The sequence below is a fragment of the Ursus arctos genome, chromosome X (assembly GCF_023065955.2).
Source record: "Ursus arctos isolate Adak ecotype North America chromosome X, UrsArc2.0, whole genome shotgun sequence".
Lineage (NCBI taxonomy): Eukaryota > Metazoa > Chordata > Mammalia > Carnivora > Ursidae > Ursus > Ursus arctos.
Window position 1 is genome coordinate 118,417,802 of NC_079873.1, and position 288,358 is coordinate 118,706,159.

The 288,358-nt window shown below is 43.3% G+C and overlaps 3 protein-coding genes and 4 pseudogenes across 14 annotated transcripts; 5 read left to right on the top strand and 2 right to left on the bottom strand.

The window, feature by feature from the left end:
- Positions 1-38,642: 38,642 nt before the first annotated feature.
- MOSPD1 (motile sperm domain containing 1) lies at positions 38,643-62,082 on the top strand. Of its 7 annotated transcripts, XM_048213689.2 has the most exons (8): positions 38,644-38,765; positions 44,374-44,639; positions 45,342-45,551; positions 50,362-50,619; positions 50,730-50,805; positions 52,583-52,800; positions 57,596-57,754; positions 59,782-62,082. In XM_048213689.2, the coding sequence occupies exons 4-8, from the start codon at positions 50,466-50,468 to the stop codon at positions 59,811-59,813; spliced, it is 639 nt and encodes a 212-aa protein (XP_048069646.1). In that variant the 5' UTR covers positions 38,644-38,765; positions 44,374-44,639; positions 45,342-45,551; positions 50,362-50,465; the 3' UTR covers positions 59,814-62,082. The 7 variants fall into 7 exon arrangements, with proteins under 7 accessions (XP_026376421.2, XP_048069646.1, XP_048069647.1 ...); XM_048213690.2 differs by having other exon boundaries at positions 44,374-45,551; XM_048213691.2 differs by lacking the exon at positions 45,342-45,551 and having other exon boundaries at positions 44,374-44,765.
- Positions 62,083-87,651: 25,569 nt separating this feature from the next.
- On the top strand, positions 87,652-88,108 carry LOC113271011 (ubiquitin-60S ribosomal protein L40-like; annotated as a pseudogene).
- A 1,721-nt stretch (positions 88,109-89,829) lies between these two features.
- On the bottom strand, positions 89,830-137,852 carry LOC113271010 (P2R1A-PPP2R2A-interacting phosphatase regulator 1). The gene is made up of 12 exons (XM_026520672.4): positions 137,784-137,852; positions 137,290-137,476; positions 132,096-132,174; positions 129,409-129,495; positions 118,165-118,227; positions 107,393-107,436; positions 107,235-107,289; positions 105,704-105,793; positions 105,221-105,309; positions 104,553-104,614; positions 99,964-100,052; positions 89,830-91,770 (listed from the first exon to the last, which is right to left on the bottom strand). The coding sequence occupies exons 2-12, from the start codon at positions 137,394-137,396 to the stop codon at positions 91,693-91,695; spliced, it is 843 nt and encodes a 280-aa protein (XP_026376457.3). The 5' UTR covers positions 137,397-137,476; positions 137,784-137,852; the 3' UTR covers positions 89,830-91,692.
- LOC113270903 (annexin A2-like) lies at positions 121,987-123,608 on the top strand (annotated as a pseudogene).
- A 4,240-nt stretch (positions 137,853-142,092) lies between the features above and the next one.
- On the top strand, positions 142,093-164,921 carry PABIR2 (PABIR family member 2). 6 transcript variants are annotated; one of them, XM_026520633.4, is made up of 11 exons: positions 142,093-142,196; positions 142,985-143,228; positions 145,371-145,449; positions 150,385-150,441; positions 150,740-150,783; positions 150,868-150,922; positions 151,191-151,292; positions 151,650-151,735; positions 152,492-152,556; positions 154,917-155,013; positions 163,117-164,921. In XM_026520633.4, the coding sequence occupies exons 2-11, from the start codon at positions 143,131-143,133 to the stop codon at positions 163,184-163,186; spliced, it is 753 nt and encodes a 250-aa protein (XP_026376418.1). In that variant the 5' UTR covers positions 142,093-142,196; positions 142,985-143,130; the 3' UTR covers positions 163,187-164,921. The 6 variants fall into 6 exon arrangements, with proteins under 6 accessions (XP_026376418.1, XP_048069666.1, XP_026376416.1 ...); XM_048213709.2 differs by having other exon boundaries at positions 142,100-142,196; positions 152,495-152,556; XM_026520631.4 differs by lacking the exon at positions 163,117-164,921 and adding an exon at positions 162,141-162,829 and having other exon boundaries at positions 142,113-142,196.
- A 55,835-nt stretch (positions 164,922-220,756) lies between these two features.
- Positions 220,757-221,010, top strand: LOC113271030 (40S ribosomal protein S27-like; annotated as a pseudogene).
- Positions 221,011-234,668: 13,658 nt separating this feature from the next.
- Positions 234,669-239,429, bottom strand: LOC113271009 (60S ribosomal protein L32-like; annotated as a pseudogene).
- Positions 239,430-288,358: the final 48,929 nt, after the last annotated feature.

Consider the following 288,358-nt stretch of genomic DNA (forward strand, 5'->3'; position numbering starts at 1 on the left):
CCCAGCTGACCTCTCTCCTTATCTGCTGAGTGTAATAGGGGATGGATAGCGCTGGGTCTGGGTCTGGGTCATGGCCCTGGGCCTGCCCCTACCTTAGGGTTGTTAGGTTTGCCCAGGGGGAGCAGTGTAAGGGTGGGAAGGAGTGAACTCACTGGCCCAGGAGTACTCTCCCATGGTTCAAGTTTAATGTCCTGGCAATGAACAGGGCAGTGGGGAGGACAAACAATGGCTGTAATCGATGAAGCGGACATGGCCAAACAGATTAGATACTGGGGAAGGAGTCAGAAAGTTCGAGGTGTCAGGGGTATGGCAATATTATAATGAAATTACAATGTGACCCCAGATAATCTGCCACCTGGCTAGGTTCCCGGTGAAGGCCCAGAAGACAGTCCTTCACAAGAATGCCCTGGTAAAGCAGGGGCACCTGTTTTGCTGAGAAGGTCAGTGATGGTTGTCTTCTGTAGACCAGGATTGACAATAGGAGATGCTGTGGTAGTACTGGGCCCCCTTGTATCAATGAAGATTCTGGAATAGCAGAAGCCAATGATGGTATTTAACTGACCTACACAAGATGGAAATAATTTTCGTAACAGGCCTTGTCATGGGCTGAACTGTGTCCTTCCCAATCCCTAGTACCTCAAATGACTGTGTGTGGACATAGCATTTTTGGAAAGATAGTGAAGGTAAAACGAGGTCACAGAGGCCCTAATCCAATATGACTGGTGTGCTTGTAAGAAGAGAAGATTAGGACACAGACACACACAAAGGGAAAACTATGTGAAGACACAGGGAGAAGGCCACCATCTATAAGCCAAGGAGAGAGGCCTCAGATGAAACCAGCCCTGCTGACGCCTTGATCTCAGGCTTCGAGCCTCCAGAACTGTGAGGAAATACGTTTGTGTTGTTCAGTCACCCAGTCTGTGGTACTTTGAAATGGCACCTTGAGTAGACTAACCTGGGCCACAAGGCTGAAGTCCCAACCAGAATGCCCTGACCCCCAGAAATCTGTTGTGACATTACTAGACATGGTATTCTTACGGACAAGAGACAGCATAGCCAACTTGGGTGATAGATGACTTGTAAACCCCCGAGAAATTTAAATGTGGGGAGCAAAAAGCTGATGTCAGCCACTGCGACAGAAAGTCATGTTCATTCCTCCGGTTTCCAGATCTAAGTCAGTTCACAGACCCAGAGGCCAGCAATTGAAGGGAAGGGTGTGGACCTTTGGGGAAGCACTCACAGTGCTGCCGGAAGTATGTATAATAAATATACCCCCAATGCTCCCCCAAAGGTACCTGTGTCCCTTTACATTCACTTACACCCAGAAGGAGGTTGAAGTCAGCGGCTCATTCGCCAAGGCCAGCGTTCATCCGCGGTGGAGAACAAAGAAGCCACAGATGGAGACAGGACAGTGGGATGTTGCTTGGGACTGAATAATTGTGTCCTCCCCAAATTCACATGTTGAAGCCCTCACTGTCCACGTGATGGTATTTGAAGCTGGGACTTTTGGGAGGTAATTGGGGCCAGATGAGGTCATGCGCGTGGAGCCCCCATGATGGGATTCGTGCCCTTATAAAAAGAGGAAAAGATAGGAGATCTTCCTCTCTGTCTCTCTGCCCTTTGTCTGTGTGCATGGACCAAGGACAGGCTATGTGAGGACATGACCAGGAAGAGAGCCCTCACCAACGGTCTGGGCATGCTGGCTCCCTGATCTGGGACTTCCAGCCTCCAGAATCATGAGAAAGAAATGTTTGGTGTTTAAGTCCCCAGCCTGTGGTATCTGTGACCGCAGACCGACCTAAGATTTGATGTCAAAGTCAGAGAAGTCATCAGTGGTAAATATCCAGAAGCCAGACACCAAGGTGAAGCCGTGTGTCGAAGCCAGTTAACACCCAGGAGAGTAGAAGCAGACATCATTCTGGTCAGTTTTGTTACCCCATTGTTTAAGCTCGACGTGTGATAACTTTAAAAAATATCAGTATGAATGCGTGGGGGCTAGGTAGAGTACGACAGGAGCCTAAGCTGCGAGAGGACAGCCCTAGCTTTTGACGCCTAATTCCAAAGGAGGACACGTCCTTTTCTATCCTTGGTCTCCTGGTTCCCGGCAATAGCAGAGTCCTGGCCTGGACAACCTTGCATGCTGACCTCATTTGCATTCCGTTTTTACATTTTGGGGGATGATGCCCTATTCTACGGTGACTCAACTACCTAGAAAGTACCATCATTCAATAAAAGCATCTTGCTAATTTGAAATGCTGGAAAAGGGGTGCCTGGGTGGCTCAGTGGGTTAAGCGGCTACCTTCGGCTCAGGTTATGATCTCAGGGTCCTGGGATCGAGCCCCTGGTCGTTCTCCCTCTCCCTCTGCCCTCCCCCTGCTCCTGCTCTCTGTCTCTCTCTCAAATAAATAAGTAAATAAAATCTTCAAAAAAAAATGCTGGAGAAAACAGACCTATAGCATGAAGAGGATTTGGGTTGGCCAATATTTTCATCAAAGAAAACAAGATTATGAAGAGCGGCTGTACCATGTTTGCCCACTCACATCAACTTCACAACGTTTTTGTTGCATTTCCTGGCGCCCGCCTTTTAACACAGAACGTCCTCAGGCCGAGTGAGTCCTGACCAGAGATCTTAGCAAGACTGGGTCAGCGTAAAGGAGTTGAAAATCTTCATAAATGCATGCTGAGTGTTTGTTGCTATTCATTACGTGAATGCTCTTAAGAAAGGAATTTTAATGTTGACATTAATGGAATTCCTGTAAGTACTTCAGTAAGTCCTAAGCCATGCAGCAGGTACTTAGCAAGGAGGTGAGAGGTGGAGTTTGTTTGTTTTTTTCTTCTAGGTCTACAGTAACCATCCTTTTTTTTTTTTTAAAGATTTTATTTTATTTTTAAAGATTTTACTTATTTATTTGACAGAGACAGCCAGCGAGAGAGGGAACACAAGCAGGGGGAGTGGGAGAGGAAGAAGCAGGCTCCCAGTGGAGGAGCCCGATGTGGGGCTCGATCCCATAACGCCGGGATCACACCCTGAGCCGAAGGCAGACGCTTAACGGCTGAGCCATCCAGGTGCTCCAAGATTTTATTTTTAAGTAATCTCTGCACCCATTGTGGGGCTTGAACTCACAGCCTCGAGATCCAGAGTCACACACTGTGCCGACTGAGCCAGCCGGGCGCTCCTATAGTGACCATCTTTTTACGATTATTGTTTTCTCTCATGGAAGAGAGTTCTGGTCTGTACATAAACTGAATAGTGCACATTGTTATTATTTTTTTAACCTATCAACTCACACTGTTACGCCTTCATGCGGAAGGGAAGCATTTACGTCGGATCTGAGAACAAGGCCCGGTATACTGCTGCGGGACCACACTGTCTGAGGATCTGAGAAGTGGAACTGGAGCCTTCCCACGAGGAGTGGGGACAGGCCCGAGGTGGGGAGGGGGCAGGGAGGATACCGCTGTGGTGTCCCAAGCAAGGAGGCGGCCTTAGGTTTGGGTGCGTGGTCAGAGTGAGTGGAGGGGTCCCAACTTGAAGTGATAAGAAGTCTGTCGACAGAATTTTCGAGCAGGGAATGAACCAGACCCTCCGCAGATTTATTCTGAAGCGCCAGGCCCCTGGTAGCTAAAGGGGAAGGAAGGTCACCAAGTGGGGAGGCTACAGAGACCTAACGCTAATACTGGACACCTTTGAGTCTCCCCTGGGATCTCACTGCTGATCCACGGTGTCTTCTCTGCCCCACGTCCCTGACACACACACAGAAGGAAGCCGACGTAGTGGAAGGAACAGAGGTTTCAGAGATGAGCAGACGGGGCTTCGAGTCATGGTTCGGGCATGTATTTACCTGCTAAGTGACCTCGGACGCACAACGTGCCCTCTCTGTTCCTTCATTCCCTCCTCAATAATACAGGAATGACAAGAGGACCGACCTTATAAGGTGTTTCTAGGGTTAATGGAGGCGTTGAAAGTGTCACAGGTTTATTAAGGTATCTCAACTCACTGGAGATATATGCATAAATGGTCTCATTTTGTTTATTTCCTATTTCCCCGTAAATATCCCTCCACAGCTCTCCTTCCACACTTCCCCCGATGGAAGTATAATACCACATTCCGCTGAGCTGTGAAACTCGTCGCCCTCATACTGTGGTGCTTTGGGGCCATACCGTGGGCCCCAGTCTGATCTGTGCTTTGGGACGATTCCTGGGCTTGCAGACATAAGCCACATATATATCTTTTTTAAAAAATTTATTTGACAGACAGAGAGAGTACAAGCAGGGGGAGCAGGAAAAGCAGGCTCCCTGCTCAGCAAGGAGCCCAATGTGGGGCTTGATCCCAGGACCCAGGGATCATGACCTGAGCTGAAGGCAGACACTTCACCGACTGAGCCGCCCAGGCGCCCAAGCCACACATATGTTACCTACTCCTCAAGAATCAGGTCATCGAGGGGCCTCTCCTTGGCCTCCACTCCAACGGCCAATCCCCCAGGCCTCTACCGTTCCTGAAGCCCCTTCCTCCCTGCCCCGGCAGCTTCGAGGACAGTGCCAGTGCTTCACTTCCCAGGTTTCAGAGAAACCCCATCTTAGGAAGATGCTGGGTTGCCTCCAAGCCTTATTTTGTGGGTGGTTCTCTTAGAGTGTCTCCCTTCTCTGCTTGAGGGAGGAAAACACTGTGGAGTCCCAAACTAGCCCTCTTCTATCTACTGGGCAGCGGGACAGAAAGCTGGTTTTTCCCCAGTAAGATCTGTGGGCTGGCGGCTGGCCCTAATAGTTGCTGGTCCTCTGAACTCAGAGTTTGGGGTAATGAATGTCTTTTGCTCTAAGTTTTGGACCCTGAGCTGTGGTCCCTAAAGTATAGGAACAGGAATCAGACAAGTGGTCACAAGGAGCTCTGGGTGAGTTTAGGGGACTGACCGTGAAGGGGTATGTGGAAACTTTCGGAGGTGACGGAACATTCCACATCTTATTCTGGTGGTGACTCTATGATAAAATTCATGGGACTGTGCACCTAAAATGGGTGAATCTCACTGAATCTAAATTATACCCTAACCACGGGCACCTGGGTGGCTCAGTCGGTGAAGCGTCTGCCTTCGGCTCAGGTCATGATCCTTTTTTTTTTTTTTTTTCTTTTAAGCATGTATTTTATTGGGCTAATTTATGTTACTCAATAATGAATTATTCTTTTTTTTTTTTTTTAATTAATAATGATTTTTTATTATATTATGTTAGTCACCATACAGTACATCCCCGGTTTTCGATGTAAGGCTCGATGATTCATTAGTTGTGTATAACACCCAGTGCACCATGCAATATGTGCCCTCCTTACTACCCATCACCGGTCTATCCCATTCCCCCACCCCCCTCCCCTCAGGTCATGATCCTGGAGTCCTGAGACCGAGCCCCGCATCAGGCTCCCTACTCAGTGGGGAGTCTGCTTCTCCCTCTGCCCCTCACCCCGCTCATGCTCTCTCTCTTTCTCAAATAAAATTTTAGAATGTTTAAATTATACCCTAATCAAAGGAAAAAAATCGCCAGGGGCCAAGGAAAACAATCTGTCTGGGTACCTAACAGTATCCTATCATAAGAGAAGGTGCCAGGGCCTGGAACATAACATTCACCAGCTGGTAGCTGCCGTTCCCGGTGTGGGCCAGCTTGGCTGGAGCCGTACCAGTGCTGTGTACTCACAAAACCACTTACCTCGTCACCCCATGGCTACCTCTCCCATGCTGTCCTGTTACCTGTGACCGCTGGAGTGGCACCTCCCAGGACAATGGCCAGCCTGGTACTCTGGGCTCCACTGTCCGCATTGCCTTTGCTGACATCCCTGCGGAGAAGCCCGCCCTCACCCACTTATGGAGAATGCCTCCGTGTTTTCATCAGAAACTTTAAAATATTCCATTTCAGTATTGCAAGCTCTTGAGGCTTGACACTTTGGAAAAGGAGGTCTTGCCCAAGGCTTTCGAATAGCAGTTCTAGAGGAAATGAGGGACTGTCTGGGGCGGGCAAAGGGTCTGTAAAAGTCAGATGTCAACTGGGATCACCCTGTCACTTGCGATTCCCATATAAGTGGCTTAAACCCCTGTCCCACATCCATACGAGCCCCAGCATGGGTCTGGGCATTCTGAGGAGAACCCGCTTTTCTCCTGACTATATGCTTCTGGCTCTGAGTTCTTGCTTGGGCTGAGTTAGCTCAGGAAACAGATGTCCTCACATCTCACCCGCACCGCCGCTTCCCCACCCTGGAGACTGGGGAGTGTAGAAATGAAGATCTCTGCCCGCACATTTGCGTCACCTGACAAGCTTTTACAACTCCCCACGCCAAAGCTGTAACCCAGGCCGCTTCCCTCAGAATCTCTGGCAGTGGAACCCAGGCATCAGGATTTTGCAAAGCTCCCCACGTGCCTGTGTTGGGCAACCAGAGCTGAGAAAGAGTGTTTTTGAAGTTGAGATAGATCTGGGTTCATTTCTTTTTTTCTTTTTAAGATTTATTTATTTGAGAGAGAGAGAGAGAGAGAGGGCATGAGCAGGAGGGGCAGAGAAAGAGGGAGAGAGAATCTCAAGCAGACTCTGTGCTGAGTGTGGAGCCCGATACGGGGCTCGATGTCATGACCCTGAGATCGTGACGGGAGCCAAAATCAAGAGATGGAAGCCTAACCGACTGAGCCACCCAGGCGCCCCCTGGGTTCATTTCTTTTTATTTTTTTTCTTAAACTAGGCTCTGTGCCCAGTGTGGGACTTGAACTCACGACCCTGAGATCAGGAGCCGCACTCTCTATCGACTGAGCCTGCCAGGTGCACAGACCTAGGTTCATTTCTTCAACTGCGTATGAATCTACAATTGAGTCAAAGTGAAAGTTTTTCTATAAAGCACACTTCACAAAAAATTAAGTGTAATATGAGTCACTTTGTATTTGTGACTTCAAAAGAATATATACATATATATGTGCTGCTCTATGCATAAAAAGTTTCTGGAAGGTCGCACAAGGTACAGTTAGAAGTAGTTTCGTAGGCCTGTGGTAAGAAGGAGAGCTGTTTTACTGAATATCCTTTCATACTCTCAATTATTTTAACAATATGCATATTTTCTTTTTAATTTAATTTAATTTTTTAAAGTTTATTTATTTTTTGAAGTAATCTCAACATATACCCAATGTAGGGCTCGAACTCATGACCCTGAGATCGAGGGTCTCACGCTCCTGACTGAACCAGCCAGGCGCCCCTCCTTTTTAATTAAATTTAATTTAAAAAATTTTAAATTTAACTAATTAATTAATGAATTTATTTGAGACAGAGAGAGAGAGAGAGAGCGTGCACAGGGGAGGGGCACAGGGAGAGGAAGAAGCAGACTCCCCACTGAGCAAGGAGCCCAATGCAGGACTTGATCCCAAGACCCTAAGATTACGAACTGAGCCGAAGGCAGACACTTAACTGACTGAGCCACCCAGGTTTCCCAAAACATATATATTTATATTTTTTAAGATTTTATTTATTTACTTGAGAGAGAGATAGATAACAAGCAGGTGGAGGGGGAGAGGGAGAAGGAGAAGCAGACTCACTGCTGCAGGAAGCCCTATGCGGGGCTCGATCCCAGAACCCTGGGATCTGAGCCGAAGGCAGATACTTAACTGACTGAGCCACCCAGGTGCCCCTCAAAAATATATATATTTTTAAAAGATTTTATTTATTTATTTGACAGAGATAGAGACAGCCAGCGAGAGAGGGAACACAAGCAGGGGGAGTGGGAGAGGAAGAAGCAGGCTCATAGCGGAGGAGCCTGATGTGGGGCTCAATCCCACAACGCCAGGATCACGCCCTGAGCCGAAGGCAGACGCCTAACCGCTACGCCACCCAGGCGCCCCCAAAAATATATTTTTAATTGAAGAAAAAAGAAAGTTACAGAACAACGTTATGTTTAAAAACATCTGCATATGTGCATGAATTTTGAGGACTGCCCACGAGTGAGTGCTTGTATATACATAATGTGTTTCTGGAAAAAACTGTGATCCGTGGCCACCATTAAGGAATAGTGTGGTAGGCAAAATAACGTCCCCTCAAAGATGTCCATGCCCTAATCTCCAGAACCTGTGACTATGCTTTGGTACATGGCAAGGGGGAATGAAGGTTCTAGATGGAATTAAAGTTGCTAATCACCTGACCGGGAGATGGAGAGATTATCCTGGACTATTCGTGGATGCCCAGTGTAATCACAGGAGTCCTTATGAGTAAAAGAGGGAGGCAGGAGAAGAGGGATCAGAGTGAGGGAGAGGTTTGAAGACACTATATTGATAGCTTTGAAGACGAAGGAGGAGGCCATGAACCAATGAATGCAAATGGCCTCCAAAAGCCGGAAAGGCAGGTGAGCAGATTCTCCCTAGAGCCTGCAGAAGGAATCCAGTCCTGCTGACACCTTGATCATAACCCAGTGAGAGCCGTTTTGGACTTCCAACCTACAAAACTGTCCGATAATAATCGTTGTTTGAAGCCACCAGGTTTGTGGTCATTTGTGACAGCAACAATAGGAAACTAATATAAATGGATATTGAGGCAAGAGGACACCCCGGGATATTTTTACCTTTCAATTCATGCCCTTCTTTAAGAGCAAAAGAAACAAATTCATCAAGTTTAAGCGCTAAGGGGTGACCTTAGACAAATGGTTTTCATCCAAGCTCGGGAGCCTCGCAGGAGAGAAGGCTCTGGGTGGATGGGGCTCTAGAGCCTGCTGGAGCCGAAGCATTTTCACTATTATCTGTTATTTATATCGGGCTTTGGTGGCTGTATGAGTCCAGGTTCTCTAGGGAGAGAGAGAGAGAATTGGAAAAACCTAGTGTTCTTCTGTGTCTTTCCTTTACTATCATACAGAACACTCACCGCCATTTCTGACACCACATATGGTGGAGGGTTCCGCTACCGACCAACTCTCTGTGACACCAGCTGGGTGTCCTACAATGTAATTCAATTCTGACACCATCTGCCCAGAGACGGCGTTTTACCTTGCAGGTTAAGGGCTTTTTCCTATAGGACTGCTCCGATCCCATGTCAGATACTGATAGCAAGTCTCACAAGTCACCTGTACCTCTGACCAATGGCTTAGAAATTGGGGATTCCAAAGACCCCCCACCCCTTGAGTTTGATTAATGTGCCTGAATTGCTCGTAGAGCATAGGGCCAGGTTTGGGAGAGTCCTGAGCACGGGGGCTTCTGTCCCCGTGGAGTTGGGGTGGGTCACCCTCCCGATATGTGGATATGTTCACCAACTTGGAAGCCCCCCAAAGCCCCTACTATTGGGATTTTATGGAGGCCTCCTCATGTAGCAGGATCAATAATTGACTCCATTTCCAGCCCCTTTCTCCTCTGTGGAGGATGTGGGGGCGGGTGGGACTAAAAATTCCAAGCTTCTAATCCTGGCTTGGTCTTTCTGGTGACCAGCCCCCATCCAGGAGCCCAACCAGAGTCACCCCATTAGAACAAAAGATACCACCAGTGTTCAGGAGTTTCAGGAGTCCTGTGTCAGGGATGGGGGACAAAGACCAAATACATATATCTCATTATAAATCATGATGTCAGAGAAAGAGAGAGAGAGAGATCTGTCATAAAAAATTGGCTCACATGATTATGGAGGCTTGTAAGTCCCAAGATCTGTGAGTTGGCAAGGTGGAGACCCAGAAGAGCTAGGTTTAGTTCTAGGGCGTGTACAAAGGCCTGAGAAGCAGGAGAGCCAACAATAGAGTTCCCAGTTCAAAGGCCAGCAGGCTGGAGGCACAGGAAGAGCAGCTCTTTCAATTAGAGTCTGATGGCAGGAAAAAAGCCAATGTCCCAGTTCAAAAACCATGAGGTAGGAAGAATTCTCTCTTACCTGGAAAGGGCCGGCCTTTGTGTTGTATTCGGACCATCAACTGATTGGGCGAGGCCCACCCACCCTAGAGAGGACAATTTGGTTTACTCAGTCTACCAGTTTAATATATGTGCTGCTGAAGCAAGCACTCAGTTTATCAATTTAAATGTTAGTCTCATCCATAAACATCCTCATAGCCAGCATTACCTTGATCCCCAAACCAGACAAAGACCCCACCAAAAAGGAGAATTACAGACCAATATCCCTGATGAACATGGATGCAGAAATGCTCACCAAGATACCAGCCAATAAGATCCAACAGTACATTAAAAGGATTATTCAGGGGCACCTTGACTTGGTTAAGCAACTGCCTTCGGCTCAGGTCATGATCCTGGAATCCCAGGATCAAGTCCCCCATCAGGCTCCCAGCTCAGTGGGGAGTCTGCTTCTCCCTTTGACCCTCTCCCCTCTCGTGCTCTCTCTCTCTCTCTCTCAAATAAATAAATAAATAAAAATCTTTAAAAAATAAAAAGATCATTCACCACGACCAAGTGGGATTTATTCCTGGGCTGCAAGGGTGGTTCAACATCCACAAATCAATCAACGTGATAGAGCACATTAACAAAAGAAAGGACAAGAACCATATGATCCTCTCAGTAGATGCAGAGAAAGCATTTGACAAAATACAGCATCCTTTCTTGATTAAAACTCTTCAAGGGGCGCCTGGGTGGCACAGCGGTTAAGCGTCTGCCTTCGGCTCAGGGTGTGATCCTGGCGTTATGGGATCGAGCCCCACGTCAGGCTCCTCCGCTATGAGCCTGCTTCTCCCTCTCCCACTCCCCCTGCTTGTGTTCCCTCTCTCGCTGGCTGTCTTTATCTCTGTCAAATAAATAAATAAAATCTTAAAAAAAAAAAAAACTCTTCAAAACAGGGGCGCCTGGCTGGCTCAGTCGTTAAGCGTCTGCCTTCAGCTCAGGTGATGATCCCAGTGTTCTGGGATCGAGCCCCGCATCGGGCTCCCTGCTCAGCGGGAAGCCTGCTTCTCCCTCTCCCACTCCCCCTGCTTGTGCTCCCTCTCTCGCTGCCTCCGCTGCCTCTCTCTCTGTCAAATAAATAAATAAAATCTTAAAAAAAAACCTCTTCAAAACATAGGGATAGAGGGAACATACTTCAATATCATAAAAGCCGTATACAAAAAGCCCACAATGAATATCATTCTCAATGGGGAAAACACTGAGAGATTTCCCCCTAAAGTCAGGAACATGGCAGGGATGCCCACTCTCACCACTGTTGTTCAGCATAGTATTAGAAGTCTTAGCCTCTGCAATCAGACAACAAAAAGAAATAAAAGGCATTCTTTTTTTATAATAATTTTTTATTATGGTATGTTAGTCACCATACAATACATCCCTAGTTTTTGATGTAATGTTCCATGATTCATTACTTGCATATAACACCCAGTGCTCCATGCAATACGTGCCCTCCTTAATACCCATCACCGGCCTATCCCAATCCCCCACCCCCTCCCCTCTGAAGCCCTCAGTTTGTTTCCCAGAGTCCGTAGTCTCTCATGGTTCATTCCCCCTTCTGTTTACCCCTCCTTCATTCTTCTCTTCCTTCTCCTACCGATCTCCCTGCTATTTCTTATGTTCCATAAATGAGTGAAACCATATGATAATTGTCTTTCTCTGCTTGACTTATTTCACTTAGCATAATCTCCTCCAGTCCCATCCATGTTGCTGCAAATGTTGTGAAATCATTCAAAAAGAAATAAAAGGCATTCTAATTGGCAGAGAAGAAGTCAAACTCTCACTCTTTGCAGACGACATGATACTTTATGTGGAAAATCCGAAAGAGTCCACCCCAAAATTGCTAGAACTCATACAGGAATTCAGCAACATGGCAGGATATAAAATCACCGCACAGAAATCAGTTGTATTTCTATACACTAACAATGAGACAGAAGAAAGGGAAATTAAGGAGTCGATCCCATTTACAATTGCACCAAAACCCATAAGATACCTAGGAATAAACCTAACCAAAGAGGTAATGGCTCTGTACTCTAAAAACTACAGAACACTTATGAAAGAAATAGAGGAAGACACAAAGAAATGGAAAAACATTCCATGCTTATGGGCTGGAAAAATAAATATTGGTAAAATGTCTATACTACCCAGAGCAATCTACACATTCAATGCAATCCCTATCAAAATACCATCAACATTGTTCACAGAGCTGGAACAAATAATTGGAAAACTTGTATGGAAGCCAGAGGAATGTTGAAAAAGAAAACCAAAGCTGGGGGCATCACAATTCCGGACTTCAAGCTGTACTACAAAGCTGTAGTCATCAAGACAGTATGGTACTGGCACAAAAACAGACACATAGATCAATTGAACCAAATAGAGACCCCAGAAATGGACCCTCAACTCTATGGTCAACTAATCTTCGACAGAGCAGGAAAGAATATCCCATGGAGGAAGGACACTCTCTTCAAGAAATGGTGCTGGGAAAATTGGACAGCACATGTAGAAGAATGAAACCAGACCATTTCCTTACACCACACTCAACAATAGACTCAAAATGGATGAAAGACCTAAATGTGAGACAGAAATCCATCCAAATCCTTCAGGAGAACACAGGCAGCAAACTCTTTGACCTCAGCCACAGCAACTTCTTGCTAGACACGTCTCCAAAGGCAAGGGAAACAAAGGCAAAAATGAACTATTGGGACTTCGTCAAGATAAAAAGCTTTTGCACAGCAAAGCAAGCAGCGGACAAAACCAAAAGACAATAGACAGAATGGGAGAAGATATTTGCAAATGTCTTATCTGATAAAGGGCTAGTATTCAAGATCTATAAAGAACTTATCAAACTCAACACCCAAAAAACAAATAATCCAGTCAAGAAAAGGACAGAAGACATGAACAGACATTTCTCCAAAGAAGACATCAAAATGGCCAAAGACACATGAAAAAATGCTCCACATCACTCGGCATCGGGGAAATTCAAATCAAAACCACAGTGAGATACCACCTTACACCAGTTAGAATGGCAAAAATTGACAAAGCAAGAAACAACAAATGTTGGAGAGGATGCGGAGAAAGGGGATCCCTCTTACACTGTTGGTGGGAATGCAAACTGGTACAGCCACTCTGGAGAAAAGTATGGAGATTCCTTGAGAAGTTAAACGTAGAGCTACCTTATTCCCAGCAATTGCACTACTAGGTATTTACTCCCAAAATACAAATGTAGTGATCCGAAGGGGCACTTGCACCCCAATGGTCATAGCAGCAATGTCCACAATAGCTAAATCGTGGAAGGAGCCAAGATGTCCATCAGCAGATGAATGGATAAAGAAGATGTGGTCCATATGTACAATGGACTATTACTCAGCCAGAAAGGATGAAATCTTACCATTTACATCTACGTGGATGGAACTGGAGGGGGTTATGATGAGCAAAATAAGTCAATCAGAGAAAGACAATTATCATATGGTTTTACTCACATGTGGAATATAAGAAACAGTGCAGAGGATCATAGGGGAAGGGAGGGAAAACTGAATGGGAAGGCATCAGAGAGAGAGAGTGAGACAAATCATGAGAGACTCTTAACTCTAGGAAACAAACCGAGGGTTGCTGGGGGGGGCGGGGATGGGGTAACTGGGTGACGGGCATTAAGGGGGGCACGAGATGGGATGAGCACTGGGTGTTCTAGGCAACTGACCAATCATTGAACTCTACGTCTGAAATAAACCATCCTCACGGCAACGCCCAGAATAATGTTTGACTAAATATCTGGGCACCCTGGGGCCCAGTCAAGTTGACACATAAAATTAACCATCACAGTGACTAAAAAAAGCTTTGAACCTCATTGGCCTACTAAACATCCTCCATTTGACTGATGAGAAATTTGAAGTCAGAGATGGGAAGGCCCTTGCTCTTCTGATCTTCCTTACTGGGTTTACCTTTGCTGATTCAAGTTAGGTGGGGGGGCTTCATTCCCTTGCGAAGGTTCCAGGGTGGAATCTGCTTTCTCGCTTTTTCCAGCTTCTAGGGCCCACCACATTCCTTAGCTTGTGACCCTCTTCCTCTATCTTCAAAGGTAGCAAGATGGGTTGAGTTTTTCTCACATCAAATCACCCCAACACGGACTCTCCTGACTCCATCTTTCACTTACAAGGACTCTTAGATAATCCAGGATAATCTCCCCATCTCAAAGTCAGCTAATTAGCAACCTTAATTCTGTCTACAATCTTAATTCCTCCTTGCCAAGTACCATAACATAGGCACAGAGGCTGGGGATTAGGAAATGGACATCTTTGGGGGGACATTATTCTACCTACCACAATTCGACTGCCCGAGGTCTCTGAAACAGCTTGTCTCTTCACACTGCTGACCTCTGTCCAGGGGGACACCGGCTCTGTGGATCAAGGAAGAACCCTCCCAGCTCTCTGGCATCCAGGTCCCTACTTAGCCAGCGTTATTGTCTCAGAATTTCTTCCTTTAGTGATTGCCTGCCTGGAAAGTGGTTGTTTCTTTTGGGGCCAAGCGTATAGAACTCAAACGAACCAACCAACCTAAGGTCAGCTTCTCGTTTTTAAATGGCACATCTAGGGGCGCCTGGGTGGCTCAGTCAGTTAAGTGTTGGACTCTTGGTTTCGGCTCAAGTCATGACCTCAGGGCCATGAGATCAAGCCCTGCAGTGGGCTCTGTGTTGGGCATGGAGCCTGCTTAAGATTCTCTCTCTCTCTCTCTCTCTCCCTCTGCCCCTCTCCCCACTTGCTCTCTCTCCCTCTCTCTCTAAAAAAAATAAAATAAATGGCACATCTAATCAAAACCTTGGCACTGAAGCTCTCCATAATTTGGTCCCTGTCCACTTGTCATTTGATCATGAAATAAGCAGTTCATGAGCACCTCTTCAATGCCAGATGCCATTCTAGATTCCTCAGGCACAAAAGTCAATGTGACAGAAAGCTCATATGACTAGCTCATAGGTCTTGTAATTGACAGGTCCCGGAAACTGAGTGGGTTGAGGGATGGAAGTGGGAGTGGAACAGCTGGGACAGAAGGTGTAGGAAACAGCATTTGTAACCAGCGACCACCCCAGTGACTGCTTTCTTAACAATGCGGAAAATCTACCTGTGGGGGGGGGGGCAGGAATGAGTGCTGGGACAAGGGAGGGAGGCAGAACAGAGCCCAGGGGTCAGTTCTGACCTCCACAGCAGCCCCAGAACTAGAGAAGGGGAGAAAACCATGCCCAGGGATAAAATGCACTAAGAATAAAGTTCACCGTGCATCAGCAATGGGGGTGTTGAATGAGCTGAGCTGACTTCTCTGCCCGTTACCCAAAGGGAAGCCTGCTTACTGGGGAACCCGTCTACTGATCCAGAGGCTGCAGTCAGGTGGTCCTTTCAAGGAAGATGATCTTGGGGTAAATAGTTCTCTTCAAAGGCAAAGCTGTATCTCCTATTCATCGAAGTCCTCCTGTTATAAATATAAACGGCCAACTGAGGAACACCAAGTATTTGAAAGAAACAGCAACATAGAGAAGTCCAACATGAACAAAGAAATATCCTGAAGGAAGCAGATCAAAGGCTCCAAAGGGTCAAAAATGATCTTTAAAAAAGATCCTTTATTTAGTACCCCAGAAAGATTAGGAAATATATCACATACATAAAAGCAAAAAGAGCAGTCAGGAAATGAGAAAGGTCTTAGAAAGTGGGGGATGGGGTGGCACCTGGGTGGCTCAGTCGGTGAAGTGTCTGCCTTCAGCTCAGGTCACGATCCCAGGGTCCTGGGATCAAGCCCCGAGTTGGGCTCCCTGCTCAGAGGGGAGTCTGCTTCTCTCTCTACCCCTCCCCCTGCTCAAGATCTCTCCCTTTCTCTCTCTCTCTCTCTCTCAAATAAATACATAAAAATCTTTTAAAAAAAGAAAAATAAATAGATAAATAAATAAAGATATGATTAGATAAATAAAGATATGATTAGAAAGTACAACAAATAACAGGGCACCTGGGTGGCTCATTAGGTTAGGGTCCAACTCTTGATTTTGGCTCAGATCGTGATTTCAGGGCCAGCAGTCGAGCCCTGCGTAGGGCTCTGTGCTTAGCAGGGAGTCTGCTCGAGATTCTCTCTCTCCCTCTCTCACTGCTCCTTTCACACCACCCTTGCACTCACGCTCTCTCTCTCAAAAAAACAAACAAACAAACAAACAAACAAACCCAACAAAACGAATATGAAGGAAATAGCACAAGAGCTAGATTATATTCTCAGGAAGACATAGAAAGTATGAGACAGATTTTACCTGTAATATCAAGCCCATAAAAAGGGAAAATATTTTCCAAGCCGTTGCCATGATTGTTCAGAAAATCCCTGCTTCTGCACTCAGTGCTGATGGACTCTAGCAGTTCGGTGTTAAGCCTACAACTTGTTTCCACATCTGGCAGCACAAGCACATTGGCGCGAAAACCAGCATCCCTTAAATCTGGAAGGTCTTTTTTTTTAAGATTTTATTTATTTATTTGAGAGACAGTGGGCACAAGCGGGGTGGGGGGAAGGACAGAGGGAGAGGGAGAAGCAGACTCCCCGCCGAGCAGAGAACCTGACATGGGGCTCGATCCCAGGACCCCGAGATCGTGACTTGAGCCGAAGGCAGACACTTCACCGACTGAGCCACCCAGGTGCCCCTAAATCTGCAAGGTCTTTTTGAAAGTTTTGCTCTTCATATCGTAGACAATATTTATCTTTTTTTTTCCATAGGCAATATTTAAAATTAGTAACTAACAAAATAAAAATTAGCCCTTTCTAAGGAGTAGAATTATCCATATATTTAAGAGAATCCAGGAGTATTTCAATTTATACCATTAGAGCTGGACAGAATCTTATCTCAATGTTAGGAAAAGAAAGCTGAGGACCACAGAGAGTAGGTGGGCTGTTTGAGGTCACCCACAGTCTTAGTGCTGAGACTGGCCTTTTAATTTCTAGCCCACTGTGGACTGGAAATCAGTTTAAGGTCAGCTTAAAACTCTTCTCAGAGTTTCTAAAGTTACATGCTTTTCGAAACTTCGTGCATTGCTTCAGTTGAACAGAATTTTAGTGATAGAAAAACAATAACTATCTTACAAAATAACTTTTATTTTTTATTTCTTAAAATATTTTACTTATTTATTTGACAGAGAGAGAGAGAGCACAAGCAGGGGGACTGGGCAGGCAGAGGGAGAAGGAGGAGCAGACTCCCCACCAAGCAGGGAGCCCGATATGGGGCTGGATCCCAGGCCCCCCGGGATCATGACCTGAGCTGAGGGCAGACACTTAACCCATTGAGCCACCCAGGCACCCCACAAAATAACTTTTAAAAAGGACCCATACAAATAGTTTTAGAGAAACACAAACAATTCAGGTCGACTGCTGTCAGGGTGACAGAGAGGCAGCAGTCTCGACCAGGATTTAAATGTGCCCATGGCAAGTGACATTCTAGGGCTTTTAGACACAACTTCCTTTTTTTTTTTAAGTAATAATATTTTTTATTATATTATGTTAGTCACCATACAGTACATCCCTAGTTTTTGATGTAAAGTTCGATGATTCGTTACTTGCGTATAACACCCAGTGTACCATGCAATACGTGCCCTCCTTACTACCCATCACCAGCCCATCCCATTCCCCCACCCCCCTCCCCTCTGAAGCCCTCAGTTTGTTTCCCAGAGTCCATAGTCTCTCATGGTTCATTCCCTTCTGTTTACCCCCCCTTTCTTCTTCCCTTTCTTTTCCTACTGATCTTCCTACTTCTTACGTTCCATAGATGAGTGAAACCATATGATAATTGTCTTTCTCTGCTTGACTTATTTCGCTTAGCATTATCTCCTCCAGGCCCATCCATGTTGCAGCAAATGTTGAGAATAGACACAACTTCCTATGCAGATATGATGGCCTATAAGAAATCCCTTGTCAGGGACGCCTGGGTGGTTCAGTCCGTGAAGCATCTGCCTTTGGCTCAGGTCATAGGGTCCTGGGATCAAGTCCCACACGGGGCTCCCTGCTCAGCGGGGGAGTCTGCTTCTCCCTCTGCCCCTCCCCCTGCTTGTGCTGTCTCTCTTTCTCTCAATAAATAAATAAAATCTTTAAAAAAAAAGACTTTGGACAAGTGACCTCTCTGAGGTCTTAGACAGTCACGACATCGTTATATTATTATGATTATTATTACAGATTCCCACTTGAATATCAGAGTTCCAGATGTGAGTGTGCTACTTACGGGCCCTTCTGTCTGTCACTGTGTTCACAGGTGAAGTGACAGCCCATGCTGTCTGCTTTCCAAGGTTGTGGAAAAGACCCTCCAAGACAGTAACCATCACAGTAAAGAGACCAGTAATAGCTAACATGTAGCGAAAGTGAAGTTATCTCATTTAATTCTGACAATGTTCTTGATTTAGTTATTGTTTTTTTAAAAGTAAGCTCTATGCCCAACGTGGGCTTTGAACTCATGACCCAGAGATCAAGAGTTGCATGCTCTCCCGACTGAACCAGCCAGTGCCCTGAATTCTTACAATACTTTTGAATATGGTAGTGCCTATAATTATCTCCAATTCACACCCAAAGAGCCTGGGACACCAGAGGGCGTGTCCCAGCACTTTGAAAACTTGACAGTGTTCTGGAAGTGTGGGGGATGATGACTGGGATGGACATGCTCAGGGACGGAAATACAAATGGGACCTTGGGCAAGTCTTATCCCCAAACTGGGCCTAGTTTTCTTATCGGTAGAATAGGAGGGTTGAACCCTTTCAAGGTCCATTGAAAACTTCAAGGGCCTAAATACAAAAGCTCGGAGTAAGGCCTATTGCCTATACACCATAAAGTAAATTATTTCAAGTCCAGATTGTAATAAAGTCACTGGTCCCTGTCTCTACAGCAGGTCTATTCAGTTCCCATGTTGAGGCATGAATGCCATTTCACCCATTGCCAAAGAGCCCCTTTCTTTTATGTTTAATTGACAAGCATGAATGCTTCGAAATGTTCTGCATATTTTCTCCTTCGAGCATAATGAAAGGACCAAGGAACATTCCCAGTAAAGCCTGCTTAGTGCCGGATTATACTTTAATTATATATCCTTGGCTCCTTTGGCATGCTTTCCTGAAATATTTATTGTGCATTTTTCCATAAGACCAACAGGATGCATTTATTTTCCCACGTTTTAATTACAAATGTAATATTAAAATTTTTCAGAGAGAGAGAGACAGAAGGGAAGGAAGGAAGGGAAGAAGGAAGGGGGGAAGAGTGAGAGAGAGAGAAGAGGGAGAGAGACAGAGACCCTATGCTGTAACACATTTCCAATATTTTTTCATTCCCAGATGCCTCCTTTCAGTCCTTGTTCAGCTGCTTCCAGATTTTTCCACAGTTCATTCAGTCATTCCACAGGTATTTATGAGGCCGTATCATGTACCAGGCACTCACTGCTCTAGGAACCAACTATGCAGCAGTGAGTATGACAAAGTCCCGGTCCCGTCCCAGCCCGGCTGCAAGCCCCGTGTCCATGTGCCTTTGCTCCCCCCCCTTTCCTGGGGTGTGGGGGGGCTTCACATTATATCTTAAGCATTTTTTCCATGTCTGTCTTCCAGTTCTTCTCTCAGGAGCTTTGGTTTGGTTCCATTTCTCTGTTTCTGAGGAGGGTAGGGAGTGGAAAATCCCTTTGCGTCATCTTTTGCTCAATTCCATAACTTCTTCCAGGTGTGGAAGGTGATAGCAGTAGACAGAGGCAATCACATGCAGGGTAGAAGTGAAAGAAAATAGCAACCCTTCCTTTTTCTCTTTGCATCATTTTGCTTGGGAGAAACAACGGAGAAAATAGTACAAAACGCGAATTGCTAAGATAGGGTAACTCGACTCGGTAGTCAAGGAATGCCCGAGACCCACAGCTGCACTGTTCGTGCGTAAATACCAGCGGTTGAAGAGAGACCAGGTCACCTTGAACCTGGGAGATATCTCCGAGGTAATAACAGCAACAAAAACAAAATTCCAATCACAGGAATCCCTGGCCAGCCGTGCAGCTCTTCTGGGCCTTCAACACCCGGACGGCACTTTCTCAAATACAAACAATGTGTGGGTGCTTCCTATGGGGAAAAAAATGCTTTTATTATAATATTACTTAAACATATGCTAACATAAAATGAGACATCCTCCTTATGCTTTTAATAGTTAAACAACTATAAAACCAGAATGGGGGGCGCCTGGGTGGCACAGCGGTTAGGCGTCTGCCTTCGGCTCAGGGCGTGATCCCGGCGTTATGGGATCGAGCCCCGCATCAGGCTCCTCTGTTGGAAGCCTGCTTCTTCTTCTCCCACTCCCCCTGCTTGTGTTCCCTCTCTCGCTGGCTGTCTCTCTCTCTGTTAAATAAATAAATAAAATCTAAAAAATAAAATAAAATAAATAAAACCAGAATGGTTTTGCATGTTAAAGGCAAACAAAACCACAAAATCAATAAAATTCAAAATCACTCACATTCACTTGATGGGTGATGTTGTTTTGCTGAAACTAAGTCACCTTCCCCAAGTGAACGTTGGTACGCACGTTATTAAAACAATGCCTCTGGTTTGGAGCAAATACACCGCTTATGCATTAGATCCCTGTTCTTTTGATCCAAGAGGACCCAAAGCAATGAAAACAGTACTCTTTGCTTTCTTTGTGTGTGTGTTTTTTAAAGATTTTATTTATTTATTTGAGAGAGCAGGCGAGCGAGAGCAACAGTGGGCGGGAGGGGGTGAGGAGCAGAGGGAGAGGAAGAAGCAGACTCCCCGCTGAGCAGGGAGCCCCACTCAGGGCTCGATTCCAGGACCCTGGGATCATGACCCGAGCCAAAGGAAGACGCTTAACCAACTGAGACATCCAGGTGCCCCAAAACTGTACTCTTTGCATTACTATGATTGTAAATAGAAACGCAAAGTCGGAGGCTGAAATTGCATGACAGTATGGTTGACCCTTGAACAACACAGGGGTTTGGGACACCAATTCCTTGCATGGTTGAAAATCCACATATAACTTTTGACGGCCCCAAATTTAATTATTAAGAGCCTACTGTTGATGGGAAGCCTTGCCGATAACAGGAGCAGTCCATTAACACATAGTTTGTATGCTCTATGTGTTATATAGTGTATTCTTACCATAAAGTAAGCTAGAGAAAAGAAAATGTTATTAAGAAAGTCCTAAGAAAGAGAAAATACATTTCCAGCACCACACACAGTATTTATCGGGGAAAAAAATCTACATATGAGTGGACCGGTGTTGTTCAAGCCCGTGGTGGGGAAGGGTCACCTGTACTTGGTTATAAGGTGACCACCCACTTAATACAATTCTGGCAGACGATCTGAGGACCGCAGGTCTGGAAACACTAGCGATTAAGAGCGTGAGATCACCAGCTCTGAGTGTGTATCCCGGCTCTGGCTTTGGCGCTTTCCAGTTGCTGCTTTCCACTCAGGCGAGTTATTTAACCTCTCTGTTCCTCAGGGCTCCTCCGCTATAAAATGCAGATGATAATAATAGTTCTTTAATTTCGCCAGCGGAGACGGACGCCATGACCCACTTTCTAGGCATGATGTGGAAGCCTGGACCTGGAGAGAAGCTTCGGAGAGCAGCTCGAACTTATTTCAGAACTGCTCTGTAACCTGAGAAAGGCACGGAGTTGGGCAAGTTGAAAAAAAAAACATGTTTCTCTGGCCTCCCCCCCTACCCTCCCGATAACTGCATTTACTGTCCCAGGTTCCCGCTTACAGAGGGAGTGGAAAGTATGATTGGGCCTAAAAAGGGAAACAGTGGCAATGCCAGTAAACAGGCGATTGAGAATCGGTTGAAGCCAGGCCACAAGACAGCTGTTTTTATCTGAAGCCCACCCCGATAAGGGCTTGCTTCTTGGCTTCCTGGCCTGGCACGAATCTCCTGATTCCTGAGGCCCCCAAGGTTGAAAATAGCCTAGCCACCTGCCAATGGTCGGTATATTTTTAGGACCAGCAGGGTTGGAAACAGGGCTGGAACCTGAGCCAGGCGGCTGGGTGGGTCCCTCACCTCCAGTGGGTTGCTAGGTCCCGAGCGGCTGGATCGAATCCAGCGGCCCCACACTGAAGAGAAGAGGGAGCTCCGAGAGGAGCAGAGTGGAGGAGGGAAAGGAGGTGAGGTTTGTTCATTTTAGGGGGGAGAATACAGGGAGAAGAGGGTGAGTGGGAGCCCTCAGCTGGAGGGTATTTGGATAAAGGATGTAGGAAGGTTGTGTAAAGGGTAGGACCGCGTAACAAGCAAAATTCACAGCACTAAACACTTTTTTTTTTAAAGGATAGTTAAAATTGATCTTATTGTCTTTTACCAATCTCTCAAACAAAAAGCCCAATACATTTGAATTTATCCAAATACTGTGTATTTGTCAAATTATAACAGATCCAAAGATCTTGTTCTCTGCTTCCTCTTATCTCCATCTCACTCAAGAGAAAAATGAATTCGGGGTGCCTGGGGGGCTCAGTCGGTGAAGCATCTGCCTTCGGCTCAGGTCATGATCTTGGGGTCCTGGGATGGAGCCCCACGTCGGGCTCCCTGCTCAGCGGGGAGCCTGCTTCTCCCTCTCCTTCTGCCACTCCCCCTGCTTGTGCTCTCTCTCTCTCTCTGTGTCAAATAAATAAATAAAATCTTTAAAAAAGAGAGAGAGAGAAAAATTAATTCTTCTTGTCTCACTGTGGGTCTCACTCTCTCCCTCCTGAGTGATTTATCAAAGTCATTCTTCCAAACCAACATATTCCTCCCAAGCAAACACACATTTACAAAAAGAGAAGAGATCACTAAACGAGAGAGCAGAACAGGAGAACCTCACTTAATCTGGGAGACCAAAAACATTTCCAAGAAAGTAATACGATTAAAGCTAACTGCACACACGTTCATCGCAGCTTTATTTGTAATAGCTGCAAAGTGTAAACAGGAGAAATGTCCATCGACAGGTGCAGGGGTAAACAAGCTGTGGTGTGTACGTACAATGACACAGTACTCAGTAATAAAAGGGAACGAACTACTGATACACACGACACAGATGAGTCTCCAAATAATTACGCGGTCGAAGAAGCCAGACCAAAATAAAAACAGTGTACTCTATGATCCAGTCTATGTAAAACTCTAAAAAAAGCAAACTATAGGGGCACCTGGGTGGCTCAGTGGGTGAAGGGTCTGCCTTCCACTCAGGTCATGATCCCGGAGTCCCAGGATCAAGTCCCGCATCGGGCTCCCTGCTCGGCAGGGAATCTGCTTCTCTCTCTCTGCTCTTCACCCCGCCGTGCTTGCTCTCTCTCTGTCTCAAAGAAATAAAACCTTTTTAAAAAAGCAAGCTATATATATTAAATATGTACAGTATTTTGTATGTCAATTATACCTCAATAAAGTCTTTTAAAAAAATTTTAATTCCAGCATCATTAACATACGGTGTTATATTAGTTTCAGACGCACAAGAGCAATAAAGTCCTTTCTCTAAAAGGCGAACTTATCTGTAGTGACAAGAGGCAGATCAGTGGTTGACTGGAGAGCGGGGTTGGGGGGAGGCAGTGACTAAACAGGGTCGCGAGGAAATCTGGGGGGTGATACATATGTTCACTATTTTGATTGTGGTGATGGTTTCATGAGTCAAAACTTACCAAACTGTACACTTTAAGTCCAGTTTGTTGCATATTCATACACTTCAATTAAACTATTTGAAGAATTTTTTAAAAGATGGTATTTATTTATTTGAGAGAGAGAGAGAGCAGGAGTGGGGGTGGACAGAAGGGGGGGAGGGAGAAACAGACTCCCTGCTGAGCGTGAAGCCCACCGTGGGGTTCGACAGGGGGCTCGACGAGGGACTCGATCCCGGGACCCTGAGATCATGACCTGACCCAAAGTCAGCCGCTTCAGTGACTGAGCCACCCAGTAGCCCTGAAGAATATTTTGTTAAGTCAAATTTGATACTCAAAGGATGAATAATGTGGAATCACAGTGCTGATGTGGGGCAAGGGGGTGGCAAGGGGGAGAGAGATGCGAAGTTTCTGAGTGAGGGAAAGGGTGTGACACGTTCGAGGAGTTCAGAAAAGTCCTATTTGGGGGCGCCTGGGTGGCTCAGTCGGTGAAGTGTCTGCCTTCGGCTCAGGTCATGATCCCAGGGTCCTGGGATCGAGCCCCACATCGGGCTCCTTGCTCAGCAGGGAGTCTGCTTCTGCCTCTGCCTGCTGCTCCCCCTGTTTGTGTGGTCTCTTTTTCTCTCTCTGTGTCAAATAAATAAATAAAATCTTAAAAAAAAAAAAAAGAAAAGCCCTATTTGGAAGGAGCTGAGAGATTGAGGAGAAAGTGGCGGGAAATGAGGTCAGAGCGAGCAGTGGAGATCAGATCACGTAAGGCCCCACGCTCACCCATTCTCTGAGCAAATATTTGCTGAGCGCTTTCTATGGGCCAGGTGCTCTTCTGTTAGGGATTATTTTAGTTTGCTAGGGCTGCCATAGCCAAGTACCCCAGGCTGGGGGGCTTAAACTACAGAAATGTAATTTCTCAGATTTTTGGAGGCTCCAAGGTGGAAGCAGGCTTGGTTCCTCCTGAGGCCTCGCTCCTTGGCTCGTAGACAGCTGTCTTCTCCCTGTGGCCTCACATGATCTTCCTCTGCATGTGTCTGGGTCTCAGTTTCCTCTTCTTGTAAGGGTACGAGTCATACTGGATTAGGGCCCACACACGTGACCTCCTTTTGCTGTAATTGCCCTGTCTCCCATACGGTCATATTCTCGGGTACTGGGGGGTTAGGATTTCAGCTTACGAATTTTAGGCAGGGCACACTTCAGACCATAACAGGGATATAGCTGTGTACAAAACTAAGACGCATGGTCTCGGGGAGGGGGTCTCATTCGAGAGGCGGGAGACAGAGAATAAACAATAGTCATAATAAAGTATACAGACTGTTGGAAAGTGGTAAGTACTATGGGGAAAAAAAGTAGGGCATGATGAGAGTTTGGGAATAGGAGCCAAGTGACAGAAGGTGGAGGGGGGGATGGAAGTAAAGAAGGAGAATGACACGTTTTGTTTTTCATCCTGGAGGAAAGCTATCGGAGGGTTTTAAACAGCGGTGTGATGTGATATTTGTTCTTGAAAAAGATCACTGTGCTTATGGGAAATAGAATAAAGAGAGGGCAGGCAGGGAGGAGGACATGGCAATGGTTTGGGGTCATACCCCCCTGAACTAAGGCAGTAGTAGGGATGGGATGAAGTGAATCGATTTAAGATACGTTAAGAAACAAATAAGACAGGGGCGCCTGGGTGGCACAGCGGTTAAGCATCTGCCTTCGGCTCAGGGCGTGATCCCGGCGTTATGGGATCGAGCCCCACATCAGGCTCCTCCACTAGGAGCCTGCTTCTTCCTCTCCCACTCCCCCTGCTTGTGTTCCCTCTCTCGCTGGCTGTCTCTATCTCTGTCGGATAAATAAATAAAATCTTTAAAAAAAAAAAAAAGAAACAAATAAGACAGATGAGAGTTTTGGGGGGAATGGGATAGGCTGGTGATGGGTATTAAGGAGGGCACGTATTGCATGGAGCACTGGGTGTTATACGCAAACAATGAATCATGGAACACTACATCAAACACTAAGGATGTACTGTATGGTGACTAACGTAACATAATAAAAAATTAAAATAAAAAAGAAAATAAATGTACCAGATAAAACACACACACATACACACACAAGTTTCGTTAAGAAAATACAATCAAGGGGCGCCTGGGTGGCACAGCAGTTAAGCGTCTGCCTTCGGCTCAGGGCGTGATCCCAGTATTATGGGATCGAGCCCCACATCAGGCTCCTCTGCTATGAGCCTGCTTCTTCCTCTCCCACTCCCCCTGCTTGTGTTCCCTCTCTCGCTGGCTGTCTCTATATCTGTCGAATAATTAAATAAAATCTTAAAAAAAAAAAGAAAATACAATCAATAGGATTTGATGACTGATTGAATGGGGAGGGTGAGGACAACGGAAAGAACAAGGATGATTTCTAGGATTGTGTCTCATGTAGCAAGCTGACTGATGGTGTCACTCCCTGGGATCAGGGACACTAACAGAGGACCTGGTTTGGGAGAGAGGAATCGTGAGTTTGCTTTTGCACGTGCTGAGTGAAACGCCTGTATGATCCCCAAGTGGAGATAACCACTGGTCGGTGAGGTAGGTGGGCCTGGAGCTCAGAAGGCACGCGTGGGCTGGAGGCTCAGGTCTGGGAACCAGCAACATAGAAGTGGCAAAGGCCATGGGAGTGGACGAGATCAAGCATGCCTGGTAAGCCGACTTCGTTTCTCTGTTCCGTTTGTTCTCCCACTCTTTGCAATGACAACTTCACTTTCTCCACCTTCTTCAAGACTTCTAGTACCCCTGCTCGACCAACACACAAACACACCACCTCTATCACCAGCTGAGTCCCAGATAACAACCTCTTCTCCTGAATCTTGCCCACGTCTGGATTTTCTCTGTCCCATCGTCGTTGATACACACTCACTCTTTCCACATGTTAATTTTTTAAAAGATTTTATTTATTAATTTGAGACAGAGAGAGGGAGAAAGCAAGCATGAGCAGGGGGAGGGACAGTGGGAGAAGACGGCTCCTGGCTGAGCAGGGAGCCCGATGGTGGGCCCAATCCCAGGACCCTGGGATCATGACCTGAGCCAAAGGCAGATGCCTTTTTCACATGTTTAGAACAATTTTCCTGGACCCTACTTCCCCCTCCAGCTATTATTCTACATTTTCCCCTTCATTGGTTCAACTTCTCCCAAGAGGGGTCTATTCTCAAGGCCTCCTTTTTCTTTGCCACTCACTTCTCAACCTCCCTTTTTTCTTTTTTAAGATTTATTTATTTGACAGAGAGACAGCCAGCGAGAGAGGGAACACAAGCAGGGGGAGTGGGAGAGGAAGAAGCAGGCTCCCAGCGGAGGAGCCTGACGCGGGCCTCGATCCCAGAGTGCTGGGATCACGCCCTGAGCCAAAGGCAGATGCTTAAGGACTGCGCCACCCAGGCGCCCCTCAACCTCCCTTAACCTGTATTCACCCCCCTCCCCATCCAATTACATTTTTCAAGAAGGTTGGCAGGACCTCCGTGTTCATAAAACTAATGGGCATCTTTTCATTCTGCTCTTCCTTGCTATCTCAGGAGGATTTGTAACAGTTGATAGCAGTTGAGAACAAAGGTTTGTTCTCTTCAAGCTCCAGGCTCACACCAGTCATTTATGAAAAAAGCATCTGATAAATACTCAAGTCTAAATGACCGTAGTTTGTCTCTTGTTCTTTCAGGTGAAAGTGGAGTTCCATGAGAAAAGCAACTAGTTCTGTGAGTAACTCCACTGAGCAAATTATTATTTTTTTGAGACTACCATCATACTTTATTTTTAAGAGATTTTATTTTTTATTTTTTTTAAAAGATTTTATTTATTTATTTGAGAGAGATAGACAGCCAGCGAGAGAGGGAACACAAGCAGGGGGAGTGGGAGAGGAAAAAGCAGGCTCATAGCGGAGAAGCCTGATGTGGGGCTTGATCCCGGAACGCCGGGATCACGCCCTGAGCCGAAGGCAGACGCTTAATGACTGCACCACCTAGGCGCCCCAAGAGATTTTATGTTATTTATTTATTTATTTTTTTAAAGATTTTATTTATTTATGTGACAGAGAGACAGCCAGCGAGAGAGGGAACAGAGCAGGCGAGTGAGAGAGGAAGAAGCAGGCTCCCAGCAGAGGAGCCCGATGTGGGGCTCGATCCCAGAACGCCGGGATCACGCCCTGAGCCGAAGGCAGACGCTTAATGACTGCACCACCTAGGCGCCCCAAGAGATTTTATTTTTAAGTCATCTCTGCACCCCATTCGGGGCCCAAACCGATAACCCTGAGATCCAGAGTCGCACACTTCACGGAGCCAGCAAGGTGCCTCTGACGTAGGAAACTGGTTAGGGTCGGAGCCGATGGCCAAGAAAGAATTCTTGAGATGTCTTTGGTGCAAAAAGGTGGCTTTATTAAAGCCAGGGGGACAGGACCCGTGGGCAGATGGAGCTGCACTGGAGTCGGGAGGAGTGGCCCATTATATTCTTTGAAGTGGGGAGGGGGTGAGGGACAGCACAAGCTTCCGAGGCATTTTGGAAACAAGGTTTCCAGGACCTTGAGGGGGGTCAGCTGTTGTTAGGAAAAGGTCGTTTATTACTGTTTAGTAAAAACTAAGTCATCTCAGCCAAGAGACCCTGTAGATGTATTTCGTTGGGTCATAGGCTTGGGGGATGATTGCCAACATGTATCTCGCGGGGTGCGGGTAGAGATAAAGGAAGTTTCCAAAGGAATTTCGATATGTTTAAAGTATATTCACAGGATCCTGGGGGGTCGAGCTAAGATGGCCTTTTGCCCTCAGCAAAGTGTCAACAGCGAGGCAGCTGAGCTCCTAGAGGAAGGTCAATCTGCCTGTTTCAAGGACTTTCAATGGGCTATAAGTAGTAAGGAAATTCAATTTTTTCTTTCTTTTTTTTTTTTAAGGTTTTATTTATTTGACAGAGAGAGAGAGAGAGAGAGCCAGAGAGCACAAGTTGGGGGAACGGCAGAGGGAGAGGGAGAAGCAGGCTCTCCACTGAGTAGGGAGACCCACGCAGGGCTGGATCCCAGGACCCCGGGATGGTGACCTGAGCTGAAGACAGATGCTTAACCGACTGAGCCACCCAGGTGCCCCTAATTTTTTCTTTTGCCTTGGTTTCCCACATCACCTCTGCCATCATACTGAAGCAGAAAAGCGAGGCTCTCATCTCACAGAGTCAAAAACGAATCTCGCGGACAATGGAGAGTGAGCAAAACAATAGAATTTTATTAAGCAAAGATACGGAAAAAGCTCTCACGAGTGAGAAGGGTTCCGACCGAGCTGCCGACGTGGACCTCCGCTGACAGTCTTTTATTTAAAACTGGCCAGGGAGCCTGTGGCCTTGACGCTCTCGTGATGTCTTTATTTGAGTAGACTGGTGATAACATCTTTCATGGCTTACTTCTTTGGGGTCTGGTCATTCCTTGTGGTCACAGTGTGACAGCCACAAAAAGACCCCACCTCTGATGCCCAGGGCAGGGTGGTCTGGTTTGTTCCCTTATCTCTGGTTTCCTTACACCTCAGCGTTTGTGGGATTTTTGGTGAGCCGAGTCATGTAGTCCCCTACCTCTCCCTCCCTCCCTAGCCCCGCCTGCCCCTTACTCAATACTTTTTCACACAGAAGTGCTCTATGCATACTTCCTGTTTAGTTGCACAGAATATTAAGAAGACCTGTACCCAAGGGTTGAGATTTAATAAGATCAATAGTTCTCGTTTTTTTTTTAAGATTTTTAAATTTTTTTAAAAAAGTAATCTCTATACCCAACATGGGGCTCAAACTTACAACCCCAAGATCAAGAGTCACATGCTCCACTGACTGGGCCAGCCAGGGGCCCTGTCTCACTGCTTCTTCAGGTAAAAGTGAATTTGTCTTTTTTCTTCAAGTGTGTGGTGACAAAAAGTACAATGACTATTAGTACAGCCTAATGCCGCTGCCTTGATTCATGTCAGGGCACCAGCGGGTTCACCCACCATTGCTTTTACACCATCAGTGAAAATGTCCACACAGGAACCAAAAAAAAAGGGGGGGCTATTATTATGCAAATAGTTTTGACCTTGGGGGGCCTTGGAAAGGAAGGGGGGAGGGGATGACAATTTGAAAATCGCCCTTTTAGATTCATCAAGATTTACCCCTAGCCTGATGAATCACATTCCCTGAGAGGTGGATAGTGGAAAAAAGTGGGGTTCTGTTAACATGGAAGAAGAACAGGATCACGCTGACAATGTAAAAGAACAAAAATTCAACCGAGTAAATTCAAAGATGTAATTGGATTTCTTCAGCGATTCATGAATCAGCCAGCAGGCCTTCTAGCGAAGAGAAGCATGGTGAGTAGTTATACAAAAATGGAAGGCTTTTAGAGGCAGGAATGGGGTGGGACAAGGAAGTTACTAGCAAAAGAAAAAGGAAAGAATTATTTGCAGGCAAGCTCACCCTCCCCTAAAGGGAAGGGCAGGGGGTCTAATTGTGCCGATTACCTCACTAGTGCTGATCAGGAAATTCCAGATCGATTGGTTTTAAAGTCCACCCCTGGGAGAGGCTGAAACTGCAATTAGGAGTTAAGTCTTGGTGGGGCTTAACATTAAGTGACTCCATTTTGGGCCTTGGGGCTTTTGTTTCTATTTAACAATAGCCAGTCAAATGTCTCTTCATTCACAAAACAAAACAGGTTTAGTGGGATAATTAAGGGGGGAATGGCATGATGAAAGTTTGAATTAAGATAAATTTTTAATGATTACAACGGTTATCTAGGGTATAACTGTTGGAGTGGGTGGCTGAGCGGAGGAGAGGGTCTTTCGAAACAAGGAGATCAAGGATAATGGGTGGGTTGACTTAAAGTTGGGAAAACACCTCTGAAAATAAGCCTGTAAACTACCCTAGATTTAGCCCTGACAGCCTCTGGGAAGACCCAATGATAAAAATTAATAAAGGGAAACCTCACTAAAATGGAGCCTGGAGGTTGGACAGGGGAAGCTCTCACACCCTACCATTCCTCTCAATTGTAAACCCAACAGAAAGCGAGGGACCTGGCACACAGATAGCATTTTGCCATCGCAGCAGGAGGAAGAAAGGCTTTCCTCTTCCCCCTGGCAACAGCCCAGCCAATCAGAGACAGCCACAGCTCAGCTAATGAGAAGCCACTATACTTAGAACTCCCAGTTTCCTCCAATGGACTTCTTGTTTACAACTGCCCCCCTCTCTATAAAAGAGCCTTCCTGTCCTTTGAACTCTGGACTTGGCTATGATTTTGCTGTGCTTTGCTTGCTCCAGGTTGCAATTCTCTGCTATTGCCAAATAAACACACTTTTTGCTGATAAAGTAACTGGCAGTTTATTTTTATTTTTTTAAAAAGATTTTTGTTTGATAGAGTGAGAGAGAGAGAGCAGGAGCAGAGGGGAGAGGAAGAAGCAGGCTCCCTGCTTCAGAGGGAAACTGACGTGGGGCCGGATACCAGGACCCTGGGATCATGACCTGAGCCAAAGGCAGACGCTTGATGGACTGAGCCACCCAGGAGCCCTGGCAGTTTATTTTTTAAGGTATACAAGACAGACCTCCAGAATTCAGGCTAGATTTGGGGAAAAAAGGCCATGAGGTTATCAAGTCTTGAGGATACTGGGGCAGGATGGGGTGGGGTGGATGGGAACTGACCTGACCAGCTTGTATTTTGTTAGACTAAAGGACACTTCATTTGATTTTTTATTTGTTCGTTTGTTTGGTGTTTTTTTGTTTTTTTTCAGAACAAAGGTGTATCTGCCTGGAAGTATGCAAATCCATACCTCTAAAGAGATGGAAATGATTCCACCTTTGAAATGAACTCCAGTTTCTAACAATCTCGTTAAAGTTATTTAAAATTGTAGGGGCGTCCACCAGAGCACCTCTTCATTTACAACAAATTGCCATTAAGTGCTATAAATAATTCCCATAGCGCGGTTTTCTTGCCTGTTTTCCGAGCCTCGTTAGTGTGGCCGCAGATGAGTAGCACGGGACCCAAAACTCCTTGGTCCTTTGAGATCACATAGGGACGGGCAATCATGGGCTCTCCTTCACTGCCAAGAACATACAGTTACGCAAGCTTACGCAAGCTCAAATATCACGGGCCAATCAGAGTGTCCTTTGATGACAGAATCATTTGTAATTTAGTTTTTATGGGTTCAATACGGTTTTATTTGGAGGTTTTGCTTCAAAGACGAGGAGCTCCTTTGGGTGTGTGTAACCAGATTAAACCAGAACTGGCTTCTTCGACATGGAGTTGAGGTGTTTTAAATGTCGGAGTTCATTTATTTAGTAAAGTTACTCAATATATGTCTAACTTCTGATTTTACTCCAAATGCCAACATTAAAAATGACCTTTGTAGCATTATATGAAGAACCTCAACATTTATAGAATTGCTCCCGTTTTACAGATAGGCAAACTGAGGCTACAAGAGCAAACTTGCCCAAGGTCCCATACAGCCAGTAGGTGCCAAAGATCAGGTTTTAGCCCAGATCTGAATGCTTCTCGTCCATGCTCTTAACCCCTGCACTGCAGTGGAGTGTACCTCCCTTCTGCAGTGGACCTTTGGAAAAGAACTCAGAACTGGATTATAGGGCTGTCACTTTTGAAGTATGAAATCACATGGGCTGAAGTGAAGTCTAATTATATACAAGCTACATCTTAAGTAGCTGTTATTGCAAGATCTCCCTGCCGTGGTTTTACTCATCCCAGTCATTAAAATCATCGGTGCCTCTGTGATGAAATGTTCCCAGAAGGGCCATGGCGTGCATGCTTACCTTAAAAATATTGTTTTCAGGTATATCACGTTCGGTCTGCCTTCTGCGTTTGCCCATGTAGTGAGTAGGTAAGTAGGTGAGTGTGACGAGTTATACACCCTGGATGCTTAGTGAAATTTTAGTGCTGCCCTTTGGCATGTTCCTTCGACAGGGTGTCCCCCAAGTCTAACTTAAATAGAAGTAGTTTTTAAAAATATTTCTTAAATTTTAATATTTAAGTTAAACAAAATAGAAATATATTTTATGGGGCACCTACCAGATTCCTAGATAGAAAATCCCAGATTGGTGTGCCATTTATGAGAGAAGCCAAGGAGTTAAAGCACAAAGGGTTGGGTCACGGGGAGTGCAGGTGTTGGAAAGGAACACAGCAAAAGGGTGAAGACAGCAGGATAGCAGGAAGCTACTTAGGGTATGATGTGGGATCTTCCTGACAACCCTTAAAATTTCCAGGAAAGTTACCAAATTTAGAAAATGCTGAGCGTGTTAGGATTTGTTTTGGGAACTAGTGAGACTCATCTGGGTTTGACGCAGGACAGAACCAAAATGGCACTCACAAATGTTAGAGAGCGTAGAGACGCTGACGTATGAGGACGTAAAAGCATGAAAATCCCCTGGAGAACGCTGACATATAAGCTGGGATTGGGAGTGACCCAAGCCAGTGTCAGGGCTACACCACCATTAAATACTATGGACTGCCCTTGAGTTTTTGTGATCGGGTTGACCAGTCTCAATGGCCCATGGTCTTTCTTCCTTTCTTCATCAGCTCTCAAATTCTTCATAATAATAATTGTTATGTCCCGAGTGCCTTCGATGTAGTCCTCTTTACAAGCATGGCATTATTTCCTCTCTTCAGGCCATCATCTGAAGGAAGGTTTTACAAATGAAGGCTCTGAGCCCAGGGAAGTGAGGCAACTTACCCCAGTTTCCACAGCCTATGACTCCATGCTTCTTGCCGTAAACCACACTGCCTCACACACCCCGTTCCACAGTCACCTTCTACGGTCAAAAGGAGTTCCTGACCTTCGCTTCTTTCCCCCGAACACTATGCCTAAGACCATCTCCCTGTCTTGGTCAATGTTCTCTAGCGTGGTGACTAGAGAGCCTTGTCTAACAGTGTTGTAACCTCACAGGTGCAAAGAGTACAGGTGTCCTGGCTGCCACAACCATCCTGAGCTCTGCCCACAGGCTCACAAAGTCACAGGCACCTCTTGGTGTCACTGAGGCCACCTCAGCCTCCTGGAGCATGAAAAATGCTCCCACCATTTAAAGAATAGAACAAAAGCATCATACATAGTGTTGACATTGAGCAGGCAATTCAGCCAATGTTCTTGACTAATTGGTCATTTCGTAATTTTTATTTTTCTTATATGGATCACTGGGTGACGGGGATGAGAACTACGGAACCATGTTTCTGGGGTTGATTCTGTAAGTTTGGGTGAGGAATCAGGGCAGGAGAACGTCTGTTTCCAGGACTTTGAACAGATATCTCTGGCCAGGCCTGCCACAGACTCATCATAGTCCAGCAACCTCATTGTACAGATGGGTGAATTTTGAGGCCTGGGATGAAGAAAGGATTTGCCCAAGGTCATATAGCTAATTGGTGGGACAATGGAAATCAGTTCCTTCTTTCGCAAAAAGTACGCTAAGCAATTCAAACTGTCTCTCTTCTCTGCCACCAAATGCCTGCTAGTATGATTCCTATTACTTTTTTTTTTTTTCCCCAAAATGAGCTATGGCAAGAATGAACAGGAAAGGAGCTCTGGGCAAAGGATTCCAAAAGGAATAGCAATGCAATATGTCTGAACAGTCTAGAACTAAAGGCATGGCCTTGATGCCTTTGTCGGCCTGGATTTGCCATGTGTCTGGATTGCCAGCCGAGGAGAATGCGGTTGAAGCCGTGTTGATGTCCCCCCTGTTTTAGCTACATCTTCCAGTCCCCGCCCAAGGTAGTGGGAGAGCTAAGCAATATCCCCCACTCCTTTCAGAAGGCCCTTCTCAAACTGACTTGGTATCAAAAGTTGCTCACCTTTACAAAGGCTATGAGCAATCCATGCTCCCTGAGTCCTAATCCCAAGACTGTCCGAGCTGACGCCTAGCAGACGGCCTCTCTCCTGAAGCAGCTAACATGGGCTCTGCCAAAAAGGGAGATCATTCGCTCTTCAATAAACAGCTGCTGACCCATGCCTCTGCACGGCGTGAGGTGAGGACTTGAGGATACAGATTGGACCGGGGCCTGCCCTCAGGGAGCTCCCAGCCAAGTAGGTGAGGCACATAGTCAACGATTTCGTAGATCAGCCCACCATCGGCACTTAACCTATAACCCATCAGGCACAATGCTACATCCCGGGGGTGCAAGGATGGATAAGACCCAGTCCAGCCCTCATCACCTCAGAGACAGACAGAACAGTGGCAATAACAGTGTTTAACTGCCTGGAAAGTGTGTAACTGCTTTGGAGTGGGGGAAACTCTGAAGAGAGGGATCCAAAGGGAGTGTTGGTCCCAAAACCATTTCGCCACAGAGAAATTCCTGGGAAACCACCTGTTGGATTGAGGCAGCAAAGGCCTCAAAGTGAAAGGATTAACACTCGGTCTTTGGCTGGTAAATCAGATCCCCTGCGAGCTAAATAGCCTCCAGCCAGTTTCTTAGAGCTTGGGGCCAGGACAAGGACCTTCAAGGGGAAGGTTTTGCCTGAAGGTGTTGCTGACGCAATTGTGACGCAGACTGAGATTCGGCCTTCGGGAACCTCCGAAGTTCTGCTCCCGTGGTGATCTCTATCTGGGAAGGCCTTTCCCAGAAAGGATCCTGAACTGTTTCATTCCCATAGGTGGATACCTGGTCGTGGCAGTGTCTCCCAGACTTGCCTGAAGAGAAGAATCCCTGGTGTCATTCCTAGTTGTACTGATGACCTTGTTTTCCTCCCGGTGTGATATTGTGAGTTAGAATAAGAAATACATATTTGGGGGGCGCCTGGGTGGCTCAGTCGTTAAGCGTCTGCCTTCGGCTCGGGGCGTGATCCTGGGGTCCTGGGATCGAGCCCCACATCAGGCTCCTCCGCTGGGAGCCTGCTTCTTCCTCTCCCACTCCCCGTGCCTGTGTTCCCTCTCTCGCTGGTTGTCTCTCTGTCAGATAAAAATCTTTAAAAAAAAAAAAAAGAAATACATATTTGGTCTTCCTCCCCAATTCTGGCACAGAGCTCCCTTGGAATTTCCTAAGTGAGGAGAGTGCTAAAGGCGTCTTGATACTTATAACAAACCCCCTTCGATCACACATGAGCTTATGTTAATGATATAATTTTTGGAAAGCAGGAGGATGGGGACCAGATGCCAGGGGAACCAACCCTATGATTAGAAGGTTGAACATTTCAGTCCCACCCTGCTGACCTCTCAGGATGGGACGGGGGCTGGAGGTTGAAGCAAGCACCAATGGCCAGTGATTTCATCAGCTATGCCTATGTAAGGAAGCCTCCAGAAAAATCCAAAAGGAGAGGGTTCGGGGAGTTTCCAGGTTGGTGAACCAGAGCACTTCCACATGTCACCGTGCTGGGCCCCCAACTCCACAGGGACAGAAGCTCCTTTGTTCGGGACCTCTCCTTATGTGTCCTTTCACATCCTTTGTAAGAAACTGGCAATTGAGTGAGTCAACTGGTTTCCTGAGTCCTGTGAGCTGCTCCAGCAAATTAACTGAACCCAAGGAGGGGGGCGTAGGCACCTTTGATTTATAGCCAGTTAATAAGAAGTATAGGTAACAACCTGTACTGGCGATTGGTATCTGAAACAGAGGGCAGTCTTGTAGGACAGAGCCCTTACCCCGGGGGATTCGATGCTATCTCCAGGTAGATAGTGTTACCCTTAAAAAAATAAAACTACCCATTATTTTTACCAGCAAAAAGGGGGCTTATTCAAGAATAGCAGAGAACTGCAACCTGGGACAAGGAAGCTATGGCAAAACCATAGGCAAGGCTAGAGGTGGAAGGACTGGAAGGTTCTTTTATCGAGGCAAGGGGGCAGTTGGGAGGGCTCTTGTAAACAAGAAATGCATTTGGAATAAACTGGGAGGTGCAAGTATTGTGGCTTCTCATTGGCTGGGCTGTTGCTGGGGGAGGAGGAAGCCTTCCTTCTTCCTCCTGGGCTAGTAAAGCAGTATCCACCTGCAAGGTCCTTCTCTTCCTGTTGGTTCAGTAATGGATCACGAGGGTAGGGTGTGAGAGCCGCCCCTGCCAAATGCTCTGACTCTATTTTAGTGAGGTTTCCCTGTATTAATTTTCACAACAGTGTCAGAATTGAGATGAATTGCAGGACAGTGTCAGAGAATTGTTCCGGTGGTATAGAAAAAAAACCTACACTTTAGAACTGTTGGAGCAGAATCTTACCTGGAAATTTTTATTCAGTAGGTCTGGGGAGGTTCTGAGAATGTTCTAACAAGGGCTCCAGGTGATTCTTCCCGTCAGGCCAATTTGGGAATCCATGAGGTAAACATTACCCCCAGGAATTTGCAATGAAGGCTTTGCTTCCTAATGTGGAATCTCAAACACACATACCTAAGTAGTAGAGTGTAAAGGCTTTTAATAATAAAACAGACCTTACGTTTGAAGAGCATCCTATAGTTACATTATCACATACACTATAAATATCACCACATTAGAACCTCCTAAAAGCCTAGTAAACTGGATAGGCCAAGGATTCTTGTCCCCATTTTAGGGATGAGGAAACCTGCCAGAGTGTAGCTTGTCATATAATTGGAGAAAAAACAAATACACATTAAATGATGCAAGAACAACACAAAGCAAGATGCCTACTTTTGCAAAAGAATACTTCATAACAGGACACACAGGCTGAAGGGCTATGGAGCCCAAGGGTAGCCTGAGGCAAAGAGGAGTCCAAAGCCTCCCAAAGGAGGACACATTTCTGCCTTCAGAGACTCGGTTATTTTCTGGGTCACCATGAAATTTGTCTACACTGGATTCTTATGTGAACTGTACCAGTTACATTTTCCACAACCACATATTATAACACAAACCAGTCTGACCTGCAAGGGAAGTACACGGTTTGGGCCTTTTGCAATTGCAACGCTCTGCTGTCTAACCAGTTTGTTTGCAAAATGACATGTGGCTGGGCCAAGATGAAGATGTCCTAGTAAAGCCTGGCTTGGGCTCCTTTCTGGGCCTGCTTAGGGCTTCCCATACAGTGGAGTCGAAGGATTTCATTTCATCCAATTATACTGATGCCTTTTCTGGATTAGGCATTGTGCTGGCAGCCGTGGGTCACTTTGAGGAATTCCTAGTCTAGGTAGGAGAGAAAGGAAGACCTAATGCACAGCTAGTGATTACCTAAGTCAGGAAGAATTGCAGAGCAGAATAAGGAACGCTCTATGGTGACGGAGCTGGAGTTAATAGTTCTCATGGAAGATCCTGAAAGGTTTGTTGGAGGAAGTAGCATTTCCACTGGACCTCGAAAGACAGGTAGGTATTCCAAAGACAGAGAAGGGAATCGATGAACAAAGGCATCAGAAGCCCGAGCCCAAGGGAGATCTGGCTGCCCATTGCTCGTATGGGGCAGTCGAGGAGAATTCTCTGGGCCTTCTACTCGTAGGGAGGGAAGCTGTGGCAGCCGCACCTTACTCTGCCTTTCTGAACAGCGTTGACATTTAATTCTGAGTATTCCATCTTTAATGCTATTTCAAGGGCCCTATGAACATTACCGACAGTGCCGCTTCCTTTCGAGGGGGAGTATTTGGGGCAGGCAGTGTGGTCCGGGGGCCCCCCTGTCCTCCAGGGAGGCCTAGTTTATTGCGTTAGAGTATTGGGTGCATCAGAAAAGGTTTACAGAGGACCGTCTATACCATGCTGAGGGACTGCAGGCACTTCTGAGACACTGAAAGGTTTTAAGCAGCAAAGTAAGAGGTCACCTGTACATCTTACAGACATCCCTCCAGTTGCCGGTTGCCGTCTGGGAGATGGTGTGCGCAAAGGCAAGAGTGGAAGCAGAGAGCCCAACCAGGAGGCTACTGCGGAGCTCCAAGCAAAAAGTCACGGGGCCTACACAGTGCCCGTAGCACAGCGGAGGGAGTGGAGAAAGGGGGTTAAGAAGATGTGTCTCGGTGGTAGAATTAACTAGCTTTGGGTACTCACTGTATGTATGTGTGTGCGTGTGTGTGCGCGCGCCTAGGGAAAGAAGGAGGGGGAGGGAATCGAGGGTGACTGCCCGACAAATGCAAAGAGAGATGACCCTCCGTAAGGGTCTCCGGTCTCCTCCAAGGGCGGCAGGAGGGGAGGGGAGAGGAGAGAGGAGGGACAGGTCCTGGACGGCAGGAAGAAGTTCGGAGCTCGGAGAAGCAAGAAACCCGAGAGGCCAGGTGGCAGGAAGGAGGCCCCGCCCCCGGCCCCGCCCCCGGCTCCACCTCTTCTCCCTCTTCCCACCCACCGCCAACCGCAGCTCATCCTCGAGGGCGGAGAGAGGTGGCATTTGAGTCCTCCCGTATCCCAGCAGGCAGTGCAGCCTAGAGACGCTGACAAAGGACCGGAGGAGCAGTCGCAGCTGCTTTCCGAGGAGCCGGTGTTGCCGAGGTGAGAGTCCCCCCACCGTCCCGTCACCCACTTCCTCCGACTTCGGGAAGACGTGGAAGTTACGTTGCCGAGAGACCCCGCGCAGGGACTGAGCTGTACCCAGCCCCCGCGCTTGGCTCTGTGACTGACGGCGGGGCTCGGCGGCGCCGGGCTGCGGGTGGGAGGTGGGGAGCGGGCAGATGGAGCGCTTTCTGCCCCATCTGTGACTGTCAGCTGCCCCGTCGCCCGCGGAGCCCGGCCGGAGGGTCCGGCCGGCCCGTGCGTGCCTTTCCGGTGCCCGGGCGGAGGCAGCAGGTTCGGGATCGTCCCGGTGCCCGCCCGGCAGAGTTCGGTTGCCCCGGGGATGAGACTCCAGGGACAACTCTTTGGCGGATGTGGCGAGGAGGGCTATAGGGGAGGGAGGCTGACTCTCCATTCGGGGTGACACCGTCCTCGCCCTCACTCCTTCCCCCAGCCCAGCCGTTCCCCCTCGGCGAGCAACTGGAAGGAAATCGGCGGGGATGGAGCGAGGCGTCCCGGGATGGCTGGAGGGTGGTGAAAGTGGGGTGGCGAGGCAGACAGGGAGAGCGAACGCCTTCGTGGAATAGTGGCCGGGGGTGGAGGGGGTACGTGGCCTGCATCCGTCCCCCTTCCTGGACCTCTGCACGGATCCTGATGGTTGCACCAGCTGCTCGGCTGTAAACAGGCTCACATGACCGGTTTCACATGGAGCCGGCCGGTGTGGGGACGAAGGCTGGGAAGGCTGGGCCCCAGTCAGGTGGAGCTCCAGTCCTAGGACGGACCGTTTCACACTCCCTCTCCTGCCCTCCAGCCCTTATTCCTTGTTCCGCGGTTTCCCCTCTGGGTAAAGTTAAGTGACATCTGCCCTCTCGGGATTGAAGTTGCTTTTCTGCCCCAGTAGAATCCAAGAGACCTCACCTCGGGGAGCGAGAGGGCAACATATTAAATGAAAGCGGTCCCGGATTTTTGACCTTTGAGGGAGATAAAGAGATGAACGCAGACATGGAAAATGGGATGCTTTGGATCGTGCCTAAAAAGCAGTCCTGTTCTATCGGAATGCACTGCGTTCTTAATGTGAATTCCAGAGAGAAGGGGGAAAGTCTACTGTTTCAGCCAGGGCACACCTGGAATTTAATATATTCTTGCTGATGGAAATCTTGTCCATGTTTCCTTCAAGTGCTTGGAAATCTGCCTATAAAATGCTGTATACAGGATATTAACCAGGGAGTGGACACCCAACTTCTAGATTACATGTATATGTGGTAGAAAGCAGTGGGAAGTTTGGAAAACAGGAAATGGGGCCAAATGTGCCTTTCAAGTTGTTCACGTCTACATATTCAAACAGGATACAAGATTAAAATAGTTTTTGAAGCATTTCTAGAACTTTCAAAATACAAGGTTTACTCAAATACCAGGATAGTTGAAAATTTGGAGTTTCTCAAGTCTGTAAGGGATGGTGGTGACAGATTCCCTTTACATGTAATATATAATTAGATGTAATGGACAATACTCAGTATAGTTACCCCTTTGTAGGTGAGGACCAAAAACAGAACAAATAGCTTATAAAATAATGCATGTTTCTCCCCCTAAATTGTTCCGTGCACATTTTCTTCCCCAATTTTTTATTTTTAATTGTTTTCTCCTGAAGCTTTGACATTTAATTCTAATTTCTTTTTTTTTTTTTTGAGAGGGTGTGGGGAGAGGGAGAGGAAGAGAGAATCTTAAGCAGGCTCCACACCCAGCATGGAGCCCAAGGTGGGGCTCGATCTCATGACCCTGAGATCATGACCTGAGCCAAAATCAAAAGCCAAATGCTTAGAGGACTGAGGCACCCAGGTGCCCCTTACTCTAATTCCTGAAAAACAATTAAGAAACTACAAGAAAAGCTTCCCCATCCTCCAGTAGCCCAATAAAGTGAGTAATTTGCTACTCTTTTTCTGTTTTTAGTATGTTTAAGGTGGAAGATAGAGGAATTTAAAATATTGTCTAAAATTTAAATGGGCAGATGATCTGTGTTGCTCTGAATCTTGTTTTGCCACCTTGGAATATTCTAGAGAATCTTGCCCTACAATAAATAGATGAAGTGATTTACTGTTTGAGGCCTTCTGTTTCCTCATCTATAATATAAAAGTTTTGTTTTAATCTCCACGGTCCCTTATAGCTCTCCAATTCCGTAAAATAGTGCAGTTTTTGATTGGGAACTACTCTTGGACAAAATGAGGTGGTTAAATAAGTCCAGTTGTTGGTGTCAGCCGGGAGAACATGCAGTCCATAACAGGCAAGCCAGAATCCAAAGAGGAATAGGGATTGTGCTCTGCAGAATTCTCATTAGGTAAATTAGCCATATGGGTTGACCTGGGCCCCTCTGTCCTCTTGATCAGGAAATTGAAGATTGCCTCAGCTAAATCCTGCCTCCAAAATTAGAACAGTTACACCTGACTTTCTTAACCTTCAGGGCATGGTACAAAGTGATTCTTTTTTTGTTGTTTTTAAGATTTTATTTATTTATTTGACAGAGACAGAGAGAGAGGGAACACAAGCAAGGGGAGTGTGAGAGGGAGAAGCAGGCTTCCCGCTGAACAGGGAGCCCGATGCGGGGCTCGATCCCAGGACCCCTGGGATCATCACCTGAGCCGAAGGCAGATGCTTCACGGCTGAGCCACCCAGGCGCCCCTGGGGTGATTCTTTCATTCATCCCAGCTTCTTCCTGAATAAAGTGGGCTATGTGACCAGTGATGAGTTAGGATGAGAAGAAGGCTCTAGCAGGGTCTCGCCTTGGCAGTGCGCTGGTTAGATCCCCAGGACCAGTGCCCTTTTTCCGCTCTGCAGCGTTTGAGCTTTCATTTTGCCAGCACACCCCGAAATTGTCAGTCTCAAGGACTGATTCACACTAACCAAACTCACAAAAGATTTTTATGTTAATATGAGCGCCAGTTGACTAACTTCCGTGAGAAGTTGAACTGCCAAGCTGACCAGAAGATTCGTGGATGAGCCCGGGGTTCCCTTTGCTTCTGACACTATGGAAACACAGACGTTGTGCTCCATCTCCCCCCTCTTTCTAGGGACCGTGTGGAACACTCCTTTCTTAAAACACCTAGTGGTTGTTACCTTCGACAAGGTTACAGCTTTTATGTGAAAACCCTTGCAGTCACACCTCTGTATGGATAGATCCTGTCACCTGATTGAATCTGGGCCACCTGTAAAACAGCTCTAAAATTGGTTTCCTCTCCCTTCCTGCTGCCTTCATCTAGGCCCTCACTTCATGCCACGTTGATTTGAAGGTGACTTGGTTGTTCCCTGTCACTCCTCTGGAGTCAGGTGTTGCACTTACTGGTCAGCAGCAATGAGATTCCTACTTCCAGTCCCTTCTCCGCTTAAGACCCTTCAGAGGTTCCCCATCGCAGTGGTTCTCAAAGTGCAGTATGCCTTAGAATCATCTGGAGGGTTTGTGAAAACACAGATGACTGGGCCCCAACCCCAGGATTTCTGGGGCAGCAGGTCTAGCCTGGGACCCAAGAATTGGCTTTTCTAGCAAGTTCCCAGGTGAAGCTGCTGCTGCTGGTCTGGTACCACATTCTGAGAATCACTGGCACCCAGAAGCAAATCTCCACCCCCGAACTTGGCTTCCAGGGTTTTTCACCATCTCTCGCCACTCCTCCATACAGCCTATTTTTTAACCATGTGCAGTGCCAGAGCTCATCTTAAGAGTCCCTTTCATGCTTCTACACATCTTCTTCCTGGAATTCACCCCCCTCTCCACTCCTACTGCAAACTCCTATTTAAGGCAGCCTGGCACTTTCTTTATGCTCCTAGAGCTTTTTTATCTGCCAGCATTTTAACACTTGTCACATCATATCCTAATTACCATGTATATCTGTTTTTCCTGCTAGACTGTTTTTCAAGGGCTGAGACAATGTTTTCATCTTTTCTCCATATTCCTCAGCACAGGGCCTAGCACATAATAAGTGCCCAGTTGATGTTCCGTGAATGAATTTGTGATTCTGAAACTCTGGAGAGGGCCATAGGTAGCGACATACGTATTCATTTTTTATTTTATTTTATTTAAGATTTTATTCATTTGTGAGAGAGCACAAGAAGGGTTAGCGGCAGGCAGAGGGGGAAGCAGGCTCCCCGCTGAGCACGGAGCCCGAAGTGGGGCTTGAGCGCAGGCCCCTGGGATCATGACCTGAGCGGAAGGCAGATGCTTCACCGACTGAGCCACCCAGGCGTCCACAACATGTATTTCATGTAATGAGTTCATACGGGTTTTGCTTTGAGAATCGCACATTCATCTTGAAATACCTGAAGACATTGAGATATTATGAAACAAAGATGGGAAATAACTAGTTTTAAGAAAAATGCTTTTAAAACTGATGCTGCTGGAGGGCATCCTTATTTTTGTTAAATCTTAAAATGTACACTACTCAACTTTTCCTTCTTGAATAGATAATAGCCTGTCATCACTTTATTTATAGCAGGTCAGTCCCATTGGTAAGACATCAATTTACATGAAAAACCTAGGAAGCGTGTAGAAACCAAAAGGCCTAATACTGCACAACGAATGATTGAACCTATAAAGTGGACATTAGAACTTTGCTTGCAAAAGACTTGACTTTTTAAAAGATTTTATTTATTTATTTGACAGAGAACAAGCAGGGGGAGCAGAAGAGGGAGAAGCAGGCTCCCCGCTGAGCAGGGAGCCCGATGCGGGACTCAGTCCCAGGGCCCTGGGATCATGACCTGAGCCGAAGGCAGACGCTCTACCGACTGAGCCACCCAGGCGGCCCCTGAAAGACTTGACTTTAGGACTATACCAGCCATTAAAAAATCCTAATAGACCATACTGGCGATTTAAAGAGGAAGAGAGCAGAGCCGATGAAATGGGAAGGTTGAATAATAGACTAAAGCAGAAGAACTTATTGCTCTTAACTGTTCAGTATTTCACTGGCCATTGGCAGACCACACCGAGTATGGAGGAAGGAGATAGTCCTTGTGCCCAGATAAAAGGGAGCTGGCCCGGAGGTGGAGCTGGGAACTCTAATCAGAGTAAACACAAGAGGTAGGGAGAGGCAGTAAGGAGCTGGTGCACTGTGACCTAGCAGATGGGTCACCCGTTTCCGGGGAATCTGGACTTCAGATGTCCTTAGCTGTTTCAGGCTTGAAACTCCTTCAGCACCAGAATCCCCAAGGACCACTTATCTCATTTGAGTTTCTTGCAGCCTCTTTCCAAAAAAAAAAAAAAAAAAAAGGCAGGAGGGAGGGCAAATGACAATATGCTTTCAAAGTGCTTTGTTTCTGTTTTAAATCTCCATTTTGAATCTGTGGTGAGCAAAGGTATTGAAACTCCCATTTATCTCGGAGTCTGATCTCTTCCTTCTTATGGTCAATCTAAAGTGAGGGAAACAAAATGATCACATTTTGGGGTCCTGGTCTCCCTGGACTGATGGTGGAAAGTGTGAGGACTTCATGTGTGTAGGTGCGCGTGTGTGCGTGTGAGAGAGAGAGAGTAGTTTGCAAACTGGTCACAAGGTGGTGCACACACATAAGATTTTCTTTGAAATTTCTTTTCTTTTCTTTTTTTAAAAGATTTTATTTATTTATTTGACAGAGACAGAGACAGCCAGCGAGAGAGGGAACACAAGAAGGGGGAGCGGGAGAGGAAGAAGCAGGCTCCCAGCGGAGGAGCCTGATGCGGGGCTCGATCCCAGGACCCCAGGATCATGCCCTGAGCCGAAGGCAGATGCTTAATGACTGAGCCACCCAGGCGCCCCCTGAAATTTCATTCACGATTGCATTTCTGTGCCTTTGGTCCAGAGGGAAAGGACAAGGCGGCTCCCGCATCACCAGCTCCCAGCGGCACTGTGTCCCTGTGAGGTGGGGCTACGTTGGAGCCCAGCTGGGCACTGAGGAGCCAGGGCTAATGATGAGGGGGAAACGGGAGGGGTGGGGAGCGGCAGCTGGGAGTGCGGCTTCTCTGTTCTCCACTTACTCCGACCCACGGTAAGCAGCTCCCATAGATTGACTGTCCCTTTAATTGGGCCCCCTTACCTGTCTTCCATGGACAACGTGTGTTCAGCCGTGAGGAAGGGGCACGCTCCTTGATGGAGGGAACCGTTACTTGTCAACACCTGTAGGCAAGCCGATAAGCTCAGTATGTGCTAAGTGCCTAACACCGAGCTTGGGTCTGCGCAGGATGAGAAAAAACCAAAAACCCCACAGAAAAACAATATGGCATGATGCTTGAAGTCTGGGGAGTCCAAATGAATCCACACAGAACAAATGCCAGAATATTCAGTCACTACAGTAAGTACGTTAAAAGATAATGTAATAAAAGTAGCAAGATCGTGTAGATGAGAGAAGTAGAGGAGGACGGCGAAGGGGAGATCTGAAGGAGGCGCTGAAGGAAGGGACGTTTTGGTGTCCGGAGAGGTAGAATAGGAGATAAACCTTGGTTACTAGTGCTGTCACGGGTGGTTCCTGACAGCCGTAGGTCTTTCATAATCAGGAACAGAAAGCACGCCCGTCTTAGTAAGTGAAACTGTCTCTCCATTGTTTTTCTTTATAAAAACGGAAAAGGAAGCACATGTATCAAGACTTGAATTTTGGATCATCCTTTGAGAACTCTCCTGGAAAAGCAGGGACCTTTCTAGAGACGAGGGCATGTGTGACAGTGTGACAGCATCACAGGCAGGACTTTTGAAATGAGACACGGAGGAAATGGTACCGTATAGGGAAGTGTGAGTCTGGAGACCAGAGATCTGCCACCGGCACCTTGTATGACCTTGGGTAAGTCCTTTAACTATCCTGGGCCTGCTTTCCTCAGAAGTAAAATGAGAAGGGCTGGGAGCTCACATTCTTCGACTTGGTGTGTGTTTGACTTTTGGAAAGCAACCTCATAAACCGATTTGGAGTAAGGTTTTACTGGCTTAGTATATAATCTCTCCCCAGAATGTTTGCACTTTTGTCATTTTGCAGTACGGACAGGAGCAAAGAGAAAGTGTTGGTCTCCGGAAAACCATCCATTAGAGGCAGGTGTCCCGGTTCATTATGTTTGCGGGCAGAATCTCTAATATTGCTCCCGTGACCTGGTGCTAATTCGGAGTTCAGGAGGCGATTGATATCTTAGCCAAGATAAGTGAGACATGGGAACAGGGATACAAAAAGAAAGAATAAATTGCACAAAATGGATGAAACCCGTCGTTAACGGTGACCGGGGGATAGACAGTCTATTTATTCACAATTCCTGGGGAAATGTGTATGTATTCAACTCGTAAAGAGAAAGCTTCAAAATGAAAAGAATACGAATTCTCTACGAAACCATTATGGAAAGCTAGCGAAATTTCTACTCTGACTTGTGCCAACGACCTTCCCCCTTAAGGCTGGAAGCGAGTTCAGTGCTTGTTCTGTGTGGTTAATTTTGACTTCCCAGTCAGCTGTGTAAACCGTGTCATGCTCCTTGGTAACAAAAAGATGCACCTTTCCCTCAGTTTGCAAGTCCTCTTAAACCTTTGTTTTTCTCACTGTAATGAGTTTCTGTTGCATCTAAAATGATTTTAAAGAATTGAAATCATGGCATTTAACACATCGTTTTAGGCTTTCCATGTTATTAACAGATCATGAATTGGAAAATGCAATTAACAGAGATTTTTCACACATTGTTTCTAAATTCCTTCTTGAGTTTCCAGACTGGCACCTTTTCCAAATTAGGCCCTGGAGGAGTTGTTGTTTAATTCGACTTAAACACACACACACACACACACACACACACACACCCAAAACTCTTGAATAGGTGTTCATAAGGTTCTGAATTCAAAAGATACAAAAAGGTATCCAGAGGAAACTGCCCTTCCACCCTTGTCCCTAGCCGCTGAGTTAGTTTCTCCAGGGGCAGCCCTGGCCATCCTTCCGGAGGTTACCCGGGGCCGGCAACCCTCTCTCTCCCACGCAGGTGGTGGCGTGCTCGACTCCGCGATGTACCTTGCCTTTCTCGCGTAGCCCTGCACCTGCCCGTCCGTCCATACCTACATGACACAGAGCTTCCTCTTTCTTCTTGACGGCTTCCCAGCGAATGGCTCTGGCCTCCTTTATCTCATGACCCCCTCTATGAAGGGACAGTTTGGGCTGTTTCCACTCTTTGTTGACAACAACAGCTAACCCTTGTCGCGTGCCAAGCTTTGTTCTGTGTGCCTCCCATAAATCATTGTATTTACTCCTCGGGACTGAGGATTAAAACACTTCCACATACGGGATTTCACACAAGAGGGATATTTATGCCGGCTGAATTCCTAGAGGTGGAATCTCTAGATCCGAGGACGTGTGTGTTTACTTGTGGCAGGTGGAGCCAGCGCGCCAATTTATAGCCCTGTCGGCCACGGTAGGAACGTGCCTGGTGCCTCCCACCACGTGCTCTCAGACTTGTTGACTCTCGCCAATCTGGCGAGTAATAACACGTATTTCAGTGCAGCTTTCGTTTGTGTTTCTCTTGCGAGTGCAGTTCTCCGTCCTCTGGGAAGTTTAAAAACAGTTTGTCCTTTTCTAGAAAATATTGTAGCATTTGCTCGTTTTTACGATGAGTGCTTTTTCATATTATTTGTATTTCCTCGACATCTAGTAGGGAAAGTAGACCTGGCCTGTGACTGAAAAAGTTCTTTGGCTTTGCCTAGATGGTTTTCTTTTTTGGGGGCCATGCAGTGTTTTAAGAGTTTTTAGATAGTCAAATTTATGAAAATTTTTTGGTTTCTGATGGTTAGAAAGCCTCAGATAGAAAAGAAAAAGATTTCCCATGGTTTCTTAGTGTTTTACAGTTTTCTTTTTCTACATTTAAAACTTTGATCCATTTGGAATTTACCCTAATAAAGTTTTGGACTTTTGTAAGGAATAGGGGATAAATTTAGTTTTTTTTTTTTTTCCCTAGGTGGATGCCCGGTTTTACCATTTATTGACTAAATTGTTTTCCAGAAATCAGAGATGCCATGCCACCTTTTATCCTAAGCTAAATTCTCATCCTTTTTTTCTTTTTTAAAGCGTTTATTTATTTATCTGAGACAGAGAGAGCACAAACAGGAAGGAGGATTAGAGGGAGAGGGAGAAGCTGAGCAGGGAGCCCCATGCGGGCCTCGATCCCAGGACCCCAAGATCATCACCTGAGCCAAAGGCAGACGCTTCCCTGACTGAGCCACCCAGGCGCCCCTAAATTCCCATCCTAACAATGTTTTAGAATGAGATGTTGAATACTATTTAGTGATGGCAAACTCGGATGTTGTGTTTCTGATAGCCAAGCTTACTAAGAAAGTAATAGAGCTAATTACTTTCTGTTGAGAAAAATATACCAGACTTCTGAGAGCACATTATCCAGATAGAAATGTGTATGGCCCTTAGCGAAAGAAAGAAATATGTGGCAAATAAAAACTCAAAATTAGAATGATTCCATCAGATGCTCTTCAGAATAATCTTAGTCTTATTGTATTACAGTGGAGAGTTCGTTAGCTAGAGTGGAAATGCTGGACTGCAGGCGGGAGGCCTGCTGACTTTATTTGTCTCTGTCTCTTCCTAATTTAATAACAACAGCAAACACTTAGAACATTGCCTGGCCTACAGTAAGTGCTAAAAGCATTGCATGTCTTAATTAATTCAGTATATGTAATTAATAAAAAGTTTGCAATCTGTTATGAACAATACACATATTACATGTTATTACTAATAAAAATGTCAGTAGGCCCTTTTTAGCTCAGTCAAAAAAACCCAAACCCCAGCCCAACACTGTCATGAGCTGCATGCACGGGTCCTGTAAAATACATGGATAGGAAGTAACGTGATGATCTGGGACAGCTCGTGGGTGATAATCTTGCCAGCGTTGTGCCTCACCTTCACATCTGTGTGCCTTGGCATATGCTGTTCCCTCGGTCAGAAGGCCCTTCCTACCTGTGCCCCTCCCCCAGAAGTATATGCCTTTTTTTTTTCTTTTTTCTTTTTAAGATTTTAATTATTTGAGGGGCGCCTGGGTGGCTCAGTCGTTAAGCGTCCGCCTTCGGCTCGGATCGTGATCCCAGGGTCCTGGGATCGAGCCCCACATCGGCCTCCCTGCTCAGTGGGAAGCCTGCTTCTCCCTCTCCCACTCCCCCTGCTCGTGTTCCCTCTCTCACTGTCTCTCTCTCTCTGTCAAATAAATAAATAAAATCTTAGGAAAAAAAGATTTTAATTATTTGAGAGAAAGCATGTGAGTGAGCATGAGCAGGGCTGGGGAGGGAGAAGCAGGCTCCCCGCTGAGCAGGGAGCCCGATGCGGGGCTCGATCTTACGACCCTGAGATCGTGACCTGAGCCGAAACCAAGAGTCGGTCCCTCAACCGACTGTGCCCCCCAGGCGCCCCTCAGTTTGAGTCTTTTGAGGGCAGGACCTGTGGATTATTCGTGTTTGTATCTCCGCACAGCTCTTGACATAGTTCCTGGCTTATAACAGGTGTTCAGCTGAAAGAAAATAAAAATTTGCATATGTGATTATACGGTATCTTACTTGATAAAAGCTGGGAGGGCCTCAAGCAGAGTCGCACAGCAGCCCCCGATAGCTGGTAAAAGCAAACAGCTCAATCTTGTGTTATGTTGCTCTTTGAAGGTGTGGGAGCTTGAACACAAAGTAGAAAATGGTGCATGGCCTATTTTAAAGGTGTCATCTACAAAGTGGAAATCAGACATTTTCTCGGATCGTGTTGTTTTAGCTTTGCATTTTCAGAAGCCACATTCGTAGGATGCTCGCTAAATAAGAATGTTGTTGATTAAAATTAGATTAGGAAATAAACACAGCAACATCACACCTGTCAGACTTCTGCTAGCTCCAGCTATTCACAACATAGTCAAGAACTCCACAAGGAATCCAAAAGGTCTCTAAGCTGGAAGAAAATAGTTCTCCTGGAGCCTGTGTGCTCGATGTAGGAGGGGCAGGCACAGAGCCACTTGCCTACGGACTGACTTGGAATTTTCATCGAAAACTCCCAAGGACTCCTTAACAAGTTTAGATATTCGGCTTCCTTTCAAGACATTTTTGCTTGTCTTGGGTTTTTGGTAGAAAAAAGGACAAAACTCTCCCACCCGTGCTCCCAGAAGGCAGTAACTAAGGCATTGTGGAAATGAGTGTAAAAGTAAGTCTCATGTTTTTCTCCCGTAACTCATGGAAACTTACTTTGTTTTTTTTATTTTTTTTATTTTTTAGCCTTTGAGAATTCTGAGTAGCTCACATAAGATCAAATGTGACAATACTTAATTTATTCTACTTTTTAAGAAATCCGAGGTTTTAAAAAGAGTGATGGCCCTTTGATCTCACCTCTTTGAAACAGGGTGATTAATCCGAGGTAGAAAGACTTCTTTATTCTAGTATTTATGTAATTTATCATAGGTTGAAATCTTGAGTGTGAAAGGAGCATGTGTAAATTTCTTGGCATAGTTTGGAACAAGCTGTATAAGTAAGCCACGAGGAAAAGTCCAGAGGCCTCTTTAAATGGTTTGGGGAGCTATTTTAATGCAAGCTGAACATGCTTTTTGTTGGAGGGACAGCAAATGAAAACAGGTGTCATTCGATTTCCTTCTCTCTTCTTCTCTTTCTAGATTGCCAAAATGCTTTGGAGTTTTTAACTAACTGACTTAAGAAAAGTCCAAAATAGATTTGAGACTGTAAAAACAGAAGCTGCAGCAAGGGGGATTCAGTGCCAATGCATCAACAAAAAAGACAGCCAGAGTTAGTGGAAGGAAATCTTCCTGTTTTTGTGTTTCCCACGGAGCTAATATTTTATGCAGATGACCAGTCAACACATAAGCAAGTGTTGACTCTGTATAACCCCTATGAGTTTGCCTTAAAGTTCAAAGGTGAGTCTCCCAGGTCTCTTTTATGGATTGTAACTAGTCCCTACTAATTGTTTACGTGTAGAAACTAATTTTTAAAAAACACTAATGGCCATTGTGACTTTTTCTTTCAGTTTTGTGTACTACTCCGAATAAGTATGTTGTCGCTGATGCTGCAGGTGCAGTAAAGCCTCAGTGTTGTGTGGACATGTAAGTCAAAATCCCTTCCTGGTAACATGTTTTAAGTGTGTCAATATTTATGTGTTTAACTTGAAAAGGATCTCGTCTTGAAGCCGTTCCCACTTTCGGCATTTATTACATCTTGAATTTTTGTTGGAAGTTTTAGTCTCTCACAATTCTTCTTAAAATTTCATTTATTGTGTTTTAAAGGTTATTTGTTGATTTGAGAGAGAGACTGCTCATGAGCCGGGGGCGGGGGGAGGGAGAAGCTGACCCGGAGAGAGATCCTGACCTGAGCAGAAGGCAGACGCTTAACCGACTGAGCCACCCAGGCGCCCCAGTCCCTTACAATTTTTTTTAAAGATTTTATTTATGTATTTGTCAGAGCACAAGCAGGGGGAGCGGTGGGCAGAGCAGGCGGAGGGAGAAGCAGACTCCCCGCTGAGCAAGGAGCCCGACTGGGGACTCGATCCCAGGACGATGGGATCAGGACCGGAGCTGAAGGCAAACACTTAACCGACAGAGCCACCCAGGCGCCCCAGTCTGTCACAATTTTTAAGAAGCCCCTAAGATTCTCAACAGGTTGACCAAATCCTTAGTAATATTTCACGATGCTGGAGCTGACTTGTGTGTTAATTTTCCGTGAACATCTCCTCAATTGCCGTGTTCGTAGTTATAGTGGGATCGCTTATGAAGGTCAAGTTCTAACTCATTCCTTTAAATTTCTCTAGCTATAACAGAATTTAGCTTTCTTTGGAACATCCTAGTATAGTGATATTTGGGAAACTAATAATACTACATTCACAGAACAGTGGTAATGTAAGTTCATCTGAAATGATTCGGCTAATAAGCCTGGAAGCTAATCTCTACAAACAGGAAGCAAGTGTGTTATCTGAGCTCTTCCAGATAATTTCGTCAGAAATTAAGTGTCAGATAAACGATTGTTTGTTCAAGCTGTTCATATTTAATTTTCACTTTAGAGCTAGTGGTGACCAGATGGATTCATTGACCAGCTCTTAATTTAAGCTACCAAGTAAACTGTAATTGTTTAAACCTATGACAATGAGACACAGAAGTGTTTTCTCCTGAATACATTTTCATCCTCCCGTAGCCATAAAATGATGCATCTTTGGAGGACGTGTTTTCACAGGTTTCGTTTGATTTTCATTCAATACGTAATAAGCAAGGACGATTCCAAAGAAATGCAGTCTCTTGCCAAATAAATGTGTTATCTTTGACCTAATTGGTTTGTGTTCTCTATTAAGAACGAAGTAAGATAAATGGAATTGTAGATCGCTCTCGTAAAATTGCGAGTTCTTTATATTCTTTTCAGAGGAAGACAGAAGTATATTGTTAGCCTTCTGTTGCATTGGTCATACTGGTTACTTACTTACTCAGTTGCTTGTTTTTACCTGCGAGCACGGACTTTCAGTTTTGAGGCTAGGTGAGGTTTCTTACTCGCACAACAATAAGCGGCAGTAGAAATCCACGAGACTTTGGTAACTGTTGCTGCCCGCAGATCTCAAGGGGGGAAAAAAAGTCCTGCTCAAAGGAATTTTTTTTACCTATAATTCTTTTACTTTAGATTTTTATTCTATTTGTAGAGTATGTGTTTTCATCAAATATTTTAGAATCACCCATTTCCTTCTGGGTTATGCTGTGACTTTTTTTTTAAGCATCATTAGTAACTTTATATTTGAGCATTTGGTTACAGTTAGTTAATACTCTCCTGTATGAAATCTCAGGCTGAATTCTGTTTGACGGGCCCCCAGAAACCTAAACGGCATTTATTTTTTAATGTTTTCAGTGTGATCCGTCATAGAGATGTTCAATCCTGTCACTATGGCGTAAAAGACAAGTTCCGCCTCCAAGTTTCCGAGCAAAGCCAGAGGAAGGCTTTAGGAAGGAAAGAGGTTGTGGCTATTCTTCTCCCATCTGCAAAAGAACAACAGAAGGAAGAAGAGGAAAAAAGGATAAAGGAACATTTAACCGAAAGTTTATTTTTTGAGCAGTCCTTTCAACCAGGTAGTTTTGGGGTTGCTTTTAAAGCCCGTTGGCGCTCTTAACGCATTTCTAACTGGAAAATCATCAGGGAGCTAAGAATCATTACTAGAAAAATGATCTGCCACTTTCCACCTAATTAACTACTTCAAAACGGAACCGAACTAGAGATCAGGTACCTAAAATCGAGCAAGAGGCCTAGAGTTGGACTTGAAATGGGCAGAGAAGCTCTCGGCCGCCGAGGCTGTAAGGAGAGGGCGAGTGTTGCTCTTGCCTGTGAAGTGTGTCGACCCGAGAATGCAGCCCCCTGTACTTTTGAAGGCTAGCACAATTTGGCAATTATATACTTTTGTTTCTGTGACTTTCCCGTATCCTTTCTCATTTAATTAGTTCGAAGAAGGAGAGAGATTGTGTTTGGCAATAGGCCAAGCTTGGTGCACTGTTCATATTATTTTGAAAAAAAAAATCTCATTAAAGTTGAAGTTAATTAAACTAAGTAGATTATAATATCCCCTGTGGGCTATTAATTGAATCCCTCTCCATTCCTCATTTCCTTCCAGCTTAGATACTCAGAAGTGTTATGATATATTCTTTCAACATTGACACTATCCTCGTGTTCAACTCTTTGGACGTCATTCCTCCTCCCTCTTAACGTCTCATTATCTCCTTCCAACCCCATTATAAGAGGAGGAAGATAAAATTTTCCATAGAAAAACATGGAAACTTTTTGATAGTGATATATGAATGTGATAGCAGCTGTCCTTGAAATTGCAACACTATGAGGAATTAAAAACAAATCTACTTGTCATTACAGTAATTCACAGATCCCTATCAGTTTGTTCATCTTACAGTGTTTATTTGGGTAACACAGGGAGTCATGCCTCTTTGATTTACTGTGGGCAAGAGTCTTCTCCGTCCATGTATGGAGTGCCCAGATTTTCTGGTGATACCAAGACTAGGGACTAGCTAGTAGCCAGTAGATTGCTTCTTCTCAGCAACTGTTATTGACCAGTAGGACCAGATTTACATCTTTTGAAGCTGAAAGAGAGTCTCTGGTAAATGTCACTTTGATCTCCAGTCAGTATTGTGAAGTTGGCTTCTACGTGTTTATGGAAATGCAAGATTCCCCCTTTAAGATGCCTCCTCTAGAATAAGAAAAGTCATGTAATGAGTATTTGGTTTTTGATGTTAAATTCGTAATTTAAAGGAAAATGGCCATCGGCTCATTTCTGTATGTAAGAGACCAGTGTAATAGCCCCCCCCCCCAATAATAAGGATTGAAAGTTTAGTTTTATATATTTTTTCCCTTTATTTTAAAACTTACTAGAATTCAGGTGAAAATCATCCTAAAAGGCTAAATAATTACAGTGTATATTAATTGAGCATTGTATTCTTACTTTCCTTGGACAGTGAACCTTTGGCATCTGAAGTCTATTAGAGAATTCTTCTAACTGTAAAGTCGAAGTAGGTAAATGAATGAGGTGATTTCTGTTTTGGGGAGAAACCCTCTCTAAGCCATCCCTGTCAGGAAGCCCAATGAAGGCAGGCACCTTACTTGTCTCCTTAAGTCTCACATCCTCGGCCATAGGCGGCGTGCCCAGCGCGGACTAGTGTGTGCGTGGGTTTCACCAGGAGGGCTGGACTTCTCGTCCAGTAGGGTCCGTTGGATTGCTTTGCTTTGTCTTACAAGGTTTCCATGGCTCTGGCCACTCCTCAGAGCAGGAGCAATACCGCAGTAGAGCCCCATATGAAGTCCTGGCCCACATGTCCAGTGTGCCGGGAGTTACCCCCATGTTTCTTTTTTTTTTTTTTTTTTTTTTTTTAAGATTTTATTTATTTATGTGACAGAGAGACAGCCAGCGAGAGAGGGAACACAGCAGGGGGAGTGGGAGAGGAAGAAGCAGGCTCCCAGCGGAGGAGCCTGATGTGGGACTCGATCCCGGATCGCCAGGATCACGCCCTGAGCCGAAGGCAGACGCTTTAACGACTGCGCTACCCAGGCGCCCCATACCCCCATGTTTCTAATCACGTGGCGGGAAACTGAGGAAAGTTGTCTTCTTTAATAGAGTACTAACGGTGCCTGATTTAGTCTATGCGGACAAAGTGGTATTTGTCGCTTCTGTTTGTTAAATGAATAGTAAATTATGTGTGGTTTCCAGTATGTAAAATTCTGTGGTTTTTCATTAAGCGTCTCTGAACTAAAATGTTGAAACGAATCGAGATTGTTTGGGGGGATGTTTGAAATGTCATTATTTTTGCACCCCTTTAGAGAAGTGATTATTAGATAGTGTTGTGAGGTTCTGTGAACTTGGCAGAAAACGGTCAGAGGCTAGATCGTGAAAGATTCAGATTTTATAAATGTATTTTTATAAATGTATCTAAAGGCAGGAAAATGAGAAATTTCTGCTCGAGTTGATTGTACTATAAAAGCCATAGCAGTAACATTCAAAAAGGAAAACAGCACCTACAATCCCACACACTTAACAGATCTGCTTATATAAGTGTTCCGTGTTATTTTCCAGACCTTGTCTATGTGTCTAAGTACATTTATATATATATATATATATATATTTTAATTTAACAGAAATTTAAGAGAAACCCACAGAGCATACTTTAACAAAATACCAAAGCCCAGGTTATTAAAAAGTTGTTTTGAAAAGATGCAGCTGAATCTTACTGGGTTTGTCTTAATTACATTACTAATGAACTGCTATGTCTAGGCAATGTTTTGAGTCCGTGCCCTCTGGCTTAAGAAAATTACACTCTATTATTGTTTATAATAATAAAAGATTGAAAATGACCTAAAAGCCCATCAGTTGGGGATTGGATTAAATTATGAATAATCATAAGGTGCGATGCCAGGCAGGCATTTTTTTTTTACGAGGATCTGATAGAATGATAGATGATTATACATTGACACGGAAAGAGGCTCATATATATTTCTGAGAGGAAAAAACAGTTATGGAACAGTATGCATATTATGGTCTCATTTATGTTAAAAAAAATTTTTTTACATGTTTATGTGACTGTTTGTAAAATCTGAAAGGTTCTGTACCAAGCTGTTTAACAGGGTTCTCTCTAGGACAGTGAGACCGATAAGGAACCTTTGTTTCTATAGCTGTATAAAATTTTTACAACAGTCTTGGAGTATCAGAAGAAAAGCCATTTCCTCCTTGAAAAATTTCAAGCATCGATGCAAATGTCTTTGGAATTTCTCTAAATACTGAAAATTCCTTGAAATTCTCTTTATTGTCACAAGTAAATGTTTGCCTTAACGCTTACGTCTGCAGCAAATGTAAATGCAAAGATACTTCATTTACTCACCAAAATAAGACTTGTTTTTAGGTGTTTATGCTGTTGTTTTGTCTCAAGCAATAATCACTATAAAATTTGAATTTGTTTTCACCTCTCTGGCTTTGGCAAGGCTCAATTAAACTTCGCACAACAGCTAAGGTATTAATAATTTAGAAAAGCTGCATTTAATAATAAAATGAACAGTGTTATTTCATTAATAAAACACAAGATTGTGTTGCTGTTGGCTATTCCTTTTAATGAAAGAAGGGTAGTGGGAAAAGCTGTCTGACAGAATATGCTGTTACCGGGTTTCTTAAAAACTCGGGTATGAATATGGCACACATACAGCGAGCGCTGTGGGATAGCAGGCTTGATAATGTTTTTAAAATTTTCTTTTATTGTAGTAAGAACGCTTAACACAGGATCTACCCCACTCACAAATGTTCACGTGTACAATACAGTATTGTTAACTGTAGGCACGGCGTTGTACAGCAGGGCTCTAGAACATACTGGCCTTGCTTAATTGAGACTTTATGCCCGTGATTAGTAACTCCCAATTTCAGCATACCCCCCGGTCTCTGGTAATCACTGTTCTTCTCTCTGGTTCTGAGTTTGACTGTTTTTTAGATACCTCATGTTAAGTGCAATCATGCAGTCTTTGGCCTGCTGTGACTGGTTTATTTCATTTAGCATAGTACTTGCCAGATATTGTTTCTGCTTCCTTCTTTGCTGTAAGTGGAAGAGAGCAGGGGACAAGAGTTTTCACAGGTAGCTTTTTTTTTTTTTTTTAAGATTTTATGTGTTTTGAGAGAGCGAGAGAGAAAGAGCACGAGCAGGAGGGAGAGGGAAAAACAGGCTCCCTGCTGAGCAGGGAGCCTGTCACCGGCTCGAACCTAGGACCCTGGGATCATGACCTGAGCTGAAGGCAGACACTTAATGACTGAGCTGAGCCACCCTGGTGCCCCGAAAGGTAGCTTTAAAACCCTCAAGTAGTGCTTTTCTGCTGCTTTTAACTATTTTCAAAAATAGTAGCAGGATGCTACGGTTATTAGGACCAAACCTGTCTGCCTCAGATGCTCTCAGAAGGCAGCAGGCTCCAAAATGGCGGAAGACAGAAGCCACCCATTGGGGTCCAGGAAGAAACTATCAGAACTTCAATTTCTATTTCTAGCCCGTTCTTTACAAATTCTGCTTGTATATTTTATAAACATATACACATGCTGCTTGCTTGAATTCTTCCTACTCATTGGGGTGAGGTGGGGGGAGGGGAGGGGTGGTGACCTCTCGGTAGGAACTTGCTACCTCACAATGCCGTTTCAACATTCCATTCTGTAATGACTCAGAGAAGTTATGGGCTTCCAGATAAGTCCAGCAGATACGTCCCTATGGCATGGAAATGATGGGCAAAGAGTCAGAGGAGTAAGACAAAACCCGCATCCTGGTGAGTGGTAGACAGTACATGCGAATGAACTTTGGTCTTGGGGCATTTGTAGAAGCAGGCTCAGGAGTTTTTGTCTTCTTACAGAGAACAGAGCTGTCTCAGGACCTAGCTTACTAGTCGTCCTCCTGGGAGTGGTGTGCGTTGCAGCTCTGATGCTTCCTACGCTGGGGGATGTGGAATCGCTCGTGCCTCTCTACCTCCACTTAAGTGTGAATCAGAAATTAGTGGCTGCTTATATCTTAGGTAAGTGTGCCGAAGCTGCGTGCGGGACATGTGTGGGCCGCGTGTAGGCCTGGAGGTGGTCGTGGTGCTATCACGTGGGTACGGGTAATGGCGGTACTGGGGCTGGTTTAGGGGTTTTTGTGTTTTTGTTTTTTGTTGTTTGCTTGTTATGTTTGTTTGTTTAGAGAAACAGGTAAGATTGCTTCAAAAGCACGTGTTGAGGTAAAGTGCATTTTAAGATTTGATTTTTGCCTTACGTTTCGTTCTCTCTTTTTTTTTCTTTTTAAATGTATTTATTTAAGTCCTGTCTACACCCGTGGGGCTCGAACTCACGACCCCAAGATCAAAAGTCACATGCTCTACTGACTAAGCCAGCCAGGCGCCCCTACGATGAGTTCTTTGTGGCTTATGGATCTAGCACCTAATACCGTAGCCAGTTGTTTTCATTTTGCTGAATTGCGATGGTATAAAGCGTGTATAAAATGCGTGTATTGCACGATCCAGCATTTTCTGCTTCTAGGAATTGATCCTGGGGAAACACCGAGACAAAGTGCATACAGTGATAAAGGTGGACAGTGCAGCCTTGTTTAACACTGTGAACCTTTCTCTTTAAACCAGTCCCCAGATTTTCTTTCAGTTATCCTCGCTTGAAATCTTGTAATTAGTTAAAGTGAACAAACAGTGACTCAGTCCCTGCCATGTGTCAGGGATTAGGGTTCCAGTCATGACTGACTGTCTTTGTAGTCTCCTGTCACCTCTTCTGAGAGGCCAACTCTTTTCAGTATTCTCTCAGTACTCCTTGGTATGCTCTCTTTTTAAATTTTTACTATTTTTAAAGATTTTACTTATTTATTGGATGGAGAGAACGTGCACGAGCAGGGGGGAGAGGCAGAGGGAGAGGGAGAAGCAGACTCCCCACCGAGCAGGGAGCCCCACGGGGCTTAGTCCAGGCCCCTGGGATCATGACCTGAGCCAAAGGCAGACGCTTAAACCACTGAGCCACCCAGGCGCCCCTATGCTCCCCTTAAATTTCAAAATTGTCTTCTCAGTTTGACTTGCTACCTTCCATCTGTGCCCCTTCTCTTCCTATTCCCACCCCCCCAATCCGTTATTTTAACCCCCCCCCGCCAAATGCTCCATTGCATTGCTGGCAGATGAATTTCCATTCTGGTTTGGTTTCTCCCCTGCCACCCCCTTCTCGGGAGCCGTCAGGGATGCCCCGTAGGCCCGAAGGAAGTATGACTCCGTAGTTGGGCATCTGAGGCTCTCCACCCCGAGACCTCTTTGAGCCGATCTCATCTCGCCGATTCCCTCTGTAAATCCTTGATCACAGCCTGGGAGGTTCGTTAGGGACCCCAAAAAGCTCATGGGGAGTCCGGTCAAGCTCCTTGTCTCGCTTTGCCGTCCCTGCGCCTGAAATGCCTGCTGATCTCGTTCTTCATCATTCCTGTCCGTCGTTTAGGCTTATTTCAGCTTTACCTTTTGGGGCAGCTTTTCTGACTGCCCTGGTCTTACGTGATTGTTCTCCTCAGTACTTTATCACTCACTTTTTTTTTTTTTTACCACTTATTTAGGACTGAGCATATTCTTACATGATTAAATTTTTACAGTTTTATGTATGGAGTCTCTTCGAAAGAGACAAGCCCAGAAGGAATCCTGTGTCTCTTTGTGGTCCTAGAGCCCTGGGATACAAATAGGTTCGACATGTTTTTCTTGATGAAGTTGGCTGGCTTTACTGACACTTTAAAATGTCGCGTCTTATAGCTGATGTGACCGGATCAAGCGGGAGGTATATTTGATGGTTAAAAAATTAGCTACGGCCAGACATTAGTGATTTAATTAAATCTATCCCGTGACTGCCCATTGCTGTAAATTGGATTTCTTCTGTATAATATCAACTAAATTCAAACTGACTTTGAATTCTTGCTAGAGTGCCTGTCTGTGTGCTGTATTTTATTTGTCCATCGAGATCTAAACAATTGCTTATTGAACGGAAGATTTTGTAAAGTGCGTGGCTTTAACTGTTCTGCAATTTTTTTTTCTTTCAGGTCTTATCACAATGGCTATACTTAGAACATGAGCAAGGAATTCAGTTGACTTCTGAAGTAAATTTATCTTGCAAATATGAATGTGGACTGCCTTTTCTCTCTCTTTCACTCCATTAACATGCTACAAACTATTGAGTGATTTACCATAATTGCAAAAGTATAATATATATTTTAAATTACTCTGTAATTTTATTGGAAGGACTCCAGCACACTCTGTTACAGACAGCAAGGATGCTTCTGAGTGACACCTAGGAAATTATTTGAAGAAATTCTTTTTATACCTAAAGCTATTGCACAAGAGACTTTAATTAAAACATCTGCTATTTTCTCATCTTTTTTTCTAATTCACTTTGATTCTTAAGGTCATATGTTCTTCCAAGTGAAACGCCTGAAAGAGCAAACTGACCAGCCAGAACATAAAAAGACATTTATTTCCTAACTACAAACATCAATGTTACTATGTAAATTATACCTTGTCCTCTTGTCATTATAAACACTTGCCATGGTGTTTCTCAAGTAAGTTTTGCCGTTAATGTGTGGAGGGTGAGAAAAAAAGAACGAAAAAAGTGTAAAGTGTGGAGGATCATGCTAGGATCTCCCGGAGGACCAGACATATTTGATGCCTCTGGTGAACTACAGAGTAGGTTGTGGTCCAGACGCCAAGCGTCTGGGGTTTTCTTTAACCCTCACAGAAGCAGCACGACTCCTCTGTTTGGTCTAAGACTTTGAAAGGAAGGGAGGCGTTTGTTCAGTGATTTGGTTCACCCTGGCTTTACCTCAGGATCATGCTTTATGTTAATAGGAGGAGAAAAATCACTTTATCATTTCTTCCTAACCCTTTGCCTGACTGTCAGCAACTAGCCCAGACTGGGATTACCAGAGGCCGGGTATTGTATGTGGAGATGTTTTTCACCTTTCAACTCTAAGCCAAGTATAGAAAATCCTTGATATGTGTCTATTTTATATCAGTCACTGAGACATTTTGTAAGTTTCTATTTATTAAAACAACTTTACCAAAAAAAGCCCCCAAAGCACAACTATTTACATTTCTTTATAGCCTCTTCTGATCTTTAATATATATATGCAGTTTCAGCTGTTAATTGTCATAATAACTGATCTTTTGACTTAGGATTTTTATCTGACAGCACAATGCATTGAGTCTCTTGAAAATCGTCTTCCAGATCTTTCTATAGAACGAACTTATGCACTGCTACTGTAGTCTTCTCAAGGAGTATACATAAACACAACATGTATGCCTGAGGTTGGATTTTGCAGGAAATCGTACTTTGCTTCTAAAGCGAAAGCGTTTACGTATCCTCTTTCATAGAAAATCCTCATTGTTTAACAATTTGGGGAAGATAAATCATTAAATGGATCATGTCTGTACATTGTGTAATGACTGAACAGCACAGAAATGTAATCTATTTTAAACTTTGTAAAAAAAAATTATGTTCGGCAGCGATCCCTGTTTCTCTGTCCGTTTCAGGTCCGCTGTGTGTGCACGCAAGTGTGTGCGTGCGTGCGTATGCGTGAGTGCACGTGCGTGCGAGTGTGTGTGGGTGTGGGTGTGTCAGATAACACATTGTAGAGGACAGAAATTACTTTTAAAAAATAAATGAAAATGGAGGCCTCAGTTTCACACTGACGTACACATTTTATTCTGGTTACCTCTGAGGAACTCCGTTTTAGTCTCCTGTGTCCTAGAGGTGTCTCCTAGTCCTGTGAGCTCAACAGGAAAAATAAGAAGGGAAATATATGAGCTAAAATGTCTTAGGTTTCCTTATGTACCAGGGGAATTCATTTGTTTAAATTTCTGAATAGGTAATAGTCACGTGCTTCAAAGATCAACTATAAAAAGCTATTCAGGGGCGCCCGGCTGGCTCAGTCGGTGGAAGGTGCGACTCTTGATCTCTGGGTTGTGAGTTTGAGCCCCACATTGGGGGTAGAGATGACTTTTTTAAAAAAAGAAAAAGGTATACAGTAAAAAAAAAAAAAAACAATTACTGCTTGCCTTCCCCGTCTACTCAGGCCCTTTCCAGTGACCACCGTTGTTGGTTTAAATATGCTTCCATTGTTTCTTTATGTAATTACGTATTTTTGGGACGCCTGGGTGGCTCAGTCAGTGAAGCGTCTGTCTTCGGTGCAGGTCATGATCTCCAGGTCCTGAGATCGAGCCCCGCATCAGGCTCCCCGCTGGGGGTTGGGGGAAAGTCTGCTTCTCCCTCTCCCTCTGTCTGCCACTCCCCCTGCTTGTGCTCTCTCTCTCTGTCAAATAAATAAATAAATCTTTAAAGAAATAAATGTGTATTTTCATTTTTATGGTTTTATATATGAATGGTAGCTTGTTCTATGTACTATGCTGTACCTAGCTTTTTAAAAAATTAACATATAATGTATTATTGGTTTCAGAGGTACAGGCCTGTGATTCATCAGTCAACACCAGTGCTCATGACATCACTGCCCTCCTGAAAGTCCAGCACCCAGTTACCCCGTCCCATCACCCCCCTCCACTCCAGCAACCCTCAGTTTGTGTCCTGTGATGAGTAAGGGTCTCTTATGGTTGGTCTCCCTCTCTGGTTTCATCTCGTTTTATTTTTTCCTCTCTTCCCCTATGCTGCTGTTTTGTTTCTTCAGTTCCTCGTATCAGTGAGATCATATGATAACTTGTCTTTCTCTGATTGACTTATTTCACTTAGCATAATCCCCTCTGGTTCCATCGACGTCATTGCGAACGCCTAGCTCTTTTTCACTTAACACTATATCCAGGAGAATTTTCCAGATAGTGAAGAGGATCCTCATTCTTTTTCTTAACAGCTGCCGAGTGTTTTCTTGTGTGCCGTGTCGTATCATTCACTTAGCCAGTTCCCTCCTGACCGGTTTTACCAGCACTGCCCGAGCGTGTCTGTCCTTCCGCCGTCCCAGCGGCCACGTAGCAGCCGTGTGTTCTGCCAATCTGATGGATGAGAAGCGGCTTCTCCACGTACTTTCTTTATTAACTCCACAGTGAGGTTGACCACGTTTTCATAGAGCTATTTATTCATATCCTCTGTTCCCCCACCCCCTGCTCTCTGGCGGGTAGGGGCATTTTGTGATCATGAGTTGCAAAGATTTCCTTCTAGTTGCTCATTTTTCTCTTGACTTTGCTTATGGTATGTTTTCCATGTAAAACTTATTCTGGGGTAGTTGAATTTATGAATCTTTGATGACTTCTGGGTTTTGAATCTCAGAAAACCGCAGACCGTTCCAAGGTTACAAATCCTATTTACGCATATACACACAAACACCAGTTTGAAGATTGAATGAAGAGAAGAATCCATTTGTGGTAGCAAAAAAATTAAAATTCAAAAACCCCAGGTTTAAATTTAAAGTTCAAAATCTTTTATGAGGGAAACTATAAGGCACTCCTGGTAAACAGGAAGCTAGACTTGAGCAAATGGAAAGACATCTTACTGTTCTTGGACATACAGTCTTGACATCATTAAAAAATTCCCTTGTTTCTTTTTTAATCGTCTTTTTTTTTTGTTTAAGGTAGGCTCCACGCCCAGTGTGGAACCCAACATGGGGCTTGAACTCATGACCCGGAGATCAAGACCTGAGTTGAGGGACGCCTGGGTGGCTCAGTTAGTTAAGTGTCTGCTCTCGGCTCAGGTCATGATCCTGGGGTCCTGGGATCGAGCCCCGCATCGGGCTCCCTGCTGAGTGGGGAGTCCCCTTCTCCCTCCGCCTTCTCTGCCTGCTGCTCCCCCTGCTTGTGTTCTCTCTCTCTGACAAATAAATAAGACCTGAGCTGAGATCGAGTCAGACACTCAACTGACTGACCCCCTAGGTGCCCCTCCATTTTTTCCTAAGTTATATAAATTTAATATGGTTCCAGTAAGAATACCAAGAGGTTTTGGTGTCTCTTTTTAACCTAGACAAGTTGATTCTAGATTCATATGGAGACATAGGCACAGCTAGGAAAACTCTTCAAAAGATTGTTAATGGGAGAAATTCTTCCAGAAATTAAAACATTTGTATAATCCCAATCATTCTAACTGTGGCATTAGTCCATGAATAGACCAATGGAAAAGAATTGGAAGTATAGAAATAGACCCAAAAGCATCTGGGAATTTAGTATATGCTAGGGGTGTCCTCTCAAAACAGAAAAACAATGTACTGGTCAGTACATGGCACAAAAACAACTGAATAGCCATCTAGAACAAATTGAAGTTGGACTGAGATATGCTACCAGGATAAACGCAAAATGGATCAACAATTTAAATGTAAAAAAAAAATGAAACCATAAAGGTGCTAGATAACAGTACGGGAGAATTTATTCCTTTATAATCTTGGAGGGGGTTTATTCTCAATGACTCAGCAGCAGTATTTCATTATCAGACGAAATTCGTAACCAGTGTCTCTCCTAGGCAGCTCCCCTCCTCTCTGAAGTGTGTCATTTCCCCCATTTTGTAAAAGGCCCCCCCTCCCAAATGAGTTTCTAAAGTAGATTTCCAGAATCATCAAGCAGTTGGATCTTCCCTATCAGAGATTACTTAATTCAACTCCCTTAAGTCCTTCCCTTTAATTGGAAACCTGTCACATGTGGACAGGCGGTCATCCTCAAGAACTGGGTGACTGGCAAGTGATCCGAGGTCCACTGTGTGTCTGTGCTGCTCGGAATGATGGGCCACGGTGTCCGGCCGAGCGTGGGGGCACGGGGGAGGGGCAGAGCAAGTGCCCCGCAGACGGACAGCCTTGGCCTCGGTTCCCCAGCGGAAGCGTGTGGCCCGCTCCACACCTGCTGCCCCCAGTGGGAGGGGCCTGAGCCGGCTCTTCGGGGGTGGGCTGGCGTCCTGCCCGGAGCAGGGCTGGGCTCACAAGCAAAGGCAAGGGTGAGTGTGCCGTGAGGCGAGGCAAGTGGCTTCGAAGCAATTTCCGGGGACACAGTGGAGACCCCGAGGGACGTGCCAGTATGTCCCGTCGGCCGTGAGGACAGCACGTTCCCTGCCGCGATTACAGGGGCTGAATGTGGGCGGCTGAGGGGAGACCCAGACTTCCCAAAGGGCCACAGGTATGACTAAGTTTAATCAGGAACAGGGTAATGAAATAGCTGTCACCGTGCAAACAAATATGATTCATCCCCCGAGCAGCCGGCAAACAGGAAATGCACGGCAAGAGGCACAGGGCGAGGGCTGTAATTATCTGTCTCTGCAGGTGTTCCGGTCACCTCGAAATCGGTAGGCCCGCAGAGTTCCGCCACCCAAGTTAACTACAAAAGGAGCGGTGCAAAGGCAGCCTGTAAAGTTTCGGGGTTCCAGGAGGGCTTGTGGAGACGAGTGTCTCTCCTGGATGTGTTTGTTCATTCCGGGAACACTGGAGTGGAGAGAGGACAGGGCAGCTGCCCAGGAGACAGGTACGGGTTTCAACACACACACGGAAAGAGAACACTGACATTTCAAAACTTTGTTATTATGAAAAAGATTGAAGATTGCCAGTAGCACCTAAAGCCCTGACATTTCGAGAGAACACAAAGGGAACAATTTAAAATGGACCCAAAGGACATTGGAGAGCGTTGGGGGTGGGACTGGAACCACGCAGTTCCATTAGAAGGTTCGGATGGAGAGCCCCGCAGAGCCTGGTTGTGTTCTGCCAGCAGGAGAATGCCAAGTTAGTGATTATTTCATTAGGAAAATATTTGCTACACCTATAATCTGGAAGTGATAAACAACATACCAGCGCAGAACATTACTCTCCAGGATTAAATACCAAACAGAGTAACAGTTATACAGCTATACAGGCCGCTGGGATGAAACCTCGTCCAGTTACCACATCAAAGACCCTTTCAGTAAGCCATAGGCAGAAAAGAGAGGAATCAATTAGGACCCTGGTTTAGAGAGGCTTTCTATAACCAAGAGAAAAGAGGATTGCAAATAGACGAAGCTTGAGGTTTGTTCATTTTCTTTCTTTCTGATTTGCCACTCGCCCCCCCCGGCCCTTGGTTAATCAAAAGATGTCCAAAGATTTCATGACACCTATGCTGAGCTCTGTCAGCTCAGTCCCTAATAAAAACTGGGCCCAGTTCAAGGTAGATGATGATGGGGAATGCATTTTCCAATTAGCTTGGCCGTTGCTTTGTGAATCACTGGCGTAATGACCACACAAGCTGGGCAGTTCAGGACTGAGCCAGGTAGGTGGAGGGAAGCCTTGATTCGACGCAGTGCAAAGAAGAACTGATTTTATGAGGACGTGGATGGGTTTTAGTCCACCACGGCAGAGAGAAACAATGCACAAAGAGCTGTGATGAAATGAAGTGTGAACTGTGCTAATGGTATGGAAAAAAATGTGCTAAGTCCTGGGGTGGATGGGTCAATTACTTTTATGTAATCATAGGTCACAGAAGGCAAGGTTGGGAATGGATTTATTTGCAGAACCGAAATGAGAGCTTTCTCTCGTCTAATGAACATGTTTTTGGAGGTAATCACTGTACTAGGTAACCTGGATCTCCCGCTGTTCTCAGGCTGTTAGGAAACAGGTGTTTTTTGTTTGTTTGTGTGGTTTTTCTTAATAGGCTTTATTGTTTAGAACCGTTCTGGGTGCACGGCAAACTTGAACGGAAGGTACCGAGAGTTCCCACACTCCCCCTGCCCCCCCCCATGCCTAGCGTCTCTACCATCCACGTCCCCCACTGTGCACTTGTTATAATGGATGAACCTATACTGACGGGTCATTATCATCCAAAGCCCACTGTTTATGTTAGGGTTCACTCTTGCTGTATTTTCTGTGGCCTCGGACAGACGGGTGGTGATGCGATCTACCACTACGGTATCATACAGAACAGTGTTCCTGCCCTAAAAAATCTTCTGTTGGAGTTTTCTTTTTTAATTTAAAAATGTATTTTAGAAAATGTTAGGGGCGCCTGGGTGGCTCAGTCGTTAAGCGTCTACCTTCGGCCCAGGGCGTGATCCCAGAGTCCTGGGATCGAGCCCCACATCAGGCTTCTGTGCTGGGAGCCTGCTTCTTCCTCTCCCGCTCCCCCTGCTTGTGTTCCCTCTCTCGCTGGCTGTCCCTCTGTCAAATAAATAAATAAAATCTGAAAAAAAAAGAAAATGTTAAACATGTACAAAGGAAGAGAGGAGTATAATGAACCCCTCCCATGTACCCACTGCCTGCCTCCAGAAATTACCGGCCATGGCCAATCTCAAAAGAGCCATTTTGCAAACGGCTCTGGGAACATAGCTCCAGGCAGACCGGTATCACGTTTGAGGAAAAAGGAATTTTAAAAAATTTTACTTATTTATTTGAGAGAGCGCGCACGGGGGAGGGGCAGACGAAGAGGGGAAAGCAGACTCCCTGCGGAGCTCGATCCCAGGACGCCGGGATCGTGACCTGAGCCGAAGGCAGGCACTTCACCGACTGAGCCACCCAGGCGCCCCAGGAAAAAGAAAATTTTGAGGAAATTTCTTCTCAGTCATTTTTAAGTGAGTTGGTCCAATTATTTTGGGGCGATCGTGTATTAAGCACTAACTGTGCGAGGCGCTTTGCAAATGACATTCTGGCTACTCCAAGTCTGGTCCGGGGACCAGCAGCTCGGGCTTCCTCTGGGAGCTTATTGGCAGGGAAGGACCTCCCGGCCCACCCCTGACCCACTGAGTCAGAGTCAGCCGTTGAACGAGATCCCTGCGTGATCTGTGCACTAGAAGTTAGGAAATACTGACTGCCTGACCCAAGGTAGACACTTAAAATAGCCTCCTGGCCATCCTGCAACAACACTTTGAGGCAGATATTATCTTGCCCAATTTACGGATGAGATAACTGAGGCTCAGATATATTACTTGGCCTCCCCAAGATCTCGCAGCAAATACATTTCAATCTGTCTGGCTTTACAGTTGATGATTTTACCACTTATATCATGCAGCCTCCCCACTAGGGAGTTGGCTTTTGGGGCAACTCAGTAAAAAAAAAAAAAAAAAAAAAAAGGAGAGAGTATGTGTTTACACAACACAAACCAACCAGCCATCCTGGCAACCACAACAGCAACAGACAACCACACCGTCCGCTGTCATGCAAGTGATTGCTTCCGCCACTGAAAGACCTTTCCACTTTTCGGTCCATTATTATGGCATCATGTAGACAGCTCAATGTTTCAGGGAAAAAAACTGGAGCAATTATCAAAGTTCCTCCCTCTTGACAGTGACCTTTGACCCAAATACGAACCAAACAGCAACCACAAGCTCTCCCAGAATGAAGGGAAGATAGGTTACAGACCCGAACAGCTGGGCAACGCAGGGTAAAAAAATCAGCCAGACGGGTTTGACATCGCTCAGCCCGGAAGGGTAGGTGGTTGACTGACTGCGATTGTGCTCTGCCACCAGCTGGGTCGTCTGAGCCTTGAGCTCTGGGCAAGAGCGTGGCTTACACGGAGGGGGACCTCTCCGTGGCTGAGCACTGCTGGCCACGGCCACCGGCCCTTCTGTTCGCTGACTAGCTTTTCCGAAGCATTATTACAGGAAAAGGGAGAAAAAGCATCATTCCTGGATCATAGCCCCAGGTTCGCAGGGACTCATCAGATCTCAGGAGCTTCTCCCCTGTAATCCTGGGAGGAGATCAGGCCATTTCCTCCTCTTTCGGCTGTCCTAATGACTCTGGGGACCTGCATTAATGGATCAGCATGGCCACTTGGTTTTGCAACGAGTTGATTCGATGATTAATTAGCAGGTAGCAGGAACCTGATGAAGTTCTCAGCTCAAAGCCCCAGGGATCCAGTTCAGGGCAATCTGCCCTCACAGAAAACACGCCAGGTGAAGAGGCACGCACGTTGGCCCTGCTCATAGACGTCACAGGGGCGACTCTGATTGACTTTGCACTTTACAGCCCAATGACCTGGGTTGTGCAACAGTAAATCCTACTGAAAAGTGGTAAACCTACCGGCTTCACACAGCGAACTGTCTTTATGCATGAGATCAAATTCCCAGTATTGGGATCACTTTATCCTACGCTCTTTTTTTTAACCCCGCATAAATAACGATTTCGTAATATTTTATGGCCAACCTCACCTTCATGCTAAAAAATACAATGAATAGTAAGAACTGAGTCCAAATAGGCCAAAAAACCAGGCCTGAGGTAAAATAGATAACACTAAGAGTTATTTTAAGAATGTTTTTCTTTTTTTCTTTTCTTTAAAAGAGTTTATTTATTTATTTGTCAGAGAGAGAGAGAGTGCAAGCAGGGGGAGCAGCAGGCAGAGGGAGAAGCAGGCTCCCTGCTGAGCAAGGAGCCTGATGCGGGGCTAATCCTAGGACTCTCAGATCATGACCTGAGCCAAAGGCAGACGCTTCACCGACCGAGCCACCCAGGCGCCCATTAAGTTATTAATTTAAAAAATCAATACTTTTTATTTTTTAATGTTTTTTAAAGATTTTATTTATTTGTTTGACAGAGAGAGAGCACGCGCACGCACAAGCAGGAGGAGTGGGAGAGGGAGAAGCAGGCTCCCCGCTGAGCAAGGAGCCCAATGTGGGACTTGATTCCAGGACCCTGGGATCATGACCTGAGCCGAAGGCAGACCCTTAACCGACTGAGCCACCCAGGCGCTCCTTAAGAATGTTTTTCTATTTCAAGATTGCTTTGGCTGTTCGGGGTCTCTTGTGGTTTCACACAATATTTAGGATTCTTTGTTCTAGCTCCGTGAAAAATGCTGTTGGCATTTTGATAGGGATTGCATTCAATCTGTAGGTTGCTTTGGGTGGTAGAGACATTTTAACAATATTTGTTCTTCCAGTCCATGAGCATGGAATGTCTTTCCATTTCTTTGTGTCCTCTTCAATTTCTTTTCATCAGTGTTTTATAGTTTTCAGAGCATAGGTCTTTCACCTCTTCAGTTAAGTTTATTCCTGGGTATTTTATTATTTTTGGTGCAATTGTAAATGGGATTGTTTTCTTAATTTCTCTTTCTGCTGCCTCATTATTAGTATATAGAAATGCAACAGATTTCTGTACATTGGTTTTGTATCCCGTAACATTACTGAACTCATTTATCAGTTCTAGTATTTGTTTGGTGAAGTCTTTGGGTTTTCTATACAGAGTATCATGTCATCTTCAAATAGGGAGAGTTTTGCTTCTTCCTTACCAATTTGGATGCCTTTTATTTCTTTTTGTTGTTTGCTTGCTGTGTCTAGGACTTCCAGTACTATGTTGAATAAAAGTGGTAAGAGTGGACATCCTTGTCTTGTTCCTGACCTTAGGGGAAAACCTCCCACAGAAGACCCCAAATAGCCAAAGCAAGCTTGGAAAAGAAAAAACTGGAGGCATCACAATTCAAGACTTCAGGTTATGTTACAAAGCTGTAGTCATCAAAACAGCATGGTACTGACACAAAAACAGACACATAGATCAATGGAATAGAATAGAGAACCGAGAAATAAGCCCATAATTATATGGTCAATTAATCTTCAAGAAAGGAGGAGAGAATATGCAATGAGGAAAAGACAGTCTCTTCAACAGATGGTGTTGGGAAAATTGCACAGCTACATGCAGAAGAGTGAAACTGGACCTCTTTCTTCCACTATACACAAAAATAAACTCAAACTTGATTAAGGACCTAAATGTGAGACACGAAATCATAAAAATCCTAGAAGAGAGCATGAGCAGTAATTTCTCTGGCATTGATTGTAGCAACGTCCTTCTAGATATGTGTCCTGAGGCAAGGGAAACAAAAACAAAAATAAAGTATTGGGACTACATCAAAATAAAAAGCTTCTGCTCAGCAAAGGAAACAATCCACAAAACTAAAAGACAACCTACTGAATGGGAGAAAATATTTACAAACGGTATATATATAACTTGTACAACTTAACACTCCAAGAAACAAATAATCCAATTAAAAATGGGCAGAAGACACGAACAGATATTTCTCCAAAGAAGACGCCCAGATGGCCAACAGACACATGAAAAGAGGCTCACCATCACTCAGCATCAGGGAAACGCAAATCGTAACTACGTGAGATACCACCTCACCCAGGTCAGAGTGGCTAAAATAAAAAATACAAGAAGCAACAGGTGTTGGCGAGGATGTGGAGAAAAAGGAAGCTTTGTGCACTGTGGGTGGGAATGCAAACTGGTGCAGCCACTCTGGACAACAGTAAGGAGCTTCCTCCAAAAATTAAAAATAGAACTACCCTGTAATACAGTAGCTATACTCCTGGGTATGTCCCCCCAAAATACAAATACACTCATTCAAAGGGATCCGTGCTCCCGTATGTTTATGGCAGAATTATTTACAATAGCCAAACTATGGAAGCAGCCCAAGCGTCCATCGATAGACGAATGGATAAAGAAGAGGTGGCATATATACACAATGGAATATTACTCAGCCGTAGAAACAATGAAATCTTGCCACTTGTAACAGCATGGATGGAGCGAGAGAGAATTACGCTGAGTGAAACAAGTCCGAGAAAGACAAATACCATGGGATTTCACTCGTATGTGGAATGTAAGAAACAAATGAGCAAAGGAGAAAACGAGGGAGAGAGACAAAGCAAGAAGCAGACTCTTACCTGAGGAGAACAAACTGATGGTTACCAGCGGAGAGGTGGGTGGGGGCTGGGTGGACTAGTGACGGGGACTAAAGAGGACACTTAGGATGAGCTCTGAGTCAGGTACAGATTTGTTGAATCGCTATGCTGTACACCTGAAACTCCTGTAACACTGTAGGTTAACTATATTGGAATTAAAATTAAAAAAAAGTAGTAAAAAATGAATAGAAGTAACCATCTGAATTACAAAAAGAGAACGTTTTTCTAAACATTGAAGAACATTTTAAAACAATACATTTTTTAAAAGGTTTTATTTATTTATTTGACAGACAGCGAGAGAGCACAAGCAGGGGGAGCGGCAGAGGGAGAAGGAGAAGCAGGCTCCCCGCGGAGCAGGGAGCCCGACGTGGGGCTCGATCCCAGGAACCCCCGATCATGACCTGAACGAGGGCAGATGCTTCACTGAGCCGCCCAGGCGCCCCTAAAACAATATTTTTAACGCTGCATTTGAATGTGTGGGTCACTCCATTTTCCCTCTGAAACTTGCACAAAGATGCTGCTAGTGGGTTTATCTAAATGACCTCCTTTGTCAGGTTAGGAGGGCAATCGTTATCTATCCCTCTTTCGCAGATGAGGAAACTGAGGCCAGGAGGGTGGAAGTGACTTGCCTCCCAGCAGGAGGCCGCCCAGGGAGCAAGGCGCAGAGCCCTAGCAGCCTGACCGTGACCTAGCCCGGTGGGCTAGCCGGCTCCCGCAGGTTGAAGATATAGCCCAAGAGGAGCCACAGAAATTACCCCCTAAAAAACCAAAGCAGCTAAGCAAATGCCAGGATTATTAAAGCAGTTGGAGATATGTTTTCACTTTGGAAATTACAAATTACACACGCAGGTTATTTGGCAAAGGGGAAAACACTGAGCCGCGAGTAGCTGCGTTCACCGTGCAGGCTGCCGGCCGCCAGCCTTCGGGAGGAAAAGAGCAATGGCATTGGGGCTGCGACACACAGCTAGCTGTAGTCTCTCCTCCCCCCCCCTTGCTGCTCATACTCTCCTCACCTAAGGGGAAGTGCGGAATGTTCTGGAAGGCAGGAGCCCTCACTCAGAAGGTGGGGAGCTATGGTACTTTCAAGAAGGAGGAGGGTTTTCCTTAGCTTGCAGTGTCTCCCGGCCCCCAAATCAGGTGCCCTCCCCACCTCTGTCCTTTGAAGTCATCTCTTCTAAAGGGCACATCTTAATGGGTCTGAGTCTGGACTTGTGTTTGTGCTGCTCTCTGGGGGAGGAGAACAAGGTGCCCTTTGTGAAGAGCAAGTTCAGTTTGTGCAAAGTGGAAAGATTTTAAAACAGTCCAGGGGAGAGGAGGTGGGGGAGCCAAATTAATCCTAGCCATTTCTGATGTGCGGCGAAGCTCTCTGAGGCACTTCGAGTGAGTCCCGGGGAGCTGGGCTCCAGTTCGGATCATCTCCCCCCAGGATGACTTGTAGATAGATCATGGAGATAACACAGTTACAATCAGATGGGAAATTAATTCCACACATGCGCCACTTACATTTAAAAGGCCCCAACTGCTGGAGGCCAGACAATTGAACCTATCAGTAAGGAAGGGATTTCTGGAATTTTCTGTGAGGCTTCCCGCCTCTCATCCCTCTCAGTAGGTATAAGAATGGAAAAAAGAGATGCTTGTTTGGGATAGAACAGCTTGTGATGGGAAAATCAGCACATGGGCGAGCCTTTTGTAATAATTAATCTAAGGGTAAGAGTTTTGATAATTACAAGTTTGTAGGAGGAAACGATGTCCTTGCTCCAAATATTTATATCACATACCTCAGGATCCTGGAGAAGGTTCTGGTTTGCACGCTGTGCTGGCTGGGTGGACACTTGGGAGAACTGTGAAAGCTGGAGGGGCCAATTCATTTTGATAACGGAACTGTAGTTTTTAAAGTACAAGATTATAGAGATGGGAGAAGAAATTAATGGTTCTCAGAGGTTAGGGATGGCGGTGGGGGTGGGGGCAGGGCAGGTGTGACTACAGAGGGATACACCGGGGAGATCTTTGTCGTGACGGAATAGTTTTTTTTTTTACCTTGATTGTGGTGGTCGTCACACAAATCTATACATGTAACAAAAAGTACGACTATACACACACACTGTGCCTATGTCAATTTTCTGGGCTTTATATGGTACTACAATTATGTGTGATGTAATCAGTGCAGGCGATTGGGTGAAGGGCAACTTCCTGTGAATCTATCCTTATTTCAAAATAAAAAGTCTAAAAAAATCCGAGCACAATTCTGCATTTCTTTTATTTTTTTTATCCTTTTTATTTTTTTAAAACATATTTTTTAAATTTTTTTGTCAGAGAGAGAGAACAAATAGGGAGAGAGGCAGGCAGAGGGAGAAGCAGACTCCCCGCCGAGCAGGGAGCCCGATGTGGGACTCGATCCCAGGACCCTGAGATCATGGCCTGAGCGGAAGGCAGACACTTCACCTACTGAGCCACCCAGGCGTCCCTCTGCATTTCTTTTAAGTGGCCTATGAAACCTTTCATTTAGCTCATTTTTCTTTTGAGAGAACCCTACCCCACCTCCCCACCCCCAAACACCATAACTGTTGAGAATTAGAACTACAGACTTAAGAAGAAACTTTTCCTTTTCTTCACGGGGGCGGGGGGGGGGGGACGGGGGAAGTCCAAGATGGAACATACCCTTCTTTTATTTTACTCTACAGATCTGATGTGTCAGACCCAGGCTATTTCGCAATGCTTTGAGCAGACCGGGAAGATTCTCTCTTTGACTAGGCCAGCTCTTCTCCCTGCCATGGTAAAAAAAAGCAGAACCACGTTAAATTCCTTTCGTGCCTTCGATGTGAACAGAAGCGTAAGGGTAGGAAAGGAGGGAGAGGGCAGGCCAGGGGGGTGTGGGGGTCTCACGGCTCTCGAATGAGAAGCTCCTCTCGGCTCAAAGGGAGCTGTGCTTCCGGGTTGAGAAAGGGCCCCAGGAGGTCAGGCACTTGGAAGAGAAACAGTTCAGCTAGCCTCAGGGAGGGCCCAGTTTGAGTTGAAGGGAGAAATGGCACCCAGCTTCTCCTCCCCACCTTCCCAAATACACCAGAGGAAGAGATGGGCCGTGCCTGGGCCCTTCAGTGGGAAGAGGTGGCTGTAATGGCAGGTTCTACGGGCGTTTGGCGTGGGAGCACCTGCTGCTGGCTGTCAGTTTCCTGACACCCCCTATCTCCCAGAGGCCCCCACTCGGCCTTCTTAGATTCCACACGTCTCACTGAAACTTCTTGAGTGCATCTCATCCGGCCCAGGCAACCCAATGCTTGACTTGAAGCCATCTCATCTTATTCTCTTAGGGTTCAAATCCTAGTTCTACCACTTACTGGCCATGTGATCTTGGGCAAGTTGTCTTAACCTCTCTGTTCCTCAGGCTGTTCATTTGTTAAATAGGGGTAATACCTGCCTTACAGGGTTTGTCCAGTGGCACCTAAAAAGTGCTTTAGCAAGTGTCACCTTCTCTTTGTTCACGGTTTCCCATGGGGATGCCACGTGGTTCACTAGACCGGAAGCTCCTTGAAAAAGCTGCCTTCTCTTCCCCCCACCCTACCCCAGACCGAGCATATGGGTCTAGCACCGTGTTAACGAGTCCTTGTTGGCTAGGCTGAAGGACCTTTCCTGGCTACCTCAGTGATGCTGACGGAGACTCAGAAATGGGTGTAAGGGAATATCGATATTCTGTTTCAAAGATATGAGGGTAACATGCTGAATTCTTTACTTCCTTGGTACATTGTTTCAGTAAAAACTGTCTATGTGCTAAGGCCTGCCTTTAGTGCAAATATAATTTTATAATTTATATTTTAAAACACAAAAAAATTTATAATTTTTATTCTTATTTATTTATTTAAAACTCTGACTTTCTCTTACCTATTTTTTAAAATTAATTAATTTATTTATTTGACAGAGAGAGAGGCAGCGAGAGAGGGAACACAAGTAGGGGGAGCGGGAGAGGGAGAAGGAGGCTTCCCACTGAGCAGGGAGCCCGATGCGGGGCTCCATCCCAGAACATGGGGATCATGACCTGAGCCGAAGGCAGACGCTTAACGACTGAGCCACCCAGGTGCCCCCAAAATTTTATAATTTTTAGACAACTATGTAGCTCAAGCAAAATTAAAGCCAGTGCCTAAGTATCTTGACAAAATGGCGTCTTGATCAGTTTATCAGAAGTGGAGTGGGAAAAGAACATTAGACTGACATGCTCTTTACCACAGAATTCAGAAGGTTATTAAATATAGCAAAAGAATCTGAAATCGACCCAATCACTTCTATACTCCATTGTCTTGGGACCACACCTCAGTCTGCAGCCATTTGTGAGGGACGGTGGAAAGACGAATGGACCAGAAAATGAAGATCAGAGATACTGCCTCAGATTTAGTCATTCATTCACTCATTCAGGCAACAAATCTTTACTGAGTGCCTGCCATGGGGCTAGGCTTTATGCTTCATAGACATGATCCTGCCCTGTGTGAAATTTCCTATCAGTCACTTCATCTCTCTGGGTCTCACGCTCCCCATCTGTCAAAAGGTAACAAATCTATTTCTATCATAATTATGAGAATTCTAGGAAGGAGTGCAGGGGCCAGAGCCTTGCACACTGTTATCGTTCTCTACTGTTGTCCTCTATGTAATGGCCACGTGACGAGCTCGCGATCACTTGAAAATTATGTCCAAACTCTAGTTCAAGGGGGCTGAGGATGTTCTGCCTATCTCACTCTCCTTGCTTACATATTGGCAAGCCAACCTAGACCGAAGTGAGCAGGACGGACGGAGAGCTCTACGGTACCGGGTGAAGCATCACAGTGAACAGCACTCCACTTCCTGTTCTCAAATGGGTTGGATTTCACATGTGGTTCTTGTGACGGGTTGAATCAGGTCCCCCAAAAAGATATGTTGAAGCCCTAACCCTGGGTACCTGTGAATGTGACCTTATGGAAATAGGGTCTTTGCAGATGTAATCAAGTTAAGATGACGTCATTAGGGTGGGCCCTAATCCAATATGACTGATGTCCTTATAAGAAGAGGGAAATGGGAAGCAGACACAGACACCAAGAGAATGTCACGTGAAGACACACACAGACACAGAGGGAAGACAGCTAGAGGAGGATGGAGGCAGAGACGGAAGCCATGTAGCCACAAGCCAGGAAACACCCAGGGCTCCCAGAAGCTGGGACAGGCCAGGAAGGATCCTACCCTAGAGGCTTCGGAGGGAGCATGCCCCTGCCACACCTTGATTTCAAACTCTAGCTTCTGGAACTGTGAGAGAATGAATTTCTAGTGTGTGATGCCACCCCGTTTGTGGTAATTGGTTATGGAATCCCCAGGAAACAAATACAGTCCCCAAACAAAAATAGCTCTACCGTGTACTTCCCTCTGCCTTCCATGTAGACATGGCAACTTTCCTTTTCTGTACAGGAATTCACGTGAAAATGATGCCTTGATCCCAGTGCCTAAAAATGTGGGTCTCCAGAATGGCGGAAGAGGTTGGGTGGAATCCTGAGTTCTGTTTTATGTTTTTCAAATAAGTCAAAACGGAAAGCAAGAATGCCCCCCACTGTTACCTTCCATGCTCCCAAGTTTGATGGAAAATAATAAGAGGAGGCAGGCATGGGGCCGACTAGCAAGCCACTGCTGTGGGCCCTCAGGATGGAGACCATCCTGGGAAGTCCATGGAGTCCATTTGGGGTCCCGATAAAGGCCAGCGGGGCTTAGAGGAGAACTGACCTCGGTTAAGGTTTCCAAGCACTGCCGGCTTGTCTCCACCTAGACTTCACTCTTGCAGCCAACCAGAGGCTGCTGTCCTAGCAAAGGAGACATCCCTTCTGTGGGACAAATGAGCCACCACCATAGTAAAAACTGATTCAGGCAAGAGTCGTCAATGATCCTAACACTAGAAAGTTTTATGAGAAACATGTTATTTATGTAGTCTCAAAGTATCTCCTCATACATTAGTTATTAAGTATGGAAAAAAAGTTGTATCTTTTTTCTTTTTAGACAGGGAGGGGGGTAGAGGAGCAGAGGGAGAGGGAGAGAGAGAATCAAGCAGATTCCATGCCCAGCACAGAGCCCGATGCGGGGCTTGATTTCAAGACCCTGAGATCATGACCTGAGCCAAAAATCAAGAGCTGGACTCTTAACCAACTGAGCCACCGAGGCGCCCCGTGAAAAATCATATCTTTATGGTGGAAAAACATGGAGGCATTTAACCAATTAATTAAAGTTAACATCACCAACAATCATCAGATGGCCTTTTATGTTTTACTCATGCCAGAAATGTATAACCTCTCATCATGAGGACACATCAGGCAAATCCCAACTAGGGAACATTCTACAAAATAACTGGCCCATACTCTTCTAAAAGGTTGATGTCACGAAAGACAAAGAAAGGCTGGGGGCTGTTCCAGATTGAAGGACACTTGAGAGAGTCAAGAGACACAACAACCAAATACATTGGACCAGAAGAAAAATAGCTATGAAGGACATTCTTGGGACAATGAGCACAATTGGAATATGACCTGTAGATGATATAATAGGATGGTGTGTCAGTGTTATATTTCCTGAATTTGCCAACTTTACTGTGTTTATCTAATAGAATGTCCTTGTTCTTAGGAAATACATATTGAAGTATAGGGGGCAAAGGAATATGATGTCTGCAATTCACTCTCGAGTGCTTCACACGCAAAAATGTGTGTGTGTGTGTGTGTGTGTGTGTGTGTGTGTGTGTATAGGGAGAATGGTCAATATAACAAGATGCCAACAACAGATGAATCTTGATAAAGGGCATGCAAAAGTTCTTTTTACCATTTTTGCATACAATTTCCTGTACATTGAAAGTATTTCACATTAAAATTGTAAAAAAGGATTATTTTGAGCATTTAACCATGTGCCCGATGCTGTGCTCCGTGTGAGCTATTCAAGGGAGTGTAAGACATGGTCTTGATCCTTAACCCAGGAGCTCATAGTCTGACGGACGGGACAAAAAAAGAGGCCAGCACATTTCAGTGTGATAAAGGAAGCTGCGAGAGCACAGGGAAGGTATGCTAAACCCAGACTGCCTGGGCAAGGGGGCCAGATGAGGCTGTCTCCTGAGGAGGTAAAGGGGAGGCTTCAAGTTGGGGGAACTGGTGGGCTGGGGTGCTGGTGGGCTGTGAAAGCAGGGCTGATGGACAGACTGTGGGACATAGGGAAGATGCCCAGGCCTGCAGGCAGCAAGGGGAAGCCACCTGCCCCCTGAGGACAGACGACAAGGCACGGATTAGCAGGTGTTGGGGGCCAGGCCAAAGTCACCATAGCTTCCGAGGTAACAGAAGAAGCACAGACATAAGCAAAACAACTTAAGGCTGCAAGGTTGAACACAAGTGTGCTTACTGATGGCATAGGATGAACTTGGCGGGGCTGTATACTGAATGTCCTGGAGACATCAGCCCCCAGATTGATAACTATACGTAACTTGGGTAAGGGCATGGCCCCAGATGAGTTGGGTTGGCTAATAATAGACTGCAAGGCAGGAAGAGAACGTCAAGTGATCATAAGACACTAAAGAAGTGATTTTTTGAGAACACGATGAGCTTTACCAGCAGTAAGGATAAGGTGGTACCCAATTAACACACATCAGGGTAGGGAGAGGTTGTTGTTAACAGGAAAAATCCTGAGAATAGTACCAGGTCCTGGAATAAAGGGAATCAGGGAGGCAGTACTGCTGTTTCAGAAAGCGATGGGGGAATGGGAATTTCCACTCAATTACAAGATACAAGAGCCGGGAAGAGAAAGAACATGAATATTCCCAGCAAGAGCCTGGTGGGAGCTCATCTGTTTTCCTTTCTTTGAAAACTTTTATATTATGGAAAATTTACAAAAATAATGAGAACACCATTAGCTTAAACTGCATGAAATGGCTGCGACGTGAGCATTTTTGCCCTACTAAAGTGGCAATTTCATGTTGCAGATGAAAATGGACCGCCAGCTACCCGTCACCCAGGCTCAGCAATTATTTTGACACACGGTCAATTTCATCGCGGCCAAATTCCCACCCATTACCCTGGCAAACTGACTGGCCTGAAGCAAACTCTCCAGTGGGAGTTTTTGTTGTGCTTTTATTTGAATGATTTAATATCTAGAAGAGAGCTCCAAATTATACATAGATAGATATATGCTTATGTATAATTTTTTAGTTAGTTACTTTAGTCCCTCAGTAAGTAATACATTCACATGGCTCAAAATTCAAAAGGCACATCACATTGTATACCTTGAATATATACAAATTAGTTGTTGATTACACGTCCATAAAGCGAAAGCAAAAAAAAAAAAAAAAAGAAAGAAAGAAAAGAAAAAAGAAAGAAAAAGCTACAACACAAAAGGACAAGTGAAAAGTTGCTTTCTAAATAAATCCTGTCACCCAGCCAACAGCTCTCCCTCCTCAGAGGCGACCTGTTTGAACAATTTTCTATGTGTCCTTCAAGGGGGTGTTTTACGCACGCGTGAGCAAATAGACTGAACTATTCCCACTGATCTCTACCTCGCTCCTTCCACTTAATAAGAGAAACGTCCTCCTTTTTTCGGCTACCTAGCATTCCATTTTATGAACCACAATGCGTTGAGCTAAGGCACTACGGCTGAACCTTTGGGCTGCTTCCAACCCGTGGCCGTCCCACTCCTTGCTGCAATGACTCACTTGACACGTTCATCTCGCACAAAAGCAAGTAAGTATATCTGGATGAGAAGCTCCTCCAAGCGGAACTGCTGGCTGAGAGGGAACGTGCCTTTGGAATTTTGGTGGATACTGCCAAACTGTCGTCCATCAGCTACGTGCTATTTTAATGCCCTCTTCACCCTTCTATCCGCACGCTTTCCCGCTGCCCTTCCCGCTTCCTCCCAGGCCTCCGTAAGAGAGGCCTCAGCATCTCAGACTCAGGAACACCCCCCTGACCCCCGCTTCCTACTGGTCTCCCTTGGCACTCTCGGGGCCCCCGCGGCCACCAGCCTGTCCTTCCTCCCTTCTGCTTTCCCAGAGGCCATCAGTAGCCTGATGGCACCCTTTCCTCCTTCCGAGTCGGGCCCCTGACCAGCTGTTTAGCCACGCCAGCTACCACCGACCCCTGGACTCACCCTCCCAGTGACCTTGGGCAGCACCTGCTCGGCCAATCCCCAGCCCGACGGAAGCCCCACCGTCCATTCTCTCCACCCCGCACTCCCGGCTGCTGGCTATCGCAGGAGAAGGTCACGCAGTTGGCTCCGCGACAAGGCCAGGCCAGCCAGCCTCAGCGGGGCCCCACGGGCTGCGAGGCAGTCCTTTTATATATCTGTATCACATTTCTCTCAGCGATTGTTCCAAATCCTCTCCCTCTCCTCAGATCCCCTACCCAGCCGCCTCCACCTGACCACCCTCAGTAGGGGGCCAGCTTTGGATTTCAGCCATAGGACACAGGTCATTGGGCAGGAAGGCTCTTGCGTCTCCCTCTTTGCCTCACCCTCTCCCGGTTCTCTGCCTTTCCCCCACCCCTCAGCCTCATGGGGACAGGGACCTCCTCCTCAAGGTCGCCACTTGGTCCCAGGAGCCACCCTCTTTCCCTTTGGGCAAGCGCTCCCTCCCCACTGGTGTTTCTCCTCTCAGTCTAGAAACACTTCCCATAAATAAATCTGTGTCACTGTTCCGCACTACCGCCAAACTTTTTAAACGCAGTCATCTTTAAAATGACCCCAGTAATTCATGCCTCCTGGTGGCACTTCCTCCCTCCGAGTCAGCCCCCAAATGTAACAGAACGATCAGAAAATTACAAGCAAAAAGAAGAGAGAAACCGCCCACAGTCGCATCAGCCTACTGTTAATATTTTGATATATTTCTTTCCAAGCTTTTTATATGCACATCTATACATTTATATATCTATATGCATTTTTTAAAAGATTTTATTTATTTGTCAGAAAGAGAGAGAGAGAGAGCACGAGCAGGGGGAGTGACAGGCAGAGGGAGAAGCAGGCTCCCCAGAGAGCAGGGGGAGCCCGATGCAGGACTCGATCCCAGGATCCCCGGGATCCTCACCTGAGCCGAAGGCAGACGCTTCACCGAGTGAGCCACCCAGGTGCCCCTATATGTATTTTTTCTTACAAAAGTGGGTCATAGTGTACATATTGTTTTGTCATAAAATATTTCCGACATCTCAGCTTTGCTACTTAGTACTTGCCTGACCCTGGATTAGTAAATTCACTTCCCTGAATCCATTTCCTCCTCTGTAAAATGAGGACTATTATAGTAACTACCTCACAGGGCTGTTCTGAGGATTAAATGAGATAAAAATATGTAAAAGCACTTATCGCAGTGCCTGAATTAATGCCAGCCATTATGATTTTCCCATGTCAATAAATATAGCTCCACATAATAATTTAATGAGTTCTGTCACTGCTGTGTCTAATAGGAGTGACGAAAGCACCGCAGTGGGTCACCAACACACATCCATTTGGTATATGAGCAAGTGTATCTGTGGGGTAAACTCCGAAAAGCAGAACTGCTCATTCGAAGGCTAGGCGCATTTGTAATTTTGATAGATGGCGCCAAACTGTCCTCCATCAAGTGGGAGTTACTGTGATTTCTCGAACTTAACTCTGATGGATGGGTATTGAGTCTGTTTCAAATTTTTCACTGATACAAACTCAGACTGTGATGAACATTTTTTTTTAAGATTTTATTTATTTATTTGACAGAGAGAGAGCCAGCCAGCGAGAGAGGGAACACAAGCAGGGGGAGTGGGAGAGGAAGAAGCAGGCTCATAGCAGAGAAGCCTGATGTGGGGCTCGATCCCACAACGCCAGGATCACGCCCTGAGCCGAAGGCAGACGCTTAACGACTGCGCCGCCCAGGCGCCCCGAGTGATGAACATTTTTATAACAAATCTTTGCGTAGATCTGTGATTATTTACTCAGGGCAGAGGAAAGAGTTTAAGTAAATGCACAGAGATGGGGGAGCAAAGGGTGTGCACAGGACTCCGCCGGCCTCAGCGACACACAGAGAGGAGAATGACGAGAGATAAGGCTGGAAAATAGAGCAGGACCAGATTATAAAGGATGGCCGATGCCACGGTCATTCATTCGGTCAGTCATCACGTATGTAGTGACCATCTCCAATAGGCCATGCGCTGTTTTAGGCACTGTGTTCACTTAACGAACAAAACCAGAACAAGATTCCTGCCCTGGAAGACCTTATGTTCCAGCAAAGAGAGACAAACAATAAAGATAGTAAGTCAACTACAGAAAGTGTTAGAAGGTGATAAGTCCTAGAGTGCCTGAGTGGGTTAAGAGTCTGCCTTCGGCTCAGGTCATGATCCCAGGGTCCTGGGATCGAGTCCCACGTGTTGGGCTCCCTGCTCAGTGGGGAATCTGCTTCTCCTTCTCCCTCTGCTGCTCCCCTTGTTTGTACTCTCTCTTTCTCAAATAAATAAATCTTTAAAAAATATGAAGGGGGCACCTGGATGGCTCAGTTGGTTAAGCATCTGCCTTCAGCTCCTGGGATGGAGCCCTGTATCCAGCTCCCTGCTCAGCGGGGAGCCTGCTTCTCCCTCTCTGCTGCTCCCCCTGCTTGTGCTCTCTCTCTCTCTGTCTCTCAAATAGATAAATAAAATCTTTAAAAAGAAAAAAAAGAAGGTGGTAAGTGCTACAGGAAAAAGAAAAAGTAGAGCAGGCTGGAGGGGATCAGGAGTGCTGGGAGTAGGGGGGATAGTAATATTCATCATTAATATTAATATTTCACAGTACGGTATTAGAGTGGCTGCTCCACGACAGAGTGACCTTACTCGTCACCATCACTGCCATATCCACATACCACCCGATACCTAATGATTCTGCTTGAATTAACTTACTTCTTCCCACTTAAAGTTATTTTAAAGGAAGCTTTGTAACACCGGTGTAAGTGGAGGCGCAGTATGGCATGCCATCAATGCCTGGAAAGGGAGACAGGAAGGTACCTAGGATTGGCCTCTTCCTTTCCTTTCCGACACCAGCTGGTAAACAAGAACAAACACAACAAGCACTTTGTAAAATTGTGTGCTTCGCATGTGCGGGGAAGCCGAGCGTATTATATGCAGCAGATCCTTTTGCTAAAGGTGCCTCTGTTGTCCCCAGGATGAAACTTGGGCACCGCATAACCCTCCTAAGTCTCAGCTTGCTCCCAAACACATGGGAACAATAATGGGGACAGAGGAGAGAAGGCCCATGGTTCCGCCCACTCTTCGTTGTGCTGGGGGGAGCACTGGAAAGAGGGCAGGAAAGGGACAGAAGCTCCCAGCTACATCATCCCCTGACCACTGCCCCCCCCAAAATGTCAATGGCTGAGGTTAGAACTGAATTACTGCTTTAAAATACAAACAACCCTCCCTGGGGTTAAATTCATCGGTGCCCTTAAATTTGCCGTGAAGAACTTAAATCAGAATGCCCACGTTGATTTCAGACTTGCTAGGATGGGGTTTTCTTTTTCACTCCAGCGTGGTTCACGTACCGTGCTGTATTAGTTTCAGGTGCACAACAGAGAGAGCCAACGCTTGCACACATCACCCGGGGCTCGGCCCCGCTCGTGCACTCCTCAGTCCCCATCCCCCCACCCACCTCCCCTCTGGTAACTAGCAGTGTGTTCTCTAGAGTTAAGAGTCTTTGGGTTTGTCTCTTGTTTTCTTTGTTTGCTTATTCTGCTTCTTAAATTCCGCATCTGAGTGCAATCCTGTGGTATCTGTCTTTCTCTGACTGACTTATGTCACTTAGCATTATACCCTCTAGCTCCATCCATGTCATTGCAAATGGCAAGATTTCATTCTTTTTGATGACTGAGTAATATCCCATTGTGTGTATATGTGTGTGCAAATATACATGTATACATTCACACCACATCTTTATCCATTCATCTCTCGATGGACGCTTGGGCTGTTCTCATATCTTGGCTATTGTAAATAAAGCTTCTAAAAACACAGGGGAGCATGTATCCCTTCAGATTAGTGTTTTTGTGTCTTCAGGTAAATACATAGTAGTGGAAGTACTGGGTCATAGGGTAGTTCTATTTTTTTAAAAGATTATTTATTGATTGATTTGACAGAGAGAGAGAGAGAGAGAAAGAGAGAGCATGAGCCAGGGGAGGGGCAGAGAAGCAGACTCCCCGCTGAGCAGGGAGCCCGAGGCGGGACTTGATCCCAGGATTCTGGGATCATGACCTGAGCCAAAGGCAGATGCTTAACCCACTGAGCCACTCATACGCCCGGGTAGTTCCATTTTTAATTTTTTGAGGAACCGCCATACTGTTTTCCACACTGAATGCCTGAGTTTGCATTCCCACCAATAGTGTAGGAGGGTTCCTTTTTCTTCGCATGGGATGGGAGTTTTGGTGCGAAGAGCGAAGAAGATGAGCCTCTGGCGCGACGGCCCTGGCCCCTTTTGGCCGAGGGCAAACCTGGGCAGATACCAGCGGAGGAGGGGAGGCTGGCACCGGGGCAGCTGGGGGGAAACAGGCAGCAGAAAGCAAGGTGGGAAGAAATGAAGACAAACTGTGTCAACTTTCATTTCCTCCAGTTCACATCCTTCGGGGAAAGCAGCAGAATATAAATACGATAACTAACACAGCAGCAGAGACACAGTGCCTAGGTTCTGTAACCCGCTTTGTCTCTCAGAGCGTACTCCTGCTATTCAACTTCCTGACGAGTGCGCTTCGTTTCTAAAAAAAGCCATTTCGTTCATAGGAAACACTATGGGACTCTGAAGCACTCAATCGAAGAATTTGAACCGGAGATATGTCTTTCCCTGGTTTCAGTTACCACTGACTAATAATTCCACAAAGTCACACAGATGACTCCAGGTTCCGTGAAAGGCTTATAACCAGGGAAAGGTCAATATAATGTAGTAACCCTGGGATGTGCGCGTTGGTGCGGTCCTTCAATATTTGATTTATAAAGGAAAGATGAACTCTTGTGAAGAGTAAATAATATCTTCAAATGGCTCAGAGAAAATTGAAGATGAAAGAAAAGGTTCTCATGGAAACAAAACAGGGAGCAGCAGAGGGGTCAGTTCTCTGGTGCATGGCGGGCATTGCCGAATGACCCCAAATAGCCCACAAATGTGATGTGTTAATGGGGGTCCTAGATCACAGAGGAAAGCGGTACTAAATCTGTTTTGTGCAGACCATCTGTGATCAGATAGAAATCCCTAGAGGCGAGCACACTACTCCCAATTTCACAATGTAGAAAAGGAGAGATCAAAATCCTTTAGTCGACGGTCTGGTGAATGAGGCACCACGTTTTCTAGTACACGAATGGCTTCCTTCTCTTGCCCAGCATTTGAGGAGTCCCAGGCAAGACTCAAACAACCCCGGCACTTACACTGGCATTCCTATTCACTCAAGTGAGATTAGCAAAGCCTGTTGCTTGGTAACATGTGCTCCATAAACCCTTGGCTCTTGGATAAGGTGAAATAGACCAAGTACATCTAGTGTTTTGTTTCATTTTTTTAAAAAAATTCCTTTCTTGTCATCAAGAGCCAAAGGCCGATACCACGCTTCATAGCTTTCCAGATACCCACTAACTCTAAAGTCAGACCCTTCTCTTGCCAGTAAGTGAGGGAGGTTGGGAGGCCATATACGCATTTACTATGTCACTGGGAGCGCAGCAGGTCATAGCTTTTCTTTGAGTATGATTTATCTATGAATTTATCTTGACATTAATTAAAAGAGATGGGAAGTCATATGAAGCTATCCTAAGAATTTTAGAAGACTCTGGAGAAGTCAGGTCAGTTTATTCTCTAAATCAACTGGGATTATCTTTTTTTATTATTATTATTAAAGATTTTATTTATTTATGTGACAGAGAGACAGCCAGCGAGAGAGGGAACACAGCAGGGGAGAGGGAGAGGAAGAAGCAGGCTCCTAGATCCCGGAACGCTGGGATCACGCCCTGAGCGGAAGGCAAACGCTTAACTGACTGCGCTACCCAGGCGCCCCTGGGATTATCTTTTGAAGGAAGTATGCCGGGGCGCCTGGGTGGCTCAGTCGGTTAAGTGTCTGCCTTCGGCTCAGGTTATGATCCCAGGATCCTGGGATTGAGCCCCACATCGGGCTCCCCGCTCAGCGGAAAGCCTGTTTCTCCCTCTCCCTCTGCCTGCCACTCCCCCTGCTGTGCTCTCTTTCAAATAAATAAAATCTTTTTAAAAAAATGAAGGAAGTATGCCCTTTAGCTGATCATTTTAAACAGTAATGAATAATTGCATTTGGCCAAATAACAAAACCCATGACCTACAAGGTAAATTCTTTGAAAACAAATATAATCTGATGAACATTTTTTAAATAAAATAAACATATTTAAACACATTTCCTTACTTTCACTGACGGCTCTCCTATCCTAAGCAACATTTAACACAACAAATCCTTTAGAACAGCAGGATCTCAAAATGAAAACGCTGTTTAAATGAACCACACACATGAACTACTTAAATGAGCACGCATTGCTAGTGGGAATATAAAATGGTGAAATCACTTTGGAAAACAGGCTGGCGATTTCTTAATAAAGGTAAACATGCACTCACCATTATAATATAGCAATGCTACTAGGTATTTATGCAAGAGAAATTAAAATATACATCCATACAAAAGTTAAAACACACCTATTCATAGCAGCTTTATTCATAATGGCCCCCAATTGGAAACAACCCAAATGTGCATTGAAAGGTGAACGGACAAGCCAGTTGTGCCTTATTCCTCCAATGAGATACGACTCGGCAATAAAAAGCAATGAGCTACTGATATGGGAAGCAGCATGGATGGTCTAAGGACATTCTAAGAAAACCAGCCGGGCACAAAAGAGTACCTACTATAGGATTACATACGTATATGAAATTTTATGAAAGAGAATCTAATCTATAGTGAGAAAGAAAAGGAGATCAGGCATGACCTGAAGCCAGCAGTGGGGGCGGGCAGTAACTACAAAGGACCATTTTCCGTGTCAATGGAAGTGGTCTACACCTCGATTGCAAGCTTAAGATGGGAGCAATCTGTGATAAGTATGTAAATTAGATCTCAGTAAAGTTGATTTTAAGAATCAGTGTAAATGGAAAACTCTTAAAAAGTTGAAGACTTTAAAAATATTTTTATGATTTTTAATTTATTTTTCATGCTTTTTTAATGTAATCTCTATGCCCAATGTGGGGCTCAAACTCACAACACCCAGATCAAGGGTCATACCTCTACCGAACTGAGCCAGCCACGTGCCCCCAAAAGTTGAAGATTTAAAGTTACTTCCGCCTAGCAAGTATGCGTATTAAACAGCCTGTGTAAACTATGCCCCGAGATGCAGTTCCTACGATGGCGAAACTAAAAAACAAAGCACATAGAACGAGGTGGCCGAGTGGGGTGGCGGCGGCAGCCTTGTGGACGCAGAGATGCAGATCCGCGAAGACTCTGATGGGCAGGACGATCGCCCTAGAGTTCGAGCACAGGGACATCACGAAGAATGTCAAAGCCAAAATCCAAGACAAGGAGGGCACCCCGCCGGACCAGCAGCATCTGATTTTTGCAGGCAAAGAGCTGGAGGATGGCCGCACTCTCTTGGGCTATAATATCCAGAGACAGTCCACCCTGCACTTGGCGCTTCACTGGGGGGTGGCCTCATGGGGCCTTCCCTCCACCGGCTGGCAGAAATACAACTGTGACAGGGCGATCTGCCGTGAGTGTTATTCTCATCTGCACCCCAGAGCCGTCAACTGCCGCCAAGAAAAAGCGAGGCCACGCCCACAACCTGGGCCGCGTGAAGGTCAAATAAGCCCCCTCCACTGCCTTACTTTGCCTGCGGGGCAGCCTCCTGCCCAAGCCTCCAGGCCCTGGGGCCTCAATAAAGCTTGCCTTCCACTGACTGGAGCAGTGAAAACAACAACAACAACAACAACAACAACAACAACAACAACAACAACCACCACCACCACCAAACGAAACGAGTGGGCACACAGGCACCGATGCGCGGTGGAAGGCATTGGGCTAATGTTCTTTGGAGCTGGTACATACAGTTTACTAGGATCTTTTAAATAGTGCCTGCCATGTGGGATAAAAGGGATAAAATGCAAAGGATTGATTAGGCTGGAAAGAAGACCAATGTATAAAGTAGGTTGGTCAGGGGAACTGCGATCAGATCAAAGACAAGAAATGATATTCACCATGAACCCCGGCTTGTCACTGTCATCTTGTTAGGTGCCTGTCAAGAGAGAGGCCAATAACTCCGGACGCAGCTTCACCTTGTCCAAAAACTGGAACCGATGATTGGGAAAAAGAGTAGCAAATGGTATAGGACAAGAGGTTCTTGACTGCGGGGACTCTCTTGCCCTCCCCAGTAGTATGAAAGCTCTTCTCATGCTCCTTTCGGTGCTTGATAAAAAGTTCTACTAAGGTTTTAATAAATGCAGAAGACTGGATAAGGAACTGATCTGGAATATTTTATTCGTCTATATAACTTAGAAATTAAAAGATGGGAAAATAGCTAATTGAGTATCTCATATATAATCTTCTGATAGGATTTCAAGTACAGTCACACTGAACTGGGAAGTATTCTGAAATTACTTTTTTAATTAGAGAAATCGAATATCACAGTTTTTAAGGAACTGATAATGAGATGTGAAAAGAAACGTGTGGAGTGTTGTGGTCATTTTTGGGTACCACACTTGAAGGATATTGACAAACTGTAAAATGTTCAGAGGCCAATGGCTAGGATGGTAACAAGATCTAGAAACCATCTCATAAAGACTAGAATGCAAACCTAGAGGAGAAAGATGGTCGCTCCTGCCAAATATCTGGTGATGGACACTTGGGTTGTTGCCACCTTTTGGCTATTGTGAATAATGCTGCAAGGAACAGCATACAAGTGTCTGAGTCCTGGTTTCCAAGGAGTGGAATTCTTGGATCATATAATAATTCTATGTTTAATATTTTGAGGAATTGCCAAAATGTTCTCCATAGTCACTGCATTATTTTACATTCTAACCAGCAATGTACAAGGGTCCTATTTCTCCATATCCTCACCAATACTTGTTACTAGGAGCTGGATTTTGTTTATTTTGTGGCATTCCCTATGACAAATTAGGACCAAATGATGGAAGGTAGATTGCAGTTCATATCAGGAAGCATTTTTGAATGAATAGAACTTTCTTTCTTTCTTTCTTTTTTTAAAAGATTTTATTTATTTATTTGACAGAGAGAGAGCAGGAGAGCACAAGCAGGGGGAGCGGCAGAGGGAGAAGGAGAAGCAGGTTGCCCGCAGAGCAGGGAGCCCAATACAAGGCTTGATCCCAAGACCCTGGGATCATGACCTGAGCCGAAGGCAGTTGCTTAACCAACTGAGCCACCCAGGCGCCCCATGAGTAGATCTTTCTAATAGTTGAAAGGCCCTTTGACTCTCCTTCAGTGAAAGTTAATAGAAGTAAGTGAAGAGTCCAACAAGCGGTAAGGGAGTCCTGAGCCCCTCATCCCCTCCCTTGTATAATTAATAACTGCAGATAGGTTTCTAAAATATATTTATTTTAACCTCTATTATTTTTTGATTATATAAGTAACCAATATTCCACGTGGAAAAATATGAAAATACAGACAAGCAAAGAGAAAAACAAATGAAAACAAAATCATCCATCTTCCCACCACCCAGAGACTTAAGCATTTTGGCATACAGCCTTACAAACTTTTTTCTGTTATATATCCATATAAAATATATACATATACTTTTTTAAAACAAAAATGAAATCCCATTAATCACACTGCTTTTTTACTTTACAATAAAGTATAAACATCCTTCCATGTCAAGTGATATATGACCATGTCATCATTCTTAATGGGTGCACAGATTTCCATGGAATGAGTGTACTGTAATTTGTTTAACCCAATGTTTTCCAAAGGGTCTACATAACATAAATCTCATAAGATGACCCTCAAAACCAAGAACTTAAGTTAAACAGTTTAAAAATGCTTTATACCACATCTCTTTTGTTGGGCTTTCACAATGTTAAAGAAATGATTTTAACTGATTTTCCTAAACTTACTTGACCATAGACTCCCCATGGCCTTCCACTTCTTTCATTCTTCGGGACACTTACTTATTCACATTTTATAAAACACCCTGAGAAATGAGGGCTTAACTGATCCGTTAGTGTTAAATACTAGGTTTTTTGTTTTTTACGTAGAACATGCTATTTTAACCACTTTTAAGTATGCGATTCTGTGGCACTGATTACATTAACAACGTGCAGCCATTCCCACTATCTAGTTCCAAAACTTCTTCATCATCCCAAGCAGAAACTTTATACACATTAAGAATAACTCTCCATTCCCCCTCCCACCAGCCCCTGGTAACCTCTAATCTACTTTCTATCTCTATGAATTTGTCTATTTTTAAATATCTCATGTAAGGGGAGTCATGCAATATATCTGTCCCTTTGTGTCTGGCTTATTTCGCTTAGCACAATGTTTTCAAGTTTCATCCATGTGGTAGTATGTACCAGAACGTCATTCCTTTTTATAGCTGAACAATATCCCATTGTATGTATAGAACACATTTTCATCCATTCATCTGGTGACGGACAGTTGGGTTGTTGCCACCTTTTGGCTATTGTGAACAATGCCACAAGGAACACTAGCATACAAGTATTTATTTGAGTCCTGGTTTTCAAGGAGTGAAATTGCTGGATCTTATGATGACTCTATGTTATCATAGAGTTTAATATTTTGTGGATGTTTAATATGTTTTATATGTTTAATGCTTAGTATTTTGAGGAACTGCCAAAATGCTTTCCACAGTCACTGCACTATTTTACATTCCAAACAGCAGTGTACAAGGGTCCTCTACTTCTCCACATCTTCACCCACACTTGTTACTATCTATTTGATTCTAGCCAACCTAGTGGGTATGAAGTGATCTCTCTCTGTGGTTTTATTTTGCATTTCCCTAATGACTAAAGATGTGGAACATCTTTTCATGTGCTTATTGGCCATATGTATATCTTCTTTGGAGACATGTCTAATCATAAAGTAGTTTGCCCATATTTTAGTTGGGTTGTTTGTCTTTTTATGGCTGAGTTATAAGACTTCTTTACATAGTCTAGATTAAACTCATCAGATATGATTTACAAATATTTTTTGTTGCTCTATAGGTTATCTTTTTCACTGTCTTGTTAATGTCCTTTCATGCACAAATGTTCTTAATTTTGATAAAGTTCCACTTATCTATTTTCTTCTTTTGTTGCTCATGTTTTTGGTGATATATCTAAGAATCCATTGCCAAATCCAAGGTCATAAAGATTTACCCCTGTTTTTTCCCTAAGAATTTAATGGTTTTAGCTCTTAATATTTAGGTCATTGATCTATTTTGAATTAATTTTTGTGTACGGTGTGAGGTAGGAGTCCAACTTCATTATCTGGCATGTGGATATTCAGTTGCTCCAGCACCATCTGTTGAAAACATTACATTTTTCATGACTACAAATAACATTACGGTAAACATCCTTTTCAACCTATCCCATATTTTTCCCTAAGAAAAATTTCAAGAATTGCTATATCGAAAGATGTGCATATTTTGAAGGCTTGTGATACATACTACCAAACTTCGTCCAGAAAGGACATTAAGAACCCACCACAGGGGATTTCAACACCAGTTTCACCAAACTCTCAACAGCCATGTATACTACAAACAAATTTTAAATCTCTGCTAATCAATGTGGCATGGGAATGTATTCCAATTAAAGTTTAAGAGTCTTAGCTGAACTTGCCTTGATAGCCCCAACATGTTAGCCTCAGAACCTTCCTTTCCAAAGGCTTCACACTTACGAAAAGGTTATCTAAGAATAGGACTCGATGTAAACCACTGCAGACTTTAATATAAGTCTAGTTAAGCAAGCAAACTAACCCCCCCCTCACATAAGAGTGGGGCTAGAAACGGAAAGTATAATTAGGTTCCTCCATGGGATAATGTAATTTCAAAATATTTCCTTCCTCAGCACAAAGTCACAAACCAGCTGTTTGCGACTCTCAAGTGTGTCCTTTTTTGTTTGTGTTCAGTGGAGAGTTACCAAGCATAAGAGCCAGGCCATGAAATCAACTGAACTGAAGTTAGAGGTTTTTCTTAGAGCCATATAATGATTATCAAGGAAAAAGAAGAACTATTTTGCTGGTAGTCTGTGTTCTAGTACTAGTTAAGCACTTCTGAATGTCAATTGTGCCCAAGATTTTATAGATTTTTTTGCCCTGTCTCTTTTGCTTCTCTGAAACAAACATACCAAGTGTATCTTTATTTTGTTTTGTCTCACGCTGTAGTTACTAGAAAGAAAATTTTATGGTGAGTGCTTTGTCAGTGGGAACTTGTTATTAATATGGAAATCCTGAGAGGATCATTTATCCACACAAAACAAGAAACCAGGGGGAAATTAGCTTTCCACATTTCATCATAAAGCATGCATAATTCATAGAAGAGAGGAAACTATTGATGAGGCTGAACAAAATGAGTTTCTTGTTGCCAGAAAGAATAAAAATATTAGGCATAAGGCTCTCTAATTTCCTAAATATTTTCTTAAAGCCTTCTGAAGCTTAATGCCATCGTGACTTTCACTGTGACAGTGGCAAAGACGAAGGCAGATGCTTTCACAGAATCAATAAAATTTTAAGAGGCAGAAAGGATCTTGTAAATACCTAGTTCAACTCTATTTTACAGATTGGAAATCTGAAGCCCAGATCGGTGAAGTGACCTGTTGAAAGTCATACAGAGTGAGTGACAGACCTGGAGCCACAAGTCGGGTCTCCTGACTCCTGCACTCATACTGTAGTCTGGGCATTCCCGTTACCAGTTTACTTTGCTGTCAGTGATGCCACTGAGATCTCTAATCATATATATATATATATATATACAATTGATCAATTATATATATAAATATATATTATTATATAAATATATAAATATTATTATATAAATATAATATATAAATATCATATAATATATAATAATATAAATATAAATATATTATATAAATATATATTATATAATATTATACATTATATAAATATATAATAATATATAAATATATATTATTTATCCTATATATCCTATATCCTATATATATAATTATATATACATATATATAATATATATAATTATATATACATATATAATAATATATAATATATAAAAATATATAATATATAAATATATATAATATATAAAAATATATATATTATTGATCAATTTACAGGATTCAATTAATAACTGCATTAATTTAATGTATTTCTTTTGAGAGGCCATGGTCATTAAGTCTCCTACTATTAAGAAAGTTGAACAAGTTTCCAAGATTCCAGTATGACAGATGACTCTCTCCACCCATACGTTATACACATTTATAAAAAGCAATCTCATTTACTCTTGGGTTAAGAACCACATCGGAAGAAATCTGTGAGATATCATGAAACTTAAGGGAAACAAAGCTACCTTTTTGCCAGAGTACTTATTGTTCTTTGGCCTTTTCTAAATGCATAGTTTCAACTATCTGACAGTGAAGTCTACCTATATGATAGATTTTTCAAGCTCAACTTTTAAGATCTAAAATATTTAAAAACACTTGAGGCAAATTGTAATTAGTTTTCTCCATAGATATCCAAAGTACCATACATGCATTTTCATCATGGATATTTATATATAGTTGCTTCTAGGTGAATTTTAAAAATTCATTTAGGAGATGAGATTAAATATATCCTGTAGTGGGAGTAGTAATAATTCAAGGAGCAGGGACAAAGATTAATGCAGAATTAGAATCTTAACTCATCTGCTTTTAATAGCTCATTTGATTTGCCTCCGTTCTAAAGAGCCAATGAAACAGGCCACCTAGATACAAATTCTCACCCCAGCCCCCCTTCTAACGTAAGAGCTTTCTGATAGTGAGAGCTGTCCAACAGCAGAATGAACTGTTGTGTGAGAAAAGTCGGTTCATTACTGTAAGGTTTCAAACTAAGGCTAAAAGATAATTTGTCTGGAATTCTTAAAAGGATTTCTGCATTGAGAGGTAAACTAAAGGGCTTCTAAAATCCTATCATTCCAATATTGTTTTTCTCTCCTACTTTCATAGTTCAGAGGTCCTTTCATATGTGTATCTGTGGTCATCTTATCTTAGACTGCTGGTATCAGTATTATTTTTGTACTTATTCTGCTTGAAGAGAGGGATGGTATTTTACTCATCTTCCTACATCCTACAATTTTAAGTATAGTTTCCTGGACACGGAAAGTATTCATTAGATACTAAATTGAATATGCTTGAAATTACAAGCTTGATTGGTTGATTTAGTCATTATAAATCTTCAGAACCATATTTTTTCCCCCTGACCTGAGAACCTTACTTATTACTGCAGTGAGTCTTCATGTTAGGATGAATCTGGAGTGCTTTTTTTTTTTTTTTAAAGATTTTACTTATTTGTCAGAGAGAGACAGTGAGAGAGCGAGAGAGAGAAAGAGAGCACAAGCAGGGGGAGCGGCAGCCAGAGGGAGAAGCAGGCTCCCCGCTGAGCAGGAAGCCTGATGGCGGCATTCGATCCCAGCACCCTGGGATCATAACCTGAGCCGAAGGCAGATGCTTAACGGCTGAGCCACGCAGGCGTGCTGTGGAGTGCTGCTCTTTTATAACATTATAAGTAAAATAGGAATATTTGATTGAACCTGAATACATACATATTAAGGCTTAAAAATGATGCTCTGAAAATATTTTACAAACATACTCCCACTTTCATTTACTCTTTTATTGACAATGTGAAAACTAGTATATCTGTATATAAACATACATATATATTTATAAATAAGCAAATATTTATAATATATAAGAAGACATACCAGTGCTATGTTCAATACAGTCACCTCTTATTCTCATAGTTTTTAAAATGGGTTATAAGATAGATGATTTAAAAAACTAACAAGAAAAATGAAACAAGCAAAAATAAAAACTCCAAAAGTATTCTACTATGGGTTAAATTATATACCCCGAAAGATGATGTTGAAGTCCTAACCCCTGGTATCTGCACATGTGACCTTAGATGGAAATGGGGTCTTTGCAGATGTAATCAAGCTAAGATGAAGTCATACTGGATTATCTTGGGCCCTAAATCCAGTGACTGGTGTCTTTATAACAACCGCATGAAAACACGGGAACACAGGGAGAAGCCCATATGATGACAGAGACAGAGACTGGAGTGATATGTCTGCAAGGCAAGGCGTTCTGGCACCTACCATAAACTAGGAGAGAGACATTAACAAACTCTCCCCCAGAGCCTCCAGAAGGAGCTACCTCTGAGGACAACTTGATCTTGGACTTTCAGCCTCCAGAACTGTGAGCCAATCTGTTTTGTTTAGGCCAGCCAGTGTGTCGTACTTTATTACGGCAGCCCTAGCAGACGAGTACATGTCTTTTACTATGAAAACTGACATGATGATTCCTTGGCATGTTTAGGATAACAAAATATAGTCTTACCATAACTAAAAATAATCGACCACTCTGATAGGTGTGAGATGATACCTCATTGTACTTTTGATTTGTATTTCCCTGCCCAGCAATTGCACTACTAGGTATTTACCCAGAGGATACAAAACTACTGATTTGGAGGGACACATGCACCCTGATGTTTATAGCAGCATTATCAACAGTAGCCAAACTATAGGAAGAGCCAAAACGTCCATCAACTGATGAATGGATAAAGAAGATGTGGTATATAATGGACTATTACTCGGCCATTGGCAATGCCATGGATGGAGCTAGAGTATATTATGCTAAGTGAAATAAGTTAATCAGAGAAAGGCAAATACCATATGATGCCACTCATATGTAGAATTTAAGAAACAAAACAGATGAACATTAAGGGAAAAAGAGAGAGAGAGAGAAACCATGAAACAGACTCTTAACTATAGAGAACAAACTGACGGTTGATGGAGGGGAGGTGGTCAGGGGATGGGCTAAGTGGATGATGGGCATTAAGGAGGGCACATGTTGTGATAGCGCTGGGTGTTATATATAAGTGATGAATGACTAAATTCTACTCCTGAAACCAATATTACACGCTATGTTAACTAGAATTTAAATAAACACTTGAAACAACAATAACAAAAAAAAAAGAAAAAATCAACCACAAAAAATATCATGTAAAATTTAGAACTACTTTGGTCTGAAAACCACTTAAGAAATGAAAAATCATTTAAGAAACAGATCCTCCCAGGGCACCTGGGTGGCTCAGTCGGTTAAGTGTCTGCCTTCGGCTCAGGTCATGATCCCAGGGTCCTGGGATCGAGTCCCGCATTGGGCTCCCTGCTCAGCGGGGAGTCTGCTTCTCCCTCTCCCGTTCCCCCTTGCTCGTGATCACTCTCACTCTCTCTCTCAAATAAATAAAATCTTAAAAGAAAAAAGAAACAGAGCCTCCCAATACAAAAGCTCAAAAGGCAACAGACTGGAAAACCAACTACAAAGTCCTTGAATCTGAGCATATTATAGTAAGTTGTGGCATCCTGGAGTACAGCTAAAACAATAAAAACTAATTGAATAGAGTGAAAGGAATTGTCTGAGTTGAAAAGACATGCATTCAGATTGTCAAGATTACCAAGATTTATTGATTAAAAGCTCTTTATGAGACGCCTGGGTGGCTCAGTCGGTTAAGCGTCTGCCTTAGGCTCAGGGCACGATCCCAGGGTCCTGGGGCTGAGTCTCGCATAGGTCTCCCTACTCAGTGGGGAGCCTGCTTCTCCCTCTGCCTGCTGCTCCCCCAGTTGTGTGCCCACTCTCTCTCTCTGACAAATAAATACATAAAATCTTTAAAAAATAAATTAAAATAAAAGCTCTTGAAACAACTGAGTAGCAGTCCCACTCCCATTGTTCACTACCTCCATCCTTGGTCTTTGTACCTGAATATTTTGCAAACCTTTTTTTTTCTTTCGCTCAAGTGTCAATAATACATGAGGACACTGTCTGTCCATGATCTACACTTTCAGCAAGGAACATCACTGCCGTCACACCTCAGCTCAGGAGGGCCCCCATGTATGTTCACAATTGGTCCACTAAGGGTCTGGCAAGTATAGAAGCTGAATTACAAAGGCAATATTGATAGTTCCCTTGTTCTTGGCCGATTTGTAGAATCCTGTCCCAGTTTCCAGAGACTATCAGGATCCCAGTCATCTCATAAATATTCATTTATTCATAGGTGAACAAAATCTTCCCCTACATATCTAGCCATGCTAATCAATTCCATTGGGGCCACTGTCAAACAATTCTCTTTTTAAAAAGATTTTATTTATTTATTTGAGCGGGGGGGGGGGGGTGTGAGTGAGCGAGAGAGAGAGAAAGAGAGAGCACACGAGCAATAGCGGGGGGAGAGGCAGAGGGAGAGGCAGAGAGAGAGGGAGAAGCAGGCTCCCTGCTTCAGCAGGAGCAGGGAGCCCCAACGTGGGGCTTGATCCCAGGACCCTGGGATCATGACCTGAGCCGAAGACGCTTAACCCACTGAGCCACCCAGGTGCCCCTGTCAAACAATTCTTGATGTAATAGTCTTTTTCCCATGTGGGACATACCTACATCCCATTTTTGTCATTCTGATCATTTCTAATGACAAGGAAAAACTTTTTATAAATATTTTAGATAACCATTCCTATTTCATTAGCTGAGGAAATTTAAACTAATTCTGAACTTCATGAGGATACATTTCTATTTTTCAAAATGCTAATGCTATCCTCAATTACTTAAAGTACTCACTTTAGATTTTAAATTTTTAACACATAATTTTTCTTATTCAGAAAATCCTTAAGACTTTTGAATAGAAAATTGGGGTTTAAACAAACATTTGTAGTCCTTAGGGAACAACTGAAAGTATATGATTCTTGCAGAAAAACTCTAACATATTAAGCCTTATTTAATCAAATCAGTAGTTATGATGATGAATAAAAAGTAATTCATGGAAATGTAAAAGACCACAATTTATCAACATTGTCTTTTTTCCACACTTAATTAGAATACAAAATTGATCAGGGATAATCAGGTTAAGTACAAATTGAGTGAAGCCCAATTACATATTATTTTCTTGCTATTCAATCACCTTTTTACATCTTGTTTCCCCTACCTATTCCTTCCCAACAAATTAAACATCCAAGGATTCATGTGCAAAATAGGCAATCCTTGTATCAGCAAAGTATAACTAGCTTAGTTTTAAAAACTGCTCTAAGATAGGTGATTTTTCCTTACCAAGAGGAAACTAGCAATTATTGAAAATATCATTAGGAACTAGCATGGGCATTCAGCACATAACCTAAAAAATTATTTTACTTGTTGATTAATGGAACAATTATATTTCATCAGGACTTATAATTTTATCTACTCACTCATATAAATAAATAGTTTTCACTTATGTTTTAAAAAAATCAAGGTGCAGCATGTTTCTACACATTAGCAGCTTGAAGACATGATTGTATCTTCAATATAGTTCTTATTTGGAAAACATCTTTGAAGGTATCACTACATTGGTTTTAAGGGCATACACAGCAATTAGATATGCAAATTCTGTAGATAAATAGTATTTTAGGAAACTAAGAAAATAAGGTAATAAGAAATAGTTGCTCTAACTTGTGTGAGAGAGGGCGGGGGGAGGGGGGAAGAGAGAAGCAAACGTGTTTCTCCGCTGGTGAGAAGGTCTTGGGATGGGTGAATCACTTAGTTGAAAGTTCATCTACTACAATAAATGGAGAATGAGAATCAGAAGATCATATGGGAGATTGTGACAGTGCTGATTCTAACTGGTGAATTACAAGAAGATCCCATACCACTATTGTTTCCATCAAGAATATCTAAAGATAGACTAGGAGAAGAAAATGCCATTCGTCAATAACAGAATGCAAAAGATCTCTGTGCCCTCGGCTTTGTCTACAAATGAACACAAAATATGTGAAGCAAAGAACTGGCACTAGTTACAAGAGCAATTTCACAAGAGCAGTAAAACAAAGCCAACAGTAACATTAAATAAAAACCTATTCACAACATTTCCCATCTTGATTATTAAAACATGCTTTCTTGGCATGCTTTTCAATAATACGCTCAGCCTAACAAAGCACAGAAAAATCCAAGGAAGAAAAGATGGGCAGAAGATGACTTTTTCCTAAGCTTGCATTTTTATATTTTCTCTAATACCCCCCCTTTTTTTTTTAAAAGATTCTATGTATTTGAGAGAGAGAGGAGCAGAAGAGGAGGGAGAGGGAGTGGGAATCTCAAGCAGACTCTGTGCTGAGCTCAAAGCAACCCCCGCCCCCGACGCTGCAACAAGGGGCTCGATCTCACGACCCTGAGATCACGCCCTGAGCTGAAGCCAAGAGTTGGACACTTGACTGACTGAGCTGTCCAGGCACCCCTTCTCTAATACCTCTTAATCAAATGCCAAGACCCCACTTCTAAAAATGTATCCAGCATATATTAACATCACACATAAATGTTAGGGAGAAGAACTAAAGTTAATAGCATTCATTTGGGATATTAGTTTTATAACTTCTAAAATATTTAATAATACTTCTGAATTTATACAACAGTAAGAATAGATTTAAAAAGCAAGTGAAAAATGGCCAATGAATGTTTAAAACCTCATGTTAATACTCACCGTATCAGACTGTTGAGTAGTATCAGAAGAAAGCTTGCTGGTTGTGCCTTGGAAAATTTTCTTTGGCTGATCTTCAAATGTCATTTCACCTATGACAAAAAAGCAGATCAAAGTAGATATGTGTTATCTAACATGCTTTTGCTTTTAATTGTAAAAGTAAAACTTTTTCATTGCAAATACTTTAAGATACATAAAAACAAAGGAAAAAGTGTTATATCCCCATTACCCAGAGATAACCACTTTACAGTAAGTCCTAAATATGTGTGTGTACACATGATTGTTTTAAAACAAAATTTGATTTGTATCATATATAATACCAATATGTAACCTTTTTGTTTTTAATGATTATAATTTTCTCATATTAGTAGCTAAATTCTACAACGTGATTTTATAGGGTTATGTAGTATGGCCATACCATAATTTAATCTCATTCCTTATTTTAAATGTTTAGGTTGTTGCTATCTTTATTTTGCCAAACATATACAATAAATAGACCAATTCTTTTATAGCAGACAATGAACAAAATAAATGCTTTTAAAGATTAAGGAGACAAATCTAATCTCAAAAAACTGCACTGCTGTAATCTTTACATCAAAGTAAATGCTAAAATCTGCACATTATTACACCATCATGTGATAACAGTGTCTGAATGAGAGAAAACTGATGTTCAAGCCCATAACTCATAGGGTGGAATTTGAATGATAAAACACAAAGGCCATCTACTCATTAAAAAATATCCCTAGGAGTAGGGACACCTGGCTGGCTCAGTCGGTACAGCATGTGACTCTTGGTCGTGAGTTTAAGCCCAATGTTGGGTATAGAGTTTACTTCAAAATAAAATATAGGGGGCGCCTGGGCGGCTCAGTCGGTTAAGTGTCTGCCTTCAGCTCAGGTCATGATCCCGGAGTGTGCTGGTGACTGTCTCCCTCTCCCTCTGCTCCTCCCCTGCTCACACACTCTCTCTCTCTCAAATAAATAAAATCTTTATATATATATATATATATATATATATATATATATATATATATATATGGCGCAATATATACCTCGCTAGAAATAGAGATTCCACAGACCTTCCTTAGGAGTATAATCATGGCTCGTAAAGCTCAAAAGAGGTCTGGGTATCCTGTCCCACGCCAGATTACAATTACACCATTATGGAAAAACTACTCATCTTTCCTTTTGGGTTTAAATTAAAAGCTAGACATATCAAGACAAATTCATCATATAAAAAAATTGAAATTTTCTTTGCCGAAACCATTATTGTAAAATAATCTTTATAGCTGTCTGATTTCTGCAGATTTCTCAGAATTCCCACTTGAAGCCTTATTTGCTCTTACTTCTAGTGGAAGTAGGTATAGCTTATCACCATACAGCACATCTTCATGTGCTTGGAGATCCTAACTGCTATCTCATACTCTCTCCCATTTTATATCGTCCTCGTTCTTTTTTCTCCCCCACCCAAGACCTCTTTGGATTTTTTATACCTTCTTTCCCCACATTTCATTTGTATTAATAGGCTCCAAATAAGACACCATTTGTTGTTTCCCAAATGGATATTCATATTCCCAAACAGATAAATAAAATTAAATTTCTGTTTAATCTGTTACTGTATCTAAAATTCCACATGAATTTTGACCAAACTTGTACAGGCTGTGTTTGGAAGGGTCTGACTTAAAATACAGACTATGTAATACATATAGAATTAGTTTTGGAGTTCTTAGGGGATACCTCAAAGAAAGGAGGCAGTCGTCCTCCAGAGTAACTGAAAACCAGGTATGAGACGCTTGTGTGAGACATGCCACATCCACCAAGATACTGGGCAGAAACCAAGTGTATTGTGTGAAAATTATAATACAAAAAATTTTTTAAATCATAAATTCTAAGAAAATTCCAGGAATTTTCAATGTCATAAAACGTTTTATGTGTAAATGTCTTAAAAGGAGAATTGTTTTTATTTTTTAAAATATTTATTTATTTATTTATAAAGATTTTAGTTATTCATTTGAGAGAGAGACAGCCAGCGAGAGAGGGAACACAGGCAGGGGGAGTGGGAGAGGAAGAAGAGGAAGAAGCAGGCTCCCAGTGGAGGAGCCTGATGTGGGGCTTGATCCCAGAGCGCTGGGATCATGCCCTGAGCCGAAGGCAGATGCTTAATGGCTGAGCCACCCAGGCGCCCCTATTTATTTTATTATTTTAAAAAAGATTTTATCTATCTATTTGTCAGAGACAGCACAAGCAGAGGGAGTGGTAGGCAAAGGGAAAGGGAGAAACAGGCTCCCCGCCAAGTGAGGAGCTAGATGTGGGACTTGATCCCAGGACCCTGGGATCACAACTCGAGCTGAAGGCAGACGCCTAACCAACTGAGCCACCCAGGTGTCCCAAGATTTATTTATTTTAGAGAGAGAAAGCGTGCAAAAGGGGAGAGGGGCAGAGGGAGAGGGAAAGAGAGAGAGAGAAGCAGACTGCTGAGCGTGGAGCCCGACGAGGCATTTGATCTCACGACCCTGAGATCATGACCTGAGTCAAAATCCAGAGTTGGGACGCTCAACTGACTGAGCCACCCAGGCTCCCCAAAAGGAGAATTATTTTAATTTAGTATAACACTGTCTTCAATTCAAGCATATTTTATTTTACAGATTTATTTTTTTTAAGATTCTATTTTTAAGTAATCTCTACACCCAACATAGGGCTTGAACTCACAACCCCGAGATCAATAGTCACACACTCCACCAACTGAGCCAGCCAGGTGCCCCTAAGCATGTTTTATTTTAAATACTAAAATGACTCCAACTTTCTAACAGCTCTTAAACTTAATATATTTAAATTTAATTTAACACTAGCCGCTAACTTCACAGCACATGCAAAAGACCCCTGAGCTAGGACATTGATCCATCATCACAAAACAAAGTGCTTAGTTTGAAAGAGTGTTTTCCGGAATTGATCCAGTCTTAGTCTTAGAATATAATAAGTACATGCTGAGTTAGATGTGTTGTTTGGGTAGCTCAATTTTTATGATCCAGAAATTGCACTACTGGGTATTTACCCCAAAGATATAGACGTAGTGAAGAGAAGGGCCATATGCACCCCAATGTTCATAGCAGCATTGTCCACAATAGCTAAATTGTGGAAGGAGCACCATATGCATATGCACCCCAATGTTCATAGCAGCATTGTCCACAATAGCTAAATTGTGGAAGGAGCCGAGATGCTCTTCAACAGATGACTGGATTAAGAAGATGTGGTCCATATATGCAATGGAATATTACTCAGCCATCAAAAAGAACGATTTGCTACAACATGGACAGGACTGGAGGAGATAATGCTAAGTGAAATAAGTCAAGCAGAGAAAGACAATTATCATATGGTTTCACTCATTTATGGAACATAAGAAGTAGTAAGATCGGTAGGAGAAGAAAGGAAAGAAGAAAGGGGGGGGTAAATAGAAGGGGGAATGAACCATGAGAGACTATGGACTCTGGGAAACAAACTGAGGGCTTCAGAGGGGAGGGGGGTGGGGGAATGGGATGGGCTGGTGATGGGTAGTAAGGAGGGCACGTATTGCATGGTGCACTGGGTGTTATACGCAAGTAATGAATCATGGAACTTTACATCAAAAACTAGGGATGTACTGTATGGTGACTAACATAATAAAAAAATTATTAAAAAAAAAGATGTGTTGTTAGGGCAACTGCCATTAATTAATCCAAAATACATGCAAGATTGAAGTACATTTCAATTTCTTTCCCTATAGTCTTGCTCTCCTCCTTCCTCTTCTCCTCTTTTTGTTCCCCCTTTTCCTCTTTTTTCCTTCTCCTTCTTCTTTCCTGTCTTAATGAATTTTTCATAAATACACATTTTAAAAGTTTAACCTCCTTTCCTATTTATCAATTTTCCCTCCCTGTTATAGTTAAACTCAGTAGTGGTATTAACAAAAAAGGAAGAACAACCTAGCTTAGTGAGGCAGGGTTGAGAAATAGGTTCCAGGGCTGTGGGAGTTAAAACACAAAACAAAACAAAACAAAACAAAACAAACCCCTTCTGTTTTTCCCACTACTCTTTTATTACTGGGTAGGTGGGTCATTTTCCATATATTTAACCAAAATTAACCCCCATAAAGAAGTGAAACATCAGAGAACACATACCTTAGCATATATTTTTAGTGTAGTAAGTGGATCTGATTTGTGTCAACTTATTCATATGATGTCAACAAGTAGGTGTGGCGGCAGCCAGGGCAGGGGTTGAGATTCAGTGGAGTATTAGGACTGATTCATTCTCTTTGTTCATTCATTCATTCCCCACCTTGTTTCAGGAAGTATTTAAGGCAGCTAGCTTGGTGAATTACATAATGAAAATCATAATAGTTGACTAAACTGGAATTAAATTCCTCAATTCACACTTATATGGCACTTTATAGCTTTTAAAATTGTCTCTACACAGTTTTGAGTAAAGCGAAAGGCCTCTAATAACTTATTAAATATATTTTAAATAAATCCTTTAAAATAAATTTCTTATAACACTTGATTTTGTATGATATTTTATAAAAATAATTTGAAGTTATATTTATTTTTGCTGGTAGATAAAAGTACCTTTTCTTTTTAATGGTCCACAGATACTTGGTCTAATAATGTTGGTGGGGTTTTGACTTCTTCTAAAATAAAATTATGACAATCATTACAAGAAAAAATTTGAACAAAATCAGCTATGACTATTTCATTATAATAGATCTAAGGACAAACACTAAAAAAGGACTGTGTAGTATCACATCGTTTCATTGCTTTTCTCTAAATCTGGGTTAAAAACAGGAATGCCTCAGGACAGCAAACTGTCTTGTAATTTACAAGGATTCAGATTCTCTGAAATTGCGGGGGGGGGGGGGGGAAGCTAGAAAGACCTACAGTTCTGGCTGTGACTCGCCTCGAATCAAGGTGAAGATCTTGGGTAAATGAGCAGGTACAGTTGTTTACAGTTTAAGAATTAGCTCTGATCCTTATCATCAAACTTGGGGAGGAAGACTATGTTCAAACGGGGCTAATGAATTACTGATTCTTCTTGTGTTCGCATGTTCTCACATGTTCTTAATCACTTGATTCGTTTCAAAATACAAAATAATAAATCAAAACAATGGCATTGTAATTTAGCTAAAAACACACGACTTCTTTGGTTGTCATAGAACCTGGAGCTGTCATTTCTTAAAAGTTTCTAAAATTCTTATTTAATAAGCAACTTGGTATATTTTCATACAACATAAACTTACATTGTAAATTGTCGCGTAGGACTGGGAATAGGACTTGGAGGCAAAGTGGTGCAACTCACACAAGTTTGTAACGATGGAGGAAAACATTGCTAAAACCAAATTAGAACAGAGGTTTTAAAACCACCACTCTTCTCAGAAAGCAGATCAGTGGTTTCCTAGGGTGGGCAGGGGGTGGAGGGAGAGGATATTAAGTGCAAAAGATCACGAGAACATTGTTTAGAGTGTGGGAACTGTTCTATATCTTGATTATGGTTACAGGATTGCACACAATTATGAAAATTGATCAAATCATATACTTAAAAGTTGGTGACTTTTGTTATATGTTAATAATAGTTCAAGAGATGAAAAGGAAGGGAAGAATGTCATTTAGAATCAGAAGTCCTATGGCAAAATATGTCCCTCCAAAATGGGGGGTGGGTGGTGAAACACTAATATTTTATCAAAATTTCAAGGGACACAGATTCTTAGGCTCTCCTTTCTTACCTTCCCAATCCCCCTGGTGGGAGGAGCTGCTGGGGATACTGGATTTAAATTGATGCGCTTTGAAGATGGTTTCTCTAAATCATTGTCACTCTGTGAAAGCAGAAAGCAGTGTACCATTGTATCACCAATTGCTTACCTATCACATACTTAGGGAGATAGCTGCTGCACGGGGAAGGGAATCCCTAGTGAGTCAGTGGTTGTACCATCATGAGGAACTCCTATCATTCTAAAGCAAGCAGGGAACCCAAGATTCACTTCACTTTCTCCTTTTGGGAAAGAGAGCTCATGGCAAGTTGAGAGGCTTCCCTAGTGTCCCCAAAAGGCTAGAATGTGAGTATTTGATATCGAGCAATACTTACTAGTATATACACAAATCCTAAATTAAAATTTTTCTCTTGGCATCTGACCTGTGCTTTGTTGTTGAAAACTACAACACTATGTCCAGGAAACAATCAAAAAGGATTTGGTTAGCACTAAGATACAAATGCGACAGCAAAAATAACTACAGCTATAAAAAATGTTCATAGATTTTATGTGGACAAAATCAGTACAGCATAATTCGGACTTTAAAATGTGCTCTTTTCTAAGACACGGTACAGTTATGTTACATGTTCCCTTCCTCTCCCTAACACATCCACAGATTCACTCACTTGTGCCAACACCTAAAGTAATTAGAATTGGGTCGGTTAAGGGAATCCAACAGCATCTATAAATTGTGTTAACACCAAACATGAAAAGGGGCAGGCTTCAGAGGTTATCTAGTCAATTTTCAGGACCTACTCCTAAATCAGGGATAGATGTCCATCTAAGGCACTCAGGGCTCAAAGGAAAATAAGATGTCACTGTTTCTGTTGATGACCCATTTCCTAATCTAGTAACTCCCCAATCTGGACACTGACATCTAGCGAGAATCTCTTCTACCCAAATATCAGCTCAATTCCCAATCATTATCTGAGATGTCCATGGAAAAGAACCCTAAACATCGCTCAACTTCCACAACGAAGTAATCATAATGTGTACAGAGACATTAAAAAATGTTAGCAGGGGATGTAACTAAATTCCAAATATGTTCAAATTAAAGGTCACATGTTAAAATGTTAGTGGGAGTATATGTGTTACAGGCATAGAAATGTAGTATTTATCCAGGGAACCCATTGTCTGTGGTTTGAAACTCTAATACCTAGTTAATAAATTATGTAGAAAGGAATGAAATCATTTACTGTTTTGTCATTAAAGCAATTTGAGCAGCAGAACTGAACTTTTCTTAGACTGACTAGGACAGAGAGGAAGCTGGTCCGCAACAACAATGGTTTTGTATCAGACAACTCTTTACTTTCAAATGATGTCAGTTATTTTTATGAGTAAGTCATCAACTGTTTCTTAGGAGCAATCAAGAATTATGCAGTGTATAAATTTTAGTTTCAAATGAGAGTTTAGATTTCTAGAAATTGCAGCAAAACTAGGTAGTGTCAATACTGAAAATCAGTAAAAATTTCAAATTTTCTATAAAATTGAAGTGTTAATACCATACCAGGTTCAAACTTTCTTCCCAAGACCGACTTATCCGTATTGCAGTTTGTACTTCCCTGCAAAAGAAGAGATATCAGTCCTGGAGTTTGCCTAACTAAAAGAAAAGATGTAGCTGAATATAGAGATGATCAGAATAGTAATTCAAAGTACACTACTTACCATTCATGCATTGCTTCTCTAGTTACTAAATTCATGCCTTCTTCCTGAAAGGCAGAACGTGAGAATAAATGAATACTAGATCTTATGGTTTTACAGAATTATTTCCTTTGGTTGTACCTTTATTATTATTCACAGGGCTATAGAAAAGCTACAGTATAAACAAATCTCTAAACAAGTGTCTAGTTCTCTACTACTCATTGCTGCACCTACTACACCAAAGATCTATTACTAATGCGTTACAGCACATCAAATATGCAGGAACTTTTTGGATGAAAAACTTTGTAGCTTTCTTCATTCAAAAGAGCAAACATCAAACATTCATTATTATACTGTTTTTCGTACCATTAATACTACGGTATTAATAAATATTATTCACAGTCCAAAGCAAACTAAATGTCTATCAGTATCGGTTTGTTCAACTAAAGGATGGTGCAAACATGATTTATTTTTATTTTTATTTTTTTAAATATTTTATTTATTTATTAGACAGAGATAGAGACAGCCAGCAAGAGAGGGAACACAAGCAGGGGGAGTGGGAGAGGAAGAAGCAGGCCCATAGCGGAGGAGCCCGACGCGGGGCTCGATCCCACAACGCCGGGATCACGCCCTGAGCCGAAGGCAGACGCCCAACCGCTGTGCCACCCAGGCGCCCCTGATTTATTTTTTTAAAAAAAGATTTTATTTATTTATTTGAGAGAGAGACAGCACGCATGAGAAGGGGGTAGGGGCAGAGGAAGAGGGACAAGTAGACTCCCCACTGAGTAGGGAGCCCGACGCAGGGCTCAATCCCAGGAGCTGGGGATCATGACCCAAGCCAAACGCAGACGCTTAATGGACTCAGCCACCCAGGCACCCCTATGTGCAAACATGATTTAAATCTAGTAATTGACATTGAAAAACATGTATTATATATTAAGTAGAAAAAAACTCAGATGCTATTTATGTCGAATTATAAACAAGAGATGTTCAGAAGGATGTTCACCAAAAAGTTCATAGTACTTAGTGAACTTAGTGAGTAGGGGGATTTAGGGTAATTTGTTCTTTCTTTCTTTGTATTTTACCATATTGTGCTCGCTTTGGCAGCACATATACTAAAATTGTATTTTACCATATTGTTTGACCTTTTTTTTTTATAAACGCAAGTATCATTTCTCATGTAAACAGTTATTTAAAAAATAACCCACATGTGGAAAGATATCCTGTGTTCATGGATCAGAAAACGTAATATTTTTAGGATGGCAACACTACCCAACATGATCTACAGATACAATGCAATGCTTATCAAAATCCCAGCGGCATTTTTTGCAGAAATAGAAAAACCCATCCTAAAATTCACATGGAAGAAAAAATAAAATTCACATGGAATCTCAAGGAGCCCTGAATAATCAAAACAATCTTGAAAAAGAAGCTTAAGTTTGGAGGACTCACACTTCCTGATTTCAAAACTTACTATAAAGCTACAGTATTCAAAATAGTGTGGTACTGGCATAAGGACAGACATATAGATCAATGGAATAGAATAGAGAGCCCAGAAATGAACATCCATGCATACAGTCAAATGATTTTCCATAAGGGTACCTACCAAACCATTCAACGGGGAAAGGATGGTCTTTTCAACAAATGGTGCTGGGAAAACTGAATATCTACATGCAAAAGAATGAAGTTGAATCCTTTCCTTACACCATGTATAAAAATTAACTTGAAATGGAGAAAAGACCTAAACATAAGACCTAAAACTATAAGGCTCTTATAAGAAAATATAGGGCAAAGGCCTCATGAATTGGATTTGGTAACGATTTCTCAGATATAATACCAAAAGCACAGGTAACATAAGAAAAAATAGATAACCTGGACTTCATAAAATTTAAAATTTTTGTGCATCAAAAGACACTATCAAGATAGTAAAAAGACAATTACAAAACTGCAGAAGATAGGGGCGCCTGGGTGGCTCAGTCAGTTAAAAGTGTCTGACTCTTGATTTTCCCTCATATCATGATCTCAGGGTTGTGGGATCAAGCCCCACGTCTGGCTGTGCACTCAGTGTAGAGTCACTCGAAGACTCTTTCTCTCCCTCTCCCTTTGCCCCTCCCCACCATGCTAGTGCTCTCTCTCTCTAAAATAAATAAATTAATTGGGCACCTGGGTGGCTCAATTGGTTGAGCATCTGCCTTTGGTTCAGGTCATGATCCCAGGGTCCTGGGATCAAGCCCTGTGTTGGGTTCCCTGTTCAGGGGGGAGTTTGCTCCTCCCTCTCAGTCTGCCACTCCCCCTGCTTGTGCTCTCTAGCTCTCTCTCTCTCTCTCAAATAAATAAAATCTTTAAAAAACTAAAATTAATTAACTTAAAAAATCTTTTTAAAAAAGAATTGAAGATATTTGCAAATCTTATATTTTATATATCCAGAATATAGAAAGAACTCCTATAATTCAACAAGATAAATAACCTAATTAAAATAGGAGCAAAGGACTTGAACAGACATTTTTCTGAAGAAGATATACAAATGGTTAATAAGCATGTGAAAAGATGTTCAACATTTGTCATTAGGGAAACACAATTCAAAACCACAATGAGCTAACACTTCACCTTACTAGGATAGCTATTATTTTTATTTTATTTTATTTTAAAGATTTTATTTATTTATTTATTTATTTTAGAGAGCACAAGCGGAGTGAAGGGCAGAGGGAGAGGGAGAAGGTAACTCTCTGTTGAGCAAGGAGCCTGATGCAGGACTTGATCCCGGGACTCCGGGATCATGTCCTGAGCAGAGGGCAGATGCTTAACCAACTGAGCCACCCAGGTGCCCCAGGATAGCTATTATTTTAAAATGCAGAAAATAACAAGTGTTGATGAGAATGTGGAGAAATTGGAACTCTTATACATTGCTGGTGGGAATGTAAAATGGTGCAGACTCTGTGGAAGACAATTTGATCGTTCCTCCAAAAGTTCAATATTGGGGGCGCCTGGGTGGTGCAGTCGTTAAGCGTCTGCCTTTGGCTCAGGGCGTGATCCCAGCGTTCTGGGATCGAGTCCCACATCAGGCTCCTCCACTGAGAGCCTGCTTCTTCCTCTCCCACTCCCCCTGCTTGTGTTCCCTCTCTCGGTGGCTGTCTCTAATAAATAAATAAAATCTTAAAAAAAAAAAAAGTTCAACATTGAATTACCATATGATCCACCAATCCTGTTCCTGTGTATATACCCAAAAGGATTAAAAAAGGGACTCAAACAGGTACTTGTACATCAATGTTCATTAGTAGCACTATTCACAAAAGCCAAAAGGTGGAAACAACCCCAGTGTTCATCACCAGATGAAGGGATTAAAAAATGTGATATAGGGGCGCCTGGGTGGCACAGTCCTTAAGCGTCTGCCTTTGGCTCAGGGCGTGATCCCAGCGCTCTGGGATCGAGCCCTGCGTCAGGCTCCTCCACTGAGAGCCTGATTCTTCCTCTCCCACTCCCCCTGCTTGTGTTCCCTCTCTCCCTGGCTGTCTCTCTCTCTGTCAAATAAATGAATAAAATCTTTAAAAAATGTGATATAAACATACAATGGAGTTATCATTTAGCCACAAAAAGGAATGGAGTTCTGACACATGCTACAACATGGGTGAATACTATAAGCATTATGTTAAGTGAAATAACAAACACAAAAGAACAAATATTGTATGATGCCACTTTTATGAGGTACCTAGAATAGTCAAATCTTCATAGAGACAGAAAGTAGAAGAGAGGTTACAAGAGATTGAGGTTAAATAGGAAGTTACTGCTGAATGGGTATAGAGTTTCTGTTTGGCATGATGAAAAATTCTGGAAATGAAAAGTGATCATGGTTGTTCAACGTTGTGAATGTACTTAATGACACTGAATTTTACTCTTAAAAATGGTTGAAATGGCTTTAAGAAATTGCACAGTCCAAATTCATCCTGGTGAGTGTGTGTGTGTGTGTTTTTATCCATTTGAGAGAGAGAGAGAGAGAGAGAGAGAGAGAGAGAGAGCACAAGCAAGGGGAGAGGCAGAGGGAGAAGTAGACTCCCTGCTGAGCTGGGAGCCCGATGTGGGCCTCGATCTCAGGACCCAGAGATCATTACCTGAGCTGAAGGCAGATGCTTAACCATCTGAGCCACCCAGGCGCCCCCATCCCGGTGTTTTTAAAAACATATTTCACACATAATAAAGTACCTAGGATAGCGCTGGGCAAATATGGTGCTAAATATCATGGGGAACATGAAATAAGCAGATGAGCTTTCCCTAAAATGGCCTAGAATCACATTTGAGAGACATGTTTTATACACATTAAGTTGGTGCTCTTGCAAGTAAGCATAATCATAGCCCAGGAAGTATACAAGGTGATCCACTGAGAAGCAAAAAGAAAAACACAGAAATTCAGTTTATATATTTTTAAAATCTAAGACAGTAAGAAATGAAGCTTTGCTAACAGTATACAGCTTGACACAGGTGCCCTCATTCAGCCCAGAGGGTCCAAAGATCTTACAAAACACCAGCGTGTTTTTGGCCTTTAGCTAATTATAACTAATTGCAAGTTAGGTGGCCATATGGATATATTATCTAGTTTTAATTAAACCGAGTTCCACAAAATAGACAAGTATCTTAAGAAGATTTCTCTAAAGAAATGTTGGACAGAAGATTTGTAATACAAGTCTAAGCGAATGGCAGGGAAATGGCAAAGGTGAAGTTCCTACCTAGCGCAGCACACATCATCTGCCACCTTCTTGTGAAAACACGGTGCTGGGCTAATCTCTATCAAGGTGCTGGCTAAAATAATTTTAAATCATGAAGACTGCTGGAAATATGAACTCATCTTCACTCTCAGTAATGACCTATAGTTAACAAAATACAAATGAAAATGTTCTAAAAACATCATTTCATCTTTAGCTCATCCTTTTTATATTTGTATTTTGCATATAGTCAATGATTCGCATTATACACTAGCTTGGTGGTACATGTCCATCATGTACTGGAAGGATACACTATTTACATATATTGGGAGGACGTGCTAAAACATTTCGTATTGATGGAGTGTATCATCAAAAGAGTTTAAATATCATTGTCAATATAAACAATACATGTTATGTAGTCTGGAATAGAAAAGTGGCTTAAGTTGTGTGAATTAAAATGTGATCTAGGGGATGCCTGGGTGGCTCGGTTGGTTAAGTGTCTGCCTTCGGCTTGGGTCATGATCCCAGGGCCCTATCGAGCTCCTTGCTCAGCGGGGAGCCTGCTTCTCCCTCTGTCTGCTCTGCCTGCCGTTCCCCCTGCTTACGCTCTGTCTCTCTCTCTCTCTCTGACAAATACATAAATAAAGTCTTAAAAAAAATAAAATGTGACCTAGGCCTTGAAAGTGGTTTAAAATCTGGACAAACAGAGGGTGAAGGGGAAGGTATTCCAAGCAGAAGGTACCATGTGAACAAAAGCTTAGAGGGAAAGAACATGGCAGGTTTCAGGGTAGTGAGACTAGCTTGACTGAAACAGAATTTGTACTATGAAGTAATGAGACATAAAACTGGAGAGGTAAAATAGGGCCAGATTTCTAGGATCTTAAATAACTGAGGGTTTGAGCTTAAAGAGTTTGGGGAGAGTAGCATCGTTGTTAGAACCACGGGCTTTGCAGCCAAATAGAACCGAGCTGAATCTCAGTTCTGTAACTTCTTAGCTGTGCAACCGGAGGCAAGTGACTGAACTCGAGCCTCAGTCTCCTTGTCCATATGAAGATGATGATAAAAACTAAGGGTCATGAGGCGAGTGTATGCTCTTTTCCACAGTGCCTGGCAAGTTATGTAGGTGAGCGTTCACTACAACCTAGCTATTCTTATTCTTATTCTTACTCCAATTCAATAGGTAATGGGAAACCATTATAACTTTTTGCACAGGGGAGAAAGAGGTGAAAATGATGTCTTCGAGTGTTGGTTGTGGAAGTTGGATTATACTGGCACAGATAGGAAACCTCTTAGAATATTATTACGGTAATCTGGTCCCAAGGGACAGAGGAAGTGGGAACAGAGAGGATGTTGTCAAGGAAGAATTAATAGGATTAGATGTCTAATTAGATACAGTAGAAAAATAAGGAAGAACTGAAGGTGAACCTAGAGCTTTGAGTTATTTTGATGTCATTGTAGAAAATGAGGGAAATCAGGAGAGGAAGTGTAAGAAGTTAGTCTTTTAAAAACAATGGAATAACAGTAAATCTTTTTTTTTAAAATATAAGGTTAGTATAGTCCTTCCTTTTAATACTTCTGTAGGTGTTTTCCTGTAGTGAGAAGCTCAAAGTATTTTGTAATTTACTCAACCAACAAGAGCAACTTTTCCCAAAGTAGGACAGGATTTTGCCTGTTGTTCCTCCCATTGAAAGTCGGAGCATCAGCCAACATCAGCTGTTTTGAGGGTTGTTAGTAAAAGTAGGTTGACTCTTTTATCATTTATATCTTGCCTATTTCCAAAATGGCTATGAGGTGCTTATAAGGAAATAAGATTGTTAAAATAAGGTCAAGAGCCATGTAACTGTCAAGGGCAGAGTACTGTACGCTAGAAACCCAGGTTAAGGAGAGCCGCAGCACTTAAGCGTTAAACTTAGCTTTCAGGTTTCTAGGATCCAAGGTAAAAATGGAAAGAGTAAGGTAGCCACTTGTGCTCTCTGAAGGTGAGTACGCCTGAAAGATCTTAGTTGCCCAGTGCCGGCACAATGCTTAACAAATGCTTGCCATGGGGTGTCTGGGTGGCTCAGTTGTTAAGCGTCTGCCTTCAGCTCAGGGCATGATCCCAGGGTCCTGGGATCGAGCCCCACATCAGGCTCCTCCGCTGGAAGCCTGCTTCTTCCTCTCCCACTCTCCCTGCCTGTGTTCCCTCTCTTGCTGGCTGTCTCTCTGTCAAATAAATAAATAAAAAATCTTAAACAAACAAACAAAAAAACAAATGCTTGCCGAAAGAATGAAACAATTTGTAAACTAAGATCAAATTAAACATCTCTTTATAAGAAAGACTAGGTACTCAGTAGGTTTCAAGGAAGACTGAAAAACGTATCACTGAAATCTAATGCCACTGCTTTCCTAGACTGTGGACACTAAACTGTGGTTATCTAAATGGTCGCTATCAAAATCACGCCCCGCACTCCGGCTGGCATCATCTCTTTCGAAAGCCTCATTTCATAAAGTTCCCTTACATTTGTGTCTAAACCCAGTTTAATTTATCCAAATCAGGTAAGATAAAACAAAGACTGTAATATGGGTTGCTGAAGTTTACATTTGTGAAGATATAAAAGGAAGAGATGCTAGAAATGCAGAGGTAATATGTAAATAGATAATTTGACTGATGTTACTTAAGGCACTGCTGAAAAAAGTCACGTTCTTACTGGTATTGGTGATTTTATATCCTACTGAACAAGACAGAAAATAAAGGTAAAGTTATAGAACCACATACTGTGAACAGACTGTTATGGGTGGAATTGTGTCCCCCTAAAATCTAGTATGTCGAAGTCCTAACTCCCAGTGCCTCAGAATGTGACTGTATTTGGAGACAGGGTACTTGCAGAGGTAATCAAGTTAGGATAAGGTGAAGAGGGTGGGCCCTAATCCAATATGTCCTTATAAAAAAGGAGAAATTTGGAGACAAACATATGTGTAGGGAAAACACCATGTGAATATGAAGATGGCTATTTACAAGCCAAGGACAGAGGCCTGGAACAGACAGATGCTTCTCTCACAGCCCTCAGAAAAAACCCATCCTGCCAACACCTTGATTTCAGACTTCCAGCCTCCAGAGATGTGAGAAACGAACTTTCTGTTGTTTGAGCCCCCCGTTTGTGGTACTTTGTTGTGGCAGCCCCAGCAAACTCATACCCTAAGTATTTCAGCAGGGTGCTTACTTATGTTTAGGGTCTGGGGATAGGGAACTAAAAGCTGAGTGCTTCCAAAGGTCTTGAAACATAAACTTGATCGTTACTAGGAAAGGAAAATTACATAAAAAGAACAGTTCCTGACCACTTAGGAAGGCTATGTGTCTTAGAAAACTAACTTCCATGGTCATTGCCTCACAATATATACATGAATCATCATGTTGTGTACCTTACACTTAGACAATGTCATATGTCAATTACATATCAATAAAGCTGGGGGGGAACAGAAAATTAACTTCCAGTTTCATTTTCTCAAGCTCCCTAATACCTAGAAAACAGCTAGCGGCCCCAGTTGAGAAGAAATTATCCATTAACTGCCTCCTAGGAAAGGGGCAAATTAAATCATACTTTGACTTAAATGTGGACCCAGAACCTAATACTGACTTGGGCTGTGTGCTTATTTAAAAGTAAAAGAAAATGTAATCAAATCAGTTTATAGGAAATGCAGGGAACAAAAGAACATATTAAACAACACATGTAAGCAGAATCAAAATGTGGGGCAGTCTACAGGACAAATGGCCTGGTTTCTTCAATAAATAAGTGGCATGGAACAAAAACAGGAGGGGAAGGGAATGTTTTAAATAAAAGAGACCTGAGGGGCACCTGGGTGGCTCAGTTGATTAAGCATCTGCCTTTAGCTGAGATCATGATCTCAGGGTCCTGGGATCGAGCCCCACATCGGGCTCCCCACTTAGTGGGGAGTTGGCTTCTCCCTCTGCCCCTCCCCTGCCTCGTGTGCGCGCTCTCTCTCTCAAATAAATAAAATCTTAAAAAGAAGAGAGAGATCTGAGATATCATGGTTGGAACATGTTTGAATCAGTGAAAAAGACATTTTTGAGAACAGTGAGAATTTTAACCTGGACTGGTTATTAGATGACATTAAAGAATAACTTAATTTTGCTAGATGTAATGGTGGCGTTGTGATTATGTAAGAAAAAAGTCATTCTCGGAGATTCACTCTGAGTGTTTGTGGGTAAAAAGAGATCGGGGATTTACTTTCAGGCATCCTCTTCCCCAAAAGGTTAATAAATTCAATAGCTAAAAAGAAATCACGGTTAAAGAATGCATATGAAGAGGGGTACCTGGGTGGCTCAGTCTGTTAAGTATCTGACTCTTGCATGGAGCACTGGGTGTTATACGCAAACAATGAATCATGGAACACTACATCAAAAACTAATGATGTACTGTGTGGTGACTAACATAACATAATAAAAAAAAAAGTATCTGACTCTTGATTTCAGCTTAGGTCATGATCTCAGGGTCATGAAATTGAGCCCTGTGTTGGGCTTTGCCCTGGGCATGGAGCCTGCTTGGGACTCTTTCTCTCCCTCTTCCTCTGCTCCTCACCTCTCCTCCCACCCCCTGTTCACACTTTCTCTCTCTCTCTCAAAAAAATGCATATAAAGAAATATGCAATTTAAGATATCTATCAGACCATTAAGCTGCTGAAAATAAGTCTTGATTTTCCATTCAATCTGTACTCAGATTGAAAGCTAATATTATTTCTATTTTCCCATTTAATTCACTTTCTACTTGTGTTTCATTTTAAATGTTTACAACATATATTCTGTCACTATGGAAATAGATTGCTTTACAATTTATATTACCGACCAGTTAAATTTATCTTGATTTCAAGCTTCATAGTCAAATAGCAACATATAATCAATTTTCAAAAATTTATCTTGATTTCAAGCTCCATAATCAAATAGCAACATGTAATCAATTTTTAAGTATTGATCTCATTTAGGCCAAGCAACAAAACAAATTGCACAGATGAACCAGAGGTCATCTTACCTATTAATTTTAGGTTCTTTCATTAAGAACTTCTAAAAGAGCTCCCTACTTGCAAAGACAGTTAAAGAATGTTTTATCTACTAAAAAGTAAAAGAATCTTTTTACCACACTTTTTTTTGCTACTGGATGACAGGCTGGACTCTAGGGAAGCCACGGTGTGAGAGGGAGAGAGGGAAAGGAAGCAGGAGTTGGAGTCCTAAACACCAGACCCATGAGATACTATGGCTTTTGTGCCACTGAAACAGGGAAAGGGTAGCTGGAAAGGAATCCAGTAATTTGGGGCTAAATCTGGCTCTGACATTCACTAACTCTGAACATTGGGTAAATTACTAAATTTCTCCTGTCGTTAGTTTCTGATCTTATGTTGTAAGATAAAATGAGAGCACAGATGTAAAGCACCTATTTTAGCGTTAAGTGAATAATTAGTGCTTCATAACAGTTAAGCCCCCCCTTAAACAAAAGTCTGCTTGTAGTTGGGTCAGAAAAATCCTACCACCTGTGGCAGAGTGGTGATTTGATCTTTTGAGCTCTGTGGCTAATCTTCGGATAATTAAAAGGTTTAACTGTGTATTAGGCGTTTGCTATTAAACACACACACACACGCACATGCACACACACACACACATGCACACATACACGCCTGCACAAAACACAAGCTGGTGAGGTACAATGTGTCCCTGAACTCAGATCACTAAGAAATGAACACAAAATGATAGCATAAAGGCCATTTCATCTGTCAAAAGATTTTCTTCATCTGATAGTTTAAAAAAACCATGATAATTATGGTCATTAGGAACCTAAAAATTAATATTCCTTTTTCTTTGCAATCTCTGAAACAGGCCAGATTCAAGGCAGAAGAGTATATTGTCTTTCTGGAAACTATCAGTTTATTAAAATAGGTAATAACCCAAAGAAAATAGGACTCCTTAGTTGTTTTTGTTTTAGAGGAAAAAATCCCGGAATTAGAAACAGAATCACATGTGACGTCATTTGGAATTACTGAACCACAGGTATTTTTTTAAAGAAAAATAAAGTTTTCTTTTTACTGAACAGCTATCAGTTTCCAAAGTCTTCTTACCTGTTTGATTTGATGAAGGCGACCAAAGGAAGCACGGATGGGGATGGGAGAAGGTGGCAAAAACTGAAATTTAAAATAAAAGTCAATACCCGAAACTAACATAACATTGAATGTTAATCATACTTCAATAAAAAAATAAACAGAAGTCAAGCTGGCTTTAATGTTTCTGATTATTTCTAAACATTAATTAAGTCAATGTTGAATTACCTAAAATGTCTGAGTGCCTAATGCACGTTAGCAACAGTATTAGTTAAGTTTAAAATTAAAGAGATAAAAGATCCATTTGACTCTTGACTGAAAATATAACTAATCAAAAGTATATATATATATATATAACAGAACAGAACAAAATAACTGTTAACATAAGAGATACCAGGCAGAACATCAACAGAACATTTTGTTTATCTCTAATTTCCTTTTCCCAAGGCACTGGATCTTAAAATCACCTCATTTTTTTCTTGCCAGTTTTATCTTGCAAAAAACAAGCAAAATAACTCCATCACATATCTTAGAACCCAGCTGAAGAAACCACACTTTCATAGTATGAAATGTCTTCAGGCAGGCACTTCCCAAGTAGCTCTGCACATTTCCCTTGCGTGTTCAGATACTTGTCATCTAGTCTACGTTCTCCTATTTTGTCTTATCTCAAAGCTTATGAGGACCCACACAAGAGGGGGAATGAAAGAATGGAGGGATTTAAAGCTAAGTGTGAAAATGAGGCTGGAAAAGTACCTTTAGAATTCATTTATCCATTCTACCTATATCCCAGTTAGTTCTTGAAATGCCAGAAAATGAATCTACCATATTTTACTTTTATATTATATCTTAAGAGCACATTGAGTTGTGCATTCAGAAATATTTAATGAGGTAAACCACTGTGCTAGACCCTGAGGATCCAAAGAGAAATAAAACATTTTCCTGTCTTTGAGCAATTCAAAGTGTAGGTAGGGAAAATTAGGCCATAGGTCAGTGCCAGACCAAGTTATGATTTGTGGGAAGTCAAAGCACAGAGACTGTATCTCTGCATGGGGTTCCTGGGGAGGGGGGCTCCATAGAGGAGGGCAGGAATTCAATAGACAGGGAAGAGGAAGCAGGGTACTTCAGGGAGTGGGAAGAGATGCTAGGCAGAGGCATGTTTGGGGAACAGAGAGATTTAGGGTGGCTGAAATTTGGTACATGATAGGGCATGAAAGGAAGCAAATTTGGGGAAATTTGGCTGCAACCAGATCATGGATTTTGGACTTTAGCCTTTTGAGCCCAACAGGAATCCTAAAGCATAGATCCTTCTGAGTTCTTAAAACTCAAAGGTATTTTAAACAAGATCATATCTGTTTTACAACTAAAGGCAACCCTCGCAGCATATATAGAACAAATTGAGGGTAGAGGGAAGAGGGACTAGAAGCGGGATCAAAGGCCAGGTAAAAGATAATGAGAGTCTGAATGAAAAAGGGTGGGAGGAAGAGAAGGAGGCAGACCGGAGAAATGATGAGAAAGTGAAAAGAGGGGTGCCTGGCCGGCTCAGTCAGTAAAGCACGTCTCTTAATCTCAGGGTTGTGAGTTCAAGCCCCATGTTGGGAGTAGAGATTACTTAAAAATAAAATCCTTAGGGGGGCCTGGGTGGCTCAGTCAGCTGAGCATTTGGCTTTTTGATTTTGGCTCAGGTCATGATCTCAGGTCATGGGATTGAGCCCTGAGTGGGGCTCTGAGCTGAGCACGGAGCCTCTCTCTCCCTCTCCCTCTGCCCCCCCTGCCCTGCACTTGCACGTGCTCTCTCTCTAAAACAATAAAAAAATTAAAAAAATAAAATCTTAAAAAGAAAGAAAGAAAGAGTGAAAAGAGCTCAAGCTTGGTCTGAGGTTCCTAGCTGAGACCCATGGGTGGGTGGTAGCCAGGAAAGGCAGTAAGAGGAGTGAGTTGGTGTGGGGGGGGGGAGAAGATGAGTGCTCAAAAAGGTGTGTTGGATATACAAGCATTTTTTGAAGTAGTGAATCTGAATTTTTATTAGATTTTTAAATGTATCATGTGACTCTTTAAGGAGCATTTCCTCTCACTAGTTATATCTTGCTTAAGAAAGTGTTAAAACCAGTTCGTTTCATCAAATCATTTGCTAGAAGGTGGAGGAAACAGCCAAGGCTGTAGAAGTAATAATAGAAAATTCGTATGAGGATCACTGAAAATTCACTACATCTAAATTACATTGGACAATGAGCTATAATTACTTTATCATAACAAGTCACTGTCAGAAAAATAGGGCTAGCTCTTAAGTATTTCAATATTTATTGGGCCCTTATTATGTTTAAGGAACTGTCTTTCTGCTCAGAGGGAAGGGAGAGATTAAAAGAAAAATAAGCCATAGTTATTACTCACCGACACCTTACAGTCCAGACACGAGAGCTAATTATTATATATGAGACAAGGAAATGAGTGTTAAATGGAGGCAAAGTGGGGTGGGGATAAAAAGCAAAGATTAAGTGAATGGGCACAGGGAGTGGGAGACGGGAGACAGTAAGGCACAAGGTGGCGGTGTGAGTTGGGCCTCACAGGGCAAAGAGTTTGACAGTACAAACAAGAGAAAAGGGAGAGTGCTAGGCATGTTTTAGGAAACATGTTTTAAGAAATGTTGTTAGTCCCGTGTGAATGCAATGTGAGGTGTCTCTGGAGGGATAGAAGATTCTGAGGTCAAGAGGGTGAAGATGCTGAAAAGGCTTGAATGCCACACTAAAAATAAAAAATTCAAGTGTGGCGAAATGATCTACTTTGGTACACAGATGAGCAGATTATAGCCAACAGCACTGTCTCTTTACCTTTGGAAGAGACACACTCACATATTAATCGGCCCTGAGCCTGGTTCAGGCTCTATCCAGTGCATAGGTATGAAGAAGGAGGTATCAGACAGCTAATAACTGCTGACTGGCCAGAAATTCAGACTAGCCTGTACTAATCGTGTTCCAGGGTTGACAGTTCAAGAAAATTCCTAATTCAGGGCGCCTCGGTGGTTCAGTAGGTTAAGCATCCAACTCTTGATTTTGGCTCAGGTCACGATCTCAGGGTTGTGAGATCGGACCCCGTGTTGGGCTCTGTGCTGAGAGGGGAGCCTGCTTAGGAATATCTCTCCCTCTGCCTCTCCCCCGCTCTCTCTCTCTCTCTCTCTCTCTCACACACACACACACACACACACACACACCCTCTCTCTCTCTCTCAAAAAAAATATATATATATAGTTAAAAAAAATAAATTCCTAATTCAAATCAATAAGGCTATTGGCTGACCCTTTTCACAAAAGTCAACAAACTTATCTCCACAAAACTTGCATAAAAGGGATATATTGGACATACGATTTGTTGCTATATGGAATAGTGCTATGAACGATGTAACAAGAGTTTCTCTTTCAAGCGTCTATTTGTATGAAATATGATAATGGTGATAATGCATGTAATATGTGTCACATAGCGCCAGCACATAGTATGTGCTCAGTAAATGGTAACTATTACTGCCACTACCATCATTATCACCACCATCATTAAGTATTTCTAGAATTCAATGTTTAATGACATATAAACAATAACTAGAATTATATATGGTAGCTTTGTAAGACTTGGCTACCTATTCCTTACCACCCAGCATTCTTTATTCTTTTTCCCATCTGATCTTTTAATTAATTTACTTTTAATAGACTTTATTTTTTAGATCAGTTTTATGTTCACAGCAAAATTGAGTGGAAGGTACAAAGATTTCCTCTGCTCTCACATAAGCAGAGCCTCCCCCACTATCAAAAGCTGAACAAAAGTGGTAAATTGTTATAACAGATGAACCTACATTGACATGTCATTACCACCCCAAGTTCATAGTTTACATCAGAGTTCACTCTTCATGTTATACATTCTACAGGTTTGGACATATGTATAATGACGCATATCCATCATTACAGTATCGTAGTTCCACTGCCTTAAAAACCCTGTGTGCTCCACCTGTTCATGCTGATCTTTTTTTTCCAACAGAAACTGACTTACTTTTTTCTCATTATAAAGCAATACATGCACAGTATAAAACATAATTAATGGGAAAAAAACCCAGCAACACCCACCATCCAGAGATGACCAAAGCAAATATCTCAGTGTTTCTTTTCCCAGACCTGGATCCTACCGCACATACTGTTTTGCAGTTTGGGTATTTTTTTCTTTACAATTTTTTTTTGGATTTTATTTATTTGAGAGAGAGCACGTGAGTGAGGGGAAGAGCAGAGGGGGAGGGAGAGGGAGAGAGAATCTCTCAGGGAGAATCCGTGCTGAGCGTAGAGCCTGACACAGGGCTTGATCTCATGACCTTGAGATCATGACCTGAGCCAAAACCAAGAGTTGGATGCTCAACCAACTGAGCCACCCAGGCGCCCCATTTTTTTCCCTTATAATTTAATACATTCTGGCTCTGCATCCGGGGATGCCTGCAGCTTTCAGCTTATGGGCCAGCATCTATCAAAATGTCCACTGTTCACGAATTCTGTGCAAACTCCACTTGGAGGGTGACTACTCTACACCCTCAAATGCATACAGGCCAGTCAAAACATACACCAACTTTGATGTCAAGTGTAATGCTTTGAACATTGAAACGGCATCAAGGCAAACGGTGTGGATGAGGTCACTGTCATCAACATGTTGGCCAACTACAGCAATGAGACAGGATACTGCCTTCACCTACCAGACAAGGACCAAAAAGGAATTTGCATCAGCATTGAACTCAGCCTTGCCTGGCTGCCTGGCCACCTGGAGAAGGTGATTTGGGGCCTAGTGAAAACATCTGCTCAGTATGAGGCTTCCAAGCTGAAACCCTCTCCCATGAAGGTGCTGAGGACTGATGAGGACTCCCTCACTGAACATTGTTTCCAACACATCTGGTGGCTTCTGCAAGCTGACGGTTGTCCTTGCAAAGGGTAGAAGCGTGGAGGATGGCGCTGTCATGGATTATGAATTGTTTGACCCTAGATGCCTATGATTTCTAATGCTGGAGTGAAGAGGAAAGGAACTGATGTTCCCAAGGGGATCATCAGCATCATGACCGAGCTAGTGTGTATCACATCCAGAAAGAATTTGAAAGGTATAAGAGCGACAGCCCTTATGATCAAGGAGAAGGTCAAGAGAGACCTGGAAAATGCTTTTCTGAGCCTGGTCCGGTGTATTCAGAACAAGCTGCCCTATTTTGATGACTGACTGTGTGATTCCATGAAGGTAAGGGGGCTCATGATAAGGTCCTGATTAGAATCACAGTGAAGGAAGGGGACATGTTAAAAATTCGGTCTGAATTCAAGAGAAAGTATGGCACGTCCCTGTACTACCACATCCAGGAAGACATTTGAGGGCAACTACCAGAAGGTGCTGTTGTGTGGGGCAGAGCGGAATGAAGTGCGAGGGTCCACGTGGTGCTCCTGTGCTCCCAGCTACCAGTTCTAGAAAATCAGCTTGCGACCAGCAACCCCTTGTGCCCATCCCTGTGAGGATGACGTTAGCGTTGCCCCCCACTCCTACTTTATTTTAGTTGCCTAGGCACTGCCTGGCTTTCCCCACTTTTCTCTCCTTTTAGCCAAAGAAATGAACAGTTCAAGGACTTGGAAGTGAAATCTATGACGTGAAACACTTTGCTTCTTGTGTATTGTGTTATAAACAGACGAATGAACTGAATTTTTACTGTAGAAACAAAACAAAAATAACTTAATACATTCCACATATCTTTCCATATTAAAATTCACCTGTAACACCATTTTATTTGTGTGGTTTTAAAAAATTTTTATTTTAAGCAGGCTCTACGTCCAATGTGGGGCTTGAACTCATGACCCTGAGATTAAGAGTCACATACTCTACCGACTGAGCCAGGCAGGCACCCCACGTGCAACACCATTTTTAAAGGCTGAATATTAGATTATATGAATGTACCATAATAAGAAGCACTCATTATGTGCCAGGCACATCTTATCTCACTCAATTCTCACAACTACCCCATGACGTAGACATTGTTATTGTCCCCGTTTTAAAGGTTAGAAAACTGAGGGCCAGAGAAATTAGACAACTTGTTCAAGTTCATACAGCTAGTAATTGCTAGAACTGGGATTCAAACACAGATAATGAAAGCTCATTCATTTAACCTATTCCCTAACCATTCATATTGTTGCCACATTTTTTTGCTCACTCATAAATAATGCTGTGATAACAACCTTTAAGCTAACCTTTGCACATATCCTTAATGAATTCTTTAGAAGAAATTCAGAGATGGAATTTCTGGGTCACAATGCCGTTGATACACATTGCCAAATTGCCCTCCAGAAGCTTATACAAATTTACTTTCTAGCAGTGTACGAGAATGTCAATTTTCTTCTATCTCTCCAACATGAGATATTATTATTAATTTAAAAAATTGTATGGCCATTCTTAAAGCATACTTTAAAACAATCTACTTGCCAAAGCAAGTAGAAAACATTGTGATTTATCCACAGTTTGGGATATTCTCCCCCAATGCTTCCCTTTATTAGCATTGAGCACTGAGAAGCTGTTACACAGTGACATGCACCAAATCTGAAAAATGTAGGTTTTCCCTTAAAAAAAAAACACTAAATACACATGCACACACACACACATCTTTTGAACAAACAGAATTTCAATACATTTAATTCATGCTACTGATACTCATATTGTTATCATTCAAATGCCCAGAAAGTTCACAATATAAAATGTGAAACACCCTAAGTGGAAAGACATGCTAACCTGAACTTAAATATATACATATGCTCTACATAAGGAAATTATGGTACTTTAGCTGTATTACTATGACATGTTATAAAAAACAAAAGAAGAGAATTGCATGGTGTGGCAAACTGTCCTAAACTAACTATGCAAGATTTCCTGGAAGAGATTATCTTTAATTGAAATCTAAGGGATGGGAAGGAACTGGTTAGTTTCAGGAAAAGGTTTAGAATTCCTATTGGAAAACTTTATCTAGGAAATCCTGAGAAGAATGCCTTGACTAAAATAGATGAGATCAACAGGAATGTAGTATGAAATGTCTGGGGAAGGGAGGATTTGAACTTGAGCTATAGAATCATAAGCCATAAAATGTGGATTCAATATTGGACTTGGCTGATTTTTTAGGAATAACACGGAAAATTAATTGGAGAAAAGAAGGCTTCTGGAAAATAATCTCCCACAGGTTAAGCACTACAGGTTGTGTTTGCAAGGGAATTACCTTAGATAATTTTTCTTTTTTAAAAAAATATTTTTTAGGGACGCCTGGGTGGCTCAGTCATTAAGCGTCTGCCTTCAGCTTAGGACGTGATCCCAGGGTTCTGGGATTGAGCCCCGCATTGGGCTCCCTGCTCGGCTGGGAGCCTGCTTCTTCCTCTCCTACTCTCCCTGCTTGTGTTCCCTCTCTCGCTGGCTGTCTCTCTGTCAAATAAATAAAATCTTAAAAAAAATCTTTTTTTAAAGATTTTATTTATTTATTTGTCAGAGAGAGAGAGAGAGAGAGAGAGAGCACAAGCAGGGGGGCAAAGCAGGCAAGGGAGAAGCAGGCTCCTGGCTGAGCAAGGAGCCCGATGCGCTTAATCCCTGGGATCATAATCTGACCCGAAGGCAGACACTTAACTGGCTGAGCCACCCAGGCGTCCCTAGATAATTTTTCTTTTTTTTTCAGGATTTTATTTATTCATTCGACAGAGAGAGAGAGACAGCCAGTGAGAGAGGGAACACAAGCAGTGGGAGTGGGAGAGGAAGAAGCAGGCTCCCAGCGGAGGAGCCTGACGTGGGGCTGGATCCCGGAACGCCAGGATCATGCCCTGGGCCGAAGGCAGATGCTTAATGACTGAGCCACCCAGGCGCCCCCCTAGATAATTTTTCTACATGAAACAAAGTATTAAAACAGAAACAAAGCACTTTCTGAGATATCAATAAACCTCACTGGTGTCTTTTATGTAAGTTTCTCAGTGTGCCTTTTTCTCACACTCTAGGAGGGGAGGGGAGTCCTTGGGAGGAAGCAAGAGTACCAGCACCAAGGAACAAGGTCATGGGAGTGGGGAGGAGTAGGGGCATTGGGGAGCATGCTGGGTGAAGCAGACTCCCAAGCATTATCTTCAATGAAGGAATTAGGATAGGAAAGATCAAGCTTAGTTCCATTTAAAACAGAACCCATAAGGCTCCCTGGGTGGCTCAGTCAGTTAAGTGTCTGCCTTTAGTCCAGGTCATGATCCCAAGGTCCTGGGTTCAAGCCCTGCATCAGGCTTGTTGCTCGGTGGGAGTCTGTTTCTCCCTCTCTCTCTGCTTGCCATTCCCCTGCTTGTTCTCTTTCTCCACCCCCCCCCCGTCAAATAAATAAATAAAATCTTTTTAAAAAGAGAAACCACAGAAAACTAATATCGTAAAGACATTAAATTCTTTGAAAAGAATTTTAACTTTACTACGTTTGCTATTTTGAACCCATTCCTTCTGTAGTTACTAGAGATAAAGCACTTGGACAATCCTGAGCAGGAGCTGTATGCCATGTTTACCAATGCCTCTGCCTAGTTCCTGCAACGACTGATCCTGAACATGAATTGAATGTAGGCTAGCAAGACAGAGAGTAATGCAGGGCCAGGAATGTATTATACACTCAGTGCTGGGTGGGCCATAAATTAAATTTAGTTTGTAGTTGCCACGTGAAAAGCAAAACCTAATCAGATAAATATCAGTAGCCATAAAGTTAAAAGGGACAAATTGCTTAAGAGGAGCACAACCCTTTCTGACAGGAAGATGAAACATTTCTCCTGCTTTTCTTGGAGTAGGAGGGGGTGGAGATGGAGAAGAGATGTGGCCGCCCCCAAATACAACAGAGGTGCCAGGAAGAGAATTCCTAGTGGAAGAGTGGGGAACAGGCACGCCAACCCTGGAGTTCTTAGGAGATACAGCGAAGGGAAAATCAGGGAAAGGGATGGTCCCCATGGTCAGAAGAGGGCCTCGGGTTTTTGCTCACCGGAAGTGGGGTGGAGTGATTTTCCGAGAGTGCGGAGAAAAATATTGGAGCTTAATTAAGAAAATAATTGTGAGAGAGCAGATTTTTACAAGGACTGGAAATGTGCATCTTATCTCTGTGTTAAATGGCACCCGTGGTTCTTCAATGCCCTCTACCACTGTAAATTTTTTGAAGACATTTTTACCTACATTGAAATACATGAAAAGCAGTCCTCGTTTTGAAAAGATTTAATTGTGATAAAATATACATGAAATTTGCCATCTTAACCATTTTAAGTGTACGGTTCAGTAGTGTTAAGTATATTCATACTGCTGTACAACCAATCTCCAGAATTCTTTTCATCTTGCAAAACCAAAACTCTATACCCATTAAACCCTTCTCATTCCACCCCCACCCCAGCCCCTGGCAACCATCATTCTACTTTCTGTCTCTATGACTCTGGCTACTCTAGGTTCCTGCAGCACCAATTTTAAGGACAGTCTAGTAGGGGAAAGGACCCTTACACTCAGAATTCATGTTATCACTTAACAATATGTGTATTCTTTCAAGACTGATGTTTCTATTTTGTAACGTGATATATCAGGATTTTGTTACTTCTGCCAAAAGCATTCTAATTATCATGTCATTCTGCCAGACAATTCAGCCTATTTATCCTGAAAGCAAGTATCAACCTACGTAAGTCTTACAATAATAAAGAAGTAATACTTCGAGCAAAATAAAAGCCTACGCATTATGCTGTTACAGCAGCTAAACCGATAAGTCTTGAAACTCCCATCAAGTCAGTGTTAATGATGTCAGTTCTGCCAAACACAACCGTTCTATAAGATGGTTTGTTTGAAACATGTATTATATTAAATTGAACCTTATGCAAATTAAGAGCCTAGAATTCCTAAGAAAAATTATGCATTTAAAAAACTGCCAGGTACATGTTTGCTCTCTATATACACTATTGCTAATAGCACATCTAGTACTTACTGAGCACTTAGTATGTGTCAGTGCTGTGCTGAGTGCTTTATGTTGATTTTTTATATGCTATAAGCATTTTTTAAAATTTTTAAAGATTTTATTTATTTATTTGAGAGAGAGAGAGCACGTGAGCACGAGCAGGGGGGAGGGACAGAGGGAGAGGGAGAAGCAGGCTCCCTGCTGAGCAAGGAGCCCGATGCGGGGCTCAATCCCAGGAACCTGGGATTATGACCTGAGTCAAAGGCAGGTGCTTAACCAACTGAGCCACCCAGGTGCCCCACAGTTTTTTCCCTTCGGATTGTGGTAAAATACACATAACATAAAATTTACCATGTTAACCATGTTTAAATGTACCAGTGCCGTGGTGTCAAGTATATTCACATTGTTGTGCTATGTGCTCTAAGTTTTTCTCTTTTTCTTTTTCTTCCAGTTTTTTTTTGAGATATTTTACACTGATTAATGTACTCACTTCAACAAACCTATGAGGCAGATACTGTCACATTCCCATCTTGCTGAAGAGGAAATTAAGGCATAGAAAGGGTAACGTGCACGCGAATAAGCAGGCTAGTCTATACGATGCCACTTATAGACCCTCACTTCTCAGGCATTCTTCAACCCAGTCCAATCTGGCTTCATCTCACCCCACCCCTGTCTCCATGGAACTTGCTTTCGAATATAAGAAATTCATTAATAATCTCCATTTTGGTAACTCAAAGGACACCTTTCAGTTTTTATCATGTTTGACCACTTGATAGCATATGACTTAATACTTTTCCTTGTATTTTCATGGTACTACCGGTGATCTTTAAAGCTGTTTCCTGTAGCCTCTTTTTTCCTTTTATACTCTCTCCATAGGTCATATCATTCATTCCCATAGCTTTAAATAAGGATCTACTGGTGATGCCTAAATGTGTGTCTCTAGCCCAGATCTCTATCCTGAGATTAAACTAGTACAACTAACATCTCTACTTAGAGATCCCAGAGAACTTCAAACTGAACATGTCCAACACTAAACTTACCTTCCCCTCTAAATCCACTCTTTTGCCAAAGTTTCCCCTCTTCTGTGGCCCCACAGGCCCATCAGTGGCCCAAATCAGAGGGCTAGTAGTCATCTTTGCCACCACCATCGCCTGCCCTCCATCAAATCTATCAGCAATTGATTCTACCTTTCAAATATCTCATGAATCTCACACTCTTCTCCACGTCCACAGCCATCACAGTAGCCAGGGTCACTGTACTTGCCTCCTATGCGATCATTCTGCATCTCCTTTTGCCCGTTTCCAATCTACTTACCACTCTGCAGCCAGGGTAATCTTTTAAAGATGCAGATCTGGTCATGTCAATCACAGACTTAGAATTCTTCAGTGGCTTCACACTGACCTTAGGAGGACAAAGTGAAAAATCTTTAGCATGCCTTGGAAGGCCCTACGAGATCTTGCGCTAATCCACATCTCCAATCTCATCTCTCACCACTTCGTCTTTACTTCCACACTGACTAGAATGCATGTCTTTCAAATTCTCTATACACTCTATTCTTGACGCACTACACTCCCTTTCGTTTCCAGGCCTTCACACATGCCATTTTTTTTTAACCTGGAATCTTGTCTGCCCCTATGATCATTAGGAAATGTTCCTCTTTTTCTATTTTTGGAAGAGTTCGAGTAGGACTGGTATTGATTCTTCTTTAAATGTTTAGTATCCCAAGCTAGCTAACTCCTACACATCCGTGAGATCTCAACTAAGGGAGGTCATTTCCTACCTCAGCCCCTCATGCTAGGTTAGATCTCTCTGGCAACTAGATCAGGGCTTAATACATAGGAGATTCCTAAAAATATTTGTTGACTTGGCTGAGTAGAAAAGAAGAATGACTAGGTATGGAAGTCTTCAATAGACAAGCAAGTGCATAATAAATACTGTTAAATGAATGAGTAAATGAGTGAGTGAATGGAAGAAGGAAGATTTGTTTAATGAACAATTCTAATTTTTTCCCAGTATAATATTGCATTTGTGGAAACAATATTAGATACCATTCTACAAAGAAGAAAATACCCAAATTTCTTTAATAATTTTTTAAAAGATTTATTTATTTATTTTAGAGATAGAAAGAGAGAGAGAGTGTGGGGGGGAGGGGCAGAGGGCGAGGGAGAGAAAGTCTCAAGCAGACTCCATGCTGAGCGCAGAGCCTAGCATGGGGCTCGATCCCATGACCCATAAGATCACAACCTGAGCTGAAACCGAGTTGGATGCTTAACTGACTACACCACCCAGGCACCCCAGAAAATATTCAGTCTCAAGATTAGGAGGCAATATTTTAAAATGGGTTCTAAGCTATAACATTTCACTAAAAAATCATGTAAGAGAAATCTATGAACAATTATATGTCAACAAATTAGACAATCTAGAAGAAATGGACAAATTCCTAAAAAACACACAAATTACCAAACCGACTCAAGAGGAAAGAGAAAATGTCAACAAATCTGTAAACAAGTACAAAGACAATCTGTTTCAAAGCCCTCCCAACAAAGAAAAGTCTAGGACCGGATATGGCTTCACTGGTGAATTTTACCAAACATTTAAAGATGAATCAATACCAATCCTACTCAAACTCTTCCAAAAACAGAAGAAGAGGAACATTTCCTAAAACATTCTATGAGATCAGCACTACCCTGATACCAAATCCAGCAAAGATACTACAAGAAAACTACAGACAAATGTCCCTTATGAATACAGATGGAAAAATTCTCAACCAAATAATAGCAAGCCAAATCTAACAGTACATTAAAAAGATTGTACAACAGAACCAAGTGGGACTTATCCCAGGAATGCAAAGGTGGTTTAATATAAGAAAATCAGTGTAATGCATCATATTAACAGAACAGAGGGGAAAAAAACACATGATCATCTCAATAGATGCAGAAAGCATTTGAAACAATTCAACATGCTTTCATGATAAAAAACACTCAGCAAGTAGGAACAGAAAGGAATTTCCCTAACACAACAAAGGGCATTTACCAAAACCTATAGCTAATATTATACTCAATGATGAAAGACTGAAAGCTTTCTACCTAGGGAACAAGACAAGAATGTGAGGGTTTTTTTTTTTTTTTTTTTTTGAGAGGGAGAATGGGGGAGGGGCAGAGAGAGACTCTCGAGCAGGCTCGACGCGCAGCATAAGCCAACATGGGACTGGATCTCATGACCCTGAGATCAGGACCTGAGCCAAAATCAAGAATCAGATGCTCAACAGACTGAGCCACCAGGCGCCCCAGGATGTCTGCGTTTCAAAAGAAAAGAGAGGTGGTACCTGAACAACACTGTAAATGCACTAAATGCCCCTGAATTGTATACTTTAAAATAGTTAACTGTATCTTATATGAATTTCACATCAATAAAAAGATTCATATAGTGAATCATTTGTTCGTTTTGGTTTACTGATCTACAAGAATATTTCCTATGTTTACAGGATAATTAGTAGATAAGAGTTATAATTTAGAGATTACATTATAACACCATGAAAAACAAACCTTATTTTCAATTCAAGATAAATGTGAGATAAAAGTTGAAGTAAAAGCCTAAAAACTACTCTTAGGAGAGCTTGCAAATTTTCCTCTCAAAATTAGAATGTTCTTTTAAAAATTGGAAGCCAGATGGTCTTATACATAAAAACAAATCTCAATGTTAAATCCAGATGGGATTTAAAAGTTAATTCTGCTGCAGCTGCAGCAAAGCAATCATAACTGTAGTCAACGTATTTATTTTTCCTTCAGTGATGTTTAGAGCACTGTTTCTCAGATTGGGAACTTGTTGGAAATGCAAATTCTCAGGCCCCGCCCCAGACCCCCAGAATCAGAAACTCTGGGGTTGAGGGCCAGTAGTCTGTTTTAACAAGCCTTCCAGGTGCACACTCAAGTTTGAGGACCACTAGTTAAGACCAATAGCACAAGTCTTGGCCAGTGAGGCTGCTACAAGCATTTTCTTACCAGACAATGTTGTGCCATAAGCATTGCGTTATTTCTTGGAGTTGTTAACGTGTCAGCTTGGAACACCTGTGAGTTATCACTATGAAGAAAAAGAAAACATTTGAAATCCATTACAAAAAATTTTTTTAAAGAAATAAGATTTCAAATACTTAAACAGCAATGCCATTAATGTAAATGGGTTCTTTGTGGAGACAGCTGTGCTGATGGAGAAATTAGAGCACACACACACACACACACACACACACACACAAAGCATTAGTTGGCTGAGCTTAAACAAATCTCCATGTAAGGGAAGGAATTCTCAAGCATGCCACTTTACCGCTAATCATGCTACCAAGAATAAGTATAATTTGTCATGACCCTGGAAATGCATCATTTTCTGTGTAAACCTGTAACTGATTTAAATTTATGATTGAAGCTACAATGTGCAGTCCCAATTCCCTCTCGACTCTGAAGTTTTCACACGAACAAGAGGGATAATCAATAGCAGGAGTCAACAGAACGGAGATATTCACAGATACGTTTCTTTTGACCTACTCGGTATTAAAATGTTTTTAAGTTGGCTGCACACACTCGAAATGCTGAGAGGTTTCACATAAAGAATCCAGATTCCAGATTTCTAGCTTCTGTTGAAAATTTGCAAGCTGTGTCCACACTGGGCCACATTCCCCATGGCAACAAGAGACAAGCTAAGCAACCGTTGCCTGCTGAAGCGGGGGCTTATCTTCCTCGGCTGCGAATGGTGCCTTGGCCCTATTTGACAAGCTTGGGACCCTGAAGAAGTCTTTTCCTTTTTATGTCTTCTTTTTGTTTTAACTTTTTATTTTGAAGCAGTTTAAGACTCACAAGATGTTGCAAAAATACAGAGGGTTCCCATGTACCTTTCACCCAGGTTTCCCCAGTGACAGTAAGAGGTCAATGTTAACATTTCTTTTTTTTTTTTTTTTTTTTTTTTTTTTTTTTTTTTTTGCTATATCCAAACAGGTGCTAGGTCTCTCTTATAGCCATCTTATTCTTTTCAGGCTCCTTGCCAAAAACCAGTTCCAAGCCTTTTTACTTTCCTGCGGACTCTGCTATAGTCTAATTTCTCCCTTCATCTCGCTTTTTTCCCTCCAGCAGTATACCTGCTCACAACTTTCAGTAACTTTTCATCGTGAGCTGAATTCAGTTACGTTCTTTATTACGACATTTAACGCCTGCCACCATTTAGCTCTAGACTCTTGGATTTCATGGACTAGTAAAATTTCAAAACAAAATCTTGGCACAAACATACAGTTGCTAATCATCTTTCTTTTGCCAAGTAAGGTCATTAAAAAATTCCCACCATCTACCAACACTACCATTTCATTTATCAAAGGACATTTTGGTATTAAAAAATTATAACTAACAATCTTAGGATAAAGTACAGTCCTGCCCAGGAAAGGACAATTGGCCAACTACATCACAATGTATTTAAGTACTCTGCACTTTTTTAAAAACATGGGTTAGTGAAAAAGTCACCTAGGATCAGCACTGGTTAGCAGATAACTATCTGGGAGCCAGTGATCCAGGCAGAGTTTACCAGCTCTCAAATACACCTATGTTTTTCTGTCTCCAAGCTTGTTCCATATACTTGGAATGCTGTCCCAGCTCTCTAGCTCCCCTCTTCCCATCTGCATCCTCTCAATCCATCAGGACCCATCTCATATTTCTCCTCTCCAAGAACATTTTCCTTATCCTTCACCAATCCTGCTGTCATTTCCTATTCCGTTCTTTGAATCTCCCTAGCACTTTCTTCCCCTCCCTAAGCATAGATCTTATTCTATCATATCTTTAAGTCCTCTGATTTTTTATTTGCCCTACTAAATTACAAGCTTATTGAGTCAAGATACATCTTTGCAGCATGGTAATTTGTATATAACAGGCAGTAATTCAATATTTTATGAGAGGATAGGTGTATATGTAGGTCTAAGTTTTACTTCATTTTACAGTCATTTTCCCCTATAAGAACAAAAATGGATTCTAGCAGTCACTTATAAGAAAGTTAGAGGGACACTAATGAGTTACATATTTCTACTTTTTTGTACATGGGGGGTAATTCTTAAGGCTGGCAATTACATTCTCCCCTAAATTTTTATCCGTCAATTTTAATAAGACTACAACTGAAAAAAATCATTGAGGAAACATATATTTCAATTGGTAGGAGTCATTCAACATGAATTCATAAACTCCTAGGTGATACCCACAATTGAGTTAAGTGCTACCACTTAGAAAAAGTGAAGGCACTATAACTAGATACATGTTCAATGTTCCACATCAAATGATCAATAAGCAGCTGTCTAAATATGTAAACTGCAGTATGTTATGCCAGTTATATATTCGCAAAGCGATCATTCTCTATGGCCACCATTCTCTTTCCAGGTTTGTAAGAATTTAATAAAACAGATGGTTGGCAAACTTGTGCAAAGGGCCAGACAGTAAGTATTTTGGGCTTTGTGGGACATCCAATCTCTGTGGCAACTACTCAGCTCTACCACTCTAGTGGGAAAGTGGCCATGGACAATATAAGTAAGCAAATGGGCATGGCTATGTTCCAATAAAGCTTTATTTACAAAATCAAGTGGCAGGCTGTATTTGACCCACAGGCAGTAGTTTGACTTTCCAAGAGTTTAAATGAAGGGTCAGGCTACAGGTATTTACAGGGGGAAGGCACTGGCAGAAATCCCAGAACTTACTCTCTAATTCTCTTAAGGCCAGAGAAGTGAAAGACCTCCCCCCCCAAAAAAAATCCAAAACCAAAACCAAAAACTACTACCTTTAAACAAAGTTACTGACACCAGTAGTGAAGTCAGCTAAGTAGACTAGGGCTAAAGAGGATAAAGAACCAAGAGGTTCAAAACTTTTGACATTGGTGTTTTTATTAATACACGATGTACACAAAACAATGCAGGAACTTCTTCAAAAACAGTAATACTTGTATTAAAGAGTTGATATTTAACGAACAAATTCTGCAAATGCTGGTGCAAGAGAGATTGTGTTTATATACAGGAAGCATCAAGCAAAATTGGAAAATTACTTGAAAGAAGTGCAACAATTATTTAGTGAGCAGCAAAAGAGGTGAGGCAACAAGTATTAGAGGTTCAGTTAAGGGAAAGTGAGGGAAGTGAGCAGTGTACAGATGCAACCGAAAAGAACGGAGGTGAACATGAATTCAACTAAGGCGTCCTGTAATTCTACTCTAAATTGTTCTCGCTTCCCTGACCACACCCTAAACTGACCACAACCGCACAAAATCTGCCCTCAGGAGATCATTTGGCCAAGTTCCCTGACCTCAGGCAAGTCGTGTATCATCGTTATGCTACCTCTTTTTGAGAGACAAGAGTCCCTGGACTTGGTTCACCTTGCAGTTTCTTTACCTTTAACTCCTACTAGGTAGATATGCAATTGCCTCTTACCTTTCTGTACCAATTTCACTTCATCAGGAGCTTAAGCTACACAATTTGACACTGTAACTATGCTCTAATATGATAAAAATAAAAAATTTAAGTCCTTTGCAGAACAAAACAAAGCATGAAGGGATACCTGCCATCACTCTCCTTGCTTCTAGGACTGTTTGCATCTTGTGTTTTTCATTTCATAAAGGCTTCCAATAAAACCAACATTCTCCCTTCTAGCAGAGCAGGTTCATAACAATTCATGTTTTCATAAAACAGGATTAGAGTCAATCCTGAATTTATAGAATGTTCTTGTTTTCAGCCCAACATGCACAACTGTTGCCCTTTTCTCTGCCTATTAAAAAAGATCACGTATTTTTTTTTTTGTTAATCTTAGTTTGCTTTTATTTTCGCACAGTATATTCTTCCTTACCTCAAATGACCAGAAAGTTGCATTTGATTAGAGTTAATAAGCTTAGAAGTTGAGGGGCACCTGGGTGGGCAGTTGGCGAAGCATCTGACTCTTGGTTTTGGCTCAGGTCGTGGGATCAAGCCCGGAGTCGGACTCCATGCTCATCACAGAATCTGCTTGAGTTGCTCTCTCCCTCTCCCTCTGTTCCTCCCCCACACACCTGCACTCTCTCTAAAACAAATCTTTAACAAAATCTTAGAAGTTGATTAGTTGTGGACAAATCACTAGCTTAGGAATCAGGAGATACGGGTTCCTAGTACTGGCTCTATTACTACGTCATTTTAGAGACTTATAGGCCTCAGTTTCCTCATACGTTAAATAAGGAGGATAGATCTGGTCTCTGAGTTCACTTCTAACAGTTGCGATTTATCTAATTGATACCTAGCAATTAGAACGATGCTAGCAAGAGGGAGGAACAAAGTTACTAACACAGGGAGTGAATGCATTTTTCAAACATTCTTACAATACTGATAAAACTTTATGATACTGGGATGTGAGATCTAGGATCTTACTTTCAAAATCTATTTTAAGAAATTATAAGCATGTGTCATGCCAGACTTTTGGATATGTGCAGGAAATAGTTAACCTAAGTTAGGACAGTGTTTCTAAATCTTATGCTTTTCATTATCGGCCCTCTAAAGGAGCTGTTTTTGACATATCCCCCCCTCAATTACTCCCTCTTGAAAATTCTCATGAAATTTTTGTACTTATACCTGTGGCTTATACATAAAAAGAGCAGGATTTTTTCACACACCCCCAAGAACCAAGTTGGGGGCAATGTTGGCCATTGAGAATGCAAAATTTAGGAGATCAAGTTTCTGTGGTATCTAAACTTTTTGTTCAAATAAAAACTAGGTGTAAAAAAGGTCCAAGCTTATTTGCTTGGCAACCATTTCCATTTGCTGGAGGTGAAGGTCAGAGGAGACAAAGCAGCTGAGAGAATGACAGAAAATTACAGTCATCACAGAAGATCTGGAGGCGAGGGTGGGGAATGCTCAGTTTCTTCCAAAGAAGTGGGTAAGAGATGGGGTGAAGTTAGAAAAAGTCGTGCTCCACACCAATAGGTTGCTGCTTTTGGGTCCTGGTGGACTGTCAGAAGAGGACGTCCAGGTTCACATGTGTGTCAACCTCGGGGTAGGTGTGCGCTCTCCCTCCGGCCAGCCCATCCCACTTCCCCCAAGGCTGAGGGTGAGATCTCCGGACAGCGGGAACAAGGGAGATACCTGTAGAACCTCGATGGAGAAAGGCATGGGAATGCGATCAGAAGTCACTTTCCCCACCTCTTGCCAACTACCCCCTGCTTGCTCACCCAAGCCCATTGATCAAAGGGGCGCTGTTGGATCTTTTCAGCATGTCATCTGTGGTGGTTGAACTCGGCAGCAGCTCCAAGTCTAGTTCCATTTTCTCTTGTGCCATGTCCACGTCGAGGAAGAAACCACTGTTTGGTTCGAGGTTCTCAAGGTTTTCTGGCTCCCATTCACATAAGGACAAGTCAACTGGGTGAGGGATGTAGGCAGAGAGGAAGAGGGGGAGAAGAGAAGAAAGGAGGAACCTCTTAGACGAGTGAGATGCTCACCTTTGCAGCCCTACCGTCCCTAATACCAGTGGGCACAAAGTGGGGCAGGACTGACTCTGAACCTCTTACCACCCAACCTCGGGGTCCCTAACGCTGAGAAGACACTCCACCTCCAAGTCTATAATGAAAATGAGGAATTTGTCTTAGTCACCCCCGCGAGTCGTTCTTTATTTCTCTGAGCAAATGAAACCCCACGGAAACCTTTCCGGCTAAACAAAAACTACAACCTGTCGCCTTCGAGAATCCGTCGGGTGCCGCCCCTCCGCGCCTGCGCCCCGTGCCCGGCCCGCTGACGCATGCTTATTACGCAAGCAATGAGAGTCAATGAGGGCGCCTTTGTCAGTCTCGCCCGGGGCGCACGCGCAGTCTTAGGAGCCGCCTTTTCACCCCAAGCCAGGTCCTGTCTTTATTCCCAGTTGAGATTCACCGTGGTAGTGCCTCTGCTTCTATGTGGAACCTGGGATGGTTTCACTGACCGTTATTCAGGAAAGAAAGGGTGGGGAGGAGTAAGCTGTATGGGAGCGCCGTCCTTTCTGCGCTATGTCTGATACTCAATTTCCCCAGTTTTGATTAACCCATTATCCCCTTATAACTGAGGCCAACAAGCTGATAACTCCCATGACCAATTTTTCGATCCTGTTATAGCCGACACTACACAACTGTAATTTTAAAAATGCTGTACGTCCAACAAAAATGCTCTACGTCTAAGGAAAAGAACAAACCAACCCAAGACCTGCCACCTGCTCCTAACCCGGTTGAGCCAACTGTGCAGATGAATCATTGTTTTCCATGTGATCTCATTGTTTTTGTTTTCCATGTGATCTCATTGTTTGTTTGTTTTTAAAGATTTTATTTATTTATTCGACAGAGATAGAGACAGTCAGCGAGAGAGGGAACACAAGCAGGGGGAGTGGGAGAGGAAGAAGCAGGCTCCCAGCGGAGGAGCCTGATGTGGGGCTTGATCCCATAACCCCGGGATCATGCCCTGAGCTGAAGGCAGACGCCCAACCGCTGTGCCACCCAGGTGCCCCGTTTGTTTGTTTTTAATTCATAATCGTAAGTGTATTTTTTACACTGAATAAAATATATATTCTCAAAGCTATTCATCTAAGAAAATGATTTGAGTTAGAGAAGCTTATTTACTTAAATAGCTCAGATTTTAGTACGCATCCAAATAAATCAGGGTTTCCTTTTAATATTGCTGTCATGGCTCAAACATTATAAGAATTGCTCTTTTAGAATTTTTCACCACCAGTTAATGAGCCACACTGAGTACTGAAATCTTAACTCCATGCTAATAATTTTGTAAAACCATACCTTTTAAAAAGGGACAAGATAGAGGACTGGCAGAGAAGGCTAGTGAAACTACTGAAATGAGAGTTATTCATTAAAATAATCATTACGTGGTATAGCACTTTACAGTTTAAAAAATGTCTTCACATATTTATCTCAATTGGTTCAATCATGAACCTTGCTCAGCTAATCAGTGGTGAACTTAAAATGATGGGATTATCTTGAAACAGTTCATGACAAGTTATGACATGAGTGATCATAATCATTCTTCATTCATTCTGAGAATAGAATAAGAAAAGCTTAATTATATTAGGCAGAATTGGGTTCTCTAAATCCCAGACATGAGGACGATTTGGAGTCTCCTTTCCTGATGTAAGACAGGTTAACAATAGCTACCATTTTTCATGCACTTAATTATATGCCAGGCACTGTCCTAAGCACTTTAAATATGTGATTGCATTTAATGCTTACAGTAACTCTGTGAGGTAGGCACCATCACAATGACCATTTTTCAAAGAAGGAAACTGAAGCCCAGAGGGGTTACTCAAATGATAACTGCTAAGTGGCAAAGCCAAGATTCCTCTGCCCTCCTATTTAGGTGAAAAGATGGATGAGGTGCCTCTGGATATTTCTCTGGATACTATTTACTCATAAGCACTTTGATAAATATTTATTAAATTAGTTTATGGATAAATGCAGGTTTAAATAACCTGTCATTCACAGCTATTTTGTAAAGTAGGCAAGTTACTCCTATTTTACAGTTGATAAAATTCCAGAGAGATTAATGGCACATAATTAGATAGCAGTAGAATCTAAGCTGATACCAAGATCTCCTGAAGGCCACTGTTAAGGTTCCCAGGGTACCTGGAAAGTTTACAGAAGATGACAGTTAAAGCCGAGTAAAGTCAGGGTGAATGTAGAAGGCAGTGGTTAAATACAGAACAGGGGTCAAAGCCAAAATGGTGGGTATACCGGAAAACAAGTAGATCTTCCCTCCATTCTACTGCTCATTTTACTTTTCAAAGAGTTTGTTAATATTCATGGCAAGCAATAAGGTTTAATGGTTATATTTTGAATGAATAGACAATCTCATCACGCTTAAACATCACAGATGCTAATTTTTAAAAATCTAAGTACAAGAACACTAAGAAAATAGATAATAAAATGACAAGGAAATAGCAACTGAGAGACTTTCAGGAAAAGGTGTAGTAATATGAAACGACTACATGCTTGAGATGGCAGGAAGTTTCCAGCTATTATCAAAGAGGAGGAATTCTCTAAAGTGTAGCTGAATGCCGGGGGACCCACAGTACGCATGCAAGTTAGAATGTCAAAAGGAACACGTACCGGAAAAACAATTCTGTATACCATAGTGGCAAATACAACGTTTAAAGAAATTATCTTTACTTCTTCCCCTTTCTCTTCATGCATTATTATACCAACCTAGCTGTGTGTCATGATCAGCTCCTGCTGTTCCATAGCAATATGCCATGATCTCAGATTGCTAATTTGCTTAGACCTATACGTTGCCACTTATGCTACTTCTGTCTTTGCTTCGTCCCAGTCTGCTGCCATTTGCACAAGGCCTCTTACTTATAAAAGGTGTCCCACAAATATGTCATAATCTGTTGTTTAGTTTATCAGTCATCATGGCAACTTTTAAGCAACTGGTTAATCTTTAGTTATCACAAGAGCAAGTCAAAGACAAGTTGAACCCAAGCCCACAAACCACAAATACCCCAAAACTCCCAAAAGATTTACATGAAAGGTAAAAGGAACTAGGTAGGCAAGAATGATATGAATAGAATCTGGAAATGATGGCCAAAGTAGCATCCATCTTCTCACATGTCCTTGAGTTTCTCCTAATTGTTAAGCTCCTGGAAGTTAGGGATTCTTTTTTTTTTTTTTCAAAAACATTTTATTTATTTATTTATTTGAAAGAGAGAGCACGCATGAGAGACAGAGCATGAGCAGGGGAGAGGGGCAGAGGGAGAGGAAGAAGCAGACTCCCCAAAAAGCAGGGAGCCCGATGCGGGGCTCGATTCCAGGATCCTGGGATCAGGACCTGAGCCGAAGGCAGATGTTTAATCAACTGAGCCACCCAGGCACCCCTGGAAGTTAGGGATTCTACTAAGTTGTTTGACTCCTCAGAGTTAGGGACTCTGCATGTGGTCAACAGATGATTATTTACTAGCTATTGTGAACAACAGAATGTACCATATTTTTTTGAGCAGGTGAGGGGGTTGCTGAGACATTGAGATAAAAAGAACTACAAAAATTGATCAAAACAGAGCTTCCTTTTCTAATCCAGTTGGCAGAAAAATATAGGCAATTGAAAGGAAACTATCCAAAAGTGCTTTAAAAACTCTGTATTACAAGCAGCAAATATTAACATTGAGGAATAAAATGACTGGGCTTGGCAAGTTTAATATGGGACAACTAAGTTGAAGAGGTAGGTGAAACAATTTTTGCTAAATTTTGAAACCAATTTCATAACTATTAAATTTCCTCTATTTCTCCAAATGTATTATTAACACAATATAATACCATCTTTATCCCAGGGTCATTGAGGTAGTGAGGATTAAATGAGTTAATATTTCTAAAGCTCTTAGAATGGGGCTTAGCACACAGTAAGTGCTTTGTAGGTGTTCGTTAAGTAAAATAAATAATTTCAGGCCTCACACATGCTGAATGGTTATTGTTAGGGTCTCCGTAAATCCTAGAAAGAAAAAAAATTTGCTCTGCTACTTGTTCTTCAGGAGTTTTCATAATATCGTTGAAGCTAACAGTGCTTGTAAAATGGATGAGTGCTTGCCACTCGCTATATGAACTCTCATTAGATTCTCTTTATTTTTACACCATTGCTTTTGTTTTTCTTTTCCCTTTGGTCTAGCGCATCCAAATGGATTATCTGAAAAAAAAATCGGCCCCTCCAAAGACCAACAAAATCAAGGGGTTTAAGAAATGGGCGGAGATCACAGAGATCAGAGCAAACAAATTGGCATTGAAAAAAACCTGGAAACCGCAAGTTTCTATTTCCCATGAATACGGGCCCAAACTCCTCCGAACGAGGATGCTCCAGTGTCTCCAAACTATTGGTTCTTTTCAAAATCGGGCGCCAGGGTCCCCGGGCCAATGCCAGAGAGGAAGGCGCCGGGCCCCCTGGAAACGCTCCTCCCCTTTGGAAGAGCTTTGCGGGGCGGGGCTCCCACGCATGCTCCGTGCCCGCGGGCTCATTGGCGCGGCCGCCGGGCGCGTGCGCAGGACCCGATGGGTGCCCGGACGCGGAAGACCTGGCCCCGCGGAGGTTCCCGCTTCTGAAGCGTGGGAGGCGGAAGAGGCGGCAGGTTGTAGATTTTGGTCTTGGCCCCAAGGGGTTCCCCCGGGCCATTAGCACCCAAGAGAGGAAGAGGAGGCACCGCGGCGGCGGCTGAGGGGCCGAACCCCCACCTGTCCTCCAGGCGGGGAGGGGGGGTAGGGAGGGGAGAAGCACCCCTCACAGGGCTGAGGAGCCTCCGGGACCGGGTCCCAGAGCATGGGGGGCTGGACCGGGTCCCCGAGCATGGGGAGCTGGAGCCGTCGAGGCCACCCGGCCGGGCCCTGCCCGACTGTCAGCTTTTCGGTGCTAGCGCTGCCCGGGCAGCCGCGGTGTTTGTAGCCCGGCCCCGCTCGAGGTCGTCGGCCGAAAGATAGCAACATGAGTTCCGCCGCTGCCTAGTTTCCTCCCCCTCCTCTTCTCCCTCTGTCCGCTTCCTTCTCCTTCCTCTTTCCTCTTCCCCATACCTCGTCTTTTTCTTTCCCTCCTCGTGTTCCTCTTTTCCCTCCACCCTGCCCTCCTCCTCCCCCTCGATCCTCTTCCTTTCCCCCATCTTCTTCCTTTCCCGATCCTGTCTGTCCTCCTTTTACCCTCTCTGTTTTCCTGCTTTTCCATCTATCCGCTTTTCCTGCCTCTTGCTCTTTTCCCTCCATCCCTCTCTTTCCTCCATCCTCTTCCTTTATTCTGTCACCGTCCACCACCACCACCTCCCTCTCCACTAGCACCTTCCCGCCCTTCTCCCCTCACTCACTATCATCCTCCCCTCCTCATCCTCATCCTCGTTCCCTCCTCCTCCTCTCCTGCTTTTCTCCGCCCCAGCCCCCGCCCCCAAGCCTCCGCCCCTTAGCCCCCGCCCCCAGCTGCCAGTCCCCAGCAGCTCAGTCCTGCAGTGAGAGTCTTGGGAGTCCATAGCTAAGCACCAGGAGCTGAGCACTGTCCGCTGTGCCTGCCTGCAAGTCTTCAACATGGCTCAGGAGAAAATGGAGCTGGACTTTGAGCCTGATACATCTGATGGGGGCACCCTGAGGAGATCCAGCAGTGCTCCCCTGATCCATGGGCTCAGGTGAGGCGGGTTGGGGACGATGAAGTCCGGGGTTCAGGGGCTCCTCGACCCCCTGCAAGCAATCTTCCTTCCTTAAAGTGAGAGTTGGTGCTCGTTTGGGTTTTCTAAACTGAGGGGCTGGGGACTTGTTTGCTTAACAGTGACTTGGGTCCCAAGGTGGAGTGAAAGTTTGACCCCAAACTCTGGGAACTGTGGGAAAAATGGGGCCCCTTTACCTGGGGCTCTGTTGGCCCACTCTGAAAGGATCTACAAGACGCTTCTGGCTCTTCTAACAGGTTGCTTGCCTTGCCTAATTTACACCACTGAATGTCAGACTGAAGCCCCTGGAACTAGACTTGCAACTTGACACCTGTCTCTAAGAGCTGCTATTTCTAAGCTTAGTTTAGGAACCCTGGCATTAACAGAGCATTTACTTTAATAAATCACAATTTATCTAATAACTTGTAATCAAGTGGCGTGTTTATGGCACATTAAGTGATTTGTATTTGTTGTAACGTTTTCAGATCCTAAAACTGCCAGAAATGCATTCCAGTGAATAAAAAAAGGAACGGTGTCGTGTAGCTTAGGTCAGTGAAAATACAGATTTTAGAAAACAATGGAAAGACTCAACCCTTGAATTTTAGTGGTAGGGTCTTGTATTTTCATGTGAATAAGTCACCAGAGGGTCTATTTTAAGGTAGAATCTTACGGTAGTGAAGGTTAAATTGGCAGACCTCCTGAGCCTATTATATTTCAGTCCTATAAGTAGACAATTCATCTTAGTAAAGAGCTAATTTGCGAGACCCTGTAGAAATGGAATTAGTCCAAAAAAGGGGATGGGAGTAGAATTAGCCAAAATCATTCATCAAGCACAGTGAAGGCAAAGAAATAGGTAATTCTTGTCTATCAAACTGATTATACTATCTGTATTTTGGGGGGGAATGGAATTAACTCATTTTCTTTTATTAAATTTTGAAACTGAGGGAATGATGGAGTGACTGCTTTCCTAATGCTGTCTTCAGCTCTACATTTATTTTTGATTCTGTAGGAATAAATTGGTCTTTGGGGGTTGTCTTTTTAAATCTGGTAAGCAAGCAATTGCTAGGAGCTAGGGCGATCCTGCTGACCTGCATTTAGACTGTTGTAGAAGTAACACACAGTTTTTTGAATCAGGAATCAAGTAATTACTTGCAGGGTAGCATATGACAGAAGAAGGGGTCAGGAGACTAGACCTAGTCCCAATATTTCTCCTTAACTGTGATCACAGGTGAATCACTTAGCCTTTCTGAGTGTCTGTTTTCTCATTTGAAACTTAGGAGAGCTGAATTAGGTGATCTCAGTGGTCCCTTGAAGCCCAATTCAGTTCAGTCCTGAAAATCATTCTTGACCTCTTATCATGGGCATGGCACTCTGCTGGGCACTGCAGGGACATTATACAAAGAGGAACAAAAGGCCTCTACCACAGAATTTAAGACACATGCACACTTTTCTTTAATAAAAGGTAAAGTCAGTGTCTCAAGCATCTCATTTCCCATTGTGCTCTTTGGACTCAAAGGAGGGAATGATTGCATTAGGTTTGTGAATTGAAGAGAGGCTTCACAGAGAGTATTGCTTTGAATTGGGTGTTCAAGGAGAGGAAGGATTTGGGCCGATGGTGGTGGGAGGGAGGACACTGGAGAAAGAAGAGGCAACATGAGCAAAACTCCAGGCATGTTTATTTAGTTGCACAGCAGGTTCACAGGCAGAACACATATTTACGGCCATAGTGGGAGATGTGCTGTAGAACAGGGCTCCCCAGCCCTTCTCACCGTCATAGCACACAGAAAGCAGTAATATGTTTAGGTCCTCTGGGGTAAACAGATGAGGCTGCTCCTGTCTGGTGGGAACCGGTTTGGGGGCGTGAGCTCTGGCCAGAAGCAGCTGGAGGCAGCCAGTCTGGAGCTCCGCCCCGTACCTCTCCTAGCGCCCCCCCAACCACTTAGGAGCTCAGTATCTGGGCAAACCTGTGATCCACAGCACACCACCACGGAACCTCTGAAGAGGTCAGTGAGGAGTTTATTCATTGTATGAAATGAGGAGCCTTGGAAGATTTCATTGTTGACTAGAGAGTTGGCGGATATCTTAAATGAGAAGACATTAATAATTCTATTTTTATTTTTTTAGTGACCTTTCACAGGTTTTTCAGCCTTATACCTTTAGAACTCGGAGGAATAGTACAACAATTATGAGCCGTCATAGCCTGGTAAGTATAGAAGTAAGTATTTTTAGTGGTATGGATTGGGGAAAACACTTTCAAATGTAGTTACTCGTTCTTAAGATGATGTGCTATGCACCATTGTTCACAAAGGGAAAATACTATTTTACCTACCTTGCTCATGCTGTGGCCATTTTCAGCTTCTGGTGCAAAAAAAGAGATCTGGTTAAAGTTTTTTCCTAGCTGTGGGACTTTGTATTTTTAAAAACCATTCATTGTTTTGTTTGTCACTACTTGCATCATGGTTATGAGGTAAGTCAGGATTAACTTCTAAATGTGGCTGAGAAAAGGGGTCTTTATTTGTCCTAGGAAGCAAAAATCGTTTAGACAGTAGCAGAGTATTTATTTCTGACACATATCTGTTGGACAGTGTTATTTATCCAAAGTAAGATCTCCTTTATAATGCTTATATTTATATTCTCGGTAGAGTTGCCAATAGTGACTGTTTTATATAGCCAGAGCTGTCAGGGATCACCTTATTAGTTGGTCGCATTGGGAGAAATTATGATGAGGTTTTTTATATAGTAGCACTTCACATGCGGAGCCCACTTATCCAGGAGCTGCAGCGCTCTGGAAGACATCTGAGATGTAAGCAAACAGACCTCTGAATGGCTGCGCTTGATTTCCATAGTCTGTGCACAAAGGTTCATCAGTTTATTTATAGGGAGCCTCTCTGACCTCTGAATCATCTAAAATTTATGCACAATTATAATAAGCTTCCAACTCGGTAGTGTGGAGAAGCAGCAAATCAGAAGAGGTACATTCGGGTTTAAGGTATACTAATAGCTGCTAGCAAGGGAGGAGAGGGAAAAACTGAAAAGCAGAAAGAGGCTTTTAAAAAATTAGTCCGTGGCTTAGTACAAGGGCTAAGAGCCCGTTAATAGACCCTGAGGGTCTCGCTGGCGTAGAACTGTAAAATACTTGATGTTCTTAAAGATACCTGGGTCATTAACATTTTCTTAAATTATGGTAGTACCTATGCTTGTATGGTATTCTACATGTTACAGAGTCCTTTCATACTTTTCATTCTCATAGCAACCCGTGTGAAGTAGGCAGGACAAAAGATGTTTTTCCCAGTTAAAAGAGGCAGCAGCTAAGACTCAGCTGATAGAAGCGACTTGCTTAGAATCACATAATTGGTAAGCGGCAGAGCTGGGATTAGAATAGAGATATGCCAGTGCCATTCTGTTTGGTAAAATCTGTTTAAGAAAGGGGAAAAAAAAATACAACACTTTCAAGAAAGATTTCCAGCCAAAGTGGCTAAAAATACTTAAAGGGGAAAATGTTAGCTATCTGGAGGTTTGATTCACGTCACCTTCCCTGAGGATACTGGAAAATAGAATTTAATTTTGCTGTGTATATGAAAAATGTTTCCACTTGTTACACAGCTATGTTCCTGATATCAGTAGTAGAGCAAAGAAGGGAAAATGAATTTGCCTCTTTACACTTGACTTTGCTCTTTTCTGAGATGTGAAGATTCTTATCCACTCCGTCTAGGCTCTTCTCTCCCTACCCCTGACTAATACCTTTTCCTCTGGCTGCACTAAAATACCTGGTTTGCTGGAGGAGCCATGTTGATTCACTGCTCTTTGTTGATCCTTATGTTGTCTTTTCCTCCATCCCCTTCTCCTTTTGAGCTTTCTGGTTCGGGAAGCCTTCCGCAGCACCCTTTGGATACTTTTATCGCCACTGATCACACCTTATGTATTATATCACAATGTCCTCTATAAATCCTTTTTTAGAAGATTTTATTTATTTGACAGAGAGAGGGAGAGAGAATGAGCACACGAGGAGGGGGAGCAGCAGGGAGAGGGAGAGGGAGAGGGAGAAGCAGACTTCCCGCCGAGCAGAGAGCCCAATGCAGGACTCGATCCCAGGATCCTGAGATCATGACCTGAGCCAAAGGCAGATGCTTAACCCACTGAGCCACCCAGGCGCCCCCTCTATAAATCTTAATACACTTTCCTGTGTCTTGTATTAACCTGCCAGAAGCAAGGTGTGGAATGAAATGGAAAGGAGGGGACTGGCACGGGAAGACGTGCAGAGGTTGTTTCTTCATGATTTGACAACGGATTAGGTGTAAATGCAGGAAGAAGGAGGACTCCAGGGGACTGAACTTGTGTTTGTTAGTGACCAGGGGGAAAGTGTTGCCTGTATTACGAGTAGGGAAATTTCAAGGAATTGGTCATTTGAAGGGCCAGGAGATGCATTCTTCCTGGGCGTTTTGGGTTCAAGGTGCCACTTGCTCCGTGCTGTTCTCCAAAGCAACATTCTAATTTTGAAAAAATGTTCTGCAAGCTTCCTACACCTTTCGCTTTCGGCAGATGACCCTTCTCTGTTCACAGAGCATGCGGACGGCCATCTTGTATACATGGCAGCTTGCTTCTCCTGAAAATGTCTTTACCTTCGCGTGTGGCACTTTCTCCTAACGGTTCCTAGATTTTCTGAGTCTCCTGTCACTTTGCTTGGTCTGTTGTCTCCCCTCCAGTCCCTTCTTCCCTGGCTTTTTTGCTCCCACTTTCTTCTGACTCACACATCTGATATCTAGAACACAAACTTGTCTTTTTTTCATAGTTCTCTCTTTCCCTGGTTCCCTTCCACCCCTCTGAGCTTTCACAGAGCTTAATCCACACCACACTGCCACTCATTCCTTGTCTCCTAGTTGCTTGCCAACTACTCAGCCAGTTCGTGATCTCGCTACCTCTATCACCATGCTATTAAAAAACTGTTTTCAGGGGCTCCTGGGTGGCTCGGTAGGTTAAGCCTCTGCCTTCGGCTCAGGTCGTGATCTCAGGGTCCTGGGATCGAGCCCCACGTCAGGCTCCCAGCACAGTGGAGAGCCTGTTTCTCCCTCTCCCTCTGCCCACCCCCTGCTCGTGCTCTCTCTCGCTCACTCGCTCGCCTGCTTGCTCTATCTCAAATAAATAAAATCTTTTAAAAAAATGTTCTTGGAGGGGTGCCTGTGGCTCAGTCAGTTAAGCGTCTGACTCTTGCTTTCGGCTCAGGTCATGATCTCAAGGTCCTGGGATCGAGCCCCGCTCAGGCTCTGCACTCAGTGCAGACTTGGCTTGTCCCTCTCCCTCTGCTCCTCCTGCTCATGCATGTGCTCTGTCTCTCTAAACTAAATAAATAAAATCTTATTTCTTGCAAAATAAGTCACTGGTGACAACTTGATGCCAGTGGCAGGGGCCTCTTTCCTTACCCCACTTGAGCTCTTTGCTTAACACCATTAACCAGCACCCTCCTTGAGGTGCTTGGCTTTTTTCTCAGCCTGTACATTAACACTTGTTTCCAGTACTAGATGTGGCATTGTTCTTCCCTGTCCCCCTCTTGAGTCTTCTTTCCACTTCTGCCTGCATTGACAAGTTGTACATCATATAGACGCAGCGTCTAAATTTCTGACTTTCTCTGCCATCAGCTTTCTGCAATCTTTGGCTTTTCTGATGATTTCGCAGCCTCTGGGGTTTCTTTTGTTCTCTGATGGACACAGCCATGCTCTCTTCCATGGTATCCTGTTAGTCTTTCCTGCCTTATTTACTTGCCTAGTAGCTTAGTGTTTTTCTTTCTTTTTTTTAAAAAAAGATTTATTTATTTGAGAGAGTGAGCGAGAGAGAGCACGCAGCAGCAGGGGTAGGGGGCAGAGGTAGAGGGAGAGAGAATCCACAAGCAGACTCCTGGCTGAGCAGGGAGCCCGATGTGGGGCTCCATCCCAGGACCCCAAGATCACGACCTGAGCCGAAACCAAGAGTCGGTTGCTTAACCGACTGCACCACCCAGGCGTCCCACTTAGTGTTTTTCAAATGGCCTTTATTAAGAGTTTACCAGTAAACATCTATTAGTTTTCTAGTGGTAAAAAAAAAAAAACTTAGAGGATTTTATTCCTAAAGGTTTTCTATTTTCAGAGCCTAGGAGAGGAAAAAGTAAGAGACAAGGGTAGGTACTGAAGAGATATCCTTTGAGGTAAAATCATATTTCAGTGTAATACGTTAAAAAATTTCACCCGAATTAGCTTTTGCCTAAAAAACTTGGAGCAGTTGATCACCATTTTATACTACTCACTACGTTAGGATTTTTAGACATTTTATTAGGATAGGGTCTCTTGTAACAGGGTCGTGGTTTTTCATGGTTTTATAGCACTGCAGGTTTATTTGCATTTAATTGGGAAAGAAGTAGCAGTTGTTTACATTATGACTGTTAGAACCCCGTAAGAGCTGTGGAGATGAAGTGTACCTTTTGTTTTGTGATCAGATTGTATTTTGAGGGAACGTAATTTGGCCCCCCCAAATCATTTGTCAAAAAATGATGATCTAAGGAAAAGCAGCAGTTATCTGAAAAATACACATTGCCTTCCACATTGATTTTTTTTAACTAGTAAGTAGAGTTTGCAGTGATAGTGGTAGTGACCAAATTTTAGAATTGATTTCGGTCACACAAGCAAAATCTTCTTCTTGCAGTTTTAAAGTGTTTTCGATCAACCCTGATCATAGGCAGAATATTGTACTGGGCTTCCGAGCCTATCTTCCTCCATTGGTGCATTGGTGCTAAAATGACTAAAATCAATTTTTTTCTTTCCCTTCTTACCTAGTTCCTTGTTTTAGATAAGTGGGGTAATGGATATTTCCAAGGCCTGGAATCTTTTTTTTTTTTTTTTTTACGTAAACGTACACAGCCCTGCATTCATTTGGGGAAAGTGTTAAAGTCAGTGCCTGTCTAGCGACAGATGGTGCTTTGAGGTTGGACACCTGGTGTACTTTCCAAAGACTGAATGTCCTGCCTCTAGTGCGTTAACGTTCAGTGATCTAAAGAGCTACATCTCTGAGAAGAATATGAAATCTTATCTGGGAGGAGATTGGACTCTGGGACTGACAGCCGACTGCTGCTTTGTGATTCAGAAAATAGTAAATGTTTACTTTTCCTTTCCAGTTGCTGTCATCCTCGCCTAACCGTGTTCCTAGTAGCAGACTGCATCAGATCAAAAGGGTAAATTTTACTTCTTAGCTCAGCTACAATTGTCTGAATTGTCCACTTTGATTTTATGTTCATTCTGAAGATTTAGCCATTAAACGTGAGTCAGGCTGCCACTCTGGGTAGCCACAGACAGTTGGACATTCTTCCGAGTGTGCAAGTGAAACGCAGATGTGGCGGGGGTGACAGTCTTAGAATGTTCTGCCATGCTGTGATGATGTCAAAGAAGGCAGGAAAGTCTTTTAAAATTTTCTTCGAAGTAGAGAACCATGTGGATAAATACTGTGTTTTCAGCCCATGTTTGTCTTTGCAGGAGGAGGGCATGGATATGATGAACAGGGAAACTGCACATGAACGGTTAGTGCTTCATAAGAACAGGGCCTAGCCTGATGTATGTCTTGTTCCTGAGCACTGATGGCCTTTCATTTCTGTTTGTTTTAGGGAAGTGCAGACAGCAATGCAGATAAGCCAATCATGGGATGAGAGCTTGAGCCTGGTAAAGTTAATCCCATGTTTGCTTGTTTTTTTATTTTCTGGAAATCTTTATGTTGTTCATTGGCTTCGTTAATTTTTTTCATACCCTTCTGTCCCCCCCGTTTCCAAATTTGTATTCATTTTTGATCTCTGCTTTTCCACCAGAACATGAGATTGCAACTTTTTAGAGTCTGTACATTTCTATTCCAAAAATATGGGCGTGTTGAATAGTAAAGGGCTGCGATGTGCTGGATTGTGAATTATGAGGAAATAATGCTTTATGTTTACAGAGTGACAGCGATTTTGAGAAGCCAGAGAAACTATATTCTCCTAAAAGGATTGACTTCACTCCAGTTTCTCCGGCACCGTCACCCACCAGAGGATTTGGAAAGGTAGGCTCATTGACAAGATGTTAACTGTCTTTCACACACTGAGCTGTTTACTCTCTAAAACACACACACACACACACACACACACACACACACACACACACACACACACACACCCCCGCCTCATTTGTAAAGAATCCGATGACTAGGAGGAAAATTAATGAAAGTCTATGATAGTAACTTGAAAAAATTGTCTATCAATATATGTATATATTCTCGTGTGTGTGTGCACGCACGCGCCTATGTATAGATATACACGGACAGCTAAGCAATTCTAAGGATGTTGTTTCTATTATCTTGAGAACCCTTTGAAAGCTGGAGCACTAGAGCTATGTTAATAGTAAATATGTGTTTTTCTAGCAATGTTTTTCACCGTCCTTACAAATGTTTGTGAGCAGCAGCGGGCTGCCACCAAGTCCTGTTCCTAGTCCAAGACGCTTTACCCGGTAAGTGAACCTGCTTTTCAAAAATTTGTCTCTCCTGATGAACTTTTCTCCCAGCATTTTCTTACTGGAAATTTTCAGACAACAAAATTGAACACAATGAGCATCCATATACTACCTATCACCTATATTCTACCAGTGACATTTTACCAGCCACATACATACACACACACACACACACACACACACACACACACACACACACACTAATATATCCTTTGTAAGGATAAGGGAAAAAAAGGTAAGATTGTAGACCAGTCAAATCCAAATAACTTTTTAATAAGGTTTATCTTAAAAAAAAAAAACTGTTGTAGATACCTTATCTTATAGAATGCTTTTTAAAAATAGCTTAAGTGGCGCCTGGGTGGCTCAGTCATTAAGCGTCTGCCTTCAGCTCAGGGTGTGATCCCAGGGTCCAGGGATCGAGCCCCACATTGGGCCCCTCTGCTGGGAGCCTGCTTCTTCCTCTCCCACTCCCCCTGCTTGTGTTCCCTCTCTCGCTGGCTGTCTCTCTCTCTCTCTGTCGAATGAATAAATAAAATCTTTAAAAAAAATAAAAATAGCTGAAAACGTCGTGTTGTTTCAGAGTGCCATAGGCCTGCTCACATCACGTTTTGGCATTTCAGTTCCGCAACTTACAACACAGGCATTTTCAATTGTTCTCTAGATGACTGTCAGTTTTATTGATTTATTTGGTGGGCTCGAACATTTATCTTGCATCTAAGAAGCACTTTACATCCTCCTGTTTATTCTTTGAAGCAGGAGGAGTCAGAGCCCAGTCAAGTGCATCAGGCCCAGTGTTCTTGGTCCTCTGAAAAGAAAAGGTAAGCGTCACACTTCTGATACTAAGCCTAGTTGAGCTTGAATGACAAATTAGTATTTGTCTGAAATCAGCTCAAGGCATGATTCCTTTTTTCCTAAAGAAATGTGAAATATTCTATCCAACGTATGCTTTACGGATTCTAAATTTTGCAAATTAGTTATCTGATACCGTCTATGTTTTTTGCACTTCATAACTGAATCTTATTCATATATTCATATTACCAATATATATTCCAAAAATTTTGCCTCTCAGTGATCTGAATAGAAAACAGATGCAAGTTAATACGTTGCAGAAGTATGTGCTTATGTCCTAGTAAATAGGTCTCTAAACGTGCTGCATATTCAGATATAAGCCACCACCAAATTATGCCTCCCAGAGAGAGACTGCCTCATGTTCGAGTCCATAGGGTTTTTGATATCATGGGGTGCTCGTAATTACCTTATTTTGAACCACAGGGTACTAAACTAAACTGATCTTCCTTGGTGCTAGTTTCAGATGCCTGTGAGGGCCCCTGATGGTGTCTGTTTTAAAAAGGGACAAAAAATGAACATAGGTTGAGTCATTATTCCTGGGGCTATACCCATATGATTGCAAGTGTCGTATGTCATTTTAAACAAGAGTTTTAACCATAATTTTGAAAAAGCAATTCAGCAAGTAGTTTCTTTGTGCAGATCACCTTTGGGGCCAAGAAAATAGTCCCTGTCCTAATACTAGGTAAACAGATACTTGCAGCTTTGGTAGAAACTTTTCACCAATAGCATACATGCACAGAGTCAAAAAGTATGATATTTCAGATATCTTAAAATTAAAAATGGTTTGCTCTGGAAAATACGTTTTGATATGGTGACAATGTTTGTATTTAGTGAATGAGTTTTATTTTATAAACTAGTAGTCTTTTACCTTAATACTGCAAGGAATTATTTACAATACTAAGAACCTTCTCAGGAGCTGTTAGGTGAAAATAGCACCTGGAAATTAAAGCCATTATTACTGTTATTATTAATTTTGGATATATTGCAGGAAGTCGGTGGAATTAGTACGGTTGTTCAGTTTCAAAGCTATTCCAAAATATACCAGCAGATGGAGGAATTCTTTGCTAAAAAGGGCTAAAGTCTTTTGCTAATGGGGTGCTGTTGAAAACCCAGCAGTAGCTTTTTTTTTTATAATAATATTTTTTTATATTATGTTAGTCACCATACAGTACATCCCTGGTTTTTGATGTAAAGTTCCGTGATTCATTAGTTGCGTATAACACCCAGTGCACCATGCAATACGTGCCCTCCTTACTACCCCCAGCAGTAGCTTTTAAAAGCTCCATATTAAAGCATAGCAAAAGCAATAAAAATATAACCTTTCCTGATTAGTAATTTTCAGAATAGCTCCAGAAGAAAGATAATATGAATTAATTGATAACATGAGGGAAAAAATGAATGTTGCATTTGTTCTTGCTTGATCTTTTTCCATCAGAAGAATCTTACATGGCTCTTAAGTTCACAGGTAATAATTTCCCACTGGAGCATATAGTTAGGCCCAAGAATTAAATTTTATTTAATATTCCATTTTAAAGCTCAGATAAGGAGCCTCAAAACTAAGGTATTTGTGTGTTTTAAATCATAGCTTATTTGGAAAGGGGTTTTTTCTGTCTTGACTGAAGGTTTTTAGTCTTTGCACTCCTGGTAGCAAAATGTTGTTATTCTGATTGCTGCAAAGTTTTTCTGCTACCTTATAGATGTTCTGAGATAATCTATAAGATTGAGGTAGGCAGTACAACACCAGTTTTGTGAATGGATTAATAATTGCTTTCAGTTACAGATGAGCATTCAAAGTTACTTTTTAAAATGTTTATTTTCACTAAGTAGTCTAAAGCAACCTTTGATTTATACATCGTTTATTAGACTACATACTTTTTTTAACCTATTTGACTCTGACTCAGGAAATACTCTGATATTAAAATAATATAAAATTAGTAGTCTTTACGAGTTCTCTAGGGATAAATCATTATTCACTGTGAGCTTCAGCTGTTTGGGGATTCTTTATTTCTGCTGGGGTAAGCCTTGATTCATTTTGCCCGATGTAGTCTGTGTTCTGCTCTTCTATTAAAGAACATGACTATATCCGTAGCAGGTTAAATAAGAAGGAGGTTTTTGTTTTTTGTTTCTTCTTTTTTTTTAGGGCTGCTTACTTTTTGGTTGAGGTTAAATGGAAGTATATCTTTTCCACCTTAAAGCATGTGGAAAAACAGCTTTGAAGTGGCTTGACGAAGTATTCTGAGGTTTTAGTTAAACAAAGGTCATCCCATTTTAGCACCATGCCAGTATCTGTAGAATTGTTTTACGATAGCATCATCTCTTTCTGTTTTAGGTGAAATGGAGACAGAAAGCCAGCCCAAGAGGCTCTTCCAAGGCACTACCAGTATGCTGTCTCCGGAGGCTGCGCAACTGTCCGATCTCAGTTCATGGTAAAAAATGAAATCAAATCCAAAGGATGTTAGGGTATGAGCTATTGAAAAAGAGCCACATCAAAAGTTCATTGGGATTATTTGAGATAGTATTCCGCTTTTTATTCATGCTGTATGGAGGGGAAAGCTCCGTGGAGGTACAGATACTTAACGACTGAGTGAAAAAAAGCAGATCATTTGAAAGTCATTGAGTACTCCTTTGGAAGTGTGTGTATGTTTTTGGCACCTTCACCTTCCTTCCTCGCTCCTGTTAGGTCAGCGTCTCTCAGTAGGTGCTAATGGTATGGGAGAGCGGCAATAGCTGGATGGCGTTAGAAAGAGGTTCTGGGTTGCGGTGGATAAAGTGCATTGACTGTAGCTGCTCTGCCTGCATTTTGTATTATATCCCTTTGACTTAGCAGAGAATACCAGCGTCCTCTGAAGCATGCATTTTCTATAGCATTTTCTGATGTTACAAAATCTTTCTGAAATTTTTGGGGTGTTCTGTCACAATCCTATCTAAGGTTTTGTTTTTTAGTATGAAAACAAGTGTTAGTATACACTTCCTGATTCTTGTAGTCTAGTTACGTAATTTTTTTTTTTTTTTTAGCCTTACTCATCCGAGTTTAGGTATCTAGCTTAAGGCCCTTCAGTGTTCTTGTACAAAAGTTAACTTCTTCATATACCTGAAGTTGAGTACTTGGATGCTGACATACATATTGGAGGGAAGGGGAAGGGGTAGTGGCAGTGGCCAGGTAGTATTTTGAAATCAGTACATATTTCTTTTTTTTAAATATTTTTTAAGGATTTTATTTATTTATTTGAGAGAGAGAGTGAGAGAGAGCACAAGCAGGGGGAGCAGCAGAAGGAGAGGAAGAAGCAGACTCCCCACCAAGCAGGGAGTCCAATGTGGGGCTCAATCCCAGGACCCTGGAATCATGACCTGAGCCGAAGGCAGATGTTTTAACAACTGAGCCACCCCAGCTCTCCTCCGTACATATTTCTTTCTTTTTTTTTTTTAAGAGAGATTCTTTTTTTTAAAAAAAGATTTTATTTATTTGACAGAGAGAGAGCCAGCTAGAGAGGGAACACAAGCAGGGGGAGTGGGAGAGGAAGAAGCAGGCTTCCACCAGAGGAGCCTGATGTGGGGTTTGATCCCAGAATGCCGGGAATCACGCCCTGAGCCGAAGGCAGACGCTTAACGACTGAGCCACCCAGGCGCCCCCTCAGTACATATTTCTAATCAACTCACTGAGCGCCTGTGTTCTAGACATAACTGTGTAGTGCCTTTCAAGACTTTTTGTTTCCTGAGTTTTATAGCTGAGAATCTTTTTTAAGAGCCCAAAAGTGCATTCACTTTAAAAATATAAAGATGGTGTCCTCTAAATGGAAGAATTGTGCACACCACTTACAAGGTATAAGGATTAGTGATTCTGTCTTTCCAGATCACGTATTTATTGTTTTGTGTAAGATAACCTGTACTTCTAGTTGACCAAGAAGTCACGGATTCTTCTAGTTTATTAGACTCGTTGATCAGTACTGTTCTAACCTTGGAACAGATGCCTTTTAGATTGTTCTAGCTATTTTCAGCCCCACAGTCTCTCTTCTCTCTCATCTGTGTCTGGCTTTGGTAGCTCAGTGTGCTAATTTTGGTATAGAGTGCCTTTCCAGGTATGTAGATGATTGCAAAGAGAAAACTTCTAGAGCTTGTCAAGAGGACTAGTGGATGAAACTCTATACTTAGTGGAAACTGCCTATCACTTTTATGGTAAAGTGTGTTTTAATATAGGCACATGATATTATAAATAGCTTTGCTTACCCAGTTGCTAACCAAGTAACCAAGTTAGGGAAAAGATAGGGAAGCATTTTGCCAAGCCGAAAACATACAGGGTGAAGTGATTTTTTAAAAAATTATTGTCATAGACTGACCCTACAAGGTGCCATAAAACAGGTTCAGACAAATAAAGAAGAAAGGAAAGAGAAAGATCTGGGACTTCCCAAGGGTCCTCACCCCTTCCTTGTCCAGACGTTTATTCCTCTGAATAGCAAAAGCTCAGTTGTCAACAATGGTGGCTATGGTGAGGGTCCTATTTCTGTTGCCACTACTCCCATTCTTTCTCCTTAGAGCTGTGACTAGCTATGAGAGCCCTGGGGCCATCGACATTGGTGATCAAGGGCACTTTTGATCCATAAAGACAAAAAGTGTTGCCTCTCCCTGGAAAGATTTGCTTTATTCGTGGCCAGTCAGAGCAGTAACAAGCCAACATGTGGCTTAAGTAATAGATTAAAAAGAAATGTATTTCTCCAAATTCACAAAACTATGTGTGAAAGACATTTAAGCAATTAAGCTTTAAAAGATGTTTTCAGTAAGTTTGTAGCATCTGGGCTCGTGAGGGTACTAAAGCTTAAAATTGCTCTGACTTTTGGGACACCTTGTATCCTAATATTGCTGACATTTTTGTCTGCAGTGAAGAGATTTTAAACAAGAGTTATTCATGATTTGTAAAAATTGGATCCTGCTTTTTTTCTTTTCTCTGTAATGCAGTTTCATTGATCAGACATCCGTATTCTTAGAAATGGGGACAGAGACAGAGACTAGCTGTATTCTGGTTTCTTTTGCCAAGGGTAGCCAGTCTACTTGATAATCAAGGAAACCATTTTTATACATTTTAGGGAGCAGAAAAGGTACCGGATCATTAGTAGATGGTATCTCATCGTTTCAGTTGTCGTAGTTTGTTCCCTGCCCCACCCCACAAAGGAAAGACGGGTTTTAAAACCTTAAGTAAAACTTTATATATTAAATAACAGTCTTTAAACTCTGACATCTTGGGGTGCCTGGGTGGCTCAGTCGGTGAAGCGTCTACCTTCGGCTCAGGTCGTGATCCCAGGGTCCTGGGATGGAGCCCCACGTCGGGCTCCTTACTCAGTGGGGAGCCTGCTTCTCCCTCTCCCTCTGCCTGCTGCTCCCTGTGCTTGTGCTCTCTGTCAAATAAATAAAATCCTTTTTAAAAAAGAATATATTTAAAAAAATAAAACTGACATCTTTGAAGTATAAATTAAACATGAAGTTTGAGTATAGACTATTTGGGGTTTGTGTCCAATGTGGCAACTGCTGCCCAAACGAATAGTAGGCCCGCTCTTGATAGCATATTTTTTGCTAGTTGTAAACTCTGAAACCTTTGCCAACCAAATCCGGGGAACGTTGTCAACCACAAGGCAGGAATTAGGTCATTCTGCAATTAGTTCTTCGGAACCTCAAGAATTTGATCATAGCTCGGAAGTATACCTTTCCATGGCGCGTTGATTCTTTTCGTGTGTTGGGGACTCTTGTTCTGCTTCTCGTTCTTTTGGGAACAAGGTTATCTGTTTTGAGGGCCACTAGCCATGTAGGTTAAGTGATAGTCTGTTTCTCACACAGGAGAGGAAAAGTTCTCCTATGAATTTCTTGCCCAGTGCATCAGTGTTAGTGTGACTGCTAATTTAACCTTTATAGTTTTATTTGAACATTTTTCACTAGATTTCACTTAGTGATTTTTCACATTATTTTTAATTGTATATGTGTCATGGCAAGAAAATTTAATCAGGAATATGTGACGTGTACAAAGAATAAGAATCATGATTTGTTTAATAATAGAACCGTATACACATATACCTTAAACGTGTTTAAGTGAGCAGCTTAGACATCTGTGCTGGTATGTTTAAATTCCTATCCCCAAGGGGACTATGGAAATGATTAAATTTAAATGAATGATCTTAAAAACTTAGAAGTTATGCAGAAATGTAATGTTGGATCTTTCTAAGATAAGATAGTAGAGACCAGAAAAGCAGGCCTGTAGTCTTAGCTTGTACCAGAGTCTGTGCAGGGGTTGATAGGGCCGTGGCTAATTTCTAGTGCCTTTACCTGCCTGTCCTTAACCCGATAGAACCCAGTTTATTGACTGGACAAGGCACAAAGTGGCTCAACCAGATGTATTATAGCACGAGTCACACTGGACATCCTGATTTTGTTCTTACTTTATCATTTGAGTGTTTTAATAATTCTCTTACACTTTCACCCTTATTTTTTTTTCGACTGAGGGCTGTACCTTAATAGTCATAAGTATTTTTGGTTGTGTGGTTCAGATATTGCATCAATATGTATACTCAGTGGGGGGAATGAATTAGAATTAGTTTATTTTTGATTCGTGCATTCCTATGTCCAGTTCGAACTGTCTAGGTCCTTTGCTTTCCTTGCATTGTCTGGCTTTCAGCCATTAGTCTGAGGCCCATTAACGCCTCCATCAGAGCTTCAGCTAGGGAAGGAAAAAGATAAAGTCAAATCGGACCATACTTTGTTGCTTTTAGAAGGCCTGGTAGAAGGTTTAATAACGAACGCTGTGGAAGTCACTTTTGTTCAGGGATCTCTCTCTGAATAAAAAAATCACGTAAGTCTTGGCTTTACATGGATTTACCAACAGTGGGTAATCTATGACCTGTAGTCTCTGCTTCCATGACCATGTGTTGTAGTGTCAGATTTATTAGAACAGAAACTAGAGTTTAGTGAAAATACCTGGTAAACGGTTTACCAAGTTCTGAATCTCAATTCAGCTGGAGGCTAAATGTAAGTATGTTATTTTACTATTCATGAACACAATTTTTCCTATGTTCATATTTAATAATAGAGAAGAAATTCCTGAAAAGGAATACGTGAAACAAAGTGTTCAGATTTGTATTCTTTTTTTCTCGGCAACTTCTTGGTAATTTCCCTGTTAGCTGATTTTTCTTAAGGTAATCAACCGTGTTAGATGAGCGCTTTCTCCTCATGAGCGTGTTCTGTGTTTTTGAATGAATACAGGATTCACCTTAAGCAAGCAGGTCTTGTTACAAATGGAGTCTTTTAACCCAGGGCTCACCATAAGTCTGGTGGTTGGAATAAGAAAGTCTTTATTTATATTCAGATTATCTGCTTGGTGGCCAAATTTTAATCTAAGCCTGTTTCTTCCTGCCAAGTAGCACAGAGCGTGTCCTTCGGCTGCCCGGCCAATATGTGCTTTAGGAAAGTAAATTCATTTTAATATTAGTCTAGGCAAAATGCTGCAGGAGGAAAAATCACATATGTTCCAAAGGCAAATATAAAGGTCTTTTGATTTTCCAATGCCTTAGATTATCTGTGTAACTTTCTTTCAGTAGTTTGAATAATTCATATTTTAGACCTATTTTACCATTGGGTTGAAAAAATAGCAGTGCCAGCTAAATTTTCCGAACTTCTTACTTAAAAGTGCTGTTATTAATGATGCATTTCACAGCAGTGAGCATAGAGTGGGAGTACCGTGGACTGTACTGTTTCCATTTTTATGTTTACTTTTCCAAAGTTTATTTGTATTCTGTCTCCACCTAAAAACAATCCACAGGCAATAGAAAAATAGCAGAGAAGTGGGGGGAGAGGGTTATATGTTGTTGAGGTAGGGGGTAGAGTATAGGGCCTAGAAACTTCCAAATGTACCATGGGTTGCTTAACACCGGAAGTGTATTAACTTGGAGATCCATAAAAGTGATCATATTAAAGACTCCTAATACTTAGCCTCAGAGCATATTAGACTAGGGTGGGCTTTTATAAAAGAGCTAGTGACCAGACTTCAGCTAGAACCCATATTTCCTGATTCATTATTCCTTCTCCAATTCTATGCTTGCTTCCCTTTTCAAAATTAAAAAGTGTGTGTAAATCCTAAAACTGCCCGACTACCTCTCCAGCTTTGTCTCTCCTTGTGTTCTCACTCTCTGTACTTAAAGCCACACTAGCCTGCTTTCGGCTCCTAAAACTACCCTTGCTTCCTCTCAAACCAGAGCTAGTTAATGCCTACTCGTCTTTCAGAGGACAGCTCAAGTATCACTTTTGGGGAACGTGTTCCTTCCTGTTCCTCCAAATTAGATCAGGTTACCCATGTTATATACTCACAGAGCCCTTTGTATCTCGCTTGTATTGCTTTGATCAAAAATTACATATGTATTAGCATGATTACTTAAATGTCTGTCTCCCGCACTGTACTGTAAGTTCCATGAGGGCAGGGACCATGCCTATCTTAGACGCCATCGTATTTCTAATACCTAGCATACTTCCCGCACTTGGCAGGTACTCGGTAAATATTAGAATAAGTGAAGGAGTGAATTCAGGCCAGATATATAGAGCATAGAACTTATATGTTGGATTGATGGGACTCGGAAAGGCAGCCTGGTGCGAAATTGTGAAGGCTCTTAATTGTGAATACTGAAGGATGAAGCCAGTTTACGAAGCAGGCCATATGGATGGTCGACAGCCACGAGAGCCTGGGCTGGATGGGTAAGGCATCCCTGGGCTGGATTCTAGAGGCTCTGATGCCCAGATCAGGAGTTTTGATGGAAGGATGGGAGCAGAAGCTAACTATCAGAATCAAAGAGGCAAATGGAGGGTGAGGGTATTGGGTCCCATGGCTATAGAACATTCCTTTTAGCAGCCTAACTGGGTAGTAACTGAAGGAGGCTTGTAGAGATATCAGGGACACTTTTGGGTTCTGAAAGTAAGAGAAAAGCAAACTGTGTCAGAAATTCATCACATGAGAAGAATATAAAAGACAAACAGTGGAGGGACAAATTAGAAAAAAAAATGTGTTTGAATTGAAGGCATCTTGGGAATGGGGAAGTGGTCAAATCTAGAGTAGTGGAACGACCGTGTTCTCGAGTGGAGGAACCATGAAGCGGTGTACTTACTAGAGTACTTCAGACGGTCCAGGGTACCTCAGTGAGTAACCAGTCCTCTTACTCGAAGGCTGATGAGAAGGGAAGAGGACAAATCTAAGGATAGCAATCTCTTGAGCTGAAGGTAAGGGAACTCCCTCACCCAAATCATGACACATCAAGAGGAATGCTTACTGTATGTTGGACGTTCTGGTGCCTCCAAGAGAGCCGTAAAGTGATACAGAACCTTGAACGTCCTACTTTGGATTTCTGTGACCTTGTTTTTGCAGGTATCCGAATAGAGTACATTATGTAGTTCATTGCTGTTGCTTATGCTTTTTATTATTTACAAATGCTCTTACCGATGTGTGAGTTCTTGAAACTGTGTCATTGCATGTTATGTTTACCTTGACCCTGATAGATGCATCTGCTTATAATTCTTTTTGCTTTGTCCTCAGTTCAGATATTTTGGATGGCAGTAGTAGCAGCAGTGGCTTATCCTCAGACTCACTGGCTAAAGGCAGCACAACCGCAGAGTCTCCAGTAGCATGCTCCAACTCATGCTCTCCGTTCATCTTGATGGATGATCTCTCACCCAAGTGACTTACCCATTTCTGATTCAGCGTTTTAACTGCTGTTCCTTACGTAAAACATTCAGTGAGGAACGCAGAGAACTTTGATCCCTAATGAGGATTAAAGTGTGACAGACTTAAAAACAAAAACAAACCATTTTGATGCCATTCTTTTTGGCATCGCTCTTCTCTAAAGTTCAATTTTACGAGTGTAGTGACCTTACTTATGTCTCTTTTTGCTGATCTCATTTTGGATCTAGTGACTAAATCTCCAATACTCATTTTCGATTGATTAGAGTATATCTATATTTTTTTCCTCAGTGCCTCTGAGGGCACCTATTGTAGAGTCTATACGTTTAAGGAAAGCACTGATGTGTATTTTCAACAGTGGTTCTTTTTCCCAGCAGTGACACGACAGCTAAAGTTGATCAGAAATTCTCTTGCTTGAGAGATTTGGTTTTTTGTTCTGTTCTGTTTTGTTTTGTTTTCTGTTGACCTACATAGTTTCAAATTTCTTTATTTCACAATAATAGATGGATTGCTTTCGATTATATTAAATTTTTATTTTTCTGCATCAGCTTAAAGTTCATCATTTTGTTTCCCTTTCCTGTTTGAGCTGCTTACTTGCCATTTCTCACAGCGGGGAAGAAACACATAGTCGCTTTCATTACTATCCATATCGCTTCTTTGCTGGTGGAGTGTATGACGTGAGGATTGATTTTAGTGCTGAGAATGTAAATGGACTTGACAGGATGCCTGGATGACTCACCACAGGTTCTTATGCCTTAGCCACCACAGTTGATATTTTTCTCCCCAAACCTGTTCCCCGAAGGAATATATAAAATATTATTAATGTTTCTAGGTGGTGTTATCAAGGAGAAGAGATTCCTGCCTTGACCAGATGTGTGGAGCATCTACAAATGAATGAATAATGTTATTTACACACAGAGCACTGTGTAGAAAAGCGTACATGGAGCTTGACAGCTTGTTTCGGGTGGTATTATGAGGCCTGAGGTGCCTCGGGTTACAGTGTTGTGCTGTAAAGTTGGATGTCATAAGGTAGGGGAGAAAAGGGGGCTTTATGTGTCTGATTGCCACATACTGTTTCGATTGCTGCTTTTTTTTTTCCTGATTACTTTTTTGTCATTGGATTTGTTGGTTTTGTCGCGTGGTGAGTGCGTGCTGCTGCCAACTGTGTTTGGGTTATCGTGTTGCCACCAGAGTCCGAATCCAGTTCTTGTTGATGCTGCCTCCTAGTAAGGGCAGTTTAATATCTACGAGGAAGCTTTTAGGAGCTGAAAAAGTCGATGTTACTGTGCATTTTGCTTTGAAGAAGCTGTTTGAGCTGTGAACAGTGTACATGATAGTAAGTCTGAAGTACTATAAGTTATTTAATTTTTAAAAGAGGAAAATCCTGATAGAGCTATTTAAAAAAAAACAACAAAAAACCGAGTGTAATCTATCGTTGTGTTATTTATTATTTAAAACTGTGTAAAGATATCTGTTGTGCTAGGTTTCTTTTAATGTTCAGACATCGTGGTTGGATCGTCTGTGTTTAATATGCAAATTTGCCTGCTAGGATCATAATATTCCACTTTTGAAATGAACGTAAAATGAAAACTACTGCCTCTGTGTCCTTTGAAGGCAAAGATTCTTGAATTTTAATGGAAGATGATGCGCTTTGAGGGTCCTCACAGAGTAGTCCTACTGTATGGCTTGAAGGGAAATCTATCCTCTTGGACTTACAAGAGCGCATCACTTAGCTTGCAGTAAGTAGTTCTGTTCCCGCATCAGATGTGATGTTGATTTTAAACTGTAATAACCACCACGATGGCCATTAATGGCTTGATTTCTCCTATTGCTTTCACCTGTGCAAAGTCCATTACCTTTCAAGCCTAACATAAGTGTACATATTATGAGGCGTGTTCCCTAGCGTGCCATTTTAAAGAAAAACTACTTCGACGGTATTCAGTGTAGCTCTTCTGTTCCTGAAAGAACCACGTTCAGATGTTTCTGCCCATATAATGCCGAGAGATGGTTTTCTCTTTTACAGGATATTTATCCACCTTCGCCCTACTGTCTTCTTTGCCTTAAAGGGATACTTTTGGCCATGATTTTTTGGCTCTAATTAGGACTCGTAAGAAACAACCTTCGGAATGTGATGGTATTTAAATTTCTTTTTGAAATTCAGCGGTGGGTGAGAATTGGGACAGGAAAATGAAGTTGTTAACAGTACTAGGAGACGAGATGAGTCACTTCATCATTTAAACCGAGGTTCGTTTTTATTGATCAAATTGACTAGAAAGTTAAGTTTTATGCAGGGATCGTTTTGGAATAAATAAAAGATAGAGATGCTAACCTTCAGATGAGCTTTGTTGACAGTACCCCTTTATTTTTATATGAAGTCTAATATTTGAAAAGTGGTCATTATTATAAAGTAAAATTCTCTCTTATTCTAATATATCATATTTCAGGCTTCTATTTGAAAGCAAGTACAAGAGATGATCTGATAAGAAAATCCTATAGATGCTCTTTTTGCTTGACTAACATATAATCATACTGTGTTTCTTGATAACTGCTTTTGGAATAAATAGGAAGTTTTGTGAAATGCTGACCTTGTGTTATCTTAGAATGCAAATTTAATAAAGTGTGTACACATGCATAAAATTCTGTAAAAGTTTTTCACGTCTGTCTCTTTTATCCTTATTAATAATTATTTTCTGCCTCCATGTCCCAGTATCGCATGTTCTGTGTCTAATTGCAGTCAAGTTTGAAGTAAAATGATACCAAGGAGCACAGAAGAATAGCTGCATTGAAGTTTGGGCCATTTCCAAAACAAAAAGAAACCTCTCCGCATAATCTGTCAAACTTTCACGAACATTTGGTAGAATTGGACAATTTAGACAGTTTTTGCCAAGGCCATACATATTTCTTATTTTCAATTTTTTTTTCCTACAGGTTCCAAAACAGTTTAGTCTTATGAATAAGCTGGGGGGGTTGACAGGTGAAAAACGAAAGCCTTTTATGCATGACTCAGGTTCTAAACACTCAGTTTTCTTTTCAGTATCTTAAAAACAGGAACTGGGATATTTCACACTTAGGGAAAAGTGGCAAGAATAGCACGAGGAATTCCTGTGCATCCTTCACCCAGGTTCCCTTAATTGTTAACATTTCACCACGTGCGCTCTATCATTCTCTCTCTCCCCCTCTCCCATATGTGTGAGTAAGTACTTAAGTATTCACATGTTTTTTCTGAACCATCGGAGAAGTTACTGAAATGATACCCCATTACCCTTGCCTGCTTCAGTATATTTTCTAAAGACTATTTAGGACATTCTACAACAACCATATTACAGCTATCAAAATCAGGAAATTACCTTTGATACAAAGCTACCATCTAATCTAGAGACTCCATTCAAATGTTGCCTGTGGTCCCAATAATGCTCTTTTAGCCAAAAGGAAAAAGATCTTCTGACCAGGAATCAATCCAAGATTATGTGTTACACTTTGTTGTTAGGCGTCTTTGATCTCCCACAATCTGGAAGTCCCCCAGCCTTTCCTTTTGTGATTTTCCTATTTTTTTGAAAAGGTCTGGCCAATTTTGAAAATGTCCCTCAATTTAGGTTTGACTGATGTTTCCTAGTTATTAAGTTCAGGTTACGTGTTCTGGGCCGAAATACCACAGAAGCGATGCTACATTCAGTGTATTGTGGGAGGCACATGATGTCATTGTCCTATTACTGGTGATGGTAACCTTGATCCTTCAGTTAAGGTGGTGTCTGCCAGATTCCTGTACAGTTAATGTTTTCCCTTTGAAATTAATAAAATAACTTTGTGCGGAGATGCTTTGACAGTATATAAATAATCCTGTTTCCTCAAACTTTCACTCACTAGTTTTAGTATCCATTGATCTTTCGTGCCTGATGGTAGTAGGATGGCGACCTGATGGTGACCCTCATTCTGTCATTGTTTCTACATTTATCCGTTGGCATTCTACTGTAAAAAAATTTCCCTTCATTTATTTGCATCAGCGTGGACTCGTGGACTCCTATTTTAGTCAGTGGGTTTTAAATCATTTTCATTATTGGGGCGCCTGGGTGGCACAGTTGGTTAAACGTCTAATTCTTGATTTTGGCTCAGGTCACGGTCTCAGGGTTTTAAGATCGAGCCCTGCGTGGGGCTCTGCTCTCAGCTCAGAGTCTGCTTGAGATTCTCCCTCTCTCCTCCCCCCCACATATGCGTGGTCTATCTCTCAATAAATAAATAAAATCTTTTTAAAAATCATTTTCATTATTTTGATATTCACATCTCGGATTTGGACAGCTGAGAGCCCCTCCAGGCTGGCTCCTGTGTCCTTTTGACAGATCTCAGGTTTTTTTGAGCAGTGTTTCACTACCTGGCTTAAGATGTCCCAGAGTCATACTTTCTTTGCCCCAGCCTTGGGATCAGACATTTCTCTAAGGAACCCCAATTCCTTTTAATGGAAAATGGTATTTCAAAGCCAAGGTGTAGGCACTAAGTATAATCATTGCTACCAGGGCATCGTGGTTTAAAGGCTTTCTCAGAGAAGAAAATCTATGTAAATGTGTGTGTATACACACACACACACACACACACACACACTTCTGTTCATCTATTAAAAATGAGTTTAAACTGGTACCTCCAATTCCAGTTCAACACCACAGGGTTCCTTCCAGTGTCCACCCTATCCATATTTGTAACTCCGTTCTCTGATAGGGACAACCCTGGTTCCCTTTATCCTCAATATGACTGCTCATTTCCCCCTGTATGTAAACAATTTCTGACCCTGGCTGCCTCCTCAGCCCCAGCCACCTCCTTGCGCTGACCCTGATGCCCCTCCAGTCCCACCAGCCCTGGCTGCCTCTGTGGTAGGGGAAGGGAAAGGGAAGAAGGGTTACATCCTCAGGCTTTAAATATCCCCCTGGCTCATACCTATCCCAGCTACCACTCCCAAGCTCCTCTTCCTCTGTGTTGAATGGTTCACAGCTCAGGGATTTCTTATGTTCGTCAATCTGACAATACGTACTGAGCCCTGTGCTGGGAACTAAATGCAGATTACGTTCGTGCCTTCAAGTAGACCAAGCATTAGAAGCACTGGTGTTGTGTGAGGCAGAGTGTGAAGGGGAACACGGAGAGAGAGCACCTAACAGAACCTGGGCTGCGCTTCCAGAATGCTTGCCCCGAGAGGTAACCCGGAAGCTGAATCTTGAAGTACAAATCTGGGGCGCCGGTGGGAGTCCGGCGGAGGGAAATAGGACACAGGTGCTATCATCACACAGCGAGAAGTAATTTGCTAATAGAATAAAATGAGGCCGGAGAGAGAAATGGGGGCCACATGTGATCTTTTAGGATCCGAGAGTCGGCTTATGGAGGTGGAAGCTGTGCGTGTAGATGGAAGTAGCCAGATTAATGGAGATGAGGGTCAAGGACAGAATCCTGGCAAGCACAACATCTAAGAAGGGGAGATGGGGAGCCAAGAGAGGTAGGAGAAAAACCTGGAGAAACAAGCCAACACTTAGTGGAGCTAAGGAAAGCCTCGTCTCCATGGTCCCTTGAGGACCGAATACTTCCCATTGGGTCTGATAATAAGGTCCCCCAGAGGCTTTTATTAGTGTGCTTTTGGTCAGGTGGAAGGGGCAAAAGTCGGGTCGCTGTGGCTTGAATGGGGGGGGGGGGTGCTGAGGAAATGGAGACAAGCAGGCAGCACGGTCTGTGCTTAAATCTAACTTCCTCCTTCCCTGCTCTTCCAAGCCTTGCTCAGTTACAAACCCCAAATCGCTCCCGTTTTCTCCCCTGTAGCCTGGGCAGCTGGCACTGCAGCCAAAACATAACAGTCGCTCAATAAAATTCTGTTAAACAATAACTCCACACTCTAACCAATAGGGGGTGCTAAAAGAAAAATCACTCTGATCTGTAGAAGGAGCTGGAAGAAACCCCTGAGGAAGTGTGAAGTGCACAGTCTGACCTCTAGGAGGAGCTTCAGGCTTCTTCCAGACACTGCTGAGGAAACCCTGCCTGAGGAGTCTGCTGCAAGGAGTACCACCTTCAGGTAATATTTATTAGTATATACCTAATATGTACCTTCTGTTTGTGGCATGCGGGACTGATTTCCCAGTGATGATAGTGATGTGAAGTTTTCTGGTGGCACAGATTTAGCAAACGATTTTTTTGAGTATGTGTATTTAAACAATGAGCATAAGGGGAAGTGAGTTGATAGGAGTGATACCTAGATATGGCCCAAATCTTTGAAGTAAAATCCGAATCGGAATTTAGATCCCGGGAAAGCCCTGGGTCGCAGTGGTGTGTGGAGCAGATGGTATGAGGAGGTTAAAAGCTGTTGAGTCTGTGTGGAATGCTCTTCTGGATGCCTCTTGGACCCTCTCTTTCTGGGATTCTGCTTCTGTTCCTCCCCTGTGAATTGTGGTAAGAGAAGTCTGGTACCTCTCCTTTAGCTTCTGAGGAGAAGACAGCCCTCTCTCACCTTGAAGGGCAAGGGGGAACTTGGTTGGGGCTCAGAGGAAAAGGAGCCCAAGGAGGATTTGAGGCCTGGTTTGTTGGGTCCTGGTTTGCTTGGAACTGAGGTGTTTCCTGGGGACTTTCAGTGCTCAAACGAGGGAAGTCCCGGGCAGACTAGGACTGTTAGTTACCCTAAAAGGTTTCTTGCCTTCCCTAGGTGTGGTTTTCCTTCAGTTTCTTTCCTTACCTCTCTTCTAACTGAAGGAGTGTTTAGGGTTCCTGAAAGGTCAAAAGGTCAAAAGGTCAGCCTCAGAGAAAGAAGTTTCTAGTCTAGGTCACTGAAGCCTGTTTACTTTGGGCAAAAGGAATATTTATTTATGTAAGATTTTATTTATTTATTTGTCAGAGAGAGAGAGAGCACAAGCAGGGGGAGCGGCAGGCAGAGGCAGAGGGAGAAGCAGGCGCCCTGCTGAGCAAGGAGCCTGAGGCTGGACTTGATCCCAGGACCCTGGGGTCATGACCTGAGCCAAAGGCAGATGCTCGACCAACTGAGCCAGCCAGGCATCCCAGGCAAAAGGAATTTTTAGTCTGTAAAATTTTTAGTCTGTATTTTTAGTTATCTAGTGACTGCACTGAAGTTTGAGGTGAAAGCCTGGGCTGGTAAAGTGTTTCTTTGAATCTGTTCTTCAGGCATTTATTTCCCTCCAAAACCTATGGGCAAGGGGTGGCAGGAAGGGGGACGCTGGCTGTTGCAGGTGGTGGGTCAAGAATTCTAGGATTTATAATTCTGATGGTGTATAGTTTCTCCTCAAGGACAAAACTGAGGTCTCGTAGCTGTACTTAAAATTATTTTTTTGTGTGTATTTTTCTTAATTAATTTTTATTCGTTTACGATCATCAGTTATGAAGAAAAAAGCTCACTATAAGAATTTCAAACCTTCTAGAATCAAAGTAAATAAACTCCTCCCCCACAGCCTTCTCATCTATAATGTAATAGTTTGATTTGTATACCAAATTAGCCTTTTTTATAATATGCAAATATATTTATAATAGATACACATGCATATTTTAGAGATTTTTATTGAATTATAGCATACATACAAAAGAGTGTACTGCTTGATGAATTAGCACAAACTGGATGTTCTGTGGAATGTTCTGGAATGTTCTGTGTGACCTGGGTGATGGTTACATGGGTTTTTTTAGTGTGTGGTAATTCATAGAGTGTGAATGTCTAGAAGTGGGCATTAGGGGGCGCTTCAGGAGTTCTGGAATTTTCTGTGACCTGGGTGATGGTAAAATGGGTTTGTTCAGTGTGTGATAATTCAGAGTGTTAAACGGCTAGAAGTGGGCATTAGGGGGCACTTCAGGAGTTCTGGAATTTTCTGTGACCTGGGTGATGGTAAAATGGGTTTCTTCAGTTTGTGGTAATTCATAGAGTCTTAAATGGCTGTAATTGGCATTAGGGGGCGCTTCAATAGTTCTGGAATGTTCTATGCTGACCTTGGTGATGGTTACATGGGTTTTTTCAGTTTGTGATAATTCATAGGGGGTGAATGGCTGAAGTAGGCATTAGGGAGTACTTTAGGAGTTCTGGAATGTTCTATGTTGACCTGGGTGATGGTTTATGGGTTCATTTTTAGCAACCGTATATTATTCCCTTGTACAAACATTCCATAATTTACTTAATCCTTACTTGATGGTCATTTAGGCTCTTTGTAATTTATTAGTATACATAAGTAATAACCTATATTTATTTTTGCTTCTGTAAGTATTTCTGCAGGAGAGATTTTTAGAAGTGATAAATTGTTGGGTCAAAGGGTATGTGCATTTTATTCATTATTTTCCTTTTGAAAAGGTAATACAAGTTCAGTGTAAAAAAATTCAAGTAGTAAAAAGGGCATATAGAAAAAAGTCAGTCTTCCTTTTACTCTTGACCCCCAGTTCCTAAGGTCCTTCCTCTGAAGCATCCAGTGTTACCAGCTTCTGGTGGGTTTTTTCCAGAGACAGTCTGTGCATTGCATATACAGTTACATATTTTATAGGCACTGCTTAAAACCACACCTCCACCCTCCCCCCCAAGATTGTACCAATTTATGATCTCTCCTGTAGGGTATGAGAGTTGATCTAAGGGTTTTAGAAAGATTTGAGTAAAAGAAACAGATTTTATTCATTTATTTATTCATTTATTAGAAATACATTCACATGTTTCAGATTTCCCAAGGTACAAAAGAGCAGACAGTGAAGTGTCTCCCTCCCATCTTCATCCCCCAGCCACCCTAGCTAACCTTCCCCCAAACAGTTGTATTTTCAGTTTCTTCTGTTTCCTTACAGAGAGTTTGCATGTGCAAACAAATGCATCAGTATTTTCTTTTTCCCAATGTTTTACACAGATGATATCATTGTTTGTATGAGCTCTGACTGTGTATTCTCCCCCTTCTCCCCACCACCCCCAAACCTTAGTGCCTTATAACAATAGTTGTTCGTTTTTTGTCATGAGTTTATGGGCAAGCCGGAAGGTCCTACTGTTCAGGTCCAGGCTTAGCTGATCTCAGTTGATCAGTTGGTCTAGAATGGTCTCAGCTGTAATAATTCAGCTCTATTCCACAGAGTCTTTCACCTTCCAGCTTGTTCTCATTGTGGTGCCATGGATTCCCATGAACAGAAGCACACGAGGCCTCTGGGAGCCCAGGCTTGGACCTGGCACACCATAACTTCTTACATTTTATTGATCAAAGCAAGTCACTAGGTGAGCCCAGATTCAGGGATGTGAGGAGCTATAAAGTCACCTTGCAAGGGATGTGGGTTTAGGGAAGGGAAAATGTAAGGTCATTTATTCCATCAAACACAATGCTATAGGTAGGTATTGTTCTATACCTTACCCTTTTTTCCTAACAGTATATCATATATTTTAAAGATGATTTCCTGTTAGTCCTCAAAGTACTTCTTTGGTTTTTTTTCATTCCATTTTATTTTGCTGGTTCCCTCTTGGAGGAAATTTTGATTGTTCCCAATCTCATTATTATCTAACAATGCTGCAATGAATAACATTGATCATATGTCATATAAATTCCTAGAAGTATAATCACTGGGTCAAAGGGTATGTAAATTTGTAATTTTGATAGATATGGCCAAATTCAATTAAAAAACTTTGCAGGGCACCTGGGTGGCCCAGTCAGTTAAGCAGCCAATTCTTGGTTCCCGCTTAGGTCATGATCTCAGCGTCCTGAGATCGAGCCCCATGTCAGGCTCAGTGCTCAGCCCGGAGTCTGCTTAAAAGATTCTCTCTCCCTCTCCCTCTGCCCCTTCCCTCCACACTCAAACACACACACACACTCTCTCTCTGTCTCTCAAATAAATAAATCTTAAAAAAAATTTTTTTAACTTTTTATTTAGAAAAATGTTGTCAAACCTGTAGAAAAGTTGAAAGAATAGTTCAATGAACACCTATATACCCTTCACCAAAGTTAAACATTTTAAGATTCAAGATTAAACATTTGTTAACATTTTGCCACCTTTGTTCTCTCTCATGCCTTTTCTCTCTTCCTCTCTATCTGCCATCCATCTTCCCCCCCACCAATATATATACACATATTTTTATGAATCGTTTGAAATTAAGTTACAGCCATCAAGGCACTTTTTCAGATACTTTTCCATCCTACATCGCCCCAAAACAGAGGTGTTTGCCTAAATAATCACAATTTTGTTAGCACACCCAAGAAATTCAACATCAATAAGGCAATTTTATTTAATTCACAGTCCATATTCAAATTTCTCAAATTGTCCCAGTAATCTCTTTTGGAGCTTTTCTTTTTTTAAAAAAAATATTTTATTTATTTGAGAGAGAGAAAGTGAGAGAGTGAGAGGGCACAAGCAGGGGCAGAGGGAGAAGTAGATTCCCCTGCTGAGCAGGGAACCTGACACAGGGCTCGATCCCAGGATGCTGGCATCATGACTTGAGCCAAAGGCAGATGCTTAACTGACTGAGCCCTCCAGGCGCCCCAGAGCTTTTCTTTTTTTAATCCAGGATCCAAAATTCAGGATCAAAGTTCATGCAAATTCACCTGGTTGTCATGTCTCTTTAGTTTTCTTTTCTTTTCTTTTTTTTTTTTTAAGATTTTTTATTTTTTTTTAAGTCATCTCTACACCCAACGTAGGGGTCAAACTCACAACCCTGAGATCAGGAGTTGCATGCTGTACTGACTGAGTCAGCCAGGAGCCCCTTTAGTTTTCTTTAATACAGAACAGTCCCCCACTTTTTTTTTCATCTTTCATGAAATATTTATTTTGAAGAGCCTGGGCCAGTTATTTTGCATAATGTCTTGTAATTTGGATTTTTCAGATTGCTTCCTCATGATTAGCTTCAGTGAAACGTTAGATTAAACATTTTTGGCAAGAATACCACGTGGGTGATTCTCATTGCCCCATATCAGGAGGTAGGTGATGTCGGTTGTCCCACTGGTGATGCCAAGTTTGGTCACTTGGTCAAAGTAGTGTTCTTCAGATTCCTCCACTGGAAAGGGACTCTTTCACCTTTTAATTAATTGACATGAAAAAGTATGGGTGACCGTGTACATGTTCTGTTCCCCAAACACTTTCACCAGGTAGTTTAAGCATTCACTAGTGATGCCTATCTGAATCAGTTGTTTTTAAACATTTACTTATTTATTTTAGAGAGAGAGCATGAGCAGGGGGAAGGGCAGAGAGGGAGAGAGAGGGAGAGAAGTAGACTCCCCGCTGAGCCTGGAGCTGGACATGGGGCTTGACGTCACAACTCTGAGATCATGACCTGAGCTGAAATCAAGAGTCGGATGCTTAACCGACTGTGCCACCAGGCGCTCCCTGAATCCGTTTTTAATGGTGGCTTCAAAATGATGTTTTCCTAATTCTGTCATTTATTAGCTAGCATTCTGTTACGGAAAGCTGACCCCCTCTTTTTTTTTTGCATATCACTTCAAATTATTTTGTTATGTTATTATTCAATGTGTTATAACCTGTTACCATTATTGTACTGGTACATGAACACAGATCAATGGAATAAAGTAGAAAGTCCAGAAGTAGACCCGGGTATATATGAAAATTTAATATTTTAAATATGTAATAATACCCAAATCACTGGGGCAAAGAAAGACTTTTTAATAAATGCTATTGGGATAACTGGATAACCACAAGAAAAATAATTTGGTTGCACACCTTACACTGTACACTGGAGTAAACTCCAAATGGGTCTAAATGTAAAAAATAAAGCCATACAAGTACTAGAAGAAAATCTGGGTTTGGGGAAAGCCTTTCTACATATGACTCCAAATCCAGGTGTAATAAAAAAGATGGAAAATGACAACTGCATAAAAATGAAAGTAAAAATCTTTTGCGTGGCAAAAAACACGTAAGCAAAGTCAAAAGCAAGATGACAAAACTGGGAGAAAAATACTTCTACCATATCCTACATAAAAGGCTAATATCCCCAATCCATAAAAAGCTCTCGAATTTCACAGGGGGATACAAGGCTAAAAATAGCGAAAGGAAAATGGGTAGAAACACAGATCACAGAATAAACAAATGACCCTTAGACATATGAAAAGATACTCCACTTCACATATAGTAAAGGGACATGCAAATATGATTTTGAGAATATGCAGTCTACTTGACCGTGTGGCGCCCTTGGGGGGAGGGCTGAAGAGCTGAGTGAATGCACTCCTTGGGTCCTGCCACTTCATAGTCGAATGAATGACTGGGTGAATCAAGTGGAGGCAACATCCAAGGTTTCTTTAGTTCCCTCTCCCCATTCTGTTTCAATTCCTACCTGGTTTCTATTGCAAAATCTCTCTCCCAACTTTTCTCTCAGACTTCCATCTCTTGTTACCTGAAGTAAAACGTTAAGCAAGGTCCATAAGCATGAAATCAAAAAATAAGAGAAGTTGCAAGTTGTAAAGGGGAATTAGGGGCCAACGATGAAGAGTGCTGGAAAAAGCCCTGCTTTCACGTCTTTCTAGAATTATTTTCTCGCGCACCCAAACAAGATAACTGAGGAGTCGTTTATTGCTAAGATCATTCCTACGTTTGTTTGATCTCATTGCTAAAATCGCTTTCTACGGCTTTGTTGTAAACCTACAGTATTTGAGCTTCCCTTTTGTGAGTTCACTTGGGAACTCTAACAACCATAGCTCTGGTTCTTCAGGAAAATGCATCTCGGGCACCCAAAAATAAATATATCAATAAACATTTGATATGTAGCACAACTGTAAGTGGGGGGACCGCATGTTTATGAGCGCCTGTTGGGGTTTGCTAATGAGCCTTCAGCACTTCTACTTTCTTCTCTACGACTAGAAATCCTCCATGTGTTTTTCTATTACACTTAATTTTTTAACATGTATAATAAGGCTTTCTTCAAATGTTGATTTTTACCGCCGACCTTGAATGAGTCACTTGATTTTTTTCAAGCCCAGAAAAACAGGCTTTCCTCCAGACAGTCATTGTACGAGGAGCCTCTTGGTAGTCGATCTTATTTTCTGTAATATTGTAATTATAGAGTGATCCAATAAATGTGACTCGGAAATTTCGCTCAGTTGGAAGGTGCCATAGAAAAATCCCATGTATCAGACGAGAGCAGTTTGACTCTGCTGCAAATCTGTTTGTGCATATTTAGGAGTTTTGAGAGCCTATATAAATAAGCTCGCTGCTTAGCAGCAGTTGAATACAATAAAACAACACTCGGCTTGGTTGTTTTAAGGCTTTGATGAACGTGAACACAAATTGGAAGGGTTTGAGGTTAAAATTGAGGTAGTGAGAACTTATTCTGAAAGTACCCTATGGCCGTTGGAGAATAAATGAAAAGCAATGGCAAATAGAACATTTTAAAGTGAAAATAAAAAGTCACCATAAATGCACCGGGTAGAAATAGCTCTATGTTTGTGGGTTTTCTCTACATAATTGAAAGGGCTTAAATGTTGCGAGTATTTTTTAAAGAAATAGTCATCCAGGGTATTTAAGTTTTATGGGTTCACACACTACTGTGATGAATGGTTTGCGAATCTGTGTCTAGAAATCAATTCATAGAAGTTCTGTTTCAGTTACCTGCAGATGTCAGTGTGGATCTGAGTGTGGTTCAGCAGTTCGTTCCAGAATGTGGTGGACAGTTCAAGTCCAGTTGTGAACCAGTTGCTTATTACACCAGTTTAGTTTGGATGAGAAATCTGAGCCGCAAACAAGGGCCTTAAGTTGCTGAAATTTCTTTTTACAAAATTTTCATAAGCATGGATGTATTCTCTAGTTACAGAGTTCACAGAAGATTATACCCCCTTGTTCCCGCCCCTGATTGTTTGACCGGGCTTTCTTTAATTAGTTATAGTGTTACAGCAGTGGAGTTGATGTAGTTGGGCTTATGAAATTTGACTTCCACCCCCATGGCGAGTCTGAGGGATATATTATGAGCTGTGCTGGTTTACTTTTTGCTGTTACCGTATATTTAAACACAAAGTTTAAAACCAGTAATTCCAACTCTCAACATCATCTTTGCCATTCCTTGCTACTCCCTTCTTTCCTACACGATTCTACTCTCATCCAGCTTTACAACGTAAAAAGTCAGAGTGTTTATTAGGCGAGGAAATTGTCAGAAATTTGCAATGGCTCATCGTGGCAAAGCCGTATTCTTTCTTGGGCCATGACACAAATCTACCATCTGTTTCATAAGCTAGCAAACTTCCTCTCAGCTATAATTTGCTATATATATTGGTACATAAATTGTTGGTAGCTTATGTTTACCTAGCAACAGAATCTGTTTGGCAGAAGGCTGTGGGAAAGGAGGCTTTCCTTTTTCTTTCTTTTTTTTTTAAAAAAGCAGTTTCTTCATCTATAAATTTTCTTCAAGTGCAAGAAAAGCAGATATACTGGCCCAAACAATCTGCCTTTTATATCATTTTAACCCAAATTGCCTGGTAAATGCTCACTTTAGAGATTATTTTTGCCGCTTTGATTACCTTGTATACAACTGAATGCCCTCTTTTAAATTTGTTTTTCTTTTATAAGCAAACTTCGTACAAATCACTGTGAAAAACTGGCTTTGACCTTGTAGCTGTCAAAGATCACTGAGTTTGGGGACTACCCACATCTGTCCAGTGTAAATTTTTCTGGTTTCCCAGTGTCCTTTGCATCACTTGTGGAGTCAGGAGACAGAGCAAGGCAGATACTGTATGGTATCACTTACGTGTGGAGTCTTAAAAAAAATGTTGAATTCATAGAAACAGAGTAGAATGGTGGTTGCCGGGGGCTGGAGAGTGCGGAAAATGGAAAGATGTTGGTCAAAGCATACAAACTTTGGTCATAGATGAATAAATTCTGAGGATCTAATATACAGCATGGTGATAGTTAATAATACTGTGTTGGGTACTTGAAATTTGCCAAGAGAGTAGACCTTAAGCATTTTTTACCAAAAAAAAAAAAAGTAACTAGATGAGGTAATGGATGTGTTTATTAACTTGATTGTGGTTAATCATTTCACCATGTATACATATAGCAAATCATCACATTGTACACTTTAAATACACTGCAATTTTATTTGTCAGCTATAGTTGACCCTTGAACAACACGGGGGTTAGGAACACTGACTCCCACTCCTGTGCAGTCAGAAATCCATGTCTAACTTTTGATGGGGCTGCTTGGGTGGCTCAGTCAGTTAAGTAGCCGAGTCTTGGTTTCAGTTCAGGTCGTGATCTCAGGGTCGTGGGATCCAGCCCTGGGTTGGGCTCTGTGCTCAGTGGAGAGTCTGCTTCTCTCCTTCTACCTTCTGCCCCCCCTTTCACGCGCATGCAAGCGCATTCTCTCTCTCTCTCAAAATAAATAAATATTTTTTAAAAATCCATGTATAACTTTTGATTCCCCCAAAACTCAACGACTAATAGCCTACTGTTGACCAGAAGCCTTACTGATAACATAAAGTCGATTAACACATAATTTGTATGCTGTATGTTTTATATGCTGTATTCTTACAATGAGGTAAGCTAGTGAAAAGAAAACGTTATTAAGAAAATCATAAGGAAGGGGCGCCTGGGTGGCTTAGTCGGTGAAGCATCTGTCTTCAGCTCAGGTCAGGATCCCAGAGTCCTGGGATAGAGTCCTGGGATCAAGCCCCGCATCAGGCTCCCTGCTCAGCAGGGAGCCTGCTTCTTCCTCTCCTGCTCCCCCTGCTTGTGCTCTCTCTCTCTCCGTCAAAATGAAGGAATAAAATCTTAAAAAAAATAAAATCTATAAAAAATCATAAGGAAGAGAAAATACATCTACAGTACTGTACTGTAAAAAATCTGCATATAAATAGAGGCACACAGTTCAAATCCAGTAGTTCAAGGGTCAGCTGTATATACCTCAAGAAGGCTGGTGCGGAGGCTGGGGAGGAACGTTGGTCGGGACATAGTTGTCTTTAAGTTAAGTGTGACCAACTCAAGCACCGTGCACGGTATTGTCTGCATTACTTTCATTTTCCTTTAGTTGAATGAGCTGTATATTTCTACCTGCTCACTTTCTTAGCTTTCTCATCAGCAGAGCAATGTGTCTGCTGAAAAAAAAAAAAAGCCAGAGGGAGAAAACAAGTTCTGACTTCCCTTCACATTAGTTATAGACGTCATATGCTGTTAAAGGTTAGAGTGTACTTTATGCGTTCATTTTGAGAAGGGAAGGAGGTGTTGTCCTGTCAGCTTCTATCACACGACACCAGGGTGTAATTTGCTGCAGGCTTGCTGCATGCTGTTGCCTTTGTGCAAGTGACTGGTTTTCCATTTTGATCTACAACTATTGTCTGGTTCACTATGAAGTGGCAGCGTGGAGGTTACTAACCCACCCCTCCCTCCAAAAAAAGGAAGAAGAAATCACAAAGAAAAAGAACCTCTGTGCCATCTTGAGACTTTGAAACTAGTTGTAAGAAAGACCATGGTAGAAATATTATATAGGCAAAGTTTCTCTGGCCGGAGCCTTCCCATGTCTTTCATTTTGTAGTCTTTGTTTCTGCCGCCTTCGGTCCCTGACTCTTCACATGCCCGCAGTGTTGCGAGGGACAGGGCAATGAAGTGGGATGGTGAGCTAGATGGATTGCTCTGCACTCATTGATAACTGGGGGCATTCACTGATATTACAAACACACATTCTTGGTGCTCTCTCAGTAAGTGCCAGGCATGTAGGTGAGAAATTAGCATCTTGGGCCATGAGATTGAATCCCGTTTTCATAGAGTAGGTAGTTAAAGGTGAGCAAGGGAAGATGAGCTCGTCAGAAGAGGGCTGGCGGAAAGAACGGAGGATGGGACTTTCGGGACAGGAGGGAGGCATAGCAAGGATCCTGGAGGAGTGAATGATCAAGGAGGGAAGCCCGTGGTCTCATCTTTTTTTTTTTTTTTTGAAGATTTTATTTATTTATTTGACAGAGAGACAGCCAGTGAGAGAGGGAACACAAGCAGGGGGAGTGGGAGAGGAAGAAGCAGGCTCGCAGTGGAGGAGCCTGACGTGGGGCTCGATCCCAGAACGCAGGGATCACGCCCTGAGCCGAAGGCAGATGCTTAACGACTGCGCCACCCAGGCGCCCCAGCCCATGGTCTCATCTTACCAACGCCTCAGCAGTGGTGCTGTGCCAGGGACCCGAGGTGGGGGGAACAGGTTAGAGAGAAGACATTTTAAGAGGGTGATGACTGACCAAAAAATGGTGGAGACATTTAGAGACTGCTAGCTACGAGGGTAGGATGGTCATTGTAAGATAGTTGTCGCTGTTGTGATGAGGTTGAAGAACCCGTGGGATAGGTAAGGAATCGGAGGATCCTATTGATCATTGCTATCCCATAGAACTTTCTGCAGTGATGAAAGTGTTCTATATCTTCACTGTCCCATACAGTGGCCACTAGCTACGTGTGGCTGCTGAGCACTTGGAATGTGGCTGAGGCAATAGCAAAACTGACTTTTAAATTTTATTTATTTTTTATTTATTTATTTTTTTATTTTTTTAAAGATTTTATTTATTTATTTGACAGAGATAGAGACAGCCAGCGAGAGCAGGAACACAAGCAGGGGGAGTGGGAGAGGAAGAAACAGGCTCATAGCGGAGGAGCCTGATGTGGGGCTCGATCCCATAACGCCAGGATCACGCCCTGAGCCGAAGGCAGACGCTTAACCGCTGTGCCGCCCAGGCGCCCCTTAAATTTTATTTAATTTTAATTCATTTGCATGTAAATAGCCATATGTGGCTAATAGCTACCAGATAGGACTGTGCAAGTCCAGAGGGAGAGGAGAGATGTGGAAGGAGGAAGGTGGGAAAGGATGAACCCTAAAGCAGAGAGGGAGGGATAGCTTTGAGAGTCTTGAGAAAAAAAAGCCTTCCTCTGATGTGGGAGATCTCTCACACTTCCAGTCGCTAAAAGAGTTCAGACTTCTTGCTTCAATTTTTTTCAGCAACCTTTGTCAAGCTCATGTACTAAGAATGGAGAGTTGGGAGGTGGAGGCCTTGGGGGCCTGAGAAGAAAGACTGGAATGGTCACAGGAAAAGGTGTTGTAAGGAGCAACTGGGCCCTGGTGGGAGCCAGGCTGCAACTGACAGCATGAATTTGTGGTAGGCCAAGGCTACGGGGCTTGATAGGGGCCAAATTTGCACTGGGCTAAATGTGTGCAATTCCATATAAGGCTCTTTTTGGACTAAGACGTCAACTAAAAGGATCTGGAAAAGATTATTACACAGTTTAAGCTTAGGAAGTTATGTTTCAGTGTATCTTAGCAGTTCTATTACTCTACCTTAAATGTTTCCTGGTAAATTTCATTGTTGTTGTTTTTTTGTCCCCCCTGGTGAATTTAAGCCTTGATAGTATAAAATGTGTTTGAAAGAATCTCACCAGACAGGTTGGGCCCCTTCTGCCTGGGTGGTGTTTGGTTAGGGTAATCTGCCAGATTCTTTTTTTTTTATTATTATTTTAATGTTTTTTTATTATATTATGTTAGTCATCATACAGTACATCCCTGGTTTCTGATGTAAAGTTCCGTGATTCATTAGTTGCGTATAACACCCAGTGCACCATGCAATACGTGTCCTCCTTACTACCCGTCACCAGTCTATCCCATTCCCCCACCCGCCTCCCCTCTGAAGCCCTCAGTTTGTTTCTCAGAGTCCATAGTCTCTCAGGCTTCATTCCCCCTTCTGATTACCCCCCCTTTCTTTATCCCTTTCTTCCCCTACTGATCATCCTAGTTCTTATGTTCCATAGATGAGAGAAATCATATGATAATTGTCTTTCTCTGCTTGACTTATCTCACTTAGCATTATCTCCTCCAATGCTGTCCATGTTGTAGCAAATGTTGAGAACTCGTTCTTTCTGATAGCTGAGTAATATTCCATTGTATATATGGACCACAACTTCTTAATCCAGTCATCTGTTGAAGGGCATCTCGGCTCCTTCCACAATTTAGCTATTGTGGACATTGCTGCTATGAACATTGGTGTGCATATGGCCCTTCTCTTCACTACATCTGTATCTTTGGGGTAAATACCCAGTAGTGCAATGGCTGGGTCATAGGGTAGCTCAATTTTTAACTTTTTAAGGGACCTCCACACTGTTTTCCAGAGTGGCTGTACCAACTTGCATTCCCACCAACAATGTAGGAGGGATCCCCTTTCTCCACATCCTCTCTAGCAATTGTTGTTTCTTGCCTTGTCAATTTTTGCCATTCTAACTGGCGTAAGGTGGTATCTTAGTGTGGTTTTGATTTGAATTTCCCTGATGGCTAATGATTTTGAACATTTTTTCGTGTGTCTGTTAGCCATTTGTATGTCATCATTGGAAAAGTGTCTGTTCATATCTTCTGCCCATTTTATGATTTATTTGTTTCTCGCGTATTGAGTTTGAGAAGTTCTTTGTAGATCTTGGATACCAGTCTTTTCTCTGTAGCATCATTTGCAAATATATTCTCCCATTCCGTGGGCTGCCTCTTAGTTTTTTTGACTGTTTCCTTGGCTGTGCAGAAGCTTTTGATCTTGATGAAGTCCCACAAGTTCATTTTATCTTTTGTTTCTCTTGCCTTTGGAGATGTGTCATGAAAAAGGTTGCTTTGGCCGATGTCGTAGAGATTGCTGCCTATGTTCTCCAGGATTTTGATGGATTCCTGTCTCACATCGAGGTCTTTCGTCCATTTGGAGTTTATCTTTGTGTATGGTGTGAGGGAGTGGTCAAGTTTCATTCTTTTGCATGTAGCTGTCCAGTTTTCCCAGCACCATTTATTGAAGAGACTGTCTTTTTTCCACCGGATGTTTTTTCCTGCTTTATCAAAGATTAGTTGCCCAAAGAGCCGAGGGTCGATTTCTGGGTTCTCTGTTCTGTTCCATTGGTCTATGTGTCTGTTTTTGTGCCAGTACCATGCTGTCTTTGTGATCACAGCTTTGTAGTACAGCTCGAAATCCGGCATTGTGATGCCCCCAGCTTTGTTTTTCCTTTTCAACAGTTCCTTGGCGATTCGGGGCCTTTTCTGGTTCCATACAAATTTAAGGGCTATTTGTTCCAGTTCTTTGAAAAATGTCATCGGTATTTTGATTGGGATAGCATTGAAAGTGTAGATTGCTCTGGGTAGCATGGACATTTTAACTATGTTAATTCTTCCGATCCATGAGCATGGAATATTTTTCCATCTTTTTGTGTCTTCCTCAGTGTCTTTCAAGAGTGATTTGTAGTTTCTATAATATAGATCCTTTATGTCTCTGGTTAAGTTAATTCCAAGGTAACGTATGGTTTTTGGTGCTATTGTAAATGGGATGGATTCCCTAATCTATCGCTTGTTCTCCTCTTGAAAGCCTTTTGGGGCAGCTGACCCATCTCTGGTATAGGAGTGGCAGTGGCAGGAGGCTCCCTGATAGCTATAAAAATTACAGCTCTGTGCAAACTCATAGCTACTTAACTAACACCCTTTCCACATTCCTTGGGGGGCAGGAGCGGGAGATGCTTATTGCAAAATAGATTCTATTTGTGGGAAAGGAGGATTAAAGGCATGAGCAGAGAGGACCGGAAACTGATCAGCTAGGGTTTTTCTGTATGTCAACAACATCAAAAGATTTATGAACTAAAGAGAGGTTTTTTTTCTTTTTAAGTCTAGGTATAGACAGCAATTTAAACTCTTGTGGTTTTTTTTAAAGATTTTTTTTTTAGTTTTTAAGTAATCTCTACACCCAATGTGGGGCTTGAACTTACAACCCCAAGATCAAGAGTTGCATGCTTCACCCACTGAGCCAGCCAGGTGCCCCAAATCTTGTTGTTTTTTTTTTTTAATAGAAGTATCTCACCAAGCCCCAAATTTTAACTTCAGAAAAAAGTACATATTTTGGCTAAGTAGTCAGTCCTATGGATATTTCTGTGTAATTGATTCTTGTCTTTGATTCTTATCTTTATTGTGGCCTAACACTCTTGGAAGACACTAGTTTATGTCAAAAGCCCATGACAAATAAGCCTGGTTAAAACTCTTCCTCTCACATTAAGATACAATATGAGCACAACATGTCTCGTTTAATATGTTCCAATGGCCGGAAATGGGCAACACGACTACTCCATTCCCTAGAATTCCAGCCAGGGCTTTCAAGGGAAATAAAGCTGTTGGATCCGCAGCTTTCCATTGTCAGACTGAGGTAACTGTCATCGAGAAAGGCGATCTGCTATAAGATATCAAGACATTCCCCCTATTTAAGCCCTGATACCAGAGTATTTTAACCTTTCTAAGTAACCCCAATAGCTACAGCCAAATGAAATTTCCAAAGATGAGGGTACAACCGTGGAAAGTAGATTCTGGCGTATCTCTAAGGTATAATAGTAGTAACTCAGAGCTTCTGGAGTGTTAATCCATTCATTCTAGGCATTTGTTAAATATCTTCCAGGAACCCCTAACAGTGGTGGTGAGGTGGGGAGAGGACGGAGATTCAAAGGCAGTAGGAGCTATGAATCTAGTCCCCAAGGATCTTGTACTCTGGTTGGGGTAACAGATCTGGAGCTTCTAAAGCAATGAGGGAATAATAATTCGGTACTAAGTTATATAGTAAGGACCAGAAGAGTGACTAGAATCTATCCCCTTAAAGATAAAAGAGATATGTGATAGCTTGGAAAGAACTGGGACTCCTGTGTCAAAGGCCGGTTTTGTCACGAATTGACTGTATCATGTTGGCCTGAAACTCTCTAGCTCCTTAGTTGGTTTTTTTATAAGACAGAGATGGTGCAAGGTGCTATGCAGCCTTCCACAGAGGGCTTCGTTGAAAATTTAGTGAGGGATTTTGTAGGTCACAGTCTTGCCTGGGGTGGGAAGCTATACTGGATAACTCCATGAAGTCCTGGATAAGTCCTAAAGTCCCACTCTTAGGTGGGGCAAATTCTATGTTTTCGTGGTAGGAAATGTGAAAATGCTTTGAAGAGTGTCAAGAAATAGAAAATGTGAAGCTTGTGTCCTCATTCTTATAAATGCTCCTGGTGGGCTCCCAGGGGCTGATGTTCTCCCAATCTCTGCTAAATGGCTCCCCCCCCCCCCACAGCGCATTTCCTGACTGTAGGCTCTCAGAATGTCTCTTAAGAATTAATAAGCTACGTGATCAGCAGACAATTTCCCAAGGAGGTCCCCGCTATTTCCCCACTCCCACGGACATTTATTTTCTCTTCCCTGGCAGAGTGCAATCTTCACTACAGGCCACTGAACAAAATAATGTCTTCTTTTAAAATCATTAAGCTGAGTGACCAGGCAGCCCAAAATGTAGCAGGCTGTTTCTCAGGGAGGTCAGGTCACCAGTCTTCCGAGCTTCTTCCACATTTATCTTCCCTTCCCCATCAGAATGCCAGTTGCCATGTAAACCACCGGGCAGACACTTTTCTGGCCTCCTGGAGAGACCCACGTTAGCCACAGGAAGCCACCAACTGCACAGGGCCGCCCTGGGTGCAGGTTGGCAACGGGTTAATGAGGTTTCATTTAACTCTAGATGGTCAATGGTGTTCCACCCCACCTCTCCCAGAGTATGTCATTGTCCCGATTGAAAAGGCCTAAGGGCAATGCTTAGAAATGAGTTTAAGTGGTTATACATCAACTAAAGATAGTCCTGTGTGTGTCTGCTGTACTTACAGCCTGCCCTATACCCTTCCTTTGGACTCAGCCCATACTACCTCGGATTGTTGATCATTTTTCCAGAGCCCGTGCCATGTATCCCTTCCTAAAACCTGGGTAGTAGCCCCTTGAACGTTGAGCACAATGTTCTGTATACAATATTCACTTGATTTGAAAGCAAATTCCAAGTAATGTAGAAAATATGATCTTTCGAGGTATTTACAGTCCAAAAGAAATTATACTGATGCTGATCCAAGAAACTTGGAAGTCTGTTCCCTTCCACCCTTTCACCTCAAATCATGCAGATTGGTTTAACAGCCCACCGAGTCTCTCTAATGTTAATGTATGGTTACCTCTGGCAGTTGGTGCTGGGATCTAGGAGTGGAGTTTGGGCATTAGTTAGCTTTGCCAATGACTGTGATATATCATCTATAATATATGATACGTGATACAGCCAGCAGAGCCAAACAAGTCACTCCGAGAGTGAGTTATTGGCTTTCTGGACAGAAAAGGTGTTGGGTCAAGTCCAAAAACAGCACTGAATTTTCCTACTTTGTGAGCAGCGAGCAAAACGAAGGCCAAGGTGACCACAATCCTATCTAGCCTCTACATCTGCATTTACCAAGATGTTTTTAAAGTCCTTGACGGTAACTCCAGAGAGGCAGTAAAAATGGCCCTAAACCAGAGAGAGGTAAAGGGTGCCCTTCCATCTCTTGGGACAATCAGGCAGCCAGCCAGCCTGGCCGGCTGAGGGAGAGCAAGGCAACCTGCCCAGGGAGACCAGGCAGAGGTCAGGCAAGCAACCGAAACCGTTCTGCAAGAGGGCTGGGAGTTTGGACAAATTAAAACCAGGTCAAGGAGGAAGCCAATGATGGGAATGGAAGCTTGTGGCACAGGCCTGTGGCTGTACACCTTCCAGAACAGGGGGTCACGCTGAGCTCTGTGAGTAGTCTGGCCTCGTCTGTGTCAGCATAGGGAGTCCTCAACCTTGGCTCGGATGAATCATAGTTTCTTGGGCTGATTCATTTTATTTTTTTATTTTTTTAAAAAGATTTTATTTATTTATTTGTCAGAGAGAGAGAGAAGAGAGCACAAGCAGGGGGAGGGGCAGAGGGAGAAGCAGGCTCCCTGCTGAGCGGGGAGCCGGATGCGGGACTCCATCCCAAGGCCCCAGGACCATGATCAGAGCCAAAGGCAGACGGTTAACTGACTGAGCCACCCAGGCATCCCTGGGCTGATTGATTTTAAATTCAACATAAACAGTAGAGAGGTGAGGAGGGAAAGCGATTTAGGACCTCCTACCTCCCTCTGAAACTGCAGCTAGTGTTTTTTAACCCAGCACGTTCAAACAAAGGGAAAGCCATGTTAGCTTCCTTCTGGGAAAGGAAGGAACCAGGCTCACTGTGGCTTGGGTCGTGCTCGCTACTGAGGCATTAATCAGGGTCCTGACAAACCTGGAAAGGGCTGGTTTCCTCTTCATGTATAGAATCATAAAGGGGGCACAACATTCAAACAAAAGGCCAAGGAAACCTCTCCCAAAGATCCTATCAACTGTCATTATGGACCAAGCAGTCTGGCCAGAAGGGAAAGCCCATTTTAGAAAAGGACCCTGTTTTTCCAGGCAGTGACATTCCTGTTACTCCGGATATGACTATAGTTCCAAAGAGGTCACTGGGGTAGACCTTAACTTCAACTAGCTTTCAGGGAGTGGCCGGTTATTCGTGGTAGGGTTATTTTTCATTATCTCTAGCGTTAGGGAGCGCGGATATCCTATGCTTATGATGGTGGCCATTGCGGGTCGATATCCTACCATCAAGTCTTACATTGTTTAACCCAAGTGTCGTTTTGGGGATTGCTTCCAGCTTCACTGGGTGGAGCCTCATCTGTCTAAGCCAATCTCGGTAAGGCTGTGCCCCTGGATGCCTCGGGTCTACCTGGCTACGAGGATTTGTTTGGGAAAGGGGCACATGACCCAGTTCATACCAATGAGAGAGGAAGGAACGTTTGCCATGGGCTTCCGAGGAGAGTTTCCTCGGTGTTAAGAGGTCACTCTCCCTCTAATCTGCTGTCACGTATGGGCGTGAGGTCTGAAAGGGCCGCGGGGTCTCACGTGAGCTTGAGAACAGAGGCAACTCGGGGAGGAGAGCAGGGAAAATGAGCTGTGGTCGCAGCAGACACAGTACTCACTCTGGACTTGCAGCCTTGTGAGCCAAAACCTTTCTCATTCTGGGGCATAGATGTGACAAGGGAGGCTGGCTGGTTGCTGAGACAGGAACTCCCAGATCATCCACGGAGACTCTGGGGGCCTGATACACACCAGCTAGACTCAGAGGAGACTAATTCAGAAGACCAGTTTATTCATTGACAGTGGAAGGTTGGCCTTTCTGGTGCCTGAAATACTTATGACCCCTAACTTCCTTGTCCAGTATTAAGGTACCTAGGAAACCAAGTTGGTAGTAATAACAGCCACAATGACTAATAATAATAATAATAATAATAATAATAATAATAAACAACAGCCTGATTTGCCTAAAGTGACATGGTTAGTAAATGGCAGAGCACAGGATTTAGACTCTAATCTATCTGAGTCCAAAGCCCAAACTCTTATTTTTAAATTATTAACATATAATGTATTATTTGTTTCAGGGGTACAGGTCTGTGATTCATCGGCCTTATACAATACATGTGCTCACCATAGCACACACCCTCCCCAATGTCTATCACCCAGCCACCCCACCCTCCCACCCCCTCCCCTCCAGCAACCCTCAGTTTGCTTCCTGAGATTAAGAGTCTCTTATGGCTTGTCTCCCTCTCTGGTTTCATCCTGTTTCATTTTTTTCCTCTCTTCCCCTATAATTCTCTGCCTTTTTTCTTAAATTCCACACATCAGTGAGATCATGATAGTTTTCTTTGTCTCATTGACTTATTTTGCTTAGCATAATACCATCTAGTTCCATCCACGTCGTTGCAAATGGCAAGATTTCATTTTTTTGATGGCTGCATAATATTCCATTATATATATATGTATATAAATATACATATATATAAATATGTATATAAATATATACATACCACATCTTCTTTATCCATTCATTTGTCGATGGGCATCTGGGCTCTTTCCATGGTTTGGCTGTTGTGGACTTTGCTGCTATGAACATTGGGGTGCAGGTGCCCCTTCAGATCACTACATTTGTATCTTTGGGGTAAATACCCAGTAGTTCAATTGCTGGGTCATATGGTAGCTCTATTTTCAACTTTGTGAGGAACCTCCATACTGTTTTCCAGAGTGGCTGCACCAGCTTGCATTCCCACCAACAGTGTAGGAGGGATCCCCTTTCTCCGCATCCTTGCCAACATCTGTTGTTTCCTGACTTGTTAATTTTAGCTATTCTGACTGGTGTGAGGTGGCATCTCATTGTGGTTTTGATTTATAGTTCCCTGATGCTGAGTGATGTTAAGCACTTTTTCATGTGTCTCTTGCAAAGCCCAAACTCTTAATTACGAATTTATCTAGACTTAAGTGGCCATCAAAAGCTGATTATAATTAAGGAAAACAATAGCAAACTTTTTTAAAAAAGATTTTATTTATTTTCCAGAGAGAGAGAGTGCAAGAGAGCACAAGCGGGGGGAGCGGCAGGCAGAGGGAGAAGGAGGCTCCCCGCCAAGCAAGGAGCCCGATGCGGGACTCGATCCCAGGACCCTGGGATCTTGACCTGAGCCGAAGGCAGATGCTTAACGGACTGAGCCACCCAGGCATCCCAATAGCAAACTTTTATTGAGCTCCTGCCATATGGCAGACCCTGTGCTAAGCACGCCACACGTATTACCTAATTGACTCCTCATCAGAATTCGGTGGGGGGAGATATTATTATGATTATTCCCATATGAGGAAACTGAGGCTTGGAGAAATGAGGTAAGTCCCCAAGGCCACACGGGCCACAGGTGGTGGGATCACCTGGGTGGACTCTGAAGGAACCACTGCTTTTTAAGGAATCATAACCAAGAGAGGAGGGGAAGAGTAGCACCTGGGTGGTCTCCTCTGTTTTGATCTGAAATCCACCTTGTGATGGCCCAAAGAACTTAGGACTGTTCTGTGAATAGTGCTACACACTTACCGACAACTTCTTCCCATCCGGGTCTTCTTATGCGGTATTCACACTCAAGTTACCAAAGACTTTTGTCACTACCACATCAAGATAACTGATTTCGCGTAAGTTAGCGTTTTAAGTTGATGCCTTACGGTTCAGAGTTTAGAAACCATTCTCAGTCCCTTGTTGATTTGGAGCCAGTACCCTAGTCTTAACAGCACCAACACTGGAGAGTTTCCTCACTAATGTCAGTTTCAGAGCATGCCATTGGCTGGCCCTGTTCCTGCAGCCCAGAAATCCACCTTATTTGTATCCTGTGGACCTCTCCGTACTATCTTTGGCATTCCTGTGGTGTCGAATTGCCCATTCTCGCCTGGACCATACATCTTTGCACTGAAGTATTGTTTCTTTTGGTTCTTTATGCCTCTGCTTTCTAACTTAACTGTTTGGATTGTTCTATGTTTGGAAGTCTTCTCTCTGCCAACAAAATGGCAAACTTCTTGCAGGCATCGCCCGTGTTGTCTGCTTCCTACACATTCCCCACAGCACCAAACAGAATGTTGAGCACATAGTAAGCATTCAGTGAATACTGATGGAATTGAATTATGAACTATTGTCTCATGTTCAGTCTTTCCTCAGGGGCTTTTGGTTAGAACATTTGGCCGGAATGCCATACAGACAAAACTGAATTAGGAAAAAATCATGGAATATAGGTTACAGTCAAGGCTCAAAATTTCACATTACCTAATGTTTTTTTTTATTAATTTTTTTTAAAGTAGGCTCCATGCCCAGCGTGGAGCCCAATGTGGGGCTTAAACTTGTGACTGTGAGATCAAGACCTGAGCTGAGATCAAGGGTTGGACGCTTAATTGACTGAGCCACCCAGGTGCCCCTGAATTTTTTTTTTTAATTCCAGTGTAGTTAACCTACACTGTTAGATTTATGTTTTGACTTCTTTTCAAATCAGTTACTTATTATCTGGTCTCATAAACTTTGCCTTTCTTTTCATATCTTCTAGGTGGATGTTTTCTTCTTTTTGCCCCCTAAGTTCTCATTTCCCCCTCTCAAATCCTGGAGTGAAGTTTTTCTTCTTGCTGAAGAAGTCTCTGTTGTGGTCATCCCATAGTGGCCTCGTATGGTACATGTGCCATTCACTTCTGTCTTCTCTTTTCTTTGTTCTTTCTTTCTTTTGTTTTTCTTTGCATTAACAGCTGCATGGAGATGGCAGCGGCTCGAAGGTGACAACAGAAACAGAAGGACTGCCCCAGCCATCCTTGGGGCTCACACTCTAAAAGATGAGACACAGAGCTTCCATTCAGAACAAAGCACACACTTTAAGGATTCCAATGCCGGAGGGAACTTAGAGAAGTCATCCATTTTTTAAAAAAGATTTATTTATTTATTTATTTATTTATTTATTTGAGAGAAAGAGAGCAAGCAGGGGGAGGGGCAGAGGGAGAGAGAGAATCTTAAGCAGACTCCCTGCTGAGCGTGGAGCCCAAGGAAGGGCTCGATCTCACGACCATGAGATCACGACCTGAGCTGAAATCAAGAGTCAGACACTCAACTGACTGAGCCACCCAGACTCCCCGAGAAGTCATCAATTTCAGCCTGATTTGGCCCCTTAAGGAAGTCAGCACCCAAACTGTTGCCAAAACTTTGCTTAGTCCTACTACCGTGGACTCCAAAACCCCTCTGAGAATTGGAGGAAGACCACTGTTGTCTTCACTTCACACTGCATGCCCCAGACCATGGGGCCACAGCCCCGTGTTCTAGGTGTCTGGGTAGGGCTCATGGGGGAAAAGTCTGCTCCATCATGGAGGAAACAGTAGGCCTGTCTGCCCACTTTCAGTCACGAGGTCTCCTTGAACTGGAGCTCGATAGCTGGATTTAGGCAGCAGTGGCCCCCTTGAAGCAGACATGCCTGAGAGCTGACTTCCGTGAGGGTGGAAAAAAGCCCTTCCCTGGCGCCCCATCCCCTGCCCTGTGCCTCTCTGCACCTGTGACTGTTTGAAATCCCCACCCTGCCAGCTTTGTTCCTCAGTAATCCCTGCTGAGGGAATTTGGGCCTGCTCTCCACAGTCCCTTCCATCTGCACTTGGCTTTCGTCTCGAGTCCACAGTCCTGGCAAGTACTGACTTCTTCAAAGCCAGTGTGAGGGGAGTGCACGTTCAAAATCCTCTGCCTGGGGTTGGAGAGAGTGGAAAATGGAAAACATGTTCCTTTTCGAGACATCTCATTCTTTTGGGAAAAAATCTGAAATCTCCACTGGTTTATCGGGTGTATGCTGCCAAGTGTGTTTTTTGTTTGTTTTTCGAGACAGAGGAAACCATCTTTAAATGTCATTCTTAATAACACACGAACTCTCTGCCATGCTTCTCCCACCCACTGCAAAAATTATCTCATGAGGTAGAGTTACGGTTTGGCTTCTTCTTGTTGATCACAGAAGGTTTACAGCTGATCCACTCTGAGCAAAAGTCAGGTCTTGGTCACTCTGTCATTACCCAGAACCTCCAGACAGTTGCTCTCCTGGAGATCTGTTATCTCTTAACCCTTGTGCTGCCAACTTCAAAGAGGAAAATATGAAAATGGATGTTTGCTCCTTGCTTCTGACCTCCTGTCTTCCAAAGTTCCCTTCACTATGCTGCAGTGGAAGGAAAGACTAGAGGTATACATTTGTTAGGGGCACACTTTTTGATTTGGCGGAAAGCCTTCCTTCCTTGTTCTGAAGCCAGGCTGAAACATAAACAATGGAACCTCAGAAAGCCAGCCTCTCTTTACTCCAAATGGTGGGCAACTGGAAACTAGGTTATTGAATTATGGGGTTTGTTTAATGAATGTTTTATTGAAGTATAGTATACATGTAAGAAAGTGCACAGATGGTTAGTGTACGACTTGATGACTTCTTACAAAATGAACTTATCCATGTAATCAGTACCCAAATCAAGAAAGAGAGCACCTTTCCTGTAGTAGATTCCTAGGGCTGTCATAACAAGTCACCACAAACGTAATGGCTTACAACAACGGAAACGTTTCTCTCACAGTACTAGAAGCCAGGAGTCTGAAATCAAGATGGCAGCAGGGCTGTGCTCCTTCCGGGGGCTCTCGGGGAACATTCTTCCTTGCCTCTTCCACCTCTGGCGATTCCAGACCTTCCTTGGCTCGGGGCCACATCGCTGTGAATCTGCCTCTGTCTTCACAGGGCCTTCTCCTTCTTATCCCTCTGTGTGTCTCCTCTTCCACCTCTTATAAGGAAACTTGTCATATAGGGCTCACCCAGATAATCCAGGGCGATCTCCTCTCGAGATCCTTGATTTAATTATATCTGCAGAGATCCTTTTTCTTCCCCCAGAGAAGTTCACACTCACAAGTTCTGGAACGTGAGTATTTGGGGGGCCACCATACAACCTACCATACCTCTCATCTCTCCCAGCCACTCCCTGTCAACGCTAACCACTGTCCTGACCTCTCACGGCATAGACTAGCTTTGCCTGCATTTGAACTTCATGTCACTGGAATCATACACGTGTGCTCTTTTGTGTCTGGCTTCTTTTGCTCGACGTCACCCTTGTGAAATGTCTATACACGTGTGCTTACAGCTGTAGACCATCCATTCTCATTGCTGTGCGGCACTCCACTGAATGACTTTCTCACAGTCTATCCATTCTACGCTTGATGGACCTTTGAGTTACTATCAGTGTGGGCTATTAGGAATATTTCTGGGCCTGTGTCTTGGAGCATGTGCACATGTGTTTCTGTTGAGTCAGTATACTAGGAGCAGAATTACTGAGTCTTGGGTTGTACACGTATGTTCAGCTTTGGTGGATGATGTCAAGGAATTACAGAATTTTAAAGTTGGGATGAATTTTTGAGATCAAGACCAGATGCCTCACTTAAAGAAAACTCACATAATCCCAAATCCACCGAATTCAAAGTCCCCCCTTTCCCCTGGCTCCAGACCTTCTGAATTGGACAAATAGTATTGCACGTTGTCATTCTGGCTTAGTACCCCATCCAGGTGCTGGGCCCAAATCACGCTACACTGCCTTTGTCAGATCACACAAGTGAAAGCGAGCTTGGTGGCACCGGCCATGGGGGAGGCAAGAAGCAAACCATGTGGCCAAGAGTGTTAGCTGGAGTTAATTGGCTTCCTCCCTGCAGTTAGGCCTCCTGTTTGCTGCAGGAGTCAGCTGTCTCGAGATTAAATATCTCAGGCAGGCTCTTTTATCCTCACTTGTGTGGGCAGAGGACTGATGTGTGCCTAGTAAAGAGCATTACACACGCAGCTTTCATTTCAAGAAGTGTATGTTGCAGAAAAGAGTCTGATCTTTTGGACCCTGAGCTATGGAAAGCCAAGGGCAGCTCAAAGTAAAAAAAAGCAATTTAACAAGGTAGCTCCCACCACCCCCCCACTCCCACCCCACTGTGTTATTTTTTAAAAAGCATTTAGTGTAATTAAGCCATTGCCTCATAAAGTTGTTTCACCAGGAACTTCAGTTTCCCCAGGAAGAGATGAAAATAAACTGAATGTTTCATGTCACTGTTCCCACGATTCTTAAAAAATCATGTTTGTCTTTAACAGCATGATATGAAACATCTCTCATCGATAAAGTATTGTTTTACTTCAGGATAACAAGGCAACAGAATCTAGAATGACAATTTTTATGCACATTTTAAACATGAATCCTCCGTATAGATAGATTACCAGGCATGTTTGACTCCAACCGTATTTTCCCACATAATTATTTCGTTTAAATCTCCTAATTATTCCATTCTGTTGAATACCATCTGTCCTGCTAAGGGACAATTGTGTCTAAACAAATCAACAGGTTTTGCGTCATTGTCTAAATATGAGGGAGAAACAGCCCCCAAACTATACTCTGGCAGTTGGGTGGAAATTAACAGAGGTCTAAATCCCACATTGGGAATGCCTCATCTCTAGCTCCCCTGGAAGCTAACTTTCATAGCTTGTGGAGCCCAAAACAAAGCCAAATGAATTTTGGAAAGGTCAGTGGGAAAGGGATTGGGGTGGGACTTTCCCAGAGAATGTTTGAGCCTTTGCTCCATGAGGTATCTGGTCACCCGGGCGGTTTGTACTTCTCAGGGAGGGTGGAGGAGAGGACAAAAGCTATTCTCTCTTGGTACCTAGATTCTGGGGGCAGGGGTGGGGGTGGGTGGACACCTGGGATTTGCCCAGTTGGCTTGGGAGCGGCCATCTCTTCCTGGGAATCCCACGAGCAGTGTAGTTATGTCAGGAACCGTGGATGAGTGCATTTGTGGGAAGAAAATTGCCGAGGATTGCCTGCCTTGTGTCTTGTTATCAGGAGAACCACTGACGGGTTCCAAATAATCACATACCGTGCGCTGGGAAAGCGCTTCTCCCTAAAGCCAGCTTCAGGCACCCCAGAGCTCCAGTGCTTCTGCTAAGGGCCTGCAGATGTTGCTCTTAGCACTCTACCTTCCAACAATAATTGACCTTTCCCCTTTCTTATTTTCTTTTTTCTCTCCCTCTCTGTCTTGCTCTCACTGCTTGCCCCCCCAACTTAAGTTTTCCCTACATGTTTTTTTTATATATATATATGTTTATTTCTTCCCTCAAAGATGTGGCCAAGAAGCCCCGATGGCTCTCAGGGTTAGAAAGGAAGTTAAGTCCACTGGTCTGAGGCTAGCCAGCAGTTCTGAGAAATCAGTAAGTCCCCAGAGATTCTTTTCCTCCTTCTATGATTGTATCAGCCTCCTTCTCCCCTACTTGTTTATGTTATTGTATTGTCTTTTTATACATGCTCACTTCCAAATCAGTTCATTCAAAGACTGTAAGCATCTGCCTTTAGCTAATGAACTGATTTGATGTGAAGCCCAATCAAAAGGGGCCAGATGAAGGAGTGGAGTAGACTGTCCCCCTAACCCCCCCCCACCCCGCCTCATTTCCCAGAGACCCAACTGGCTTCTTCGGAGGCCTTGGTGTGATTAGAGATTCCATATCCCCTCCCCCCCACCAGCCCCATGCAACGTCAGGGGGAAGGGTAAAGGAGCTCGCCATTATAGTGTTGGGAATTGGCAGTGCTCCCAATCAGGTGGCGGGGCCCATTAGCGCACACACATTTCCCTGACTCTCCCCTGGCCCCTGCCCAGAACCCCAGCAAGCTAATCACAAGGAAAATGTGTATGCGTGAATGTCAGGAGTGAACGGGCAGGTGGCTTCCTTCAAAATGAGCCTGCAGCATCTCTTTTTCTAACCGCCATCCAGTATTGGCCATGGCAGCCATACCGGTTAACACCCCAGCTCGGCTTGGGATTATGAATGGAGGGATGGGAGATCCCCATGTAAGTAAGCAGCTGTCCCTTTGGTTAATTATTGGGATCCACAAGCCCATCCCCATTGCCAGGGCTCCAGTGTCGAGATGATGAAATAGGTGATTAAGGGACTTGGAGGCCAGTCCACACTGCAGCTTTGTCTGGAGTGTTCCAACGACAAGTGTTATTAGTCCACTAATCATAACATTGCCTGCAGTGGAATTTCCTTGGGAAGGAATGGGGCAGAGCCTCCATGCCAGAGGGCCGCACTGCATGAAAATACTAACACATCACAATTGGCTGTTCTGTGGGAAGGCGATTCCAACATCCGATTCAGGAAATAGGTCACCAGGCTGCGAGATGCACTGTTATTTTGATTTACTTCCTTAGAGTCTTGCAGTTTTTCTGCACTTCTCTCTGGGTAGGAATCAAACTGCTCTGAGTTACTGGCTTCTGGACTGCCACGCAGGGCAGGATACAAGCAGGTTCAGAAAACAGAGCCAAGGGTTTTCTGTGGCCGGACCTGCAGGGCCACCTGCTTCGAGGGCTCCGACCAGATGCCCTTCAGGTTGATCAGCCTGACCTTGACCCCTTTCCGTGGGGTCTCCTGGAGGTCTGAGGCCGTGGCTTTTAGGAGCCTGCAGCTGTGCCTGCCAGACAACACATGTTTAGACAGAGGGTGAAGAGGTACAAAGGAGCTGGAGGGCGCCAGAGCCTTCTTGGTAATGAGCATAGCAAAGCTTCGACTTCCGAGGATCTTGGGAGGACGAGATGTACTCATTTGGAGTGTCGCACTGCCAGGACTGTTAGTACCAGCTGTTGGATTCTGGGACCACCCTGTTGCGGGGTTAGGGGCCCAACCGACTCTTTCTTTTATTCTATACCTCTGGTCACTGGGGCCTTAAGAAGCAGGAGTCATGGGGGCCCTGGGGCTCTGTCACCACACAGCTGCCTCCTCTTTCCTGGATCAGTCTCGAGTTGCCCTGGTTTCTCCTAAACCCAAGCAGTTGTCCTTTGCAAAGGGTATTTGTGGGTCCGCTGGTATTTGTAGATTTCGCATCAGGCAAAAGCTTATATTTCTTTTTTTTTTTTTTAAGGTAGACAGATGGTCTGGCACTGGGGGCTCTGAATTTACCCCCTGCTCCCTTTTTGTCTTTAACCATTCAACTGCTGGGTATTTCTGGATTCACAACATCTTTCCTGGTACCCAGAGATGTACTATATTTTATTGGGGCATAAATTCTGGGCTCGGGCTCACCTGCACAGAGATGCCATCCCAACACAGTCTTTGAGGAGGTGAAGGATCGTGCCAGTGGTGCTTTGGGGCATTGAGATACCATGGGAGGGTTTGAAAAGGTCTCTTGGAGAGTACCAGAGGCTTGCTCAGGGGGGCCCTCCCTCCTCCCCCTCCCCTACCTTAGCCTCCCTCTCCCCCCCCCCACTTTCCCCCACCTCTATTAGTCATGACCTATCTAGACAAATGGTAAAAGGGAATCTTTGTGATAAACTCCCCTAGTATTCTTCTATTTCTTTGGGGCCCTGGACTTGCGAAGAGTTTCCCCGCCTTTTAACATTGTAAGTAGCCCATTAAACACACTCTCTACCCTTCGGTTTTGTTTGCTTGCTTGTTTTAGAAATCTTTAGAGCAGGGGTTGCCACTCTGAAGTAAGTAGAGTTAAATTTACTGTCACCCCAAAACGAGTACATGGTTACTGCATATAACGCAGAGACGAGGAGAAGACAAGGACCCCAGAATCGTGAGAACCAGCGTGGTACACTGATGTGGCCGATAGCAGTGCCGAGCGGTTACGAAGGCGCTGATGTCAGCCGCCAGTTTGAACTCCCAACTGGGCTGCTTCCTAGCTGTGGGGCCAGGCAAGTTCCCGAGCCCCTGCTTCCTACACTCCAGATGAAAAGAAGAGTTCTCAGCGCAAAAGGGTTGGGAAAGATAAAGGAGAAAACATAGGTGACATGCTTGGTTAGGTCAGTCCTGGAAATTCACAAAGTGGCCGCTCAATATTGACTTCTGTCATTATGAAAATCACCTCCCTGGCTCTGTTGTCCTGTTTCCCGTTGAAGAGCCACTGAAGGAGCCACAGGAGCCACCCCCCATCTGAGTCTGGCTCTTCTCGAGGCCCTGTTTGGAATGGGCCGGCCCCAGCAGTCCAGGGGGTGGGAGGCAGGGAGGGAGGCAGGCATTATGCTCTGGGTTGCAGCTGTGGCAGCCAGTACAGTATCCCCCACATGCCAGATGAATCAAGCTGAGGGCCAGATCTGGGCTGTGGGCCAGAGGCTCCCCACCCTGATTTATAGTGTGGACAGAGATGTGGGTGTTTTGTGAATATATTTTGATGATGATAAAAAGAGAGAGAGAGAGAAAGAAAGAAAAAAAAACACCCTTCCTAAAAAATGTGCTGAGGGAGGGAGGTTCAGGCCTATCTGCAAGATTAGAGCAGCCTGACTGTGAGCAGGAGTAACTCGTAGGAAGGAGGCCCTGTGGAAGAGTGGCCTGTGATAGGCAATGCCCCGTGAAACACAGTGAATTGTGAATGAGGCCCCTGTATGCCAGCCATTGGGGGTTAGACTGGGGCCTGCAGGCCCTCAGCAGGTGTGGAGTGGGGGACTAAGCCTGCATTTTTAAGTCCCCACGTGCACACCCCACAAGCTGGGACAGAGAGCACTGGACTTGCTGAGCTCTGGGGAGACCCCCGGCTCCCTTCCCTGGTCCTAACACTTCTCCAGAAACTGGTGAGGCTTTGCCTTGGGAGTCAGGCCTACGTCATTGCCAGTGGGCTGAGGACAACAGGCGAAGTGTGGGAGGGCTGCCCTGAATGGAGTCTGGGAAAACAACAACAACAACAACACCCAGGATTTATTCTCAACCTTCAACCCAACACATTTGAGAGGGCTCCCAACTCTGGGGCCGAGAGAGCAGAGTGGAAGCAGGGAGGCCGAGTAGGGGCTGGGAGCGCGGGCTCCTTCCGGAATGTTTCCCCTCCCAGACAAGGCAGAGCCAGGCACAGCCCTCCTTGCTTCACTCAGGAAATGTCAGGCACAGCTGTCCCGCTTGCTGTAGTTCCTCTGAGAAAGAACCTCAACCGGGTTCCTTCCCTAGGACCCGTACAGATCTTTGAAGTCAAGAGGCGTATTTCCCAGAGGTGAGGCGGCTAAATGGACATCATGCTGGAGCGCACAGCACGTAGCCTCACACGGGTCTGCAAACATTTTTTCCTGAGGGAAGGGCAGGGAACACTCTCATGCCAATAACCTGTAGTATCTGACAAGTACAATCTGTTGGGGTTTGGGTTTTTTTTTTTTCACTTCTTCACCTCTCAGCACTCCCAACCTGGGGCCCTCCATTCAAGCCAGGCCTCATCTGGGTCCCTAGCACCCCTGCCACCCCGCCATGCTCATTTGTGCCTTTAAGCTTTCACTCTGTCTGGTATCCTCTCTTCCTTTGGTGATCCACAGCCTCCTTATCCAGTTTTCTGAGGAAACAGCCCCAGGTACCCCTGCCCACCCCTCATTGTTGCCAGGCCCAGGTCTTTAGGGGCACGTACTACCGGTGTGTATATCTTCACGAACTCCAAATTTGCCCATCCCTACAGAGGACAAAGAAGTCAGAAGGAGAAACGTGAGCCTCTCTCTGTTTGGCTGCCTCTTCAGATCCAGCTCAAGTGGGTTTGGGGGGAGCTTTTCCTGTGGATTTCTTTTTTTTGTACACACTCCCCTCTTTTATGTGTTCACTCCACCAAAACACAAACCCACCACACCCGCAAGGCCAACCTGGGGTTACTTTCAGAGCTTACAGTGATTTGGCCCATCAGGTGAAGCTTCTCTGGCCCGGAGCCCCACAAATTCTCAGGTTCCACGAGAGGGGCTCCAGACTGTATCACTTGGTGCTGGCTTGTTTGCAGGATGGTGAGAAGGCCCCTGAAAATGAAACAAAATGGCTTCTCAGGCTCTTTTAAATTTCCCATTTCCTGCCTCAAGGCTCAACAAAGGACTTGTGCGTGAAGTGTGTGTGTGAGTGTGTGTTTGACCACGATGGGGGAAGGCACACAGGATCCTTGTTGTGCGTTCCCTGTCCTTGGGAGGAAACCGAAGTGGGTGTCCTGCCAGCGTGGGACGTCTTTTACTAATAGTTTCATTTGGCATAACTACAAAGTTGCATCTCTGGCTTCTGACTACGTCCTACTCCTGACTTGATGCCCCCCCCCCAAAAAAAGCGTGTCCTGTTGATGTTTGGGAGACTGTATATTTCTAGCAGATAAGGGTGCAGGAGGCCATTCCCATCTCGGGGTGCTGGTGTTTCATTGTAACGAAGGTCAGGGTTTCATCTCCCCCATGGTCCTGCTTTGTGATGATCCAGCTACGGCCAACCTCAGTCCCTGCTTCGGATGGCCCTGTCTCAGCATTTGGGAACATCTGCCAGGGGCTGGGCTTCATCAGGATTGAGTTTTCGTTGAAAGGCTGTTAAAAATGGAGGAAGCATCGTGGGTACATGCTCATTGCAACCCTGGGAACAAACTGTTGGCTAGGAGTATAGTGGGGCCCATTTACAGACCAAATGTGCTAATTATAAATGGTTCTTATCTTGTCATTAAACATATCTGGCAGGCCTGGGACTTGGCAGCTCTTGGTTAGCTATTACTTCCATGCTACTGTACCGGCTGGTCCGTCATAAAACTGTATCTTTTAAGAAAATGGTTGATAATATAGACCAGCCTCCTCTGCCCCCATTAGCCCAAATTCGTATGACTCAATGGTCCAGTCTTGGGCTGCTCAGATGCTGGATATCATTTCTGCCCGGAGCTTTAGGCAGACTGGAGGGAGGATCACCCGGGCTGTGTGCCGTGAGGTCGGGGCAGAGGCTCCGGCCCCCAGCCCCCCACCTCCTTTGGCACCACTTGCCTTCCTGCCATGCAACCAACTGGCCCTCTACTTCACATACTCGTTCTGTGTCCGCTGTCGGGTCCTGCTCAGGATTGAATTGCAAGTTGGGGTTTAGTTGGTAAGAGCCTGGGGCATAGCAGCTATGCGTGCCTATTAACAAGACTCTAGGAGGCAAAAAGCCTCTGTGGTTGGAGGCCGAAGTGCTAGGATGAGAGCTGATAGGGCAGATATTTTTGGATTAAGTTTCCTCAGAAGACAACGCAGACGTTTGAGGCATCAGCAGGGAGCGATGGGAAACTGGGGTGGGGGGACAAGTCCCACTACCCCAGAAATCCCAACAAATAGACCACACTGAGTCTCCAGGCAGATGGTGGCAATCTCTCTGCTCCGCCCTGGCGGTGGTAGAGAGCATTTATGAAGGACCAGATGGCACGTGTGCTGGTGCAAGTGGAGGTAGACGAGAAGGCTGAACGCTTTACCCAGTGTTTCTAAAGCTTGATTTGGCTTTCATTTGATTTAAATGTCTCAAAAGTAGAGAAAGGAGCCAATCTTCTGCTGATACAGAAACACACATTTGGGAATCAAATCCGACCGTTGCTCATTTATTCACTTTTTAAAAGCACATACTGAGTGCTCAGTATGTGCCAGGCGCAGGGCTTAATATAGGACAGGCAAGTATGATTATATCCCCATTTTACAGACCAGGAGACTGAGGCTCAGGTACATCAATCCAGGTCCCACAGCTCTGAGGTGTGGTCCTGGAATTAAAACATGGCGCCGCAAAGAGCACGGGTTCTGCAGTCAGACTGCAGGGAACATCCTTTTTTTTTTTTTTTTTGAAGATTTTATTTATTCATTTGACAGAGAGAGACAGCCAGTGAGAGAGGGAACACAAGCAGGGGGAGTGGGAGAGGAAGAAGCAGGCTCCCAGCAGAGGAGCCTGACGTGGGGCTCGATCCCCAAACGCCGGGATCACGCCCCGAACCGAAGGCAGACGCTTAACGACTGCGCCACCCAGGCGCCCCTGCAGGGAACATTCTTTGTCTTATAGATGGATGTATGAAATTAAGGGATGTTTATTTTTGCGAGTGTTCTCTGGAGGGGACCCCAGCCCACCGTGGACAACAGCTCTAGCTCAGTGGGGAGGTTTAGTGTAAGGATGTAGGGATGGGAGCCATCAGCATATAGAAGGCAAGTGAGGGCCGGGAGAGAAAGCACCAGCCAGAATGACTTGTTCAAGGTCATACAGCCATCAAGGGCAGAGCCAAGCCCACGGAAGTGCACTCCTCCCCCGCCCCCGCCCGCCATTCCCTGCAGCTGGGTGGAAAAGCATAGGTCTTGGCTGCCACCTCCATAGCAGGAGTTCCTTCCCCCAAACTGTTCCTCAGCCCCCTTCCTCTTGCTTTCAGACAGGCGTTGCTTCTCAGGTAGCGGTAACCGTATGAGCATCCAAGCAACTTGGGTGAGTAGTATCTCAGAGCTAACTGAGGGAATTTCAGGCCAAAGAGACAACCCTGGGGTTTTCATCACCACTTCCCCTGAAGAACCTTGCTGCAAAGGCTCCCACATGAAACTTTCCTTCTCAGAAACTCAGTGCTGTCTGGGAGGATGTTTGCAGAGCAGTGACTGTCATTTGACAAAGGCTGGTCCTCTCCAGAACAGTAACATTTGTCTGTTGCTGGTCTCTACCTTGTTCCTTTCTCTCCCATGGAGCCTCAGGCCCTCATGCTGTTGTGTTTTTCCCTTCTGTGGACATGATAGCATCTTGTGTTGACTGTCTACATGTGCACAATAAAAGCATCTCTCCAGAAAGAATATTACAGTGGCTTATGGGCCCGTTCCTAGGCCTTTGTTTCAGGGGACAGGAACTTCAGCCAAAGGAATAAATCTCTATCAGTGGAATTTCAGGCATTGGCCAGCAAGTTGAGAGAAGGCACCTTTCTGGCATTTCTGAAATCATACTACTGGCTCTGGATGTCAACTCATTTGGGAACTAGTGTCTATAGCTGGAAAATTCGCAGAACTCATGTGGTCAAGTGGAGAGGGCATAGGCTCTGGAGTTGGACTGTCTGAAGTCACATTCTGGCTCTGGCATTTACCAGCTGTGGGATCGTGCTTAAATTCTTTAAATGCTTGGTGCCTCAGTTTTCTCATTCTATAAAACAAGATAGTCCTAGCACCTAATCACAGGGTTCTTACATGGATGTAACTAAATAACTTGAATGCATATGAACACTTAGCGTAGTGCCCGGCACGATGGGAAGCACTTAGTGAATGATACTTAGTCTTGCCCTTCCCTCACTAAAGCTGCCTTGTCCTTAGGTCCCTGAACTATGTAGATCACTCTGGGTGATCTCAGTTCAACTGGGATTATGGAGTATCTGCTGAGTGCCTAGCCCTGTGCTGGGGGCACTGTGAGGACTACAATAGAAATCTATGAAGGAGGAGCTATTTTCAAAGACCTTCTTTGGTGGGATGTTTTGTGCTTCTTCCAAAGAGCCCCCTCTGGCAGCTAGGTGGAGAGGCCCAGGGCTCTTCCTTACACAGCATAGCGAGGGCTTTAAACTCGTGGACTCTGCTAGCAGGAAGGCATCTGTTCAATTTTTGCCTCCGCCTCTGGACAGTGGTATGACCTTGGCAAGGCTCACTATGTCCCCATGCCTCCATTTGGGCATGCCTCGGCTCTTTATCTGTAAAATGAGCATTATAACTCCCTTCTTTTTTTTTTTTTTAATGATTTTTTATTATATTATGTTAGTCACCATACAGTACATCCCCGGTTTCCGATGTAAGGCTCGATGATTCATTAGTTGTGTATAACACCCAGTGCACCATGCAATACGTGCCCTCCTTACTACCCATCACCGGTCTATCCCATTCCCCCACCCCCCTCCCCTCTGAAGTCCTCAGTTTGTTTCTCAGAGTCCATAGTCTCTCATGTTTCATTCCCCCTTCTGATTACCCCCCCCTTTCTTTATCCCTTTCTTCCCCTACTGATCTTCCTAGTTCTTATGTTCCACAGATGAGAGAAATCATATGATAGTTGTCTTTCTCTGCTTGACTTATTTCACTTAGCATTATCTCCTCCAGTGCTGTCCATGTTGTAGCAAATGTTGAGAACTCGTTCTTTCTGATAGCTGAGTAATATTCCATTGTATATATGGACCACAACTTCTTAATCCAGTCATCTGTTGAAGGGCATCTCGGCTCCTTCCACAATTTAGCTATTGTGGACATTGCTGCTATGAACATTGGGGTGCATATGGCCCTTCTCTTCACTACGTCTGTATCTTTGGGGTAAATACCCAGTAGTGCAATGGCTGGATCATAGGGTAGCTCAATTTTTAACTTTTTAAGGGACCTCCACACTGTTTTCCAGAGTGGCTGTACCAACTTGCATTCCCACCAACAATGTAGGAGGGATCCCCTTTCTCCACATCCTCTCCAACAATTGTTGTTTCTTGCCTTGTCTATTTTTGCCATTCTAACTGGCGTAAGGTGGTATCTCAGTGTGGTTTTGATTTGAATTTCCTTGATGGCTAATGATTTTGAACATTTTTTCATGTGTCTGTTAGCCATTTGTATGTCTTCATTGGAAAAGTGTCTGTTCATATCTTCTGCCCATTTTTTGATTTGTTTATTTGTTTCTCGTGTATTGAGTTTGAGAAGTTCTTTGTAGATCTTGGATACCAGTCCTTTATCTGTAGTGTCATTTGCAAATATATTCTCCCATTCCGTGGGCTGCCTCTTAGTTTTTCTGACTGTTTCCTTGGATGTGCAGAAACTTTTAATCTTGATGAAGTCCCATAAATTCATTTTATCTTTTGTTTCTCTTGCCTTTGGGGATGTGTCATGAAAAAGGTTGCTTTGGCCGATGTCGTAGAGGTTGTTGCCTATGTTCTCCTCTAGAATTTTGATGGATTCCTGTCTCACATCGAGGTCTTTCATCCATTTGGAGTTTATTTTTGTGTATGGTGTGAGATAGTGGTCAAGTTTCATTCTCTTGCATGTAGCTGTCCAATTTTCCCAGCACCATTTATTGAAGAGACTGTCTTTTTCCCACCGGATGTTTTTTCCTGCTTTATCAAAGATTAGTTGCCCAAAGAGCCGAGGGTCCATTTCTGGGCTCTCTATTCTGTTCCATTGGTCTATGTGTCTGTTTTTGTGCCAGTACCATGCTGTCTTTGTGATCACAGCTTTGTAGTACAGCTCGAAATCCGGCATTGTGATGCCCCCAGCTTTGTTTTTCCTTTTCAACAGTTCCTTGGAGATTCGGGGCCTTTTCTGTTTCCATACAAATTTAAGGACTGTTTGTTCCAGTTCTTTGAAAAATGTCCTCGGTATTTTGATCGGGATAGCATTGAAAGTGTAGATTGCTCTGGGTAGCATGGACATTTTAACTATGTTAATTCTTCCGATCCATGAGCATGGAATATCTTTCCATCTTTTTATGTCTTCCTCAATGTCTTTTAAGAGTGATTTATAGTTTCTAGAATATAGGTCCTTTACGTCTCTGGTTAAGTTAATTCCAAGGTAACGTATGGTTTTTGGTGCTATTGTAAATGGGATGGATTCCCTAATTTCTCTTTCTTCGGTCTCGTTATTCGTGTATAGAAATGCAACTGATTTCTGAGCATTTATTTTGTATCCTGCCACGTTACTGAATTGCTCTATAACTTCTAATAGTTTGGGAGTGGGTTCTTTTGGGTTTTCCATATAGAGTATCATGTCATCTGCAAAGAGAGACATTTTGACTTCTTCTTTGCCAATTTGAATACCTTTGATCCCTTCTTGTCGTCTGATTGCTGTTGCAAGGACTTCTAGTACTATGTTGAATAATAGTGGCGAGAGTGGGCATCCTTGTCGAGTTCCTGATCTTAAGGGAAAGGCTTCCAGCTTTTCCCCATTGAGAATAATATTTGCAGTAGGCTTTTCATAGATGGCTTTTATGAGACTGAGAAATGTACCTTCTATTCCTACACTCTGAAGGGTTTTAATCAGGAAAGGATGCTGTATTTTGTCAAATGCTTTTTCGGCATCGATTGAGAGGATCATATGGTTCCTGAGTCTTTTCTTGTTGATATGATGTATCACGCTGATTGATTTGCGAATATTGAACCACGCTTGCATCCCAGGTATGAATCCCACTTGATCGTGATGGATAATCCTTTTAATGTACTGTTGGATTCTATTAGCAAGTATCTTGTTGAGGATTTTGGCGTCCATATTCATTAGGGAAATCGGTCTGTAATTCTCCTTTTTGAGGGGGTCTTTGCCTGGTTTGGGGATCAAGGTAATATTGGCCTCATAGAATGAGTTTGGTAGCTTTCCTTCTGTTTCTATTTTTTGAAATAGCTTTAGGAGAAATAACTCCCTTCTTTTACATGATATGGTCATCAACATAGATCCATACTTACTGCTTTGTTACTGCAGTTACCTTTTCAATCAGATGGAAAAAAAGGAGTTACAAAAATACATTACGATCTTTAATATTTACCTATAAATATTAATATTATGTGTACTGGTGCTCTTTATTTCTTTGTGTGGATTTGAGTTACTATCTAGTGTCCTTTCATTTCAGCCTGAAGGGACTCCCTTTGCCATTTTCCCCTCTTTTTTTTTTTTTTTAAGATTTAACTATTTATTTATTTATTTTGAGAGAGAGAGTGCAAAAGGTGGGGAGGGACAGAAGCAGAGGGAGAGAGAGACTCTCCAGCAGGTGCCACGCTGAGTGCAGAGCCCACTGTGGGGCTTGATCCCATGACCCTGAGATCATGACCTGAGCCGAAACCAAGAGTTGGACGCTTAACCTACTGAGCCACCCAGGCCCCTCCCCTCTTTTTTTAATTGAGACATAATTGACATATAATATTGTGTTAGTTTCTGGTGTATGTGATGATTCAATATTTGCATGTATTGCAAAATGATCACCACAGTAAGTCTAGTTAACATCTGTCACCGTACATACTTATAAAAAACGTTTTTTCTTGTGACGAAGAATTTTGACATCTGCTCTCTTAGCAACTTTCAAATATGCAATACAGTATTATGAACTATAGTCACCATGCTATACATTCCACCCCCATGACTTACTTATTTTATAACTGGAGGTTTGTATCTTTTGACCCCTTCACCCATCTTGCCCACCCCCAACACCCCCCATCTCTGGCAACCACTAGTCTGTTAGTCTGTTCTCCGTAGATTCAAAGCTTGGGTTAGTGTTTTTGGTTCTACATATAAGTGAGATGATATGATATTTGTCTTTCTCTGACTTAGTTCACTTGGTATAATGCCCTCAAGGTCCATTCATGTTGTTGCAGATGGCAAGATTTCATTCTTTTTTGGTGGCTGAATAATATTTTCCTTCATTTTTAAGGGTAGTTTTGCTGGGTACAGAATTCTCAGCTGACAGCTTCTGCCTTTCAACACGTTAAATATATCATCCCACTGCCTTCATGCCTCCCTAGTTTCTGATAAGAAATCAACCGTTCTTGAGGATCATTTGTGATGAGTGACTTGTCTCTTGCTGTTTTCAAGATTATCTCCTTGCCTTTGGCTTTTGACAGTTTGTTTATGATGTGTCTAGGTGCATACCTTTTTGAGTTTATCCTCCTTGGAGCTAGTTGAACTTTTTGATGTGTAGATTAATATTTTTCATCAGATTTGGGGAGGTTTTTGCTATTATTTCTTCAAATATTCTTCCTGCTTCTTTCTTTCTCTCCTCTCCTTCCGAGACTTCCCTTATGTTAATGTTGTACATTTGAGGATGTCCCATGGGTCTCTCATGCTCTGGTTGTTTTTCTTTATTCTTTTTTCTTTCTCTTTCTCACATTGGATATCAATATCTTCAAATTTGCTGATTTTTTTCTTCTGTCTGTTCAAATCTGCTGTAAATTTTTCTCTAATAAATTTTTCACATCAGTTATTGTACTTTTCAACTCCAGAATTTCTATTTGGTTCTTTTCTTTTTTTATGATTTTATTTATTTATTTGACAGAGAGAGACAGCCAGCGAGTGAGGGAACACAAGCAGGGGGAGTGGGAGAGGAAGAAGCAGGCTCATAGCGGAGGAGCCTGATGCGGGGCTCGATCCCATAACGCCGGGATCACGCCCTGAGCCGAAGGCCGACGCTCAACCGCTGTGCCACCCAGGTGCCCCTCTATTTGGTTCTTTTAAAAAATAATTTCTACCTCTTTTTGATATTCTCTATTTATTGAGACTGCATTCTCACACTTTCCTTTAGTTCTTTAGACATGGTATCCTTTAGCTCTTTGGACATATTTTAAATAGCTGATTTGAGTCTTTGTCTAAAAGTCCAACATTTTGGCTTCCTCAGGGACAGTTTCTAGTGGTTGTTTTGTTTTTTCCTGGGTATGGTCTACTTTGCAGGTCTCATAATTTTTTGTTAGAAACTGGTCATTCTGAATATTATAAATGTAACTCTGGAAATCAGAATCTTTCTCCTTCCCAGTGTTTGTCATTGCTGCTGCTTGTTGTAGTTGTTGTTTGTTTGTTAAGTGAATCTATTTGAACTTCCACCAGAGCTGGTTGGTCCTATCTCATAGTTACACTTTACAAAGTATAACTCCCCCTATTGTTTGCCTTGGCTGACCCACAACTCTTTTGATGAGACTTGAGGCCAGTCATTGGGAGGAGCAAATTATAAATATTAAACTTGTCTTATGCTTCTTAGATCTCAGCTGAGCTTACGCTTCTTAGATCTTCTCATTTCAAGGAACTCGTAAATCATAGGGCCAACCAGCATTCATTATCTGCCCTCATGTCAGAAAGAGAAAAAAACAATCATGAGAAATGATCCCATTCCATTCTCCTAAGAGGGTGTAAATGACTCCCCTAAAAAGAATCAGCCACAATCTGGAAGGAGAGTTGAGATCCATGTCACCCAGATATATGCCCCCAGCCCTCTCCTTCCATTCCTGATCTTCCCTACGTTTGAGGGGAGAGGAGCGCGCCCCTGCAGACTGGAGTTGGCTAAGTCCTACAGTGTTGCCAGAGATAGGTTCTCTCCCCACAGCAAATGGGGGCAGCCATCATGGCAATCTGGAGGCAATCAGAGACTGGGGCAGAGGGACTGGAAATGTAGGCTGAGGAGCATGGGGCAGAGTATGTCCAATGTTGGATGTGGAGTTGGGGAGGAAGGGAAAGGGTGAAAGGAGACAGGCAATGGGAAAAAGAATGGTTGATCAGTTCTGTGTGACTGGGACAGGTTTACAGCAAGAGGCAGTTTGCTTTTTCTGTTTCTATATTTTCACCAGTTTGTATTATTTATTTATTTTTTAAACTTTTTTTAAGAATCTATTTTTAAGAAATCTCTACACCCAGTGTGGGGCTTGAACTTACAACCCAGAGATCAGGAGTTGCATGTTGTACTGACTGAGCCAGCCAGATGCCCCTCACCAGACAGTTTTTAATATTGTTACTTGGGTTCTGGTGACGTTCCCCAACTATCAACCTTTTACATTCATTTAACAAGCGGTTACCATGTATCAGGTACTGGGAATACTAACATGAATAAAATAGGTCCCTCGGGGTTTATAGGGGAAACCACTGTATAGAAAATTACAGGATAGGGAGAGCAGGAAGGAAGGCCAGAGAACTGGGGGCCCCAAAGAGGCCCCTCACTCCAGCTTGGAGAGGGGCTAGGAAATGGGATTCTGTTAGGTTTCTGGAAGGAGGTAATACTTCAGCTGAATCTCTAACCTTAAAGTCCATGAAGTTAGTTAGGTGTTGGTGGGAGGAGCATGTGAGAGTGCAGGCATCCTAGACAGAAGAAATAGCAAATGCAGACAGAAGCCAGAGAGAGCCTCTGGTACATTCTGAAATGGAAAATAGCTTTGGAGGATGGACATGGGGTGAATGGAGGGTACCAGAAGGAGATGAGATTAGAAAGCTAAAAAAGGCCAGATCACGAAATGCCCTGTGTGTTTTAAGGAGGCATCTGTGTTTTATCTTAAGGTGATGGAGGAGTCAATGAAGGATTTTGCAAGAGGATGACCTGGGTAGTGTAATAAGGTGGTTGACTGCAGAATCATATACTATTGATGTTCAAAACTGTGACCCTTTTACCAACAGCAGCAGTCTCACCGGGAAACTCATTAGAAATAGAAATTCTTGGGCCCCAACCCAGACCTGCTTGATCAGACATTCTGAAGGTGGGACCCAGTCATCTGTGTTTGAACGAGCTCTCCCAGTGATTCCAATGCTTGCTCAGGTCGGAGAACCACTGCCCGAGACAGATCACCTAGGTTGGAATCCTAGCTCTCCCTGTGTATAACCATGGGCAAGTGCAAAATTTTTCTGAGCCCATTTCCTCACCTGTAAAATGGGGATTATAAAGCTATTGTGAAGATTAAGTACATTAATATGTGAAAAGTCCCTAGAGTGATACGTGGTCCATAGAATGTGAGCCATTATCACGAATGTTATTGTCACCCAAATTCTTTCTAGATGGCTCAATGTTTTTATCTGATGACCTGTGGGCCTTAGTTTAGTGTCATGGCTCTTCTCCCTTCCCTTTCCTCCCCTCACGTGTAGAAAAATAACTATTAAATGTCTATTACAAGCGAAGGGGTGCTTAGGGGAATTCACCTGGAGCTAATGTTAGCACCCTAATGAGAATCCAGGTTTGCTGACTATAGAAGAGGTGGAGCTCAGGGTGCGGCCTTGGACAACCCCCCTTCCCGGCTCTTGTCCTCAGTATGCTCATCTGTGGAGTCGAGCGGGTTGGAACAGATGATTTTGGAGGACTTTGACATTCGGTACTTCTACTTACCTTTAAATGTCAGGTTTGGCAAACGTTCATTAAGTGTTATTCTAGTAACTTTTCACAAGCCTGTGAGATAGGTGGTATTATTATCCCCCAATTGAAAATGAGAACATGGAAGCTGAGAGAAGATAAGCTTACCCCAGACTGCGCAGCACCCCGTACGCAGGGCTGAGATTTGAGCCAAGCCTGGCTGGTTCTAGGGCGTATGTCTCTTCTGCTTCTCACATTGCCCCCCCCCCCCCCGCCGTGGCACACTGTGGCTTCCTTCAGAGAGATAAATGGGCTTGCCCAAGGTCACACAACGAAGCAAGGGGCAGAGAAAGGACCAAAACCCAGGTTTTCTGACTCCGGGCCCGTGTTTGGTCTACAAATCACAGCGGCCTCTAACAATGGAGGCTAACAGCGTGCTAAGTGCCGGACAGATTAATGGCCCGCCTCTTGCCTACAGGCTCCAACAATCTAAAGTCAATAGACTGAAACACACCAGCAGTGTAACGAACGACCCTGTGGCACAGAGGTCAGCAGTGTCTGCAGGAGCCAATCTGAAATGCCTAGAGGGGCCCAAGAGGGTTTGAGGTGCACTTCCTGTCTGAGGACGTTTTCAGGAGCTATTTGAAGGTGTTATGACAAGTGACATGCTGTCTTTTTCTGAGCAAATGATGGGTAAAGTTGGAGATCCCTCCATTCACCCCACTCCATCTCCAGAGCGGAGTGTGGACATTGTGGGGCAGGAAGAAAATGTTAGAACTTCTATTCCCATTGCCTCTTTATTTTATCACTTTTAAATTTCTAGGTTCTATATATGCTTTATGATGTAAAACAGACACACTAAAATTTAGGGGTGCTTGATTAGAATTTACAAATTTCTCATCCGTAATTTATAAATTTCTGTGTTTGTGTATATTATATAATGTCCATAATTATTTTTTAGTGTGCAGTATATTAATATAATTTGTAAATGAGCAATATATATATATGTACTTAAGTACATGTGCATAAATTAAATATATAAATAAATATATTAAAATTATATGATATTTGGGGATATACTCAAACATTTTTCTGAACAGGGGTTCAGGGAGATAGGCACCACACCTCACCATCATGCACTAGGAAGCAATATTCTGAGGCTTGCAGAAACCCTAGCTTCTTTGGCATTTATTAGCCACAAATGTCTGTCGGTCCACTTGCTTGGTCTAAGTGCCTACCTGGCATGCAGAGAGTCTGGCAGAGGCAGAGCCCCTGGCCCTGTAGGGTTGTAGAGCACAAGATCGGTGATAGGGGGTCAGTAACATCAATTTTGGTGTATCCACACAAAGGAATTTTATCTTGTGATCTAAAAAAATTTTTTATTTAAATTTTACTTAATTAACATCCGTGATTTATTTTTTATTTTATTTTTTATTTTTTAATAATTTTTATTTTGTTATATTAGTATCTTTTAAAAAATAAAATAATATTTTTTATTTTTTTAAAAGATGTTATTTGAGAGAGAGAGTGAGTGAGAGAGAGAGAGAGCACAGCTGGGGGATGGGGGGAGAGGCAGAGGGAGAAGCAGACTCCTTGCTGAGCAGGGAGCTCGATGTGGGGCTCCATCCCAGGACCCCAAGATCATGACCTGAGCTGAAGGCAGATGCTTCACCGACTGAGCCACCCAGGTGCCCCAACGTTCATGATTTAAAATGTAGGAGAAAAATGTCATAATGTGGAGAGATGGTCTTATACTGTAATTGTAAAGAAAAGTAGTTTGCAGTTACATTGGGAATGATTGGTGTTTTTATTAAAAGACCCCGCCCATCCTGTATATGTGCATGGAAAAAGACTAGGAGGAAACAGCCCAAAATACTCACCGTAGTGTGCAATTGCAGGCATTTTTATTTTCTTCTTTGTAGCTATTTTTGTTTTCCAAAATTTCTATAGGAAGTTTATTATTTTTTTTGAGAGAGAGAGAGATTGAGAACGCACGCGAGCAGGGGTGGGTGGGATGGGGAGGGACAGAGGAAGAGGGAGAGTGAATCTTAAGCAGGCTTCGCACTCAGCACAGAGCCCAAGGCGGGGCTCGATCTCACAACCCTAAGATCATGACCTGAGCTGAAATCAAGAGTCGGACACTTAACCGACTGAGCCACCCAGGCGCCCCTCTGTAAGAAGTTTATGTTGCTTTTGTAATCAGGAAGAACACTCTTTTTTAAAAAAAATAAATAGAGCACCTGCACTCGAGAGAGCTTTAAGCATCCTTTCAGTGCACAATGCAGACTTGCAGGAAGAAAAATGAGCCCTGCTTGTTGCTGTTTCCTGTAAAGAGGATGCTAAGGACCTTATCACATCAGTGCGAGATGAGGATACAGGGGGAGAAGTTTCTCTCGGATCTCAGAACCAGGAAGAGCTGCACTGGTTTGCTTTTGTTTCATGGATGTTGTGACTCATGTGACTCAATAATCATCAAACATTTTTGCCTGAGAATCCCCTGTGATTTTCTTAAACGTTTTATTCCGAGGTAATTTTAGATTTATGTGAAAGTTGAAAAAAATAGTACAGGAGAGTTCCAGTATGCCCTTTACCCCGTCTTCTCTGATGTTAACTGACTTAACCCATAGTACAGTGATCCAACCCAGGAAATTAACACTGGTACAATAATACTGACTTAATGTCTTAGTTCAGGCTGCCGTAACTAAGTACCACGGAGCGGGTGGCTGACAAACAACAGAAATTGATTTCTCACAGGACTAGAGGCTGGAAGTCTGAGAAATGGGTGCTAGCATGGTTGCATGAGGGCCTTTTTCTGGGCTGTGGACTGCCATCACATGGCAGAAAGAGGGAGAGAAAGCTCTCTGGGGTCCCCCCCCCTTTTTTAAAGATTTTATTTCTTTGACAGAGAAAGAGAGAGAATGAAAACAAGCAGGGGGAGCAGCAGGCAGAGGGAGAGGGAGAAGCAGGCTCCCCACTGAGCAGGGAGCCCGATGCGGGGCTCGATCCCAGGACCCTGGGTTCATGACCTGAGCCAAAGGCAGACATTTAACCGACTGAGCCACCCAGGTGTCCCTGGGGTCCCCTTTATAATGGCACTCATTCCATTCATGAGAGCTCCACCCTTGTGACCTAATTATCCCCCAAAGTCCCTACCTCCTAATGCCATTACATTAAGGGTTAGGTTCCAACATAAGAATTTGGGGGGACACATTCAGTCTGTTGCCCTAAACCACAGAGTTTATACACATTTCCCTAGTCCTTCCACTGATTTTTTTTTTTCCTGTCCCGGGATCCAATCCAGGATCCCACGTCGCATTGAGTTGTCATGTTCCCTCAGTCCCTTTAAATCTTTAACAGTCTTTCTCTGTCTTTCATGACCTTGATGCTTTTTTAAAGATATTGACCAGCTACTTTGTAGACTGCTCCTCAATGGAGGGTTTTCTGATGTTTTTTCATGATTAGATTGACGTTATCCATTTTTGACAAGAATACCACATAAATGATACTGTGCTATTCTCAGTGTTCTGACCTTTGGTAACTAAGTGTTGCCTTGCACATTTTTATCATACAGTTTTACAGTCTTGAGTGTAAACAGTTGCAAAGATGTTCTTTCCAATCTATTGTAAATATCAGCATTTAAAATAAAAGGGTTCTTCTTTCTTTTAAATGTATTAATGGGATCTAAACACCAAAGTGATTTTACTCACCATCATTTTATTTGAAAACATATAAGCAAGTCTTTTTAAGCACTTAACATTGTACTCCTTCAATCTGTATTTCTAGTTCACTTCCCCCAGAGAATTTTATCTTAAGGTAGTACATTTTTATACACAAAAGTCTAAGGCGCCCCCTCAGACTTTTCTGTAACAAAAATATACTCATAAATTGAAATTAACTTTTACTTTCTGTGTCCACAAAACACTAATTATTTAAAAATATTACAATTACTGTATATAAATGTTAAGAACAGAATAAATATATTAAAAGTTTTTGAAAATAGGGGTGCCTGGGTGGCTCATTCGGTTAAGCATCTGACTCTTGGATTTGGCTCAGCTCATGGTCTCAGGGTTGTGGGATCAAGCCCTGCTTGGGCTCTGCGATCAGTGGGAGTCTGCTTGGATATTCTGTCCCTCTGTCCCTCCCTTCCTTGAGCTCACTCTTTCTCTCTCAAATAAATGAATCTTAAAAAATAAATATAATTATTAGCTACATGAATTTTTATTTAAGTGCATCTCTTAATGAAATGGATGGGATTTTTTTAAGGTATCCATGGATAAATATTACTTATTGCTAGAAAACCAGTATTCAGCATCAATTCCATTTCTAATTTTCTTTATATACATAAGGACTGAGAAATCTTGTTCATAGAAATAGAAGATGAGAGTTGACATAACTCCATGAGTTCCTTCTGAGTTACATACCAAAAATCAGTGATCTCCCTGAAAAAAACTTTTTCCCATTTTTTTTATTGCAGTGTAATTCACATGCCATAAAATGTACTCTCTTAAAGTATAAAATTCAGTGGTTTTAGTATATTCAAAAAGTGGTACGATTATTACCACTATCCAATTCCAGAATATTTTCATCACACCAGAAAGACATTTCTTACACATTAGCAGTCACTTCCCATTCCTTCCCCCTTCAGCCTTTGGCAACCACTAACCTTTCCGTCTGTATGGATTTTGCTATTCTGGGCATTTCATATAAATGGAATCATATAATATGAGCCTTTTTTTGGTCTGGCTTCTTTCACTTTGCTTAATGTTTTTAAGGTTTATTCTTTTTATGGCTGAATAAGAGTCCATGGTATAGACATACTACATTTTCTTTATCCGTTTATCTGTTGGTGGACATTTCAATTGTTTCCACCTTTTGGCTATTGTCAATAGTGTTCTTATGAACATTTGTATACAAGTTTTCAGGTGGACATGTTTCATTTCTCTTGGGTATATATACCTCAGAGTGGAATTGTTAGGTCACATGATAACTATGTTTAACCTTTTAAGGAAGTGCTGGACTGTTTTCCAAAGTGGCAGTGACATTATACATTCTTTTTCTTTAAAGATTTTATTTATTTATTTGACAGAGAGAGACAGCCAGCGAAAGAGGGAACACAAGCAGGGGGAGTGGGAGAGGAAGAAGCAGGCTCCCAGCAGAAGAGCCTGATGTGGGGCTCGATCCCAGAACGCTGGGATCACGCCCTGAGCCAAAGGCAGACGCTTAACAACTGCGCCACCCAGGTGCCGTGACATTATACATTTCTATCACTAGTGTGTAAGCATTCCAACTTCTCCACATCCTTGCCAACACTTGTTATTATTTGTCTTTTTTATTATAGCCATTCTAGTGGATGTGAAGCAGTATTTCTTTATAGTTTTTTTTTTTAAAGATTTTATTTCAGAGAGAGAGCGCAAGAACAGGCATGAGTGGGGGAGGGGCTGAGGGAGAAGCAGACACCCTGCTGAACAGGCAGCCCAATGCGGGGCTCCATTCTAGGACCCTGGGATCATGACCTGAGCCGAAGGCAGACATTTAACCAACTGAGCCACCCAGGTGCCCTTCTCTTACATCCCATGACCCTGAGCTCATGACCTGAGCTGAAACCAAGAATCAGATGCTCAACCGACTGAGCCACCCAGGCAGCCCTCTCTCATGATGTCCTTAATAACATTTTCTTTTCTCTAGCGTATGTTATTGTAAGAATATAGTGTTTGATACATATAACATACAAAATATGTGTTAATTGACTGTTTATGTTATTGGTGAGACTTTCAGTCAACAGTAGGCTATTAGTAGTTAAGTTCTTGGGGAATCAAAAGTTACGTGTGGATTTTTGACTGCATGGGAGGATTGGTGCCCCTAACCCCTGCATTCTTCAAGGGTCAACTATATTTTGTTGAAGATTTTTTTATTATTGTGGTAAAATACACATAACATAAAATTCACCATTTCAACCATTTCAAAGTGCCAACTCAGTAGCATTTAGTACATTCACACTGTTGTGCAATCATCACTGCTATGTAGTTCCAGAACATTTTCATCACCCCAGAAGGAAACCCCATACACATTAAACAGTCACTCCTCATTCTCCCCTCTTCCTGGCCCTTGGCAACCACTAATCTACTTTTGTCTCCATGGATTCACCTATTCTGAATTTTTTTGAGGATTTTTACATCTATATTCATAAAGAATATTTATCCATAGTTTTGCCCAGGTGTGAGGTGAAAATGGCTTGGGTGAAATTCTTTCTGTTTAGAGAATGACTATTACAAATTCTTTATCAGTAAGCAGCCCACAAAGCCCATAAAGAGGGGGCCTACCCTTTCTGCCAAACACAATCATTCACAGGCCCCTTTGTACCCAGTTCATTTGGCAAGGGAGGGAGGTGTGCAGAGAAAAGGAGACGAGCAATCTTTCAGCTTTGTCTCCCTTCTGTTTGGTGAGAAAGAAGGACTCTGAAAGAAGTGCTGCCCAGCATGGCTCCAGGCAAAATGTAAACATTTGTTTTCTTTGCCCTCAAATTTCCCTTTTCTGCTGCTCTGTCCAGCCCCTGGTGGCCTCAAGTAGCCAGGTCCTGGGATTCAATCTCTGAGGTCTCTGCCCCCACAGCTAGGACCTTAGGCCCTGAGAACACTCTCGTAATTGGTTCCCTGTTGAGTGCCCCTTACCCACAAGCCTTTCTAACTGACCAGATGGCATCCACTTGCTTGAGTCACGTGTTTTTGTTTGCTAAGGCCTCCCTAAGTTACCCTGTCCAAATTCTCTGGTCATGAGGAATGTCAAGCCCTAAAGCTGTTAAAAGAAGAAAAGGTGACTTGCGAGAGGCCAAGAAGGAGGTATTTCTGGAGGGCAGGGTGTTCGTTAGGTACTTTTCAAGTAATGTACAAAGGCAAGTTCGTTATTTGGTGAAGCTGGTTCAGGGAATGGGGAGTGAAAGGTTATACTCCTACCCTCACAGTGCCCCTCAGAACCCAAGTCCACCCTACTGCTTTGTTGAGAGCCAGAAGTCTCTGGAGAGACTTTGTGACAGGGAACATTTTTTTTTCTCCATGGAGGCTTCCTGGCTCACACTTCTCCAGACCCCAAAGATACTCCCAGGCTCAAGATGACGTCACTGGAGTGTTTTCAGATAGAGAATTTAAGACTTTCTCTGACTTCATGTGCTTTGTGTTTACAGCTGAACTCAAACTTTACAAGACTTAGGTTCATTTACCTTTAGTCAAAAATTCCCTTTCTTGGCTCCATTTCTAAATACACATGGGCCTCTAAGTCTTCTTGGCCATCAGGTACCTGTTGATCGAAGGTGCCACATACTTAGGTGGAACTAATGTGGCTGACATGTCCTTTGAAGTTCAAATAGGGTTGGAAATGAGTGCAGTATTGCTCACATGATGTCAACTCACATGTTTGAAATATAGTGTGTGATATTTGACAGACTCAAGCACATGGAAAGACAGTCATTCTCCTTATAGAACCAAAGACTCCACTCAAGAATAGGGGAGTGACTTCCCATCAGGGTCTGCTTCTTTGATGAAGAATGCTATTTCTGGGGCGCCTGGGTGGCTCAGTCTGTTGAGCATCTGACTCTTGATTTTGGCTCAGGTCATGATCTCAGGGTCCTGGGATTGAACCCTGTGTGGGTTCCATGCTCAGTAGGGGGTCTGCTTGAGGATTCTCTCCCTCTCCCTCAGCCCTCTCTCCCCCAGCTCATGCTCTCTCTCTCAAATAAATAAATACATCTTTAAAAAAAAAAGAATGCTGGGGCGCCTGGGTGGCACAGCGGTTAAGCGTCTGCCTTTGGCTCAGGGCGTGATCCCGGCGATCTGGGATCGAGCCCCACATCAGGCTCTTCTGCTATGAGCCTGCTTCTTCCTCTCCCACTCCCCCTGCTTGTGTTCCCTCTCTCGCTGGCTGTCTCTATCTCTGTCGAATAAATAAATAAAATCTTTAAAAAAAAATAAAAAAAATAAAAAAAAGAATGCTATTTCTAACCATTAGGCAAGGAGTGGGATATTTGAATAGTTTCAGAATTTTAGTAGGCAGGCCTACCGTCCACCCTTGCCTTTACTGTGACAGGCAGTACCCACTGAAGCCCTAAGCTTTTTTCTTACACCTGCATGGCTGATAAAAGCAATTTGCCATATGTACGCAATGTACTTCTTCCTGAAGTGTATTCCAGATGGTTCACGGTTGGCCATTTTCATGGCCAAAACAGAGAAGGCAAATCCCCTGTAAGTAAGCCCCACTTCTCCTATCTTCACTCATAGCAGGCCTTAGAGCAGTCTTTTCCATCGAGTTGGGTTGAGACCACAGAATCCTCAATTCAGCACCCCCAGCAATCTAGACCAGTTGCCTGGAGTTGATATACAAAATAATAATATCAACTAACATTTTACTGAGGACTTACGGGTCACCCATTGGCTCAGTGTAGTACGTGCATTATTTTTCTAATTTACACATTACTCTTTTTATGATACTATTATTTTATAGATAAGAAAACCAAGGCCAAGGGAAGTTATCTTTCCCAAGGTCAAACTGGCAGAACCTGGGCTGAAATTCTGGTCTGACTTCAGAGACTGACCCCTCAATCATTACATTATGCCAATTCATTCATTCACTCAATAAGTATTTAATCAGCACCAATGAGATGTTAGCACTGTTCTAGGCACTGGGGGTACAGCCGTCACAAGAGCTTTACCCAGTAGAATAGGACACTATTTGGGCCTCCTGGAGGAAGAAGCCCTCTGTGGATCAATGACCCAACAGTGGGTGATATATCCATTTACTAGCAGAATGAGGGATCTCCAAAATGTGAGAGCTCCAAATTTGAGCACAGGGAGTGCATGAAAAAAACACAAGCCACAAGGCAAAGGAGCAGTGGTGGAGTTTGAGCTCAGCTCTGGTCCCATCAGGGCTCTGTGTGCTTAATATAGGCGGTAGCTCATGCTTGAGGTGGAGAACAGGCCCATTCATCTCTATAACTCTCTAAAGGTCAACCACCCAGGGTGCCTCTAACCATAGGCCAACCTTAAGCTTCTCAAACACCCCATGTCTACTTCTCTCTTTTGCCATTAGCAGCTGGATGTGTGAAGCTCACAGCTCCCTGCAAGGAACCCTGGGGCAGGTCACAGATGGGGCTGAGCTCACCCTTCCTATAGATACGTTTCTCCCTTGTGAAGGGCAAGGAGATAGATCAAAGGACACCTGGGCCCATTTGCTTGATAGGGAGACCCGGGGGAGCTGGAAAGGAAGAGGGAGGAGGGGACTGGAGCAGTCTAGAGCCGTGCCGTGATTTATTGGCTTGTTTTGCTCCTGTACTTCTGTTTACCCAGCTGGGCCTGCTGCTGCCCAGGGTACCGGCATGTACAGAGCCACTCTGGCCAGCCTTTGGGGTAGTGTCAGAGAGAGCTGTAGACTTGGCCAGCTCCTGGCAAAATTGAGGCAATTGAGTTCGTGTTTTCTGTTTGCAAGTTCCTAGCCCCACTAGGCTTTTTCTCACTTCCATGGGGTCACCCCTCCACACACACCCCAGTCTCAGCCACAAAGCCCCTCAACCCTTCTTTTCCTTGGTAGAAAGTGGTGTCACTAGGGCTTCTAAGGCACACTTACACGAACAGGTAAACATCTGCCAACAGCCTCAAGCCTAATTCTTCTAGCATTTTCAAATGCTGGGACCTCTTTAATTAATCCATTCAAGAGCAGATGGCCTCTGGAGAGGAAATGAAACAAATAACTTATGGAAGAGTAGCAGATCCAAGAACATGAACCAAGTCCTTAGTCTAGGCCAGGCTTCTTTCAGCTAATTGATGAACAAAGTTAAAACAAATTCCAGCATCTCAATAATGCTTGCTGCCTGGTTTAAACAGCAATAGAGAAGTCTTGACAGCCCCCAGAGTAGAATGATTTCAGAACTCTGTGCGTGTGCGCACACACGCACGCTCATGCATGTGTGTGTGCAAGAGAGGGGTGACCAGGATTTCAGGATCCAAAGGGCCCTTCCAGGCACATGTGGTCAGCAGTCTGCCAGTGCGTAGAGTCAGCTCTACTTTTCTCACAAACCAACCCAATATGAAACCAAACAGAAGGAACTGGTAGCAAGGGGCCTCTGGGCCTTGTGTAGGCACTAGGAGTGGTACTTCCGAGTAGGGGCTTCACGGTCAGACAAACCTGACTGGGAGTTTCAAATTCAAGCTCTGCTACTTATTAACTGGCCTAGGCAAGTCATTTAGCTTTTCTACATCTCAGTAGAAGACTCTGTTATACGGGAGTAACACTCACCTCACTGCATTGTTGTGAAGATTAAACACAATAGAGTGTGCCAACCACTGAGCAGCTGGTATGCATGCTAATAATACCTGGGGCTGTGGGGGTCCAAGATGAGGATTCTGGAGAGCAGAGGATGGGGCACTGGAGAGCTTCAGCATTTTGGGTATTCATGCCTAATGTTTCCACAGTTCAAAGTAAAGTTTGGAAGGTGAAAGCAACCCAAGTCTTGATCAACGGATGAATGTAAGGAAAAGGTGGTACGTCCATACAGTGGAGTATTATTCAGCCTTAAAAAAGGGAGGAAATTCTGACACCTGCTGCACTCGATAGGTGAAACTTGAAGACATTAGGCTAAATGAAATCAGCCTGTCACAGAAAAATACCACAGGATTCCACTTGTGTGGGGGGACCTAGAGTAGTCACATTCCTAGTGACAGAAAGTAGAATGGTGGTTGCCAAGGGCTTGAGGTAGGGGCAAAAGGAGAGTTGTTTAATATGTACAGTTTCAGTCTGGGAAGACGAAAAGAGTTCTGGAGAAAGATGGCGCACAACAGTGTGAAAGCGCTTAATGCCACTGAACTGGACACTTAAAAATGGTTAACTTGTCAATTTTATGGCCTTTCTGGTGGTGACGAGTGCCCCACAAGAATATGCCCCTCACAAAGGACCTCCTTCACCCATCCCTGGAAGAGGAGAAGAGGAAGCACAAGAAGAAGCGTCTGGTGCAGAGCCCCAACTCCCACTTCACGGATGTGAAGTGCCCAGGATACTACAGAATCACTACTGTCTTTAGCCACGCACAAACTGTAGTTTTGTGCGTTGGCTGCTCCACTGTCCTCTGCAGCCTACAGGAGGACAAGCAAGGCTTACAGAAGGATGTTCCTTCAGACAGAAGCAGCACTAAAAGCACCCAAAATGAAGTTGAGTGGAAAACTATCCCAATAAACACATTTTGGATTTTAAAAAAATGTCAGGGCGCCTGGGTGGCTCAGTTGGTTAAGCATCCGACTCTTGATTTCAGCTCACGTCACAATCTCGGAGTCCTGAGATCGAGCCCCGCATTGAGCCCCCCATTGGGCTCCATTCTCTGCAGGGAGTCTGCTTGTCCCTCTTCTCTCCCTTACTCTCAGCTCTCTGTCTTCCTCCTTCTCTCTCTCTATCTCCCTCTCTCTCAAATAAATAAATAAATAAAATCTTTTTTAAAAAATACCAATTTTATGTTCTGTGTGTGTTGCTGCAATTAAAAAGCAAAAGGTGGAGAATTATTGGGATTCAGGGCATACTATATGTGAGGAATGAGAGAAAAAAAGAAAATCTCTGGCAAAGGGCTGAACACCCCAGGGAAAGCCTTGCTGGGATTCTACTATATTCTACCCTACTATGAGAGGGCAACCGATTTCCATAAAGGGACAGAGAGAGACAGACAGACAGAAACAGAGAAGCAAGGAAGGAGGGGGGCCTCAGGCTGTCAGTGTCAAACAAAAGCTACAAAGGAACGGAGCTTTCTGAGCTCTGAAAATGCAGAAAGGTAAAAATGGAAGATTTACAAATATGATGGGCTCAGGTCCCCACCACTTCCCAGGCAGAGTGGCTGGGACCAGCTTCTCCTCTCTCCCCAGTCTCACTCCCTCTAGGTTCCACAGGGCCTGTGGAGGCTGCCTTCTCCTTTGGTTCAGCTGCCCGATTTCCCTGAAGAGGAGGTAGCAGAGGGGGGCTGCCAGCTGTCCCATCCCTAGGCGCCTACTTCCTCACGAGGCCACACTGCCCCTGCACACGTGGCCCCTGGCCGTGTGGACACACCTGAGTCCAGGAACGACCCACGCTGCAGGGAATCCAGCCCAGGCACGGAGGTAATTAGGCACGTCTTCTCTGCTCCTGAAGTAATGTTTGTCTTTCAAATTCTGCCAACCAAAATGGCTCGGGCTGTGATTTACCATCACAACGTTATGTCATACTTCCTTACTGCTTTTATGACCAAGAAAGACTCCAGGCACAGTAGCCATATTATGTCCTAGCAAATTCCTGCCTAAATTAAGTCACTATTTCTGGTCCCTGTCGCTGGTCAAAAATGACATCCAAGGATAATTGCTCTTTTAGGGGCACATTTTAAGGCAAATGCAAAAAATAATGAATGTACCTATTTTCTGACTGAAATTCACATCCGTCTTTTTACCCTCTCCTGGCAAACATGTTTTATGTTTATTTAAACGGTCCTTAATAAAAATGTACAGCTGCAAAGCATCTTACTACTCAATGCTTTCTGGTTAAGAAAATTGCCCATAATCACAGTTAACTTTCCTATTCGTAACAGAATATTATTTTCATCAGAGCGTGGCTGTGGCCCAATGTGCGAACGTTATAAACGCAGTGGGAGGCTTATCTGAGGTCGCAAGCACTTCATTCGTTCATTCCTTTGGTCAATCAACAAACTTGTTTTGTGGACTTATTAGGTGGGGTATTAGACCTTTTGGAGCAGAGGGAAAAGCATGTGCAGAGGCGTGAGAGAGTGTGGCAGGTCACTGATAGGACAAGAGGAGCCATTGTTAGCCACAGCTGATGTGTTGTGATTGGCCGTAAAGTGTTAATGTAATAATTTGTTACTAATAGGCGTGAACATACCAACATTGCTAAATGATTTACTGTAGTTATAAGTTGGAATGGATTCAAGGTTATCCTTCTAATAACAGCATCACTCGTGCCTGCTTGCATTTCAGTATGTTTTAATGAGAATTAGAGAAAAGGGCCCAATTAAGAGCTGGCATGCCAAGAATTGTGTAGTCCCCAAGTACACCCGTGGGAGTATGTCGCACACGTGAACATCATCTGTCAGTTGTATCGCAGTTGAGAATTGGAGCAGCCCACAAGATGTGTGTTATCTGGGAGAGTGGAGAGAGATGAACTTGGGGAGATGGGATGGGTAGGTGCAGCTTTTCAGAGCTGTAGTACACACATTTTCATTTAGATTGCCCCCAAATTTTACATAGCAAATTGTCATTGATATCACAGAGCTACTGCTCATCTGTGACTTTCCAGTATTTTCCCCGATACGGAGATAGGATCTTAAAGTACTGACTATCAACCCATTCTCACAAATTTAGCTTGTCTTGGAGAACCCATAATTATACTTCTTGCAATCAACTACTTCTAACACCGGCTGCATTGCATGTTGAGCTCCTTAGAAATGAGAATTGATCCAACAGGCAGTTTCCAGGGTAGGTTTCATGGAGTGATTGTATTGGGGACCTCATATGTCTTGGAAAACAGATGGAAATTGTCAGTAATGAGTCAAACTAGAAAAAGGAACTTACTAATAATGAACTTGATACACTCTCTTTCTTAAGCACATGGAGGGCTGTTGGGGTACAGAGAAAGGATGCCTATGTTTTCTTACCTTTCCAATATAAAATGGATTTCTGGACTTGACCAGAAAATATTAAGAATGATACCTCATGTGATGTGCCAATAGAATAACTGATTGGCTTGGTGTTCGGATTGGAAGGGTACTCAAAGTGTTTCCCTGCCCCTGAAAACCCCCTCCCACTGGTGCTTGATTTTCTAATATTAGAAATTGTGGTGGAATCATTCGTTCTAAAATTATGCTTTAGGGGTGCCTGGGTGGCTCAGGTGGTTAAGCGTCTGGCTTTGGCTCAGGTCATGATCCCAGAGCCCCAGGATTGAGCCCCACATCGGGTTCTCCACTCAGTGAGGAGTCTGCTTCTCCCTCTGACCCTCCCCATTCTCATGTTCTCTCTCTCTCTGACTCTCTCTCTCTCTCTCAAATAAATAAATACAATCTTTAAAAAAATTATGCTTTGTTCTTTGAACTACTTTTCTATTTTCTATTTCAATGCTTTGGGAAAGGAGGGTAGTTCTTTTAAAAATAAGAAGCACATTCAGGAATGAACTGGAAGGATTGTTGTTAAGAAAACCAGTTGTGTGTAGATGCGACCTCAGTAATTAATCAGTGCGCATCTAGCCGCCAAATATCTGATGGGAGGGAGGAGGCCCTCTCCTTCGGGAGGGGGAAAATGACTCCCTTCTGATTGAAAAAGCACCATCCCAGACCTTCTTGCCGCTGACATGCAGATGCACATCTGGCTGTAATCTCTCACTCCCTGCTAGCTTTTGCCAAGCTGTGCGGAACAGAAATCCAGTTTTTCCCCCATGTAAAGAGACAGAGAGAAATTGAATAGTTAGATAGTTAAAATTCTGAGCACTGGCTAGGAGAAGGAACATGCCCAAAGCAATAAAAAGACTCTCACTTAAAAGCCGTGGCTGCAGAAAGATTCGAGCCGTTTAAACAACTGGCAGAGTTGATTGGGGTGAAGGGAGTAGGAGTCTCCGAGCTCTGGACAAGACCTGATACTCTGCAGACAAACCAAGAAGTGTTTAAATTGTGTTAAGTCTACTTCAGATGATGAGCAGGATAGAATCAATGCTTGATAAAATTTGAGGGGTTTTATTTGCACAGAGGTGTCCATGTTTCTATAAACCTGGCTCTACATTTTATTCCATGTGGAGTTGTTTTAAATGCAGTTTTATTTATAAAGAATGAAAGCATCACTGAAGGGGAAAATGTTCTGTTCTCTCTGAACTGTCCAACCTAACGGGAGCCTATCTTTCAGTCAAAAGGGTGGCAACTTACTCAAATTGCGAGACTAGCACATGGGAGGAAGATAACTCCCTTTGAAGTTGTGTCCCACAGTTCATAAGTGACAGCAAATCCCACAGTGCCTCAAGCTTCTTTAAAAATGAAAGTGTTCCTGGGAAGGTTAACATTTAAAGTTACTACTACTGTAATACGATGGTTCTCTAAACGGAGTATTTATTGGAAGCATCTCACACCACATCTTTCACTTATTCCGAGAGCTTTCAAAATACAGGAAAGTTCAGAGAAGAATATAGCAAGCACTTGTGTTCTTCCCATGCAGAGTGGAAATACACCACCATATTTATTTTGTCTTCCATTTTTTAAAGATTTTTTTTTATTTATTTGAGAGAGAGAAACAAGACAGAGAAAATCTTCAGGCAGACTCCCCGCTGAGCAAGGAGCCCAATGGCGGGCTCGATCCCATCGACCCTGAGATCACACCCTGAGCCAAAACCAAGAGTTGGACGCTTAACCGACTGAGCCACCCGGATACCCCGACTTCCTTTTTTTTTTTTTTAAGATAAAAAGAGTAAAATACTTTAGGAAAAGTTGAAGTTCCCTTTATTTCCCACTTCCCGTCAACCCATTCTCAGCATTATTTCCTGAGATCGGTCCGTGCAGGTACATTTTGATCTAGGCTGTCTCACTGCTGAGCAGCAAACCTAATAGTACAACCATTGACACATTTAATTTACTCATTACCCAGTTGATGGATATTTAGGTTGTTCCCAGTTTTTACTAATAGTCTTACCAGTGGTCTATGTGTTCCCATGACACCCTACCACCGGCAACTTTTAAGTTTCAATTTTTGTCCATCTGGCAAGTATTTCCCTGAATACTAGTGATGTTGAACATCTTTTCATATATTTGTAGATCATTCCAGTTCCTTCTGTTCGTTGCCTGTTGGTATTCTTTGCCCATTTTTCTTTTGGGTTGGTTGCCTTTTCAAAATGTATTTATTATATATCTTTTGGATGCTGTTTCTTTTTCAATTTTGTGTGTGGCAAATGTCTTCTCCCGCTGTATGACTTGTCTCTCACTTTATAGTGTCATTTTTTTTCTATAGACATTTTAATATTTAATGCAGTCACGTTTATCCGTCTTTTCTATTAAAATTTGTGAGTTTGGATGCGTGTGTGATTAAGAAATTCTGGGGCTCCTGGGTGGCACAGCGGTTAAGCGTCTGCCTTCCGCTCAGAGCGTGATCCCAGCGTTATGGGATGGAGCCCCGCATCAGGCTCCTCCACTGGGAAGCCTGCTTCTTCCTCTCCCACTCCCCCTGCTTGTGTTCCCTCTCTCGCTGGCTGTCTCTATCTCTGTCGAATAAAAATAAAAAATAAAAAAAAAAAGAAATTCTTCCTTACTCCAAGATCATAAACGTATTCTACATTTGCATCAAAATGTTATAAAATTTTGCTTTTAACGTTTAGAGCTTTGGGGTACCTGGCTTCTTCCAACTGAGAAGAACGTATGACTCCTGATCTCAGGGTCATGAGCTCGAGCCGCACGTTGGTGTAGAGATTACTTAAATGAATAAACTTAAAAAAAATAACATTTAGATCTTTAATTCATTTTGAATTAATTCTTAGGTAGGATTTGAAGATGTTATCTAATTTTATCTTTTCTCACATGGATAATTTTAATAGTATTTATTGAATAGTCTATATCATATCTTCCATGATTTATATATTTTTTAAAATATTTTATTTATTTGAGAGAGAGAGAGCACACACAAGCAGGGGAGGGTACAGAGGGAGAAGGAGAAACAGACTCCCCACTGAGCAGGGAGCTTGATGATGGGCTTGATCCCAGGACCCTGAGATCATGACCTGAGCTGAAGGCAGACACTTACCCAACTGAGCCACCCAGGTGCCCCTCTTCCATGATTTATTTATTTATTTATTTTTAAAGATTGTATTTATTTGACAGAGAGGGAGAGCACAAGCAGGGGGAGTGGCAGGCAGAGGGAGAAGCAGGCGCCCTGCTGAGCAAGGAGCACGATGTGAGGCTCAATCCCAGGACCCTGGGATCATAACCTGAGCCGAACGCAGATGCTTAACTGACTGAGCCACCCAGGCGCCCCTCTTCCATGAGGTATAATCAATGAATGTCATATACCTACTTCCCACAGATTTATAGGAGTTATTTTTAGGCTCTTTTTTCTGTTCCACTGATCTATTTATCCATTTGCCAATACCACACTGTCTTAATTGCTATATTGTGATAATTCTTGATAATCTGCTTTCCATTGCTCTTCTTCAAAATTGTTTCGTCTATTCTTGGTGCCTTACTCTTCAGCATAAACTTTATGATCATCTTGTTAAGATCCATTAAAAATCCTGGTGCAATTTTGATTGAACCTGAATTAAATTTACAGAACAATTTGAAGACAATTGACATCTTGATGTTGAGTCTTCTCCTACATGATCACTGGATATCTCTGCATTTTGAGGTTACCTTTTTCAAAAGTTTTTATTTCAATGTAGTTATGGATTCACAGGAAGATGGAAATGTAGTACAGAGACATCCCTGTACTGTTCACCCGTTTTCTCACAGTGGTTACATTTTGGGGTTTTTTTACACAGCTTTATTGAGCAACAAGTGATATACTGAAAGCTGGACATATTTAATGTTTACACTTTGATGAGTCTGAAGATATGCATGTACTTGTGACTATCACCACAATCAGGTGATAAGCATATCTGTCACCTCTCAAAGTTTCCTTCTGCCCCTTTTTGTGTTTGTTGTTTTATGGTAAGAAACTTCACATGAGATCTACCCCTTAACAAATGTTTAGGTGTAAAATGCTGAATTGTTGACTATAGGCACAATGTTGTACTGCAGATTTCTAGAACTTATTTGTCTTGCCTAACTGAAACTTTATATCAGCAATTACATCTTATATAAATAGAGTACAGCGTCAAAACCAGGAATTTGGCAGTGACGCAATGTTTGTGTATAGTTCTAAGCCATTTTATCATGTGTAGATTTGTATAGCCACCATTGCAATCAAGTAACAGAACTAGTCTATCGCCGCAAAGATATCCCTCATGCTACCCCTTTATAGTTACACCCACCCCGTGTCTAACCCGCAGAAACCACTAATCTGTTCATCTCTACAATTTTGTCATTTTAAGGATGTTATAGACATGGAATTATACAGGGGCACCTGGGTAGCCCAGTCGGTGAAGCATCTGCCTTCGGCTCAGGTCATGACCCCAGGGTCCTAGGATAGAGCCCCACGTCAGGCTCCCCGCTGAGTGGGGAGCCTGCTTGTCCCTCTCCCTCTGCCAGACCCCCTGCTTGTGCTCTCTCTCTCTGTCAAATAAATAAAATCTTAAAAAAAATAAATGGAATCATACAGTATGTGACCTTTTAAGAGTGTCTTCTTTTTATTCATGATAATTCCCTGGATATTCATCCAAGTTGTTATGTATATCAATAGTTTTCTCCTTTTTATGGCTGAACATGAGTCCATGGTATGAACGTAGCACAGTTTTTTGAACCATTCACCTGTTGAATGACATTTTGGACATCTCCATTTTTGGTGTTTTCTGTTTGTTCTATCTTTTGTTTCTCTGTTTTTATCTTTCTAAATCTTCCTGTGGGATTCTTGAGCTTTTTATAGAATTTCGTTTTGATTTACCTACAGGTTTCCAAGAGTGTCTCTTTGCGTAGGTATATATATAACTCCTCACAGCTAACTGGTGTCATCATTATATGTAGGAGAGTAAAGTGTGAAAACTTTGCTTTCCTTTATGTCCCTTTACTTCCTCCCCAGTTTATAATATAATCGTCTTAAATATTTCCTCTACAGGTGCACCTGGGTGGCTCAGTTGGTTAAGAGTCTGACTTCAGCTCAGGTCATGATCTCAGGGTCCTGGGATTGAGCCCCACATCGGGCTGTGTGCTCAGTGGGGAGTGTGCTTCTCCCTCTCCCTCTGACCGTCCCTGTGCTCATTCTCTCTCTCTCTCTCTCATATAAATAAATCTTTAAAAAATATTTCCTCTACATACATTGATAAACATATTAGACAATGTTTTATTTGTTGATTCAACCAGCAAACATAATTTAGAAAACTCAAGAGAAGAAGGAAAGCCTATTGTATTTACCCTTATTTTTTGCTCTTTGTTCCTCCTTACTTCCTGATGTTCTAAGATCCCCGTTTTTTTAATCCTTTCTTTCTTCTTGGAGAACTTCCTTTAGCCATTCTTTAAGTGTTGATGTACTAGTGACAAATTATTTTAATTTTCCTTCATCTGAGAATGTCTTGATTTCCCCTTCATTGCTGAAGGATACTGTTGCTGGATGGAGAAGTCTGTGCTGACAGTTCTTTTTTTTTTTTTTTTGTGGATTTCTTTCTCTTTTTTTGTGGATTTCTTTATTTTTTTATTTTTTTAATTTAATTTAATTTAATTTAATTTTTTTGATGTAAAGTTCGATGATTCATTAGTTGTGTATAACACCCAGTGCACCATGCAATACGTGCCCTCCTTACTACCCATCACCGGTCTATCCCATTCCCCCACCCCCCTCCCCTCTGAGGCCCTCAGTTTGTTTCTCATAGTCCATAGTCTCTCATGCTTCATTCCCCCTTCTGATTACCCCCCCTTTCTTTATCCCTTTCTTCCCCTACCGATCTTCCTAGTTCTTATGTTCCATAGATGAGAGAACCATATGATAATTGTCTTTCTCTGCTTGACTTATTTCACTTAGCATTATCTCCTCCAGTGCTGTCCATGTTGCAGCAAATGTTGAGAAATCGTTCTTTTTGACGGTTCTTTTCTTTCAACACTTGAAAAATATGATGCCACTTCCCTGTGACCTCCACAGGTTCTGATGAGAAACCTACTGTCATTGGAATTGTTTTTCCCTGGTAAGTAAAGGTATAATTTCTCTCTGGGTCTTTCAAGATTTTTTCTTTGTTTTTAGTTTTTAGAAGTTCGGCTATGTATCTCAGCCTGGATTTCTTTGGGTTTATCCCTTTGGGATCCACTAAGCTTCTTGAATCTGTAAGTTTATGTCTTTTGCCAAATTTGAGAAATTTTCAGCCAGTATTCCTTTGACTACATTTCCAGCCCTGTTTTCTTTCTCCTCTCCTTCTGGGATTCTGGTGCCACAAATATATCTTTGGATATGATCCCATAGGGTCCTAAGGCTCTGTTCATATTTTTTGGTCTACTTTCCCTCTGTTGTTCATCCTGAGTAATTTCTATTTTTTTTATCTTCAAGTTTACTACTTCTTTTTTCTGTCTTTTCCATTCTGCTATTGAGCTCTTCCATAATTTTTTTATTTTGGTTATTTTGCTTTCTCAGGTCTGAAATTTCCATTTGATTCTTCTTCATATCTTCTTTTTCTTTGCTAAGAGTGTTTTACCCTTTGTCTTTATATTTGTAAATACTGCCTCAAATGTTTTTATGATGGCTGCTTTAAAATCTTTGTCAGGTAATTCTAATACCTGTGTCATATCAGTCTTGGCATCTGTTGATTTTTTTTTTAAAGATTGTATTTATTTATGTGACAGAGAGACAGCCAGCGAGAGAGGGAACACAGCAGGGGAGTGGGAGAGGAAGAAGCAGGCTCCCAGCGGAGGAGCCCGATGTGGGACTCGATCCCAGAACGCTGGGATCACGCCCTGAGCCAAAGGCAGACGCTTAATGACTGCGCTACCCAGGCGCCCCTGATTATTTTTTCTCATTCATGTTGAAATTTTCCTGGTTCTTGACAATGATTTTGATATTTCGATATTTTGGGTGTATATTATCGTGGGTATATATTGTTGAAATCTTTGGTTTTAGCAGAACTTCTCTGGCAATGCTCCAGTGGAGGAAGAAGTGGTATAGCCTCATTACTCCCAGCTGGAGGTGGAAGTATAGGCTCCCCATATAGTTGCCACTTTCACCATGTGAGGAGGGACCTCATTACAGTCCTGGCTTCCCACTCAACCCTCTCTGACAACACCCCACGTGAGTGGTTGACGTACATCTTTATAGTCTGGGGAGGGTGAAGTCCAGGCTCTCCACTCTGCCTTTGCTGGCATAAGTCAGAGTGGAATCACGTTTTTTTCCCCTGTGTGTATTTACCTGGAGTAGAGAACAGTTATCGTTAAAAGTTTTCTGTCCTTAAAAAAAAAAAAAAAAGCTTTCTGTCCTACTGTATTGCTCCTTTCCTGGTACTTTGGCTAGAGAGAGCAGGCTTTTGCTGGGGCTTTTTTTGGTCTGTCCTTGTTGGTGTTTTGGGGTTGCCAGTTTCTCCAGCACCCAGTCTGGGATAGCTGAGGCCAAAAGAAAACAGAAGGAACTTACTGACATGTCTTTTCAGTTCCCAAGGTCCTTAGCCAGTCTGTCTGAGTCTTCTCTCCACCTATCAGAGTCTTCTGATGTTTGTTCTCTACATACCACGAAGTTTTTACCTATGCTTAGTGGGACAAATAAGGAAAAGTACTTCTACATCATCTTGTCTTGCAAACGGAAGTACAAGGTCATCTTTTATGACTTCCAAAATTTTTCATAAAGGTCTTACACAAATTTTGTGTATATGTATTTCTAGATCCTTGCTAAGAATCTATATTTTGATTAGTATCATTCCTTTTTAAAAAATTACATATCCTGATTGGTTGTTTCTGGTATATTGAATTGATGCTGATTTATCCTATTACTATATACAGCACCCTTGTTGAATTCTCTCAGTTTTAATGGCTTTTGTACATCCTATTGTATTTTATATGTCAGCAACTATATCATCTGCAAGTATGATCGTTTTCTCTTTCTTTCCAATCCTTATATATCTTATTTCTTTTTCCTATACTATTATGTTTTCTGGGTCTTCAATTACAATGTCAAATGCAAGCAGTAATGACAGGCATCCTCGTCTTCTTTGCTCTGAGTTTTCAAGTAAATACTTGTATTCTTTTATCATTAAGAATGATTATTTTTTTAAAGATTTATTTATTTTTGAGAGAGATGGCGGTGGGGGGACACAGGGGGGAGAGGCAAAAGGAGAGACAGAGAGAGAGAATCCTGAGTAGACTCCCTGCTGAGCGTGGAGCCCAACACAGGGCTGGATCTCACGGCCCTGAGATCATGGCCTAAGCTGAAATCAAGAGTTGGATGCTCAACAGACTGAGCCACCCAGATGCCCCATTAAGTATGATTACTGTAGATCTTTGGCTACTATGTAAAGAAAGGACCATAGAAGGGCAACAGGGGGAACTGAAAGACCAGTTAGGATGCTAATGCAGTAGCCTGGGTGAGAGGCTGGAGTGGCCTGGATTAAGACGGTAACGAATGAATGTAGCAAATATACAGAGAAAGGGACAGATTTGAACTATATTTTGGAGACAGACTTGAAAACATTTGATCGGGGCTGAGGGCAAAGAAAAGAGGAGAAATCAGATTGATGCCTTATTTGGGGCCCAAATAATGGCATGGATGGTGATGCCATTTTCTGAAGTATAGAACACCGAGGTAGGAATATATTTTGGGGACAAAATTAAGGGTTTTCTTTGGGTTACATTAAATTTGAGATTCAATGCCAGACATACGAGTGGATATTCTAAAAGGACCTTGGATAAGAGTCTAGAGCTTAAGAGGAGATGTCAAAATGGTAGATATAAACAGCATATAGACAGTGTTTAAAGCCATGGCATTGTATGAGATAATCTAGGGTGTAGTGAAGCTAGAAAACAGGACTAAGGACCAACATTTAGAGGTTAAGCGGAGAAGGGGAAGGCAGCAAAAGAGACAGAAGAAACAGCCAGCAAGGTAGGAGTAAAACTAGGAATTTATCCGAATAAGATAATTGGACAAGCATGTAGAGATATACATGTACAAATATACTCTTCACATTATTTTTTATAATAGCGGAAATTGGAAATAAATGTCTGTAGGGAGATGATTAAATAAATTATGGTGCATATATACTCTAGAATACACAGGCAGACATTAAAAGGATACCATAAATCAATACTTATTGACCTATAGGGAGGTCCATGACACGTTATTCCACACTAGAGCAGGTTACAAAATAGCACAGATAGTACGTGCCCATTAATGTAAAATTGTATGTGTGAATGTGTTTGTGTGTGTGTGCGTAAATAGGGCCACGTGGGTAGTTTTATTTTTCTACTTTATTGACCATCCCGTGTGTCTATAACAGTGTTTTTGGCACATAGCAGGCACTGATAAATGTTTTTTTGAAAGAATGAACAAATGAATATTGAAAAATGCTCCCCAAAATGTTCAGAGTGGTTATCTTTAGGTCTTGTGATTAAGGGTATTTTATTTTCCTTTCTTTTACATTTTGTTAGGATTCTTTTACAATGAGCATACATTCTTTTTATCAGGAAGAAAATTCTTATAATTTTTGAAACCACCTCCACCCTCGCCGGTTACCTATGACCTTGAAGTACCCCTGTTTGGCTGAATTCAGAGCAAAGCAGTTGCTTTGCCATTGTAAATCCATATTTGGGCAGGAAGATCAGAATGATAGCAGAGAGATATGTTGGCTCTTGGAGAGCTGGAGGCAGGAAAAGTGAACTAGGAGGTGAAGACTGACAGGAGCCTCAGGGAAGAAAGACTTGCGCCTTGCAGGAAAGAAAGGAGCAAAGCTGGGTATTGCAGAGCAGAGCAGCATAGCACTCGAAGCTGGGAACCCCTTGCAAAACCTGGCCTGGGGGGAAAGGAGCACGTGGAACCAGAGAGCACAGTGAGTTTTGCAATCTAAATTCTTGACTCACAATTGTGGATAGATATAGGAGTTAATAAAAAAGCCACACTGTGGTTCCAAGATTGTGCTACTTGGTATAGAAATGCCTCATTCCCTTTGGTAGTGGCAGTGGAAAATGACGAAAGCCTTATGTTTGAAGAAGTCCTCGGTTCTTTATTTTTTTCTGAGGCTGCAGGAGAAGCAAGTTGGATTATGTTCCTTGAGTAACTGATTGGACCTACTTTGGAATTCCATGTGTGTCCTTGCCCAACCATGCTCTGTCCTCCCCTCCATTTCCCCACGTTAGCCTCTTGCTCCCCATCACCAGAATATACCTAGATTTCTCCAGCATGGAAGTTTAATCTCCTGCTAGCATTTCTCCTGTACTGTATTATGCTAAATGAGTGCTCATTTCCTTCCTGGCCTTGAGTTACAAAACGCTCTCTTCTGTTGCCCAAGTCTTGGAAAGTGCAGGCTCCAGGAAAAGGGTGGTGGTAGAGATAGGGTTGCCAGATAAAATACAGCATGCCCAGTTAAGTCTGAATTTCAGATAACCAATGAATTTCCAGGATAAGTATATCCCAGATAGTGCACGGGACAGACTTATGCCAAAAAATTACTCATCCTTTATCTGTAATTCAATTTTTTTTTTTTTTGCAAAATCTGGCAACCCTAGGTACAGAAAAAACTCATCTTGTGATATAAGCATTTCCTCAGTGCTTTTCATCCAAAATTTACCAGATGTTTCTTAGATGGACTTTCAATTTACAAGAGGGGAAATAACTAACTTATTAAGTCAAAATTAGACTGCAAATTAATACTGGAGCTGAAATTTTAAGTTTTCAATTTCTCCAACATATGATTTAATTCAGTGATCTCTACATCAGTAATTTATTGGCTAGAAGGAAGCAGGAATAGAGTTATCAGAAAGGCACACATTCCCATGAAAAGCAAAATTTGAAAAAGATTAAAGGCAATGGCTCTTAAGATTTTAATTTCCTTTGGACCGTGGACATGACTATGTTTAGTCTCTAAGGTAGTGTTTCTCAAAGCGTGGTCCCTGGACCATTTCCATCAGAATCACCTGGGAAGCAGTCTGTAAATACAGGCAGCAAGTAAAGCTAATTGATCCCTTCAAGGGTTGAGCCTATGGTCTTTCTCTCACTGGCACCACAATCACTTCCTCCTTCGTCTTCAGAGCTTTTATTTCATTCCACTAATAGCTTTTATCTGGAGGATCTCAATGACAGAGGGTTTGTGAGTTACTTTTAAGGTTTTGTTTTTTCCATTGGACACTGCCAAAGCAAAATTGTGAAAAGGCAAAATTCTTAAAAGGCAAAATTTATGATGGATTTGACACCTCCCCTGACACACCTTTGGATTAAGGAATCAAAATAACTGTAAATTGTATGAGAGGAGATGATTGTCCTAGCCTATATTAAATCACCACATTTAACTTGATCTTGGAAGCTGAAGAGATCTCTATCACCTTCATCTTGCCTTGGTACCTAGCCATTCCATAAAATCGACTCCCTACTTCTCCTGGGCCTCACTCCAAGAGAACTAATCATATCTTAATAATTTGGTACAGAATCACAGTGTCATTGCTCCAGGTCAGTATTGCACTCTATCAGATTGGAGAGCAGAAATTATTATCACAAATTAAAAAGAATGAGGTCAAGAGGTACAACTTGACTCTCAAAGCATCCCTAGGACATATGTATAACAGAATGACTTTTTAAATTGAGGAATTACAATTATTCTCTGGTAGAGCAAAGCAAAGCAAAGCAAATGTGTTCCGTCAGTCTGTCATTTCACATTTATAGCAAACAGTCTCACATTTGGTCAATTCCTTAATCACATGCTAATAAAAATAACAGGAATAGTTTGGTAACTCACCCCACGCTACTAAAATGCAAGTAACCCAAGATGGCTTGGCTGTTGTTCTCATCTCATTTTATCACCAGGGACTCTATTCTTCTTAGTTAGCCTTATGTGCTGCCAGTTGATACTTGCCTAAATATTTCCTTCATACTCAGAACATTATAGTTCCTTTTTCAGGCTTCAAATATTTCCACCTAATTCTAGAAATACGTGAGGTACGCCTGAAACGCTGACAGCTGTATCTCAGACCCAAAATAGTCAGGCCTGCTCTAGAAGACACATTGAGCAAACAGAACCAGGAGTTTGAAGGTGACAGCTGACCAGGCATCAGTAGGAAACTGCCAGGTGCTCAGTTGATCCAGCTAGGGATGGGAACAGACAGATTCTATTTCTAGAAATAGTACAGAGGATGCCAACAAGTCATGGGATATACATGATAGTACAAATCTTCCTTCCATTTTGTGGGTAGCTTGGGACGATGTCTCAGTAACCTTAAACTTGCTGTGAAAATTAACATGTCTGATGAATAACCTTTGACATTGGCTTGTTTAACTCCTATTATTTTCAAGTGACTTTGCTAGGCACTTTGAAGGAATATTAAAAAGTTTAGGACACAGACTCTACTCACATGGAGTTTTTACACCAGTTGGGGAATCAAGACAAATATGGGAAAGTCCTATCTTATGAGGGGTTAGGTTCCTGGTGAGCAAAAACATAATAATTTATAGACAAAATATCCCTCAAAAGTTCCTTTGAAAGGTGCTCCACTGAAGACAGAAGTACCACTTTTCAGTAAGTCCAACACAGGTTTGTTTTTATTGTTTCTTCCAGCATTATACCAGACCACTCTTTAGTTGAGAACCAAGCCAATTGGCTTGCATTTAGGAGCTGTGTTGAATTTGTAGACCGCATACATGTAAGCATGAGAGTCACTAGGGAGAGGCTCATAGGAACCAACACCATGTGAGGGAACAGCAGGTTCACATCTCCCAGTTTAAGTTAACTCCAGGGCAAAGCAAAATGGAATGATGGATAGAATTACCCATATGATTTCAACTGCGTTCTCCCTCTCTCCAGCTCTCCCTCTTTCCTTCTCCCCACCATCTCTTTCAAAGTTTCTAAATATAAATGGAGTCATATAAGAATGGTTTGCTTATATTGTACCTCTCTATACCCATGTACTCAGATAGGAGAGGCCATGAGATGGTAAGCTTCACCACTTACTGATTGTGTGACCTTGGCCAAATGAACCCCACCAAGTATCCAGTCCCTCATCCATAAAATGAAGACAATAATTGCATCTTCCTGGCAGGATCATTCTGCTGATCAAATGCAATGCTTACAAAAACATTCCACCTAGTACCTAGTAACATAAAAGCCTTAATAATGCTTAGTGTGTGTGTGTGTGTGTGTGTGTGTGTGTGTGTGTGTGTATGTATGTGTGTAATTGCTTTTATTTTTTTCAGCTCTATTGAGGTGTAACTGACAAGTAAAATCATAAGATATTTACTTATTTATTTTAGAAAGAGGAAGAACAGGGGTGGGGTGAGGGACAGGGGGGGAGAGAGGGAACAAATCTCAAGCAGACTCGATGCTGAGTGCGGAGCCCGATGCGGGGCTCCATCTCATGACCCTGAGATCACAACTTGAGCCGAGACCAAGAGTCAGACACTTAACCGACTGAGCCACCCAAGGGCCCCAAATTGTAAGATATTTGAAGTATACATCACAGTGATTTGATATACATATACAGTGTGAAAGAATTCCCATCATCTAGTTAATCAACACATCTATCACCTCAGATATTCATTTTTTTTGGTAGAACATTTAAGTTCTACTATCTTAGCCAATTTCAGTTATATAGCACAGTGTTATCAACCATAGTCACCATGTTTTACATTACCTCCTCAGCCCTTATTCATCTTATAGTTGAAACTTGATAACCTTTTGCCAACCTCTCCCTATTTTTCCCACTGCCCCCACCTCCTGGCAACCACTTTTCTACTCTTTGTTTCTAGGAGTTTGACTTTCTTTTTAAGATTCCACATATAAGTGATACCGTGCAGTATTTGTCTTTATTTGGTTTATTTCACTTAATGTAATACCCTCAAGGTCCATCCATGTTGTCACAAATGGCAGGATTTTTCTCCTTTCTCATGGATGAATAATATTCCATTGTGTGTATCACATTGTGTGTGTGTGTGTGTGTGTGTGTGTGTGTATATATATTATATATATAAAATTTCTTTGTATATATATGTATATACATTTACATATATACATATACATTATGTGTATGTATATACATTGTGTATATATACATATATGCAATATGTGTGTACGAAGAAATATATATATACACGATATATGTATATAAAGAAAATGTGATTATATAATTTTTTTTTCTTTATTTGTTCATCCACAAGTGGATGCTCAGGCTGTTTTCATGTCTTGGCTATTGTGTATAGTGCTGCAGTGAACATGGGAGTACAGATATCTCTTTGATACCCTGTTTCTGTTTTCTTTAACTATATGCCCAGAAGTGGGATTGCTGGGTCATATGGTGGTTCTGTTTATAATTTTTTGAGGAAGCTGAATACTATTTTCCAGAGTGGCTGTATCAATTTACATTCCTTTTTTTTTTTAAGATTTTATTTATTTATTTGACAGAGAGAGAGACAGCCAGTGAGAGAGGGAACACAAGCAGGGGGAGTGGGAGAGGAAGAAGCAGGCTCCCAGCGGAGAAGCCTGATGCGGGGCTGGATCCCAGAACGACGGATCACGCACTGAGCTGGAAGGCAGATGCTTAACAACTGAGCCACCCAGGCGCTGCTCAATTTACATTCCTATCAACAGTGCACAAGGGTTCCCTTTGCTTTATACCCTTGCCAACGCTTGTTATCTCTTATCTTTTTGATAATAGCTATTCTAACAGATGTGAGGTGATATCTGATTATGGTTTCGATTTGCATTTCCCTGATGATTAGTGATGTTGAGCACCTTTTCATGTACCTATTGGGCCATTTGTATGTCTTCTTTGGGAAAATGTCTATTCAGTTGCTCTGCCTGTTTTTTAAATCAGATTGGGGTTTTTTTTTTGCTGTAGAGTTGTATGAGTTCTTTTTATATATTGGTTACTAACCCTTATCAGATATGATTTACAAACTTTTTCTCTCATTCAGTAGGTTGCACTTTCATTTTGTTGAGGGTTTCCTTTGCTATGCAAAAGCTTTTTGGTTTGATGTAGTCCCACTTATTTATTTTTGCTCTTGTTGCCTTTGCTTTTTGTGTCAAATCCAAAAAATCATTACCAAGGCCGTTGTCAAGGAACTTTTTCTGTTTTCTTCTAGGAGTTTTAGGGTTTTAGGTCTTATGTTCAAGTCTTTAATTTATTTTAGGTTGATTCTTGTGTATGGTGTAAGGGTCCAGTTTCATTCTTTTGCATGTGGCTGTCCAGTTTTCCCAACACCATTTATTGAAGAGAATATCCTTTCCCCACTGTGTATTTTGGCTCCTTTGTCATAAATTAATTGACCATATATGTATGAGTTTATTATTGGGCTCTCTATTCTGTTCCACTGATCTGTATGTCTGTTTTAATGCCAATACCATACTGGGTTTTTTTCTGTAATTTTATGGTTTTATTAACACAAATGCAGTGTGTGCATAAGCTGTCTGTCTGTTCATTTTCTTCACTGCACAGTCTGGCATTGGGTTTGGTGACTCTGATGGCCAGCTGGGCTGCTCTTTCCACAATGGCTTTGTGATTCTTAGAGGAGACACTGTGAGATAAGTAAGATTTGTTGCACATTAGCAGCACTTCAAACTCCTTGACGTTGTGGACTAGGAACTTCCGGAAGCCACTAGGCAGCATATGTTTTGTTTTCTTGTTGCTCTGGTAACCAAATGTTGGGTGTCAAGATCTGGCCCTTGAATCTTCTGCTCACCCTATTGTCAGTGCCTCTGAGTTTCCACCAGTTGTGCTTTATTTTGACATAATCGATCTGACTGGTGCCGGATGAATTTCTTGGTCTTCTTTTTAATGATCTTGGGCTTCACCAGAGGTCTGAGGGCAGCCATGATGCCATGTAGGAGATGGCTGCCATCTCTGCAGGTGGCACCGAGGAAGAGCCCATACTGTCTTGATAACTATAGCTATGTCACATGATTTGGAATCAGGAAGTATGATGACTCCAACTTTATTCTTTTTTTCTGAAACTTGCTTTGGCTGTTCAAGGTCTTTTGTGGCTCCATACGAATTTTAAGATTATTTTATTTTATTTCTGTGAAAAATGCCAGTAGAATTGTGATAGGGATTGCATTGAATCTGTAGATTGCTTTGTGTAGTATGGACATTTTAACAGTATTAATTTTTCTTATCTGTGAGCACAGAATATCTTTTTATTTATTTGTGTCTTCTTCAATTTCTTTCATCAGTATCATAGTTTTCAGTATACAGATCTTTCACCTCCTTGGTTAAATTTATTCCTATGTATTTTATTCTTTTTGATGCAATTGCAAACAGGATTCTTTTCTCAATTTCTCTTTCTGATAGTTCATTATTAGTATGTAGAAATGCAACTGATTTTTGAATATTGATTTTGTATCTTGCAATTTCACTGAATTTGTTTATTAGTTCTAACAGTTTCCTTGGTTGAGTCTTTGGGTCTTCCATGTATAATATTATGTCATCTGCAAATAGAGACAGTCTGACTTCCTCTTTTCCAATTTGGATGTCTTTTATTTCTTTTTCTTGCTTAATTGGTGTGGCTAGGACTTCCAGTACAATGATGAATAAAAGTGGTGAGAGTGGGAATCTTTGTCTTGTTCCTGATCTTAGAGGAAAACTTTTCAGCATTTTACATTGAATATGATGTTAGCTGTGGGCTTGTCATATATGGCCTTTATTATGTTGAGGTACATTCCCTCTATGCCTGTTTTTTTGGTTTGGGTTTTTTTTTTTAAAGATTTTATTGATTTGTCAGAGAGAGAGAGAGCGAGCACAAGTAGGGGGAGCAGCAGGCGGAGGGAGAAGCAGGCTACCTGCTGAGCAAGAAGCCTGATGTGGAACTTGATCCCAGGACCCCGGGATCATGACCTGAGCCAAAGACAGATGCTTAACTGACTGAGCTACCCAGGTGTCCCTATACCTGTTTTTTTGAGAGTTTTTATCATGAATGGATGTTAAGTCTTGTCAAGTGCTTTTTCTACATCTATTGAGATTATCATATGATTTTTATCCTTCATTTTGTTAATGTGGTATATTGCATTGATTTATTTGTGGATGTTGAGCCATCCTTGTATCCCTGGAATAAACCCCACTTGATCATGGTGTAGTATTCTTTTAATGTGTTGTTGAATTCAGTTTTCTAATGCTTTGTTGAGGATTTTTACATTTATGTTCATCAGGAATATTGGCCTGTAATTTTGTCCCTCTAGTGTCTTTTCTGATTTTGGTATCAGGATAACGCTGAGCTCATAAAATGAGGTTAGAAGTGTTCCTTCTTCTCTTGTTTTTTGGAAGAGTTTGAGAAGGATTGATAGTAATTCTTTAAACTTTGATAGAATTCACCCCTGACAGTATTTGGTCCTGGAGTTTTCTTTGTTGAGAGGTTTTTGATTATTGATTCCTTAACTAGTTAATTGGTCTCTTCAGATTTTCTCTTTCCTTATGATTCAGTCTTTGTGGGTTGTATATTTCTAGGAATTTATTTCTTCTAGGTTGTCCAGTTTGTTGTCAAATAGTTATCCATTGTAGTCTTTTATGATCCTTTGCATTTCTGTGTATCATTTCTAACATCTCCTCTTTCATCTATAATTTTATTTATTAATGAGTCCTCTCCCCTTTTTCTTGGTAAGTCTAGCTAAAGGTTTGTCTGTTTTATTTATCTTTTTAAGAAACAGCTCTTAATTTCATAGATCTTTTCTATTGTCTTTTTAGTCTTTATTTCATTTATTTCTGCTCTGAACTTCGTTATTTCCTTCCTCCTGTTAACTTAGCACTAGTTTTTTCTTCTTTTTCTAGTTCCTTGAGGTGTAAAGTTATGTAGTTTATTTGAGCTTTGCTTTTTCCTTAATGTGGGAATAAATCGCCATGAATTCCCTTAGAATTACTTTTGCTGCATCCCATAATGTACTACTGTTAACTATTATAGCAAGTGGTTTATATGTGGTATATGAGATGAGAGAGACATGCCTTCTGTGTTGAGGAATTTCAGGGGAGGGAGACGTAACTGGATGTGTGTTGGCAGGGATGGGTCAAGGGTAAAGTGATTTTTGAATTTGACGAGGAATGGGTGACATTGGAGAACCGGAAGGGAGGGAAGGAGTGAAGGTGGAGTACAGAGAAAGCCAAGGTGTGGACAAGGGAGGATGCTCAAGAGACCAGATGTGAATGGAGGTAGGTAAGGAATCCTGCGTAGTAGAACATCAGGAGTTACTGTTGGAGAGGGAAGGGGCGGGGGGCATATGACTGAAGGCCTTGAATGCCAGGCTGTGATTCTGGAGGAATTGTTTGAGATTTTTCTTGCAAGAGTGATAGGATGATAAAACTTACCTACATATACTTTCCAAATGTAGCTCATCTGTCAAAGTCCAGCTCACAGCCACTTCCTGTTGGAAGCCTTACTGGACCACTTCCCCTCCTGGATTTCACTCTTCCTTTTCCAAATTCTGTTGACACTGATTGCTTTTCCCTTGCAGTAATTTTGACCTTAACCTTCTACTGTCTCATCTTGGGAGCTCGCTATGTTTTGTGTATGTGGGTTGTGTACGGAGAAGATATCTTTTCTCTGAAGATAGAGCCTTGCCTTTCACTTCCTCTTTCCCACACAGAGCTTAGCACAATGTGGGCTCTGAAGGAATAATTTGAATTAACTCAGTGATTGATTATGGACATACCTAACTGGAGTAGGAAAAACAAAGTGTCCCACAGGCAGGATGTGTACTGGCTCCGTGAGGAAAGTAGTAAAATTAAAGAAAGGTGGATAGGCTTCAATGTCCGAGGCTCATTCCTGAAGTCCCAGGTTCAGGTTTTTTAAACATTTTTCTAAATACCTTTGCCTAAGTTAGTTGGGACCTTCCAAGCCAAACAAAGGCTAGCTGACTGGATGGACAAACTGGTGTAATGGCTTCAGAGAATGGAGGGCTGTCCAGGAAGAGATGCCCCAAGTGCTGCCCTATGGGGGAGACCAGCTTCCTCACAGCCCAGAGAAGGAAGAAAAAGAACCTCTGTCTTTAATCACAGCCATTCAAGAAACCAGCTCTGCTGAGAGCAGCAGACTCTGGGAGGAAAAAAAATATATAGTCTTTGCAAAGGAAACTTTTTTCCAACCTGAGGTCAAGCCCAGGAGTCAAACTGTAAAGGGACTGGGAGGGAGAGCCTGGGTCTGAAACGAAACAAGAGAGCCTGTCACAGGCCCGTTTCCAAAGAACCACATCTCCATGCCTGTCACAGTCCATCTTCCCAAACACCCATAAAATGAAAGAACCCATCTGTACAGGTCCTCATTTGTTCAGTGTGGAAGCTCGATGCTTTTCTAATAGAAATCTGCATGTTATCCTGGTTTGCAGAAGCCTCTAAACACATCAACAGAAGAAGTTATTTGAAATGGATTCTGGTTAGGACTTGTCTCCTTCCTCGTGTTCACTGTGATATCATCATTGACCGTTTAGAGTCCTGATACCTGCTGCCCTCTCTGGCCCCCATGCTGCTTTCTGGATTCCCAGCTGAAACTGTTTCCGGGGCTCCAAAATGACCCTTTCCTGGGCTTCCGCCAATCAGAACCCCATCCCTCAGCCCACCCATCTTGTCCAGATGTTGAGGAGAAAGCATTCTGATTTAACTAATGCACACTAAGGTGTAAGTGAGGTCATATACAAGCTAGCCCAGGTGTGTTTGCATTTCCAGAAGGGCCATCATAAGGAACAGAATTCTAAACAGTCAAATTTCCAGTGTTATTTTGGGGCGTTGTGTGATGAGACAAGTCTTATTGGGCCAACTCAAATATACCACATGGGTAACCGCCTCAGCCATGTCTGATGCCATTCCCTTCTCTTGGAATGTTCTGGCCTCTTCTCTCTCTCTCTCTCTCAGCCCTGTTTTTCCTTCAGGGCTCAGCTGAAGTCTTACCCATGAAAGCCTGCCCAGAGTGCACCTGGCTTGAATTTCTGCCCCACTCGGAAGTCATTGCTCCTCACTTGTTCCATCTGGGTTAGTTTGGTTTCCTCGAGCAGATCCTGAGCTCTGTGAGAACAGGAATCATGTTTTAAGCTTCTTGTCTATTCTCCCTTGGCATGATGCAGGGCTCATAAGAAGTGGACAAGCAATTTTTTAATAACAGTTATTGCTTTCCCACATGTTAATCCAATTTGAGTCACAGTTACCCTCATAAGGTTAGGTGTCATTATTCCTGTTTTACAGAGGGACTTGTTGCAGGGAGGACACTACTGAAAAGGAAAAAGAGAATTTAAAATCTTATCTCTTTTCTATTTCTGGAAATTCTCTCAATTTATTAGTCGATACGATATTTTTGAGTTTGACTTCTGTGACCAGCACTGTGCTATTGGAAATGTAAAAGAAGGATAGGCCTGGCACCCTGCCTTCTAGTCACTCATGGAATAATGCCTCCAAACCTGGTTGACCATCGAATGCCTTGGGAGCTTGTTAACATACAGACTCGTGGGCCATCCCCAGAGATTCTGATTTAATGGGTCTGGGACAGGGCCCAGGTCTTTTCTCGAAGCCACTTGAAGACTTCTGATAATCAGCCATGTTTGAAAGCTACTGCTGCAGTGAACCATATATTTTTAGTGCTTGACAAACCTGTGGAGATGATTGAGTCAGGTGTTCGTGAGGAGTGGGGAACATGCTACTGATGGGACCAAGGCACACAAACTTTATTTTTATTGTTAGAGATTTATTTTAATGTACATTAGAAAAAATATAGCCATTCCATAAATCCATGATTTCACAGATATGATCATTTCCTTTTATTAAAAATGTACTTAATTCTGATGCATGCTACAACATGGATGAACCCTAAAGACATTATGCTAAATGAAATAAGCCAGACACACAAAAAAACAATTACTATATGATTCCACTTATTTGAGATGCCTAGAGTAGTCTCAGAGAGACAGAAAGTAGAATGGTGGTTGCTAGGGGCTGTGTTGCTAGGGTGGGAAAGGGGAAATGGGGAATTACTGTTTAATGTGTTTGGACTTTGAGTTTTGCAAGATTTGGGAGAGGGTTCTGGAGGTGAATGATGGTGATGATTGCATGGCAGTGCGAATGTACTTAATGTCGCTGAACTGTACACTTAAAGGTGATTAAGTTGGTAACTTTTAGGTTATATATGTTTTACCACAATGAAAGATGTATTTCAATGGAAAAGCAGTGTAGAAAAAATTTAATTACGTAAAAGTAGAGACAGATTACAGATACAGCAAACGTGAGGGTGCTGTGAGGATGACCAGTATTTGAGACACATTGTTGTAAGTTTACCTGTCTAATTTTACTTAGAAGGACACCAACACCCAAAGAAGGGGAGTGACTGCACAATGTCCAATGTCGCCTATTGAGTCAAAGGCTAGGCCAGGACTAGCCCCCAGGTTTCCTGACTCCGTCAGTATTTTTTCATTTATATCATCTGATGAGTTGCTAAAATATCATGGTGAAGGCAACAGACACAGAAGGTGCTCCGTGATGCTAGATCAGTCAGGGAGAGCTTGAGGAAGGAACTGGGCCTTGTCATAGGCCCTCAAAGATAGAAGGATGTGTCAAGTAGAGGAGATGGAAGTGGGGCACAAAAACACAGGCCTGGAAACAAGAATGCATGTGGTTTGCAGTTCATATTGACACGATGATGCTGGAACCCTGGCTAGAGCAGTGGGTTTATGTTCTCAAATAATCGAACGCTCTTGAATGGTAGGTTAATTTAGACTCAATACAATAAGCAATAGGCAACCCCTGTAGAACTTTGAGCAGAGGTGTGACATGCCAAAGCCAGGTTTGTAGGAAGACTCATCTGCTAGTGGCCAACAGGATGGATAGAATGAAATCAGACCAATGAGTAGACTCTTCTAGGAATCCTGCCAGAGAAGAACCAGAGCTGAGATGGTGGCAGTGGGAACACAGAGGGAGAGGTGAATCAGAAGCTGATGTAAAGGCAAGTCATAAAGCGGAACAACCAGAACTTAATCATCTGCGAAAGGCAGATGAAGGAAAGAGAGAAATCTAGGATGACTCCAAGGTTTCTAGGCCTGGTTGATGGGGTCATGGTAGTGCCCTCGACGGAAATGAACAAAGGAGGGAGAGGAGATGCTTTGGAGCAAAGGTGAAACATTTGGTTTGGGACACAGGGAATTGGAGGTGACAGTGGAACATCTGAGTAGAGATGGTCTCCAAGTAGCTTGAAACATGAGATACGAGATCGGAGTGAGGTTAGAGGTTAGAGGTCATTAAACTCTTTTTTAATTTTGGATACTTTACACAAGGATGATCTTCCAGTGACATACTCACTTTTATTTAGCATTAATTTAAAAGACATATTGTTTTCATAAAGAAATTGTGGTGTAAGACTTTGAACGCAAGGGAGCAAGCATTTAAGTGCCTTCAAAGCCAGAAAACATCAAGGAGAGGGTGGGAATGGCCCAAGTGAGTAATTATATTTTCTCTTCTGGAAAGAAAAGAGAGAAAAACCGTGGTGTAATTTCCAGTTGTCCTTTCTTGGAGCTCGAGTGCATAGAAGGATTTAGTGTCCTTGTCACCCAATGCAACCTTTCAAAGAACTGCTGGATGAGTATTTAGTAATGAACCTTTGGGAACACCTTGTATGGAATCCAGCTTCTCTGCAGTTAATGCAGTATGGCAGCTGCCTGCATGATTCATATCAGAGCATCACGCAACCCCACATCACTTGACAAAGTGGGAACAGGAGGATTGACAATACTTGCTGCGTTGTCTGTTACGCACTTGCTCAGCGTATGAAAGACTATACCCCCTTAAGCATGACTGACAAAACTCTTGGATTTACTAACCCCCCCCAATCTCATCTCTGATTTCTGTGAGTCAAATGAATGGAAAATGTCCGAATTGGGGAAAACAGCAGGGTTAGCAGATGTTCTCGTGCACTCTCACAGAGAGCAAGAGGGAAAAAGGTTTGCTCTGGCCATATTTACAGAGAGGACTGTGGGAGCCTTTTCTTCTAAACTTGTTCCCTGGGGTCAGGGCTGGTCATCAGGGAGACAAGCGAAGTTTCTCTTTAGTCCCTTCACCTCTCTTCCTGTCTTCTGTTTCTCTCCTCATAGCACCTTTCAGTAGTCCACAGGCTTACCTCCAAGTGCCCAGACCTACCACACAGCCCCCTGGTGAGGCCTCTGTAAAACTAATAATAACTACTGTGGATTGAGAATTGACAGTGTGCCAGACGGACACTGTGCTAGGTGCTTTATATATGCATTATCTCATTTAGTCCTCAAACAGACTTGTGAGGTAAATAACTATTATTGCCCTCCTTGTACAGCTCAGGAAAGTGAAACTTAATGAGGTTCAATAAATTCCACTAAGGCACAAACCCAAGTCCAGTGCTCATTCCACTACATCACTCTTGGTCAAAGAGTAGGAGGAAAGAAAGGGGCATAACATAGCCAATCAAAGCAGCCACATCAACCGTAGCAACCAGTAGACTCTCATCTCACATCATGTATTGAGCTGTGAACTTCCCAGAAGACTTTAAATCTACCCCCTAAGACAGACTCCACGGATGGTCTAAAAGAAACTAGAAAGACATTTCCTACCCTTGACATGGGTAAAGGCAGAGTTTCGATTTGACAAGAAATTTGTGGTCATTCTTCAGATGAGTTCAGATGAGAAAAGCATAACACACATTTTCTTTGGGCTTTGCAAATGATTTTGAATTTGTACTTTGTTTCTATCTAGCTCCTCCCATGACTGATCTGTGACAGAACCTTAATGCCAATATCCCTCTCATAATCTCTTTCTGCTGATAAGTCCCTCTTTTTTCTTATTTTTTAAATTTTTTATATTAACATATTTATTTGTTTCAGGGGTACAGGTCTGTGATTCATCAGTCTTACACAATACCCAGTGCTCACCACAACACATACCCTCCCCAGTGTCCATCACTCAGCCACCCCATCCCCCCAACTCCTACCCCTCCAGCAACCCTCAGTTTGTTTCCTAAGATTAAGAGTATTTTATGGTTCGTCTCCCTCTCTGGTTTTGTCTTGTTTCATTTTTTCTTCTCTTCCCCTATGATCCTCTGCCTTGTTTCTTAAATTCCACAAATCAGTGAGATCGTATGATAATTGTCTTTCTCAGATTGACTTATTTTGCTTAGCATAATACCATCTAGTTCCAGCCACGTCATTGCAAATGGCAATATTTCATTTTTGATGGCTGCATAATATTCCATTGTATATATACATACCACATCTTCATTATCCATTCATATGTCAATGAACATCTAGGCTCTTTCCATAGTTTGGCTATTGTGGACATTGCTGCTATAAACATTGGGGTGCAGGTGCCCCTTCAGATCACTCTATTTGTATCTGCAGGGTAAATACCCAGTAGTGCAATTCCTGGGTCATAGGGTAGCTCTATTTTCAACTTTGTGAGGAACCTCCATACTGTTTTCCAGAGTGGCTGCACCAGCTTGCATTCCCACCAACAGTGTAGGAGGGTTCCCCTTTCTCCACATCCTCTCCAACATCTGTTGTTTCCTGACTAGTTGATTTTAGCCATTCTAATTGTGTGAGGTGGTATCTCATTGTGGTTTTGATTTGTATTTCCCTGATGCCGAGTGATGTTGAGCACTTTTTCATGTGTCTGTTGGGCATCTGGATGTGATACGTCACTCTTAAGAGTGGCATAAAATCAGAGGGTCACTGGGAAAGCTTTATGATTTGCACTTATCCCCTGTTAGCCTGTAAGTCCTCTGAAAGAGTAGACTATCATTTCTTCTTGAATTACTTCCCAATTCCTTATTGGGATAAATTCATCCCATTGGTTTCCAAGGTGAAGGCTAAACACCATGATTCTTGGTCATGCTGAAGAAGAAAAGGGGCAAGGGCCACACTGCAGCTGGGGCTCGGGAAGGGGGCAACCAAGAGAAGCCTAGCTCCTTTCCAAATTCATGAAGGGTCAGCACTGGCCCTGAGCCCATGGCTGTCCATATGGTGGACCAATGCAGAGCTCAGACCAAGATCCTTTGTCTTCTGCCTATGATTTGCAGGAGGCTGAAGGAGGGTTTAAAAAAAATTATAGTAATAATGGAAGTGCTGGCCTACCTTGGGGAAGAGGACCACTGCTGACCCACCTTGAGTAGGGCTGCGTTTCAAGGCAATTTGTCCAGCAGCAGACAGGGCTCATCCTGAATACGTCACACTCTCTCACCTAGTCCTCCCTGTGCCCAACAAGATGGCTGGCTGAGATGAAAGGAGCTCTTTAGCCAGAGAAAGACATTTTTCTTTGTTTATTTACTTTTCAGTAAAAAGTTAAACCGGCAATTTTGCCCACCTTGGTATATCCTGAGTTTGGCATTATACCCTGCAAGAGATACGCTTGACCATCAGCTTTCCTATCTTCAAACCATAGAAAGACAGGGCCGGAAAGGAACTCCTAACTCATCTAGTTCTACACTTAGTTGCACAGATGTGGGACAGAGAGGCTCAGAGAAGGAGACGGATTTGCTCAAGGTCATGCAGTGAGTTAGTTGTGGGCTAGAACCCAGATGTCCTGACTCCTGGCTGAGCATTCTTCCACTCCACCGCATTGTAACCTCATCAGCAGCAGACCTCCGATTAAGGACCTCTTGGCCTACATCCATTTCAGGTTCCAAAGTATTCTCCTAGCTGGCTTTTGAGACTCACTTGGTAATCCAAGGCCGTTTGGATAGTGCCTAAGTGTCATCCTGGATTGTTCTTCCCAGATCAGCTGCGATCCAGGCCAGGATGGAACACTGCCACAAAATCAGTCCTCCCTGGCCTCTGCACTATGAGTAAAGGAAAATGAATGTCTCCGTCTTCTGTCTGGGGCTTTTAGATTGCTGAACAGATGTCTGTCTCAAAATGACTCCTTAGCTACCAGGCAGGGAAAAATATCGGCTACAAGCCCTGATAAGGGACACAAACTTTTCAAGTGCAAGAGAGCTGCTGTCGTCTACCTCCCACTCCCCCAAAGGACCAAATGTACAACATGTTGAATTTCCCTTGTTGAAGGGGATGTGTACAGACTCCCCTAACTTGAAACGGCCTAGTGAGCGCCATGTTTTGGAAAATTGGTTTTTAAGCTCAAGTTTGATTTCCTCTCAGAGGACCTTACCTGTTCTTCTACCAGTTGCTAGACTCCAGTTTTTCCCATTCACATGAAATAATCAGTATTTTCCAGTCCTGACCAAAAAAGGGAAAGATTCCACTTCATCCAGCCTGCCATATTCCATATATTTCTGTGCTTCTCCTCCCCTTTTCCACCAGCCTGTGGCCCCACATGGGCACTATTTTTGGACCTAACCGAAGAGAAAGGATGGTGGCATGGGGGTGAGGAATTTGAGAAGAGATTCCTGTGTCTAGTGCTAGGCCCGGTACAAGTAACACTCTGGGGTTACCACTCAAGGCTGCAGGTGTTTAGTTTCTGCTGGGGCTACTTTCAATAGCCCAGATATAGCAGGGGACACAAGTCGGAGCATGTTCCTCAGGAAGGGCACATGTCACGTGTCCACTCACTCAGCAGGGCCGAAGTTACTCCTCTGTAGAGAATGGCAGCTGCTCTGCTGAGGCCCTCTGGAGGGGCTAGGCAGCCTTCCAAGATACGAAAAGCCATTTAATCTCCACCACACCTTCTGCCATCAATAGAAAAGCTCTGGTGAAACTGTCTTTCTCCTACATGGTCCACGTCAGAAAGGGCCCTGCATCGACTCTGTAGGATTTGAGGAATATGACTTGGACCGGCTTTAGGCAAAGCAATAGGTGGCCATCTCACATTCTGATGCAAGGGGTGTCCCACAGGGCCTTAATTATCTCTCCTCTCCAGCCATTATGCTGTCAGAAATCTTAGACCAGACATGCCGGTTAGAGTCTGCCTCTCCACCATTTCCTTCTAAGGGAAACTACATGGTACACAGTCCCTTGCTGAAGAAAATGGCCCTAGAATATTCTTTGAAAACAGAGTGGTGACTTCTTAGGTCATGAGTGGGCACCTGACCCAAGGACAGTTAATCTATCAGCTGGTGGATGACCTTTATATGAAGTGGCCTAGCAAGAAAAAATGTACTCAGTAGGGCAATAGCAAGTAGCTAGGACATAAAACTTGTCTCCCTAGAAATTAAGTGGGGAAAATACTGAGGTTTTCAGTTTGTTGGCAGCAAGAGTATAAGTGAGAAGACACTAGATCAAAGCGGAGACCAATTACAGTGTCTTTTGTTAATGGCAGGGCATTGGATAATATTCTGGCTATTGAGGAGGTAATGAAATTTAATCCTGAGGACTCTTAGTTCCTGAATAATGCCAAATCCTGAGTTCCCATGAGAAGTTTTGGAGGGACATTCATTTGCCTTCATGTAGTTGGGGATCAGGCTGAAGTATGCAAAATGGGATCCTTCTTCTGTTGAGGGTGATGGGGGAAAGTTCTTAGCACCAGGTGGGCTCCTTTCCCTTGGAACTCATTTTACGCTATTGATAAGCCCTGGTAAATGGACCCAATGTCTTATGTGTTGTATAGAAGTCCCATTTTTGTCCTTTTCTCCCATTCCACCCCTCTGCCCAATTCTAGTCCAAGTCTAATTCTAGTCCATCATTTGATGTGGCCAGCTTCTCAGCATGATGGCAAAAGGTCGCTGTTTCTCTTTCTGACTGGGCATTTCAACCAAGGCAGTCCAGACAGGCAACGCACAAGGGGCTTCTGCCACCTTGCTCATAATGGGCATGCCAAATTAGCTTTCTCTTCAGCTCTAGGCCAACATTATTGCAGATACCCAACTCAATTTTCAGGCCCTAAACATGGTACCCACACAGACTGATGTGGGCCCCAAGAGGGCACAAAGTTGACTTGTGGCAGCTCCAGAAGCAGGAGGCCCTTCTTGGGAGAATAAGCATCCTTCCAAGCCTCTTGCCACAATAGCTACCATACGTGGTTTTCAAAACTTTACAAGTCACATAGACACTCTATGTTTGGGCTCAGTGTTATGGACAGGACTCCGGAAGAACCCTATCCTTGACTTCGCCAAAAGCCAGCCCTATCATCTGTTTTTAATCTGGGCTGAATTCGTCTGTGATGGGAAGCAGAGAAAGATAAATGATACAAGGCCACTGTTTGCAAACCTCTGGCAATCCTTGGTGGAAAAGATTTGTGACACTCAGATCTTTGTGCCATCGTGTGATGAGAACAGACAAGAAACTCTTCTAGAAAAGGAACCTAGATTCTAGACTCCTCTGAGTGGGTCCATTTGAACCAACTTGTGAAACTAACCTCCCCATTTTTGCTGTTTACGATGGCAGGGAGAGTGGGTAGGTCCACAATGATGGGGAAAGGGTGCTGTAGCTGACATCTCTAGGATCTCTGCAGATGGTGTGAGAAATGACCATGGAAGTTCTGGGATGATTTAAGGGCCTACTGAACTAAGCCAAATCCCATTTTAGTGCTGAACCCACACCCCAAAAATCAATTTTTCAGCTTCAATCAGAAGAATGAAAACTTTGAAGTTAACATACCCCTTGATTTTTCTTAGTGTACTAGGATGTCATGGAAAATTCTAGAAATGTAGGAAAAGAAGAAGAAAGCATAGAAACTGAACAAGTAAATCACACACAAAATAATACTGGACATATTTCCTGGGCTTTTCTCTACCACTTGTGAACTGAACTCAGATGAAAATGACATCTTGTTGTCACAACTGAAGAGTTCATATGCCCTTTTACTTTATCTTCACTTACTGTCTGAGTTTGGCTTTAAAGGGATATATGTTACACTTCTTTTGGGCCATCTGAGTAGCTTGCATCCTGGAGTCAGGAGCGAATAGGGAAGCACTTGAGTCACCTGTGGTAAGGCCAGGCTTCAGTAACTCTGATCAAGACAAGAGGAGCCATTTGACCAAATGGTTCTTCCTTCCTCCTTGAGCCCCTCAGAATGCATCTGAGCTTGCTTGCCTCCCTTATTGGCTCAGCAGCCTGGGCTCTGTGCCCCATCCAGCTGTTCTATGAAGAGCTTCATTAGTCAATGGACTGCCTTTCCAACATCCCTGCTACCAGATAAGTGAAATCAGGTTTAATGATAGAAGCACAGAACACCTGAGTCAGAAAGGACCTTAAAAATCACTTTGCCCAGAAGAATGCCAACAAATACAGAAGAAATCACAGAATTAGCAGATTACCATTTTGCAACCGTCATCTTACTAATGGATTCAGGCAATGGTCATCGATATGTGCTGAAATGCTAGGGTGTGTTCATTTGGTTTCTTGTTTATGTTGCTGTCTGCCTGATTTCTCCATTGTTAAATCATCTCTTCCCCTTTGAAATTACAAACCTAACATCCACAATCGATCAAACTTGCTTAATGTGCCTCCTGATACAATGCAATGGTAAGGACACAACGTCATTTATGTAATATTTTTGGAATAAAAATCCAAGGGAAAAAAACACCCTTTTGCACACCTTCGGAAATTAATAACCCAAAAGGAGAAGGAACTAAGCCAAAAACTGGGATTGGAGTCCTTCCTCCATGACCTTTTGGTAAGCCACCTAGCTCTAACCGTGATGATGTTGTCGCTGCTGTTGTTATGTTCATTCACTTCTTGGCAAATGCTGTTATGACTTCCTGCTGTGTCCTAAGTACTGTGCTTGGCACACGGGGGTCGTCAGGGAACGAAACATCTCTGCATTCATGGGCCTCCATTCATTGTCGTATTATTTCATCTTTGCCTTCTTCATTCCCATTCTCATTATGGTCATTTCATTGCATTTGCTTTCTTTTATTTTTATTTGTTTTTGACTTCATAAGGCCATTTCATCTAGTCCTCTGCCCCCAGTGGGTTCAGTGCAATGGGTTTATTAAGGAGGGCACTTGATGTCATGAGCGCTGGATGTTGTGTGCCACTGATGAATCACTGATCTCTTCCTCTGAAACTGGTAATACCCTATATGTTGATGAATTGAAGTTAAATATAAATAAATAAATGCAGTGGGTTAAACGCTCGCCTTCTTTTAACTCTGTGGTCCTGTGCGGGGAGACTCCTAAATGGATATATCTCTGGAGCCTGGCACAGACTAGGAGCTTTATAAATATTGAATTAATAAATGTGTGCACGTGTGTGCATGCATGTTGAGACTGTGTGTATATTACCACTCTACGTCTGTCCTTTAGCTCAATCTATCCCCTGTGGACCAGCATCTCCCTTCTCACCTATTATCCTTTAAGGCAGCCTCATTTCCTCACTGACATCTTCCCAAGAGGATGTCCTCCTCTTAACAACCAAAGCAGTTACCACTCATTTGATTCTCATCACACTGGTAGCTTCCTTCAAGGTAGAATAATTTCCAGTTTCCCAGGGAGCCTGTGGAAACAACGCGTGGCTGATAGAGTTTTAGGCCCTGCGAAGAGGAAGTGACCCCTTGACATGCAGAATTTTTCTGGCCTGGTCACAGGAGACTGATTGCAATTCTTTCCCCAGCCTGCTCTTATGACTCTGGGCAAGTCTTAGGCCCTTGAAACTCAGTACGTTCACCTGTACAATGAAGGACTTGACCTCTGGCCACTGGAATCCTTTGCACTTTCTATCTATTAGGCTTGATTCCTCCTGATTTCAAGAAGGGAAGAAATAGTTGTGACCAAAGGTCCAGTGACTTCTCAAATGGCCTTTCGCATCACCACGTCTGTGCCCTGTTCTAATTAAAAGTGCAGTGCCAGACACTTGGCTATTGGCCTTAATTAAGGCATCCAAATGAAAAGTCTAGAATTACAGCCCATGCCCCACATATAGAACAGATATTCCAAGCCTTGAACTGCATCATTTTCTCGAGAGGCCACAAACAAGTGATGTAGGCGTAGGGGAAGGCATTTTCCCTTTTTAGAATACTGGCTCATACAGAAGCCCTGCCAGAGACCAGGAAATGGCTAACCTTTGAGGTGAGACTTGTTTCTCCTTTTATCTCCCCCCTGTTCGACAGCTCCAAGGCGTATTAGAATGTGATGTGACAAGCCAGGTGACAGAGTAGCTAAGATGGTACACTCTGGCATCAGGCAGACCTGGGTCTTTATTTCAGCTCGATCATTTGCTGGCTGTGTGACCTTAGCCAAGTTACTCAACCTCTGAGCCCTAGTTTCCTTACCAGTGAAAGGGAATGAGAGTGATGCTACCTCATAGGGTCATCGTGCAGATTCAATTACATGGTGCACTTAGACTAGTGCCTGGCACTTAGTGGGTGCTCTGTCAGGGTTAAAAAATAAATTCCAGATCAAAATATTGGGACACAAAGGTACCCATGTATGTGCTTCTAGGGATTCGGGGTGATAGATGTTTGAAATTGGGGCTGTCCTAGAAAATTCAGTATTTCATTCGTGCCCATATTCATTTATTCATTCCCACGTTATACAGAATTGCACCCCTACTGCATGAGTTTCTTGTGGCTGCTGTAACAAATTTCCACAAACTCAGTAAGGCTTAGAGCAACAGCAGTGTATTTTCTGCAGTTCTAGAGGCCAGAGTCCTAAATCAAGGTGGCAGCAGGACCATACTCTCCCCAAAGGCTCTGGGAGGGAACCCTTCCTTGCCTCTTCTGCCTTCCAGTAGCTCTGGGCCTTCCTTGGCTTGTGGGCTGCATCCCTCCAGCATCTGCCTCTGTCTTCACATGGCCTCCTCTTCTCCGTGTCTCCCCTCTGTGTGTCTCTTGTAAGGACACTTGTCACTGGATTTCAAACCCACCCATATAATCCAGGATGCTCTTGTCTCAAGATCTTTAACTTCACTACATCTGCAAAGACCCTTTTCCCAAAGAATATCGCATCCACACGTTCCTGGGGTTAGGGTATAGACATCTACTTTTTAGGGTGCCACTGTTCTCATTCAACCCACCATCCCTGCAATGTACCAGGGGTGCCCCAGGCACCGGGGACACTGTGGAGAACAATGTCCCTGATCTCATGGGAATGATACTAGATTGTAGGCAGTTGCATAATAAAGGCATGGAAAGGTATGGGGGGAGGTGCTAGAAGCGCAAAGGCCTTTAGAAATGCCCCTTCTTGGCATGTTTGAGAAAGAGGCTAGGGGGACTGTTGCATAGGGAGTGACCAGAAGCGTGGCTAGAAATGTTTGGAGAGGCTAGTGGGAACCAGAGCACCCAGGAAATTGCGGGCCTCTCCATGGTGTGATGGGAAACCATTGGACTGAGGTCTAGAGATCAGAGGGGTAACCCGGCCTGATCAGCGTTTCAAGAAGGTCAGCCTGGCTGCCGTGTGGAGAGTGAAGTGTGGCAGCAGAGTGTGCACATAGGGACAGGTGGGGACTCCAGCCAGTGGAAAGGGAGAGAGGGCGTTGCCATCCAGTTGCTCAGGCCAAAAGCCTCGGAAGTGTTCTGGATTTCCCTCTCTCCCTCTCCCCCACATCTGTTCCATTGGCAGATCCCGTTGGCTTCATGCTCAAAACATATCCAGGGGCTGACCACTTCTCAGTACCCACAGCACTACCATCCTTGTCCAAGCCATGGCCATCTCTTGCCTGGCCCACCACCACAGCATCCTACCTGGTCTCCCCACATCGAACCTTGCCTCCCTAGTCTAGCTCCAACACAGGAGCCAAATCTATCTTTTAAAAGCAGGAATCAGAACACCCCCACCACCCTCAGCTTAAACACTCAATGGTTTTCCAGTGCACTTAAAATCCAAACACTCTACCGTGGTCCCCTTATCTGGCTTCCCCCTACCCCTCCAACCTCATTTTCTACCCTCACTTGCCACATTCCAACTACTCTGGTCTTCTTTCTGTTTCTTGAACCCTTTCAACTTCTCCCTACCTCAGGGCCTTTGCACTAGCTCTTCCCCTAGAGAGTAATATAGGTGTTCTCAGCTGCTATCACCTCCTCTAAGAGGCCTCCCTGATTACCTTCATTAAAGTAGGACCCCAACAGTCACCCAGTTTTCTTTTGTTTCCCTCAGAGCATTTATTACTCCCTGAAATTATATTAGGTATTTAATGAATTCTGTTTTTATATGGTTACTTGTTTACAATCTGTCTCTCTCTGCTAGAAGGTGAGTTTCTGGAGGCAGGGTTCACATCTGACTTGTTCACTGGTGTATCCCCAACACCTAGCACAATGCCCGGCACAGGATGGTCCCTCTGTTAATATTAGGGACCATCTAGTGTCTGGGCTTCAGAATCACCTGGAGGGCCTTTAGAAAACTCATATTGCCAAGGCCCCTTCCAGACCCACGCAATCAAAATCTCTCAGGGTGGGGTCCAGAAATCTTCATTTTGAACAAGTTTATTTACGTGACAAATGCTTACTGTTGCCCTTACTACTGTTCTCAGTACTTTAGCAATATTAACTCATCTGACCCTCCCAGTATAATTTTAATATCCCCATTTTACTGATGGGGGAGCTGAGGCACCCAGAGAGGTTAGTACTTTGCCCAAGGTCAGCCAGGTAGGAAGAAGTAGAGTCAGAATTCAAACCCAGGCTGTCCGCACTTGCTGCCCCTGCACAGTAGATTCTCTGAACAGCTCCATCCGGGACCCACAGATACATTTTCTCCAAGGAGGACACCGAGGCCCAGACCAGAGAATGAGCCTCTTTAAAGCCACAGGCAGGGATGAGCCAGGTTTTGTGTCTCCCCATCTAAAGAGCGTTCCATTCTGTCCAGTCATTCTGTGTTCTGCAAGGAGCAAGGCCCAGGAGCATGCTTCTTATAAAAACCCAGTCACAAGATGTTATCTAGACATGTTTTCGCTATCAGTGCTTGTTGTCAGGGAATGCAGGAACGCACCCTGGCACTGGGTTCTCTAACCATCTCTCTGGGAATACAAGCTTAAAGTCAGAGATCCCCTTTGGTCAGGATGCAGTGAGCAAAGCCAAAGGCGCCAAAGCCGCGAAAGCCTGGATCAGCGGGGCGTGGACTTGGCTGAGATGACATGCACGGCATGTGGCGGGGGTAGTATGTACCCTTGGGCTTATCTGCTCCAGGCACCGAAAGTGCACCAGGCCTAGGCCGTCCCCCTCTTCCCCCGCCCCCAAGTCCCTGCTGAGGGAGCAGAGGATGGCCTGGCCAGATGACATGCATCAATTACTCTGCAGGGAGGCCCTGGGCCAAACAGGCTTTTCAATTTCCAGATGCTTTTCAATTAAAATAAAGGCCACTCTGTAACCTGCCTTTGAATGGACAAAGTTTCCATAGTAGAATAACTCTACGAGTTCACCCTTTTTCCATTACTTTTCATTGAGCAACTGAAATGTTTGTAACCAATAAATTATGACTCGAGTCCCATGGCAGCAAGGGGCATGGAAGGGTTAAGTGACTTATGGAAGGTCACTCTGCTAAAGAAAGGCTCCTTTGTTTCGGCCTCCCCTTTTGCTCCTGCCTCCGCTAGCCTGCATTCTACCTTTGGGGGAGACAGAGAGGCTAGGCTGCCTCGCTCTGAACAACAGAGGGTTGAGCAATGATGTGGTGACCTTGTCCATCTGGGAATTCAGGCTCTCCATCTCTGCTCCAAAAGGAATCTTGTGAGCTCAGATTTTCTGCATTGGCCGGCCAGGCTGTCAGTTCTGACTGTGCTTCATCCTCTGGGGACCGAAGCGGCAGGGGAGGGAGAAAAGGCCACTTTCCTTTCTCTCCAGGCCACAGCGAGAAGAAATATTTGGAGAAGCCGATGGGGAGACAAGCAAGCCTCACCAGTTTTTGTCTTGGACTTGCCTTTTTCTCAAATTGCAGCATCGTCAAGGAGGAAGGGGCCAGGCAGTAGTGGTGGCTGTGGGCTCTGTCGAGATAGGACAGCTTACTTGTTCTTCTTGATGATAAATCGGCTCAGCCATGAGCAGAGTTCAGAGACAGAGGCTGAGCATGGGCCGAGAACCAAGCCTGCTGGTCCAAGATGGCAGAGCTGGCTGTGATCTCAAGTGATTCACCTTCCCTGCCTCAGATGAATGGATGTCACTCCACATACCATGGGTTGGACAGCTGAGATCTGTGTGGTTCCATGATATGTCCAAAGACCCTCTGCTAAGAACTGAGGAAACCAAAGAGTAGGTGTTTCCTTGTTCCTTTTTTCCCCTTACTAAACCTCCCCAAACTCCCATCCTGTGGATCTTTTTTTTTTTATGGGAGCAGAGCTTTTCCCACGTTCTCTTTTCCCCGTCCTGCCGAAAGAGTGGGTCTAATCTGTATGATCTAATCTGTATCGCCAGCTATAGAGACAGGAAGAGGAAGGAATGAGAAACCAGTGAGGGGAAAAAAAACCAATTTCAAGTTTTCCTTGGATGCACCAAAATAGTTTCTTCCACCACGTGGAAGTGTCAAAGCCCTTAGTGTGGTCCTCCTGGGGCCATGTGGACCTGAAATTAACAGAGCCTGTAGGCAAGGGGAGAACCCAGTCACCCCCTGCTTGAGAGGCCGGTGATGTTTGTTTTTTTTACAAGTCTCAATTACTCATTTCAGGGAACCACAGAAACTTGGGGGTTATGGTGCTTGCAACTGAGGTTAGGGGAAGAATATTCTAGAAACCAAGCTGATTTTGTCTTGGGCCTTCTTTTATTGCGTGTGTGAGCTTTCCTTGTTGGGATCTACCAAAGACTCAGGAACTCCCCCCGCCCTTCCACCCCAGCCCTACCCATTTCTCTCCTGAGGGGCCTCCGGGATGGAGGTTCTCTGGACTGTGCAAAGATGGAGGGTGTCTCCACGAGTCCTTTTTAAGCTTCCCAAGGGACTTTGAGGTGTGAGGCTGCGCACATGCTATTTCGGATTTAGCGCTTAGAATATTTTTCCACGTGTCATCCTGAAGCTAGAATTTCCAGGGAAGATCCATGATATCAGATCCCTTTGGACAGCCCCAGTGTCTTCCCATATCCATTAAACTTATGAAATATCGCAAAAAGGCCATATCCTCGATGACTCCCAAGTGGGCTGTTGGGCCACGATTTTGGTGTCTGAGGCAAGCTTCTTGTGTTTCACCCCGTAGGGGATTGTTGTAATCATATCCAGCAGATGTGTAGCTTCAAAAACAGCAAAGGATGGTAGCCTTTAGAAATACCCATCTGTTGAACATTTTCCCTTTCATCTCCAGCATAGATAGAAACTGTGTGAACAATGCTGCCCAGCTCTGCACTAGATTACAGTCACATTTTTTCTCATTAACGGAAGAGTAAAGACAAGGAAGGAACATTTGGGGATTGGCCAGCAGTACCTAGGTCACATCGTGAGAAGCTCTTCAGGCCTTCAATCTGAGATTAAGTTATATCAGAACAAGGCGAGCCAAATTCCTCCCTCTACAGATGGAGATCAAAAGGCTGCGTCAGCCTCGCCGACCACAAATCTGTCTGGTGTTTGACACTCGCTGTCGATAAAGCCATCTCTGCTAGCAAGGTGGCAGTCTGGAACAGCCTCCTTCGCCAGAGGGCTTGGGGACAGCGGTGGGCTCTGCTTCCTCTGCCATTTCTCACTTGAGATCATTTGGCCAACTAAATCTCTCTGTAGAACTTAATTTTTAGGCCTATGAGGAGGCTTTCACGTGATAGAGTTTCTAGGTGGAAAGGAAATGACCACGGAATAATGGGACATTTCCTTTCTCACATCCTGTCATAAATCCACTCAGCTATCTTTTCCTTCCCCCTTCCTTCCTTCCTCCCTTCCCTTCCTTCCTCCCTTCGCTCCATTCCCTCCCTCCCTCCCTCCCTCCCTCCCTCCCTTCCTTCCTTCCTTCCCTCCCTCCCTTCCTCCCTCCCTCCCTCTTTCCCCCCTACTCTTTCTCTCTCTCTAAACAAACAAACCTGCAGAGGTTTACACAGTATAATTCCAGCAAGTTCACAAACCCTGGATGTTTCTCTCTCTCTCTCTCTCTCTCTCTCTCTCTCTCTCTCTCTCTCATCTTTGCTTCTGTCGGCACTAAATTGGACTCCCCAAAAGGACCATTTTGGCTTAAACAGTTACAGAGGAGGAAAGATCCATCTTCTCATGACTTACACAAGGAATTTGAGCCTCCCCACGTCCCCCAGTAAGTCTTGAGTTTCCCTCGAGCAGCAGGGCTGAAGGAGCCTCTGAGATTATAGGAGGTGTGCGCATAAGCCGGCAGGGCAGTCGATGGAGAGGGCTGAGCCACTCTGGTCTCGGTCTCGGAGACCTGGAGCCTGACCCCGCTCCTCACTGCCAGCCAGTCGCCTGCTACAGGGCCCGGGGTGGGGGGCATAGCTGCTGTTCACTAGTATGTTGTGAATTGGGTTTTTTTTTTTTCAAAGAAGCCCCCTTTGGGGGTAATGCTCGTGACTTCTGAAAGAGTCCCTTGCTCTGTTTCATCAGAATCATGACTTTCTAAAGGCTGGTATTTATTAAAGGTATTTTCTTCCGAGAGAGAGGTACCTCCAAGCAGCTGGTGAGATTAGCAATACCATCATTGTCGGCCATTGAGGAAGAGAACAGAGTGTTGCCGACGTTAGTACAGCCTCTGCAAGACACTCTTGAGACTGCATTTTAAAATAAGATTTTATTTATTTATTTGGGGGGGGAAGCACAGAGGGAGAGGGAGAAGCTGACTCCCCGCTGAGCAGAGAGCCCGATGCGGGGCTTGATCCCATGACCCTGAGATCATGACCTGAGCGGAAGGCAGACACTGCACGCACTGAGCCACCCAGATGCCCCTTGAGACCCCGTTAACAGCAAAATGGAAGGGAAGGGGGAGCAAGAGAGAGGGAGCGAGTGAGTACACGAGAGAACTCATGCTTCATATGTCTCTGAGCCCACAGCCAGCTAGGGTATTGGGATCGCCCAGAGGCACCTGGTCAGCCTCTGCTTCTCCCACAGGGGATGTTATTAGTCCCCTCGGGACTTGTGGGGAGGTGTGCTTCAAGGTCATCTAGTGACCGTGAACCCCCCACTACGGTCCCCAGGCCAGGGGCTCTCTGGCCTCTCCTTGCACTCCTCCAGGGGCGGGGATGTCACCTCCAGAGCTGAGTGGGCACTCTTGAGTGGCTCCAACTGAAAAAGATTTTTCCTTTCGTTTATTCAGCCTTTCACTTCTGTTTACTGAGCACGTGCTTTGGGACAGGCACCACGCTGTGTCCTGGGGATACAATAGCGGATAAAACAAGTATGGTCCCCACTCACAGTCTAGTGGGGTGATAGGTAATAAAAGAACACAACTCTCTCCACCCAGCTCAACACTCTAACCCCCCTACCCACCAGTTTGCAGTGGCCAAAATGCCACCCAATGACTTGGGAGATTTTTGTTTGATCTATGGGGCCAGAGCAGAACTCCTTTATTCTGAAGAGTAGACTTTTATGATGCAACCACTTTTCTTTTCGGTGTACTGGCCATATCACATGCTGACTTACATTGGGCCAACTCACCAGAAACCCCTAAGCACCTCCCCCCACCTTTTCCCCTACATACTATACCATTAAGCCAGTTTTCACCCATCCTGTATTTGTGCAATTGATTTATTTTGGACCAGGTTACAGGGCTTTACGTTGATTTCTATTCACTTTTCTTTTCCTAAAATACCCTGTCATAGTTTGCGATTCAGCAGGATAGGAAGTCCTGTGCAAAATTTACTCAGGGGCCTGTATATTAAACTAATAACCCTGGATTATCACAGGGAGAAACTGGGCCTTCGCCAAAAGTCAGAGGCCTGACAAAAACCAACGTGTAATAGGAGTTTCACCCCGTGGGGTTACTTGTTTCTTTTGTTGGTTTGTTTGTTTTTTGTTTTTTTGAAACAAGGAAGCATAGCATAGATCACAGTCTTCTCAGAAAAATCCCCAACTGTTCACCATGTGGTTGATACTCGACTGGGTCCGTGAACTTCAAACCCAGCAGCGTCTCTGTTAGGTGACAGTGTGGGGGGGGGGGAAGGTTGGGCAATGGGACACGATCGGAAAAGGTGCCCACGGCTACTAGCTCTTGGTACGAGCTAGGGCATCTCCTTGTCTTGTTTACATGGCAGGGCTGGCGACTACACTGTGACTTGGGGTTTTGTGGGACAAAAGTAAAGAGTAGCCGGTGACCCTCTGTCCCGTGGAGGTCAGACAGAGTAGGTTCCTGGAAGGGTGCGCTCGGGGGGCTAGGTGTGTGCTCAGAGACTGGGATTCAGGGGCTAGCAAACTCAGCCAGCTAGGCAGGCTGGCAAGCCTCACTTAGGCAAACACCCCTAACCTCCTCCACCACCACCCCACCCAGCTCCACATTCTTGAGGTTTTCGTTCACCAGACCTGAGTGAAAGACTGGCTGCCTAACTGCTAATTATTCCTGGAAGTGGCATGCTATGAAGTCTGCAAACACTTTCTGCAAACATTGGCCCATAAGAGGCGAGCTGTTGAGTTCTGGAAGCCAGGAGGATGGAGGTGGGAGGGAGCATTCCTCAAGCATGAGGCAGTAGGGTCCCTTTGCCTGCTGGATCTCTGCTGTAAGGTCAGTGGGAAACAGATGCATCTAGGACAGTCCCCAGGTAGAACGGGACCACCCTGGGGACTTGGGCTTTTCAGACTTGCTTTTCAGATGAGCATCTGAGGCCAGTTGGGGGCTCTCCATGTAGCTGGACTGTTGATGGCTTTCTGTTGTCAAAAAAAAGTTTCATCTGCCACCCAGCCAAACTTTGCTTGCACACATGTTTTCCAGAGACAGAGACAAAAATGTGTTTCGGGGGGTAAAGGGGGGGGAGCCTGGAGTGACAGTTACATTAGCCGTATGCAGGGCCATCCTCATCACCTCGGCATTTCCTGGAGATCATTGCAGCCTCCTGTGAACCCTGGCCAAGGTTCTATCGAGATCCAGGGCAAGCCCCATGGCCAAAAGCAGGCTGGCCTGGCTCAGAGGGAGGAAAGGGAGACTTCAAGGAGAGTAGTCAGGTTTTGAAGGCCCTCTGCCATCAAAGCCAATTCCACCAGCCTCTTCAGCTTCCTATACCGCTGTTCTGTGCCTCCAGCTCTAGTAATAGCAGACTGCACCCCAGCACCCCGCCAGTGCCGAGCAGTTCCCAGCCTCTCTGCTACAGTTCGTGCTCTTCCCTCTGTGCACAACATTCTCTCCCCACTGCCTCTCCATCCTAAATCCTGCTCACCCTTCAAGACTCACTTTGGTGTCACCGCCTTTGGGAAGTCTTCCCTGATTCCCTCTGTCTGGGTTTGACCTTCTCCTCTGTGCTCCCACAAAATGCTCACCTCATCACCGGAACATAGGAATAATTATCTTGGACTTAGGATGCCTAAGTCACTGTTCTAAATCCTTCACACGTATTAACACTTCATCCCCACAGCCCGACAGTGCTATCGATAGCTTGACTTTATTGATGAGAAAACTAGGAACCCAAGAGGCTAAGGAACTTGACCAGTGTCCCACAGGTAGGGGGTGCGGAGATGGGGATTTGAACCCAAGCTGTCTTTCCCTGGAATCTGCCCCACTGGAAACTGAACTCTTGGAGGGAAGGTGGGTAAAATCATCCCTGAATTCTCCGAGTAGACACTCCAGAAATGTTGGATGAACTTAACCAAACCACATGTGACTGCTAAGCCCATGGGGAAGAACCTGAAAAAGTGGAAAGGGGTCAGAAGTAGAGGCAGCCCTTCATAACACACATCTCCCTGCTGACCCTGTGGACAGATGTCCAAGCCTAGCAGACCCCTCTGAAGGTGAGCTCCCTCCGCCCAGCCCATTGCACAAAAGCTAGAACCAGGCCGTGGGTCCCACCTTGGGAGGCCATTTCCCAAGACCAGACCCATTTCCACTGGGCCTGCCTTCCTCATTGACACCAGTGTAACCATGACTGCTCATTTGGTTTTGGTTAAGGGCAACAATGTACTTGCTCACTGGGGGAGTGGGTGGGGTGGGAGAAGGCTTTGTTTGGAGGATTCATGCTTAGCCCATCCTGCCCCAATCCCACCGAGGGATTTGGAGCAGCCAGGAGGAAATCTTTCTGAGTTCTAGAACTTTCTGTCTTCAGCCTCGAAGCCTTCATGTGAAGACTTCACCGATGTGCAATTTCTTTAGACAGGTGTGAGCTGGGCATTATGACTGGATTTAGACCTACCTCTAGTCCTTCCCAGGACTCTCAGAGGACATTTTGAGGAAATAAATAGATTATCCCCATAAAAAAATTAAAAAATAGAGCATGATGCTAGGGACCCAGAACACTGGACCATGAGTCTGAGCATTCAACTCTGGGGAGAGTGGCTATGGGTGTGGGTGTGGGTGTTGGAGTAGGACTGCCTAGACTGGCATCTTGGCCCCGTCACTTGATAGCTATCTGGCCTTAGGTTCTGCGTCTGTAAAATGGGTATAATAACAATAGCCACTTGCCTCATAGGGTTAGTGCAAGCATTAAATCGCTTAACTAAAAACAGCTCCTGGCATATCATGGGTGTTCGAAGATGGCAAACTGTTAGCAGTTTTGGTTCTTATGCCAATTAGCTTATGGCCTTGGAAAAGCCTTGGATTTTTTTGGTTTCCTCATCTGTAAAAGAAGGGGTTGGACCTTCTCCCTATGGCCCCTTCCAGCTGTCACTTTCTGTAACAACACGGTTTGGCCACCTTAGTTAATATTTTCTATTTTTCTAGTTGAGGTACAATTTACCTTCAGTTAGGCATTCAGACTCACGGTACAGCTCTGTGAATTGTCACATACGTGTGGCCCCATGTATGCATCTCTATACACCACTCAGATCCAGATCTAGAAGGATTCCAGCAAATCGCAGGCTTCCTCATGGCCCCTTCTGGTCAACACCTGCCCCGGAAGGTAACTACCCTGCTGACCTTCATCACCAGAGATTGGTTCTGCCTCCTTTTGTATTTTCTATACACGAAACCATAAAATTACATAGTGTGCTTGGCGTTTGGCTTCTTTTTGCTCAACATTCTATCTCTGAGCTGCATCTTATTATGTGTACCAGTAGGCTTTGTAAAAATTGCTGAGTGGGGTTCCATTGCATGGCTATGTTACATTTTATCCTTTATCCAGTTGACGGACATCTGCATTGATTCTAGTTTGAAGCTCTTATGAATAGGAGTACTGTGTCCCTTCCGGCACATGCCTTCTTATGCCTTAGCGTTTGGTGTAGATGCAGGAGTTAAACTGCTGGGTCATAGGGCATGCATCTGTTTAACTGTAGTAGGTACTGCCAGACTGTTACAAAAACCACAAAAGTGGTTTTACTAATTTCCACTTCCATTAGCAAATGTACGAGAGCTCCATTTACTCTACGACTTTGCCAACGCTGAGTACTGTCAGTCCTTTTACTTTCCCCATTTTGGTGTGTGTGTGTTTGACTATAGCTTTATCTGAGTTGCTATGGGCACAGTAACATGTGAGTATCATTGCAGCTTCTTCAACTAGCCAGATGTGACTCTTCAAGGAGGAAACCATCCCAAGCATAGCCTCTGAGTAGGCACTACATTCAGGGTAAAAAATATCCGAGGGACATATGTCCAAATTGGCCTTCTGACAGGGGCTGCTTGGGAATAAAGGCTGCACTGTGCTAACATCATTGAGAAAAATGTTACTTGGGAGCAAAAGACAAAAGCAGCTCCAACCTTAATTCCTAACTTCTGACTGTGCAGCCCCAGGAATTTAGAATTGAATAAAACCGACCACCCATCCAGGACAGCTGGAAGAATCCAGGGGTGTGAGTACCAGGTGATTAGGCCTCCACAGGATTTTTTTTTATAGCAGCTTTGGGGAGATATAATTCACCTACCATATTATATTCACGGAGTTGTGCAACCGTCACCAGCGTTCTAGAACATTGTCATCACTCCGAAAAGAAACCCTGTAGCCATTAGCAGGCAATCTGGTTCTTTCCCCTTCCAGCTCTTCCCAACCCCTAATCTACTTCCTGTTTGTGGATTTGCATGTTCCGGACGTCTCCTATAGATGGAATCATACAGTATGTGGTCCTTTGTAGCTATACTCGTTCACTTAGCATAATGTTTTCAAGGTCCATCATGTTGTAACACATGTCAGTGCTCTATTCCTTTTACGGCTGAACAGTATTCCATTGTGTGGGTATATTCATTTGTTAAGTTGGACATTTAGGTGGTTTCCATTCTTGGGCTGTTGTGATTAACACTGCTATGAACATCCATGTTCAAATTTTCATGTGGATGTGTGTTTTTAATTCTCTTGAGTATATTCCTCAGGGGTGAAACTGCTGGCTCATAGGGTAACTAATTCTATGTTTAACTTTTTCAGGAACTGCCAAACTGTTTTTCTCTTTTTTAAAGACTTATTTATTTTGAGAGAGAGAGAGTGAGAGAGAGTGCAGGGGGGAAGGGTGGAGGGAGAAGGGGAGAGAGAGAGCCCCGACACGGGGCTCGATCCTACAACCCTGAGATCATAACCTGAGCCGAAACCAAGAGTCGGCTGCTTAACCGACTGCACCCCCCCAGGTGTTCCTGCCAAAGGGTTTTCTCAAAGTGGCTGCACAATGTTATAATCCCACCCCGCAGTGTGGGGTTACCCAGCTCTCCCATCACTCCACCTCTCTATGGTGCCACTTTGGTTCGTGGAGAAAGGAAGTTCCATCATCGCTTCCACTCTCTAGGGAGTAGTGCTGGGAGGATTATATCTGGCTCACTTTCTAGCCCCTCTTTCACTCGTTCCCCAGAAAGAACCCAAAGCTAACTAGTGCCAGCATTTCAATGTCCTAACCTGCATATCCTCCCCACACTGCAGGGTGGCATTATAACATTCTGGTTACATGCGTATCTGTGCATCCTCCCCATCCTGCTAGAATCCCACAATGTGTGGCGGTTCCAATTTCTCCATATCCCCACTGACACTTCTTAGTTCGCTCCTTGTCTTTTATTCTAGCCATCCTAGTGGGTGTGAAGGGGAACCTCATTGTGGTTTGATTTGCATTTCCCCAGTGACTAGTGGAGCTGAGCATCATTTCATGTGCTTATTGGCCATTTGTATATCTTCTTTGGGGTCCTGTCTATTCAGATCCTTTGATCATTTTTTAGTTATTTGTGTTTTTATGATGGAGTTGTAAGTGTTCTGAATATCTTCTAGATACAAGTCTCTTATCAGATACGTAATTTTGCAAAAAGTTTTCTCCCATTCTGTGGGTGGTCTCTTCCCTTTCTTGATTGTGTACTTTGAAGCACAAAAGCTCTTAATTTTGATGTGGTCCCATTTATCTATTTTTTTCTTTGGTTGCTTGTACTTTTGGTGTCATAGCTAAGAAACCACTGCCTAATCCAAGGTCAGGAAGATTTATACCCGTGTTTATTTCTAAGAATTTTATAGTTTTAGCTCTTCTATGTAGACCTTTGATATGTTTCGATTAATTTTTATATATGGTACAAGGTAAGGGTCCAGCTTCATTCTTTTGCGTGTGGACATCCACTTGTCCCAACACCATTTATTTAAAGGACTATTCTTTCCCCCATTGGATTGTCTTGGCACCCTTGTTGAAAGTAAATTGACCATAAATGTGAGGGTTTGTTTCTGGTTCATGGCATTTTTAACTGACAGAAATGAATGGTCAGATATGAAGGGCCCACAATAGTCCCAATGTCTCAAGCTAGCACACCCAGAGGCCTCTTATCCCTCCATTGCGCAGAGAAAGGGCACAGCCTAGGGCAACAGTAGTCACTGAAATTAGGTCTAATGATTCCAACCTGGAAGCAAATCATGTTGGAAAGTCACACGTGTTTCCAGAACCAACCTTCCTTTCTCTGGAAAGTCACACTTCAATATAGATCCCATTCATCTTTCTGAGCACACTGCCCTGAGTTTAAGAGAAGTCTTTCCCTCTGACTGAGGCCTCTTTCCCCTTAGCTGGGCCCTTCATCCAATGTTCACCCTCTTAAGATTGCTTGCTCTGAGTTTAAGCCATAGTTGGAGCCCAAACTTTCAGAAAGAAGAAGAGCTTGCCTTCATTTTCTTTCTTTCAAAGGAAAATGCTCTTGCCTGCGACTTACTTGCCTCACATGTAGCCTCACACTCTGGGCAGCACCCCAGCACCCCAGCAATGGATTTATCTTGGACGTGTCCTTCCCACTTTTGCTGTCAAGACTCCAACCGATGGTAGGCACCTGAAAGTTGAGGCAAACTATCAAGGACAGAAAGAGAACCAGACCTGCCCCTAGCTTTGACCTTACCTAGCACCTGATGACCATGGCTCATGCTGTGAAGAGATTCTTTATCTCTTGACTGACAGGTTTCTTGACCTGGGGAAGGCAGCATGCCCGAGTGGCTCCAGGTGACTTGGGTTTGAATCCCTGATTCTGCATTTACTTGCTGTGGCGGACAGGGAGATGCGCTGCTCAGAGTCCCTGTTGAGAAAGAGCCCGCCACCCAGCTGTGAGTGCTGTGGTTAGTTGACAGCCTCCAGCTGTTAGCTTCTTCAGGGTCTGCGTCAGCTTTGGCGCCAAGGTCATCCTGCTCTTGGGGTGGCCCCCAGCCAATGACTGATCAAGGAGGTGATCCAAGGCCCATTTCTGCCACACAGAAGATTCCTCTAGAAAGCAGTCTTTGCTCCGGAGCTTTCCTTTGGGCTGGTAGACTTTGACAGGTCTGCACCGTGATCTGACAGACCCCTTGCCCCATCCTGCTCCTTCCTCTTTTCTTTCACAGGTATTCTTTCCCACTGAACCATTTGCACTTCTAGCTGTTGCAGCATCTGCTGTCCAGAGAACCCGATCTGTTTCTCTCGGAGTCAGTTTCCTCCCCTGTGAAAGAGGAATAACGACATGGTCTCGCCCAGGGCTGTTGGGACGATTAGAACTAAGCATAATACCTAGCACAAACTAGACATTCAATAAAAGCATGCTGTTACTGTTAAGGAAGCGATCATCCCCACTGCTACTTCCTAACTTTTGAGAGAGAGGAGGTATCCGCCGTAGCCCAAACCTGGAAATAACCTCAATGATCATCAACAGGAGAAGGGATAAAAAAAATGTGGTGTTTCTATACAGTGGAATTCCAGTTAGCAATAAAATGGAAGGAACTATTGTTCCAGGCAACAACCTGAGTAAATCTTTTTTTTTTAAAGATTTTTTAAATTTATTTATGAGATAGAGACAGCCAGCGAGAGAGGGAACACAAGTAGGGGGAGTGGGAGAGGAAGAAGCAGGCTCATAGCGGAGGAGCCTGATGTGGGGCTCAATCCCATAACGCTGGGATCACGCCCTGAGCCGAAGGCAGGCGCTTAACCGCTGTGCCACCCAGGCACCCCAACCTGAGTAAATCTTACCAGCAGTAGATTGAGCTTAAGAGACTAGACACAAAAAATACATACTATATGATTCCATTTCTCTGAAGTTCAAGAATAGACGAAACTTCTTGGTGATGATAGAGGTCAATAACTCAGTGGTTACCCTTGGGGGATAATGACTGGGAGCATGAAGGAGACTTTTGGGGAACTAGAAATGTTTTCTGTCTTGACCTAGATTCTGGTTACATGGGTATACACACACACAATCATGAAGCTATATATTTAAGGTTAGGGGAATTTATGTACTTAATTATATATGCCATGCATTAATTTCTTTAAAAAGGGAAAAATAGGAATTTTTATTAATTAGTATATATACATGTTAAGTTTTTGTAACTTAGAAAATGCAGAGAAGTAGAAAGAAAAATATCACCTACAACCCCACCCCCCAAAGATAACCACCGGAGACATTTTGGATATTGCATTGCACTCTCCAGCTCTCCCATCACTCCACCTCTCTATGGTGCCACTTTGGTTCGTGGAGAAAGGAAGTTCCATCATCACTTCCACTCTCTAGGGAGTAGTGCTGGGAGGATTGTTTCTAGGCTCACTTTCTAGCCCCTCTTTCATTCCTTCCCCAGACAGAACTCAAAGCTAACTAGTGCCAACATTTCCATGTCCTAACCTGCACATCCTCCCCACACTGCAGCCGGAATCTCCTGGGCCTCTGGATCCTTTCTAGAACAGCACATATCCAGGGCTCAGATTCACGGGGTCTTTTGCCTTAACAGGAGTTGAAACACTAACTCAGGCCCCAAAGGGCTTTCTGATGGGAATGGAGCTGACTTTCTCCAAGGCTGAAGTGATCCAGGTTGAGAGCAGCCAAGCCTTTCACCTATTTTTGTGTGAATTGTAGGAGAAAGGCATTTTCCAGCTTGCTTAGATGACCACAAACTGTCGAAGTGACCCTGCAGGGAACATCTCAAGAAAGATTTTAATCAAAACCAGACAGCTGGAACACAAGGGCTTTCTTCTTAGACACCCGGTTCTCAAAGTGTAGTCCCCAGACCAGCAGTGCCAGCATCACCATAACTGGGGACCTAGTTATAAAGGCAAATTCGGGGCCCCCACCATACACCTGGTGATACAGAGACTCTGGGGGTGGGACCTGGTCGTCTGTGTTTCAACAGCCCTCCAGGTGATTCTGATGCAGTCTCGAGTTGAATAAGCTTTGTTCTAGAAGTTTCTAAATTCCACTGCCAGAGAGAGCAAGAATTTACTCACGTGTGCTCTTCCGTGCCAAAACTGGTGCACTCTGTCTTTAGCATGACTTAGGGGCACGTGCCAGTTCCATATAACTTCAAAGTTTCTTGTTCTTTATATCCTGAACTCAAGGAAATGCATTCCTTTTTTTCTCTGTTAGCTGAGCAAAGATGAAATATAGCCCAATGTTCCCCCAACAAAAAGATTTATTAATTTGTACTAATGACTGTTTAGAGAAAACCATAAAAACCAATGTCCTTGTTGAGTGCTCCTTCTGGAGGGCAAAATGTGGATGTTATCTGTAAAATCAACAAATTTGTCACCAAAGTGAAATGTTATCTTTTCCCAAGGATTTTCCCAGGCAGCTCAAGGCCTCAAGGACTAGACAGCCTCCTCCCTCCCCATGATCAGATGAAGAGGGTTAGAATCTGCAGCCATAACTCAAATGCTTTAAGACAGCTCAGATGTAAGTTTGTTTTCAGGTTAGTAACTTTGCTCAGACCCAACTGAATAAAGGGGACTCTGAACCTGTTGAAAGCCTCAAAGAATCCCCACAGAACTTTACCTCCCTAAGGTATGACCAGTGTGATGATCTCTTGGCTCGGACAACAGAGGCACAGGCAACAAAAGCACAAATAGACAAACGTAATTGCATCAAACCAAAAAGCTTCTGCGTGGCAAAGAGAACTGTCAATGGAGTGAAAAGGCAATCTATGAAATGGGAGACTGTATTTGCTAACCATTTATCTGATAGGGTTTAATAGCCAGAATATATAAGAAACTCCCTTAACTCAGTAGCACCCCCCCCCCCCCCGCCAATAATCCAATTTAGAAATGGGCGAAGAACCTGAATAGACCTTTCCCCAAAGAAGACATACAAATGGCCAAATGGTCTGTGGAAAGATGCTCAACACTACTAATCATCAGGGAAATGCACATCAAAACCATGATGAAATATCACTTCACACCTGTTCAAGTGACTATCATCAAAAATGGAAGGATAGCAAATGTTAGCAAGGATGGGAAGAAATTGGAACCCTTGTCAATTGTTGGAATGTAAAATGGTTCGGCCACTAAGGAAGACAGTATGGAAGTTCTTCACAAAAGTAAAAATGGAACTACCATATGATCCAACAGTCACACTTCTAGGTATTTATCCAAAAGAATTGAAATCAGGATCTCGAAGAGATACCTGTACTCGCATGTTCATTGCAGCATTATTCACGATAGCCAAGATGGGGAAACAGCCTAAATGTCCACTGATGGGTGAATGGATAAAGAAAATGTGGTATATACATATAATGGAATATTATTCAGCCATAAAAAGAAGGAAATCCTGTCATTTTGAACCTAGAGGGCATTATGCTAAGTAAAATAAGCCAGACACAGACTGACAAATACTGTGTGATTCCACTTACATGAGATATCAGAAATGGTCAAACTCAGAGAAGCAGAGAATAGAACGATGATTGCCAGGGGCTGGGATGGAGAAGGAAATGGGGAGCTGCTCATCAACAGTCGTGAATTTCAGTTATACAAGTTGAAGAAGTTCGAGGGATCTGCTGTGCAACATTGTACCCATGGTTAACAACACTGTACTGTACACCTAAAAATTTGTTACGAAGACGGCTCTCATGTTAAATGCTCTTCAATAAAAATATTAACTAAATATGTTAACTATAAAACAAACTAGAGATCTGAAAACAAAACCAAAGGTATGACCAGCAGTATACTGTTAAATGCTTAATAACCCGCTCTCTGAAAATAGAGTGCATCTATATATCTTTTTTATTATGTTCAATTAGCCAACAGATAGTACATCATTAGTTTTTGATGTAGTGTTCAACGACTCATTAGTTGTGTGTAACACCCAGTGCTCATCACAACACGTGCCCTCCTTTATATATCTTGATTGTACATGTGTAGAACACAGTTTACAAATAATAGTAAAATATGTAATATGTTTCCAACATGAGTATTGGTACATTTATTGATTTACATTAATGAGTCAAGACACAACAGAAACAACAGAGTGTATGTCGAAATTTCACTGGCTCATATCAGTGACTTGAGTGACTTCTTCACTAAATCTGGTAATAGTTTCTGAATACTGGAAGAATATTTCCTCAATTTTTTGTGTTATTTAAAATGTAACAGCTATAGGAGCACCCGGGTGGCTCAGTCGGTTAAGCATCTGCCTTCAGCTCAGGTCATGATCCTGGGGTCCTGGGTTTGAGGCCTGCGTTGGGCTGCCTGCTCAGCAGGGAGTCTGCTTCTCCCTCTCCTTCTGCTCCTCCCCCTGCTCGTGCTCTCGCTCATTCTCTCCCTCTCAAATAAATTTTAAAAAATAATAATAAATAAAGATGATGTACTGTATGGTGACTAATACAACAAAATAAAAATTATAAAAAAATAAAAACCCATATACAGCTAAAATAATAAATAAATAATAAATAAATAAATAAATAAATAAATAAATAAATGTAACACCTACAGAGACAATGCGATTTTCACTTTAATTCTGCACTATTAACATTTCTCCATTAATTTCTTAAGTCTAGACCAAGGGTCATCAAAATTTTTCGGTAATGAGCCAGATGGTAAATATTTTAGGTTTTGTGGCCTCATACAGTCTCTGTTGCCTATTCTTTTTCATTTTTTTTTTTACAACCCTTTAAAAATGTAAAAACCGTTCTTAGCTTGTGAGCTGTAGAAAAACATGCTGTGGGCGGAAGTTCGCAGACCCCTGGTCAAGACGATCAACAAAATAATAGATTAAGCACTGATTTGTAGCATTTGCTAATTTCCATGATGTAAATACTCTTACCATGGCTGGTTTCGAACTACCTACTTGATGTCACTGAAGGTGGAGTTGCAAAGAGACAAACAGTTGCAAAATGTTATATATTGTTTCCCATTTGATCTGTGTGCAAAGGATGTAAATAACCTCAAAAGCTTGGATAATAGTAATGCGTAGTAAAATAATTAGGAAGCGAGGAGTTTTGAGGATTTATTAGCTTTCTCTTTCATCTAGTTTAATTGTAAGTTGATATAATTTCATTTTTAATAAGGGCTGTATTTACCACTCAAAGTTTCTGAAACTGTAACAATTGGCTCTCACAAGCTGACACAAGCAACTACAGTGACCACCCCAAATTTCAACCTATTTGTTTTGGTTCTGTTGGGTAAAAAGAGAACCTTCACTCAATTTGGTCTATTATTCCCTGTAACAAAAGGATTTACTACAGGGTTTCTTTGAAGCTGGCAGTTTCCTTGGCTCTGCTAAAATAGGAAATGATTTTAGATGTTATTTTTACATATTTTCAAAAAGAGGTCTGTCTCTATTCTCAACAGCTTCCTGACCACCTTTTGCTTCCAAGTAATAAGAACTATTTAAAGGAGAAAGGAACTACTATGGTGTGGTTTTCAGAAAAGCACATGCTTTGCTCTCTCAGAAGTCATTATACAATAGTTCTGCTCATAGGCTGGGGAAGAGGTAAAGAGCTTTCCTGCGGTCCCTCCCAAGGCTGTGATTTTCCTCTCATCTGCTCAGGTAATGCCACTCATTGTCCTCGTTTATTCATTCAGCTATGTGTGAGCATCGATCGTGTGGCAGCCACGGCTCTGAGCTCTGGAGTCACAGCAGAATGCAAGAGACACCTGGGCCTTGCTGAATCAATAATGACACAGATCATTATTTACTTAGACTTTTCAAAAGTGCATTAAAGGAGATCATATAGCATAGGTTGCCTGACCTCTTTGGGGAGGTTCAGAATGTGATATTTAACCCTGATACCTGAAGAAGGAGTAGAAAGCCAGGCAAAGGAGGAGGGAGAACAAAGTATAAGAGCCTCCCCCGCCACAGGTGATGAGGACAGCCTATACTATATCATGCTTATATAAAGCCCAGTAGATTCAGAGCATTAACAGATATACAGTATATTTTTGGTGATAAAGAGGGAGCCATTAGGAAAAAGTGTCTAAAAAGGCTCCCAGGAGAAGGCAAGGCAGTAATGGAGAAACAGTTGAGAAACATTGGTCTTGATTAAGAACTTGGCATTTCTGAGCCGTTATGACCTACCTGTGGGCTCCTGAGCCTGACACCGTTGACAGGAATTTATAGGACTCCTGGTTTTCAACAACCCTGGCAATTTTCCCCTATTATCTTTCAAATACTCCCGCTTCTCCATTTGCTCTAGTCTCTCCTACTGGAAGCTTGTTAGAACTTCTCATTTTATCCTCCAAGTGGTTTTGTGTCTCTTTCATATTTTCCACATCTTTATTCCTCTGCTTTGCATTCCCGATGCTTTCCTCAGATCTATCTTCTTGTTCACTAATCCGCTCATCAGCTGTATCTGGTTTGCTGTTTACCTCATCTGTTGTGTTCTTTTTTCCATTTCAGTGCCCATAGTTTGGTTCTTTTTCAAGCCCACCCATATTTTTTCAACTGTTCTATTCTTACCCTATAATTCCTATTCCTTTTTTAAAAATCTTGGGGCACCTGAATGGTGCAGTCAGTTAAGCATCTGCCTTCGGCTCAGGTCATGATCTCCAGGTCCTGGGATTGAGCCCTGTGCCAGGCTCCCCACTCATCAGGGAGTCTGCTTGTCCCTCTGCCCCTCCCCCTGCTCATACTCGCTCGCTCTCTCAAATAAATAAAATCTTTTTAAAAACTCTTTTTGAACATTCTAAGCATACTCATTTTGAAGCCCCTTTCAGGTTTCTCTGTTAGCTATAGCTTCTAAGATGTGAATTCTCACATTTGTTGTGCTAGTCTCATGGTGGTTTATTTCTTCTTGGGCTTAGCAAGTTTGGGTTATTAATTCATCTTCAGTCATAATTACCAACACAGATGCATCCTCTACTACCTGGGTTTGAATTTTAGCTCCATCACTTAGTGGCTGTGTGACCTTAGGCAAGTTACTTAACCTCTCTGTTCCTTAGTTTCAGTATGTGTAAGATAGGGGTGTTCTAAGAATGAGCTAATATAAGCAAAGCACTTAGTACAGTGTCCGGCACATAATTAGGCAATTACTGTTATTTGGCAAGAATTATTTTACCTGGGTGGCCTGCCTGCCTATGTACCCTGAGTTATGTGACTCTCTTCCTGCTCCCTACTCAAAGCGACCAGTATACTTCTGAACTGCTTTCCCCCCCCACTCCTATCCCTATTTATAGATTAGCCCTTCCAGCTGCTGGCTTTCTGTAGGAGTTCAGATCCCAGTGCCATCCCTACCCTGCCATTAACACCCTGCACCCAGGATGCCCATCCACCTTTGATTCCTCTCTACCCTGCATAAATGCTAATTCCTGCTCACTGCTGTGGCTTTGAGCTACCTCTTCATTTCTGGCACTGGAATTTGTTTGTTTGCTTTTGCTTTTGATCTCTACTACATATTGAAATTTTTTTTTCCACATCCTTCAAAATCGTTTACTTATTCACTAATCCATTCAGCAAAAATATGGATTGTAGGATCTGGCCCCTTGCTAGATCCTACAGGAGAATGAAAAAAATCCAATTTGTTCCACCGGGTAGCGGACACCCAGGTAGATAAAGCTATGCAAATCAGTGACTATCATGAGCATGGTTTTTTTAAATCTTTTTTTTTAAGTTTTTAATTTAATGCCAGTTAGTTAACATACAGTGTTATGTTCATTTTAGGTGTACAATATAGTGATTCATCACTTCCCTGCATCCCCCAGTGCTCTTCAAGGCAGGGGCCCTCCTTACCCCCTATCCCCTGTTTCACCCACCTCCCCACCCCCCTCCCCTACATATTGAAGTTGTTTTTAAACAACACATTTGGAGTGGAAGAGGCGCTTCCTGCAGCCAACAGCTCAGGCAACCAAGATGACCAGAAATCCCTACAGGCCCCTTCTAAAGAAGCTGACCTCTCCTTTGGACACAAGATCCTTGAGAAAACCCAGGACAAGAAGGGACGTGTTTTGTTTGCTTTCCTATCCCGCGTCCCGCACAGGTCCTGATACATTTGACATACATTTGCTGAATTAAGGAATGAAAGACTACATTGGGCACAGCAAGCACCGCAAGCGGCCAGCTCACTGCTAGGTTTCTCTAAGAATTACCACCACCATCACCACAGTACAACCCCTCCACCTTCCTTGTCCCTGTGAATGAGCTCTGTCAAAGTGATAGGGTTCCTAACAAATGAAAGTAGGTATAATTCATTTAATCAGTGACTGTCTCGAGGGCAAGCACCAGATGTGGGTTTCTTCAACTCTCAAAGCAAAATTCTGAACTAGAAATACGGCAGAGACAACAGAGTATTCTGATTTTCAGACGTTTTTTTCTTTTTTTTTTTAAGCACCGGGGTAAAATGTGAAGCAGGTAGCTGATGCAATCTGGCAAGGTGAGCGTATAGCTCTGTTTATATAAAGACACACACATGTATCAGGCCATCAGCGGTATTTGTATAAACAGTGACTCTCCTATGAAGGTAAAGGCCACCCCCCTTCAGTTCCAGTGACTGAGATACATTTTTCCAATCCTGGGGGCAAATACAGATGCAGCAAGTTCCTTCTTCCCCCTTGGAAATTTGGCAGGCACAGCAATCTGCCTCTATTGCCACATTCCCGTGGGGTTTTATGACTGTGCATATGGCCTGTGTGAAGGCTTCACTTAGGTCACCTTATGCCTTTGGCGGCCAGCATGGCGTATGACGATTCAGGAAGACCCTGGTGTTTCCCAGATGGGTCCGGATCTGGCCATGCAATTACTGCCCTCCAGCTGGGAAATGTGACGCCAGGGTGATGAAGTGGTCTGTTCTTTATTTAAATTCAAAGATTGAACAAATACACACAGACACACAGACACACAGACACACACACACACGCATGCCCCAGTCCCCAACTGCAGGGTGGTGTTCTTTAGGATTTCATGTAGGATTTTCCTGAACACATATTTCCTAAGCTAATCTCCTATCCCGTCCCCTGTTTACTTGCCATCTTATCGTTCTTTCTTCCTTTGTTCTCCTACTTACTTAGTTCCTTATCATTGCTTTTAACCCGCTGGGAGTTCCCATTAACCCAGATGGTCTGTTTGAGGCCCTTTGAGACAGAGATGGGGACCCTAAATCCTTTCCCTTCATTCTCTCCCATGGCCACAGAGACTCCTGTCTCGGGGCCTTGATAATGTGGGAAGACGGATTCATGGGAGTCCCCCCACCCCTGGGAATACACATTACCGTCAGGGTGGACATTCGCATTAGAAAGGAGAGTCCTGGAATAAATTTGGTCCTAATCACAGTAGCTCTGATAACTCGTCCTTCCTTCCGTGAACCTACTTACTGTTCACTGTTACTTCTGAGGCAGCAGGGAAAGTATATGGGCTCTGCCCTTAGACAGATTTGGGCTCAAATGCCAGCTTCCGCAGGTGGTAGTTGGGTGACCCTAGGCAAGGCACTTACCCTCTCTGAGCCTCTGCTTCTCAATCTATGAAGTCGGAATCTGATAGAATATGTATTCAAAGTGCCGGACACACACTAGGCACTCTGTCCGTGGAGGCGGTGACTGTGATACGCTTGGATGCTGGTCCCAGTCCTTGGTCCTGCTGGTCTCACCCAAGACAGATTCTCAGTCATATTTTCTCAGAGTTCAAAGGAAGGCTTTAAACACCCACAAAGCATCTTCCCACAGAGCACCACTGAGCTCTGGGAGAAACAACAGACAGATCTCCGCCTGCCCTCAAGGGGCCCCAGCCATCTAAAGTAGCAGATAAGAGGAAAATGTAAACACTAGGGTTTAGGTTTCGACATATGAAGGGTGGGGGAGCACAAACATGTAGCCCATAGCAGCTGGCATCTGCTACATCATTCCCTGTAGAGCACTAATGCTATGGGAGTGCAGAGCAGGGGGGCTGCTGTTGATAGGAAGCCTTCCTGGAAGAGGCAGGGCCTGAGCCAAGACTCCCAAGAGTGAGATTTGAACAGACTTTTAGAAGATCTGGGGGCCCTGAAGATGCGTGCCGGACTGACTCGGCAGGCAGGCACAATCGTCATTTCCATTTTACGAATAAGCCAATGGAAGGTCAGGTCAGCCTAGTGACTTCTCCAAGTCCACTCAGCAAGAAATGGGGAGCACTGGGATTTAAGTAGAGATGCGTCTCTGATGCTTAAGGTGGTGTTCAAAGCTGGCTGCGACAGAAAAGACGGGCTTTTGCTTGAGAGTAGGAAATAGGGAGGTAGTGACGGTTTTGTAGGGAGGAGAGACGTGATGAAGGCAGTGTTTCTTCTCTATTCACGGAGCGGCACATGTTTAAGGGGAAGATTCTAGCACTAGAGGGGTCAGTAAGGAAGCGGTCGCAGTAACTTGGGGGTAAGGCACTGGAGGCCTGACCTGGGGGGCAGGGGCACAGTGGGAAAGGAGAAGGCATGGAAAACATGACTCAGGTCAAAGGGCAAAGCGACAGACTTGCAGGGAAGAGGCTTAAAGAATCTGGTCCGAGGACCAGACCGCTGGGCCTCACCACTGCCAGAGAGACTGAGAAGATGAGCTACTTTGAAGATTGCTGTTTCTCTAAACCAGGGTCTGATTTCCTTCACTACTATTGCTATTAAATCTTTTTATCAAAAAAAAATAAGGCAGGGGCGCCTGGGTGGCTCAGTCGGTGAAGCGTCTGTTTTCTGTTCAGGTCATGATCCCAGGGTCCTGGAATTGAGCCCTATGTTGGGCTCCCTGCTCAGCAGGGAGTCTGCTTCTCCCTGTCCTCCCAGGCTCATGCTGTCACTATCTCTGTCTCTCTCTCAAATAAATAAATAAAATCTTAAAAAAAGAAAAAGAAAAAGAAAGAATGCATACCCAGAGGAAACCGAGAGATTCGGAGTATGGGATACACTACAACACGTCTGACCTGAATTCTTCAAAAAGTCAGTGTCACGCGCTCACAAAATCAAGAGCACGCACTGATGTAGACTAAACAACGCCAGAGTGACATGAGTAAAAATGCAACGTGCAAACTTTGAATTTGGATTCTTCTTCTGGATTACAAAATAAAAAAAAAAATCTCTAAAACACATTTTGAGGATGCTGGGACAATTTGAATATAGATTGGAAATGAGATGATATTAGATTATTTCTTTTCTTAGGTGTAATAATGGTTTGTGATGAGGAGGGAGAATTTCCTTATTCTTAGAACAATCATTCTGAAGAATTTAGGGTAGTGTTTCACGATGCCTGTGGCTTCCATTCAAGAGGGTTCAACAGAAACATATACACATCACACACAGAAATATATGACACCATATGTCAAAATGTTAATTGTGGAACCTTGATAGGTATATGATGTTCATTGTACCACTTTTATCGGTCTCTTTGTATTACTTTGAAAATTCTGAAAATAAAAATTGGGGCAAAAATACTTCATGAACATACTGAAAAGCTAAAAGAGCACAAAAGGGTATGTACTGAACCTTTCTACCCCAGGCACTCAGTACTTAACTACCTTTCCAGAAGCAACCACTGTTCATATTTCCTGAAAATTGCTCTGCATTTAGCAACCTATCTATGTCTTTATAGATCCTTTTTTGTTTTTAAATAGATGGGTTCATGCTAGAAATCTTTTTGTTCGCTACAGTAGAAACTCTCTTATCTATGCAACTGGGGGAGTAATTGGTCCGTTAATTAAAAATCCATTAAAGCAGAAGTGCCTGGAGACCTACCAGGGCCTCAGAGGCAGTGTCTTTTACGGAGGGCGTGGACAGCATCCTTTAATCCTGAGAGGTGGCTCCCCAGAGCCCAGGTTAACGAGCTTCCACTGCCCTGTCGAGCCTTCTTGGAAATTATTCCATATGACCGAGTGTGGATCTGCCTCATGCTCTCGGCAGCTTTTTAGATGAGCCGCTCGTTAGGATGAGTATGGTTTTAATCAGATTGTGCTTGGGGTGACGGGGAGAGATCACCTGGGTGGATCTAGCTTGGGCTTCCTGAAGTTGCTTGAGCCAAAATACCACTTGGGTATTTTTCGAACACGCTCCCCAGCTTGAGCACTGCTGCCCTAAGCAGTTGGAGAAGCGTGGCTGGAGCTCCAGGGGCAGGGCTGTTTTGAGGGATGGCAGTTCTTCCAGAAATGCTAGTTAAAGCAAAAGAGAGAAGGCATGATGCCAAAGAAATGCTGAGGTCCAAGGACAGAGCCCACAAACTCTCCTAGGAGCTTCTGCCCCCCCCACCCCTCCCCCACCAAAGGTGATAGCCTCCCATTGCCATTAAGGGTGGTGGTGGTGGTTCGGGTCACATTTCCAAAGCATGTGCAACTTTGAAGACCCTCCCTCACTGCCAGCACCTGGGCATGCGCAAATCCCCCACTCGAAGTACGGCTCCTCCCTGCCAATGGGAAGGATTTGATTGGAAAAATGTGATTCTAGAAATCAGATCTGGGACTGGACTGAAATTGCCTGAAAAAATGAAAGCATTGGCGCAATTAACAAAAAGGGACTGGATTCCTTTATTTGTTTATTTTTTTTGCAGCTAAATCCTGCACAGCTTGCAAACCTTGGGAGGCTGCCATCCTGTTATCATTCCCGATATGGACTTGAATTTCTAAGAAATGCCTTTTTTTTTTTTTTTGAGAACTGTGGAATTAAACCTCTACTCGAAGAAGTCCTAGGAGTCTCAGTCACAATGTCTCAGGATCAGTGGTGAGACAAGAGCCAGAGCTCTGGGGTCTTGAGTGCCCACAGACCCACAAAGCCGTGTACTGACCCCAAGTGGGTCCCTTTAGGAGTCCTAGAAAACCCAGCCCTGCATCTAAACCATCCTCTGAATTGGAACTAGCCAGATCTCTAGGTCATTTGAGGGAACCCCAAATGCCAGAGGGCCCCACTGGCTTGTCATACTGCCTGAAATAGTCACATTGTGAAGCAATGGAGTCCCCGTCTTCTCTAAAGCAGAGTGTCTCGGAGGTAGAGACCTTCCCCAATCTTGAAAGAAGATCAGCTTTTCACCTAAAGCAAAAAACCAAACAGAGAAGGAGGGGTAATGCTCAGTTCAGTTTTTGGTGTGAGCTTGGAGGGCAGACAGGGGTAGGCTGAGGAAAGGATGCCAGGAGGGCCCAGGGCCTGCCAGCATGGCCCCTGAGTTACTGGTAGAAGGAGGGAGGTGACTCCTGGAGTCCCAGGGAAAGGCAAAGTCAGCAGGGGCCTGGGTCAGGACTCTCATCTGTGGCCCCACAGGCACACACTGGCTCTGATGACTGTGATGTTGGGAGGCCATCCCCACAGTCTCCAATTCCCTAACTCTGTTGTTACCGTGACCACTCAGGGTGTGGGCACTCTGCATTTTCTGTGAGCCCGTTTAACCCGCAGATTCTTCTGTATGTCCTGTTATTTGGTGGCACAGACAGACGTCATAGCTGAGGGTCTTGCAATACATTTGTCCCAGCTCTGCTAGGTCTCTTAAGAAATCTACAGTTCTGATTTTTTTTTAAACTTTTAACTGTCCCTCCAACACTCTTTATTTTTTTAAAAAGATTTTATTTATTTATTTGTCAGAGAGAGAGAGAGAGCTAGTGCACAAGCAGGGGGAGCAGCAGAGGGAGACGGAGAAGCAGGCTCCCTGCTGAGCAAGGAGCCCGATGCAGGACTCGATCCCAGGACCCTGGGATTCTGACCTGAGCCGAAGGCAGATGTTTAACCCACTGAGCCACCCAGGTGCCCCCTCCAACACTCTTTAAAGTGCATAGTATGTGCCAAGTGCTGGAGTAAGCATATGAGATATGTCGTTGACCTAATCCTTACCACAACCCTGTTGTGCGGACACTGAGAGGGTAAGTAATTTGGCCAGCTCTGTTTGCCTGTTTAGTAACAGAGCTTCTAGAAGTCATCTGGCTTGCTGGAATCTTTGAGATTACTTTTCCTAACTCAAGCTCATTTCTGAATTGTCTCTCCCCATTGATTCAGCTCCTATAGTGAGCAAAATGAGGTTGCCTGGGATAGCTCTGTTAGGGAGTCAGCCTGACCACAAGACAGCCTCCTGACTCACCTGGGGACCGTCTCCTGTAGAACCAAAGAAGAGGATTACCCAGCCTCACTAGGGTTGGCCACAAACCTCAAACTCCTTTAGAAGGACCCCAAAATGTCTGTGAAAAGCAATGGTCAGATCACTGACCCTACCCTTGGAGAATAAAGGAGCATCAGTGTGGCAAGTGTCCATCCACTTTGAGCCACTTGACCTGCCACCTTGGGTCTCTCCTGACAAAAGCCTTCAGTTAACCCAGCAATTCCAGCCTAGGCTCCTGTCGGAGTCTGCCTAAACTAGCGAGATGGGTCACTGTAACCCCAAAAGCCTTAGTTAAAGTCAGGAAACACACTCAATCTCCTCTTCGGCAATGCTATAATGTCGAGAAACGGCAAATTTGCCCGTGAAGACGGAGAGGCATAAAGGGGCCCTGGGCACAGCACGGTCATTTGGGACACACACAGCCCCACCAGTATAAATTGAGAAATGAGAAAAGGGAAGTATTTGGCTCTAGATGAGTTTCCTTTTGTAAAGACTGTAGACAAAGGGGCTTGTCTACTAAAGACACTTTGTTTGGGTACAGGGAGAGCAAGCTCCAGCCCACGGGGCCTCGGGCAGGAGTCTGCGTGGTGGGTGTTGGGGTGGGTGGGGAGCGGCAGGTGGGTGGCGACCGGCAGGCTGAGGGCATGAGGAGGACACAGGAAGAAGAGGGGGCAGAAGGAGAGGGGGACAAGAGACTGGAAAGTGAAGGGAGCAGGCACAAAAGAGAGAAGAGGAATGGCCAGGATGTTCGTAGTAGGGGCAGTGAGGGGAGGACTCATGCCACTGACAATCTGCTTGCTTTCTTTTTTTTTTTAAGACTTTTTTATATTGGGGCACCTGGGTGGCTCAGTTGGTTAAGCAGCTGCCTTTGGCTCAGGTCATGATCTCAGGGTCCTGGGATCGAGCCCCGCATCAGGCTCTGTGCTCAGTGGGGAGTTTGCTTCATATTTAATTAATTAATTAATTAATTAATTATTCATTTGAGAGAGAGAAAAAGAACAATCGGGGGGGGAGGGTCAGAGGGAGAGGGAGAAGCAGACACCCCACTGAGCAGGGAGCCCAACCCAGGGCTAGACCCTGAGATCATGACCTGAGCCGAAAGCAGACTGAACCACCCAGGCGCCCCTCTGCTCGCCCTCTTGATAAAGTTATTTCCTGTTTATTCCATACAGTTGGGGCACTGGAGGTCTTACACCAATGATTTATCCAGTAATGGACCCTCACCGCCTTCAGTTATCAACACTTTTGTAACCCAACTTTGGAGAGATAGCCTTCCAAAAATATATTCACCCTCTATGGCTTTCTGACACAAAAACATTCTGAATTACCTTTTCTGGAACTCATGGTGAAAAAGGCAAGGAATTTGCTTATGAACATTGGTTTCGTTCTCTCAGCAGAAAGTGATTAAGGGCCTTCTGTATGCCAAGTGCTAGGCCAGGTGCTCTGGACACTGGTGGACACCGTGGACCTGGAGCCTTCCTGTGGACTTTGTTGTGCCTGTAATTGAGCCCCGGTTAAGATAGTCATAGGATCAATGCTACCACTTCCTAATCTATGGGCTGTGATGCAGTGAAACCTTTGAGGGTCTTAGGAATGAGTTGGGTTGTTTGCTCGGGACAGTGATGCCCGGGACCTCCCAATGGCAGCCGTCGATTCATGCTGTTGTCATTAAGTTCTTTCTCATCTGCCATGAAATTGGATGCCTATTTGTCTGGGCCGGGACCTGGCAGTGGCTTATCTCTTCCACAGAGTAAATTGTATATGTTTTGGGATCGTGGTCACTCAGCAGCATCTCTTCTTGCCTCTGCCCCAAGTTCTGAGCTGCAACTATAGTTGAGGTCGCTGGAAGTATAGCTTCCAGGGAAGTGAGGACTGACATCATAGTCAGGGGGTGCTGGTAAATGTTTAAACATTGGCTGTCTCAGTTGGTCAGGGAGAAGGGCGCTGATTGATGGTGTTTGCTGATTTCCGTGGTGTGAATATTCCCACCAGAGGCCATTCAAGCTCCCAATGCCATGTCACAGAACAAGGGGCAGAGAAGACATGTACATCAGCGCCCCATTGGAAAGTATTTCCGCCACACAGACACAGGAGTAAAGTGTAGCAAAAACAATTAGGGAGTCCATAGTCTCTCATGCTTCATTCCCCCTTCTGATTACCCCCCTTTCTTTATCCCTTTCTTCTCCTACCGATCTTCCTAGTTCTTATGTTCCATAGATGAGAGAAACCATATGATAATTGGCTTCAGAGGGGAGGGGGTGGGGGAATGGGATAGGCTGGTGATGGGTGGTGGGGAGGGCACGTATTGCATGGTGCACTGGGTGTTATACGCAACTAATGAATCATTGAACTTTACATCAAAAACCAGGGATATACTGTAATGGTGACTAACATAATAAAAAAATATTAAAAAATAATAATTAGAGAGTAATGAATATTAGGAGCATTCATTAGCTTTCATATACCTTGATTGCAAGTTTACGTACTTTAATTTTTAATAATTCCTGCAGGTAGGGGCGCCTGGGTGGCACAGCGGTTGGGCGTCTGCCTTCGGCTCAGGGCGTGATCCCGGCGTTATGGGATCGAGCCCCACATCAGGCTCCTCCGCTATGAGCCTGCTTCTTCCTCTCCCACTCCCCCTGCATGTGTTCCCTCTCTCTCTGGCTGTCTCTATCTCTGTCGAATAAATAAATAAAATCTTTAAAAAAAAATAATTCCTGCAGGTAACAAACCAACTCCCAAAATTCATGGTGAACAGTCGGTTCTCACTATCAGCCGAGCAGAGCGCTACCTCACCTTTCTCTTAGGCTCAGCAGGAGAAAGGGAGGCTAATTAGACAGAGCCCCAGGGTCCTCACCCCAGCTTTAACCATGGTGGCCCCACTTGTATTCATGTTGTGAGTATTGGGATTCTGTGTTTGAACAAACGGTTGCAGTATGTTTTTAATGTGGGCTTTTTTTTGGAAAGACGCTGGTGTAGACGGTCTGTGAGGCTCCTTCCAGCTAGGATGGCCCAAGTTAGCCAAGTCTGGGTACCCTCCTGTATCCTCTCTCATTCCCTTGTCCCCTCTTGTCCCTCAGGCTTCCTATTTCTGCCATCCCTGTGGATTCTTTGGTCCCATCCCAAAGATCTCCATCTCCACGGAAGAGGGAGCTGTTATCACCTGATCTGGTTTAAAGTGAGATCCCTCCCAGGCATAGTTTACTCTTTTAACACATGACTCTGGAAGACTCTAAAGTTCTTCCAAATACAAAGGGATGGGCTTTTAAAAGGCAGAATTCCAAGAAAGGGGCGGGTACCCTTAAAATCGACCTGTGTTATACTTTGCATTCTCCTTCAAAAATCTCTGGATCTCAGTGAGTGGCTGGGTTACCCCCAAAGAGCTGCCCACTAGGGCACCTCTATTTTTCTTTATACAACACACAGGTCTTTGAGTAAAACCCAAAAACTTGTCTTAGCACGTGTTTGGTTGCTTCTCCACTGAATGCAAGCTCTTCAGCCATGGAAATGCATAGAAGAGTCCGCAGGAGTTATGGATATGACACAACCCTTTTCTGAAGACAAATTCACCCTCCTTAGCCTGCCAGAGAAAGTATTTTTCCAGGAAAACTAAACAGTAAGCACATACTTGGATGTTCCTTTCAGGCAAGAGAGGAGCCCTTTCTATCCCATTAAAGTTAGGCAATTGCCCAAATGATTTGCTTCACTGCCTATCATAACGGGGAGTGTGGGACAGAACCAGCAGGGGCCTACACTCGTCTCTCTCCATCCAGCAGTCACAGTGGAGCAAAGTTCATAGTCACAGGCACCCTCTGAAGCCTGCAGTCAGAGAGGCTGAGGCTGGGGCCACTCGGGAACCTCCCCCCTGTACACGCACAAGCCTGCAATGTTCCCACAGCTCAGTGCAGCAGCTCATCGGGGTCAGCGTTCTAGAACCAGAAGTGAAGTGATGGACTAGGGTGCGTAGAAGCTGGTGGACTAGGAGTCCATGGGATGAGGCACAAAGGTGAGCTTCCTGATCAACTATCAGGTCTGCTGGGTGCACGTTGTTCAGATGCAGATAGGCTACCAGTAGCCCAAGAGCTGCAGCGGGGGGGGGGGGGGGTGTGCCCAGACCTAGGGGTCCACCCCATAGCTTTGCTTCTCAGGTTCTGTCCCCGCTCCTGACACCAGCAGCAACCTCCCTTTGTTCCCTTTTCACTGAGAGTGATGGCTCCCTATCTGAAGGCTCCAACTGTAGGGAGGTATGAATGCATGCCCAACACATAAAACCGACTCAAAGCCAAGCTCTGTCCAGTCTAGGCCAACTTAGGTGATAAATCTTGCTCAATTCCCTGGTCCGAATACCTTTGGCTACTTCTGCAAGCCCAGTCTATTCTTGATCCAAGGCTCCTTGGCCAAGGTCCCTGCGCAGTTGGCCCTTTCTTCTCTTCTCTGTCCAAGCTGAGCTCACCCTCCCCTCGCTCCCCCCCTCCAAAGTCCTTCACTTTCAGGATCGGAATCTTTGGAACCCAAACTTTCTCTCTTAGAAAAAGCTCTTCCTTTACCTCTAACTTTAGTCCAACCTAGGCTCCTGAATTCTCTTGAGTCTTCCAACACTTGAATTCTGGAGGAATCTTGTCTCTCCAGGGGAAGTAGTGGCTGTCTGTATTTATCTAGTAACATCAATGGCTAGTATCATTTATAGATCATGTCCAGCAGACAGCAATCTCAGAGTGTGCTTTCCCTGTGTCACTTGCTCCTGACCTTGGAGAGAGGTTTGAAATCTAAATGTAAGTCACCAGCAAAATACTGCCTTGTCAATGCACCAAAGAGAGGGAAAGTTAGCTTATCTTTCAGAAGTCCCCAGAGTATTGTGGACTAGCTGAGTAAGTGTAATTAGAAAAAGGAAAAGGAAGTCAAGGATAAATTCACATGTAGCTGAAGAAGTCTCATGATAAAGTGAATTTTTCCCAAGGTTGCCAGAAAGCAAGTCGTGCAACCTTTGGGAAATGGTGAGTCCAAGAATTTCCGAAGAGCCCCCACCCTTCACCTGGCCAAGTCCTTGATATCACCCAAGAGCTCTGATTGTCCCACTTCAGGCTCAAGAAGCAAGCTGCTTTTCATTGCTACTTTCCAAAGTGTGTTCATATCCATTATCTCACTTGATTGTTACCATGACCCTGTGAGGTAGGTAGGATAACTATTACTTTCCCCAGCCTCACTTCTGGAAGATTCCCAGGAGTCAGATTTTGCATAATGGTAAGTTGACAGCATTGGCTCCCTTTTCACATGCTAACAAAACCTGGCCTGGTCTAATCCTTATGTAAAGGGAAGAGTCATCATGCAACATCGACCTAAGCTAGGCAGAGAGAAGCCTGATCATCAGGG

Coding starts and splice junctions, on each gene's coding strand:
- PABIR2 (XM_026520631.4), top strand. CDS start 143,131: ATGGCTCAGGAGAAAATGGAGCTGGACTTTGAGCCTGATACATCTGAT. Junction 150,784..150,867: donor AGGGAAACTGCACATGAACG/GTTAGTGCTTCA, acceptor TGTTTGTTTTAG/GGAAGTGCAGACAGCAATGC. Junction 152,557..154,916: donor TGGTCCTCTGAAAAGAAAAG/GTAAGCGTCACA, acceptor TTTCTGTTTTAG/GTGAAATGGAGACAGAAAGC.
- MOSPD1 (XM_026520636.4), top strand. CDS start 50,466: ATGCATCAACAAAAAAGACAGCCAGAGTTAGTGGAAGGAAATCTTCCT. Junction 50,620..50,729: donor GTTTGCCTTAAAGTTCAAAG/GTGAGTCTCCCA, acceptor TTTTTCTTTCAG/TTTTGTGTACTACTCCGAAT. Junction 52,801..57,595: donor TGAGCAGTCCTTTCAACCAG/GTAGTTTTGGGG, acceptor GTCTTCTTACAG/AGAACAGAGCTGTCTCAGGA.
- LOC113271010 (XM_026520672.4), bottom strand. CDS start 137,396: ATGGCACAAGAGAAAATGGAACTAGACTTGGAGCTGCTGCCGAGTTCA. Junction 132,175..137,289: donor CCTTTGATCAATGGGCTTGG/GTGAGCAAGCAG, acceptor TTTTCTTCATAG/TGATAACTCACAGGTGTTCC. Junction 100,053..104,552: donor TGGACCATTAAAAAGAAAAG/GTACTTTTATCT, acceptor TTTTTGTCATAG/GTGAAATGACATTTGAAGAT.